General features: G+C 45.7%; 7 protein-coding genes and 1 long non-coding RNA gene across 16 annotated transcripts; 5 read left to right on the forward strand and 3 right to left on the reverse strand.

Moving 5' to 3' along the window:
* Window positions 1–2,727: 2,727 nt before the first annotated feature.
* On the forward strand, window positions 2,728–17,227 carry LOC132323142 (beta-1,4-galactosyltransferase 3-like). Of its 2 annotated transcripts, none has more exons than XM_059838052.1 (6): window positions 2,728–3,286; window positions 10,104–10,339; window positions 11,939–12,129; window positions 12,740–12,862; window positions 15,553–15,657; window positions 16,559–17,227. In XM_059838052.1, exons 1-6 carry the CDS (start codon window positions 3,049–3,051, stop codon window positions 16,716–16,718), a joined length of 1,053 nt encoding a protein of 350 aa, XP_059694035.1. In that variant the 5' UTR covers window positions 2,728–3,048; the 3' UTR covers window positions 16,719–17,227. The 2 variants fall into 2 exon arrangements, with proteins under 2 accessions (XP_059694035.1, XP_059694036.1); XM_059838053.1 differs by having other exon boundaries at window positions 2,729–3,286; window positions 16,577–17,227.
* Window positions 17,228–18,135: 908 nt separating this feature from the next.
* On the reverse strand, window positions 18,136–45,970 carry B4GALT4 (beta-1,4-galactosyltransferase 4). 7 transcript variants are annotated; one of them, XM_059838047.1, is made up of 9 exons: window positions 45,817–45,958; window positions 45,503–45,580; window positions 45,050–45,184; window positions 31,892–32,368; window positions 30,082–30,314; window positions 26,468–26,655; window positions 21,631–21,753; window positions 19,200–19,304; window positions 18,136–18,765 (listed from the first exon to the last, which is right to left on the reverse strand). In XM_059838047.1, exons 4-9 carry the CDS (start codon window positions 32,157–32,159, stop codon window positions 18,624–18,626), a joined length of 1,059 nt encoding a protein of 352 aa, XP_059694030.1. In that variant the 5' UTR covers window positions 32,160–32,368; window positions 45,050–45,184; window positions 45,503–45,580; window positions 45,817–45,958; the 3' UTR covers window positions 18,136–18,623. The 7 variants fall into 7 exon arrangements, with proteins under 7 accessions (XP_059694030.1, XP_059694029.1, XP_059694033.1 ...); XM_059838046.1 differs by adding an exon at window positions 44,034–44,103 and having other exon boundaries at window positions 45,503–45,953; XM_059838050.1 differs by lacking the exon at window positions 45,503–45,580 and having other exon boundaries at window positions 45,817–45,959.
* A 9,773-nt stretch (window positions 45,971–55,743) lies between these two features.
* TMEM39A (transmembrane protein 39A) lies at window positions 55,744–74,609 on the forward strand. Its single transcript, XM_059838057.1, has 9 exons — window positions 55,744–56,072; window positions 66,261–66,454; window positions 68,021–68,243; window positions 69,579–69,662; window positions 71,071–71,213; window positions 71,667–72,009; window positions 72,822–73,009; window positions 73,508–73,628; window positions 74,152–74,609. Exons 2-9 carry the CDS (start codon window positions 66,342–66,344, stop codon window positions 74,383–74,385), a joined length of 1,449 nt encoding a protein of 482 aa, XP_059694040.1. The 5' UTR covers window positions 55,744–56,072; window positions 66,261–66,341; the 3' UTR covers window positions 74,386–74,609.
* A 186-nt stretch (window positions 74,610–74,795) lies between these two features.
* Window positions 74,796–91,090, reverse strand: LOC132323144 (uncharacterized). Its single transcript, XM_059838056.1, has 20 exons — window positions 90,797–91,090; window positions 90,651–90,707; window positions 89,075–89,112; window positions 87,704–87,844; window positions 86,686–86,748; window positions 85,426–85,546; window positions 84,936–85,028; window positions 83,777–83,937; window positions 82,628–82,713; window positions 82,331–82,414; window positions 81,454–81,516; window positions 81,233–81,310; window positions 81,051–81,139; window positions 80,329–80,365; window positions 78,971–79,119; window positions 78,690–78,752; window positions 78,302–78,377; window positions 77,852–77,936; window positions 77,602–77,689; window positions 74,796–77,099 (listed from the first exon to the last, which is right to left on the reverse strand). Exons 1-20 carry the CDS (start codon window positions 91,073–91,075, stop codon window positions 76,989–76,991), a joined length of 1,962 nt encoding a protein of 653 aa, XP_059694039.1. The 5' UTR covers window positions 91,076–91,090; the 3' UTR covers window positions 74,796–76,988.
* On the forward strand, window positions 91,031–122,155 carry CHD1L (chromodomain helicase DNA binding protein 1 like). Its single transcript, XM_059838054.1, has 23 exons — window positions 91,031–91,170; window positions 92,772–92,884; window positions 93,623–93,729; window positions 95,002–95,116; window positions 95,466–95,497; window positions 97,547–97,628; window positions 98,860–99,022; window positions 99,420–99,575; window positions 100,683–100,775; window positions 101,216–101,312; window positions 102,627–102,700; window positions 110,294–110,404; window positions 111,976–112,090; window positions 112,518–112,671; window positions 113,755–113,920; window positions 115,234–115,379; window positions 115,748–115,911; window positions 116,497–116,705; window positions 117,733–117,831; window positions 118,567–118,637; window positions 118,897–119,011; window positions 119,186–119,294; window positions 119,990–122,155. The coding sequence occupies exons 1-23, from the start codon at window positions 91,074–91,076 to the stop codon at window positions 120,066–120,068; spliced, it is 2,667 nt and encodes an 888-aa protein (XP_059694037.1). The 5' UTR covers window positions 91,031–91,073; the 3' UTR covers window positions 120,069–122,155.
* Window positions 122,156–127,103: 4,948 nt separating this feature from the next.
* On the forward strand, window positions 127,104–172,852 carry VANGL1 (VANGL planar cell polarity protein 1). 2 transcript variants are annotated; one of them, XM_059838058.1, is made up of 9 exons: window positions 127,138–127,226; window positions 128,961–129,095; window positions 135,036–135,326; window positions 137,068–137,194; window positions 140,205–140,812; window positions 160,195–160,328; window positions 163,496–163,628; window positions 165,591–165,825; window positions 167,057–172,852. In XM_059838058.1, the coding sequence occupies exons 3-9, from the start codon at window positions 135,244–135,246 to the stop codon at window positions 167,315–167,317; spliced, it is 1,581 nt and encodes a 526-aa protein (XP_059694041.1). In that variant the 5' UTR covers window positions 127,138–127,226; window positions 128,961–129,095; window positions 135,036–135,243; the 3' UTR covers window positions 167,318–172,852. The 2 variants fall into 2 exon arrangements, with proteins under 2 accessions (XP_059694042.1, XP_059694041.1); XM_059838059.1 differs by lacking the exon at window positions 128,961–129,095 and having other exon boundaries at window positions 127,104–127,226.
* A 1,114-nt stretch (window positions 172,853–173,966) lies between these two features.
* LOC132323148 (uncharacterized) lies at window positions 173,967–179,506 on the forward strand. The gene is made up of 2 exons (XR_009485269.1): window positions 173,967–174,478; window positions 175,746–179,506. It is a non-coding gene; the product is annotated as an uncharacterized LOC132323148 (long non-coding RNA).
* A 2,583-nt stretch (window positions 179,507–182,089) lies between these two features.
* Window positions 182,090–215,898, reverse strand: CASQ2 (calsequestrin 2). Its single transcript, XM_059838060.1, has 11 exons — window positions 215,433–215,898; window positions 201,370–201,454; window positions 199,825–199,925; window positions 197,530–197,641; window positions 195,760–195,833; window positions 194,837–194,967; window positions 190,615–190,660; window positions 187,829–187,883; window positions 187,086–187,186; window positions 186,638–186,712; window positions 182,090–182,916 (listed from the first exon to the last, which is right to left on the reverse strand). The coding sequence occupies exons 1-11, from the start codon at window positions 215,664–215,666 to the stop codon at window positions 182,707–182,709; spliced, it is 1,224 nt and encodes a 407-aa protein (XP_059694043.1). The 5' UTR covers window positions 215,667–215,898; the 3' UTR covers window positions 182,090–182,706.
* Window positions 215,899–243,805: the final 27,907 nt, after the last annotated feature.

Genomic DNA, 243,805 nt, shown 5'->3' on the forward strand with positions numbered 1-243,805 from the left:
AAAAAGAGCAAGCAAGAATGAATCTCATTAAACAGAGTGAGCACCCCTCTCAGTCTCTCATCATGTTCAGGCCTGATTGGAAGTGAAACCGCACTTGGAGGGAGGGAAGCCCCCTCCCTTGGGACAATCCAGAGGCTCTTGTACAAACTTAATTTCAAGCTCCGTTGAAGATGGTGTTTGGTTTGGGTGGTTTTTGGTTTGGGTTTTTGGGTGGGTTTTTTTTGGTTTTTTGTTTTGTTGGTTTTTTGTTTGTTTGTTTGTTTTTTATGCATTCAACTTAATTTCCCAGGGAGCTGTGTGAAAATGAGAAAGGCAGACCTTTGACTGTGAATCCAGCCCAGTGCCTGGTTCTTACAGATCCAGTCTCACATTGTTTTCCTCCATCACTGCCCTCAATAAATCTCTGCACAAAGGTTGCTAAAATTCCTCCCACCTCCCTTCCACACTTCAGTGGAGACAGTTACATTATTTTTTTTTGCATTTAAGCAATTCAATTCATTTTTAATTCAAAACACACCCTAGTTTCCACAGCTCTGTTTAAAACAGGAGCACTGTGACCTTGAAAAGGCTCAGACCTGCTGGCACCATGAAGTTCTGACCTGTTCTTTGCTCTTCCGGGCTTGCTTGCTTTCTGGTGAGGAAAAGGCTCGTGATTGGGTTTATGATCCACTCATTTCAGTGCTGAGGGTTGAAGGGGAAGGAGAGGAACTGTATTTGGTTTGGAAGGCTCCTGAGGGAGACACACCTGGAGATCAGCTCTCCGAGCCCACACAGAAACATGTGCTGGCTGGCTCCTCTGCAGACAGCTGATCTGCCTAGCTGTATTTAGTTTTCCAGTCTGGAGAACAAATATACACACAGGTGAAAATACAGATTAGAGTAGGTTGTTTCCATCTGACCTCATTCTTCTGCCCAAGAACTGGCACAGGGTGGCAATTTTACAACTAAGCCTGGACTGCAAGGAAGTTAGCAGAGCCACTGAAGTAGGGCAGCTCTAATGGTCCAGCTGCTCCCTTCTCCAAGACAGAGGGAGGCAGACATGCTTTGTCCAAATTCTTCCTACATTGAGATTTCCTACTATGACCCAAGGAGGAATTGCAAGAGAAACATAAAGCACTACTGGCCCTGAAACAATTGCCATCTGCAGCCCCAGGTCATGCCACGAAAATCTTGATTCCTTTATTTGTTTCTCAGCTGATGCAGAGATTAATTCTTTCCTGTCCTCGGCATTGTACTTGCTGGAGCTATCAGCAGAACAGAGAGCATTGCTTTGTTTTATGGAGGGGAAGGCAAGCAGGGTGGGTTTGCTGTCATTGCAGAGGGAATGGCACAAGGAGAATGTAAACAGTAGATGTAGGTGTACAAAAAAAGCAACCTTATGGCAGCACCATTGTGTGGATTTCAGTAAAGCAAGACTTTGCCCGGGGAAAAGAAAAGTTCTCTACATTTTTTATTTAAAAACCCAATTAAGTTAAAATTAAATGTGAAATGATGACAATTTGCATCCAGGCCTTAAGCAATCCACTTTAATTGAATAATGGGTTGTTCTGCGCAGGAGAATGACTAAGATCAAGTTTCCCATACATGTGTCTCATACATCTCAATCCAACTCTGAAGCAAGAGTACTCCCAACTCCTCATAAAAGTGATATCTCTCTCTCTCCCCCCATCTTCTTGCCATGCCATCCCATTTGGAAGGCAAACAGCAGCGCATGCTTCATGAATCACAGAACAGGTGAGACTGGAAGGGACCACTGGCGACCATCTGGTCCAACCCGCCCGTTCAAGCAGTGTCCCCAAGAGCACATTCCTCGGGACTGTGTCCAGACAGCTTTAAAATACCTCCAGGGAAAGAGGCTGGCAGTCTGTCTGTCCAGTGCTCAGTGCTGTGCCTGGTCTGGGCCAGCACTCGTGGGCTGGCTGCCCGGCCAGTGGCTATGCCTTGGAGCGGGATGCTGAGCTCAGGGAGCCTGCTCCCCCTCACAGGTTTCCTTTTAACCCTCTCCCCAGGGCAAATGCGGCCAACGCCAACTCTTCTTTGAAGCCATGTAGGAATTTAATATCTGTAAAATGTCTTTTCCACTCCTGCATTTAAGCAAAAGCAGGCACATGAGAGCAGACAAATGACTGACAGCACAATCTAAGCCCCATTTTTTTGCAAAATCAGCCAGGGAAGAGAAGGGCATACAAGCTGAAATTTTTCAGGGCAGCATGGCCGGGGCAGGAGGCCTCTCACAGTGGCCAGGCTGCTGTGGTCCCTTTAGGCACTGGCTGAGGTGTATCCATTCCACAGAATCACCTGATCAATCAGTTTAGAAAAGACTTTTGAGATTATTGAGTCCAACCTATGACCGAATACGACCATGGCAACTAGCCCATGGCACTGAGCGCCACGCCCAATCTTTCCTTACACACCTCCAGGGACGGAAACTCCACCACCTCCCTGGGCAGCCCACTGCAATGTCTAAATTCCCATTCATCTCTCCCTGACCGGTTTAATAGCCAATTTAAAGTGGAGACAGCAGTCGGGTTTTCACCGACGAGACGACACAGGGGGCAGTTCAGCAGCCACCCCATCCTTCTCCCTCCTCGCCCACAGCGGCAGCCGCTAAGGGAGGAGGGAAGATGACTACACCTCCCAGCATGCCGTGCGGCAGCACAGCCCCGCTGGGGGCCGCCCTGCTCCGCCCTGCATTCTGGGAGCTGTAGTCTCGCCGGAAGGCGGGCGGGGGAGGGCGGGTGTTGCGCCTGTGCCACAGCGAGCCCGTGCCGCTGCCCCGGGGCTCCGAGCGGGGTGGCTCGGCCAGCTCGTTCCTTCCTCCAGCCCGCCTGGCACAGCTCGCACCGGGAAGGGGGGGTCTGGCTCTCGGCGTCCTGATGAAGCCCAGCTAGGGGAGCACGCTGCCGCCTCAGAAAGTTGGAGGAGAAGAAGGAGGGGGAGGAGGAGGCGAAGCTCTGCACAGCGATGTAGCCCGGAGCGTGGAACGGCAGCCCGTGGAAGGCACTTCAGCTCCTCGCCGCCCCGGTCCTGGAGCATGGGCTAAAAACTATGTTCCTCTCCCGTATGGAAAATCATTGTTTCCTGCTGTTTGTGTTTGTCTTCCAAGCAATATTTATCCTGATCCTCTACCGAGGCGGACCTTCGCATGTGTTCCGCGGGTTTTTAGAGTCGCCCCAGGTGGTGGATTACTCGAAGCCCCACGATGTGTACACAAACCTCAGCTTGTTCACCCGGGCTCCCAATGAGGACACGATGCCCTACTGCTCAGCGCGGTCCCCAGTCCTGGGTAGGTACGAACCTCCAAAATCCCTGGAAAGGTGGTTTGAAAGAACCTCTTTCGTAACCTTGAAGGTGTCATAAATGTAAGTTGCATCTTCTTCAAACTTTGAAACAGGTGTGCTCATGTACTTACACTGACAAAATTATCTCCTGTTAACAACTCGTGTTGTTTTTATTGCTTGTGTGTGGAAAAGTATTTTACTGGCCTACAAATTTCCAATATTGAGAGTTTGGTTACACAGATGTCAAGATTGTAGAGCAAGAGTGAAAACAGTGCATGGTGATAATATCAAGTTAGTAATGCTTTTTTTTTTTTTTTTCTTGGCAATCCTGTGTAAAATGACCCAACAATTCAGAAACTGCATAATATTGACCTCTGACTTTAACTCCTGCGTTTTTTGTCTTAGCCTTATATCAAACCTGTAGTTCAACATAAATTGATTAAGTTGACTTGAAATCAGCTTAAGGAGGATATATGAGGATGGCACCTTGCTCTTCATGGTGATCTTCTAGTCTATGATTGTTACACATCCTCTAGGCTTAGAAACTTCTGTGTTAGATTTAAAAGTCTGGTCACAGGTTAATTTGTATTCACAGTAGGACCAAACCAGAGCTGATCTAAGAAGCAGCATTCATCCAGCTGTTGCAGCACTGAAACAGCTGAGAAATTTTAAGTCAGTACAAAGTCAAGCCAGGTGTATAAAGCAGGTGTGTTGCTAGTTAAGTGGCAGTGAATCCCTTTGACTCAGCCAGCCATGAATGGATTAAGTTCCATCAGTGTGCACTTAGAGCTGGTTTGGGGCCATCACCTTCTTAGAGTACTGTGTAGTAAGTTACTCTTGTCAGGTTTTCCATACTGCACAGGTTTCTGCATGTCTAAATGTTGTATGCACCTAGCCTTGGCCTGCTCTTCTGGGAAAGCTGAACACTGCACATGGAGCCCATTAGGAGCAAATGGTTGACCTTGGTTCAAGTGAAGTTCTGTGGGAAGCCAGTGCTCTCGTGTCAAGTTGCTTACTTAGGTTGGAGAACTCTGCTGGGACCCTTTGGATGAGCTTGCTCAGACTGCAATCTTTGTAATGATGCTTGTTCTTTTGAGATGCTTTGTTCCTTCCCCTGTTGCTTACAATTAAATTTAGTACACACAGTGTGTATGATGAAAGTGTAAGATAGCTTTGGGTGTGTGTTTCAGCATTTCCCTCAGAAATGGCTCTACTAAATCCTGAAATCTTGATAGCCCAGAGCGTTTTTGCACAGGTGCTAGGTGTCAATGCCTCAGTGCACTGCAGCCCATCCAGTTCTGGGAAGCTACAATTCCTTGTTTCAGGCTGAATTGTTTTATTTGAAAAAGCACAGGAGAAACATGACTGCACCTAGTTTGTGTCCACTACTGATCAAAATCCTCTCTCCTAAAGAGTCAAACGAGACAGCTTTAGTGTCAAAAAGAAAGAACCAAACAATTCTGCAGCTTGCCTGCAAGCCATCAGGTAAGTAAAAGTAGTGACGTATATGGAGGAGGCAGATGCAGAGTAAAATTACACTGATCTGTGCTCTTGGAGCTGGGAAATCTTTTTAAGAACTCTTCTTCTGCCCATCACTGAGAGTGCTGAGAACAGGGGATCATCCTGCAGGCAGTACTTCAGAGCTAAAATGGAAACATGATGTTAGTCACAGACAGAAACAAACAGCAAGCTGTCTGGGAGAAAAAAAAAAAGCCAACCATGAGGCAAAGTAACTGTGAAAGCTTTACTGTATGAAAATACTGAGTTGAGCATATGAACCATTGTTGAAGTGAAACACAAGTAATTTGGAGCACTGATACAAATTCAGCTTAAGAAAAATTAGGTCTCTGCTACTCCTTAACTTTTACTCAGTGGTATGTCCCTGTAAATGTAGGATGTAAATTTTGGCTTCTATCACTGCATCACATCATCGTCTTCTGGGTGTTTTGCTTCTTTCTTAGCTGAGAAGCATGCTATTTTGTGAGGGAGTTGTCCCTTGTTTTATACATGATGGGCACATATGAATTGAGATATAAATACTTTATAAATGTCTTGAATAGTTGTTGCCATCATCTCTCATGAGACGGGTGTTTCTTGGAAGCATTATATTGCAGAGAGCAATGCCTTTTAATATTAATTTCATAAACTCTATTAAATGAGATTTCAAATCAATTCTTGAGGACTCATCCTCCAGTTCAGAGCTGGTAATAAGTCACTGTGCCCACTCTAAAGTGTGTTAAAGTACCTGGAAGGATGCCAAATGGCTTAAATGGTTTCTGCATCAGGGCTTTTATGAAGTGCAGCACTTTTTTCTTTTATATATGTAGTAGATCATTTTAATAACTGTTTGAATGTTAATCAGCTTGCAGCTCATCTGTCTATTTCCTGTCTCCTGAATCTGTAGCAACTTGGTTCTTCCAGGGCTGTGAAGTAAGAGTTAAAGTATAATTGCTAATCATCTCTGCCTTAGAGGAATTAGACTCCTGCTGACTAGTGGTACTTTTAAGCACCTAGTGGTGTCCACTGAATGTTTTGTGACCAACAACCTGCAAAGCATTGCAGGTATTCAGTGTCTTCACTAATATAGCGAATAAATTACTTGAGTTTCCTCAAAGGTTAAAGTTTCTACACAAATAACCCATTGCCTCTTTCTTCCTCCTCTGTTTTTAGAAAAAGTGAAGTGCTTATCTGCCAGGGTTATACTTTGTTAAGCATAACTAAATAGCTTTTAAATTCAAAATCTGACTTTCTCACATTGCATGCAAGATGTCTTATTTCAGTTCATCTTTTCCTCTCACGAGGAAAAAGTTTGGTGCTAGAAGATTTGGCTTTATTGTATTATTTCTGGTTTGGTTTAAAGGGGTACCTTCCTTCATGCATGGTACTTGTTCAGTTGGTTTGGCCCTCAAGGACTTTAATAGCTGAAAGGTCTGTCTGTAACTCTGCTGTTTATAATTTGCTCATGCTATGGAAGGATGTTTTCCAAGCCCTTCTTATAGCAGTTACTGCCTTTCATTCCCATCTGTCATAACCTTTTCATGAGCAGGACCATCTGTTGTATTAAGTAGCTCCTGCTATGTTTTCTAATGCTGCCAGAGTTTCTTCTCTTGAATTGAAAGAGAAATAAAAGGGTGGCAGTGCTAATGCTAAGATTTATTTTCAGGTGCCATTGAGGCAGCCTTGTATTAGAAACTGATGCTTAAATGAAAGATGTTGGTCTGACTTTTTTTCCCCAGGCACTGGTAGAATTACACAGATGTGACTCTGTTAATGTCGTGTGTGGTGCTGCAGTATCTGAGTGCAGCATTCACCCATGCTACTGTTCCTGTTTGTTCATCTTGTGTAAGTTCTGGTTGTTCTGATTGGGCTTGGTAATTGTAGCTGCAAACTCTAAATGAGTTCAGAAGTCCTGGAGTTACTTTCCTAAGGTGTGATAGATATGGTCAAAGTCAGTAGGTCGCCTCAAAGGGAAATATGTTGCCTAGGGAGTAAAGCAAGCAGGGAGTGTGCTGTCACTGGCAGCAGCTGACAGCACAGGGAATTGTGAGACCTAACTGTACACTGAAGTTCCATATTCATTAAGCACCCTCTGTGTGATGGTACAGGCACAGAAACATCTTTGGAACCATGGAAAAATTGCTTGGACACTTTCAGGGTGTTGATTCTGTACTCTTCCTCAACAGGGATCCTGTGCTTCCTAGTATGTGTAAGATGGGTTTTTCCTCCTTTTCCAAGGCTGTGCTTTGGCAGTTTTATTTATCCCTCTTTGGTCCAGCCTGCAAGTGCTCTGTTCACATTTGGGATTTAATTGGATTAGATTGCATTAGCCTTTTGTTAGTTGGACAGCAGGGAGACATGAGAGCCAGAATGTAGCCAAGGAGTGTAGGGCAGCCAGAGGTTTTGGGGACGTAAGTCACACTGATGTTTAAGTTTTTTTCCTTCCCTTGGCATATTCCAGATTGAGTTTCTGAGCTGATTTGTTTGAGGTGTGGAACCAGGCAGCATGGGAGAACATGATATCTTGGAAAACCTAGAAAATGCAAATGTTACACTCCTGAATGGTATGCTTGGGTATGGAAGGAGAGAACAGGAGTGAAGCTATTCACATTATCTAACTCATACCCTTACATTCAAGATCTTATTTTCTCTGGAATTTAAAGGTTGTTGCTGCAGAATCTTACTCTGCAATACAGAGTCCCACTTGTTTTATAGAAAATAAAACCCTGCCTTTGTGGGAGAATAAAAGGGATTAATTACCTTTCTTTTTTTTTTCCTTAGAGCAATGATCTATAGTTGAATTCCCTGAATATAATATTTCTTTAGCAAGCTCCAGTTGTCATCAAATCAGTGGTTAATGGTGCTTTAGGTTGAAAGATCTGATAATCAGCGAGTCCATTAATCCAAACAGCAACATAAACTACAGGTTGATAACATTGTTGGCCTGAAACGTGGGAGTCTTAACGGTGGAAAGGGAAACTGCATGCACAGAGGTAGGAAATAACATGAAATGTTCACTGTAAATGTGACCTAGGTTCATAGCCCACACAATGATTCTCTGAAGAACCACTCTTTGTTTTGGGTACAAATATATGGCAATGTACTCTTCTTTCCCGCTGCAGGTAATTCAGTGAAAATCAAATTCTCCTGTATTTTAAATAGTTGGAGAAGGACTGAAAAGTGATGTTTAAGAGTCAGCTATTGCAAAATGTTGCTGACAAGCAAAAGTCAGGCTTTCTTTTTAAAAACAAACCAACAAGCAGAAACCAATGAACAAAACCCATGCAGTGGGTTTTGTTTTTGACAGACCAGACATTTTTGACATGAGAAGTGATCAGTGGCTTTTCAGACTGACCTTCAGGAAATGCCATTTGTGTGTTCCTTGAGGAAGGAAAGGAATCACTTACCAAATACCAAGGTTTGCCCATCAGAAATGCGAGGTGTACCAACTTCCTCATAGTAGCAAAATGTTCCCTGGTTCAGAATGGACACTTTGAATTTTATGGCAGATTTAGTCCTTAAGCCTTGTTACTGCTCTAAAAACCTGCAAACAACCCAAAACCAATGAACCAACCAAACCCCAAAACCCCAAACCCCCAAAACGAGTGGAGGGATGTTGCTTCTTTCTGTGTCAGTTAAACAGGATGTAGGTGTGGGCAGGCTCAGGTTTTTTGTTTGTTTTTGTTAGAATTGTAGCAGAGATTTGAATATAGGATGGACTGAAAGAAGCATATTCTGGACTCACTTTCATTTAGTCTTAAAACACACCTGTACCTCCTCCTGCTCAAATGAAAGCTCCTAAACACCAGGCCTAAATATTTGCTCTCTTTCAGGCTTCATTATCAGCAGATTTTTGAGAGAATAATTTATTTCAGTAGTTTAAGAGGGAGTCTCACTTAGAAGATACTGAAAACATGATTTAGGACAGCCATAGTGTTAATTATCAGCTTGGAAAGAAAAGAAAAACTTGTTTAGAGCTATTTAACAAAACCACCACGAACAACAACAAACAAACAAACAAACTTGCCTTGCAGACTTCTGGTGCAAAAAAAACATTTTGCCCATGGTAGTGTGGCCTGCAAAGAATTTTTAAATAGAACTGTCGTTTGAAATTGCCAGCTTCTAATTATGATTTAGGTGAAAGTTTTTCCCTAGTTCATTTAAGCATTGAATGCTAATCTTGTTCTGCATCTGTTCTGCAACTTTTATTTTCTTAAAAGTTCACAATTGTAGAAAACCATTAAGACACACTGGTTTGTGTATAAATACAAGTCTTCTGCAAATTCTGGAAACTTTTCTCACAACCCAGGAGGACAGGCATTTAGATAATTGTTTATTTAGAATTTGTTTATTTTTATTGTAACAATGAGGTTTGTTATAAAATGGGTATTGACACTTTATATGGATTCTTTTTCCCTTATGACTGTCAGTATTTTTCCATCTGAAGAATGGAAGAATTAATGTCAAAATGCAGATTTTTTTAAAATTATGCAAGAACTCTTGAAGATATCCAGTGTATTTTTTATTTAAAAACAAAGTGCTGAGTAGAAGAACAGTCATATATAGTTTCTTTTGCTATCCTGTGCCCATTCCTCAAAATATAACATCATTCTTCTTTGTTCTGTCATCTGCTCCTCTCAACATTTTGAAGTACTGCCTGCTTATTACAGTGTATAAAATGAAATAATATAGCAAATTCAGCCATTGTGGCATGTGATTATAACATCAAATTGAACTTGAAATGCTTTTAAAGGTAGAGCTGACCTTTTCTAAAGCATTTCTATTCATGCAGGCTTTAAACTGCTTCTCCCCTGACCTGCTGAATATCCACTTGCACATCTTTGTCCTTGAATCTCTTCTGAAAGAGGCTTAGAGAAATTTTCCAAATGGGTAGCAAAAGCAGATGTGTCTGTTCATCTTGAATAATTTTCAACCCTGTTTCTTTCAGCAAATCAATTTACTCAAGGATCTCATCTAAGCAACACAAGACTGTAGTCGGCAGGCAGTCCCAGGGAGAAGCAGCTGTGCAGCAGCCCAGTGAGACTTGCTGGCCGTGCCAGGACTCGGGATGCCTGGCAGACACCTGTACTCCTCGTGCTGAGCTGGCCTCCTCTCCCTGCTCCACTTGCTGTGGAGCAGGGAGAGGTGGCCAGCAGGCAGCAGTGAAATTTATCACAGAGCCACATCTGCATGGCTGTTGTTAACTCTTCTCTGGTGGGGCTGCTGTCTAAAGGAGCAAACATGGGTAGCTGATCTCGTAGGTCTGAAAAAAAGGTGGAGAAACATCACTGATCTTACTTACTCTTTTTCTGTCTCTCCTTACAGTTGGTCCATTAACCATCACCTTCAGCGTGCTCCCTAGTGAAAGGATGATCATAAAAAGAAATCCTTTTGTTCAGTCTGGTGGCCACTACGAGCCACCTCACTGCTTTCCCCGCTACAAATCTGCCATCCTTGTGGCCTACAGGAACCAGGAGAAGTACCTCCACCATCTTCTCTACTACATCCATCCCTTCCTGCAGCGCCAGCAGCTCAGCTACACTATCTACCTGATCCAGCAGGTAAATCCAAGTCAAATGTGCCTGCTGGGCAGCTCAGCTGCACCACTTAAGGGTTGGGTTCTGAAGAGGAAATGTGACTCTTCTGATGTGGAAATACTGTTTTATGCAAGGGCTGAGAGGAGGTCAGATAGCTGTCCCACCTCCATGACTGCTAGTGATTGAAATACTGTACCACTTATCAAGAACATCATTCTGCTATTAATTGGTTCTCTTGTGGTTTGGGGTTTTTTCCTGGGGGTATAAATTTGTCAGTAAGTGGTTGTGCTGGTTTGAAAGTAAACCAGCAGGAGAAATGAACCCCCATACAATCACCTTGAGAAAGATTTCAGATTGGAATTACAACTTAATAGAAAGATTACAGTACATGCATCAATACAAAAACACTGGCTTAAAGTGACAGAGTATAGCCTGTCCCCCTTTTGGTCAGGATGGTGGGCACAGCCTGATTAAGTGATGGCTGCAGTTCGAAAACGGTGGTCCTCTAGAAGGTCTGGTCCTCCTCTGGGTCCCTCGAGCAGTGGTGGTGCCCCAAGTCCCCAAATCGAGATTCTGTGTGGTCAGGTTCAGGTGGTACCTCCCCAGGGCAGGGAGTTTCACAATGGAGTGATGTAGTCCTATGAGGGACAGAATGTTTTTGGAGTCCTTGGTGGTTGTTGCTGCCGGCTATTCTGCTGGTGCCAATGAGTTCATGATGGCCCCTTAGCAGAGACCCTTCAGGATGGGTGGGACTGCTGCTTCACCAGAGGGAGGTACCACAGCGAGTCACCGAGTCACCAGTGTGAAGAAAAAGAAACACTACCCTGCCTCACAGGGCTGCCTCTTTTTTCCTTATGTAACCACCCAGCTGTAGCCTGAGAGGTGGCTGTGCCCTGGGCAGCTGCTTCAAATGACCCTTCTTTAAGAGTTTGTCCAAAAATGATGTAGAGGAAAGTAGAATGCAGTTTGGTTACACCCCACAGTAGCACTTTCCTTTTGTAACCCAGGACAGTTGTAACTTTTGTTTTCCTCTTTTTGAGGTTTGCATGTGGTTTGTCTGTAGCTCGTCAGTGTGACTGCTGAGCAAAACCTGGAGACTGAACACTGAAGTGAAACTGGATATTTTTAGTCTGTGTCAAATACAAACATGTGGCTTGGCCCTGCTGTGGGGCATTCTGTGCAGGTCAAGCAGCCTTTTTGTACCTGACATGGACTGGTGTTGCAAAAAATCAGTGGCAAGGGAGCAGGTTTTGGATTCATCAGTTAAAACCAATAGTTTATTGGGAGGGCAAAGAAGCTTTTTTATTTGACTGAGATCTTTTTCTCATTTGTAAGTTTTAGTAAACAGTAGTCAGGGCTGCAGTGTTGCTGTGCAAATGTGCACCTGAGGATTGGCTTATGGGTCTCTTGAAAGGTGCCAACAGTGCATAGCCCCTGACACAGCAAAGTTGTTGAGAATGTTGTGAAGAGGATGGGTGACATTTTCAAAGCTGGGAGCATGGAATTTGCAACCAGTATTGATCCATTCATTTGAATAAGGCTTTTTGACTAAAACAAATTTTGACTGAGCAAATTTTAACATCTTTGTTGCTTTGGTGAAGAAATGTAGGTTTTCTTTTCCAGGTAGGGACTGGTTCATTTAACCGAGCAAAGCTGCTTAATGTTGGCGTCCGGGAAGCCATGAAGGATGAAGAGTGGGACTGCCTTGTCCTGCATGATATTGACCTGGTGCCTGAGAATGATTATAACCTATACATTTGTGATGAATATTATCCCAAGCACATGGCCAGTGCCATAGATAAGTTTCAGTACACGTAAGTGCCTCCATTTGCTTTCTGTGGATATATTCCAGTTGGTTCACTTCCTGTTAGAAAGTATGGGTGGGAACAGTGAAAGACACAACCTTTATGAGGTTTTCTGGGTGTTAGTTTTGCAGCAGTTACTTCCTAGAAAAGGATATTTTTGACCCAAGCATGCAATCTAGAATGTTTCCTTGCCTGTAGTTCCCTGTTCCACAGTTAGCTTGGCAAATGACTGGCAGGTTTCTGTTTGACTTTACTTTAAGAAGAAAAGTATAAGGTGGGAATATTGGATCACATAGAATATGATGTGGTAGGATACAGGTACTTTAAACTAATCCAAGATACAAATTTTGAAACCAGCTTTACTTTGGACAGTTTTGGGGAAACGTGGTGGGAAACATGAGGGGAATGGAACATGATAGGAATTACACTGTGTTTACTGTTTTGGGGGTTTGGCATTGTCATGAGAGTGCCTGCAAGTATGCAATTAATGTATGTGTGACTTGGATCACACTGTTAGTTGTGGAGGACAGGCATTAGCCTTCAATAGTGAACTGTGGTTTTTGGTGGTTGGGTTTTTTTGGAGGGTGGTGTTTGTTTGCTCGTTTGTTTTCTCTTTTAGTCTGCCATACAAGTCCTTTTTTGGGGGCGTGTCTGCTCTGACTCCAGAACATTACATGAAGATGAATGGGTTTCCCAACACATACTGGGGCGATGGTGGTGAGAATGATGACATTGCTACAAGGTACCAATCCCCAGCACAGGCTTGAAATGGATCTAAGCTGGCAAGTGAAGCATAGCAGCCCCCTAGGAAAGGAACCAATGACAATGTTCCCTATTGTGCCTTCAGTACCATTATAATCCCAAATGCTGTTGGTGTTGGGAATGCTTAATGTCAGAAAATGGTCAGAACCTATGAATCCCATCACTGTGTGCTGGGAAAATGAAGCTTTCTCCTTTCTGGGGAGCAGAATGTTATTTCACATCCTTGTGCCTTCAGTGCAAGGGGTTATAACTGCTTATAGTTGACAAGTGCCTCCACTGATGTTGACAGCCCCAAGGGAGTGAAGGAATCTGCAAGCTTGAGGAATAAGAAGGTACTTAACTAATTCTCAGACAGTTGGGAATTTAAGTTAAGTGCATTTAGGCTGTTCCAAGTGTTACCCAATCACTGATACTTGGGATTAAGGAGCACAAGGAATTCTGTCTTTTGTCTGCAGTGCTGGGTGATGGAGGAGCCTGCGTACCAGTGTGAGTCAGTGACAGCAAGAGTTGATGGTTTTTCTTGTACTTTGGTTGCCATGGCAGCAGCATTCTATAGATGAGTTTAGTTCCAGGTGCTCTGCCTAATGTGAATTCTTCAAGTACAGAATCATGGCTGCAGCTTCTTTATTCAGCTTTGGAATTGCACTGTGCACCTTTATGATCCAACACTGAGGCAGGCTCATGGGGAGTTTATAAAACTAAACTGACCATGGAAGCCTTTGTTATTTTTGTCTTGCATAATGTGACAAGTTACAGGGGTTTTTTTTCAAATCAGTATTCATCTGGGAATTGAATGCCAGATTTTCTAATATAGAATTCCTCCTTTGCCTTTCAGAGAAAGCCAACTAAAAGGTTGTATGGTTGTTTAGAGAGTCAGCATTTATGAAAGGAATAGAATGCCAGGAAATAGATCTTTACATCAAATACTACAATGCTGGGTCTATTCAGCTGTTCTTAGTATAGCTTAGGCATCTAATTTGGTTTTTGGTACCCAGGGTGGAGTCATGCTAGTTATGCATAGGAGTGCACTCCTTTGAAGAGAATCCTGGAAGGCAAGTGAATACTATAGATCCCAGAATAGCCCCTTCTGGAAGGGAATTAGAGCTCATGTTTTCAGAGAAAACTTACACTAATGATTAGCAATGTTTTGGCCCAGAGATACATGGAGGCTGTGGACAATGCCTGTTAATGATTTATTCACATTCTGAAGTCTCAGCCTGCAGAAGTTAGGAATGAACTGGCTGTTCTTCAATGACCAGCTGGGATCTGGATTTTAGGAGGTGCTCAAGCACTTCTTACCATGTAGCAAAAAAATTAATGAATCTTTTTTTTTTGACATTTCAATGTCCAGCTTTAAGAAATTCTGTGCAAAGATGATTTTCTTTTCTGGGATACTGCTTATTAAAAGCAGAGTTAATGAAAAAAAACTGCCAGCTGCTTCTTATAGTCACCAGACTGCAGTACTCTCTAATGCAAGTTGTAGCAAATACCAGGATCTACCTTTTATTAGAAGAAAATACTTCTAATTGGAGCCACTCATGTGCTAACATTTTCAGCTACAGGAAAGTCTCTTGGACTCTTCTTAACAGTAAATGAATGTATTAACAATTCAGTTTTAGTCTTATTTGCAATGCAAAAAACTGTAACAATAAAGCTAGTTTAGTGTTCTTGCTTTTTTGTCTCTTTATGGTTGAATGTGCCATAAGCTTATGTTCAGAAAACAAGAAACTGTCTAAAATTCCATGTGAAATAATGGAACTATAACACTGTCAGTGAAGTGTTATAATCATCTGATGGCTCTAGCCAAACAAATATTTTGAATTCTGTAGCCTTTCAGCTTCATAACATTCCTGCTGTATCAGATCCCGATGGAACACAGTCAAATGCTGCAAACATGCCAGTTAGATAACCTCAGTTGAGCAAACATTCATTCTTACATTCACAGGAATTTTCTCTGCCTAAGGGCTGTCCTGTGATAGCAGAGGTTTGGTAGCCCTAACAATATTGGAGGCACTTTTTATTGGCAAAGTAACATAGGTGCTATCAGCAGTGGGCTGTGAGTTGCTTGAACGTCACCCAAAATGCTGGGCTTAGAAGCTCTGTTCTGGACTTCTGAGCCTTCAGTTCCTCTTCTCTTATCTAACTGTACTGCAGCTGAGTTTACGTATGTTTGTCTGGTGCCTGTATTTATCCCTAATCTTTTATGAACCAGTCTAATCAGGCCATCTGAATGAATGGCACTTCTCAAAGAACAGAGAGGCCTAATCTGGTTTTGAAACTCAGGACTGGCTTCCTTTCAGAAACTGCAAGTTTGAGGTCTATTTTTTTTTCCCCCTTAAAGTTTAGGTGATGGACCTCTAGGCAGCAAAAGCTCCGCTCTTAGGAGGAAGTGGAATAACGCTCATTTGTCAGGGGAACTGCTCTTGAATGCTCTGTATGTTGTAGTTCATTCCCTGTTTGCTCTAATCCCCTTGTGCCCTGTCAAAGTGCACTGCAGCTGGGAGGTTTCTAACCCAAGTCTGGCCTAGAGCCTGCTAGAGAAGGTCATGTGGCCCTGTGCTGCTTCTGCACTTTGTTTTTATTGCATTAGCACTGAAAATCATCTCTGACCATAAGCCTGGAAGTGGCATCTCTATGCCCAAGCAAACACTTTTGTATGTTGTTTTAAAGGATTCACTTGGCAGGAATGAAAATAGTCCGGACATCACCTCACCTTGGCCGCTACCGAGTGATGGACTACAATGAAGAGACAGAGATCCAAGATCCTTGGAGGAGGTACCTGGTGGGGCTGGGGGCTACTCTGGGCCTTGTGGCAGGTTGGCCGTGGCTGTCATCTTCCCCAGCACAGGCTACATATGCCTCACATCACTGCTGCTTTTTCTGCTTTAGGAAGGCTATTTCAAAGCAGCCCCCAGTCAGTTTCAACTGAATCATCTGGCTCCTGTCTTCACATTTGAAGGACTTCTCCTAGTTTCCTGCTTTTTTTTTTTCCTATTGTGAAGGACACATGCCAGCTAGGAAGCTAACACAGATTTAAACATGAAATTATACAGAGAGTAAAACTTAAAGAAAAAAATACTGTCTTCTAAATAGGGAGATTTCAGTTTGAAGGGGCACTGTCTTACAAGTTCCCAATATTAAAAGCTTGCTGTTCAGTCTGTGTGCAGTTACAACGTGCCATTAAAATAGTGGAAAGCAATATTCTAGTTTGAAGACATGAGAAAGGTGCTATGAGAGACTTTATCAAAGACTGTTTTATATAGAAGAGCTGGAGGAGGGTGTTGGGTCAAGTATGGTGGAGGCTTCTTATACCAGCAATGCAGATCTCTCTTTATCATCTCAAAACTCAGGTTTCCATAACAACCCTGTCAAAAACCTACCTACAGCAGCCTGTGTACACCGTGGCTGCAAACTTCTGCCTTGCACTCCCAGGTCTCTCTAAGCTGCTGACAGCTTCTTGGTGTTTGGAAACCCTAGCTGCCCCCGCACTGGTCTCCCTCTCTGATCAGGGTCCAGTCCGAATCATCCTCCTTGTTTGGAATACTCAGTGTGAACTCGCTGTAATCTGTTCAGTCTGTATCATGGGAAGAATTGTCTCAGGGCTTTCCTGCCCTCTGGAAGATTCTTTCTTCTGCAGCTTCAGCTGCCAATGTTAACTTCTTTCTTCTAACTGCAGGTCTTCTTCCTCCCTCAGGCCTCCTGCCCAACACAACACCAGAAAAACATGGAAAGCTGACGGAATGAATACATTACAGTTCAGGCTCCTTTCCAGGACTAAGCATCCTCTTTATACCAAGATCACTGTGGACATTGGATATGTTCCCCCATTTTCTTAAAAGACTGAAAACAAAATTGAGGTTGGGTGCCACATGGGCATTCAGCCAATCTCTCCCATTTTCCTGTGGCATCTGCCCCACCTGAGATTAACCCTTTTGCCTTTCACTTTTCTTCAAACTGTTTCAGATTTAGAAGAGGCTCCAGGAACAGGGTATGACAGCTACTGAACAGTCTGTGGCTTACTCTAAAAATGTCCAAGTCACTGTATAACTGACTCCTGAGCCATGTCTGTGACAGTAAGCCAATCCAAGCTTTCTGGAACCTTTGTTCAGTAGCAGGATAGCTCTGTCCTGCTTTGTAATTAAGTGTTAATTGGGATGCAAGCCATTCTGTCAGATTGGCCTCTGACATGTTGTATTTTGAGAAGGTGATGAAGCCATTTACTGTTCTATAAATATCTTTTGTGAATTTGAGTAAAATAAATGGAGTTATGCGTTTGGCTTAAGAGTTTTATAGAATAATGAATAAGAATGTAATAAAAAAGAAAGTTGCCCTGAAACCAGACAAACCAGAGTTTAAATTCCTGATTTTTTTTTCCTGACCTGAACCACCACTGTTGAAATTGTTTTATTGTAGCTGCAAGTAATGCAGACTGAGTGGGACCTGAGGCTGTCACCTAGTCTAACCTCCTGCTCAGAGCAGGGAAATTAATCTACTACTACAGCTGTTGCTCAGACATTAAGTATCATTCAAGGCTGAGCTGTCTTCAATATAAAATACTTGTGAGAAATTAAATACTAGTTTTTCCTTGAGGTCAAACATGGCAACAGTGGAGCTGTGACCCTGGCAGTAATGCATTTGTACTTACCTGACTGTGAGACTGACAGAGTCAGCCCAAACCCTTGCCCTTGCTGTAAACTTACTTTCTCTGCCAGCTCAGTCTGTAGCACTGCCTGCCAGGTCCAGTTATTTTGAGAGTGTGACACAGGGTATTCTGGGTGGTTACTTCAAGATACAAAAACTCCTTCATCACCGAAAAGCTGCATCCATGCCACTATACTTACAAACATTTAGTTTCAGTCTTCTCCACAATTGGAATAGTGTCCTAAAAGAAAATCTCCCAAGCCTGCCTTCATATCAACATGTAAAGACAGTTAAATACAATGCAGTAAGTCCAGTGCTAATCAAGCAGCACAGTGGAACAGCTGGTTATCCACAGGCTTTCACCTGTTTTTTAAGCAAGACTCACAGATGATAATGGCCTGGGTCACACTCTGCTAACAGTGTGGCCCCAAAGCATTAAAATAAGTGGAGCAGAATTTCTCCCCCCCAACACAGCTGGGCACTGCCCTTTCTTTCCTAATCCCTGGAGCATAACAGACATCCTGCTGCAGAATGAGATTTTCACTGCCACGGGACATGGCAGCAGTCCCTCAGCAGGGGACACTGCGGTGTGAAGGACAAGACACTCTGGAGTTCAGCGGACTGCGTTTATTGAGAAATTTGTAACATCTCCTTACCCATTACCATTACTACCCTTCCCTCACACATAAGCAGTTTTTCCTTAGGCCAGAAAAAATTAACTTTTCTCATCAAGTTTGTAGTTCTTGAAGAATTATTGTGCTTTTAATGAGACCAAAAATAACTTTAGAAAGAGGTGCAAAACAAATATTTTTTCAGGGACTTTGTTCAAGCCCTTGGACCAGCCCAAACAAGGACACATTTTCTAATGTCCCAGCAAAAAGTGCATAGAAGAACATGAAGACCTGTCCTGGGTCACTCCATAACTCCAGTCCTCACAAAAGGAAATTCTCAACCACCCCATGAGATGCTGTGAAGGAGCACTTTACTTGCTCCTGTGCTACTGAAGGACTCCTCCAAGCAGTTGCTGGAAGTCATCTGCTATAACAGCAGCCACAAAGGAGATCTGTTGCCATTTCCTATAACATGGGAGGTGCTGGCCCCTATGAGACCTTGGGCTGCATGCTGAAATCCACTGTGATGTTGATGTACAGTGGGTTGTGTTCCACAGAGAGCAGTTTATAGGAACAGGAATTCAGCCCGTCTATCTTCCATGTTCTAGAGACCTGACGGAGAAGCTTCATCCTGAGGACAAAGAGGAGAAAAACCTTCACTGACACGCACAGGAGAGGAGTTTTGATCTCTTTCCCAATGGTAGTAAATTTGGAAGAAAAGCTACTGCTATTTTTTATCTACTGGAAATACAAAGTTGTTCCTGTTTCCAACACAATCACATATGGGGAGAAAAATCGTTTGGCTCAATCTCTGAAGTCATATTTTAATCATACCTATGTGAGTGTAATTTTGGAAGTTTCTAGGGAACACCACCCAGTCAGTTCTAGGAAGATCACATGTAGAGAAAACTGCCAGCTGTGAACAGTGTTATTGTAGGGGTGTCCCCCAGAGCCTCTGGGTACTACAAGAAGCCTGTTTGGCCTGGAACAAAGAACTTGTCCCCCAGGTGCCAGGTTCAGCCACAGGCTGTGACAATGTGAGGCAGAAACCTGTTCTTGACCCACCTCTCTCGATTCTCCTCGTTACCATGGTCACGGTTGTGGAAGATCATTGTGTACCTGGCCACATCAGCAGGCGGCCTCACCACTTTCATCTTCTGCATCTCAACCCTGCAAGAAGCAATAAAGTGTTGTGAGGAAGACAACACTTATAAACCAGCTGTAAATGAAAAATACCCAACAGCTGGAGACTTAATCTCTTGTAGAAGCTGTGGAAGCAAATACAGAGTTGTAAGAGCTAATCTGCATCTCTTCCACAACCCATTTTGCCAGAGAAATGAGGCTCAGAGCTGCATTCCTGGAGAACAGGTCTGGGGGGGGTGACAGATTAACCTTTCTTTTGAACAGAAGCAGGTAACTACTGTAAGTAGAGATGCAGAGCTTTAAGCACACATTATACAACAGAGTACATTTATATTAGTATTGACTGGACTACTCTGTACTGCCCTGTAGCAAGTCTCCACATGTTCTGCAACAAGTACATCTCAACCCCTGCAATAAAACCCCTATACTTCCTAATTCTCAAAAAATAAATTAAAAGCTTGTTTTCTTCTTTAGTAGCTGGCAGGCAGCTGCAAAACTTTTATTTGTTCAAATGAAGAAAATTTCTCTGAGAACAATGCCAAAAGCACTGAGCTCTATGCACAGATTTAAATGTCTGACATCAGGTGCTTAGTTGGAACTTTTGACCTTACACATATCTGTGGAGCACAGCTTTGCCCTGACAGCAGAAAGAAAGAAACTTTATAGCAAAGGAACTAAGGAATAATCCACCTCTTTGCTAGTCACTCATCAGTTGAAAGAAAAATAGGAAACCAAGATTTGAAAAGACTGAACCCCTTACAGATTTCCATGACTTTGTAGCAGTAAATTATCAAACACCTACAACAAATGATCTGAGGAATCTCTCTGTGATACACGCCTTAGAAAGGGGCCCAAAAGAGACCATCACCTTTGTTCCAGAGGCAGAGCAGTAGAATATGAGAGTCCCCTGCCCGAATTCTGAGAGCACCGAAGAGATGCTGCCATCTGCTGACTTCCCTCGGGAAGGCTCCAAGGATCTCTGCACAGCAACCCACCAGACAGCAAGCTTGCCATTACCTACCCCTGCAATCTCGGTCATCAGCCCAGCCCAAGGCCCACCCAAGAGGAAAGGCACAAGCCAAGTCCAGTTGCAGAACACACACTGGGTCAGGACTTGGTTTCCCCACCAAAACCTCAAGAGCTGCAAAGTTACAATGTGCCACAGAAAAACATCACTTGTTTCCAACCACTTGCACCCATCATAGAGACCCTCAGTAAATCCTGCTGCCCTTGGGAATATCTGAAAGAACTATCACCCATGGGAAGCCAGGGAATAAAATAGTACCAAGCCACTCCCTAAACTATAAAAGTCAGCTCCCAGGAGGTCACAGGGAAGTTGGTGCATCTAGGCAGGAGTAAGAAAGAAAAAAAATAGTTGTGGTTAAGGGACAGAAATCCATACCTGCAGCAGACCTTTCAGATTTCTTCAGATAGAGCTGACACCAAGAAACACTTTTAATTTGCAAGTTCCTAACTTCTAACACACTTAATCCCCTCTATATTTATAGAACATCACCAGGGATATAAATATTATGTCCCCAGAATGTTTGTTTGCATATTTAAGCAACTGAAAAGGATAACTTAAAAATGACAGAGTATAAACCGAGTTACAAACTGATAGGCTCTGCCAGCAGAGCTTGTGGAATTGTGGGTTCTTATCTGCTGTTTGCTTGTGGTTTTTTCTCCATTTACTAATAGCGATAGAGGATTAGAGGTTTACTCCTAGGCAAAGGGCAAAAGATCAACATAAAATTTTGGTTGACTTCTTTGTCCCACTAAACCTCTCCAGCCAACAGGTTTCTCCTACTTTGACAGGCATATCTGCAAAATGAGTTTTCACAAGAGCAAAGGGAATATGCATATATATGTAGCCTTTGCTTTCTTCACTATAATCAACACTACACAAATACAAACTAAGCCCTACTTGGAGTAAATCCAGTAGTCAATGAATGCGAAACACCCAGTCCCACCAAAACACTCCCACATTCTAGCAAAGCACTGGAACTCCATACATTTGTGCGTCTCTGGCAAATCACACTCCAGACTTCAATTATAACCCATTTCCAAGAATACAGATGCTGTGTATCTGAGACAAAACCAAACCAGACCAAACAAATAACTTAACCCACACCCAGCCAAAAGTGCCGTGAGGAAGAGGATTAGGCATCAGACATACCTAATCCTTGCAAAGAGGAAACTGCTCACAGAACTGCATCTTGAACTTCACACTTCCACTGCAATTCTGTTCGATGCTGTTCTGAATGAAGGTCCCTGGGGTGTTTTGCTCTTGGAGGCTTAGTGCAAAGTTGGGCCAATTTTTAAAATTTCTTAAAACTAGTTCCTCATTGTTTACCTGATTCGAAGGTCATCATCTTCTCCACCCCAACCCCAGTAGTTGTTAGAGAATCCATTCACTTTGGAAAACTGATCTCTTGTAAGAGCAGTTACACCTCCAAAATATCCCCGGTACCGTAACCTAGATGCACAAGAAGAGAGAATGAAAAATTAAAAGTCAAATTATATCAACAATGAAAACATTACCCTGATAACTCCAGATCTAGACTTGTCTTTCATAGAGTTAAGGGTGCACAAATCTTTAAAAGCTGGTCCTGTTCTCTTCCTCTTTTCACAAAAAGATGGTGATTTTCTTTAGGCCAGAAAAAATTACCTCCCCAAATGAGAGAACAGAGACTTATTCAGAAGCTTCTCTCTCTTTACACAATTCCCCTGCCAGCCAAGCAGGTACTTCATATCAGGGACTCTCAGGTATGGAAGAGCACACAGCTATGCACTAATACAGTGGAAGCTCTGCAAAACAACAGTGAGCCACTGATTATCTTAGAGCTGAATCTGAAAAACTTGGAAAGAAATCAGCTCACAGGCAAGGGCACATGCGCTACTGTGCCATAACAATTCCAAGGTAAGGTACAGTACAAGTTACTTAGTAACCCAATGCAATGGAGCTCAGCTCTAAAGGAGATTGATTTCTAACTTCTACCTTCCTCATCCTGAAAAATGCATCTACTTTTACAAGATGTTTACATATCATGTTTATTTGTCTTCTTAGGCCATTCTGCTAATTGCTTTCTATGATGCCCTCTGTCTTGGCCCTTAAGGTAACATTACAACACAGCCTCTATTATCTTGCCCCAGCCCATTCAGAGTTGATGGGCACATGGCTGCAGATTGCATTTGTATGTGAATCTAAACAGATTAACAAATTGCCAGGGCTAGAAAGTACACATTATGGCATTGGACATGCCAGACAATGTTTGTGATTATTTCTGGCTTACCATGAATATAATTTAAAAAACACCAAAGCAGAAAATAAATCAATGCAAGACACTCACAACACAACCTCCCTCAAGAATATTTTTCCTGGCTAATTTTTTCTCACAGCATCACAGAAGAATTGTGAATGTCAAAGGGACCCCTGGAGAGCACATAACCCCTCTGCTCAGAGCAGAGCCTGCTAGAGCAAATTGCTGAGGAACGTGTTCAGTCAGGTTCTGAGAATCTCTAAGGATGGAGACTCCACAATTTGTCTGGGAAGCCTGTTCCAAGTATTTGACAATCCTCACAGTAAAAAAAAACTTTTTCATATGTTTAGGTGGAATTTCCTGTTTGTGCCCATTACCACTTGCCTTTCACAGAGAAAGGTCTGGCTCCAGAGTCATTTCCGAGATACCCCTCTACCTTCTCTCTGATAAACAGCCCCAGCACTCTGAGCCTCCCTCACATGTCAGGTGCTGCCTTCCCTTAATCATGTTCTCAGGCTGTCCTCTGGACTTGCTCCATTGTGTCCCAGAACTGGGCACAGTACTCCAGGTATCATCTCCATGGTGCTGAGTAGAAGGGAACAATCACCTCCCCCAGCCTGCTGATAACTCCCCCCCCAAGATGCCTCTGGCCTTTGTTACAAAGGCACATTGCTGGCCCAATGTCCTTTCTGGTAAGGCTGCCATACAGACAGTTGGCCTCCAGCAGCTACTGGTGCACAGAGTTACTTCTCTCCAGGTGCAAGACACTGCATTTCCCTTTGTTGAACTTCTCTGTTCAGATTCCTGCTGGCCACATTCTCCAGTCTGACAAAGGCCCTGCTGCATAAACAAGCCCTGTGAGATTTCTGTCCTCTGAAAACTTCCTGAGGGTGCAATCTGCCACATCTTCCAGGTTATGATGAAGACTCTAGTACCAGCCTAAGTATCAAACCCTGGTGTAAACCACTACCAGTGACTGGCCTCCAGCTGGACTTTGCTCTACTGATAAGAACCCTTTGAGCCCAGCAGTTCTGGCAGTTTTAGTTCATCTCACTGTCTACTTACCAGTCCGTACTTCATTACTTGACCAGTGGGGCCTTTATGGGAGACAGTGCTGAAAGCCTTCCTAAGATAAACATTATCCACTACTACACCCTTGTCCAAGCCAGTCAAATCAGAGAAGGCTACCAGGTTGGTCAGGCCTGACTTGTGAACAGATTTGTTCTCTCTCCTTTATCACCCCCCAGAGGAGACAAGCCACACGGTAGAGGAAGTTCCATCAAGTTTTAATTACACATTACTACCTTGAGACTTCTGCTATGGATACTCCAGAGGAATGCAGTAAACAAATGGAATAGACAGCAAGGAGGACCCATAAACAGGAATAGCAGGCAGAGCCCTCCCCAGCCCTGCTTTCAGGACAGTCACCAACAAGACCACATCCCGTTCCAGCAGCCTGACCATTTGGGAACTGCTTCCCAGGCACATACCCATATACACACCCCAGTGCTCACTTATTCACCCCATAACTCCCCTGCACCACTGCAGAGGCAGACACCAAAGGAGCCAGAGCTGGCGTGAGCTGGGAGAAGTGGGGCCAGCAGGACAAGGGAGGATTCTCCTCCCCTGCTCAGCCCTAGAGAGGCCATATCTGGAGTGCTGTGTTCAGTTCTGCTCTCCACAGTTCAAGGGACAAGGAACTGCTGGAGAGGGTCCAGCAGAGGCCACAAGGATGATGAGGGGTCTGGAGCATCTCTCTTATGAGAAGAGGCTGCAGGAGCTGGGCCTGTTTAATCTGGAGAAGACAGGGAGGATTTCATCAATACAAATAAATATCTGGAAAGTGGGTGCCAAGGGGATGGTGCCAGACCCTGGAATGGTTTCCACTGACAGGATGAAAAGCAAGGCCATAAACTAAAACACAGAAAGTTCCACCTCAACATGAGGAAGAACTTTCCGTGGAGGGTGGCAGAGCACTACAACAGGCTGCTTAGGGAGGTTTTGGACTCTCCCTCTCTGGAGATATTCCAAACCCACCTGGGTGAGTTCTTGTGTCACCTGCTCTAGCTGACCCTGCCTTGGCAGAGGGGTTGGACTGGATGATTCTCAGAGGTCCCTTCCAACCCCATCTGCTCTGTGATCCTGTAACCAGGACAGTGTTGCCCACTCAACCCTCCTCAGGCAGCACAGAACTGGCAGGGCCCAGGCATGACTTGCTCCCAGCTGACATCACCTGCAAAAATGCATCTCTGTAACAACCCCTGTAACCACCTTTCCCTGAGGACAAGAGAACATCAGCTCCTTTGGAATTCTTAAAATTGGACCGAAGAATACATATAATAGGAATGGTCAAGAGGAAAAGACATTGTGCTGGTTTCAACTAAAAACCTTAATTAAAATAGAAGAGTTTTCCCAACCATGTCTTCAAAACTTTAATATATTAGTCTTCTGTCTAAAAGAATCCAAAACTGAGCTGTAGTTTATGTAGCTAAAGATAAGTTACTGGATCTCCAAAGGCACATGGCAGCTGAGATTACTGCACACTGCATCACAATATAAAATAGCACCCTGGAAGAAAAATAATTCCCCTCACCCCACACCAGGAAACTAATAAAACCCCAAAACCAAAAACCAGATAAATAAACAAAAAAAGAACCGACCACCTCCCCTAAAAAACACCCCAAAACCAACATAAAAAAAAATCCGCAAAACGCAAAGCAACCCACATTTCTGCCCAGGAAAATATTTTGTGTAAATACAGAACATGGATGGGTTCAGTTTTCTCTACCTCATCTGGGCAAAGCATGTCTCAGTATGCTCACCTCAGCTGCAGCAAAACACTGAGGTCACCTAACTAGGATTGGTATCAGCTCAGTTCAAGTATCATTCTTGAGCTCAGAATCTGAATTCCTTCAGACATGCCTTGGAAGCAGAGCATTACTAACCCCACTTCATGGATGCATAAACACAGGCAGTGACACAGAAAAAGTATTACTTATCAATTCAAGCTGAATTATCAAATTCAAGCATTCCAGTGAAACACTCTTCAAGCCACTGCAAGTGCTCCAAAATCCTGTTACAAGCCTAGTACATATGTACTTGTTCCAGTTTTCACTAAATGACTGTAAAGTGAATATTATTCTGTGTCAGTATTGACACATCCCACCTCTTTCTCATATAATTAACAAAGGAAATGCAGAAGCAAAGCAGAGCTTTACTTCAAAGTACTTTGAGATCAGCTTTTGAAAAGCTCACTTCTAATCAATATTTAGCGTGATGTGATATGAACTGAATCTTGAAAAAAACAAGTTCAATGAAAACACTTTTAGTCATTGAATTCACCAAGCTCAGGAGCCTTTTCTCCCTGAGGTGGACTGAACTTGACTTTTCACTTTGAACTATTTATATCACATGAGCACTTAGGGGACTCATTTAAGAATCAGAATGATTCTGTGTTATACACTGTTTAGTCGAATAATTAAAGGACAGTCCTATGCCTTGGCAAATTCCCACACTTGAGCTCTCAATATCAGACATTACCTCTTCAACAGCAGAAGTTAGTGGCAAGATCAATCTGTTACAGTAAGATCACACACCCACAATCACAGGATCAGGAAACTTGCAAATGTGTATCTAGCTTTGCCAGAAGGTCTCTGCACAATCTAGGCACATTGCTATCCTCTCGAAATGCCCCTTAATTCAACTCCAGAAACCAGAACAATGACAATGATCATTTGTGCAGGTGACCACAGGGCTGATTGCAGAGGTGTCTTGTCCAGTTCTGTACTCCAGAGAAGTGAAGTGCTACCACCAGAAACCTTGTGTCATGAGGAAGCATAGATACCAGCACACAGCTCCATCAGAAGAGGAACATTATCAGTAACAAGGCATTTCCCTGTTGGTATTCTTTCCATATTCCTGGTTTCCTACCTGTATCCAGTATTGTTCCTGCCAACTACAAGGTGCTTTGGTTGTGTGTCACACATGTAAATGTTAAAGTCATTTTCTGGCACCAGATCCACATCATGGAAAATGAAACAGTCCCAGTTTGCTTCCTTTAGGGCCTCTAGGTATCCTACATTCAGCAGTTTGGCTCGATTAAATTTGGTGTTGCCAGCCTGTGGAAAAGAATGGGAAAAAACAACTCTGAAGAAGATGCCACAGCTTTTGAACCAGAGCTGCTCCTGGGCATTTGTTCTGATTGCATGGCTTGCAACCACACCCGTGTGGCTTTTCCAGCACCTCAGGAGCAGCAACTGCACAGAGTGCCCTGTCACACTGGGCATAGCATTAGAGTGGTCAACAGTGCAAAGTGTTTCTCCAGCCTCCATCCATCACAACCACACCCAGCCAGGGTCAGGAAAGTCTGTGCTTAGCTGGGCACCACAAGTGTGACTGCTCCATGGCTTAACTGCCCTTCTGTCCCAGTCCTGGAATTCCCATCAGGCACCACAACATAACAGGTACCAGTAGTCTAGAATCTGGTGTTCCATACAGCTGCATCAGTAAGGCTCATGGAAGTTCTTTTTAAAAAAAGCAAAACCAAAACAAACCCCCATATTAATCCCATGCTAATTAGTTTCTAGATGTCAGAGCCCTTGCCATGAACTATTAATGCCTGTCCCCTCAGCTTGGAGGACAGCAATGCTGAAAGAGCTCCCTGTATTTCCTCAGCTCACACAAAAGTGGCAGAGTGGGAGTGAAAAGCAGGTTTTTTTACCTCCCACCTATAACCTGATGATGCTGTTGCAGGGGATGTGCTCCTAGCACAGAGCTTCACCTTTTTACTAGTCTTCATCATTTGCTTTTGCTGTAAGTTACTTAGTATTCGCTTTTGAAAAATCTAATTTTTCACCTCTGAGGCACAAGTATATCCACACACACCTGGCAGTTTTGTAAGCTTATCATGTCAACATTTAGTTTGGAGCAATTCATGTGCTTATCTGGCTATTTTCATTTTTTACCTGGCTCCACACTGTACCAGTCTGCAGAAGGCTTTCTGCTCTTGAGGACAAAGAGGGGATAGAGAAGATTTACCTCAAGCTCCCACTTAGGAGCCAGAGGGCCAACCCCAGCCCTCCCAGACACAGAGAGGACAGTCATTTTCCTAAGCAAGGAATCTGTGTACTTGAAAGAAGAATAATAAAAAAAAAAAGTTTTCCAGAGAAACTGCTTGGAATTCTAGCAAATTTTCTAGAAGGTGCCTGGACAGAAAGAAGGTCCATGGAAAATGAGAAAGAAGCTGGCCTCTCTAGGTTGAGAGAAGGTGAGCTGTAGGGAAAAGCTGTTGTAATACAAAGCCTTTTTTATTGTTCTAAAAAGTAACACTTTGCTCTAAAGTAGGATTTGTTCACTAAAACAACCATCTGCTCTGGAATGAATAAGATTTATGGGATTTATGACTTCATACTCGCACTATGAAAAATACAATACAGTGCCCATTCTGAGAAATTATGAGACGGATAATCAATTGCATCCATCCTCTGGAGAGAAATTTTCCAGTAAAAAGTTTAGACACAATTCACCCAAAAGCAAGATGTCAAATTTCTGACATTTTTGTGTGGGTTTTTTTTCCTTAAAATGTCCCATATATAAAAATACCCATGAGACAGTCTCCTCCTGAGGATGAAAACAGGGTTTTTGAGTGAACAGAACAAATCAGATGTCTGGTAAGGTATATTTGGAGAACATCACTTGTGTCGAGTATTAAACCCAGCTTAGTTCAGGACAGCCTCTTCCATCTGCTTAAGTTCTGTTTTCCTCATCAGTGCAAGCCACCACAACAGCCAAATGCCAGCTTGCTTGGCTCTCCAGGAAGGGCAGTTAGCCATGTCAGACCACATACTGAAAAAACAGCAAAATTTACTCATCTTTTATCGAGGACAGAATTGTCTCCCTTTGTTTCTATGGAAGAATAACACTGACCACAAGACAAACTGATGTTGGGAAATAAGTTATTCACACTTTAGGGATTACAAACTCACATTGTTTTGAGTGCAGCACTCACGTATACACACATTTAGAGGAGCACGACTTTAGACATGTTAAAAGCAGCTCATAGAGAAGAAATCTAGAGTAAGCCCTCCAGTGGCTCACAGAAAAAAATACAAAAGTCCCATTTAATCTACTTCCAAAGTAGAGTGTGTATTGTCTTTCCTCAAAAGAGACTTAGAACAACTAATGACATCACAAATCAAGTGAGAAAATGGATTTGCCCCAGAAGAGTTTTGTTAGACCCACTTTCCAGTCTTTGGGCATGCCTATCTACATGGAAAAGCTATGTGAAAGCTTCCAACCTTCCAAGCACAATCTCTGATAGAACAAGTTCAGACATGACACTGCTGCGCTCATCAGACAATACTTCCATACTTTTGGATTACTTTTTGCTAACATGACAACAGCAGTTCTCCACTTCACATATTTCAATAAATTAAAAAGATATGACCATTCTCCCAATAATTTATTGCTAACCACTGCTTCCTGCTAGAATGAGCCAGCAAATGTATGATTATAGTACATATTAATGCAGAAAAAAAGCCCTCATTTTTCCACTCTAGAGGCCATATGATGACTCTAAACAATAAAAGAACAATTCATTCCAAGAAAAAATATCATGCCATGACTTTTATTGCTGTTCTGCTGAACAGTTGAGCAGAAGTGTAGGAGTGGAATCTTTCACCTAGAAAGCACTGTCTCACACTGATTAATCGACTCTAGGGTCTTTAATCAGGAGGGAAGAGAAACTGTATTAATTTATCACCTTATTCTTCTGCTGTCTCAAATGACTTTTTGGAGCCAAAGCAAAACACATAAGTAAACAACAGAAAAAGAAAGTAAACATAACAGAAGATCAAGAAAAAAACAACATATTACAAAAGAGAAATATATCATGCTTTTAGCACATGCAATTAGAACATAAGCACCTTGATGAAAGACAATGTGGCACAGGTCTGCTTAAGTTTTAGCCACTGAAACAGCCTTGCTAGAAAAAATGCAAATAAAGAAATTAATAAATCTTTCAGGAACCAAGTGCTGTTCCATGATGACTACTTCCCACCACACTTGCTGGGCAAATAAAGCAGCTACAACAGCAGCTGTCATGTTTAGTTTGAGAAAGCAAACATAAAACCACACGGTACACACAACTTACTAAGCACAAGAGCCTGATGGGAGAGAAGGGCTACGGGCAAACTGTGGCCTTCTATCCAAACGACTCCAAATGCGAAGACAGGCCAGCCTAGTTACATGTGTGGATACTACAAGAGAAGTCAGTTGCCTTAGCAGTGTAAAAGATGCTGACCTTGCATGCTAACTCAGACTGAGAAATTAGCACCAGTTAAAGACACTGCCAATACTCCCAAGCCCTGAGATCCAGGAATGCCACCAGCAGTGGCTGCAGGCAGTGTTGCATCCCTCAGCAAGCAAAACTGTTTGAAGCAGGCTTGGAGGACTGATGTCAGACAGCAGAGGCAACAGAAGCCTCTCCTCAGGCTGCAGGGCACAGCCACCACCCTCATCCAAACAGCTCTGCATAGCTGCCTCACCTGGTGGATGACATAGATGCCGTAATCCAGCTGCTGCCTTTGCAGGAAGGGGTGGAGATGCTGCAGGAGGTACAGCAGATGCTTCTCCCGGTTGCGGTGTGGGATAAGGATGGCCACGTGCTGCAGGGCTGAGCACTCCGCAGGGTGGTACCGGCCCTTGGCTACCTGAGGGTTCTCCTTTTGCACCTCTTCCAGTGTAACAGATGGTTTGAAGGAGAGTTTGCTGGCACCTCCTGTAAGAGAAACACAAGAACCTTTCCTGAGTCATTTCAGGTTGTGGCTGGTCCAGTCACATTATGAGGCACTGTGTAACCAGTGTAAGAAATCCAGGTTCAAGTCCCAACTGGCTTCCCTGCGCTTCCAAGAGAAAAGTAGCTCTACAAGGATTCTGTGCAGGCAGTGGAAGGAGAGATGTCAAGCATGTTAGTTGCTTAAACTGACTGTGAAGTAGTGTCAATAAAATAAAAATATTTTTTAAAAACCCAAGAGAAGTTCTAAGCTACTGCAGAAGGATTGGCCGGGAATGACTGCCAGGGCAAAGCAAAGGAGAAGAAAGTGGAAAGAGACACAGGACTGTGGCTGTAAGAAATCATTGGTACCTAAAGCACAAAAAAAGCACAACAGGCTTAAGGCTAGAAATTATTAAAACAAAACATACCAAGGCTTTCTGTAGCCAAATGAAATTTTCATCCCTTCTCTTGCACTGAGCTATAATCCCAGTTCCTCTGAACTCAGCAAGCCCATGAAAAACTACGATACAGGCAACTGTGACGGCTACAGTAATTGCTGCATTTACTTAATCAAATGTGTCTTGGGGTCAGGGTGTGCAGGGAGACAAAGGTTTTTGTACTACATCAGGGAAGAAGGAAGAGTCTAGCTTCCCAAACAAATCCCTAATCAGGTTCACAATAAGGAAGAGAAAGAAGATAATGACATGATACTGATAATGAAGATAATGACATGATAATGATGCAAAGCAGGAGCACCAAGCCAAAAAAAAAGGTAGAATAATAAAAGTGCCCAAACCAGAAAAACAGTCACCAATTTGAACCTTCATCATAATTAGTGCTAACTCCAACAGAGTTGTGAAGTCCTTCAATTGTTAATACAGACACAGAAAAGTATATTTATTAATAAAAAGACAAAAAACTGAGGAAAGATGAAAATACTTGTGGTTAATACAAAAATAATTTAATTTTTTTTAAAGAAAAAAATATTTTTTTTTAATAAAAAGATGCACGCATAAGCAAGGGAAAAAGAAAAATTCCTTCATTAATCCCCATCAGCAGGCAGCATTGGCCACATCCAGGGAAGGGCTTCAGCACATACAGCAGTTGTTTGGAAGACAAATGCTGCCACCATGAACATCCCTCCTTCCTCCTTTCCCCAAGCTTTTACTGCTGAGCATGATGAATGGCACAGTCACATGATGAATAACCCTGCAGTCAGCTGGGGTCAGCAGTCTGGGCTGTGCTCACTTCCAGCCTCCTGCCCATCCCACTGGATTTTAGGGGGCCAGGACTGACAGAGACAAAGCCTCACCAGAATGCAAACACTGTACAGAGTCGGCAAGTTACTGCTGTGTTACCAAAGCTGTTTTATCAACAAATGCAGAGTGCAGCACCACCTGCTCTCCCAGCCAGACCCAGCATGGGCACTGGGTGGCACAAGACACTCCCTCCCCCAGGAGTGCTTCCTGCAACTGGTTGTATTGGTTTTACAGGAAAGGAATCCAACTGGAATATGGCTAGAAGTCAGCAGCACTACAGGGCTCACTTGTCAGAGAGGAGAGGAAAACACCATCACTTACGCAGGTTCGGAGACAGAGCTGGGCAGGGATCCTGAAATGACTCCACCATGGGAACATCTGCAGTGGATTCAATCTTCTCTTCCTTTTGACTGTGCTCCAGGCTAGTTACCTTCCTGAAAAACTCCACCATGCTCTTAGCTTTAGGAATTTCCTGTCTGGTGTCCACTAAGTAACTGAATGTGGTCCATAGCACCATCACAAATAAAGCGACAAGCACCAACACTTTGAACTTATAGAAGAGGTTAAAAACATTCCAGCCCAAGGCCATGGCTTTCCCTGATCCACAGCTTCCTCTGCTCTGATGCTGAGGCAGGTCACTGCATATCCAGCGCGGATGAAACCACAGCTCCCAGTAAGAACGTCACAGTAGGGAAGTAAAGCTGGAGGTAGGGAGGGCTACCACACTTCCTGCAGTTTTGAAATTCATGGAGCCATGGAATTGTTTACTCTTCAAATGTCACAAAATATGACTTTAATCTGGACCACAAAAAAAATAAAAAAGGAAGGAGAAAATTAGTTTCTACCAGCTCCACTGCTACACTTTCACAGATTCCATGAAAACAGGTTATGACAATACACAAAAGGAACAGCAGGTATGAACAATGGGTCAAAAACCAAGACCATGATCTTTGGTCTTAGTTCAGCCATAAACCAGCTGCATGATTTTATGAAAATCACTTTCCTGTTTTGTTCTTCTCTCTCAATCTTTCTTTTTTTTTCAGATCAGAAAGTGCAACCACTATCCCATGTTATCTCTGTGTACAGTGCCTGGCAATACACAGGTTTTATTACTTCTGTTCCTACCAAAATTAACAACAGCTGCAAAGTAAGAGATTCTGCTGGCAATGAGTAAAGCCCTTCCAAAATGAAAACCACATGAATCTCTGTAGAAATAAACTGTTTTCTTCTGAAAGACAGTATTATTGATGTTACGTTGCTCTGAGCAATGCAGAGTGAAACACTGGTATCAGAAATCATTGTTCTTTATCTGCTGCCTGTCAGTACCACCTTTTGGGTCTTTGTCCAGTATTCCTCCTCTCACACACTTGAGGGAAGAAAATCTTCCTGCTTTTTAAGGGAAAGGTTCAGTTTTTCAGAAGTGTTATGTCTGTGAGGAGCCAATCCTTTATTTCCCCTCCTCCTGCCTTCTTTCAAGGGCTCCATTTTCATACAGCCTTTCACTGCCATCATACTATAGTTACCACCCTACTTCTTTTGGCTGTTATCATTTCACAGCAAAGAAATAATGAAATTTTAATGAAAGAGAGCTCTGATATAGAAAACACACAAGAAAACTGCAGCCTCGGAGAAGAACAAGGACTGAGGCTAAGTGAAGCAAAGGCAGTGATTAAAGACAATGCACATGAAACAGGCTAGATCAAAGAGAAGAAACATAAAAACATGGAAAAGGTTATTTTATGCCAGCCTCTAAAGTACATGAGACCCTGGAAAGATATCACAGGCACAAGGAGTACAGTAACTCCACATTTCCATTAGTTTAGGCCTGGTGTCTTCTGGAGAATTTTGCCGATCAGTGGAAATGTATATGGGAGCCTGACCCAGGACTACCAAGATAACCTCCCAAGCTTTTAGGGTTCACTGGGAATTACCAGCTGCTGTCCCTCCTGGCAGGCACTTCATGGAAAAGCCAATCTGCTGTCCCCACTCAAATGCAACACATAGCAATCCTCTAAGTAAAGGGACTCCAATAAAAGACAAAATGTCCACCCTTCACCACCAGCTTACACCCTGCAATAGTTGCACAGGGAAATCAGTGATAAACACTATGAATCATCTGAGAACAGTGTGAACCTCATGGGTAATAATAGCCTGTAATTAACAAATCAACGACCTTAGAATTTGCTTATCTAAACTCTACCTACAAGTTTCTATGGAATAATCTAAATTGCTGCCTTTCAGCTACTATGCAGTATTCATCAGGTGAAGCACTTCCCCCAAAGGTTACAGTTTCCTCCAAAATAAACCAAACGTCTCACAAGGAGGGAATTTCCTTCTCCATCACCCAATCCAAGTGCACCCCAGATTAATCTGGGCTGAAAAGGACAACATGAAAGTTAAAAAAACTGAACTTAACATGCAGTGAACAACTATCAAAAGGTGTTTATTATATTCACAGCTTCCCACTTTCCCAGAAATGGACTACAATCTTTAAAAAGAGTTAAAACAGTTCCTCACCAGTGGTACTCAGATAAGTGCAAATGGGCTGTCCCCCATAAGAAATTATTTTGTCCATAAACAAAGCTAAAAACTAACTATCTGTGGGAAAAGACATAAAGAAAAACCAGGAGGCAGTCAGTATTAATCAGAAGAAGTAGCTTCTATAATATTTTGTTGTTTTTGTTAAAATATCAGGAAGAGCATGCAGGTGTAAAACTGCTAAGGTACTAGGATGTTAAAATTATGGACCTAAACTATGAACTTACTGCACCAACCTTATTTCTACTTTCCTCCACTCCTATTCCAAATCTCACACATATGAATTTCCATTGTCAGCTTTGCAAGATTCTATAAGTAGTTGCTACTAAAAGTTCACGTTACTTGTCTCTGACAAATCTTCACACTATTCTACTGTCAGTGTGAATAATTTCCTATAATAACTAAACTCACATCTCCATTGGCTTCTATGGCAGCAACAGAATGCTGCTCTTGCTTAAAATACACTTGAGCAGGGCAGCATAAATATGCCCACGATCACAGCCATTAGTCACCCTCAGCTCATCACAACTCTCATGCAAAGGGGCAATAATTCACGTTTCAGAAACCTACAGCTTGATTTTTTGGTGTTATCTACGGAGAATACAGCAAGTATTTCAAAACACAGACACGAAGGTATTTTGGTATTTTAAATGGAAAAACACAGATTAATCAATTGACACACCAGTTTACCTTCCATTATTACTTCAGAGGTTAAAAGGTTGTTTGCCTGGCTTTTTTCCCCTGAAACATGAGAATGGCATGTGCACAGAAAGGCAAACCTGATTCTACCAACAGAGAAGGAAAAACTGTGGAAGAACAGTTCTTATGAATGAAGAAGACAGCTAAGAGCTGTCACTTTTATGACTCCTGCCAAAGAAATCTTGGGAACTTAAGAGGACAATAACTGAGAATAAAAGGACAAGCAAGAAGTTAAGCCTCAATAAGAATCTGCCTGTCAGAGAAACAAAAAACCTTGGCCATTGCCCCTCTGGAGGGTGTTGTGTTACCATTTCACAATAAGGACTCTTCAGTTATAAAGTCATCTTTCACCAGCAAGCCTAAAGTACCTTGGTTGCCAAGTCAGGCAGCTAATCCAGAGTCAAGAAGCCCAGAGCTTAGACCTTGTTAAAGAAAAAGGTAGGCTCAGGGCCTGCTGCTAAAAAGCCATACTTGGAGAAGTAGTATAAAAGCCAGAGTTACAATACATAACATAAAATCATTATTAATGGAATGGTCTTAATCAAATACTGATTACAACAGTCATACAAAACCTACTCCAGCCTTAATGGTCTTGACAGTAACAACTGGGGCAGAAGAGGTATTCAGTAGCTAAGTCCTTTCCACATCCTGAACAACCAAGTCCCCCATCCCACTGATCAACTTCCCATCTTTCCTTTGTTCCCTATGTAGTTAATGAAGCACATCTTTTCATCTTTGATATCCCTGGATTATGGCTGATATATTGGTTGGGGGTGGTGGTGAGAAAAGGCAACCTAGTCATACATTATACCATGTGCAAACAAAAATTCAATACTGAACAAATCTTGTTAGAAACAATAGTATCTCAGAAGCTGGAAACATGGCTCTTTTTTCTCATGCACTTCATAATTCAGGGTGACTGACCCTTAAACATGGGTGGCAGAACACTTGTGGCACAACTAAACTCTTCTCATAGCTCTAAAACCTGACTCTAATTGTGTGTGACCTTCATAAATCAGACCAAAGAAACTTTCATAGGAAACAAAATACAACTTTCTTGTGAAAAAAAATCTTAGTGAAGCATAACCAAACCTAGTTTAGAAAGTTATAGCAGGCTAGAAGGGAACGACCCTTCAGACCACAAGGTCAAAACCAACACAGTACCCATTTCAAAATGCATAATAGAAAGAAATTAAACAGAAAAAAGCCACAGTTATGCAAATATGGCATAAGTCAGAATTCTAAAATTGATGGAAAAGGTGAAAGGTCTCCATCTACATGGAGATATACTTGTATCTAGACAGATGCTGTAACACAATTCTAAATAGCTCCCTGGTCATGTTGAGGCACAAAAACAGTGCATGTTCTGCCTTCCCCAAAACCATATCTGTACCAACAACTGTCCCTGTGCTCTGCAGCTTGTCTGACAACCCAAGTTCTATAGCCTGTAATGTGTTTTGAATCACACGCCAAACCCTGCTTCCTTTCCTGGCAGTGCTCATAAGATATTTATCTGCAGGAACCCATCCAGGACACAGAGCTGTATGACTCCTTCAGGAATGGGCATTCAGTTCTCATCCTTGAGCATGATGGCACAAACATGAAGCCTTAACTTGCCCTTTTCCATCCAGGTAGTCCAAAATAGTAAACAAGGTTCCAGCATGACAAGACTCCTGAAGCAAACTAGGATGATCAGAACCCATCTATACTCATCCAAGGTTTTCCCAGCGGAAACACACATGCATTGGAGTCTGACACACTGTGCAAGCACAGAATGAGCAAGCAACACGTGTACAAGCTGGTTCCCCATGTAAGGGCTGCAGGGTCAGCCTGTGCATTTGCCTCCTGATTGAAGCCAGTAGCACTACCAAGCTCAGAAATGCCCAGGAATACTGAACTAAAGGCTGTTCTTTTAAATCGATGCAGAATTCCTAGACAAAGTCAGTATCTGCTAGAAGACTGAGTGAGAACTGATAGCCCTGATCTAGATGTAAGTGAAGGAAAATAACCTTACGAACAAAATTTGGTAAGTAACTGGAGTTGATAAAAATTCATTATGCTCCAAACCATGATTTTTCCCTGACACATTTTTAGATTAAAACTGTCATTATGATAATTATGCTAAAGCCTAGATTACTTATCCAAAAAAAGTTATGCTTAAGAGTATAAACAATCAGTGAGAACATGATGCCTCAATTTTACTTTTCACGTGTTCACATTTAAAACTATTCACCCTGTAGGGGTGAAAGATATTTTCATCTGACAAAAGGAAAATTAATTTTTAATTTACACAAACCAACTTTGACTACCTGTTTCACGCGGCCGAGTAAGGACAGATTTCCCATGCAGGATTTTCTAGAAGCCCCTGCAAGCTCCTTAAGCTCACGCACAAATTCCAAAGGCAGCAGAACAGGTTCAGCAGCAACGAGCATTCACTTCAACCTAACTATAAAAACTGCAATAAGTTCAAGCAGGAAATGAAGCATGAAAGAGTTCCCTGGGACTGTATTTAATCAGCTCTGTACTAAACAGACAATTATTTGTTATTTCATCTAGGCCAGAATCAACAGCAGCAATGGGTTAGCTCCGGGTACATCAGGAAGTATAGCAGTCTTATTCATGATATCCATCAAGAAGGAATTAAAATTCCTGACAACTGGCAAGGTAGAAAGATCATTGTACAGCATCAGCTTTTCTATGAAGGATAGTTCAAGTCTTCAAGTTTTACAAGAGTCTATACCTGCTCCTTTCACAGGCATTTCCTTCTTTTCAACAGATTAGTTTCTTAGTAGGGCCGTTAAACCAATAGCTTTTAATACCTCTTTTACGCAACACTTTCATAATCCTATTACCTCTTCCTTTTTAAAACCCTCCAACTGCACTGAGAAATGGTGCTATTTCAAAAGAAAAACAACATAAAAGATAAATTCAATCCTCAAACAAATTCTCTTTCCACTTCTCAGAATTTCAAGCCAAATAAAGAAAGCACATTAAACCACTCACTGCTGCTGCCACATCGCTCCTTCCTGTCGAACACTCACTTCAAGAACTACAGAGAGCATTTCACAAGCAGCAGAAACTTTTTATCCAGGAAACCCCACACCATAAAGAGACTTCTGTTACCTCTCACAGGCTGCATGAAAGAATCAGCTCAATATCACAGGATGGGGGAAAAAAATTAAAAGGAAAAAGAAAAAAAGAAAAAAAAAAAAAGGGAGCCAATACATCTCACTTTTCCTCAGGCCAAAGAGGCTCCGTGGTGCTGTCCCACATGCCCCTCCCTCAGCTCATGAATGAGCCCGGGATGGCAGCCAGCCTTCCTCCTTTCCTCCTAGCACAGCAGAACCAGCACACAGGCACTCAGGCATACCAGGACAGAAGCAATATTGCTCAGAAATAATTCCCATTACACCCAAACTCTTCCATTAGAAACAAAGGCTCAAGCCTTTGCTCCTAAAAGCAAACCACAATCTACCACTGCCCTTTTGGCATCTTCTCCATTTTGAGATTTTAAACATTAGAGATGTCATTCTTTTTACACACATCAAGCTGCCCACTCTCTTGTCCATATCTGTGGAGAAGTCCCAGTGCTCCCACTACACTCCTCTCTGTTATCACCTAGACATACCCACTGATGACAGCCCCTACTCTACTTTATGCAAGCATCTACTTTATGCAAATAGCCTGGCTCACTGACCCTTTTCAGGAAAGGCAACTTCCTATTACTAGGTTGTCTCTCCCTCGTGCTTTTTCTACCCCTCTGACCTGTAAAAATCCTCCAGCAACCCCACAGAAATCAGCTGGATAAAAACAGAGGTGTCACTTTGTCATCTCACCCATCTGGGACTTCCTCAGACTATCAGGGATGCAGCATTGCAACAACCTGAGTACACACAGGGTACATGGGTAAGGTGGATTGCAGAAAAGGATGGGAAAGTATAGGTACAGCCTCACGACAAGTGTTAAATTTCTTGTAACTCAAACCTGTTTGAACTCTTTGGGCAATACATGCATTCCAAGCAGGAAGGTATTTCAAGGCTTCCCCAGACAGTGGCACCTCCTCTGTGCCACAAAGGTCTTAGCTATTTTCAGGACTACACAAGAATTTTGGGGGAAAGCTTCCTCATTTCAGACACTCAGTAGTGCAGAAAGAACCTTTAGCACTACCACATGTTTCAACTGGTCAGTCACAAAGCCAGACCAGTCTGGATCTCAACTGTCACAGTCTCATCTTTCTCTCTGGTCCAGTCCCCAAACTATAATTTCTCTGCAGCAGCACAAGCTCTCATGAAAACATAGAGCTGGCTGGATTAGGAAGCAAGCAGAATTTCTAGCAACCTTCTGTAATCCTTTGTCTACACTTCCTACTGAAAAATGTCAGAAAACCTGATATGACAACCAGCAGAAAAACAGTAGTTCAGCTTTCAGTTGACTGGGAATGGTTATTTTAGGAGAATGATAACAGATATTTCCAGGCAACGACAAGTAACATTCTACAAACTGCCTGGAACCAGGCAATTTTAAAGAGGAAACATATGAGTTAAAAAGAAACAGACCAAGGTGCACTTGTGGGGCCTGACTACAGCAACAGCCACTGCCAGCTAAATACTCCAGTTAAGTCAAGAAAACAAAGAGATACACAGATGTGCTGGCTTCACACTCTTTATTTCTTGATAACTGCTTGATACTCAATATAAAAGAGCAAAGGTACTGGCAGCTCCAACTCCCTGAATTACAAACCAAAAAAAAAAAAAAAAAAGATAAAAGAATACCTAACACACCAGGAAATAACTGCTGTGGTTTAACCCCAGCTGGCAACTCAACACCACACAGCCACTCCCTCAACTCTGCACCAACAGTGGGATGGGGGAGAGAATCAGAAAAGTAGAAGTGAGATAACTCACAGGCTGAGATAAAAAACGTTTAATGGGACATAAAAGGAAGAAAATAATAATTAGAATAACGGTATAATAATTAGAATAACTGCGGCAGTAATGATAATTAGAATATAATATACAACAGACATTATGTGGTTGCTCACCAATGCCCAGCCAGACCCTGAGCAGCTGTCCCTGGCCAGCCCACCCCTCAGGTGATACACTGAGCATGATGCCCTTCGATATGGAATAATCCTTTGCCCATTTTGGGTCAGCTGTTCTGGCTGTGCCCCCTCACAAATTCTTGTGCCACTCCAGCATTTTCACTGGCAGAACATGGGAAATGAAGAAGTCCATGACTTGGGGAAAACACTGCTCAGCAACAACCAAAACATTCCTGTGTTATCAACTTAATTCTCATACTAAATAAAAAACATACCACTGTACCAGCTACTAGGAAGAAAATTAACCCTATCCCTGCTGAAACCAGGGCAATAGTCTAGATATTTTAGCTTACACAACTTACTGTCTCTAGGAGTGTGGGCATCACAGAAGAAGCAATTGCAACGTTGTAAATGAGGAAAGGCTTGGCAGAAAAATACAATAAATCCATTACATAAAAAAAGAACATGACAGCAAAAAAGCACTGAGAAAGAACTTTCCATACATATTTAACTCTGACATGTGGGACAGAGAAGAAAATAGGAGTGTCTCATTATCTTGCATATCCCTAACAGGGACACCATTGTTCTTCCAGTCAACATTACCCTGAACAAGGAGTGCTATTCCTGTGTTCCAGCTCTGGTTTATGTTCAATAATCTGAGCAACTGTCTCCACCGGATTGCATTCAACAAATGCAGCAGGCCCTAAGCACTGGTGTATGTGAAGTCCATTGTACTTTGAACGAGTGTTCGGGATTTTCTGCCAGCTAGACTGTCACTTAACCACTCTGGAACAGAAGAGGGGGAGGTAAAGACTCAGAGGTCACTTAACTGACAAGGCAGACTCAACATGGGGAAAACTAATTTGTTGTCAATTAAAAATTGAGTAGGATGGTGAGAGGCAAAAAGTACACTTCCCCTCCATTTCCTTCTTCCCAGCCTCAACTTTAATCATTCATTCCCACCTTATCCACTTCCCAATCCAAAACAGTGCAGGGGGACAAGGAATGCAGGCCACAGAATTATAGAATCATCTAGGCTGGAAAAAAACCTCAATGATCAACGAGTCCACCTGCTAACCCAGCACTGCCAAGCCCACCAACCACTAAACCATGCTCCTAAGCACCACATCTTCAAGACCTGGGAATACTTCCAGAAACAGTGACTCAACCACTTCAAAGGGCAGCCTGCTCCAGGGCTTGTCAATCCTTTCCATAAACAAATGTTTCCCAATATCCAATCTGAACCTCCCCTGGTGCAGCTTCAGGCTATTTCCTCTTGTCCCGTTGATTGTGTCTTGGGAGAAGAGACTGACCTTTCAGGCAGTTCTAAAGAGAGGTCAGGTCTCTTCTGAGTCTTCTTTGCTCCTGGCTAAACAACACTAGCTTCCCCAGCTGCTCCTCACAGGACTTGGACTCCAGACCCTTCACCATTTCTGCTGCCCTTGTCCAGACTTGTTTCCTCACCTTAATGTCCTTCTTACAGTGAGGGGCCCAGAAATGGACACAGAATTCAAGGTGTGATCTCACCAGTGCTGAGTACAGGGGGACAATCACTACCCTAATCCTGCTGAGCACACTGTTGCTGATCCAGGCCAGGATGCCACAGGCTGCAGCTTCTTTCAAGTTATCTCCTGCTACAACATGCAACTGACTACTGCACACTCAGGTGAGAGAGTTCTTCCCAGATATAGCAAATGAGTGGGTGCTACTCCAATCCTGCAGTACAGTTTCCACTTTCCTGAGGCACAGTGAACTCTGGTGCTACGCTAGGAAATGCAATCTAGCTTCTCTAGGCCAAGAAACACATTTATGAATGGCCCCTCTTGTTACACAACTACAGCTGAGCCACTGACCTCACTGTAAGACACGGCACTGTCAGCCCGAGCCCAGCCAAAGCGACGGAGTGAGGGCTACAGCAAACAGCTCTGGCACAGCCCATCGCTCCCTAATGCTTAGCACAGAAACATTTTTTAAGGAATACAGTGCTTTTTAAAAACACCTTCCCGTCCAAGATGAGTGGACTATCCTGAAAAAACACATGATGAAACAGATCTCTGTGAACACAGGAACCTCATGTGTAATGGAATGCTCAGGTCACTACTCAGCTCAGCAATACCCTATCTTTTTCTGGCACCTGTGGCCTTGCTGGAGTGGCATCAGTCAGTATAGATGACAGAAGTCAGAGGCCTTTACAAAAACACTTCAACACATTGCTGGTCAAATTTCTCACTCAACTCTCTTCTGCACAGTGAAATAACATCAGGGAAAACCATTATATTACAATACCACATATTCTTATTTCAGCTTCACAATACATTTTTTTAAGTGAAAGTGTCAACCACAGATAGCCAAAGCAATACAGAAGTAGCGTAGACCTGTGGCTACTTAATACATTTGTAATTTTCAGTCCGTGTGTACCTATGAAGAAAGTTGCAAAAAAAATAAAAGACAATTAATAGAATTGAACATGAATTATGAAAGCATACCTAAGAAGTTTTTTTTTTCTCATTAAGAACATTTTTTGTTCCTCATGAAGGTGCTTCAGCACAAGAACTGCACCAAAGACATTCCAGATAAAGCTTCCTTGGGCATGAACAGATTTAGTTTTTGTTATTTTTGCAGTCTTATCCCAGTAAGGATTATAAATTCTCAGGGCCTACTGCAAAGACATCCATCAAAAAGCCGTACAGACAGCATGACTTTGTTAAGCTATTAAATGTCCGGGACTTCTTCCATGTTAAAACACAATTTACATCTATGCCAGTTTTCAACCAATCTGCTGATGAACTTTTATGCAGTAGAAAAGTTTCAAACATACAATTTAAGAGCTCTAACTCAAACCCCTTGGAAGTGATATGGCCGAGAAAGACATTTTGGAGCTCAAAACTAGTACAACATCGCAACAAGAAATTTTACTCAAATGCTTGCGGAAGTAATTTGAAAAATATACTCCTGAAAGTCAGGATATTGTTAATCCTTTTGGACAAGCAGCTCAGTAAAACTTCAGGCAGAGGGAGACATCACTCTTACACTTGGTTACAAGTTTCCTTCCCCCACCTAACCAGATCCTGCTTGGGAGTCTGGAGAATTAAGGGAGATGCGATTGGGCTCGTCCTCTCCTACCCTCTCAGGACTAAAGAGCTCCTGTCCCCCCAGCCCTTCTCATCCGAGCAGCAGACAGGCTCTCTCTCTTTCCAGGAGTTCGAGTGGAATGACACCTAACTCAGAAGTAGAGCAGGGGCAAGTGGCTCCTTTCCAACCCTTCACTTCTCATTACTGTGCAGGTCTTATCCCTTCCCATCTCACTGATGAACAAAATTAGATGCAAGAGTTCAGAAGTCAACTACAGGACTAAAGACTGAGGGGAAGCACAAGAGTAGTGCTGATGATGCCCCACCAACATCAGAGCCAAATACCTTGCTATTACTTGTAAGTGCACACATTTACAATCACCACTGTATCCGTTTAAAAGGATTATCTGAATTATAAGGCATGATAATTTTATCCCACACAATTCACTGACTGATAAATAAATATTTACTCAGCTGTTGCTTTCAGGACACCAAGATGACCCAACTGTAGCTGTAAGGCATGTTACTTGTAGACGTGGCAAAGCACTTCAAACAGAAGACAAAATACTTATAAAACCCCCTAAATATGTTGAAACCCATAAAGAAAAAAAGTGAAGGAAGCACTCTCCCATCATTTTACAATATTTTCAAGGTCCCATTTGCATGCAGGGCAAGACCTCTAGTCTCCAAGGCAAAAAAACCAGCTATCCCAGCAGCAGACCTGCTGGGTGACTTTTGAACTAAGTATTTGCCAAAAAAAAAAAGGTTTTTTACCAAATCCTTGCGTCATTCACCCAAGCTACAGAATCTCAAGGCACATCTCCTTCAAACTAACATAAACCAAGTTCACCAAACTCATAAAGCTAACTTAGACTTAAGATCATATCACAGAAAGCCAGCAATCAAGCACCCCCCAATTTCTATTTTTCTCCTATGTATTATTTAAGAGAGAAGGACATACCAACTCAAACTATAGAGAAAAACAAAAACCCAAGCTTTCCAAAGCTGAAGTAGCAAATGTCTTACTTCTAACTGAAACATATTTGTGAAAATGAAGCTTTTACAAAATTGACAAGGAAATACCCACATAAATCAAAAGCAAGATCAATCATACCTAAAGGAAGTGTTTATCAAGAAAATTCAGTCACAGTTATATTATCTTGGATGAAAGGTGATACTTCACACTGTTAAAAAAAGGTTCATGAAACATTATCCAAGTTGAGCAGTGAGAGAGAATAATACAAAACCCCAAAGTTGTACTTCTACATATTCTAAATTTAATCAGCATTTGTAATTAACAACAGAAGACCTACAGAATCATCACCAAGTTGGCAAAGAAAAAAAATACTTAGAGCATCTCACATAGCTACCAACTTTACTGAAAAAACTGTAAATATTTAAGTTGAGGACTGAAAACTGATCACAAAGTTTATTTCTTTGGGTTGTTTTAATAGCAGCTATCTGAAAGATATCAAACTTTCACCTTCCTTTTCTCTAAACCTCTCTGTTGAAAACTGCCTTGTAAACTACCTCAACTGTCTCTTGGGAACTTCAGCTGTTTAATGAAGGAGTAGAAAAAATGTTAAATCCACAAGAGATATTCATTGTTAACTCTTTGAGACAAACAAGTGTTAGTAACAACTGAATACACATATTCCCCTTTTTAACTGTTACTACCAAAATGCTGTGAAAGTCTTAAAGTCTGCAAGGTTTCAAATCTTATCAGAGCTCTACTTTAAAAGCATTTATATTATGATTCAGAAATAAAACCTTATTGAATACTCATACTAGTAGACCCACTTCTGCTCCCCCTCAACACCTGCAAACACATTTCACAGAATCACAGAATTAGCCAGGTTGGAAAAGAGGTTTGAGATCATCAAGTCCAGTCTATGATCTAACACCACCTTATCAACTAAACCACGGCACTAAGTGCCTCATCCAATCTGTTTTTAAATACATTCAGGGACAGTGACTCCACCACGGCCCCGGCAGCTCGTCCCAATGCCCAATTACTCTTTCTGCGAAGGATTTCTTCATAATGTCTAGCCTAAACTTCCCCTGGCACATCTTAAGACTGTGTCCTCTTGTCCTGCCATTGGTTTCCTGGGAGAAGAGACCGACCCCCACCTGGCTACAACCTCCTTTCAGGTAGTTGCTTCCATCATCACCTGGAGTATTTTTGTCAAATGACAGTTTCTGTGAACTTGTGGAAGTCTCCTTTCAAGCCCACTGATCACTATTCTGGCTCTTCCAAATTAACACCTGGAGAAGCAAGTGAAATAATTTATGTCCTGTCAGTGAGAAAATATTTAGTGAATTGCATCACTTGCCTGTTCTCCGGTCTCCACGTGTGAAATGGAGAAAATAACATCCAGTACTGCATTTACTTTAAAACAAAACCTTCCAAAGCTGTACTTAAAATGCAAAACCAGTGCACTGCAGACATCCTCCTAACTTACAATCCCCAAGCCGGAGTACAGTAACTACTTCCACCGAGAACGTAATTTTTAAATATGTAACTATTGCCAATTATTTCAGTAAAGCTATGCTATAGTGAACACTATGCCCCGGTAGACTTACTTCACGATCACAGCCTCAAGTCCCGCCTGTGATGTTCCATGAGGGGCTCCCCACACGCACACGGACGCCCTGGAAGTCCTGAGCGGCACAACACGACCCAGTTTCGGCCACGGACCAGATACTCCAAGTCCGAGGAGGTGCAATGACACCAACACCCTCCGCCTTTCGCTAAAGATCCCAAACCGAAGCACCGGCCGGGCACTCGCTACCCTCAGCGCTATTTCCACACCCGCCCCCGCGGTCCTACCGCTCGCCCTCAGGACGGGCAGCCCCTCACTGCGCTCTCCCGCTCTGCAGACGGAGCTCGTACTTACGGGGCCCGCGCCTCGCACCGCCCCCGGGGCCGCAGGGGCACGGACACGCTCCCGGCGTGGTTCCCGGTGCCGCAGGGACACGGTCACGCTCCCGGTGCTACAGAGACCCAGCCACGCTCCCGCCGCGGCCCCCGGCCCGCCGCCCACCCGCTCGCTCGCCCTCTCGCTCGCGCAGGCGCCCTGGCGCCGCGCCGCCCCTCCCCGCGCTCCCCTCAGCGCCCCTCCTGCCGCGGCCGCTCCCGCTCCCGCTCCCGGGCCATCCCGGGAATAGCGGGCCGGCGGCCGCAGCCGCTTGTTTGCTTTGGGCTTCCCGAGCTAACGCGGCAGGCACGGCCTTGTCAGAGCGCCTCGGGCGGCGCCAGCGGCTCGGCACGCCTGGGGTGCTGGTGGCGGTGACAGAACTCTGCCAGCTCTTGCTATTTACGGGAATGAACCGCCTGGGTTTTGGGTTTTTTGGAGCTGCGGGGGAGCTCCGAGAGTTTGGGCATCACAGTATTTGCATGGCTGGTGCTCCTCAGTAGCTGAGTCTCACTTCCTCTCTAGACGTATCTATTGGAAGATGTCCCTGGCGGTGGCAGGGGGTGGAGCCAGCGAATCTTTAAGGTCCTTTGGACCCGAACCGTTCTGCGCTTCTGCGGCTCTGTGATACGCAGCACTTGTTTACAGTGAAAGTTAAGTGGGGCTCCGCAGGAGTTCTTAGTGATAAGAACTTAAAATGCCTGCTTCCAAAACCCAGTTGCTCAGGAACGGTTATGTTGTTCCCCTTCCTTAAGTGAAATCACAAGAGGGCTTTTTGTGTCGAACTCTAAGAGTGCAGAAAACCCCTCCAAGTTTGGTGCCCACATGCCGATGGCTGAGGGTGCTGTTGCTAGGAAATTAATATTTGAAAAAAGCCTAAAAAATCAAAGTTGTTTTTACCAGCAGTACGTGTTAGATCACCGTATGCGTTCATATTGCTGTAACTTAGCATCGCTTATTTAATCATGCAAACCTTTTTAACCTAACCACCCCTACCTGCCAAAAAGGCCAATTATTTTGAATTATGTGATTAAATAACAAAGCAGTTTCACTGACCATAGTGAGGAAGGCAAAATGTGGAGCAGTGTGGATGACTATGGTGCTACCCTACTCTAGAGGCTCGTTCCTTGCTGCTCTACAGGCCTCCATATGTGCCTGTCAGGAGCTGGAATATACCACCCACACCTCATAGAGCTGCACCCATGGGGCATCTGCTGTGAAGCACTACAAAAAGTCCTTCAAGAATAGGGGAAAATTAATTTTCTTGATGGAGAAAAATTACTTCTGTTGAAAGAACCAGAGAGTAGAAAGTTTCTGTTTAAAAGTGTAGGAAATAAAAAAAAAAAGGCAATCTGAGGGAGAATGAAGGATAGTATTACATTCCTTCTGTTTGTAAATGGGAAAGAATGTTGATAATCTAAAATTAAAAGGGATGTGAGTCGTTTCCAGTAATAGCTGTATGAGTGACCCCTTTCCTAGTGGCATCAGTCACACCTATTGATAGTTTTAGTCAAGTTTAATGATGTTATGTAATTGTCAGATCCAGATGCTACTTCCTGATTGTAAACAAATCTACGAGGGTGAATTGGTCTCAAATGTAGTGTTTCTGTTAGTGTGTCAGTCAGAACTGTAGATACAGAAGACACTCTGCTGAGAGAGTGACCCACAGCATTAGTCATTATTTGACCCAAGAGTGCATTGGTGTTATCAGTTTGTCAGTCCACCCTCATACCACAGATTTAACCAGCATGTATCTTAAATCCCAGTGCACGCAGCAAATCGCTCATCCTACAGACCAGGAAAGAGAAGGAAGCAAATAATAAAACCTGAAATTACTGTGGTGGTAGTGGTCTCACAGGATAGGGAAGGGAGAGATAAAATGGCCAAAGGTATGTGTGAAGATGCTAGAAATGAACTGCGTTATGCACAGGATCTGAAAGCATTGTGTGGACTTGCAGTCATCAGGAATACTGTGCTGCAGGGGTCTAAAGGATGTATGTAAAGGGAAACTTGGCCTATGGCAGTGGTCACAGGGAATGTGGGAAACATTCTGAGAACAGCAGTTAACTCTGTTTGTGGCCCCTGGACACTGCATTTCTAAAAAACTCTCTCTTTGTGTTTTCCTCCACAAACATTCTCATCTTGCAAATTTAACATTTGTCTAACTTTGTTTAACCAGGTTTCTTTTCTCTGGACAAAATGTATTGCTTGATCCAAAAAATAAAACTTTGTGGATCTCATGGAAACAGTTTTGAGAAAGGCCCTGAATCTGGGGTCTCCTTCAGTGATCTATTTTTATTCTTTTATTAAGCAAACCTTACATTTTCCCCTACCTCAAATATTCAGGTTGTCCTAGGTGTGCTCTTTAGCAGCTGATTTTAATCTCACTTGTAGAATATGACAAGGACTGAACTTAACCCACCCAGAATATCAACCATCGCTGAGCTCCACACTACATGCAAACGTAATATAAGATGGGCTTTCCCCAAATTTCCCCATGACTCAAGGTTTTCAAGGTGTAAAATGATATTTTTTTAAATGTTTAAAAAGGAGCAAATATCATTAGTTGTGAAAATGATGCCATTCAATAAATAATTATCTGTAAATTTAGCAGTCGGTATTTCAGTGGAATGCTACATCTCCAACTGGGAGAAGGTCACACAGTACATGGCATGCTGAGCAACATTATTACACTGAGGTGATGAAAATATTTTTTTTTCCAGTCTGGAAGCAGTAATGATATTAACAGCAAACCTGATACCTCATCAACTTGCCTAGCACAACATAAAAGGTTTCCCTAAGAAATCAAATCCCTCTCAGCAGGTTGTTAATGCTACTAGTTTATCTCAATACTGTGATACTGTGCCGTAGAAATGGCAGAATTTCTGAGCAAACAGGTTCGGATCACGGGTCTTTTGGGTCTGATTATGTTAATGCTGCTATTTGTTGAGCTGCAGTAGATTTTGAAGCCCTGCAGGTTGTTTTCCTATTCACATAGAAATCAGTGACTTGAAATAAATTTGTTTATAACACATACTTTTAGAAGATGCTTAGAAGACCTGTTTTCTTGGACACAAAGTCCACATTGGGTGCTTCCAGGGTAAATTTAAAGGATTGTTCCTGTTCAGGATCACCTGTTTATGTCCCAGAGTTTGTGGAACAATAGCCCTGGAGTGAAAGGATAGAGGAGGTGTTTGATAAAATGAAAAATTGAAGAGCCAGTAAGACAGGAAAAGGATTTGAAACAGGAGGGAGAGTGAGCAGTAAAAGGGGCCTATGTTTTCTCAGGGACAGCAGAAAACAGACATGAAGCATAGCAGAAGCAAGAAGTAGGTGAAAAGGGTATTAACCTAAATAACAGAAAGGAAATTAGAGGTGGAAGGAGCAGATAGGATAATCAAATAGGCTTACAGCGTAAAAAGTTTTATATTGTTAGTGTTTGCTGGGGCAAACTGGTATTGCATAACTCAGTAGGAGTGTTTTATCTAAGACCCTGCAGCAGTTACACATTTAATCAAAGAAGGGTCTTTTCGAGCCTGGGCCTGTGTACTTTGATGGTCTTCTCACACACATAACCCAATGATTTATGGTACAGTCCCAAGAAGGATAAGTTAGAAGACTGATAACTAAGGGGGATTTCACAAAATCTAGCAAGGAAGGTCTCACCTTTCCCATTCTGCCTGACCTGATCCTTATTCCTCAGTACCAGTTTCCTCGGCTCAATCTGGATTACAGTTTCCTTACAAGTATGAGGAAAGCAAGGACCCAAACATTCAGGCAGCTCTCTGATTAATTCAGTGATAAAAATACAACATGCCATGGATTGCACACAAGGACCCTGGCAGACAAATGCAAGTTATTTCTGAAATATTATATCAAGGGTAGATGGGTATAAATTGTTACACCATAATTGCTCTGGCCACATTAAAATTTCAATGTGAAAAAGAGAAAGGAAAAGATGAGACACCTAAGTCTCCATACCATTTTATTGAATTCTGTAGGCATAACAATTAGTACATAATATGCTAGGGAGGAGGGTGTGTAAACCTTTAAAGCGTCCAACCAAAGCTGTACTCAGTTCATAAGCCTAACTTATTTATAAATAGCACAAAGTTACTTCTTCTAGTCAAAATGCACAGCAGCTGTAAAGTTCATCTGCATGTATCTGGACTTGAACTTCTGCTCAGATTTGTGATTGAGAAGGAATTTCACCCCTGTTAAATTAGCACAGATCTGTCTCCTGCCGTACTGTGGTTTATTGCACAGTTCCATCAGCTAAGATCTCCTGGGCATATTTCACACAAAGATCAGGTTTCTCTTGGAGCAGGCATCTCAGGCCTCAGAGACACCTGGACTGAGGATAAGAACAATTTGTCTTCTTAAATATTTCACTGTTTTGTTTGGGTATTTTTTGCAGCTGACCTGGAGCAATGGAATGCTTTGGCAGATTTCCTAGTACAAGGTGTGCATTACAGAGATTTAGACACAGAACTACAGACAGTCTGCTGGTACAGCTGGGCTGTCACTGGTCATTTCTGTGGCTAAAGGGGAAAGATCAGCAAAGCTGAGGTGTGAGGGCAGTGAGGCAGACGCAATCAGTCTGTTCACTGAGCAGCAGTTGTGATCCAGTTTGTAGACATGGAAATTATGTGAGGATGCTGCTGAGGCAGGAGGAAGGAAAGTGAATGAATGCATGAGGCACAGACCCTGATCTGCTGGCAGGGAATGAAGAGGGAGAATTCTCTGTCAGAAACAAGCCCAATCACATTGATAAGCCAAAAAGACTTTACCAGAGACCCTTCCAGACATTTGTTTTAAAAGTAAAACAGAACAGCTGTCCTGGTTTTGGCTGGGATAGAGTCCATTTTCTTCCTAGTAGCTGGTATGGTGCTGTGTTTTGAATTCAGTATGAGAATAATGTTGATTATACAATGATGTTGTCGTTGTTGCTAAGTACTGCTTACCCTAAGTGAAGAATTTTTCAACTTCCCCTGCTCTGCCAGGGAGCAGGTGCACAAGAAACTGGGAGGGAGCATGAGCCAGGACAGCTGTCCCAGGCGAGCCAACGGGGTATTCCATACCATATGTCATGCTCAGTATACTAACTGGAAGAAGCTGGCCAGGAGTCACTGCTGGCTTCTAGGGCTTAGGCTGGGCATCAGTCAGTGGGTGGTGAGCAACTGTATTGTGTATGACTGTTGGCTTGTTGACTTTTCTTATATTGACTTATATTTCTCTCTCTCTCTTTCCATTATCTCTGTTTTCATGTCAATTATTACTAGTTGCATTAATATTTTACTTTATGTCAATTATTAAGTTGGTCTCCTCCCAACCCACAGATTTGACCTTCTTCCGGTTCTCCTCCCCAACCCCCTGTGGGGTGGGTGGGGCAGTGAGTCGGGGTGGTACTTAGTTGCCAGATGGTGTTACAGTGTGTCAATGTCCTTTTTGGCTCCCAACATGAAGCACTGAGGGTTGAGATAAGGACAGATCTGACCAGAGCGCTTTAAAACAAATTTGTTATAAGCATCCTCTGCATTGGTTTAACAATCACTGGTCACAACATTGATTTACTTGCTCTCAGAATCATTGCACTTGTTCTCAGGGCTCTGTTGTGCAGCACTTTACTTGCAGCACATGCTTTATCGCCTTTGAGGTATGGGCTAAGGTTATTGTTTTATTGTACTTTGTAATGCTGCCTTGTGATATGATGGAATTACTGGCTGCAAGACTAATCTGGTGTGTGTACTCAGTATTGCTCACCTCTGTTCTTCGAGAGCCATCTGTTGGGAACTACCAATAATCACACCTTTTTTCTTTCCTCCTCCAAGAGACAACCTATGGAGAAGATATCTTTCCACACTTTCCCATCAGGCTAATTACAGTAGTGTTTGAGGATTTTGAAAATTGTGAATATCCTTGGGATGTTGAAACCATCACGGTCCTATTTCCAGGAATGTTGAATATGTTCCAGGTCTTGTTTATGGTTAAAGAACTATTTAAGAATAAGATCAAGAGAATTCCCTGAGTCTGGATAGTTAAAAGTAGCAGGATGTGTGTGACAGCATATGGCAAGTACCTAGAACAGTGGGCACCTCCAGGGTCTGGGAACCTCCTCCCTGAACAAGTGCAGAATAAATATTTGGGAAAAGAATGCTATTACCCTGTCAATTCTAGACAGACACAAGTCACTGAGGTGTTCTGGGGCCTGGCCCATGCCTACTGATCCCTGATCAACACTCTTCAGTATCTCAAGAGGACGAGATGGTCTGGATCTGATGGCAAAGCGTTAGGCACTGCAGCTACTCCAACTCTGGTGCCAGGGATTGCAGCTGAACCACAGACCCAACCCCTGCCAGTGTCAGTCACCCTACAGACAAGAAGAAATGGACACGAAAGTCTACTCATTTAGTAAAGGGGGACAAAGCAGGGCCATCCCAAGAAAAGGAGGAAGAAGCAGAACAAAAGGCAACCACCACTTGATCCCTATCACTGAGTGAGTTATGCATTATGGGAAAAGATTTCATCTATTGTCCAGGCGAACACATTATCACTTGGCTCCTAAAATTCTGGGAAAATGGGACTAGCAGCCTGGAATTAGAAGGTAAGGAAGCTAAGCATTTGGATTCACTCTCTAGGGAAAGGGGCATTGACAAGCTAATTGGTAAAGGCATACAAGTCCTCAGCCTTTAGAGGTGACTCTTGTCAAGCATGAAGGAAAAGTATCCCTTCAAAGAAGGTGTTATACATCACCCAGACAGGATGGGCATCATTAGATCCCATCATTAGGTGTGATCAGCAAAACAATAGCCACATGTCCAGCATCTAGCAAGAAAGAAACGCAAGATTTCTTAGGTGTTATGAGTTTTTGGAGAACACACATTCCAAATTACAGTCCTCTCTGTCAAGTGACCCAGCAGAAAAGTGGTACTAAAAGGGACCTGGAGCAGCAAGAGATCTTTGAACTAAGTAAGCAGGGGGCAGTTCATGCAATAGTCCTCAGGCCAGTCTGGGCAGGGCAAGATGTTAGAAATGTGCTCTCTGCTGCAGCCAGGGAGATTGACCTGACATGGAACCTTTGTCAGAAAGCACCATGGGAGACTTGAGGTTAACACCATGGCTTTTGGAGCCAGGGATACAGAGGATCTAAGGCTTGCTATTTTCCAGCTAAAAAAAGAGATAATTGCACCTTATGAAGGGGTTTGAGCTGCTTTGGAAGTGACTGGTACTGAAGCAGAGCTGCTCCTGGCACCCTGGCTAGCTCTGCTGGACTGGATGCTCAAAGGGAAGGTCTCTTCTGCACTTCAGACAACTGAGGCTACATGAAATAAGTGGGATACCACTGATCACACAACGAGCTCAAATAGGAAAACCCAGGCACCCAGGAATCTTGAAAGTGATCATGAACTGGCCAGAAGGTAAAGATTTCAGAATATGGTCATAGGAGAAGATGACATGTGCCGAAGAGGCTGCACTGTATGACAAACTATTAGAAAGTGAGAAGCAATATGCCCTGTTTATTAATGGGTCTGATGTGTTGTAGGAAAGCACTGGAGGTGGAAGGCAGCTGTGTGACAAGCTGCAGAAACTGCTGAAGGAGAAGGTGAGTCCAGTCAGTTTGCAGAAGTGAAAGCCATCCAGCTGGCTTTAGACATAGTTGAATGAGAAAAATGGCCAATACTTTACCTCTCTACTGACTCAGGGATGATGGCAAATGCCCTGTGGAGGGGGTTGCAGTGATGGAAGCAGAGGAACTGGCAATGCTGCAATATGGCAGGATATTGCTGCCTGGGTGGAGAATCTGGTTGGGAAGGAGCATCACATAAGTGCTCATGTGCTCGAGTCGGGCCACTGCAGAACACCAAAACAACCAATAGGTAGCTCATGTGGATCTGGATTGGCAACATAAAGGTGAATTATTTATAGCTCAGTGGGCCCCTGACACCTCAGGTCATCAAGAAAGAAATGCAACTGTAGATGGATTAGAGAATGATTGAGGGGTAGATTTGACCAGGGACATTGTCACCCAGGTTATCCATGAATGTGCAGCATGCTGCAATTAAGCAAGTCAGGCGGTTAGAGACTTTCTAGTATGAAGGACAGGGGCTGAAATATAAGTACAAGGAGGCCTGGCAGAGTGAATGAATCACACTCCCACAGATCCTCCACAGGCTTACTGGAGGGCTGGAAACATATTCTGGGCCCCATACCACCACCCAGAAAACTCTCCTGGGCCTTGAAAAGCAAGTTTTGTGGGGACCTGGTAGGCCATAAACAACTGTATTACCCAAAGGGACTCTTCCAAAACAACCTTGTAGACAACTGGGCCAAAAACATAGAATTGAGTGGATATTACACACTTTATTGCACACCAGCCTCCAGGAAAAAATTCAGCAGTGCAATGAACTACTAAAGACTGCACTGAGAGCAATGGATGGTGGAATCTTCAAACATTTAGCAAAAGCCACCTGGTTAGTCAACACTAGGGAATCTGTTGGTCAGGCTGGCACTGCTCAATCAAAACTTTTACCTACTGGACAGTGAGGTAAATTTCCAGTAAATTTCACATAAAAAATATGCTGGGGGAAAAAGTTGTGGTTATTCCTGCCTCAGGCATAGGGAAAAGCCATCAACAGGATTGCTTTTGTTCAAGGACTTGGGTGTACTTGATGGGTAATTCAGAAGGATGGGGAAATCCAGAGTATGCCTCAGGAAGATTTGATTATGGGTGAGAATTACAATTTTTTAAACTGTTTGATGCAATTGCTATGTAGGACTGTGTGCTATCACATATATGGTAGTGATATGCTCATCAGTGCATTGGGCTTTTTACAGCACCTGTCTCCACCAACTCTGAATTTGGGGATCTGAACCCAGCTCCCTTTTGATTACCACATAATTAGAGAATGAACTGTGATAAATACGGACAAGTGCAATAGTGCTGAAACCAGAACTGGCTTCACCATGCAACAGTCCAACAACACAGTCTTCTCTGCCCTCAAAGACTGTAATGGCAAATGGAGCTCAAGGTCATGGACAAAATTAACTCAACTGACATTTTATGGAGACAGACTTAGGGAATGGTATCTGTGCGCATACACCAAAAGACAGGAAGGGTGATGGGATATTTGAAAGCATGGGAGCTGGCATGATGTAAATGATGTAGAATAAGGGGTGGATACTGTGCTGGTTTCAAATGGCAACATGGGCCTTCTCCACCTTGGCTGAGGGTGGCAACGGCAGAAGGGTTTTTCAGCTGCTGATGTTCAGCCATGGGATAAATAGATGTGCTGGCTGTAATGAAGCCGTTAATTATGATTTTAAGATTTTGTTTTAAATGGCATCTCATGGTGCAAAACATGGCAACACCTTGAGTCCTGTGTCCAGTTCTGGATCCCCCACTACAAGAAAGGCATTGAGATGCTGGAGAGAGTCCAGAGGAGGGCAGTGAAGCTGGTGAAGGGTCTGGAGCGCAAGTCCTGTGAGGAGCAGCTGAGGGAGCTGTGGTTTAGCCGGGACAAGAGAAAGCTTGGAGGGACCTTGTATCACTCTCTTGGTCTCTTCTCCCAGGGGGACAAGAAACAGGAGAAAAGGACTTAAACTGTGCCAGAGGAGGTTTGGATTGGACTTTAGGAGTAATTTCTTCGACTAAAAGTATGATTAGACATTGGGTGATCAGTCATAGGTTGGTCTCCACGATCTCAGAGGTCTTTTCCAACCTGATTGATTATGTGATTCGGTGTGGATCTGAGGAGCCACAGCAGCGAGGCCTGGCCGGCGGCAGCACCTGAGCCCTGCCTGCCACTCCCAAGATGGCGGCGCGGCAAGGCCGCGGCCCCGCCCCGCGGCTCCTGCCCTCCCTGGGCCGGCCGAGGCCGCCGGGGCCGCCGCCGCTGTCGCCGCGTGATGAGAGCATCAGCCCTCACTGCCACGTCTCCCGGGTAGCCGGCGCTGTGCAGGGCCGCGCCGGGGCGCCGAGGCCGGACCCGCCCGCCTGCCTCCTCTTCTCCTCCTATCCCTTCCCCTGCTCCTGCCCCGCCGCGGGGCAGCGGCGAGGTGGGTCTGCCCGGCGGGAGGAGGGACGCTCCGCGGGGCTCCCACCGCCGCCGCCGCCGCCTCGTTCTCCCCGGGCGGTCCGGGGGTTGCCGGGGCCGGGGCTCGCCGCCGGGCCGCTGCCGCCGGAGGGGACCCCGCTGCCGGCTGATGTCCGAGCCGCGCCGCCGCCCGCGCTTGGATGTGTGAGTACCGGCCCCGCCGCTCCCGCGGGCAGCGCCGCGTCGGGAAAGCCACGGCGACCCAGGCGGGCGGCGGGCTGCGACCGCCGGAGCCCCCCTCCGAAACCTGGTGTGTGTGTGTGTCTGTGTGGGAGTGAATGGTGGGGAGGCTTCTGCCGGGTTTGTTCCGTCCTGCTGGTAAGTTACGGCATTTGGTGTCGGGCTTCTCCTTTGAGACATTTCCTGCTGTGTTTGGGTTAAAGCAGGAGGACCGCGCACGCTGCTGAGAGCCGGGTGCTCAATGGTAGGACGGTTGAGGATTAAACACGAGGAAGTTGGGCTGGGGTCACGGGAATGTGCGCTTTGGGCTTTTAAAGCGCTGTCCCTCCGTAACCAGTCCTGCAAGGGCACTGTCCTGTGGAAGATGAGGAGCTGAGGCAATCTTCTGTAAATCCAGGTAAATCCAACCCGCCATAAGGTACCATTTCCGGAATGGATGTGGGTGCACATTTCTGTCGCTGTTCTTTTTTGTACCGCAGTGAAAACAGTGTATCAGTGAAAACAGTGTATCAATCATTCTCCCTTATATAGGGTAGCAGTTGGGCGCATGATTTTTCCCTATTTCGTGAGGCAGCTCCTTCCCTACTCCAGCATCATTTCAACATGTGAACGTACAGCAGAAACAGAGGCAGCTTTGTTTGCAATCTCTGATTGCTCTCATGCATGCTTTCCATTGTGAGTAAGGGGCCCCTCGTGTCCCTGTCTTCTGTTACGACTGTAAGTGTAGAAATGAGATGTCTGTGTTACAAAGGGGTGAGTTACAAAATTTTTGGAGACAAGGCATCCTTTCTGTCCCTTAACTCACTGTAACCAGAAGAGATTTGCTGGGAGAGGGATACACTAGTACAGGGGTGGAACTGGAATGGCTCAGCTCCAATTTTACAGGATGCTGAAGGCAGAGAACATCAGCCCTTTTTAACCCACAGTCTGCTCCATGGCTCACCTCCTGGCACTCCTGCTGTTGGATTGTTTCTGACACTCATTCCTCCTTCCAGCTGCAGCCCTTGGAGTGCAGACTCCTTCAGCCAAGGTGCTTGGATGATACTCTGCTGGTAAAGTCTGGGCTCACTGGTGTGTAGCTAGTCAATGCTGACCCCTCTGGGGTTTGGGCTGGAACTTCACGTGCTTCTTGTTGTCTCTTATCTGATTGGAAATTCTTCAGGTGTAGATGCAGCTACTCCTTGTTCCTGTTCTTGAGCTTCTTTGCCTGGGGTTTTGCTGTACAAACCAGCACAGTGGGTGGTAATGTTATCCAGGTTTGATTTATTTGGAACAACGAGAAGCTCGAGTGATATCAGTGACACAGTGACCCGTGCTCAGCATGTACTCCTGATCTCAAGACCATAGAACACCTGAGTGCCTCCTGTACAGCTCATTCCTGGCTGACTCTTTGAAGCATTTGAGACCTCACGTTCAGAAGCTCTGGGTGTCCATGTTCTTACTAATAGAGGTGTCTATACTACCTCAACCAGAGCATTCAAAATCATTAATAATTTTGAAAATGCGGGGCTTTTATTTCTTACTTTTATATTTAGTGTTTCTGATTGTAAAATGGGGATAAAACATGTTGCTTCCTACTTTGCAGTGCATGTTTCTATTCTGCTTGTAAGATGATGAATTCTTATAAAAAATTTTTGTTTTATATAGATTAGCACCTTGCTGAATTACTTGTTTTTCAGAGACACTAGTGGCATTTACCACAGTAGATTCAGTGGAAGCTAAGGAAATAAAGCAATTCTCATCTTACTGGCCTGCCTGTATTAGCAACATTCGTTCTGATGTAACATTGCCAATATAGGTGTACTGTTATGTAGTACTCAAAGGCAGACAGGCATAATCACTTTTTTGTCTATTCTTCAGACATTCCTCTTTGTTCTGTAATTTTAGATTAAAAAATTAACTTCTGTATGTAGTGTTTGAAGGGGTAGCCCCACACTTTTCTGCTGGTTTTTAAACTGAGTAGCACTGAACACAAATCTTTCTCAGAAATTATATGTAATGCAAATTGACTCAAAACTGGTTTTCATAAAACTTAATGCTTTCTTTCTTTCTATAGGCACCAAATCTGGATGTTTGAGAATACAGCCAAGAGCAAATGTACTAGAAATGTTTGTTAAGGTGGCTTCCAGTTTCCGTGAGCATTCAGTTCAGAATCCAGTTGGACCACTCAGCACCCCTCAGTAGTTACAGTTGCTAAAGATGGATGTGGTGGAAAGCAACAGGATAGTAGCTATTCTGAGACCATCCTGCTCCTTAGTCTCAGTGCTTTCCCTATGCCACAGAATCATGAAATCCTGGAAGAAGTGTTCTTCTGGCAGTTAAAATTGGAACTTTAGTCCATTTGTTTCTAACCCTACCACAGTTAGATAAGTGGCATGGCTGTTAGCAGGTGGATTTTTAATATCGGAGGTAAATCTGTAGTAGCTGTATGATTTGGGAAAATAGCTCATTAGCTTTCACAAACTGTCCTGGAAGATTTCATGCCATTCTTTGGGGGCTGTTGTCATTGGTGAATTATTTCCAACCTTTTCTTGATTTTTCTTGGGTATTGCAAGCAAAAATGAGACTTCTGGTGAGAAGTGGGTATTATACAGCCTGGTCAGGAGAGCTGTCCTGGGAGACAGGGTGCAGTGCCATCCCCTGGGGGGTTTGGAATTGTTGGTTTAAAGCAAAATTATCAGTAGACATCTGCAGCCCAGAAATACATATAAAGGAGCATGGATGCAGATTCAGACAGCTGGATTAGTCTCAGTATAATTAATGATACAAGGGATTAATGTATCCCATTGCATTTTCTCAATCTGCTGGATTAGTTGCTCTGTAAACAGTTATATGAAGTTCTGAGTCCTGCCTACCAAAGTCATGGAGGCTGAATTGAAGACTTACTGTTTTGTGGGGAATATTTGTGTCACCTGAACCTGTTGTTTAAGAGGCAAATAGAGGAGAATCAATGCATTTTCATATGTGGTTTATATTTTAATGTGAATTTGTGATTTATACAAGTTACAATTTGTTTAAAATTCCCTGCAATATTATTGCTTTTCTGCAGTGTCAGGGATGTGTCTCACTGATACTTTCTGCTGTGAATCCCAGTGTGATGACTTGGTGTAAGGCTCAAGGAAGTGGTTTTGAACTTGTGTTCTTCTTCATGCATTCAAACTCATTGCTACAGATGGCAGATGCCTGCCTTATTTTTAGTTATTTGAGGAAAAAATAGAAAAATCCTAGTGACTCCCCATGATTTATCATCATGGCTGATCTCCATTAAATTAAACATAGGGATTGGCAGAGGAACAAAACCAGCAGGAAAGCTGCTTCTGTTTGTTTTTAAAAAAGCTTGTCTAAAGCGCTAAAATAATACTGTAAAAAATATCCACTACTACATACAGAGACCCTTGGGAGGAGAAGTACTTGCTGAACAGTTTATCCTGCTTTGGATAAGGAAACTGAGGTCTGTATTGGTAAAACAAGTTCCTTGGAAGTCAGTTGAAGAGGAAAGATTAAAAAAGCAAAAGATATCCTGGCCTCTGCTCAGGCCATTAGACTGCGGGTTTGTGTTCAAGGTTGGGAGGAGAATGCCTATTTTAGTGGCTTGCTTGATGTAAAATTTTAAGATGGGCTCTTAAAGCATGTGCATCTTCTATTTTTTTTTCCTCCTTCTCCCCCTGTCAGTAGTGATCAGTTGTGTTGTGCATTTGCCTTGATATCTTGGAAAGAAAAAAATTTCAGGGGCCATACCTAAAATTCCGTGACTTTCTCAGCTACTGCACATGGCATGGTATAATGGAGAGTGATCTGTAGCTGTGTTTTAGCAGAGCTGTGGCTGTGCGTAATGTTTACTGAAGAGCTCTGGTGCAAGATGTACTTAGGAGTAAGTGCGTGTTGATAAATTGCATTATCGGCCAGCTTTGATAGCTTTGCCTGTGTTGTGTCTGCTGAAACACTGCCCTTGTGTTTCACTTCCCAACCAGCGTCCCCTTCTAAACAGAACTTCAGTTTCTATCCGTAATGTGGAGTTGGAGTTAAAACTTCTGTGTTGTTATATACTCAGAGAACTGTCTGGCTCAGTAATTTCCTCCAGCTCTTTAGTTTGGGCCTCTCACTCTGGGCTTGATGTCCCTTTCCCCAGACAATTCAGAAGTATGGGAACTCTAGGACCAAAATAGACTGTGACCCAACTAGTCAGGCCTGCATTTCCCTCTGCTGCTGGAAAAGCTCAGCTTTGCAATTCTGTCTTGTTCTCACACGAGAACAAGCCAATGCTTTCTTTATTCCTGGATCCACTATTTGGCTGGGAGTGCTGCTGTATACATCAGAAGAAGCCAAAGAAAATGTTAATGTCTTGCTGCTAGCTGTGTAATACTTGTTGGCTTGGTGAGGAGTGTTATTGGCCACTTGGAGCTGCTGAGCCTTGAGGGTCTTGTATTGTGGCTTTGTTATGGTTTTTTTTTTTTTTTTTTTTTTACTTCCTTTTGGAGTATAAATTCTCTTGTCTTCATTCATAAAATTACTACAGCCATTCATTGAAGTTTTCCTAAGCTGTTTGTTTTGACCTGGTGCAGCAGTTAGTTGCACAAGGTAATTATATGGTAATATAAGGTAATACTGTTTTATGGCACCAGGAGTTGTGGCTTTGTTCTTGTACTCTCCAGAGGTTTGTTTGGAGCGCTTAGTGTGTGTCTCAACTTTCCTCCAATTCACAAAAACCTGAACTTGCCTATATTCTGAAGAGGACACTATTGCCTGCATACCTCTGGAGACTTCTTCCTTGCACCCCCTAAAGTAAGGTCTTTGAGGGGATTTTTAGGGAATTTACAGGATTTCTCTGTTTTTAAAAATGGCTTTTTCAGTATTTTGGATAATTTTGTTTATCTGGAGTATTAAGAACTTAAATCTATGTCCTATACTTGAACATGTCTGCAAAAATGAGCTGACTGAGCTTACTGCACTTTAACTTTGAGAGACTTTTCCTGAAAAACTTTTCTTTCCCACTCCCATTTTTGTATGTGGGTACTTGAAATACTGTGGCAGCTACAAATGGCAGATGCTGCCTTCCCCTTGTCTTAAGCTAAAATTTCTATTTTTCCCACTTACCTTTCTGCTTAGCTCTAGGCTTCCTTGCTGAAAACACTGGAAATAAGTGATACAGTACATATGCTGTTTGTCAACTCTTGCCATAATCTTGCTACTTCGAGCCTTTGGTTTTGGCATCTGTGTAGAGTAGTAATAGATGGAGCCTCTTCAGCCAGAGTTGTGCTGTATCAGAAAAGCCTACACTGCCATGGTCTTGATGCGTTGGTTTTGTTTTTACAGAGGAGGTTATTAATCACTTGAGCAAAAATTAGTCTTGCTGGTGCACCACCTGACAGTGGTGATTCTCCACCCAGCTCTCCTGTTTGATGGTGCTTGGGCTGTACATCAGGGGGGTTTCTGTCTCTCTCTGTGCCAAATCCCCATCTAAATCCATCGCTCTGTATGGCATGAGGACTTGGAAAATGTGCTGACTTGGAGACCTCCCTCCTAACCGGTTTTGCCTCCCAGCTCTGGGCCAGGTGGCGGGTGTGTGCCTTTGGATCCAGCCGGAGTTGAAAGGTTGTGTTGACTTAGCACTGGGGCAGCTCTGTGCAAGCCAAATATTTAGCTTTCCATCTGATAACCTGTCAGTTGTTTCCTCCCTTGCAACAACCAAATGCTTATTTTATTCCCAGACTAGTTGGGGCTTTCACAGAAGTTTTGTGTCTTTGTGGCTTCCGTTGTGGCAGATGTGAGGGCGCTGACAAGGTGGCCTTGTGACCAAGGCTTGGGTGCAGCCATCGCCATTCCTTGGCTCTCTGGTGATTTCTTTTTCTTTTTGGTATTATATTGGGTGAGTCAATTACTAGCTTTGTGTCTGTTTTTCCAGCTGTCAAAATGGGGTTTTGGTTTTGTTTTGGTTGTTTCTTATTTTAATTTAAATAAATAAATAAGAGGTTCACACTAACAGGAAGTAAAAATAACCTATAGTAACTAGGACTCTCAAAGTTCAAAGTAAAACTTGTGTGATAATTTGCAAAGATATTAGGATTGCTGGGGAACAGCAAGTTTAGGGTTAGGCTGACCAGCTGCAGTGGGTTGAGTTGAGGACATCAGCAACCAAGAGAGCATTTTTGGTTTCAGAAACTAACTGTGCTTTGTGTCAGTGCTCTGCAGCCATGTCGTGGGGGTGGCTGGCTGCGCTTCCCTGCCAAGGAGCTCTGCACTTGTGGCAGGTGTGTTTCCATAAAGCACGAGCACCCTGGATGGAAAGTCTTGCCAGGAGTATCTGTGTTGCTGTGGAGGAGGCAGAGAGAGTCCCTCACCACAGAGGCCATGTGTTGCTTCACCCCCAGCTGTCACATGCTTCCTCAGCAGGAAGAAGGTTGCTTTAATTGAGATGGTGAGTTGCAGTGAGAGACCTGTGGTCTTCTTGAGCCACATTGCACCAAGTGAGGATGGTCATGTTCTCCCTTTCTGCTTTTGTGAGTAACTGGTGGTAGGACTTGTGGAGCCAAGGAGAGCCACTTGAATGTCTTCCAGACTCTGGGAGTTCTCATGTCTCAGTGCAGTGAGCTTCCCAACAGGACTGGAGAGCCTTGGAGTTTTCTCCAATCAAAAAATGTTAACACCATCAAATAACTGACTGAGCTTTGTAGCGTTTCCAGCAAAGAGATGGGGAACAGGCACACTTTCCATTCTGATGAGTCACTGACTCTCTCCTGATTGCCTCTTGAAAGAGCTGTTTGGGCAGCTGCTGATGCAGAAACATGATTCTGAGTGATGGGCCTTGGTGAGCAGGACAGGGCTGCACACTGTTTCACCTCTGAATTGGTGAGTAATTAGTAATTTTTATCAGTAAAGTCTTGCACACAGCTGTGGTTCTTGCCTGGCTTGATCCTGCCATGATCCTGCTTCATCAGGATAGCTGGGGAGCTGATGGGCAGGAAGGGTATTGTGGCACAGAAAAAAAAAATACCAAGTGCTTTCTGTGGTCCTAAAAGCAGGAACTGGAAATCAGAGCATCTGATGCCTTCTGTTTCTGGGTTTTCTTGTAACTGTGTCACAAAGTGAAGTTTTGTCTCTGTCCTGAAGCATAGTCTGCCCTAGAGATGTCCGTACCCACATCCATTCCCCGTGCATGGGCAGGACCACTGTCTTCTCTTCTGTAGCTGCTCTCCAGATTCTGCATGTGTGTTTTTATGATGCCCACATCTGCCTCAGAGAGGAGATCTTGGAGGCTAGGTAATACTGGTTCTGAGGGTTTGGGGATGAAGGGACTACAAGCATGTTGCTTATTTTTGAGGGAAATTGTAGGTGCACTGGAAAGAACAGTGTGGAATCACATTAATGGACTAAAGAGTCTTGTCAGGAAAAGCTTTTATCTTTCATTACTCACTTTTTCTGCATGACTCTATAAAATATGATCACTGATGGGGTGGGGAGTGCAAACAGAGAAGGGAGCAGGGTGGACTCTGCATTAATACTTAATATGACTTGGAATATTATCTGTTGGAGTAAGGGGTTTATGGACAACTTTTTTTCTCATTTTCAAAGTAGAATCATGCCTTTGTTTATTAATTGAAAGCTCTAAAAATGCTTTCCCCCATGTCTTTCTCCTCAAAAAGGAAGTCTGTTGATTGGTTCAAGGCCAAAAAAAAGCAGACTTAGAGACAATCTGATCTGTAATTTCGCTGCTTTGTTTAATTTTATCTGTGGAGCTTCAGTTTCATGTGGCTAGTTTTACAAAATAAAAGCAAACAAAAAAGGAATGGTTCTTAGGCAGATTTTGCTCCAACAAACACCTACCTAATTTGATCTAACTCCAATATTTAAAGTTATTTAAAGCTTGGCTTGAGGAACTGCCCAGTCTATATCTTCATGAATCACTGTGAAAGGGCTTATTCAAGTGCATTTAAAATATGTACACTGACGTTAAGGATGGCTTCTTTCCATGGGCAGTTGTTTTTACTGGTAGAAACCTGCATTTTACTGGTTTGTAAAGCCAGGGGCTGGAATTGCGATTACTTTGTGTCCAAGTGTCAGTATTGGCGAGCGTGTGAGGCATACTAATGGGGTGATACTAATGAGACCTGTTAAATTATATACATGAATTATTGAATGGGGTATAAAATACCTTCCACTCTTAATAGCACTAATTAGACCACCAATATATTGCATCCATTATCATAAATATCCTGTAGGTCGAATCAGACCAATTGTTTCAGCCCCCACAGGCCCTGTGGTCGCTAAATTTGGCTTAAAATGGCTTTCAAGTTTGTTCCTTTTGGGGGTTTTTCCTCATTTTTTCCTTTCACTTTAGCTGTTTATCAGAAGTGTCTGAATGCCCTAAGTGAATTCTGCATTGTTTGTTGCTGCCCCTGCTCATCTTACACATGCAGGAGAATGATCTTGTTTATATTTAATTCCTGAAATATAAATATTTCCAAATAAAACTCTAGAACATCCCAGCGAAAATTGTCTGAAAATTCTTGCTTGACAAGAAAGGTAAGGAAGGCTTCAATCTCTGTTGTGTTGCTATTGGAGATATGAGAGTGTTAAAGTCTGCCAAAACACACTATTTACCTCAAATTCTCCAATGTTTGCTTGCCTTTCATGCATTTTCATATATATTTTTTTTTCTCCCTCCTGGATCTCTGTTTTTTGGTGTGTTTTTTTGGGGTTTGGTTTGGTTTGATTTTTCCAACTTTTTTGTGGGTACGCAGAAAGCATTCATCCTTTGAAACATTTTGATTTTTGTTGAAAGTTTGAGAATTGGTATCCTGGTTTCAATAATGACAATTGTTTATCGCAGTAGAGATGAAGGATGGGAAGTTTTAATACAAAGGGCAATTCTTTGAGGGAATTTTTTAGAGAAGTACTCCTTCACACTGTCTTCATGGTGACAGTCCTGTGACTCACTGACAAAACTTCTGGCATTTCTGCCAGCTGTGATTTCTCAGGATTTTAAAGGAGGTGATGACTGAATTATGAATAGACCATAGGTTCCATCTGTACATTTCAAAGCTACATCTAGAATTTCCCAGAAGGTGGATGTGCTTTTTTGGCCCCTGGGTTGGTTCTGGCTATGATATTTTTCCAAAAGGGCAGCTGATTTAGACTCCAGGCACACAGAGACACCAAAGTCCTTGTAGTGAGATGCTCACTCGGTGTCTTGTTCCTGTACAGCACACGTGCACTCCAGTTCAGTCCTTCACTCCCTTGTGTCTGCTGTGTTTCCACTGGAAACTTTACTGACTGCCAAAATCCTTGCAGTGTCACGTGAGAGACCAGTGAAATAGAAGAAAAATTGTATAGGAAATTATGAAGTCTGTGCTAGAAATGACACTAGGGTTTCTGATATTCTGAGTTGCCCAGCCTCTCTCATACTAGTTTATTTTAGGGAATAGATAGATTTAAGTGTGTCATTAAAAATAAATAGTTAAATAAATATGTACAAGTTTACTTCTGAATTATTTTTCTTTTCAGGGCTGGGTTATGTGATTGCCATATGTGCATTTGAAGTACATGCATACATGTGTATCTTGCTGCATTCTTCTGCTAACTAAACCCACATTTAAATGGATGTATTACCTTGGTGTCATTTGGGCATTAGCATAGAAGGGAGCTGAACCATGCAGTTTCCTTCAAGGACACCAGGCTGTCTGCTCAGAGCTCTGCCAGAGGGTGTCTGAATTAGCTACCAGCATCAGAGCCTGGCAAGTAACATGCTGAGTGCCTAAAAAGAGCTGTGAAGCTCTAGTAGCTCAACCACAACATGGAGAGGGCTCTTCCCAGGTTTGCTTTTGAAATAAAGCTCAAATTTGTGTCGTCTCCAGCTCTGGACATGCTCGGTGATGCTTTCCAGCCAGCAATAAGTGCTGTCAGTCATTGATGGCTGATGTAAGCAGCTCCTTTTTAGAGACACAGTGTCAGTGGTGTTCATTCTGGATGTGCAAGCAGACACTGACCTGCTGCCATTGAAGTGGCACCGTGTTTTAGAGTGCTGATGGCTGTCCCACAGGGCTCTGAGCGTATGAGAGTGACTTCCTTCTGCATGAATTTGCCGGGCTGGAGTGTGAACTGGGTGAATGTGACCAGCAGTTTAAAGCTTAAGTGATGTTTCTGCCTCCTTTGCAGATTTGGGAAGGCTTTTGGATCGTTGTCTGGGTGTCAGGGCACAGCCTGCTGGAGGCACTGGAAGTGGACTGGTTCCTGGTCATGCCCGGTGGAAGGAGGGGACCCAGCCGGCAGCAGCTAAGCCGTTCAGCTTTGCCTTCTCTCCAGACTCTGGTTGGCGGGAGCTGTGGAAACGGTACTGGTTTGAGAAACAGGTGAGGACAAAGGCGGGGTTGTTGAGACATCTGTGGCTGGGATAGCACTGAAAGCAAGGAGCCTTGATCCACCCTGAACCCTGTGTGGGAGCACAGTTTTGTGGTGAAAGTGAGGGACCGGGAGAGGGGAACCTTGAGCCCTCCATTGTGGTATTATGAGATGGCTCATCCAAGAGGGAACAAGTTCTGCATGACAAACCTCTTCCAGCTTCTCTTCTCAGCTCTGCTGTGGTACATGCTTCCCTCTGCACCCCCTCTTTTGACTTCATGCATTAAAACCAGCCCCATGAAAGGGATTGTGGCAGTGGTCTCACCCCCCACCCCCCTTACCCCCCCTGCACCACTCACTGTGGTCACAACAGCCACAGTAGAAATCACACAGGGGTGGAAATCACACAATGCTTCATTTGTCTTTCCTGCAGCAGTTTCCAGAGCAGTGAGTCCTAGCAAATGATGAGTCCTTGTCTTGCTCACTTGCCTTCACTGCCCTGGGGAATTAGCGTGACACATCAGAGCACAGCTGAGACTCCTCCTCCCTACATAATAGAAAGGCAGGGCAGGAGGATGCCCATATTCTCTTTAGGACCTGCAGGTTGATGAAACAAATTCTCATCATTGGTAAAGATGACCTGCATTTTCTGGGGAAGTTGGGGGCTGAAACAGGAACACACACAGAGTAACATTGAGATTACCACATTTGGTATAAAAAATGAAAGGGCCCAGCATTACTTCTTTCCATAAAAAGTTAGCAGAATAGAGAAGCTATTTGCTGCATGCTGGGGCCCTGGTATAGGTTCATTCTTACAGAGTAGAGGAATTCAAGACATTCGGCTTTGGCCTTTACCGACTTCTCTGTCAGGGACAGAGGAACAGATAGCACAGTTTGAGGTTCTTGAGAAGCAAGTGACTGTCGAGACTCTGGAGTCAGGGCCCCAGGATCCTGGGAGAGTGTTGCTTATCTGGTTTCAGTCAGACATAGCATAGTTCCTCTACCAGTTCGGTATGACAGAGCTTTTAGTTGTCCTATCCTCCTCTGAAAGCTAGAAAAGAAGGAAGTGTCAGAACGCTGGAGAGGTTAGCCTCTAGGAAGTGGCTGAACTACTCCATTCCATTTTTAGTTACTCATCTTTTTAAAAGAGGAGCTATGAACAGTAAGACAAGAGGCACTTTGCTGTGCTGGAGAAGGAGGCTAGGTGCTAGTGTAATGTCCTGGTGATGGGTGGAAAGAGCCGATATTAACTGTTGGGTGTAGCACAGAGTCATTAATGATTTTAGCTCTGTATATCTGCTCCTCAGTCTGCAAGTTTACTGAAATGTTGCTGGGCATGTCGCAGCACTTCTCACAGATAAAGTTGTCATCCAGAGAAAATTCTGGATAAGGGTTTTGCCTCAGCTAAGATGATGGAGCTCACCACCAGCCTCATGTCAGAAATAGGAATGCAAGACTGCTATCACCTCTCCCCTGTAATGCCCAGTCTCAAATTTACAACTTCAAGCACTCTATCATGGAAAATGTCAGAGATGATGTAGAATGTTTACCAAGTAAGTGATGTCCATCTGCTTCAGGAATGGTAGTGCCATCAGCCTGTCGGCGCCTCCGATCACAGCACTGATTACTCCAGAGCCTGTGCGTCACTGCCGGATCCCTGAACTGCCGTTGGATGGGAGCCTTCTCTTTGAATTCCTGTTCTTCATCTACCTTCTGGTAGCCCTCTTCATTCAGTACATCAACATCTACAAGACTGTCTGGTGGTACCCATACAATCACCCTGCTTCCTGCACCTCACTGGTGAGTTCCCCAGCAAGTGCCATCACTCGGGCTTTTTCATTACACAGCTCCTTTCATGCTTCTTCAATGCAGGAATCACCAAGCATTTGACATTAAGGGAGTGTATGAGAGTTCACATGCACCTCCATCAGTCAGGGCCATGTCATCCCGCATTTTACAGGGGAGAAAATCATGGCAGGAGAGAGAAGTGGGCAGGACTCCTTCAGGGGAAATTTCTTGCAATGTTTGCATGGTCCAGCTAGCCCCTAGGGTTTGACACAGAGCTGAGACTCCAGGAGCTGTCTCCTGCTGTGAGTGCCCCTTGCCAATCGAAACAACCTGAGAGAAGGAAGATGTGCAGATTTTTGTTAGGATCCCACAGCAGGTCAGCAGCACAGTTGGGGAGGGTGTCAGATCCTCAGCTTATGTAAAGCTCTCGACCACCTTGGTTTCAGTGTTTTTGCAGTCCCAATAAGCTACCTGGGAGCCAGCGGGCCTCAAGTGAGCAAAGCCAGCCTGTGCAGCTGGAACCGTGTCCTAAAGGCTGCTTGGAAGCACGAGGTGGTCCCTCAGTTACCTGTACCGACAGGTGGTGCTGGTGTTCCAGTCACCAGCCTCCTGCTCAGCTATACTGTGCTGGACACAGCTGGCTTAGAAGTAAAAGCATTCTGTTTGGGGCTCCCTGCCCACCAGGATTTAACGGTCGTTTGTTTATTCCCTTCACAACTCAAGCATTCTTTTTAACCCAAAATGTCCTTGAAGTACCAAAAGCAGCAATATTTAAAGTCCACTAACTCTTCTGGCCAGAATATATTGGATGGCTTCACTGAAAAGCTGTAAGAGCTGTGTCTAACATGATGAAGGTAGAGAACTTCTTCATGGCCAATGAAGATGAGGTTTCTCAGATCAGCTTGGTTTCATCAGGAAGCACCGGTTGCTACAGACCATTTTTAAGACCAAGAGAGAAAGTGAGCTGGTGTGCTCACTCTGGACTCTGCCCTTCGTCTCATTGTTCAGGGGCTTTTCTGTGGAGAACCTGCAACCTGTTCTCCATGGTAGGATTCTGGTTCTAGATGTCCCTTTGACCCCAAAAATACCTGCCTGAAGGGTGGGTTTATTTTGTTTTCTGTGGAAACCTCTCCATGGGACAGAATCTCTGTGTGGAGGAGATCTTGCTTCTGGAGATGTTCCTTACTAATGTTTATTGCTTTTCCTTCATCCCTAATAGAGAGATTTGGGGAATGCTTATGTGCGGTCCTAATGTACTCTCCAGCAGCCAGCTTTCTAGTCCCACCCCCTCTGGGTGGTTTCAGAGTTCCTTTTCCTGGTGAAGACCTTTTCTCTTTCCTCCTTCAGAATTTTCACCTCATTGACTACCACCTGGCGGCGTTCATCACAGTGATGCTGGCACGGAGGCTGGTGTGGGCCATTATCTCTGAGGTAACATTCCCACTGTTCCCTCTCCTGCCTGTAGAACTTGCTGCACAACCTGGTAATCCATGGCCTAAGAAAATTCTGCAGGTTGGAAGGTTTCTTCCCTCAGAAGAGTCTGTGAAGGACTAAGATTTTGAGGATGCTTTTCTGCCTTGGAGTTTGCTCCTTGAGAGAGCAAACTCATGTCCTGTAGTATTGGGTAGCTCTGTTGGCTCTGCATCTCGGAGGAGATTAAATGGTCCTACTTGCTTATTTATCTCTGCAGGTACAATACTGTACCCCACTATCTCATGCTAGAGAAGTGCCTGAGAGAATTGCAAGTCAGGTAGCAAAAAGGCAAATAGGGAGGCTGGCCAAGACAAGAAGAATGAACAGGAGCTCAGAGGGGGAAGAGTCAGGTGGAAGATGTCTGACTACACTGAAGTGAAATAGGAATACTGGTAGAACTGCTTTTCCACTCCTGGTTACTCAGTAACTCAGACTCTGGTCATGGCACCACACATTTTGAGACCTTCTCTGTGTTTGTGGGAACAGAACAAGGCCAAATTAGGTCTCTGTAAAAGGTCATTTTCAGGAAAATAGAAGTTTTGTCCACTGAAATGGCTAATACAACTCTAGGCTAAGCAACTAATCAGTGTTTAAAAATGAGTTAATTAAATAAAGGAACAGTTATGTCCTGTTGAATAGATAAATGAAGAAGGTGGGAACTCTGAAGGTCTCTTTTAATTGATTCCTTCCATTTTCATTTAAGTTCACATCCTCTGTAAGACTTGCCATAGACTGAAATTTCTGCATTGAAATCTTCCATGCAGGTTCTTGTGCATCCCATGTATTGGCTCTAACCCTTAAGAATCTTTTCATAGTTCAGTTTCCTTCTCTCCTCTGGAGACTGGATCAGGCTTTCATGCTGTGGTGCCTCACTAGACTGCAGCCTGCACATCCAATAGAGCTAAATTATGGAAATCTGGTTTTGGGTTTGGGATTGACAAGGTGCACATCTTCTCTTCCCTCAGCTGCAGACTTTCACAATGCTGAGACCAATCCTTCTAAAGAAAAGAGAGAGAGGAAATGGGTTTCAGGCCATCCTAGTCTATCATCAGAGCAATAAGGGACTTAAGCAAAAATATTTTTCTACTTTGCAGCTCTGAATTTTTCTTCAAAGGCCCTATTTTAGTCAAGCCTCACAACTTATGATTGTTTGAATCTTTTGGATCCTGTCAATCATTAATAAAATTAAAGGCATTTACGTTTGTAAGAGAATCGGTTTCCTGCTTCTGAGAGGAAGAGGGCACCTATCCCTCTTCTAGTACCTCCTGGCACCCCTCTCCCTGCTCCTCCTCCACAGGCATCCCTTGAGCTCATCTTCTAGCACTGGCTGTTTCAGGACTGCTAAGTGTTTCCTCTCTGTTTGCAGGCCTCTCAGGTGGGTGCAACATCGCTGATGTGCTACATGGTGCGCCTGGTGCTGCTCACCCTCTGTGGATGGGTGCTCTGCTGGACTCTGGTCAACCTCTTCCGCAGCCATTCTGTTCTCAACCTTCTCTTCCTGGGCTACCCGTGAGTGACACCACTTTGAACCTTCTGGGCGGGGGGAGCACAGTGCTTGGGGGTGCCATGAGCCACCGTGGGAAGCAGGGTGTTGGCTGTAATGTCTCCTCGATTTAGGATTAAAAAGGAAGCAGGAGTGGCTGGGGGAAGGTGTGAGAAGGTCGCACTGAGTTGATGAAGTGAGTTGCCTCAGCTGCTGTTTGTGCGAGGGGCCTTTACTGCCACTTGGAAACTGAGTCTTTGGGATTGCTGGTTCTACAAATGGGATTTAAAAAAACTTCTCTGCACAGGTGCTGAAGCTGTAGTCTCTGGCCTTTTAGTGGGAAGAAGAGTTGGCTGTTAGCTTCTGGAGTGGGGGTTCCTATGTGCTGTCACTCTTGTCAGGGCCAGTACCTGTTGGGGAGGTGTCCCCTGTTGGGATGACTGTTATTTCAGCCAATTTTTTTATTTCCTTCATGGCAGGTTTGGTGTCTACGTCCCTCTTTGCTGCTTCCACCAGGACAGCAGAGCACAGCCTCTACCTGCAGACTGTGGTTACTTGGTACAGGACCAGGTGGCAGATGATGGGGCTTCAGCTGTCAGCAGCCTGGTCAAAGACTTCTTCTCGCTTCTGTGGGAATCCCTGAGAGAACAGTTCAATAATCCTACGTCTATCCCCACCCACAGCTGCCCCCTTTCCCCAGATCTCATCCGCAATGAGGTGGAGTGCCTAAAAGCAGACTTCAACCGCAGGATCAAGGAAGTTCTCTTCAACTCTCTCTTCAGTGCCTACTACGTGGCATTCCTGCCACTGTGCTTTGTGAAGGTAGCTGTTGTCTGGCTCTCTCTGTGCCCCTGCCCACTGTCTCCTTCTGAATGTTGTGTGAACTGCTGCCAGGCCAGATTCCTGGTTAATTCCCCTTTTCTCTGTCTCCCCTTTGGCAGCCCGGATAGCGGAGCATGGCTGCATCCGGAGTGCTCTAGTACTGCTCCTGGTTGGCAGATAGGTATTGCCATAAATGTGATGCACCTCTAGTCCCATCACCCCACTTACTAACTCCCCTTCTCCCATCCCCTGTCCTAGGCAGATGGATAGCTGTGTTCTTCCTAGAAAAGAGAACCTGTTGTTACCCGTCTCAGATCCAACATCGTGGCTTTTGAGTGCTTGGATCTGAGGCTTTGGTGGTCAGCCTGTTAGAGCCAACTAGGATGCTTGGCAAACTAAATCCAAGAACCTCTTGTCAGTGTGGGGGTTATATTTTTTCATCTGTCATTTCTCTAACTTAAATATGCTCCAGTTCATGCAGAGAAATGGGCAGGGCTCCACAATCCATGTAGCAGTCTTGGTGCAATTGGTGCTCCTGGGGCAGTTCTGTGGCAAGCAAACTGCCTTGTTACCTGCTGCTGGAGGAGGTGATGCACCAGCTGCGGCATCATCCCCTGCCCTTTCTCCCGCAGCTCAAGGAGAAGGGAGCCTTGAGTGCCTCCTAAGCCGTAACCCTCCGAAATCACCGGTCCAAAAGCGCATGCCTGTAACGTATGGTGTGGGTCTGCTGGATGCACATGCAGTATGTCCCTTGTCATTCCTCCTTTTGCTTTGTGACAGTGCTGCCAAGTTCTTGTCTGGTCTCTTTGCAGAGCACCCAGTACTACGACATGCGCTGGTCCTGCGAGCACCTCATCATGGTGTGGATCAATGCCTTTGTCATGCTCACCACGCAGCTGCTGCCTCCCAAGTACTGCGACCTGCTCCACAGGTCTGCCGCCCACCTTGGCAAGTGGCAGAAACTAGAACACGGCTCCTACAGCAATGCTCCACAGCACATGTGAGTGTGGGGATGGCAGGGCTTGGCATGCCTACCAAGGGGCTGAGATGTTCTAGTGGATGAGCAAATACCAGCAGTGTTTATCTACTGAGGATGTGTCTCCACTCCCCATACAGCTCTACTGGCCTCGTTCACTGTAAACAGAAATGGCTGCTCTAGAGAGCTGTCTGAGATCCTCCAGTCACTGCTGGTTCCTTCACAGAAAGGAACTCTGAGATTCTTCTTGGCCACTGGAGAGTTTCTTGAGCAGAGACAGGGGGTGGCTCCCTCCACTGCAGTGGACAAGGTTCTAGCACTGGGAGCCATTTGTTCTTTGTTTGTACTTAAGAGTCCATTCAATGGGCTTGTGATCAACCGTCTGTGCTTTTCCAGTGGGAGCTAAGACATGTCCTTGTGGCAGAGGCTTTGGTATTTTTCAAGATGCAGTCCATTCCCATGAACCCTCGTTCAGGGGGTTGGGAGCACAGATGGTAACACTCTGGCATTGTTTCCCCACAGCTGGTCAGAAAACACAATATGGCCACAGGGAGTTCTGGTGCGACGGAGCCGGTGCCTGTATAAAGCAGTTGGGCCTTACAACGTAGCAGTGCCTTCAGACGTGTCCCATGCCCGCTTTTATGCAAGTATCTTTTCTCTTGCTTGGTGTCTTATGACTGTGGGAGGGAGAGAGGCTCAAACCCAGCTGCAGCAGAAGAGAGTTCAGTGATCCATGATGGGCTGGTGCTGTTGAGCAAAATACATGTTGGCAGCAGTGGGGCTTTCCCATTCTGTCTGACAGTGACCTCTGGGCAAGATGGGAGCCACGGCTGCCTTGTCAGTGCTTTCTCGTCAAGGTGACACAGCTCTCCCATCAGACAGTGGCATTCCCCTGAGAGGGTTCCTGTTAACATCTTTCAGGGAAATGGGAAAGTGTGTCAGCAGGCCAATAGGTTTATTTCACCCACTTCCCCTTCTCAAGCAAAATGCCACTTCTCCATGCCTTGTTTCTTACTGTTTTCCCTAAGCAGCAGCTGGTGGTGGCTGGAGCACAAGCACTGCTTCTGGCCTGCAGTGGTCCCTGACAGCATTATGTCCATATTCCTCCTCACTTCAACCCAGCAGCAAATGACAGAAATCTCTCCTTCTTTACTCTTTCCCTGCAGTTCCTCTTTCATCGTCCCTTACGGCTGCTCAACCTGCTGATTCTCATCGAAGGCAGCGTGGTCTGCTACCAGCTTTACTCCCTGCTGCGCTCAGAGAAGTGGAACCACACCCTCTCCATGGCCCTCATCCTTTTCTGCAATTATTATGTCTTATTTAAGCTCCTCCGGGACCGGATAGTATTAGGCAGGGCATACTCATACCCACTTAACAACTATGGACTCAAGGCACACTAGGCCGGCCAGACGTGTACCCATTCTCTTCCTCATCCCACAGGGCAGCGAGGGAACCTCAGAAAAAAAAATATTTTCGTACAGTTTTATTTTTTTCTTGCAACGTTTATAAATATTTAAAATATTTTATATTTTGTATACTATTGTTTTTGTGGGGCGGGAAGGGAACCAGTGGCAATTAAATGTCGCTTTATAAACAAGGTGTTATTTTATATATATATATATATATATTAAAAAAAAAATCCATGTGTATATACAGTATATCTATACCCATACATATATCTATGTGAAGCAACAGGATTGTGCGTGTGGTCACTGTGTCTGCTTTGCTCACAGAACTCATAACTAGGAACTGGTCTGCTGTAGAATTTGGATAAACTAACAGCCAGGGGATAAAAGGAAACACAGAGGCCTTTCACCAGGATGAGCAAAGTTTATTTTAGTGACCTCAGTACTAGGAAATTCTTGCAGTGGAAATGTGCATTGATGAGATATGTTTAGGCAAAGGGAGGAAGCAGTGTTACTGTCAGCCAGTAAAAACTCAGTTCTTTCTTATTCCCACTGTTAGGAGGATGCAGGTATTTTTTTAAAATAACTGTTTACTTTAGCCTCTCCTGCTAGCAACCTGAGCTCCCTCACTATGCCCACAGAATGAACTAAATATTGAAATTAGAATTTTAGGGTAGTGTGGCATTTAGGAAAGGATTTGAAATAAATAGCTTTATCTAGCAGGATTGTAACTGAATATTTTAGATACTCATCTCTTAATTGCTTGAGTAATACCTTTGAATTAAGAAATATTCAGTTATTTCCTTCAAGCAGTAACGTTCCAGCTGAAATTTATTCCTGTGAAATTCTTACCAACTCCCTTATTTCTAAGCAGTACATTTCAGCAGTTTCATTGTCATTTATGTTGGTAGTGTTTATAACTTATTAATAATATAGGAAATACCTTGCTTTGAGACCGTTCTTCCTAATGCTGAGCTATACTAGACTCCAGTGAAAAAACAGTTGTGGCAGTATCCCATTCAAGATAAAAAGCATTATCAACCATGCAATTAACTGGGCATGCTGGTGACAGATGATGGTAGGAGCTGATGTTTTAACTCAGGTAATTGAGCAGGGGACAGCAATGCAATGTTCTTGGATTCAGATGCCATCTGACATCTTCAGCCATTAGTAAAGTGCTAGCTCTGGTTAAGGAGTATGTAGGTATGGGAAAAAGAAATCCCAAAATAGTACTGAGTTTGGGAGAAACTGCAACTACTTTCTATTTCTTCTTTCATTCCTAGCTACATAACAATACAGTGATTTCTGCTGTCTGTAGGACAGCTGCTCCAGCAGCCTGATCACAATTCCAGGATGCCTTACAAGGTAGACAACAGGAGATGCCTCTGAGCATTCACCCAAAATGAGCACAAATGCTTAGGTTTAGTTATTCCTAAGCCTTTCCTTTCACATGGCCCTAATGTTGCTGGCAGGACAAAGGTACTATGGAATTTACAGTCTGGAGCCTTTCAATAAAACAACATGGTGGCTTACAGCCATGTCATGCTGTATGTAGTAATCCATGTCTACCTTGATTACTTTAGGAAGTAATTTAAAGATAAGAGAAGGTTGGCTTCTTATCTAGAGCAGGCTCTTTGCTGTATATGCTCTTTTGCTCTTTGTGCAACACCCTTCTTGCATCCAGCTTCAATTTTGCAGTAGCTCAGTAGCATTTCCTACAAATTCCACCTGTTTCTAATAGCTGGCTCAGCCCCCCTTCAACAGTATTTCATAGCATTATCCAGTGGTTTCTTCCATTTGATAGTAGGCTTATATATAAGCAACCAGCAGGAGAAAAGAGGGTCTTCAAGGCTTAGCTTAGGAAATGGAGATGTGAAAAGAAAGCCAAAACACTGCACCAGGGCTTTGGGGTGGAGTCAAGGAGGGTTCATGGTGTGGCTTTTCCTCCCCTTGCATGCCAGGCTGGAAGGGAGGCAGGACTCTGGAGCAGAGAGCCCACCCAGTCACTCTGCAGCCATTGGGCTGACCTTGCGCTGTTGGCAGCACCTCCTTAGCTACAGGCTTTATGGTTTGCTCCCAGTGCCTGAGAACAGAGCCAAAACAAACACTGCCTAAGTGCAGGTGGGTCAAGATCCTCCTCATTCCAAGGGTGCGAGGCATTGTTTGCTGCCTTTCCCCTTCAGAAACAGTACCTTTGTTCTGTCCTGGAGGAGGAGAAGTTCCATGACAAGGTTAAGAATGTACCTTGCCCAGTATTATGAACTGCCTACATGCAGTCCTGCAGATGCAACTGCCTTCCACCCATACACAGGACCCCTACATGGGAAGAAATTGTAGAAGATAGTTGCAGCTTCCCCTGTTGGCAAAAACCGAACTAGCTAGCACAGTCTCCCTAGTATAGTCTGGACCATCCACCAAGGAGGGAGCAGAAATTATGTCTGCTCAGCCTCAGTGCCTGATTAGGTCAGTGGTTTGTCCCCATTCCTCAGATGGGCCTGCTATTATGCCTTATTCTGATGATCACTGAAAACAAGTTCACTCTAATACTTGGTCAGACTAGGAAAACAACAGTCTTGTTCCCCATCTTGGTTGCTCCATCATGCGAGGATGTCATAATAAATGGATGGTTTTTTGGTCTGGTCACGGAACTGCTCTAGCTTTAGGCCGATCCTCAGAAGAACAGCTTCATCCCACCATTTTGCCATGACCTGGGAGAAGATGAGAGGCAGAAGGAGAAGGATAAATGAAAAAAAAGTAGCAACACATAGATGCTCTTGAAAGCCTTGGAAACAATTTTCCCCCACCTCAACATCCTCAAAAGATGTTTTCTCCTTTTACCCCTATAAGTATGGCATCACTGTATTTGGGATAAAGACAGCTGTGTGACTTTCAATTGTAAGACATACATCTTTCCTTTACATGAGACCTGTTTCAAGGGGAAACGATTTAAAAGAAGTTACAGAAACGAGAAATAAGAGAGGAAAGGTTAGCGATGAATACTGGGTATTTATGCAGGTAGACAGGGAGACAGTGAAATCTTTCTCAAAGACACCTCTGCCATTTAGGAGTGAGGCAAATCACCCTCAAATTAAAGTTTTTATTTCCAGTACCTGCTTACTCAAGTGAGATGTGTGAAACAGGTTGTGATGCTTCAGGACATAGCCAGCTGGGGATTTTGTGCCCCAGCATTCACAAAGAGCAAATACTCACCTGGAGGCTAATCGGAAGCCCAGCAGTAGAATATCCAATGGGGACCACAAGACCTGGAATCCCAGTGAAGTTACCAAGCTGCATGAACCTAGAGGGAAAAAGCTGTCATCGGTATTCCTGGGGACAGCAGCAAATTCATCCTTTTTTGGTAGAGGCAGCTATGATTAATCTCTCCCACCTTACAGTCTGAGGTTTTTTTCCAGCTGTTCCCAAATGTTTGTTTCTGTAGTGCAAGTAACATTTTCCTTACCTCATGGACCGGACTGTGAGGGACATATCGCTGCTCCCAGTCAAGAGGTCAGATTCATAAATTCTTGGAGCAGTGCAAGGAACACCTGTGGAGGAATCACAAAATGACTGAACTTGAAAGGGACTTCACGAAGTCATCTTGTCTAACCTTCTGGCTCAGGAATGGTCAGCAAGTGCAGGGTGCCCATGACCATGTCCAAATAGCTTTTGAATATTCTCACGGATGAAGATCTGGGCAACCTGATCCAGTGCCATGGATATAACCACTAAGTCTAGAAACACAGAGTGGTCTCTCTAATCAGGCTGCATTATCCTCTAAGGGTGCAAGGCACAGCAAAGTGCACAAAAGTCATACTCTCAAAATTGAGGAGGGGAAGTTAATGAAGTGACTGCTCTTAAAAGGCACCACACAGATGTTGAGGACTGTCTCTTTAGCCAGGAGTGCCAATACCTGGTGTAAGGATACAGTTCACAGTGCTGAAGATCTCTTGCAAAAATCTCATACTCCGAGTTCTCTGTCGATTTGCCTGCAAGCAGAGAGAATATTGTCTGATGGACCCCTCTTGGCTCACAAAATTCATGTTTGATGTTGGCAGACTCTGCTCATCAGCATCTCTGCCTTTGCAAAAGACACCATTCCTGCAATTTGGAATCAGGGTACAGGACAGGTGGCATGTCCTCTGTGGTCCCCTACCATCCAGCATGCTTTCACTGCAGAGGACAAATAAAGCTGGGAGACAGTCTCCCCATATCCATGGGAACATAAGAGAAGCCCCTACCCCACCTTTACAGTTTCACTAAGTGCCTTCCTTCAGCCTTCACCCCTGTATGTTCCTTACCTTAATATAATCCAGAGCTGTGAACTGGCAAGCCAAGGCCAGACTAGCCCGAGTTTCCAAATTCTGAAATAGAAAAAAACTGATCAAGGCTCTGCTTGCAGGAAACTGAACCGTGACAGCCCAGGAGTTCTCTTCCAGGTCTGCCCTTCTATACCAGTAGCCATCCAACAGGTAGTTTGTCATAGAAGAAGCAGGAGCACCTCAGGTTTCTCACCGACATGACATTTGATCTGTATCAGCCAGAACAACTACAGACACTGCTCCAAGCTGCTGCTACTTACCATTTCATGGAAATGTTTATTGAAGTCGGGTTGCAGGAAGTCCCTCATCTCACTGAGAATGCAGATCACATGTGCCACTCGGGCTTCCTCCATCTCTGGAAGAGAGACTTCAACCACACTGGCTCCCAAACTCTGCAGGTGCTTCACCGCTGTGTACAGGACAGGTAAAGAACAGAGAGCATCCCTGAGTTCTCCAGACTTCACAGAAAGGCTGCAAATCCCCAACCCCTGCAGAGAGACCCCATATGCTTTTGCAGGGCAAGCATCTTCAGTGCACTGTATGGCATGCACAGCTGCAGCTGCTTCCCCTAGAGAAATGCTTTCAACCTAACTACATCTCAGTATTCCAACAGGGCAGGGGCTGCAGACAGGCTCCTAACTTACCTGCTCTGTTTCAGGCAAATTCACCTCACCCCTCTAGACTCCCAGTTAAGCCAAAGAGTAGAAGGACTGACAATGTTTCCCCCTGAGCACTTCACATGACCAGTGCTCTATCAGCATGAAGTGATTATTTAGCATCAAGAGATCCCATTCAAAGCCTCTTCTGAACTATAATGGTAAAGGAACCAGGGAATACTCAAGAGACCAGGTAAACAATACAGAGCCACTAAATCTTGATGCACTTTAACAAGGCTGAACATCAAGACTTTGGGAAAAGTGAATCTTTAGCAGTCTGAAAAGAATCCTATTCTTTCTGTGACCCCAGCTTCTTCATAAATACCAAAGCTTGCCTATGATCCATCTCTCCCAAGAAAACTATAAATGGAGAAGGGTGTTTGTGGAAATAAGGAGGATGAAGAAAATCCAGGCAAAGCCTGAATACTCAGCTCTGATGCAACTACTATACCAGGCATTGTAGAGGCTTTCTCCCCCATCCCCAAGTACTCACCAGGGTCAATTTTGCTTAGTCTAAACTCTGACAAAGGCACCCTAAAGGCACCACTTGGCAGATTTCAAGGAAATTCCAGAGGACTGGATATATCACAAAGACCCAGTACTCTATTACTACTGAGAATTATGTTGTGAAACAAGGCCTTCCCTTAAAAGTCTTTTACCATTGAAGCTTGCAGAGTAAGTATTACCAAGCACAGATCTGTCTTTATACACACAGAGGCTGAGCACACTGGACTGCATTCTTCCATTGTAATCTGACAAGCCTACAACTGCTGAGCTTTTTAACCCTCAACAGTCAGGGGGGCTTCCCCAATACAAAGTTACTGCTGTTCATCCAGCAGACCCCCTTAAGCAACTGCCTTTAAGGATTTCAGGCAAGAGCTATTTAATGCATACACAAGAAGAGCACTAAGTGACACCATAACATCTGGCACAATAAGAGACTTACAGACTTTCCCTCTTACCTTTCTCACAGGCAGACAGGACTTCAGCATCACATGCCTAAAGAGGAAGAGGAAAGAACTTTAGTAACTGCTCTCCTCATCTTGGTGAGCACACTCACCAGGACTTCAGTCCTCACGGTGCTTTGCTTGTTCCTGTCCCTAACAGCAGCGAAACACAGTCCTACAGGACTTAGGTCACATGCTGCAAGAGAACAGCTTGCAGGTCACACCCCTAAAGGAAAGGTCACCTTTTCCAGAGCAGAGAATATTCCTCATCTGCACTGTGTCAGAGCCAGCAAGAGTCTTTTTTGTACCTTCAGGAAGAAATCTTGAGTACATTTGTGGGGCTGTATTACAATTTTCAAGCAGTACTAGCTTGCAAGCCCCATTTCTACACTGGAATAAGAAAATAGCATTCAGCAGCCATAGCACTGTCACCGAGTGGATACACTCCTTTTCCTCATGTGATTTTAAGCTAACTGCCTTTTGTTATCAGTTCAGAAGCATTGCTTCCAATAGAATCAGCAGTAGTCATGACCTTTCCTCATGGCTCCAACAGACTCTTACTCAAAATGCTGCCTTAGAAAAAATATCTCCATGTTGATGTTTTCACACAGGCTGTATTATCTTCCAATTACAGGACTAAATATGAGAAGCTTTAATTATGACAGGCAAGAGAACAATGGGCTCCTTTAAAATCTTATTTTGCAAAGCAGCAGCAAGATAAGAGATAAACCAGGCACCTTGAAAAATGTCCAGTCCACTCCCAGTTTTAAGCCTTTCAGGTCAGGGGCACACATATCAGATAGGGTTGCTCTGGGCTGTTTTAGTCCTGCAGGGAACAAAGAAGAGTTCCTCCTTTTATTCTAAGATGCCTCTAGTAAGGGAGAGCATCTGGGCTCAGGGAGGGAGACGGCTCACCTACCATATGGATAGAGCAGATCTGGCTCAGCAAGGATACTGTAAACAATGGCTGCATCGGCCACTGATGTACAGATAGGGCCTGTAAAAGAGACCGGTCATAAAAAAGTGACAAGAGGTAAATAGTACCTTCCTCCCCAGGTCTTTTCTAGGCAGAGATTGCCTCCCCTGTGAGAGAGAGCAGCACAGAGCAAGGTCCCTGAAATGGAGCACAAGTCCTCTTACCTACACTGACTGTGGAGTAGGAGAGTGGCAAGCTGCCGTGACAACTGATGCGCCCAAATGTACCTGGAGAACAAGAAATGGGACTTAGCTGGGCATCAGCAGTCACTGGGAAGAGCCACCTAGATGGCTCTGGTGCACCCAGGGTAAACAGCAAGCCCCTGCCAGTCACTTTTATGTCTGCTGTTTTCAGAGCCTAGTCTTTCATCATTCAGTACCCTGTTCTGCTGACCCCAATTTGTCTCATCAGTGAAACATGTGAATAGTGAAATTAGTTTCCCCCCATAGAAATTATTTAGTTCAGGGGAAATATGTGCAGGGACATTTTGGAATATTTGTATTTAAATATGCAGAAGCAGCATTTGTGGTGTGGAGGATGGGGAGGCAGGAGCAGGATTATCAACGGCAGGAGACAGCACCCCATGAGAAGTCTCACCCACTTCACTGGTGAGACTTCATGCCTAACACCAGCTGTATTCTGCAAGCAATCATATCACCTTTCTGACCAGATGCATTTTGTTATCATCATCATCTTCCTCAGATGAATCAAGATTTGTCAAGTTGACCACATGTGAAGGACAGAAAGAGAGTAATGGCTGAGTATCTGGTCTCAGATGAAAGGTAGAAAGGAAAAGCAGCATGCATATTTTGCTTAGTATTTGACTTAAGTTAGGTTTTTTGAACATGTGTTCAACAGAGAGTACAGAATACTTCCATGCTGCCATGCTAACCCTCATGACTCTCAGGGTGTTATATTTCAGAGTTTCTCTGGTCAAATTTTACTCCACAAGAATTAATAAGTGCCTGACTTGTTTGTGGCATTCTACCTGGAACAGCAAACAAGGCAAACACACACCCCTCCATGATTAAAGGGCTCTACCTTTCAGCCCCACCACACCACAGAACGAAGCAGGAATCCTCACAGAGCCTCCTCCATCTGTGCCAATAGCCACGGGGCAGAGACCTACAAAAAACCCACACATTGGCCTGTGATCAGAGACACAACATGTTGCCCTGTCCATTCTACCAGCAGCTGTATCCAAGACAGCACACAGAGCTCTCTGTTTAGCTACAAGTTCTCTCCAGCTGCTAAAGCCAAACCCCCCATAAAAACTAAATGCCTGAGGTACTCTGGCTCAGGACCCTCCTCCCACGAACTCCATTTAGGACCACCTACCTGCTGCTACAGCTGCTGCTGACCCACTGGAGCTCCCACCTGTGAAGTGGTTAGGATTGTAGGGATTCCTAGGGATCTTGTGGTACCTGAAGCAGACAAAGATTGTTTAACCTTTTCTTAGGAGGACTGTGTGCACTATAGGGCAGGAAAAGGTACAGAAATATAGCTCAGGGATTCTGATCTCTTGGTAAAGAGATGACATTTAACCTCAGAAAGCTCCTGTCCCTAGAAAACAAGATGCATAAAAGACTTCTGCCTCAGAGTCCAGTCTCCTGTGAGCATAAGCAGCCCACCCAAAAGAGGCCCAAAGCAAGAGAAAAGATGCCGCTCCAGCTCTTCTGTTGGCAATGGCACCATGCCATTACTGCCTGCCACAGTGCATTATGGAATTCCAAAACGTGGAGCAGTTGGTGGCCAGAAACCGTTACAGACAAGCAAGTCAGCTCTGCCCTTTACCCCCAAGCAGCAGCCCCCCACGTCTCCAGCCTGACCACAGTCCCAGCCAGCAGAGCCCTGCCAAGCTGCTGGGTATCCAGCTGCCCTCCCAAGGTGAGGAAATGCTGGAAATGCTGGCACGCTGCTGCAGCCGAGGGGGAGCCCTAGTTCCACCCAGCTGCACATGCACCCAGTGTGGCACTACACAAGGCTGATCAAGGCTGTGAGCACCACTGCCCTGGAGCTGAGTTCTCAGCTTGGCTATAGCTGGAGAATTCACCATAGCAAAGCAAATTCAGTGAAGCTGTTTTAGCTAGGAAGTAAAACCACTATGTTCTCCTGAGATGACTGTACCTTTTTCTCAATGTTCTAGGCCTTCAGCCATCACTGAGGCTGAGCGTTACATGACTATTTATTTGTTTTCTGTCACAGCTTTTGTGTACCACTCATACTATAAACATTCAAACCTCCAGGCCTGCAATGCCTGACAAACCAAGTTCCTTACTCAGCAGACAACACTTGGAGCCTCTCCTTCCTTTGGTTTCAGGAGCCTTCAGGCTTCCACAGCTACTCTAACCCTCAAATGTACAGTACTGGGTTTTCATACCCTCAGGGTTCGTCATGCTTCCCCTTATTTTTGTATCCTTCCCTGTGAGTTCTGGACAGTCATAGGCATTTCTAGACTGGGAGAAGAGAGAAGACAGGGATTTTTACCTATTAGGGTTACATCCAGTTGTTCCAGTCCCTAGTTCATGCATGTTTGAGACCCCAATAATGATAGCCCCAGCCTCTCGCAGCTTCTTGGCCACAGTAGCATCTTCTGTTTCTGGCTGTGTCCCAAGATACACTGTTCCCACTCGGTGATGGTAAGGTACCTTAGCAAGAAGACACCTAATTATTCTAAAGCCCTGCCAAAGGAGCACATGCACATTTCAACATCACAACAGATCCCAGACATTAGGACAAGGAGGTAAGCAAGGGCTAGGGAGCAGTATTCTTCAACTTGTCCTGTGTTGGTGTCTGTCAGGACTTGACCCTTCAATATTTGGTCCTTCTCCCATGCAGAGGAGTCTTTTTCACACCATGATACAGAAGAGCAGAAACAGCAGATGATCAAAGCCTGCCTCCCTGCAGCAATGCAATTGCTATGCCCAGAGGCTGAAGATCTCCTTGGCCCCATGGCTCACAGGTCTGTGTTCCATCTGTCTATGGACAGAGCTACAACATTTCAGATTTGCATGCTCTGAAGCCTGGCACCAAGATTAGCTGAATACCAAAATAACAGATGGGCTATTTTCAGGATATGCTAAGTACTCTACTTTGAGGAAACAACAGAAGAATCTGTACATAAACAGGACTCCCACCACAGGGGTAGGTCTCTGCAGAGTCTACAACAGCCTAATAGCACTGCCACAAGTATTTACTGTTAGCTGTTCTTAGGCCACAGGTAAAAATCTTCATCAGTAGAAATTTTCAAAGGAACTTGTGTATTTCTGGCACACGTATTTTAAGGTGAGAGGGATGTTTTGCCAATGGAGCAGAATCAGTGCCTGAGAAATACAGACAGTTACACCCACTTCACAGATGCTTTTATACATTCTCATTTCATCATAAGACTGTTTCCCACACCCACCCTCTACTCCTTGTGGATTAAAGAGATCAGTACGAGATATGGAGCACGTCTGCTGTATGCAAGATTTCTCTTCACCTTGCAAAACTTGTTAATCCTACTCACTACAAACCCACATACAACCCCTCATTACAAACATATTCTCAGGCTTCTGCTGAGAAGTTGGTCTCAAAACCTTGTCGCAGTGAGTTGTCCAGGTTAATCACCTGCAGCAGGAACTGGCAGCTAGACAAGGAAACTCACCACTTTGAACTCTTCTTTCAGGCACACTGGGATGCCATCCAGACAAGACAGGGTACACTTATTCCTGTAACGAGTGGTGGAGGCCTCCGCCATCTGCACAGAGAAAAAGAAAAAGCATAAAGCATATGCTATATATATATTTAGCTGAGCTGAAGGTCATCATCAGTATTGGAATGGATATAAAAAATGGCTTTCTTGGCCAGTCTATCAAAGTTTCTTTCCTTCCACCATATGCTGGTGGGAAACTACAACTTGGAACCATCTACACTAATGGATGCCACATAAGCACAGAAGTCCTATTATAAACAGTCATCCAGCAGGAAACAGATTGATTTAATGCTACCTCTCTTCACAGGAAGGAAAGCAAACTTGTTTGTAGCCCTCTACACAGAGAGTAAGGAAAAATGTACTTATTTTTCTGTGCATATTGGCCCTTCTAATGGATGCTTGGGGTGGCAGAGGCCCCTTTCCTACCAGAGGCAGACATTACCAGCATTATTTGCTCCTGGTCCCATTGTACTATGGCTCTGAGCGGTGGCGTGGATTTGTCACAGTCCTCCAACATGGCAATGATGTTCTTGGCTACCTGGGTTGGTGTCAGCTTCCCACTCCTACAGGACAGGAGAAGTTGGAAGTTTGTTACAAGACCTTCCTTCATAGGGTTTGTCTCCCATGCAGCAAGATGGCAGCTGTCACAGCTTTAAGCAAGAATCAGGTAAGAATCTCTGTGTGGTGATGATCTGAACACTGCTGACACCATCAAGACAGGAAATTCTTTTCCTTAAGGGGAGAGTTTGCCTACACAGCATGCTTCTTAGAGGAGAGGCAAAAGCTAGGAGAGCTACCCAAATGTTCCTGAACCACCAGACAGATAAACAGAGAGAAACAGCTGACAGCTATACTGAGAGTCCTCAAGCTCTTGAAAGCTTGGAAGCTGTGAAACTCCCAGTATAATGAGCTAAGACCAAAGGTCAGACCCCTTTATGCAGGTCTCCCATTACAGAGAAGGGGCTGCCAGCAGTACTGTCTTAACCCACCTTTAATAAACCTTCTCTCCCTCCTGGCAAAGGCTGTGTTACACCACAAACACGCCATCTCTGGCTGACACAAAAGCCTCCTGGCCAAGATGCACCTGTAGACTGCAGCGTCAGCCCTCTACTCCAATGCCACAGCCTGCAGGCAGAAGTGGCCCTTGAGGAAAAAGTTCTAGGGGTGCAAGAATATTTTTCCAAGGGCTCCACTTCTGGCACATGTCCCAGAGGCAACTAGGATTACCAGGCAGCCAACAGCTCACGGAACCCCAGAGTCAGGGGGTGTTTTCAGCTCTTTCCAAGCTGGACACGTTTACTGGGTGAAAGCAGGTGTCGTGCTCAGAGAAGCACAAGGAGCTGGGGAACCAAGGTATTCAGCAGAGACCCACAGTATGCACAACTTTCATAATCCAGCTCAACCTTCATCTATTTCGCACTCGTGTTTGAGCAACCAAGATGTGTAGAAATCTCTCTCAGATGAAACTGACAATAAGCCAAAGAAAATGGCATTTAAATATCCTTGCAGGGCTTATGAAGTTGTGCCAGCTCTCCCAGCTGACTTTCCTTTGTTTTTCTACTAAAGGGAAAGAACATCAGGAAGTGATGATAAACAACGGCACCTCAAGGACAAAGAGATGCCTGAGAGCCTGTGGAACAGTGGCAGCCCACAGCAGAGGAACATGCGGGACAGGTTGTTTTCAGACCATAAGTTCACCTACCGGTAGCATTCCAGGTAGTCCTTGATCCCTTTGAAGCTAAACCCGCTCCTAGCAGAATCAGACCTGCAAAAGAAAGGATTAAAAGGTGCAACTGTGAGCTACCACAGCCAGGTTTGTTCAGACCTGTAGAATTCAGCATCACTGTCCAATGCAGATTTGGGCATCACTCAGAGCAAACCATGTGGATTGCCAGCCCCTGCATTGCAGCTCACACTCTGTCAGACTGCTTGCACACAAGCCAGGCAAGAGGCACATGATGGATGCCATAGAAATAAGGGGCCAGTTTTGCCAGTATGTTCTAGTTTCTTCATATTCCTACTGAATACAGCAGTCATTAGAATGTTCAAAATGTATTCCAGATTTACATTTGCTACTCACCACTACAACATTATAGCCTAGCTGGAATATACTTGTGAATCTACTCCCAGGACCTCTGTCAGAAGTTCAATCCAGAGACAGCTGGCAGCACATCTCTGTGTGTAGTGCAGGACTGGGAAAAAGCAGCATGCAGCAAGGATACACACAAGCAAACTGCTTTAACACCAAATTAATGGCTCTAGTACATAAGCAGTAGGCCATTTCTCATCACTAACAAAGCTAATTTCTTGTGCATCATTTTCTTTAGAACCTGTGTTTCTTCTCTCCTCCAAGCAAACCTGGTGTTCTCTTTGAGATTCCCTGCAGGCTAGAACCAGAACTCCTACAAAGTCACTTAGAGGAATCTATTTACTGACTAGCCAAACACTAAGTGTACCTGGTCTAATAGTGCAAGCAGAGCCCTGGTAAAGGCAGAATTTGTCTCTCCCCATTAGGCAGACTTTTCCCTTTCACATTGCTTGTAATTACTGGTGATTTGTAAGTTACAAAAGGCAAGATGACTGACAGCACTATTTGTTTTGTGAAGTGTCTGGCCACGGAAACAAGGATTCAATCTAAATTGCTGACAATGACTTCCCACTAACACAACGGTGCCAGCACGTGTATTCTTCCACTTCTCTCTTACACATCACATACTGACCTTGCATCTGTCAGCTGCTTGATAACATCTGAAGGGCTTTCAGCTTCAGACTTGTCTTCTGTAACCCCTGCAGCAACCTCTGGGATAAACGTGGGATCTTCATGAATGTCAAGGGAACGCATAAGCAAGAAGTTGTTCATTCTAAATAAGAGAGAGTCACTGCTGGAGTTTTCAACCTCAACTATGACTAATTTTTCAGACTGTTCAGAAGGAACCTTTACCCAAGAACATTTTGTCTTAGCAGTCTGCTTTCACAGTGGGGAGTTGCAACAGTTACAAGCTAATCTCGCTCACATATTTCCTAAAGGCAGCATCAAATCTATTCTGCCTGTTTAACAAAGCCTCCTACCTCTTGATATAAGGGGAGCCTCGAGCTGTGAAAGCAATGGTGGAAGTTTTTGATTCACTTTAATTAGACCTCTCATTCACAGACCAAACAAGACAGGAGTGGAGAGGAAAATAAAAGGAGAATGTAGTGTAAGCCATACATTCAACTACTAATCCTGTTAAAACAAGCACCTCTTCAGACTTTTCCATGACCTGCTTGAACACAGTTTGTTTGTAATCAAATACAAATCCATGGCCTGGGCCACACAAAGCAAGGAGATCAAAACTCTGTCACAGATATCCAGGAATGAGCTGCAGTTTAACAGCAGTGACACTTGCCTGGGTTTGATTTGCTCAAAAAGCCTACATCCCAAGTCAAATTCAGGGGTGACACAGTTCTCTGTGTCCTGGGATCTGCACAGATGACCCTTCAAATGATGGGCAAACTATATGAAAAAGCATGAAGAAGTTCCTCAACCTCTTATCCAAGTGTCCTCTTACTCCTCGTGCAGTGCATACTTGAAATCAGTTTCTGAACAAAAACACATGTGAGAGAAAGAAGAAACGCTGGCCTAAAATAAAGAACATCATTAAAAAGAACCTACCAAAACCTCTGAACTTTATGTCTGGCCTCACTTCCCCACTACTACTATTCTTTGAACTCTATCAGTGATAAGAACAGCATATTTGCACAGCCACCAGCTTTGAAAAAAAGACTGTCCTTTAACAAAAGAGCAAAGACAAAGAGACATTTAGGCAAACAAAAGGCAAAAAGAAAAGCTGTCGAATACAGTTTCTATGCACCTGCACGAGTGTGAAAAAAGGTTAATTTCTTCTCGTAGAGACCCACTCAAATGACAGTAGTTAAAAAAATAATCTAGGAAACATCTATGAAGTAATCTTATTCTCCAATCAAATTATGCAGCTTTTCTCTTTAATAAATACAATTTCAGATAACCTACAAGCAGCGTGCAATGCAAGTACCTTAAACCTAAAACAAGAAATTAAAAAAACTTAGAATGGGAGAAAAGTCCCCACGCTTACCTCATTAAGAACGGCAGTAAGCAGATCTGCCCAAAAGCCTAGGAAAAAAGCAAGCAAAAATGTTGGTTTGCAGCAACTTTGACCTGAACACCTTCTTTCACTAGACATGGAATGCTGAATATGCTCACGATTGCTGCAGGCTTGGAACACCCTAGAGAGCATACAATGTTATGCAGTAAAGAAACAGCACAAACACTTGTATTTTACACCACAAAAACGGCCTGAAATGCTTTCCCCCCCACCTCTCATATTTATATAATTATAAAAAAAGTATTCTTCTGCCTTTGTCTTTCCCTGACACACAGAGAAAGCCTGCATCTGCAGCTGCAACACTGTTAAGAAGTATCTATATAGCTCCCATCCGTTATTTTCTTCATGTTCCACAGATTATGCAAACACTGGATAAGGCAGGAGCTTATTATTTTATTTACTGTTAGGACCTTGCCCGTCTCTCAACCAGCTCCCGCAGTAACATGAGTCAACTTGGAAAAGTGTGAGAAATTTAGAGACTCTGTGGTAGCAGACAGCAGAAAATAGTCTTTCAATACCCTGGCTCCCAGAGTAGCAACATCAACAGCCCCAAAGAGACCAGCCTTGTTCTGGCCTGTCTTAATATCTTAACAATGGACTTCAGAAACACGTTTCAAGATGTATAAATACCTTACAAGTCTGAGGCAAGGCTCACTCTGCCAGCCCCACAGAGCGGCATATTACCTCACACATTGCATAAGAATTACAGCACCTTTTTGAAAACATACGGCTCCAAATCTACACCTAATGTAACACATCACAATCCCGTAGGAGACTGAGTATCTCACACGCCCCTTCCAAGGGAGGCATCGGGAAAGGAAAGAAGCCCTTTGCCATGCACCAGAAGCAGCCACAAAGCAAAAGATAACAAAGTACTCTGGTTGTTACATCTTGACAGAAGCCACTCCGAAGGTCTCCTCACAAATAAACACAGCCCATCGAGCTGTTTCACTCCAGGCCCAGCCGGACTCCAAGCTTTGTAACAGGCGACACGGCTGAAAAGAAACTTTTGTGCCTACTTCGCTCAAAAGGAAAGGCCAAGCAACCGCAGCAGCAATCGGACCCAGCTGCTTTCAGCAGAAGCAGGTGCGAGGCGGGCAGTGCAGGGGATGCAGACTTTTGTCCCCTCTGCACCCCGACACCGAGCGGTCCCAGCGAAACAGCGGGATCAGCCCGCAGGCTCCAAACACGCCAGAGCCCAGCCGAGGGGAGCACCGGCGGCACAGCTGCCTTAGCACCCTGCTGGAACCCCCCTCAGAGGGCTGAGGGACCCGAGTCCTTTAATGTCCAAGGAAAGCTGCTGGCAGCTCTATTTCGAGCTTGATGTCAGCTCCAAAGCTCTCCACACCCGAAGACAGACAGGACCCCCTCAGCCAGATGCCGGCGCTCTCAGTGCCCGGGGCATCACACCTGTGGGGCCGGGAGAACCCGAGAGCTCTCAGAGAGCCACAACCTCCCCGCCGAGCCCAGCTCCCTCCGGCCCCCCCGCCCAATTTTCCCAGCGTAGCCCCGGGTTTCACTGCCCCGTCTGCCGGTCCGCACTCACCGTGTTAGCCACATGGACGAAGAGGCGCAGCCCGGCGCCGCACAGCCTCGGAGCCCACTGCGGAGAGAAGGCGAGAAGTGAGGTGAGCGCCAGCCCCGCCGCCCCGCGTCCGCCGCCCGCCGCCCCCCGCCCGGCCCGTCGCTCACGGTGTCCCGGGGCGGGCCCGGCGGCCCGGCCTGGCGCGGCCCCCGGCGGTGCAGCACGGCCGCCGCGCTGCCCGTGTGCCGCCGCCCGCAGCATAGGTAGGCGGCGGCGGCCGCGGACAGCAGCGGCAGGAGCAGCAGCAGCAGCGGCGCCATCGCGGTGCTCCCTCCTAGCGAGCCCTCCCCTCCCGCTGCCGGGGCGGTGCTGGGGCTGACCCCGCCCGTAGCCGGCCTCAGGCGGCGGGAACGGAGCGGCGTCGGGAGTGACTGACGTCCCGCCATGTCCCGCTTCTTCCAGGCGCTCCGCCGCGCCGGCGGCGCCCGGGCCGGGAGTCCGGGCGTGCAGGAGGCGGACGTGCAGCGGTGGGGGCTGACAGGTCAGCGGGGAGCCCGGGGAAAGGGTCGGCAGGGAGCCTTAGGGGTGTGGGTGCTGTCAGAGATGGCCGGAGGCGGCGGAGGGGCCCCACGCTGCCTGGCGCTGCCCAGCTCATAGAATGGCTTGCGTTGGAAGGGGACCTTGAAGATTATCCTGTTCCAACCCCCCTGCCATGGGCAGGCACGCCTCCCTCTAGACCACGTTTCCCAAAGCCCCATCCGACTTGGCCTCGAGCACATTGAGGGATGGGACATCCACAACTTCCCTGGGCAACCTGTTCCAGTGGCTTACCATCCTCAGAGTAAAGAATTATTCCTAATATCTAATCTAAATATACTGTCTTTTAATTTGAACATATTCCGTCTTGTCCTGTCGCTGCAGGCTCCTTTAAATAGTCTTGCCCCATCTTTCCTGTAAGTTCCCTTCAGGTCCTGAAAGGCCTCAGTTAGGCCTTCAGGAAGGAAGCCTTCACTTTTCCAGCCTGGACAACGCCAGTTCTCTCAGCTGTAGTTGTCTGAGCTCTGTACCAGCAGCCCTCAGGCTGGATATAAATAAAAGTGCAAATAAAGTGGTCAAAGTGAGCTGCTGCTGCTGCAGAGATGGCATTGCTGCCGTGCTCTCCACTCTGTGCAAGCCTTCCCTGGATGCTGCAGTCCCTGTCCTTGGCTTTGTGGGTAGGTGGGTGTTTGGGCCAGGGCTGAGCTGGCTTTAACCCCCCCCAGTGCCTCAGCACAGCCTCAGGCATCTCTGTGCTTTGGGACAACATGAACAAGGGTTGGCCTGTTCAGTGGCCTCGAAATGGGCGTGAGTTAAAGTGCTCTCCACTGCCTGGAGGGTGATGTTAAAGGGGAATGCCAGGGCAATCCATCCTGCCTGCACATTTTCCTTAGCTTGCTGGAAGTCCTCACCTCAGTCCGTGGACTGGTTTGGGTTTGTGTATCCTGTGGGCTGGTGAGTTACTTCCTGCACTCAGTGTGCACGTTTTCCCAAAGAGGATAGGGCAGCAATGCCACAATACACAGCACTTGAGTCCAAGCACAAGGAAAGGTCTTGCCAACTCCTATGTGACTTGCTTTGTATTCATTTTGACATATTGTGCCCCATAATAAGGATTGCAATGGTGGTAGTAGTCACAGTGGCCTATAGTGGAGGTCTGCCTTAGCTTTAAGTACAGAAAATCTAGAAAACATCTTGTTGAGAAATTATTATTATACAATAATAGATCGTGACAAACATTTCTGGTAGCCTTAAGTGTGTCCCTGGCTCTAGTACTTATATATTTTAAAAAGTGATTCAGGCTGAAAATCAAGCTGTCTTTTAGGAAAGCAAAGTACCAGCCTAACTATTAGATCAGGTTCCTTGTACAGTCTGTTGCAATGGCTCAGGACATTTTTGTATAAGTTTCTGAATATGCTTTAATTTAATTGCTATAACATTGCGGTCTTTCCTTCCAGGAGGGTAAACCAGCTTCTGCTAAAGGCTGCTGTGCTTTTCCTGTAAGGCAGATGTTTGGGAGGGCCTGTTCTGGGCAGGACCTGTTTCTAGTGTGTGTATGGAGTGCATTGGGTGACTGTAAGTGTAACAAATCACTTTTATTCCCAGGGATTAAACTTCGTCCCTATCAGTTAGAAGGTGTGAACTGGCTCGTGCAATGCTATGAAGTCCAACATGGCTGTATCCTCGGTGATGAGATGGGCCTTGGGAAGACTTGTCAGGTGTGTCTTCTTCTTCTGGAAAATGATCTTTGCTTAAATTTTTGGGGTTTTAGTCTAGTGTTTCTGCAGAATGAAAAAGAAAAAGTACCCTAATTATTCTCCCTCACCCCTTCAGAATTCCATACTCAAGCGAGAGCTCATTGTCTTTTTTGTCACTCAAGTCCTGAGTTAAGTCCTGTGTAACTCTAAATGGGTTTCAGGGTTTTGTAAAAAGATGAGTGGCCATTCATCCAAATGCCTTAATGCATAATTCATAGTGTGCAGAGCTGAAGGCACAATACGCAGCCAATACAGGGAAAATAATGTTCTTTTGATTCACTGGCACCAAGGGGATTTTTGTGTTTGTCAACACATGGGTTAAAATTTACATATCTAATTTTTTCAGAGGTTTGTTGGATTTTTTTTTCAAGTTTTTCAGTGTGTTTAAGTTTTGTTGGAAAATGACTGTTTGTGCTTCAGATCAGCTGATTTTATTCAATAGGTCTTAAATTACAAATAGTTTTAGAAAGTGATGCATGGTAGACCTAGTTTGTGACTGTGCAAGAAAGGGGCTTCATATGTTGAGGTAATGTTTTAGGATCTAAGCCTTTTTGTCTGTATCCCACTTGATATTCTGTTAACTCTGATTTGTGATAGCCTATGGAGACTAGCTGCAAAGCTCAACAAGCTTATGTAGCATCAGGCTATCAGGTTGAACCCTTCCCTTGTTATAAAAAAAATATTTTCCTTGCATTTTAGACCATTTCTCTACTTCTTTATTTGACAAAAAAGTTATCCAACAAAGAGAGATTTCTGATACTTTGTCCTCTGTCAGTTCTGAGCAACTGGAAGGAAGAGCTGGAGAGGTAAGTTTCAACAGTTGTCTGGCTTACTATATTATTGCTCAGACTTGCAATTGCAAAGTTTGCATGTTGCAAGATTGCAAAGATTGTTTTCAAATGTGCTCACTCCAACACTTCCTTTTTATCCTTTCAAAGGGATAGAAAGTAAAAAGGGAAGCTGCTACTAAACCAACAAATCAATGCAGACTATGCAGTTAATGCATAGTCTTTACAATGCTGTGATATACATTAATCTATCTACCCTGTATTATTAGCTGACTTTCAGTCCAAATGCCTCCACTAGCTCCTTGCTTTTTATTGATTTGTAACCCTCCATGCTCAGCCTCTCTTAGGCAAAATCTGCTGAAGACAGCCAGGAATCCTCATAGTAAAAGGTAAGACCACGCTGAGGGGCATGCTCACATATGCACACAAAATACATCACACCTGTGCATGCAGCCCATCCTCACTGGGGTGACAGTGCTGATGTGTATCAGGGTGACAGGCTGCTGTGCCTGAAGTATGTACATTGGTGGTCTCTGGCCCACAGACTCCTTGGAAGAGGAAAGGCTAGAAGGTAAAGGTTAGAACAGAAGTCTGTCTGTGTGGCCGTTGGCTGATGCTGTCTCTCAGCATCTGAAGTCATCCAGGTTACATTCTGAAGTGAGCTGGCCTGATTTGGATAGATTTTGAGTTAGAATAGTTGGGGGAAAGTGCATTCCTTCATAGGTCAGCAGTACAGCTTTTCACAAGGAATACTGGGTAAATAACAGTGGTGGGATTAAATGAGGAGGAATTTTATGGTCCCAACAACTGGAACTGGTTTATCTGCTTTTTGACTGAGAGAATATATTTTTTTCTGACTTGGACCTCTTTGCTGCAGACGTTTTTTGTCGTTATTTTAGTATGATTCAGGCCAATTCTTTGGCCTCATCTGGGCCAACTATATTCATTCACCTGCTTCATATGAACTTTTTTCAGTTAAGAATAGCAGTTAGGTCATGAGACTGGTTTTCAATCATCTGCCTTGGAGTCTTACACGTAAAAGAATGCAGGTTTATTTAGGACTTGTCCAAACCAGAGCCAGCAGCAGAAGTTTTCTTTCACGTGAGGTGAAAATGATGAAGGAGTGAGATTCAAAACCTGAGAGCCAGACACATCTCACAGGCGTTTAGGGTGTTTGGATTCTCATCATCTGTGTAGTGGCTGTGTTTGGTAATGAGGTCCAGGTTCATAAACTCATGAAAAGACTTAGCTTGGCTCACTGTTTTTGCTCTGTCTTTCTCTTAACAACAGGCTTGCTCCAGGTCTTCCTTTTATAACATATGTAGGCAGCAAGGAAGAGCGACCCAAACTGCAGGAGAATCTGAAAGGGGACTCTCACTTCCATGCACTCCTGACAACATATGAGGTATGTGATGTCTTTGTCACTTGAAAGGGGAGCTCAGGATTTCCTCGCTTTTTTGATTCCTCTGCACCACCCAGTTCATGCCTTGTCAACCTACAAGTTTTCTCACTTTTGCCCTTCTGGTTCTCTTCCCCCCGCTCCCTGGGTGGAGTATGAGTGAGAGGGTGTGTGGTGTTAAACCATGACATGCTGAAGGTGTCATGTAGCTGTCATTTTTTTTCCTCAGGTAGTAAGTGCCTTCATCCCACTGTGCTCCATTTCACCATAGTTTGCAAGCAGACAGAAAAATGCTCTGTTTCTTAACTGATGTATTTACTTAAATCATAAATCAGTTCATTTTCTTTCATTGCAGATTTGCCTGAAAGATGCAGCATTTCTAAAGTCGTGAGTCTGGTTTTAATTTCTTCAAATTTAAGTCTGGATATCTGTCAACGATTTCTTAAGTACATATTTGTATGTGCAAGATTCTGTGTTGTTTCACAAGAGACAGGGATGTTCTTAGCTTGTGATTAGAACTATGCCTTTTCAAACTTGAAGTCTTTAATGTCAGCTAAAATATATATCAACTTCCCCCAAGGACAGTTTTCAAGCCAGTTAACTCAAAGCAATATGACACATGGTGACTTAGAGCAGTACATTAAATATCAGTCTGGCAGAGGACATCCTCAAGAGCTTCAGGTTGCAAAGGTATTAGTTGCAAAATTCGCTGAAACTGACCTGCATTATATAACAGTGATAATGTGCTATCATATCCTGAAGTTTATTGCCTCCAGTCAGAACTGTGGAGGGCTTATGAAGCATTATGCCTTCTACAAAGACTGATTATTCAGCTCAAATTCAGCCTCCTGTAGGAGGTACTGTCATGGTCATGCAGAATTCCACAGGCATCTGCACTTGAAATGTGGAGGAATTTTCCCTTTTTCTTAGCAATAGTGCCAGTGCCTTGCAATGGTGTCATGACAAATGCTGGGGGCAGCTATACATAATGAATGGCTCAGTATCTTTGTAGCACAAATCCAGTGGCCCCTGCTGGCACAATTTTGTTTTTCTCAGGCCCACAATGGGCAACCTCCTGTCTTTCAGCAAAGCACCTATCCTTGGCCACTGCTGGAAGTAGCAGACTGTGCTGCACATCATGGTAGAAACCAGGTCTAAGGAAAAGTAGCCACGACTCTATTGTCCTTACAGTTTCATATCCTGTTCTGTGTTGCTGCATATTATTCTGTTTATTTTAAAGTGTAGCCCAGGGAGAGCAAGTAGCCAGCCCTAGTATCACAGAAATGTCAGCTACAGAGTAATTTCCTACTTCTAAAGCTAACAAATAACCTCAAAGCCATGTCACTCAAATTAGGGTTTTGCCCTTTAGTCTTCCTTCTGAAAAAAAAAAAAGAGGTTGCTAATCATTTGTACCTTGTTCTGTGGGAGCATTTGGAGCACTTTGTAAAGGAGGGTCAGAGTTATCAGATGTCTCCCTACCACTTCTCCTTACAAGCAGTATAACAGCACAAATGAGTTGAGCAAGAGCCATGCTGTAATGGAATAGATGAGGTATCAGGCTGCTCTGCACATGAGCTTCTGCAATGCTGCACAGTGCAGAGTCCTTCGGCAGTTCAGCTCCTGAGCTCGTAGAATAAGAGTAATGACACTTGATTGCTCTGGCAATGGATAACCTCTCTGATATAGCAGAGAGGGAAATCACAGCAAACAAAAAGGCTTTTTAGGAAGAATGTAGGTCACTGTGATTTCAGATGTTGTATTCCACTGGGAGAAGTGTGTGGGTGAGAAAAGATGGAGGTTCATGCTTTCCCTCCCCTGGAAATGACTCTGATGTGGAAGTTGTAACCCTAGTGATAAGGAGGCACAGACACTGTGGGTTGAGAAGGTGTGGAGTTTCAAGTAAGCCTAGTGGATCTACTGGATCACCAGTGATTCTGCAGCCTGCTAGAGGACATTCTGCATACAGCTGTATCAAAACAGGATAAGTTTAAGCTCCTGTCTTGGGTGATTTGCAAAAGCCTTGACACCACTCTTCCCTCACTGCCTCGTGATCATTGCTGGGTTTTTGCAGGTGCTAGGGCCTAGTTTCATGTCTCTTTTTCCAAATCAGAGACCTCCTTGTATGTTCAAGGAACTTGTGTTTATGCAGTTTTCCTGAGAGTAACAGAGGTGGAGAGAGAAGCAAGAAATTCAAGTGAATTTTGTTAGTCTTGATTTCAGAAAAAAAATTACCAGACTATAGGTAAAAAACTCTGTTGGCTCTTCAAAAACAGTACCTGTGAATTCCACCCCACTTTTGGTGTTTGCTTGTTGTTCATGGAGTGGGACCCCACTTCAAGTTGAGCCAAGCAGAGCCACCACTTACTTTGGTCTTTTTGTACTTACAAGAATGAATTGTCAGCCCCTAACTGAAGATGCTGTTTTTTGCTTGTTCAGCTTTAACTGGGCTGCCTTGGTTGTAGATGAAGCTCATAGACTGAAAAATCAAAATTCTCTGCTTTACAAGACACTTTCTGAGGTAAAGTAACTCATCTATCTTCTAGTGACTTAAGACTTTTCCTTTTTCAGATTCTCTGTAAATCATCACTCGTTTCCATCAGAGCTGGTGAAAAGATTCCCATATTTCATGGCAGAGAGATAAAGGCCTTGTTGGCTTTGCATGGCAGTGGGCAGTATTTGGAGCTTCCCTCTCATTCTGCTTCATGTTTGGACTTGCCATGTTGGAGCAGTTTGAAAGACTTGAAAAAGCCAGACATGGTGCTGAGCCACAGCTGTGCTGCTGCAGAAGTAGATGTCTGGCTGACCTAAGCAACAGGAGGTCATCTCCAGCTCTGGCAGGGTGAAGGAGCCTTTGCCTGGCTCATGAGACCTCAAGTCATGAACTACTGACTTCCACTGTCCCATTTAATGTAGCCACCCTTTTTTACAGAAATTAGGAGAATTGCTTCAGCTTCCAAAGCACCTGGCTGGAGCAGCACAAATGCCTGAGTGAAGGCTGCACTTTTTGTCATGGCAGTGAAACATCAGCATTTGGTGTGTGCTGGCATCAGCAACAATGTACTACAGTACACCTTGGAAAATAAGGGGTTTTATTGAATTCCTGAAAGTCTTACATATTCTGAACATATTGTCCCTGATGTCTGTCATTTAGGAGCTTTGGTTATAATCACAAAAAAATAGACATGATTCGCCTCATCTCTCCTCCTAACCTATTTTCTATTACCAAACTTAAGAGAAATTTATATCTTTCCAAAGGTAAACATATTTCTCAAGTCTCTTTATGGGGATTACTGTGAGCCACATGGACCTGATAATGTTCCTGTGTTTGTCAGAGTTATTCAGCGAACAGAAATGGAACTTAGTCTGATGCAGTTTCATTTCACTGTCCTATTCCAACTGCATTGTCCAGTTATCCCTCCTTATCTAACATCTAGTTTGCAGTATTAGACTGTAGACTGCATGGACCCGAGCATTTTAATGGAGTCAGTTTTGTACTTTGCTCTTATTTTGCTTACACTGAATTCCTTGTACTGGTGCCAGCCTAGTCAGTTTGGAGCTGTTTGACTGTCACACCATATCTCATGTTTGGATGGTTTTGGCAAATCTGCAGCATTCTGCGAGCAGTTCTGTGCTGCCACTCATCTTCTAAGTTAAGCTTAAGAGTGGTGTAGGTGGACTTGTATATTGACTGACTTTTAATTACAGATACTTTTCCCTAATAACTTTGTTTTATTGCTGATTTTTTTCAGTTCTCAGTAGGCTTCAGCCTGCTACTCACAGGCACTCCAGTCCAGAACAGCCTCCAGGAACTGTACTCCTTACTCAGCCTTATTGAACCTGACATCTTTCCCCAGGAAAAAGTGAAAGAGTTTGTTGAGTATTACCAAGTTATTGAAAAGGAGGATGAGCCAGGTCAGTAATAAGCAACCTTGTACTTCAGTCAGAACCAGCTTTTATCTTGACTAGGAAACAACCATGTTGTGTTGTCTTTATTTGCTTTCTTTTAATGGTGAGCAGCTTTAAAAAAAAAGCCACAAGAACAAATTATTACTTTTAAGACAAGAGCTTTCTTAATGTAGTCCCAAGTGTTGCAGGTATGCAGCTATTTTTTTGGTTTCTCTGTTTGTAAAATGTGGCTTGAATGGTTTCACCAATAGATGTGAGATTCCTTTTACATTTATTTTGAAAGTGTACTTCTGAAGGTATTATATAAATTCCTTACTTTTAACACAGTATTCTCCTCTATTTTTGTTGGGTTTGGTGGTGGTTTTTTTTTGTTTTTGTTTTAATTCTCCCTGCCTCTGCATAGCCAAAGAATTGCACAGTCTTCTGCAGCCATTTCTGCTTCGGAGAGTCAAATCTGAGGTGGCTGCAGAGCTGCCAAAGAAGATGGAAGTGGTTCTGTACCATGGAATGTCAGCTCTGCAGAAGAAGTACTACAAGGCCATTTTGACAAAAGATCTAGGTAACTTTTGAAGGGCATTTTGAAGTCTATTAATTATTTTTAAAAACAAAACTAATTCTTGTTGTACATGCGAACAAATTCCTGTTGTACATGCATGCGCTGTTGTAAAGAAGCAGAAGTTACTTTGGTCTGCAGAGTATCTACAGAATAAATATGCCAAATTTGGGTTGCCTAATTTTGTATTTTAGCTTGTGGCAAAATAAGAGAAATATGTATTGATCTATTGCTCAGGTATTGCAAGCTAGGAAGGGTCAGCTTGAGGGTCTGCTTTGGGCAGTCTAAAAGCAATTAAAGTAATTAAAGATACTTATCTCAAGGTAAGCCTGCTCCTATTGCATGTTTTTGTATTCAAACAAAAGGGCGGTACAAGAAATTTTGGATCTGTGGTTCTCTACAAATTTTCTAATAGTAGCACAGATGCCATAAAGCAAATTTCAACCTACTGAATGGAGATAGGAATTTTTTGGGAAACTGCAGGGTTATGTAGACAATGCAACCACTACCGTCATGTGGCTTTTGAGTGCTTATTTGTTCTAGGGAAATTAAAACTGGGGAGTTGCAGATGCTTTGTTCTTCTAGGGCTTTCTAGCACTTTGCATGAATATCACCCGGAAATCTGAAAGTTCCTCTTATACTCTAGTCAGCATATGTGCATGCATTCTTTTTTTTTGTTCTGCACAAAAATGCAACAAGAAGATCTTGTTGCCCAGGAGATCTTGACTGTGCTGTATTTTTTTTTTTATGAAAATGCAAATGAACTGCACCAAATTTCTTTCACTTATTTTGATCAGAAAAATTTCAGTGGCCTTATACAGGGTGTCCAGAAAGTGAGTCTGACAATTGAGTCTGACAAGGCAAAGTAGTGCTTATCAGGGTCTTATTTCTAAAAGCTTATCTAAAAAGTGTGAGGGAAATTTTTTTTAGTCTGTGAAAATAGATGTATTAGTCTTGAGATGGGAAATTCAAATCCAGATGTGATTCACTGAGAGAAATACTTCAGTGCTGAAGCACTTTGGAGCAGTGCTTAGTACCAAGACGTTCCCAGTCACAGCCATTAATGGAGCATGGGCTTCCCTGCTCTGTTTTTTTCTCCGCTCTTTGTTCCAGATGCATTTGAAAATGAAATGGGAAGGAAGGTTACACTCCAGAATGTCTTAATTCAGCTTCGGAAGTGTGTTGCCCACCCATACCTCTTCAATGGTAGGAAAGCACTGTTCTCTTTTGGAACAGAAAAAATTACTTTCTTGATTTATACAATGGTTTTCTATTATTAGTGTAATGCTTAGAAAAGCAAGTAATAAACACTCTTGTACTTGAATCAGTAGCAGCTGTGAGTTTGTGACCAGTTCCAACACATGACAGTTCATCAATAATGACAAATAAAGTAGGAGACTGTGTGAAGTCTGAGTTTCTGACTGCAGCTTTCTATTTCTATGTCTTCTGTCATCTAAACAAAGAAAGCACAGTGCTTTGTGAACTACTGAGGGTGTCATTTGGAGATAGAGAAGGACCATCACTTCTCAAGCAAGCATCGTGTGGCTCTGCTCAGCAAAAGCGACAGTGCAGACACACTGAAGTTTACCACAGAATTGTTATTTCTGTGGTATTAACTCTGCTTTTGAAACTCCTTTCTATTCCAGGTGTTGAGCCAGAGCCCTTTGAGATTGGAGACCATATTGTTGAAGCCAGTGGCAAGATGTGTTTGTTGGATAAACTCCTTTCATTCTTGTACGCTGGGTATGTCATGTTGGGATGGGGTTGACATAGGGAGAAAAAGTAAACTGGGAAAGCAAACTACATTATTTAGCCATAGACTGAGCAGTTATTCTTCACAACACAAGCACTGACTTATTTATTCCACATTACTCATTACCTGAAAGAAGTAAAACTAGTTGTATTGGAGATGGTAGAGGAACCTTGAAGATTACTGCACACTGCTATGTCTGGCCAAAGCACCTTGTATTCAGCTGGGAGCAGGTGTGCTAACAGTATTGCTATTGTTGACATATTATGGACAGAGATCTTCAGGTGCATTTTTGCTGGCATTGCTCAAAGCAGTTGACTAACTTTCTCACATGCTCTCATATTTGCCATATTTGAGAACCTGGGACAATAACCATGTGACTTGGTATTCAGCATATCTGCTTTGATTGTAAATTTCCTGAGGGTGGTTTCTAATGCCTCAGTTGAGTTCCTTTGAGCCAGCATACCTGTGTTAGCCTGGGAGGCACAATCCATGGCAAATAGGAAAAAGAAAAACCCAAGGATAAACTGAAACTTCAGAAATTTTGGGATTGATGTTCACAACCCCTTGTGTTGTGCTCTGATGAGTTCAGAACCTGGAATCCAAAGACAAAGGACAGCTTCAACAGCCCTTGTGAAGTTCTGATTTTGTTGTCTTTGTCCTGCTGCGTAGCACCTTGTGAGTGGCTACCTCTCCACTGTATGTGTTTGCTGCAGGACCAGCCCTGTGCAAATTCTGGACTTGAAAATGTCTGTGTTCTGCTATAGGGTGAAGTCTGATTTAAATAGAGCACTGTCTGAGGCCTAGGGCTGGGGGGGAGGAAAGTTGATTTCTTAACACACCTTTGTAGGCAGAGCTTGATCTTTGAATGTTATTTGCTGGAGAAGGAGATGTTCTGCTGTTACAGAGATGCTGATACTACATTTTCCCAGAATTTCAGATGCATTGTAGTGTGTGATTTGATGTGGTGAAGAAGACCTCATCATGCTAGGCTGAAGCTGGGGGTCCTTTTAGACAGGTTCCTCACCAGCCTGCATCCAGCCAGCAGCAGAGCTGTACCAGAGCCCTGTTGCTTCTCTGACTCCACACTCTGGACAGGGCAAATGATGATGGCAGATAAAGCTTAACTGATTGCATTTAGATGTGGAGCTGAAAATTTGTGGTGGGAGAACAGGCCGGGATTCTGGGAGGCCTTGATGTGTAACAGGGACTGATAATGACTGGTTAAGCCAGTGTGACCCCCCAGCAGGCTGTGAAATGCTGTCACAGTATGCTGAGGATCACAGGGTTTCATGTTCTTCTTGCAGAGGCCACCGTGTGTTGCTCTTTTCTCAGATGACTCAACTGCTCGATATCCTGCAGGACTACATGGACTATAGAGGTATGTTCTGCACACTTTGATAGGAGAGGGCTTATCTTAATGATCACTGCCAGATATTTTCCCTGTGATTTTGGTTGATCTGCCTGGGATGGATAAAGGAATGTGATGAAGATATATTGGTTCTTATAAGACAGGGACCATATTCCTGCAGCAGCTCTGTGGGTTGGAGGGTCTTGAGTTCAGCTCTTTGCTGTTACCAGCTTCCTGAAATGAGCTGTCAGTTAAGTGTTCTTCAAAGTAGCTTTTGTGCCTTTATGAAATGGAGCTAACAGCAATGTTTCATTATATTTCATTATATACCTGTGTTCAGTTGTCCTGAAGTAATTGCAGTAAAGGCAATAGGCTTGTTCTAGATTCACTTTGTCCAGCACAAAACACAAACTGAGCCACAGTTATACCAGGAAATTAATTTTTGATTAAAACAGTTGTTGACAGTGGGGCCCCAACATGTCTAAGGGCAGGTTGGATCAGACCATTTTTGGCAAGGTTTGCAATGTATTCTTGGGACATTTTCTTTTGTTTCAATCCACGTGGCTCCATGCCTACTTAGGATTTCCCATGAAAGAGGCTTTTGTTTGGTGTTTATGGTTTTGGACGACTAATAATGTAGGATAAAGCCAAATGTAGTGCCATATCCCATACTGCACGCTCACAGCAAAGCACACTGAAGGCCGTGGGAGTTTGGATAAGGAGGATCTGATGGTTGTTGGCCTGCTTTGTGGGGCCAACAGCCAGAACAGCATAGTCTGAAATGGGACTGTGTGCTAATGTTCTTTTACTTGGGCTCTGAATTTTCCTGTTGTGTTTCCAAGCAGTAAATTAAATGCTAAGAGTCTCTGCTTCAGACTCAGCTAAATTACTCTTTACTGTCTTGGTTTGGATAAGACAGGTGCCTGCTAAAGAAGGCAGGAGCTTCCCCTGAAATGGAGAATGCAAACCCTCCCCACCCCTCCAAATTGCTATGAATTTTAAATTAAGGGGCTCTCAGGCAAAAAAAAATACGGGAGCAGGAAATAACAGTTCTTTAATAGGGAAGGGGGGAAAAACCATAAAATGATAAAATAAAAACAATGCAGTACACTAAAATGACAGAGTCAGAACTCAACCTGACACCCTGTTGGTCAGGGTGCTGGCAGCAGTCCAGTTGGAAAAGTGGCTGCAGTCCTCCTGAGGTGTCAGGTGTGGTTCTGTTGGAGCAGGGGGTCCTGTAGAAAAAGGGTGATTCTTCCTCCGCAGATCCGTGGAAGAAGAAGCAGCTGCTGTTCCTCTGGTGAATCCAGTGGAGAAGCTGTGCTGGTGTGTCAGAATCTCCTGATTATATCTGGATAGCAATGCTCGGCTCCTCCCTCTGGGCGGAGCATCTCACAATGGGATGTTACAGTTCTTATCAGCCATGCAGTGACATTCAATAGCCTCTTATCACGGGATGCCCCCTGCTGAGGGAGGAGTGATTGTGATCTCGCAGGGAGAGAGATAAGGGGAAATTGCCCACTTAACACCTAGACAACTGCCATACAGATGGTAATAGAATACATCCTGCCTTGCAATCCAGAACATAATCCACCCCTTATTCTATTTCCATCTGCATCACAATGAATCCTTACACACAGTTCTCACTTAAGACTAGGTTTCCCTGTGGTACACAACGGCTTTCTCCATCTTTCTGCATTACCCACCAAGTGTAACCAGGTCCTTGAGCAAAAACAATTCCACGGATGGGTTTGTCTTTGCCTGAGGTGGGAGTAATCCAAACAGTCTTTCCTAAAATACCTTTCATGTGTACAACAGGGACTTTATCTCCATCTACAGTGTGCAGGGGTTCAGACTGGGCAGGACCAGCTCGATTGATAGACCCTCTGGTGTTGACCATCCAGGTGGCCTTTGCTAAGTTCATCTCCCAATTTCTAAAAGTCCCCCCACCAAGTGCCTTCAGGGTAGTCTTGAGTAGTCCATTGCACCGTTCAACTTTCCCGGCAGCTGGTGCATGGTAGGGGATATGGTATATCCATTCAATACCATGTTCCCTGGCCCAGGTGTTGATAAGGCCGTTCTTGAAATGGGTCCCATTGTCCGACTCAATTCTCTCAGGGGTTCCATGTCTCCACAGCACTTGCTTTTCCAGGCCCAGGATGGTGTTCCGGGCAGTGGCGTGAGGCACAGGGTGGGTCTCCAACCATCCCGTGGTGGCTTCCACCATGGTCAGCACGTAGCGCTTGCCTTGGCGTGTCTGGGGCAGTGTGATGTAGTCGATCTGCCAGGCCTCCCCATACTTGTACTTGGACCACCGCCCACCATACCACAGGGGCTTCACTCTCTTGGCGTGCTTGATGGCAGCACACGTTTCATAGTCATGGATAACCTGAGAAATACTGTCTTTGGTTAAATCTACTCCTCGGTCTCGTGCCCACCTATAGGTGGCATCTCTACCTTGATGACCTGAGGCATCGTGGGCCCATCGAGCTAGGAACAACTCCCCCTTATGTTGCCAATCTAAGTCTATCTTCGACACCTCTATTTTTGCTGCCTGATCTACCTGTTCGTTGTTTCGATGTTCCTCATTAGCCCGGCTCTTGGGGATGTGGGCATCTACGTGGCGGACTTTCACAGGTAGGTTCTCCAACCGAGCGGCAATTTCTTTCCATTCCTCAGCAGCCCAGATTGGTTTTCCCTTACGCTGCCAGTTGGCCTTTTTCCACCTTTCCAGCCAGCCCCACAGAGCATTGGCTACCATCCACGAATCAGTATAAAGATAGAGCCTTGGCCATTTCTCTCTCTCAGCAATGTCCAGGGCTAGCTGAACAGCTTTGAGTTCAGCAAGTTGACTTGATCCACCTTCTCCTTCGATAGCCTGAGCAACCTGTCGTGTGGGACTCCATACGGCTGCTTTCCACTTCCGGTTCAACCCTACGATGCGACAGGAACCGTCAGTGAAAAGAGCGTAGCGTGTTTCCTCTGCTGGGAGTTGGTTGTATGGTGGAGCTTCTTCGGCACGTGTTACTTGCTCTTGTTCCTCTTCATCAGAAAGACCAAAATCTTCACCTTCCGGCCAGTTTGTAATTATCTCTAAAATCCCAGGGCGATTCAGGTTTCCAATACGGGTGCGCTGTGTGATGAGGGCAATCCATTTACTCCATGTAGCATCAGTGGCATGGTGGGTGGTGGGAGCCTTTCCTTTGAACATCCACCCCAGCACCGGTAGTCGGGGTGCCAGGAGGAGTTGTGCTTCCGTGCCAATCACCTCTGAGGCAGCTTGAACTCCTTCGTAGGCAGCCAAGATTTCCTTTTCTGTGGGAGTGTAATTGGCTTCGGACCCTCTGAAGCTTCGACTCCAGAATCCCAGTGGTCGGCCTCGAGTCTCCCCAGGCACCTTCTGCCAAAGGCTCCAGGACAAACCATGGTTCCCGGCTGCAGAGTAGAGTACGTTCTTTACCTCTGGTCCCATCCTGACTGGGCCAAGGGCAACAGCATGAGCAATTTCTTGCTTAATCTGGGCAAAAGCTTGTTGCTGCTCAGGGCCCCAGTGGAACTCGTTCTTCTTGCGGGTGACCAGGTAAAGAGGGCTCACGATCTGACTGTACTCGGGAATGTGCATCCTCCAAAAGCCTATGGCACCCAGGAAAGCTTGTGTTTCCTTCTTGCTAGTTGGTGGAGACATCGCGGTGATCTTGTTGATGACCTCAATGGGAATCTGACGCCGTCCATCTTGCCACTTTACTCCCAGGAACTGGATCTCTCGAGCAGGTCCCTTGACTTTGTTCTTCTTGATGGCGCAACCGGCTTCTAGCAGAATCTGGATGATTTTCTTTCCTTTCTCAAATACTTCCACTGCCGTGTTCCCCCACACAATGATGTCATCGATGTATTGCAGATGTTCTGGGGCCTCACCCTTTTCCAGTGCAGTCTGGATCAGTCCATGGCAGATGGTGGGGCTGTGCTTCCACCCCTGGGGCAGTCGGTTCCAGGTGTACTGCACGCCTCTCCAGGTGAAAGCAAACTGAGGCCTGCACTCTGCTGCCAGAGGAATGGAGAAAAACGCGTTAGCAATGTCAATGGTGGCATACCACTTTGCTGCCTTGGACTCCAGCTCGTACTGGAGTTCCAGCATGTCTGGCACAGCAGCGCTCAGTGGTGGAGTCACTTCATTCAAGCCACGATAGTCCACAGTCAATCTCCATTCTTTGTTAGACTTGCGCACAGGCCAGATGGGACTGTTAAAGGGTGAGTGAGTCTTGCTGACCACCCCTTGGCTCTCCAGCTCACGGATCATTTTGTGGATGGGGATCACGGCGTCTCGATTCGTCCGATACTGCCGGCGGTGCACCGTCGAGGTGGCGATTGGCACTCGTTGCTCTTCCACATTCAAGAGTCCTACTGCGGATGGGTTTTCTGACAGTCCGGGCAAGGTGTTCAACTGCTTAATGTTCTCTGCCTCTACAGCAGCTATGCCAAAAGCCCATCTGAGTCCTTTTGGGTCTTTGTAATAGCCATTCCGGAGGAAGTCTATGCCTAGAATACATGGGGCCTCTGGGCCAGTCACAATAGGATGTTTCTTCCAGTCTTTCCCAGTCAGGCTCATCTCAGCTTCCAAAAGGGTCAATTGCTGTGATCCCCCCGTCACCCCGGCAATGGAAACAGGTTCGGCCCCCACATGTCCCGATGGTATCAGGGTACACTGTGCACCAGTATCCACTAAAGCATCGTACCTTTGTGGTTCTGATGTGCCAGGCCATCGGATCCACACCGTCCAGAAAATCCGATTTTCCCGTGCCTCTCCCTGGCTAGAGGCAGGGCCCCCCTAACCCTGGTTATTATTTCTTCCCTGGGCATACATGGTAGAGGTACCCTCAAGGGGATCTGACGGATCATACTCAGCAGCTCGGTCATGGGAGGTTGAGGCTACCTTCACTTTACTGGAGTTCTCTCGGTTAGTGTTTCCCTCCTTGAGTTGACGCACCCTTGCTGCCAGGACTGAAGTGGGTTTTCCATCCCACTTTCCCATGTCTTCCCCATGGTCCCTCAGAAAGAACCACAAGTCAGCCCGTGGGGTGTACCCTCTCTCTCTAGGTGGAAAATGTTGGGCTCTAACTCTGGGGCCTGTGACTCGCACTGGTGCAATATGGGAATTGTTCCTTCTCACCGCCTCCCTCATCTCCCTCATCTCCTCTCTGAGTTCTTGGACCACGGCAGAGACATGAGCTTGCATGGGGCCATTGATCATACTTTCATAATTTCTAAGTTTGTTTGCCACAGAACCCACTGTCTCTCGGTTGGTATCAGCATTGATCGTTGCAATGAAAGTGGTGTATTGAGATGGCCCCAGATTTGCCAGACTCCACAGCATCTGCCCTGTGCACCTGACCTGGTCGGGGTCATTATCATGCTGTCCATCTCTCCCAAAGAGTACCTCCAATACTGCCACTTCCCTCAGCTGTTGGATCCCTTCCTCAAGAGTCTTCCAGCGCATTCTGTGGTGCTGCTCCTGCATTCTTTCCCTGTGGACAAATCTCTCTCTGACACTTGTTAAAAGCCGCTCCCAGAGGGAAAGGGACCCTGGCTCCCTTACAAAAATCTGATTGATACCGGAGTCCTGAGTTAAGGGTCCCAGATTCCTTGCCTCACCACCATCCAGTTGCACACCTGTACCCATAAGGTCCCAGACCCGAAGTAGCCAGGTTGTATAAGCCTCACGTCCCCGTCGTACAATGTCTTTGTGTAGATTACGGAGACTTTCGTAAGTCAGGGACTCGGTGATGATTGCAACCTCTGGCTCCCCTGTGGGTTGTGAGGGCCCTCCCCTATCTGGGTGCTCTGCTTTTGTTTTAGATCTCCTTGTTTCTACAGGGGCAACTGCTGCTGGCTGTGACTGCCTCTGCAGTTCAGCTGGAACCTGGACAGTTGTAACATCTGTGGGTTCTGCTGCTGCACTATTAGATTCTCTCTCTTCAAAGCAGGGGGAGGGCTCTGCACCAGCTGGGGAAGTGTACTCCTTCAGGGTCTGGCCTATCTCACGCATCTCCTTCACCAGACCCCCCACCCAATCTGGGTAGTTCACATCTGGCACGGGCTGTGGGGTAGGAGTAGGCTCTGGGGCAACAGCATCCCTGGACTCTGGTGGCGTGTTAGGTTCTGATGCAGGTGTCAGGGTAGTTATCCAGGTTAGTCTCTCTCTCTCTCTAAATGCTAAATAGAACAGGCCTATCAGCAACACCAGCCACTGTATGATATCATTAATGTTTAGATTGGATCTGAACCCTTCAAAAACTGGTGGGGTGGACCCAAAGAGGTGATTAAAGGGTTGGGAGAAAATTTCCCCTGGTGTAATTTCCTTACAGCAGGTGCCATTATTAAAGTAACCCCAAAAACACATAGTTAAGGTGTGATAGCTGTGAATCCATGTGCCTGCCTTCCAGAGGAAGTTAAAAATCCATGAATTCCTCACCTTATTCACCCATAAAACAAACCGGATAATAGCCACAGTAGCCTTGGTTATAGGACCCATGTTAAGATAAGGGCCTACAAATGGGAGAAATACAGCCATGATCACGTGCCACCCAAACCAGGGTAAACTGGACCACATGGTGTCACTTGATGAGGTTTGTATAGCCACACAAAAATTAGATTACTCAAGAACTGTTATTCCCTTTTTGTTTATTTGCCCTCGAGCCCCACGTTGGGCGCCAAAAAATCTGTCTTGGTTTGGATAAGACAGGTGCCTGCTAAAGAAGGCAGGAGCTTCCCCTGAAATGGAGAATGCAAACCCTCCCCACCCCTCCAAATTGCTATGAATTTTAAATTAAGGGGCTCTCAGGCAAAAAAAAATACGGGAGCAGGAAATAACAGTTCTTTAATAGGGAAGGGGGGAAAAACCATAAAATGATAAAATAAAAACAATGCAGTACACTAAAATGACAGAGTCAGAACTCAACCTGACACCCTGTTGGTCAGGGTGCTGGCAGCAGTCCAGTTGGAAAAGTGGCTGCAGTCCTCCTGAGGTGTCAGGTGTGGTTCTGTTGGAGCAGGGGGTCCTGTAGAAAAAGGGTGATTCTTCCTCCGCAGATCCGTGGAAGAAGAAGCAGCTGCTGTTCCTCTGGTGAATCCAGTGGAGAAGCTGTGCTGGTGTGTCAGAATCTCCTGATTATATCTGGATAGCAATGCTCGGCTCCTCCCTCTGGGCGGAGCATCTCACAATGGGATGTTACAGTTCTTATCAGCCATGCAGTGACATTCAATAGCCTCTTATCACGGGATGCCCCCTGCTGAGGGAGGAGTGATTGTGATCTCGCAGGGAGAGAGATAAGGGGAAATTGCCCACTTAACACCTAGACAACTGCCATACAGATGGTAATAGAATACATCCTGCCTTGCAATCCAGAACATTTACCAACAGTCAATCTGGAAGTCAGGGTCATTACCTCAGTTTATATGAGGTTTAACTGGGAAAAAATGAAGGAATTGAAGGCAATTAAATGAAAACCAAGCCAGGAGGATATGGCACAAAAAGATTCAGGACCGCAGTGAGACATTAGAGAATGAGGTAAGAGGGTAAGAGCAAAGGCAAAGTTTTAGAAACATTCACACTGTTTGTTTGGAAAGGCTACAGCTACGAGCGGCTGGATGGCTCTGTTAGGGGTGAGGAGAGACACCTTGCCATCAAGAACTTTGGTCAACAGCCCATCTTTATCTTCCTGCTGAGCACCAGAGCAGGTAAGTAAGGAGAGACAAACAAACCATCTTGCTTCTGCACTCTTATTTTATTCCCTCTGGCAAGGTTTCAGGGAATTCTGAATCCTGCAGAGCCTGCTTGTGTGGGGGATTTTTGAGGGAGACAGGACACATCCTGAACTTGGGTCTCTCATCTAGGACATCTGGTTTCTGTGCTTTCCTTTTGGCAGCTGATGCCAAGATCCTTTTCCTATTGCAGCCTCTTGAGTTTATTTTATTCCAGGTTCCATAATGCCTGTCTCTGTGCCAGCCTGAGCTTAAGGAATCTCACTACTATTTTATTTCTGCAAGCATCAGTCTTTAGGCAGAAACAGACTTCCTTTACGTAAGCTGGTGGAATTGCTTCTCAAGTTTGCTGAACATGGACGTGCTCTTTAGCTGGCAGACAGACTGAAACGAGAGTCTTTTACCGTCCCAAGGCTGCCGAGAACTCCATGGGACTGCCATCTGTGCTGCTTCCCCTCTTTGCTCCCTGGGCAGATCTGTGTCTTCTACACAGTTTGAAACCTCCCTGTCTCTGCTCAAACAAGCACAGAGCCAGGCTTCTGCTTGTCTTGAGAGGAAGAATCTGCACTGCTTGGTCTCAAACATCAAACTGGAATCAGGTCTTCCTTTGGGCTTCTGGTTAGACTTGTCTTGATGAGCCTGCACCACAGGGCACAGAGGAGAACACACAGGGTTAGTGAAGGGAAGACCCTAATGCTGGACGTGTGTCAGGAGTATGTGTGTCTGTCACCACGGTGCCTGAGCCCTCCCTCCCATGCCAGCCACACTTAGGGTTGTTTTTTACTGCACGCTGCTATGTCTGGCCAAAGCATCTTGAATTCAGCAGGGAGCAGGTGTGCTAACAGTATTGCCATTGTTGTTATATTATGGACAGAGATTTTCAGGTGCATGACTGTCTCCACTTGCAGGGATATTCTGATTACAGGGAGGGTGTCTTGTCATGAGCTGTCCCCTCTTTAACTACACAATGTGGTCACAGTAGAGGTAATTTAAAATGTAAAATTAACTGGGTTTTTTTTTATCTTTTTATTTCATGAGAGCCCAAGTTCTAACCTCAAAACCTTTACGTCTCATAAACGACTGTGCTCTGGTTATTGTGTAGTTTGGCTTGGTGTTTTCCACTGTTTCAGTGGTGTATTTACAGCTGGTTCTGTGCTGCAGCCAAGTCATGACTTGGGCAGTCCCTTGGGGCTTCAGGGAAGCCAGTCCTTGCAGGGATAATCTGCCTGCCAGCAGAAGAATTATGTCTATGTTCATCAGTCTTGACAATCAGTCCCTTTTGCATTGGTTCACTCACACCCTATGTTATTTGATTACATTGCATTGTACAACTTCTTTTTTGGACTGTTGCAGAAACCTGGAAGCTGGAAGTGGAAGGCTTACCCATCTGTCTAGATCCTTACGAGACTTAGATCTGGGTGTGAGAAATGGATTGGATTAGATACAGTTGATCAGATCTGACAGAACTTTGTACAGTATAAATTCTCTATCCTCTCCTTTATTTTCTGTTGGTGACATATTTTATGACCTCCTTCTTTTGTTTGTAGGTGGAGTTGGCATGAATCTGACAGCAGCAGATACTGTTATTTTTACTGATAGTGATTTTAACCCACAAAATGACTTGCAAGCAATAGCAAGAGCTCACCGGATTGGGCAGCACAAGTGAGAAATGTCACTACTTGTGGTTTGGTTGCTGACTCTCTTGGCTTCTCAGTATTACTTTCTCCTTCCATAGGCAGTGGAAAGTTAAAGTATAAGGATAGATTGAAGATCAGAGGGGAGCAGAGAGGATTTTGTGTCTTCATTTTCCAACTGCAGCCTCATACAATCTTGTCCTTGTCATGTATCCAGGGTGGGAACTTTGTAAATTTGGAGTAGGAGATGGAGGGTGGACGTTTGCCTGCACTTTTGCAGTGAGCAATTCCCCTGTGTCAAGCAGAATTGTGTTAGCATCACATTTCTGCTGATTATTTTTGCTCATTTTGTTCTTGCCTTCTTTACCTACCAAAGGAGTGGGTGAGGGGATAGTAAATACCTTAGTGCACCTCAAAACAAAGTAAGTAATAAGAATTTTCTTAAACTTTTCAAGGCCTGTAAAAATTATCCGTTTGATTGGGCGAGATACAGTTGAAGAAATAATCTACCGAAGAGCTGCCTCGAAGCTCCGGCTGACCAATGCCATTGTTGAAGGGGGGCAGTTTGCTCTGGGAGCACCCAAGCCTCAGGGAACAGCAGAGTTACAGGTAAACCAGAGTTGTATCCTCAATTTGACTCCAGTAACCACCTTAGAAATGTGCCAGAATGTTTCTGAGTTTACGTCGGATTTGAACTTCTGCAAAGAGTTGTGCATTGACGTGACAACTTCTGTATGTAGGAACCAAAACAACATCCCAGGTCCAGACAGCATCCAATGTTTGAAGACAGTTTTTGCAATTTTGAAGTGTGTTCATTGGGGAGAAGGGTGTGTTGTCTTTGAGAAGAGGGGAAGACAGAACCTTTCTTTGTCTTACTTGTTTTTTAATTATAATTAGTGGAAATTATAAAAAGTGGAAGCTGGACTCATTGTTTCTCAAACTGATCTGTCTCTGGTGTTTTTCTCTCACAAACAGAGCTGATAAGAAGTCAGGTGATAACTTAGTCAGCTTTTGGTTGTTAGTCTGAAACTCAGTCAACTTCTTTTGGCCCCTTGGCAAATACAGTGTCTCAGGAGTCAGGGCATAATTTATAATTCTGACCTGAAAGCTGAGGTTTCTGTTGAGAACTTGGCTTCAAAACATCAAGCAAAGTGACATTTAAGGGAACATATCCCCTGCATGCAGCTAAACCTAGGAGAAGTTTGGATTTAGTGTATCCTTTTCCCCTTTGCTTGCCCTTCCTGCCCCATCTGTGTGTATCTCAGCAATTAAAGTTTCTGTGGGAGAAGTGGAACTGAGCCCATAGGAAATTTCATGCTGTTATTTTTCTCCCCTTGAATTTTTATGGTATTTAGACTTTGGTTTTAAACGGATTGAGGGCAAAAGCAAGCCTGGCCTTTCTGGCTATGAAGAAAGCTGCTTGAATGCAGTCAGTACAGTGCTGTTTTGTCATTTAGCCCTGAAGAAAAACGACTGTTCAAGTCTGGATGAGTGATATGTTGTTGGGGCTTGTCCTGTCAGGTGTTGGGAGAATGGGGCATGTTAATGAATAAGTATTTTGACAGGCAGCCTTAAAGCTTAGGTTCCACCGCTCATACATCCTCTGCTTTTAAGCCTGAGAAGCTTGAGACATTGGAATTGACATGGAATTAGAGAATAATACTACTGAACTTCCCCTTCTCTTTGTTAAAGCTGAGTGAAATCTTGAAATTTGGCCTGGATAAATTGCTCTCCTCTGAGGGAAGTACTGTACAGCATGTGGAGCTGGAAAACATCCTTGGAGAGACAAAAGGAGGGCAGTGGATAATGGACACTGTGCTGCCACAAAAGGAAGAGAATGAAGAGGATGGTACAGACAGTAAGTTAAGAATCTAAATAGCTGGGTCACTTGAGAGCTGGTAAAGAAGGCTTCCCAGGCAGGGGTGGCATTTTGCAGGCAGTAAGTAGAAAAGCAGAATTGTAATTAAGATACTTGGATTTTGTTTGTGGCCTATCCACAAACTTTACTTCTGAGTCTTTATGGGTATTTTTGTTCTTTTTTTCTGTCCTTATTTGCCTGTTTGTAAGATAATGTTAACAATATTTACCCAGTTTTGGTGGCTGAGAGTTGAATTCCTTTTCATATTTTAATACCTCAGATGGAAATTCCTGAGAAATGGGGAAATATTAATATTGTAGCTACTGCTTTTCCCACAGAAAACCGTTAAGATAGATCTACTGTTTTGGAGATGTTGCAGTAAGTTAAGGAAAGGCTGTGTAGCAGGTGTTTAATTTTTTATTTCCAAATAATGGATAATTGGCTATGAAAATCCAAAAGGTGAGGTAAGAAACAGAGTCATGGTATCTATAGAACTGAAACAAACCTACTCTGTCTTTAAAACTCTGCTTTCCAGCCCAAATGTCACCCAGTTGTGGTTAATTTTTCATAGCCCCGTACTACCTGAAAATAAATTCTAAGGATACTTCCCTCTTCCAATGCCTTCTTTCCCAGAAAAAGACTGAATTTTTGTCTGGGTACACAGCAGCACTTAAATACAGATTTGTGACTGAAGCTGAAATGTAGCTCTGCAGGACAGTTATTGTCCATCCAGCAGCAGTTGCCAGCAATGAGTAATTATTTGCTGAGAGTTAGCAAGAAGAGTGGTATTTTCTGGTGGTGACTTAAAAGAGGGGCAGTGGTACCACACTGTGTAATAAGTATAGGGAAAATAACTTAGGTGGTGAGCAGCAACCCTGGGCTGCCAGAGTTCTGTGCTTTTATTTCTTTTGGGAAGTCAAAAGCAAAAATTTGCTTTCCCTTTTCAAGAGCTGCCTGTAACTACATAGCAGAGCTGAATGAATTCTCCACTGGCAGAGATGGAATGACCAAAGAGAACAGCGATGGAGCCACAATTTAAAATAATTAATAAAATTAAATAGGAAGAAAGCTTCCTTGCCAGTCTAAACATGTTAAATTATCTTAAATTAGAAGCCTTTGTGAGAGGAAGCAAATCTTGATCCTCCTGTTTCTACACTATACTGACTCTGGTCATACCAAAAAGCTGTGAGAGTGAAGATCTTTCTCTGCTGAGGGTAGAACAATGTCACAGAAAAGCCAGATTTTTTTTGATCTCACTGTTCATTTTGGATGTTAGTAGGTTTCAGTTCCTTTTCACACTTTTTTTTTTGAAGATCACATGTACGTGTATGAAGGCAAAGATTATTCAAAAGAACCCAGCAGAGAAGACAAAAAAGCATTTGATCAGCTTTTGGATCTTCAGAAAGCATTGATTGAAGAGACCAGTAAGGAAGGGAGAGCTCTCCGGAACAAAGCAAACGTAAGGCAGATGTGACAAGGAACATGATGCTCTTTCATTTGCTTGCGGAAAATGAAACTTGGCAGTTTTCTCTCTTTACCTACAGCTTGCAGAAGGCATGTTAAAAGATTTGGATGTCAGTGTACTAAAGTTGGCTCTGGAATCAGGGCTTGACAATTCAGCAGTTCTGCTAACAGATCTGAGATATGCTGAAGAGGGTACTTCTGTAAACTCAGGTCACAAAACTACGTATTATGTGACAATTGAGTTCTGATGATTGAGACTTGTGGACAAGTAAACAAATGGGAAAGGAATGTAGGTTAAGGAGGGCATCAGGCATGGCTTTAAGATGAGTAGTTTGTTTCTGTGATATGTCTTTCTTTCTCCAGGCCCTTCTCACAGGCCTTCGGGAACAGTCGGCCAGGAGGAAGCACTTGCTGAGTGAAGAGGAGCTGGAGGCTCGGAGGAAGAAGCGCCAAGAAGCAGCAGCAAAGAGAGCAAGGCTCATGGAGGAAAAGAAGGCAGCAAAAGCAGAGGCAGAGCACAAGAAAAAGTATGGTTTGTATTGCATCTACTACTTGTTAATCGATGTCTGTTGCACTGTATTCTTGGAATGTGTCTGATTATATCAGGAAATAATATGCTCAAACTATATAACATGGGTATGTGAAGGTGGAAAAATCGCTTGAGTCCCTAGCAAGGGTTCTTTCCTCCTGAATACCCTGCCTGACCTTAATTCATAGAGAGTGTCCTGAATAAGAGCCCCATGTCTGACTGTACAATCAATTAGTATTTGGCAGAAGCTTTCTGAATGTCACAGTTGGTCTGACATCTGTCACTGGCACATCTTAACTTTCTCCTTCTTGTTTCTCAGGTATTCTTCCTTTTCACCACTCCAAGTAGCTCCTTGCCCTTTGCTATGTGCTCACTTTTTCCATGCCTGCAACTGGCTTATCACATTACATGTGGCTCTTAATATTATAAATAAGAACTTTGGTAACCGTTGTTCTGGCCTAAAATGGGGAGGGAGCAGAGGGAATGCAGGTCTAGGTCTCCTGTTTTTCACTGCAATAATTTAAACCAAGCTGTGTGCCCCCACCTTTGATTTTCATTGAACATCTTCTTCTCTTGGTTTCAGAATGGCCTGGTGGGAGGCCAATCATTACACATCTACCTGCCTTCCTTCAGAGGAAAGTGGCTCAGAGGAGGAGTTTGAGGAGGATGAGTTGGGGCAAAATGTGGATTTAGATTACAAAAATGGAGACCAGAACTATATTAAATACGTCATGGGAGATGTAACCCACCCCCAAGCAGAAGAGGAAGATGCCATCATTGTCCATTGCCTAGGTGGGACTTGTGAACAACAGGAGTATTGTTGGGTGGGGTGAATAGGGGAGCTGAATTGTCCCTAATGGTTCCATAGTTTCTAATTCTGAAATAATTTGGATTTGAGTCTGACTTAATCTCAAGTGGTGCAGAGGCAATACAGCCTTTACTCCAGCATGTATAACCCACATAAGTACTAGCAAAGTGTGCAAGGGTCTTTGCATGCTTGCTCTGGATTTATGGGTAAACCTCTTCAAAGGGGCCTGTAGGGCTTGAAATTCTATATCTGCGGCTAAATTACGATGGTTCCTGAGAGCAGGGCCTTTTGTTTAACCTGTGGAAGCTGTAGGAATCAAACTGAGATACTGAAGTTCATCTTCTTTTTCTGGTCAGCAGAGAGAGACGGACAGTTCCAGAGGCTGAGGTCAGAGTTTCTTGGTGGTTGTCTCTCCATACTGACAGTACAGAGGCTCTAGGCTAGTCTCCTAAGTTAAGGCCCCCTTTTAAGGCATTAAAGACATTAAAAGGAGTTTCTCCTGAAGCAGTGTTGGAGCTGCTCTCTGTCCAGGGCTACAGCAAAACATCAACATCTGCTTTGGCTTATGTTACACTGTGCATGAAAGCTCATGTTTGAAGTGCAAATGCCAAGTAGAAGTGAAAGACTGCAAATGTCAAACACCTGGTGTGGGAAGCCAAAGGCACCAATGTGGTGCATGCATGCTCTGTGTACCTATATGTACGTATGTGAGGATACTGTCAGGTTTATATGCTCAGTGCTATGGTTAGTGCTTCTTTCAGCATTTTCAGTGAACAGTAAGGAATTTTTCTGTGGAGTTTTTCAGGGAACTGTGATAAGTTTGTTTTTCTCCAGGGCTGAGGTTTATCCTTTAGGATAGTCCCTTGAATAGTGGTTGACTTAAGCTTGTATGTAGTTCCCATATCTGGTTTTGATAATCATTCATTGCCTGTGTACAGAGCAGGTGCCTTTCCTGCAGGGGTGGTCTCAACCTCACTTCTGAAAGGAATCTAACTTGTTGTTTCATTCTAGATGACTCCGGCCGCTGGGGAAGGGGTGGTTTATTCACTGCTCTAGAGGCTCGTTCTGATCAGCCAAGGAAAATATATGAGATGGCAGGAAAGATGAAAGGTAAGAGATTAAAATATGACCTGAGGCCAAGACACTCGAAAGAGGTAAAACCCCAGTGACACTGCAGGAGTGAAATGCCTGGATACCTCGATACTCGTGTGTTTTACTCTTTCTCTGGATATGTGCATCCCTAGCTCTCAAAGTAGTACTTCAGCGGGTGCTTTGACTTGGCTTGTTTGGAGTGTGAGAACTCTGTGTTGGTCATTCCAATCCGTCCTGCAAGTCATAAAAAAAGGGGAAAAACTCCAATCTTGTACATTATTCACAGAGTGTTTTTCACTAAATAAGACAGAGCGCTGCATCTTCTGTCAAAGTGCTTTCAAGAAGGACCTCGGGCACCATTCAGCTGAGCCTTTGATTCCCTTCAAGCACTAATCTTTTCCTGAGCATATATTAACAGTTTTGAGATACCTGCAGCTGGTTAGAAATTAACATCTTACTGTAAGATGGAGCTGTTGATCTTTCTAATTCCCTGCAAGATGCTTTCTTCTCATTTCAGTGTCTCTCTTTCCATTTGTTGTCTTTAATTGGGATGTGTGTGTGTGATTGTGTGGCTAAGGAGAAAATGTTTGTCTTTCTTCCCTGAGCAGAGGATCTGACTGCGGAAACCATCATGAGGAGATACAGTTTCAGAGAATAATACAGAATGTGACAGTGAAATCACTGCTTCATTGACTGCTTGTTTATTCTTCAGGACTGATTTTTTATTGTTGTCCTGTTCTTTTTTCTGGACAGACTTGGAGTTAGGAGGAACCCTGCTATTCCCTATTGATGATAAAAATTCCAGGAAAAAAGGACAAGATTTGGTGAGAATGAGAAGCTCTTTCCTGTATTGCTCTATCCATATATTTTTGAAGCTGTGTGAAATGAACCTTATGTCTTCTTTTTCACAATAATGTCACTGATTACTGAACATGGCTAAGTTGCAGTTAAATATTAGACATAAGGAGTTCTTTTCTTCATTTATTAAAGGTAAAAGTTAGTAATGCAGTTTTCCAGCACTGTCACTGTGTCTCTTAGTACTGTATATAGATTGTATTTCAATTTATTGTGTTTTCTCCTTAGCTGGCCTTGATTGTAGCTCAGCACCGAGATCGGTCCAACAACTTGTCTGGCATTAAGCTGTCAGCTTTGGAAAAGGGCCTGAAGAAGATTTATTTAGCAGCCAAGAAGAGGAATGGTAAGTGTCTGTGCAGCAGAACAGCAAATCTGTACATGTGTGGTTGCACCTAAAGATGATGACCAATTTCCACCTCTCTACTGTTTTTTTTCTGAAGTGAAGTGAGATCTCCATTGCAGATAGGTTGCTCAAATGTGTTTCTTCTGTTCTTTATTGTCTCTGTTCCCTCCTCAGCAACAGTGCATCTTCCACGGATTGGGTATGCAACAAAAGGCTTCAACTGGTACGGCACCGAGCGGCTCATCCGAAAGCATCTGGCAGCTCGGGGTGTGCCTACTCTTATGTATCCTTTTGGAGTGTGTCTCATTCTGTTCACCATCTAGTAGTGAAATGATCCTATAAATACCTTGGTAAATGCAAAACAAGGAAGTAAGGCGAGGCACAGATGCCACAGTCCAGCTAAAAAACTGGTTTCTCTCACTTTGCTGTCAGTATCCAGTATTTCTGACAGCATCCAGGTACTCAAAGACTTAGCATTTTGGGTGATAATGACAGATGAGTGTGATTCAGCATGCCTGTCAGGATTTGTTAAAACCAGGTGCTAGTCTTCTGTTGACAGCATGGACTTACCTGTATATGCCACATCTGTGGGGGGATATGACTGGAATTTCAGATAAATGGAAGTGACTCAGAAAGCAGCAAAAGTGAGAATATAAAAAAACATTACAATGTTCCAAACAGGTGATAGCCTGCTTCCTTGGCTGAACATGATGAAAGTTGGTGTGTTAGGACAGGCTTAGGAAGGCTTTCACCTTCCAGGAAAGGAAGCAGGTTTACAAGGAGGCTCTGTTTTGCCACTTCTCTTGGAAGACATGCATTTGCTATACTGACACTGTCAGCAGTTCCATGAAACCAAAAACCTGAAACAAAGACAAAAGTATTCAGAATATTCTGGCTGTCTTCCTTGTTAACTCTGTTAGTGGACACGTCGTCTGGTGCTTGTTGGCAATGGACAGCATTTCCTTGACTTTCTATTAGATACTACTTCTCTAGGAATAAAGGTTCTTCCTCTGCTTCACAGCCATATTCATCTTCAACAACAGTCTCAAAGCCATGAACATGAAGTAATTTCACCAAGAACATGCACAAAAAGTGACCATCACTCAGGCAGTCCATGTGCATTCATGTCAGAAACATGGGTTGCACAGCCATTATTCACACCTGTACCTCTCGCTGCTGTGACTGGCCCCAACATTTGCATGTTGTCAGTGGCTCTGGAGTGGAATGAGATTCTCTCTGGCTTCAGAGTCCAAAGAGGAAGGATCTTGGCTCAATCCCAGATCTCTTTCAGAGATGGAAAATTAAATTTTTAACTGATGGTCCATTGTTATCCCTTACATTAAGTTATTGTTAGGGCTTGGAATACAGTATTGTTTAGCGGTATTTCCCTGCTCCCTCACTCCCTCTCAAATTTCATACCTTATCTCACTGTACCTCTTTTCAATCAGCTTTTTAGTGGTTACCTGGCATTCAGTCTACACGTCTGCATATAGCTCAGCAGAAAGGAACCTGTCAACTGTATGATAACCACACAGGATAAACTGTTTAAACTCTTCTCATTTCTCAGAAATCCATTTGACTTGCATTTGTTCAAATATAAAATTTAGCTACCTAATCATGTGGTTATAGTCTAGCAAAATGCTGACCAGTGTCCTTGGGGAGGTCTGCAAGGCTGCCAAAATTTGAGACTGACTATAAATGATACCTTCCTTCTCCCACAACTCTTATTTCATTACGCAGGTTTTTGTTGCAGGTGTAGGGCAAAACCGGTTCCCTACTGCTGTCTAAAAAACTGTGTGAAAGGTTCCATGACCCTTTGATTCAATTTTTAGGGCAGAGTTTTTGATGTTGGCTTTGCTCTACTGCAAGAGAACCTTCCTGGTTTTCACACTGTTGACACTATTATTAGCCAACATATTTTTAGGGTGTTTTTTGTACAACCAGGCAATTAGTAGCTCTCCTAATAAGTGCTGTGACCAGGGAGACTTTGAGGTGCCAAACTTAATTGAATTTGAAGTTCATCTTCCAATAGGAAATCACCCCACAAGCAGTGGAAAGTATGTTCCTAAATATCTCTTTGCCAACATACATCTCACTGGCTGCGTTTACACTGCCCCTGTGGCACCATCTGCTTATTTAATAATTCCAGGCCTGCCATGGCTCCTCATGCTGACTGCTGTGCTCCACACGAGGAGAATGCCTCCTGAGCTGGATACTCTGTCCTTTACTCCTGGCTTTATCAAATATGAGATTCATTACCTCCTTTGACCCTGCTGGAGCTGAGGGCAGCCAGTGCTGCACGGCACCTCTGTGGGTACGACCTTTCTTGCAGCTGTTTCCAGGAACAGTCCCCTCTGCATGTGGCAGAGTGCCTGCAAGATCAGAGTCCGACTGAGGGCTTGGAGGGGTGAGAGGTGGTGGGTGGATGTACCTTGTTTTCCCCAGTCTCTCAAACTGGCCCTCTTCCAGCAGGCCGGCTGGTGGCACTGTTAATCAGCTGCAGCAGTTCACAGTGCTTCTCCAGCCTGGAAAAAACGCTCCCTCTTTCCCAGAATTAAAACACCAATTATGCTTTTTTTCTTTGGCAGCTTGACTGAACACATAATTTCAGTCTGCAGACTCAAGGCTCTGTTCTTCCACCTCTTCTTTTTCCTGCATGTTTATTGCCCTTTGTTAAAAGCTTTAGTTCCCAAGTATTCCAGTGTGCAGTCTTGTTCCTCAGCTTCATGCACACCTACGGGTTCTCTGGCCACCAGCTGCACATGAACAGAGGATTTGTCCTGTGTCTGGGTTCCCCAGAGCAGACTGAAGTAGTGTGTCTGCCCCCACTATGGCCAGCCATTCCTTTTTGAGGCCTCATACCTTCCTTGGTTCCAGCCTGCGTCCTGTGCCCCCCACCCTGCTATGACTGACTAGAGTTACAAGGGAGAGGAGGGCTCACTGTTAATGTCCCTTACCCCTAAGGTCTACAGGGAGCTGAGGTACCTGTAACACACAGGAAAAGGCATGGTATGTAACAGATTCTAGCCCTCTAAGTCAGGGGCAAGTAAATCAGGTTCTTGTCCTCTCTTGTCCTTTTCAGCTGTACAGATGAAATCTACCTTATTTTGTTCCCTTTAAATATACTTAGGAAATGCTTCTGGAGTGTGGGGACTTTGTTGTGGGTTTTTTGCTTTCTTTTTTTTTTAAACGATGTTCTTTAGTAGTCTTTAAATCTGCTGAACCCAAAAAAAGCTCTACCTCTGTCTGTTTTGAAATGGAAGTGAGATTTCAGCTGAATCCTGAACTGGGTTTTGCAGAATCTCAGCAAAGTAAAATTTTTCTAGTGTTGCTACCCACCACCATTTCTCTTTATTTGGGCAGAAATAATGTATTTCAGATAATTAATTCCTTAAAGGGCTCAGCAGCTTTTATACAAGTTGCTATACAAAATAAATGTGTCATGCTGTTTCTTCAGCTGCGCAGTACTATGCATTTTCCCTTTCTAAATAGCAACCACCCCAAAAGGGAAGGAAGGAGTTCTTTTGTAGTCATATCCCTCTGGCCTCTCTCTCTCTTCTTCCAAGTAAGATTTTTTTTGCAGCAGAAGAGCTGAAAAGTGGCACCTTGTGCATTTCTGCCATTGCACGTTTACTTAAACTTTGGATATAAGCTGCTGGAGTGAGGTCAGTGGCTGAGAGCATGATCATGCACAGCTCAGATTGGCTGTACGAGCAGTTTCATCAGATAGGACCTCTGAAGTGACATCCAGTCTCAGGAAAAAACTTTGTGCCCCGTGCTGGAGGCTCCAGCTGATGCTGTGTAAAAGCAGGCTGTAATTCAGAGTGACATTTATACTTGTGCTGGCTCAGCTCACGCTTGTGTTTCTTCACAAAGCATTGCCTCTGATTCTCAGGGCATTATGCACACAAATTTTCTCTTTAGAGGCCTGTAACTTGAGAATGATCTTTCCCTTCTATTCAGGAAGTAGTAAAAGCAATACCAAGCACAGAAATCAATCAGGTTTTATGTAGACATGTGATTTTGTCACTGAATTTTGTCAGAGACAAAAATTATCTGGATATGTCACTGTGTGTTGGAGAAGGTGGAGCTTGGATTTTGAGGAAAGAAGAAGACTGGTTTCCAAGGTGATGGAAAAAATCTACACTGAATTCAACCTCAGTATCTAAACAAAAATAGTGTATGTGTGTATCTCCAAACAGAGCAGCATCTGACCCACAAAAACCATCAACAGAAAAATATAAGGATAAGGACATTGAGTCATTTAAAAATAATTGAAGCCAAGGTCCTTGAGGAAAAAGAAAAGCAAACTTTTGAGCTGAGAGATGACTTAGAAGTGATGAACTTGACATACATGTCAAGTTGTGTGAAAACTCCCATCTCTTTACAGTATATGATCCTGGAAGAGAGAATGTAGACCTTTATTCAGATGATTTCAGTGAAGAGCAGGTTGCTGATGCACTGTGATCAGCAAATCAAAGTGTAAGACAGAATGATTCAAAACCCTAAAGGATTTGCCATAAGAATGGATAATGTCCCCCTTTCAGAAAGTGCCTCCTGTCTCTCTGGTTTTCTGTCTAACTCATGTTTTTCACAGTGAAAAGTCCAAGCCTGAGGAATGCAGTAGATGGATTAGTAGAATTACATATGAGTGTCTTCTCTAGAACACAGATGTCTGTATCATTTTGAATTTCCTGCAAGTGTGTGTATTTCATGTTGGACTACACCATCCACCCATCTTGGCCCTGGTCAAATGGTACTGCATTGGTGTGAAGGCATGTAGAGCCTTCAGAAAATGTGATGAAGACAGGAACTGTCTAGACCCTCATGTTTCAGGCAGGAAGAGAATGTTCCTGCTTGCACTTGTAAAATTTTCCTGTGTGTTTCCTCAAAGCTAAGGATAGAAACAACCCCCTCAAGGAGCTGTATGAAATGAGAATGCTAATCATGTTGCTGTTGAAAAAAAGCAAATCAACAGAGAGTTAGGGAAAGAGAGAAGTTACTTTTTGTAAAATCTGATAAAAGCTTTGGTTTTGGTGGTTTAAGCAGAAAATAATTATTTAATTAACTTGCTGAAATAAGTGCAGGGCATCTACTGTCCTTTCTCTTCTGCTTCCAGTGAATTTGAGGTTGCAGCAGTGACATTCCCATGATAAGGATTGCTTTTTTTTCCATAGAAGAGAGACAACTTTGGAGCAAATCAAAGGTATTTATGATCTCATAAAATGATCTCAAGTCTGCTATGGAAATGGATGAAGAATCTGAAATCATCTCCCTTTCTTGTGTGCCACTTCATGAAACAGTTTGCGCCTGGCTTCATATGGGTGCCCTAGCTCCTCACCTATATGTGTGTGCATCTAAGATCATGCCATAAAGCACGGCCAGATCATATACTTGAGCACTTACAAATCCTTCCTAAAACATCTCCTGGCCACTGTTCCAGCAGGAACAGGAAAAGATCAAGGCAGAGGAGAACAGAACAGTGTAAGTGTTTTGCATTACAAGCACACTCTGGACCAGAGACCAGCTTTGTTTGACACGGACATACTGGAGTCCACAAACATGATTCAGGGACTGGCACACCAGGAGCTGGGATTTTTTAGCTTTGAGAAGAGGTTTCAGAGCGGAATTGATGTGTGTAAATGTGTATCACTATGTATAAATACCAGTTGGAAGGGAGTAAAAAAGTGGAGCCAGACTGTTCTCAGTGGGACCTAGTGAAAAGAAAGGAGGGAACAGGTGCAAACTGTGATGTACAAAATTACATTTAAATGTGAGAAAACTCCCATTTTTACTATGCATGTGTTAAGCACTGGAACAGGTTGCTCTGGGAGCTTGTGGACTCTTTGTCTTTGGAGATATTCAAAACCCTGCCTGGCACAGCCCTGAGCAACCTGCTTTAGTTGACCCTGTTCTGACTGGAAAGACTGGACCTCCAGAGGTCCATTCCAACTGAAACAGTTCTCCTGTGAATCTGTAAGATCCATTCAGGTACCTTAAAGAAAACCCTAATCAACTCTATTTTTACCTATTCAGTAGTGTACAGGAGCACAGCACGTCACAAATTTCTGAACTATGACCCTACTACACAGGTAGCTTGACTCGTACAAAACATTTTCTCATGTCTCAGAGGTTTAAACAGATGATGAGAGATAAGCATGTGACAATATCTCAGAATCTCCCCCTGAGCCCATCTTCAGTTTATTCCTCCTTTGCCAGTCTTCTGTGTAACACCTTGACCTAGTTAGGTGTGAGGGGCTTCACTGCTGGGTCTAACAGGTATCTGCACCAGGCATGGGTGCTGGTTCTCGCTGAGGTTTGCGTACATCCCTAGCATCTCCTTTCCATGGGGTACTGCAACAAGTCCTGCTGCTCTAAACCATGGAATGAGTATTGAGAAATCCTCTATATCTTCTTGAGCAGCTGCTTGGGCAACATGGTAGGAAAAGAAATAGATTTAGTAGAGTTTCTTTGTTGCTTTCAAAGATGTCTAGTTAAAGATCTTTGGTAAAGGCCTCTTTCCCTTGCTGATGTTGTCCCCTGAGATTCCATAGCCTTTCAGGCAGGGCAGTATCTCCTCCACATGGCACAGGTAAAACCTTGCTCCTTGGACCAAGTCTCTGCCCTGCCCCAGATGTGTGTCCTGCTTAAGCTCAAGCCTGTTGTCTTTTGTCACATTTTGCCCACCTCTGAGGACAGAGCAAGCCCATCAGCCGTGGAGAGCCCTCAGCAGGCAGTGAGACTGAGGCAGGCTTTCAGCAGGGTGTCAGGTGCTTTTCAGGGCAGAGACAGTCCCTGGAATGCAGCAGAGCACTCAGGCCTTGGGCAAGTTTAGACACATGTTGATGCATAATACAAGATGGAGCCTATCAGTTGATATCAGACTCTTCCAGTCAGTCACAGGGTTGGGTAGGCATGTATGCCATGCAAAATAGGAGGTAATGTAACTACCAAATCAGAGAGATATTGAAAGGTTTCTTGTCATTCCTGATTGACTGTTTCATTGTGAAGTCATTCTGTGGGCTATGGGTGTTGAGTAGGGGGCAAGCACCACAAATAAAACTGTGGCATTATTTTGGAAAAAGGGAAGGAAGGCAAAGTGGAAGGAAAAAATAAAAGATGTCATCTACAGAAGCCACAATAATGTAAAACATACACTCTCTAATAGGAATAACTTCAGTTTCTTCTTCATTTGTTCCATTTGTGGCCTGGGTTGTTCCTGAGCAGTTCAAAAGTGCAGGACTGGAATCTAGGAGGTCTAGATTTTCTTCATACATTCCCATTTGCTAGCTCATTGTATGTCCTAAAAACTTAGGTATTTTTAAAGGGTAAGACAACCCAAAGGCAAAATGAAATAGGAGCAACATTTACATGTAGAAAAAGTGACTTGTGCTAACATAGGACTCTCCTGTTTCCTTCCCACCTGCCCAGACCAAGCAGTGCCAGGAATTTGGTGCCCAGGGTAGGCTTCGGGCAAACCAGGTCCTTCTCCCAGGTTGTCAGGAGGCCCTTCCTCACGGCAGTCCGCTTGTGACCAGGGGCAAAGGGTGCTGCAGCTGCAGGCTTTGGGTGGAGGAACAGACCAAGCCATCCCGAAAGTGAGGCGTTAGAGTGCCTTGGCAATAGACTTAGCCTTAGAGGAAACCCAAGGACACCGTAGTCTGGGATGAGATAGCTCCAAGGGACTGATCTTTCTCTTGGAGGAGAAGGTGACAGCATAGGACAGGCGAGGAGCTTGGCTGGGTGGAGGAGAGCTGCAGAGCTGCGGGGCTCATGGCCTGGACACCGGGAGCAAGGAGGGCGTCGATGGGGAAAGCAACGGCAGGAGATGTGAAGGAGCGTGTGTACGCCCCGAGGGTGCAGAGGAGGCTGAACTACGGGCTGAGGTTCAAGCGTCAGATCGGGCCTCGGGGGCTGAGTAGCGGGTCCCGCCGCACAGCCCACCAGGTGCGGCTGCATCAGGGCCCGGCTCCAGAGGGATTTAGGTGCCGGAGTCTCAGCAATCGTGAGGACGGCCGCTGCCAGGGCAGGCGAGCCTCGCCCGGGGGCGGTGGCTCCGGCGGGGGAGGGACGGAGTGCGGGGCGGCGCCGGGCACAGGAAGCGGAAAGCGGCAGCAGCGACGGCGGCCGCCGCCGGGGAAGGTGGCGGGGAGCGGTGCGGCGGCGGAGCGTCGGGTCGGTGCCGGCAGCAGCATGGGACGGCCGCGGGAGGGAGGTGAGTCCGTCCATCCGCCCGTCTGTCTGTGCGGGGCCGGCCGCGGTGCGGGGGGGCGATGCCGCTGCCCCCACCACGCCCTCCCGCCGCCGGGACCCCGGTGCTGGAGCGGCGGTGTGGCAGCCTCCGGCTCCCGCGCCCGGGCGCAGGGTCCGTGCCCGGCCGGGCGGTGCTGCTGAGAGCCCCGGCGGTGCCCACTGCCGGGCCAGCCCGCCGCGTCCCGCTGCCCTGCCCGGCGCTTTCCGCGCTGCGCGCTGGTTCCAGTGCCTGGGCGGTGGTGGAAGGCGGGCGGGGGCCTCCCTCCTGCCGGCCGGGACTCAGCCTGCCCGCCGTGAGGCTGCGGGGGCGGCGGGTCCGCAATCGCGGCATCCTGGGAGAAGCCGCTCGGTGCCGGCGAGGGCCGTGGGCGCAGCAGCGCTCTGGCTGCCGAACCTCGCCTGTGCGCTGTTTGTGCGAGAGGCTCCGCGCTGGTGTGAATGTTCTGCTGGTGGTGCCTTGCCTGCCCACGCCGTGTGAAACAAACTGCTCTGTGTTTGGGCTCATCCCGCTTGGCAGCACGGGAGGGGGGAGCAGGAGTGACGGAAAGGAGAGCTGCTGCGAAATAACATAGGGGATTTGGTTTTTTATTCAGAAGGTTGTCAGGGTGGTGAACTGACTCTCTTATGCCAAGGGTTGAACTCTGAATTGCAGAGCTGGTGAAAGCATAAGTGACTTGATGGCAGGATTTTTGATCTGAGGAGGCAGGTGGGCGATTCTGTGACTGTTTGAGCAGTGGGATTTTTTTGACCCTGCGTTTGTCGGTAATGAACTGCCCACAAGATCTGGCACCTCTAAAGAGTTAAGAAATGGAGTCACGCTGGCTGGAAGTGCAAATTAGGATGTTATGAAGTATATTCTGTGATATCATTGCCTCTGAGCTCAGCCTGACTTCAAGGAGGAGAGTTGTGGAGAAGGGAGCTTCAGCAGTGCTTTGCCACCTTTGAAAAGCTTCGTTTTGACCATGCTTGGCTCTTTTCCCCCACTGGGGTTTGGCTATTTAGCTGGCCACAGCTACGAGGCCAATGTTGGCTCACTGATCACTACAGTTGTTAATTTTGAAAAATAAGTGTGAATGGAGTCTTGTAGAAAGCCTCCTTTAAAAATGTTCCCTGTAGCTGAGATGTTGGAATAATCCCAGGCTGTACTCTAACCAGCCAGGCAAATGTCTAACTGCTCCCAGCTACTGACCAGCAGCTCCCAGTGGTTGCTTCTGGCCTTTTGGTTTTGGTTAGCAGTGGCAGTTGTTCCTGGTGGCTGTTGTCTTATGGGTATGTGCACCTGGAGAGGGCTTCCTGTCATTGTGGCACTGGCATACAGTACTAGGGCAACACTACCAAATGACTGCAGTTGTACTAGCAGAACTGCGTGTTGTGTTGTTGTAGCCTGCCTTCCTTACACCCCCACCTCTTGCAACCAAAGGAAAGGATGGTATCAGAAATGTGACTTTGCTGCTGCAGGGCTTGTGCTGGTGTGTGGGGACCTGAGAGGCAGACCTGAGTGGGGAACTGTGATGTCCAGTTCTGCTGGTGGGAAACAGTAAGCTCATCATGTTTCTCCATGTCTGATACCGTTGATTGGAAGAAGAAAATGAACCACTGTAAAAACGATCTTAGCACTTCTTTTAATTCCTCTTTAGCCTGTATGTCAGAATTTTCTGACTTGGGTCAAATTAAAAATCAATGGTTATTTCCTCAGGGGTCAACACCTTTGCCCTCTCTCCTTGCAAGGGCAGAATGGCATTGGACTTGTACAGATTTGAGCATGAGGGAGATATAGAAAGATTCCATTCTGTGGAGTCCCGCTGTGCTGTGTCCTGGGGATTTTCTCAAGGTCTGTAGACTTCTTTTTTGTTCTAAATTTAAATAGAAAATGCAGGCAGATATGAAGTGTGTTAAAAGAGGGAGTGCTCTTTCAGTAGAGAAACCTTTTCCAGTTCATACCTTTTAATGCTAACTCAGTATCTAAGTGCTGTGGCTGAAAGCAAATATTGAAAATGAGTTACAGGTGCTGCCTGCTGGGATAGGCAGAGTCAGCGGTGTCTTGTGAGACTATTTTCCCCGCTTGTTTTGGTTTAAATGTCAATATGGAAAACTGTATTCCTGTGCACAGTCACAGGTGCTCTGGTGTCCTGAGGTTGAGGCTGCACTACCTTGTGCCACGTTGCATGGCTCTGGGGTTAAGAGGAGCACAGAAGATCTGGCAGCATGGAACAGACCCATGGGTGAGGAAGCACGAGCATTCACCAGCCTGACAGGATGGCACTGAGGTGTAGTTTTTATGATTGAGTCTCAAATGCTTGTTGTGCTTCAGAAACTTGGACAGCACAGATGTGGCTCTTGGAGTGGGCAAAGGACATTCTCCAGGGAAGTGCTTCACAGATGGGCCCCATGTAGAGAGCTTCCAGCTGTGTAACAGGGGGACAAGAGGCTGGGGCTTACTGCTTGGAAACTCCACTCACTTGAGTGGTGGTTTTGCCTGGGTGTTTCTCTTGTCAGTTGCTGTGTTTTCAGACCTGTGTTGCTGCATGTTCTAATTAAACAGTGGATTGCTTCAGTAAACCAAGTGGCTTCTCTTTCTGAAATACCCATGTCATGGACTAATGGTTTTCAGCTTTGGGACTGGAAATTCCAGGGGATACTTGAAATCTTTCTGAGGAGCCTCTGAGAAGCAAAAGAAAAGAGAACCTATTGCTAAAGGGCTTGAATTTGCTGACTACTAAACAGGGGTTTTTTAGAATGAGGGGCTTGCAAATCAAGAGCCTCCACCATAGAGTAAAAGCCATGGCTTAGTTATATATATATATATGGCCAAAATTGGCCTTATTTCATGACATGCAAACATAAGTACAAATATTTTAGAAAAAAACTTGTTTCCCAAAGCTCATTGCCCGTTAAAACTGGAAGCCTTGGCTCTGTGAGTAGATGAGCATGGATGAACTTATGTGCTTACAGATCAAATTGCTGGACTGGGGCCTGCTCAGGAAATTCAAAAGCAAGAGGTTCCTGTGGCATTGCTCATAGGTCTTACTATGTCTGCAATTGAAGTTACGCAACTTCTCCTTTTCCTGAAGTGAATAATGGGAATGTGCTGCAGCAGTACTGTGCAGCCAGGCCAGTGCCGGAGTTGGAAAAGCTTCCTCACTGCTTAGCTGTCCTAATTGTTTTTACTTTTGAACCCTCAGCGCTTGAGGTTCGGTGTGTTTGATTTGCAAAGCTCTTCGTTTCACTAAATGAAGGGAAAAAAAGATTTCCCAGTGCAATAGCTCGTGGGCATCCATTACCCCGTAGACAGCTGGTGCTGTTTAACAAGTGAGGCTGACAGCGCTTGGAGCTGAATTCTGCGCACATCCTCACGGACACTTGTGGCTGCTTTGCGCTCCAGATGGCACTTCCAAATAAATACAACTTCATGAACTGACTGGTAAACCAACTCTAATTGATTGCAAGTTTTAAACAGAGCAAGATTCAAACTGTACAAAACTTTCAAAGATGAGCTGCTCTGGAGTTATTTGCCTCAACTTCACAGGGGAAAATCCATTGGGAAAGCATGGGATGTAAAGGGAGCTGTTGTTTGCGTTTGCCCTCTTTGATTTAAAGATGTAACTTGCTCTTTTAAATTTCTCTTGGGCTGGGAGCCAAACTGCTCTCCCTTGAAGACGATCACAAAGCAAACTTCATTGGAAATAGCATTGGGCTTCCAGTGTGGAAAATAGCAATTCAAAAGAACTCTTTTTGAGATTTATGAGCATATGAAAAGAGGGAGTTACAATGAGTTGTATAGCTGCATAGAAACTGTAATTACAGTGATCTCTGCAGTATTCAGGGGTAACTGCATTTCTTTACTGTCATACAGGGTGCGGCAGTCCTCCTTGCCAGCACAGGGTCCCAGAATTTACTGTGGGGTGCCCTTACCATTGTTTTCCATCTAGTACTTGGCTTCTTTCTGTCATCAGTGAGCAGGGGAAAGGCAAAGTGAGAGTGCTGGTCCTACTGGGAGCAAAGTTCTGGGTGTGCAGTTTATACAACTGTCGTGGTGGAGCACAGGAGGCATTCCCATCTCCCCTCTAGCTGTTCACTTGTGCTGCTATTCACCCTCATGTTGGTTTTGTTGTTTTGAGCTGTGCTGTGAACTAGGTCACGGAAAGGATCCGAGACAAAAGCGTGGCAGGGGGGCCAAAAAGGGATTTTTTGTTTTGTTTTCCAGCAGTGCTGTTTGCTTGCTGAGAATTGTGTTGACACAACTGAGAGTGGTGAACCGTGGTGTGGAGGTGGAAGCTACTTACACCAGCTTTCTTGTCAGCACTGAAATACAGTGCAACTGTACCCTCAGGCCAACAGAGCTTTGTTTCATGCAGGGCCAGAAGCTCTGCAAACAGACCATGCCTTCAGCAGAGTCCTGCAAGATGTAATGATCTTTTGTGAAGCCATTTTGGTTGGCTACATCATACTCTGAATTCACGCTCTTTTGTGAAGGGATGAGGCCCCAAATGATGGGGCTGCTGCTTTAAGCAGAACAGTTGTTCTTGCCCAGAAGGGTAGGGTAGGATTAGCAGTGATTTAGTAGTGGAGGTGTGTAAAGACTGCTTAGTTTGGATATGGTTGTGTTATGAAGGACACAAGAACAGCTTGTCTTCTCTAGGTCTCCTCAGGCTCTAGTAGTGGGCACTGTTGGGGTGATGGCTAATCCAGTGTTGACTTCTGTCTATACCATTGGGAAACCTCCAACCCAGAGATGTAGTTTAGCTTGTTAATTGTCTTTTGGTCCCTTCCTTACCTCTTTCACAGTAGTTTCAAAAGCTTTTGTGGTGTAAGGCTGCCATGTCTTCCTGCTATGAAATAGAGCAGCAGGTGGGTAACTGGCTTGGCATGGCTATAAGGAGTGTGTGTTTGGATTGTGCTCCTCCCTCCTTGACTAGGAGTGGTGTCTATCTAGCAATCCAGGCTACCCTCTGTTGGACAAATCTAGGAAGCCTTCTTGACAATCAGTCTCACTTGGGCACCAGGCAAAGCCAGTGGTCTTCTGCTTTTTGCAGCTGAGGTTGGGCAGATGAGTTTTGTTCCTGATTGGCCTGTGAGTGCCTCGACAGGAAGATCTATTTAGCCACTGGTGTATCCTGCAGTTGGGGCAAGGAGGAGGTGCAGAGTCCCTGAGTTCATTGTAGAATCATTTAGGTTGGAAAATACCTCTGAGATTACTGTTTTTGATGGTGATCCAGGAGACTTGATAGTTTTTGGGGGCCGCCTTGTTGACTTTTCACAGAGCTGTGTCAAAACGGCTGCTCTTGCTTACACAGAAAAGGAAAGTTGGCATGATCCAGCCTGCCCTGATGTTCCCGTGTTGGTGTTTTCTGCCTGGTGCTCAAGCACTGCTGTACCTCACTCACCATCAAATGGGCACTGCTTGTTCATGCTACCTGCCCAGGCAGCCTATGTATTTCCACAGCAGCCTCTACCTGCAGAAATGTTCCCAGAGGCCTCCAGAGGAGTAAGGTCCTGTGCTGATGGGGTGAGAGGGGTCAAAAGAGGAGCTCTATTCCCAGTCCCTGCCTCAGCTCTGATTCTTTTACCTGGGATTTGGGGGGAAATTCTTTTATGTGGTTAGAGGAAAAGGGTGAGAGTTTACACTTTCCTGGAGTGCTAGAAAAATATGTAACCTTCACTGATGTATGCCAGCAGCTCTCCTTGCTTTTCCTTTTCCTATAATGCCGTGATATCTGTAAAGGTAATGCCTGTTCTCAAAGGGACTCCAGTAACATCACAAGCAGCGGTTTAAGACTACAATAACTTGTCACCTTTTGTTCAGCTGAGGGTGTTTCTGGTCTGTGGTGCCTAATGACTGTAAAGTCCTGTGTAACCATCTCTTCATCATGCTTTTTGAATGTAAGGGGGTTGTGGCCTCATCTCCATTTATCAGAGGAAGACAAACACAGAGAAAGGATTTTTCTGTGTTGCCTAGCAGGACAGTAGAGGTAAAAATCAGCTTTAATGAGCCTATTGCTGGAGCAGTAAGGTACAGGCTGTGTGCAAATCTAGGGAGTTAACGAGTGTTAACATCACCTCCTAGGCTGGGGGATTTTTATTCTTGTTACAGTAATGATGCCATTTTCCAAACTGTGCTGTGCCTTGGCTTTTTTTAACGGTATTTAAATCCATCATCATTCCTTTCCTCCTGAAACCGGGCCTTATGGTCCCATCCTTATTTGTCCCTTCCATATTCTCTGAGGCACAGTATGCCCTTAGAGCTTGGGAATCCTGTACACAAAAGGTCCCCACGCCTTTCTGCTTTCCAAGAGCCCTGGAAAGCCCGAGTGTTGTGCAAATTCCTGCAGCTCTGGATGCAGTGGGGGTGCTGCTTTACTTTGTTGCAGATTGCACCTCCAGCCAAGGAACCCTGTGGGGAAGAGGCTTAGTTCTTTGGCGCTGCTTGCCTGTGGTAGAGCTCTCTGCTCTGCTGTGAGCTTCTGTGGAGGTGTTAGTGGAGGAATCTTATGGCCCGCAAGAGTAGTTGGCCAAAGCAGGATTTCTGTTGTCCCTCTGTCTTTGGGAAGGAGAGGGATGAAAGCAGTGGTTGCCTTTTGTTATTGCTAACAGCTTCAAAAACTGCTGTGAGCAGGAAATTACGGGGGGGATCTGATTTAATTTTAAAGTGCTCTTTGCCCACTCTGAAAGCATGGCATGGCTTTAGTGCTGTGTTGGCTGGAGGCAGCAGTTGCCTGGGCAGAAGGCATGTGAGTGTGCTCCTGTGTGCCACAGGAGGGCTGGGCTGTGCAAAGGTACCTCTGTCCTTAGCTGCAACCCTTCCCTCTTCCCTATTTGCATGTGTTTCCCCAAACCCGTGATTAACTCCTCAACTCCCCTCCTTTCCATGTCTCTTCTCACCTACTGCAGGATGTGGATTTGGAAAGTGGGATGATGTCTACCCTCTCTTCCCACAGGGCTCGGGGGTTTTGACATGTTACTGTTGGGAATTGTTCTAATGTTGGGAATTGTTGCCCTGCTCCAAAAAGCATGACCCTCTTCTGCCCTTTACAGATGTGACTTCAGCTGCTGTTCCAAGTGGAAGTACATTGTAGGAAGCATTGGCCCATATAAGCTAGATGTGATCTCTAATCGACTCTCCCCAGTGTTATTAGTATGTGTATATTTAGAGATGATTTTTAATAAAATTGAATTCTTTGAGGCCTGAATTAGCTTCTGGAGACAAAGGTTACAAAGAGAGGGAGGTGTTCACAGTGCCATTGATTGTATTGTAACTAATGCCTGCATAATGGGCACACCTTGCAGTTATGAAAACAAAGCAGGTTCAGGCATGGTGGGCTGATTCTCTCCAGCATTTCTCCTAGGGAAGTTGCTCTCACCCCCACCCCTTCCCCTTGTAAATAGGCTGTAATGCTGCTGTTCTGAAGGGGGGGGGGATGGTTATTAGGGCTGTGTCATGCAGGAGAAGAGATACGGTGTCAAAGCCAAGCCTGTTCATTTTTCTGTGGGTGAATTTTGGTAAGTAAGGCTGCTGTGCTTTCTCCAAGTCACTGTCCCTACCAGGTGACCTAGACTGTCTCTTCCAGCTTTTTAGATGAACTCTGCAAAACAGATGCACTGAATATTAATTTAAAGTTCTTCAAATGCACATTTTTCACTAGATCAGAAAGAGAGGCTGAGCAGGACAGGCTTGATGAGTGTGATATGTGGCCAGAGTGAGGGAATTCCTGCAGCAGGGATGGTGTCTTGCTTTGCTTAGAGTGCCCTTCCATGCCTGTTTCTCGTTTCTTAGGTCAATCGTGAGAAGCCAAGCACCCTCCCTCCCCTCCCCTCTGATCAGATTCCTTTTAAGTGAAGCTCACTCAGTCTCTGAGGACCAGATCTCACCGATGACTGGGAAGCAAAGAGTACCCAGGAAAGCACTTTTACTACGGATTCCACCTCAGGAGCACCAGGAACTCATCTTCTAAATAAAATCTGTGCCCCTTGGTGCACACCCGATGTCTGCTGCAATGGATACAGAATCAACATATTCGGGATACTCCCACTACTCAGGTCACTCCAAAAAAGCTCACAGACAAGGGTAAGAAAATGTTTGTTTTTAATTACTTACTGCTCTAACTTAGGATATGTCCTATGGGGAGAAAAACCTATAAGCCAGGATAAAATCGGTGGACCCACATGTCTGGAGGAGATACCTGTGGAAAGTCCTCGTCAGGAACAGTGAGGAGACTTGAAGCTGCTAATTCAGTGATATTCAACCTGTTGGATGCATGCTGGTGTTATGTGTGGCAAAAAAGATTGGGATAGTGCCGTCAGAAAGAAAAGATCACCTAACTCCCCTCTTAAAGGGCGAGTACAATATCTGGGGAGAATACATGTTGGACTTCCTAAACTGATAATTGCTAGTTGTCTTCTGATGCCATTTCTTTATTCTCTAATAATAAGGCTTCCTGCCTCTCCCCACCCCCCTCCAGCCTACTCTGTTAATGGTGTGTTGAGGTTTTTTTAAATAGAATTTGAGTGGTACTTGAGTCGGCAACAAGTCCTTTATCAGTGTTGATTGGATTAGAAGTCAGGCTTTTCTGAACTTGAATAGCAGGTCTTTTCTGTTGTGGTAGTTCAACAGCCTGAAAACCCATCTGCTCTGAAACTTCTGGTTATTTGGAAACATTTTCTTTTTTTTTTTTTTCCCTACATTATACTTAGTTTTAGATGTAAAATATGTGCCACTTACTGTTTGCAACTTATTACTGAGCTGGTCCAAAATAATTTTGCAACTTGGAAGCAATTACCCTGTATGGTTGGAAAAAGAATTCTTCCATGAAGTCTGTTTGCTCACAGTCCAGTTATCGAGTAAAACAAGTCTTGTTTGCCTTTTTTCCCTTCTTTAGCATCCAACCAATACAGATTGCCCTTTTAAACTTAGAATGCTATGTGGAAAGATGCCTTCAGAGTTCCAAAAACAACATAAAAATCCTGAGCCCTTAAACTGGAAAAAGTGTCATCCCATGAAATCTTTGGGCTTTGGTAATTCCGAGAATGAGGCAGAGCTGGGATACTCATGAGTGTTAAGCCAGTCCCTGAGCACAGTGAGGGTTTCCAGTGCAAAGGCTGCTTTCCTGTCCATGTGGGAACAGGGAGGAAAGCATTGGTGAGCAGATTGATGGGGCTTAATTCATCTTGAGACTTTCTCAGATGAGAAGCTGTGAGGTCTGCAAGGGTGCTCTGGAAATAAAGACCGGCCTTGTACCCTTGATGTTCTTGCTTTCTTTGTGAGAGGTTAACGTGGGGTTATTAACCAGTGGAAATAAACTTCACCAATTGTCCCACAGTGTTAAGGTCAGAGATGACAAGACTCTGCTTTGCAGGAACTAAAGCTCTGTTGATTAATTCCTTGTGTTAACTGGGCATGTCCCTGCAAGACACTTTCTTATAGGTGGAGAACTGTGTAGACCAGTAAATTCCAAATGGAATTGCCAGTTGTTTGGAGCATCCAGGCTTTCCTTTTAAGCACAACACTGATGGAGGGTGTTTTAAGAGAACATGAGGTGGTGGGCATGGATCCCTGTCCTCCCCTCTGCTGTCACTGCTGGGGTGGTCTGTCCCAGCCTCCAGGCTGCCAGCTTCTCTGAGCAATGTCCCTTTCTACCTCCTCCAGAGCTTGTTTTGTCTCAGCCTGAGTCTATGTTGGTCAAGAGAAGGACGAACTTGACTGATCTAATGCTTGGGGCATCTGTTGTAGGTAGAGGTGCAGCACCTTTCAGGCCCTGCTCCATAGAGTAACTGGTAACATTGTTCTCCTCCTCCTCTGTTTGAAAAAGGAGCCGGGACAGACACAAATCTCCCCGAAGCAAAGACGGCAGTCGGTCTGAGAAGTCCGTCACTATCCAGACACCTCCTGCAGAGCCGCTGCTCGGGAATGACGCCTCCCGGGCAGAGGAGGGCCAGGTAAGGAGGGCGGGAAAGCGAACCTGCAGCGCGTGTTGTGGGACAGAGCATGGGGCTCGCTGGCTCATGAGTGGGGAAAAAAGAATTGCTTGCATGCTGTTTAGTAAAGAATCATGGCTCATGCCCTTTGCTCATGCATACAGCCAAGGTCTCAGTCACTTCTGTGTTGTTCTGAGGGTGCTGTTTCTGACAGCACCAGTGCTGATGTGACAACTCCTTGGGCACTACTTTGACTCTCTCTCCAGAGATCATCTGCCAAGCTCTACACAAACATCTGTTTCCATCGTCCCACTGTGCATTATTCAGGTCAGCCCTTTCAGCTGTATGTGTATTTCAGGTTTTAACCAGGATTTGCTCCAGGTAATCTTGTAAAGTGCATTAGAACCAGGATTCCAATAGGGAAAGGAATCGAGAGGTGTGAAACTAGTGTGACATAGCTGTGAAGGAGGGCTGACTCAAAGAAAGGTAGTACATTAACAATGGGTTCAGTAAAAACTAGAATAATGCTGCATTTGGGTTGTACCTAGATGGATCCAGTGCTCTGCTCTAGCAGGTGATGTAAAGGTGCATATTCATTTTCCAGCCAAACTGTGTGTGGTGGTACTTGTAACAGTATTCATGTACCTAGGGGTGTGCTCATTTCATGTCCTGTAATTTGGTATTTTGTAATCAGTTGCTTGTTTTCATGAGTCCCAGCTGTTATTTCAAAGAGTTCTAAAGGCGCTGGTGAATTCCTAAGTCCTTGTTTTCATGCAGCCCGCCTCAATTAAAGCCAAAGCTAAATAAGTTGATGTGTGAGCCAGACTTCTCTCCTAGGGAGCAGAGTGTCCTCAGTTAGGTTCAACAACCGTGTACTGATAGAGATTAGGCCTCATATTTCCTCTCCTGTGAGAAGAGGCTGAGACAGATGGGGTTGTTCAGTCTGGAGAAGAGAAGGCTCTGAGGTTACCTTATTTTGTGGCCTTTGAGTATCTGAAAGGAGCCTACTAGAGAGCCAGAGAGGGACTTTTTACAAGGGCATGCAGTGATAGGGCAAGGGGAAATGGCTTTAAACTGAAAGGGGGTAGGTGTAGATTGGATATTAGGAAGAAATTATTTGCTGTGAGGGTGGTGAGGCACTGGAACAGATTGCACAGAGAGGTTGTGGCTGCCCCATCCCTGGAAATGTTCCAAGGCTGGGTTAAATGGGGCTTTGAGCAACCTGGTCTAATGGAAGATGACCCTGCCCATGGCAGGAGGGTTGGAACTGAATGATCTTTAAAGTCCCTTTCAACCCAAAGCATTCTCTGAGTCCCTGGTTCCATATAAATGCGCATTTTTTTGCATTAGGCTGTAATCCACTTTTTCAAGTGGCAAGAGTTGTAAGGGCTAAACTGTGACTAGAGTTGCCTGTTGTCTTCTGGGATGTAGCCTTAAGTTGCCCTGGTGTTCCTGTCCCTTCTCTTTTCTGCACAATTTTGCAGCTCATCAAATGGAGGAAACTATGCAGAACTACTTAATGCATAAACATAAAATAGTTGAAATGCTTGAATTGTAGAGGTGCTATTAAAGAGTACAATGTGGTAGGAATATGCTGCTTTTCAGGACATGCTACAATGCAGATCTCTTCCGGGGCCTCTGCTTTGGTGAGAAGTGACTCAAAAAACCCCTCATATTAATTCAAGATGCTGACTATTTGTGGTTGGTCTGTCTCAAAACCCTACTGCTCTAGGCATGGGAGGTATTCATGTCTTGGAGTGCATTAGAAGTTAAATCCATGGAGTTGGGAGTTTTTCCAAGTAGTTGTGCTGCTTCAGTCTAGTCCTTTCCCAAAGGCTCTTTCCTCTAGCACTTAAAAAGAAGTGAATAAAGGTTTAAAATTATGCCTGTATCTTTCAAATAAGTTGTTTTGGTCAGCATGTGCAGTTGGAGAAGTCTGAGGGAAGTTGTAAATCCTATTAATGACAGAGGCTGCAGGAAGATATTCTTAGGAAGAAAAGCAAAAATGTGGTTCTGAATGAGCATTGTGGCTACAAAGGTGCCCGATGCCAAGCAGCAGAGCCACATGCATTGCCACTCTTTGGCATGCATTTGTGGGAAGCATCAGAAGCCTCCATGTGCATGAGTCACTCCAGCAGCAGCTGTGAGTCAAATCCATACATGTCAGTGTAGCTCTTTGGCTGTGCCAGCAGCTGGAAGGAGCAATTGGAGGCATTGTAGCATGGGAGAACCAATGCAGACATTGTCTGATGTTAGCTAGGGAAGAAATGAGACTTTCAGAACACGTAATGTAATCTGAAGCTTGCCAGCATGGTGACTGTATTTCAGGTAAGCCTCTTTGTGAGCAAGTGGCTTCTGACAATGGCCTGGATTGTAATACCAAAGCTACTTGGCAGTCTAGGATCCTCTAAACTTAAAAGCCCCATACCTGAAAATATCCTCTGTGATCACCTGTAATGTGTTGGTTTAACTAAACTTTTGTTAGATTGTCAGCTACTGAGGGCAGTGCTACTGTAGAGGAGAATAAAAGACAGCAAAGTGGAGGAACTTGCTGGAGGTGTGGTCGCTTCTATTATGGATGGAAAAATAATGTGTGAACATGTTTTTGATTGTGTAACAACAACAACTGGCTTGAAACGCTGAAATGAAAATTTCCCTTCCAGGTGCTTTTGTGGTGCAGTTGTACTGCAGAATTTGTGGGCTGGAAGAATACTAGTCCTTGCCCTGGACATGGGAACTGGTGATTACTACGGTTTCCAAGACTTATGTCATGTAGCTCGTTAAATGTCCTGGAAGGAGAACCTCTAGGGATACAGTGAGTGGCAGAGCAAGCAGAGCTACCTGCTCTGCAGTTATGAGCTTTTAACACCTAATGTTTATAGTCACTGGTTTGGACAAGTTGCTTTCACTGTATATTTTTTCTGGAACTTAAGGCTGTCATAGCAGTCTTTCCAGGCAAGAAAAATAGAACATCTGGAAGGAATAGCCTGATTGTTTCAATGTTATTTCTATTTATCTCTCCCTCCTTCAGGATGACAACTGGGGTGAGACCACGACGGCAATCACAGGCACCTCTGAGCACAGTATTTCCCAGGAGGACATTGCCCGGATCAGTAAGGATCTGGAAGACAGCGTTGGGTTGGACTGCAAACGTTACCTGGGCTTAACAGTGGCAGCTGTTCTCGGACTCCTAGTCTTCCTTACCCCCATTGCCTTCATTCTGTTACCCCAGATCCTGTGGCGAGATGATCTGGAGCCGTGTGGTACTGTGTGTGAGGGACTGTTCATCTCTGTGGCGTTTAAACTCCTCATTCTCCTGATCGGGACCTGGGCTCTTTTTTTCCGCCAACCCAAGGCAGACCTACCGAGGGTGTTTGTGTTTCGGGCCCTTCTGCTGGTCCTCATCTTCCTCTTTGTGTTCTCCTACTGGCTCTTCTACGGCGTTCGCATCTTGGACTCGAAGGACACCAACTACCAAGGGATAGTGCAGTACGCCGTGTCTCTGGTGGATGCCCTGCTCTTCATCCACTACCTGGCCATCGTGCTGCTGGAGCTGCGGCAGCTGCAGCCCATGTTCACCGTCAAGGTGGTTCGCTCCACGGACGGAGAGTCGCGCTACTACAGCTTGGGACACCTCAGGTAGGTGCAAGGCCTTGGAGTCTGCTGGTGTAGTTAAGTGTGGCTCTGCTGTGGTGAGAAGCATCAGCTGCATTCCAGTCTGTGTTATTGCTGGTTCATGAATTTGCCCCCAGAAGAATTTAGAGTCCCTCTGAAGTTACCAAACTGAATCTTTCTGCTCCCTCTCTGAGTGTGGGAGAGGCTGTACCTGCCTCAGAGGAGTCCTGTGCATTTCAGTGTGTGAAAAAAACTGATGTCATCACTTTGGGATGGTCAATAGCCTGATGAGATCTCTAAGATCCTTCTCTGGGCTTCTTTCCTTGTCTCCTTCCTGGAGGAAAATGGAGAGCTCTCCATGTGTAGTTGAGGCTGCCTTGTGCGTTTTGATTGTAGAGGCCAGACACTGCTTTGGGAGCAGCCCTTCAGGCTGTGCAGAGCATTTCTGCTCAGAGACTCCTGACAGCAGGCCAGGCCATGTGGCAGGAGCTGAAGGTTTTATGGCATGATGCTCTTTTTGCCATTAGGTATGGATCAGTTTGCTGGGTTGGATGTATCTGGGAGTATTTGGGAGCTACAGGTATGACACAAGCATGGTGCTTCCACCCTCCTGCTGGCATTAGTGCTGCCCTCAGCAACGGTACAAAAAAGGACAGGTGTCTGAATTGCCTTAGTTCCTGTGTCCTGCAAAGCTCTCCAGAAATCCCTTAGTTCCTGTGTCCTGCGAAGCTGGCAGCTGAGCTCTGGAGATGATTCCCTAGGCTGAATGTGCACTTAAACATCTGTTCAGCTTATCCTGTCCAGACCCCAATGGCATGTGTATCTGTGGCAGATGAAGAGATTAGCATCTGCTGGTTTAAGTGGATGTAGGAGCAGTTTTAGCAGTGGAATTGCTTTGAAGCGGATTTAGTGGCTGAAGCTGAAGTCCAGGAGTTTTCTCCTGGGTAAAGAAGAACTCGAGGCCTGTTGGGTGAAGTAGGTCTGGACTCTGCTTTGTTTTCCTTCTCTGTAAAATATGAAGGGGAGAGCCCTTGGAAGTGCACCAGTTGATTTAATTAAATGTCTCTTTCAGGATTTTAAAAATCTCTTGGTTTTCTTGTGAAATCAATTTTTTTGAGCTTAATTGCTCTGTGGTCAGTGATCCAGCATAACCTATATGATGAGAGAGATGGAAAGATGAGTAGCAGAGTTTCCCTGTGCTACAATATTGTGCCTTGAGGTGTGATGAGGCAGTTCAATCATAAGTGAATTCAGCAGAGAAAGTTTGGTATGTGTCTGTTTTTACCCATATGTACACACACAGCAGATTTGGTATGAGAGAGTCTGCTTGGTGGTAGATTGTGGGTTTGTGTTCAGAGGAATTGAGATCCTACACCTGCCAAAGTCTGCATATCTAATTTGCCATTGGAGGCAAAGAATTTGCTTGAGAATGAAGGCCTGAATATTTAATAGTGCATGTGTTAGAAGCAGTGTTTTCTCCAACTCCTTCTTTGCAGCAGGGTTTTGAAATGTATTGGGTGATGTTAAGGCAGCACAGAGTTGTAAAACTTGGGATAAAATCTGAGATGTATGAAAACTTGTGACTTCTCATTTGTTGGCAAGCTGATTTCAGTTTTATTTGGTACATTGAATGCAAGCCATGCAGCACATGGATGCTCCAGTGTCTTGTGTTACAGAAGAGACTCATCATCCGTGTCTGATAATGCTAAACTAGTGTTGCTTTTTCCTTTGTTTGACAGATGAGCATAATGTGTATTGACATGTGTTTTGAAACCTTGTGTGTCTTTCCATATTTACTGCTACAAAGGTAAAGCTGTAGGTTTGATCAGGGGCCAGGTGTCTACCAGCTAAGGAAGAGTTTGTCCTCTCTGTGTGTTACTTGTGTGTAAGTGGTAAGAGCTTCTGGTCTTGATAAAGAGTGTTGCTCCAATGTGACAAACTGTGTAAAAAGTGAATGTAGTTAATATCTCCTTCAGCTTCTAAGGGCCTAGAATTGTGAGATGTTAAAAAAAGAGAACTTGATCAACTTCACGGCATAATTTTGCAGAGTTGTCGTTAAGGTCTTGTCATGCCTGCTGATGAAATGTAGGTTGGGGTCACAAGGTGCTGCCTTCTGCCCCTGATTCTCTTGCTGAGGCATGGGACTGGAGTGGGAGGTCTGTTGATGGGAGAATGTGAAGGCATTCAAGGACAGTCTGGATTTCAGGAAGGCTGGAGAAGCAGCCTTGTGGGTGTGCTGGAGAGGTGGTTCTAGCTATGCTGGAGTAGGCATGTACCACTTGCTGCTGCCTTTGGACTCCTTTTGCCACCATGCATGCTTGCCTCATCCTAGCACTTTTAAAGGGATCTTGGAGAGGTTTTGAGCTGCCACCTGGAAGGAAGCAGCTTGCTTTTACAGATATAGCAATCTGCCTGTCTCCTGAAATCAAAACCTTTTGTGTCTATGCTCTCAAATATCTTAAAAGTTTTGATCACCAACAATCCATGCAGTCTGTCTTCCTCAGCAGTCTAGTGTGCTCTGGAGAAACTGGTGGTGAGAAGGGACTTGAGACATCTTAGATTGTTCAGTGTTGCTTCTTGGAGTCGATCTGGATTTTTTTATTCACAGCAAAATTGTTGATATCACCCTTTTTAATCCAAGATGGAAGCTTTCCAATTCTAGCTCTTTTCTGGTGAGGCAGAGGGAACTGCTATGTAAGTATGAGAGCAACTTGTTTTCTGGGGGAGAAGGGAAGAAAACAATAGCTCAGTCACCCTTCTGGCAAACCATGTTTCTGCAAGGCAGGGTACAGGCAGGATTTTCCACCCTCCTTGGCTGCAGATGCAGTAAAGAAGTTGAAAGTGCTGAGTTAGGTATTCCACTCCACCCCTGAGAGCCCTAGGTCCAGGAGGGTAAGCATATTTGGGACTAGTTCCCCAAATTCATATTAAAATCAGCCTATTAATAGGCTGTCTTGGTCCCACCCCCAGCATTTTGGCTATAACTTTTCTTCTGGGAGACTTGACTGCCAAAACGAACGTTCCCTTTGGCATTGATTCAGGAGCTTGGAGGGGGGAGGTAAAAATTAAATAGGAGTCTCGATGAGTGTGGTGCCAAGTCTCAGCTCACTGACTGCTCTGCTGCTCCTGGTAGGAAGGGTTGCCACACAGGGCAAATGCTTTCTGGTGGTATGTGTGGATAAAGAGCAGGGAGCAGCAGAGATGCGGGAAAGGTCAAGCCTGGGAAAATGCAGGAGGTTGGGTGGGAATGGTGGCGAGACTCTGAAAGCAACAACAAAGGGAAACAAAGGTGGGGGAGCCTCACAGTAGATAACTTCTCAGTTGAAAGGCCCATACTTTTGCAAGTGGAGGCTTGGATTTGCAGCTTTGGTTTTTCCCTATAAATAGGGCTGCTGATGACACTTGTCATCCAGAGTTCAGTACTGTCTCTATGGCCCAGAAACTGCTGGAAGAATCTTGCTGGAGAAACCCCACCTTTCCTGTAGTTAGGGTGCTAACTAACTATCCAGTGAATACTCTTTCCCACCCTAGAGCTTTGCTAGTCTAGACAGCTCAAGAAAATGAATGTCTTGTAATACACGTGGTAATTACTGATCTTTCACATAGCCTGGATGTTGGGCTGCAGTATAGTTAGCCTTGGTTTTCTGAGGTTAGAAATGTTTGAGAATGGATCCTTCTCCTCCCTTTTGCTCATCATTGCAGCAGATATGTGAGGAGCAGGGCTGTGACAGTTCATCTTGTGTCGGGCTGTTTAAAGGAGTAGGAGTTTGAGTCTTCTTTTCTGTCTGTGATGGTTTACCCTAGCTGGCAGTACCACACAGTACCACACAGCCCCTCACTCACACCTTGCTCTGTAGGATGGGGATGAGAATCAGCAAAAAGTTAAAATCTGTGGGTTGAGATAAGAACAGTAGAATATTTTAATTAATTTAAAATGTAATACTTATTATAATGACATTGATAATAGTTATTGTAATAAAGAGGGAAGAGAGAACTAAAAGAGAGAGAAGGAAATAAAACCCAAGGAAGGCAAGTGATGCCCAATACAGTTGCTCTCCACCCACTGATGGATGCCCAGCCTGTTCCCAGGCAGTGATTGGTGGCTCCTGGCCAGCTGTCCTCAGTTGATACACCGAGTATGTTCTGTGGTGTGGAATATCCCCTTGGCCAGTTTGGGCCAGCTGTCCTGGCTGTGCTCCCTCCCAGCTTCTTGTGCAACTCGCTATGGCAGAGCATGGGAAAATGAAAAGTCCTTGACTTAAGTAAGCAGTGCTTAGCAACAACCCAAACATCAGTTCACTAGGAAGAAAAGTAACGCAATCCCGGAGAAAACCAGGACACTGTCCTCTCTGGTGTGGGCTTGCCTTTGTGAACCAGGTGGCTAGGAAGCTGGTGGGGAAACCTGTGACACCTTTGGAATCAAGGTTCAGGTTTTGCCTATGTGCAAAACTTTTGGCTGTGAGCTGGTCAGTGTTCTCTTGTCAATCTAATCAAGAGAAGCTTGGTACTCAGAAATAGTTCTGTATGGTGAAAGTGTGCTTGAACATTCCCTGTACCCCTATTACCCATCTCCATTTGCATGGGTGTTTGCTGAACTGTGGTTTAAAAATTAAATTAAACTGTGGTTTAAAAAATAAAGGGAACAGCTGTTTCCTCAAAACAAGTACTTGTCTCTGAAAACCCACTACCTTCCCTGCAGAAATTATCAATACCTTACTGAGGGACCTGGTGTCTTGCACACACTCACAATAGAAAGGAGGTGCAGACATGTTCTGTGGAAGGGCATCATATTCAGTCTGTCTCCCAGCTCCTTTGGGTGTTGTTGGACATGTTGCTTACAAAGCTGATCTCTAGGTTGTCAGTATTTACTGATTAATCTGATGAGTGCTTTCTTGTCAGGCATTCCTTGGTGCCACTGGTACTTTTTCACTACTGAGGGAGTGTGTGGAAGGCTAAGGAGTGGGAATAGGCTTCTCCATATTCCATCCTGCATTTGTAAGCCTTGACATCTGATCTTGTTGCTCAAGTATACCTCCCCATATCAAGGGTGCTAATGAAGAGCACGAGGTCAGCATTTGAACTGTACAGTGTCCTCTTGTCTGGAGTTGTGTCAACTCTTATGCTGTTTTAAAATCTTTTTACTCTTCAAAAAGAAAGCTTCCATGGAATATAGACACCTTGGTTTCTGTTTCTAGCATGGTTGTAACCTTGGGTTTAGGCAGTTGGATCTCTTCCCTGAGCAAGAGCTGCTGAAATCTTTCTGGTTTCTGGTGAAGGACCAAGCCTACACATACACTTCTGGGATATTTCTGTTTCCAGCAGGGCAGTCAGAAGGGACTGCGTTTCAAGCATTGGTGCACCACAGTGCAGTGCTCTGCCTGCTGAGCTGAATCCTGCTGGAGACACTCCAGTCTTTTCCTTCTCCCTGTGTGCAGTTTGTTTGCTCTGTGTTCCTAGGGACCTGAAGAATTACACTGACCCTCCTTTCTCCTTGGAGTTTCTTCAACCTCACCATCTTCTGTAGTGATGCACGCTGATGAAACAGATTCAGCTGATGAGTTTTTACCTTGTTCTGTAGCAAAACATATTATTAACTGTCCTGCTGCTTTGATTGCAGGAACTTGCTGCAACAGCTTGTTACACAGACTTTGCCGACCAGCTCTGTTGCCAGAGCCTCCAGCCTGTGTGAAATTAGCCTTATTCTTGAATTCGTTTTCCCTGTCCTGAAATCTGTACAAGGTGTCCTGGTGCCCACTTGTGTGGGTTTCTCCTGCCCATCACCAAAGGGATGAGCAGAAGCATTGATCCGTTTCCCCTCCCAAGAAGTTTTGGGATAGTCGGCTAAATGGGTGTTAATTGCATCTGCAAGTGTGAAGCTCCTGGGGAAACTGAGGGGTCTCTTCCAGAGCAGCTTCTTTAGCACTGAGAGGTGTCAGACTTGTGACTCCCCCAACCCAATGTCTTCCAGCAGCACTTAACAAAACTGCTTTTACGACCACCTTTTTGCAACTCATCGTCTCTGCAACTTCTTGCAGCTCATCTGGGTTGCTTTTCCATGCTCCCACTCCTGAAAGTGCTGAACTTTGTTCACAGTGGGCAGTTGAGATTAGCACCTTTCGAACACCCCATGCCATGAAGTAGTCGTGGAGTAGGGAAGAAAGCTCTGACTTGTGGATGAACTGTTAATGACCTATATAGGAAGAGATTTTCAGCCACATTCTTAACCATTTTTAGTCACAGGCCATACTTTCCCACTCGGCCTGTGTCTGCTGTCTCACCTCTGGAAGATGGTACTGCAGAGATATGATTGCTCTACCCAGGAGGGTACTCTTGGAATTGCAGAAGGGAATTTTCCAGTAGCCTCTGGAAAAAAAAAAAAGTGTTGTTCCCTGCTGAGTAGGGAGCAGTCTCCTTTGATGTTCAGATGAGTTATGGGAATGGTGCCTTGTTCTGTTTTACAAGGGTCTGTTTGGTGGTGCAAGGGGTGTGTTGCCAGCAAAGTTCAGCTAGGACTTATGATATGGGTCAGAGCAACACCTCATTAAGAGGCTGCTTGTTTGTGACAGAAGTGAACAGCAAGCTCCAGGTACTCCTCATTAGAGGTGAGGGGAAGTCTAGGATGGACTGTAAGTATTGACAACTGCACAACTTGCCTGGGAGTTTCTGATGGGGTAAAGTCTGTCTCAGAAGCTGTGGAGGGTGTGCTTTTCTAAAAGGAGCATGTTTTCCTAGCCTTACCTCTCTGCATACAGTTTTCAGTTTTTACATATGGCTTTTCATATGGAACTGCTTCTCCTTTTGATAAAGGGGAGAGAGCTTGGGGAACTCAAGTGCCCACATCTTTCTACCCTTCTCTCCTCCCTTCCTTGATCTTGATCCCTGATCACCCCCAGCACCCTCTGGGGACACACCACCTCTCCTCTCCTCCTTTCCAGGAGGAGCGTGAGCTGACTGCACCAGACACCAGGCCAGGTACCAGTCTTATCTGTGCTCCTGCAGATGCACCAGCAGCAAGGGCAAGTGGTGTAGGCTGATTGTTATACCCTGGAGCAGTTTTGCATTTTTGGAATACTTAATACTTTAAAAGTTTACGAGCTGACTCGCAGGTGAAGTGCCCGCTGTCAATTATTAACCCACATGGCCAGTACAGTATTGCTTGCTCACTGGTGAGGAGCTGCTCCTCTTTCTCAAAGAGATGGTGTGGAGGAAATGCCATTGGGTTCATCTGCAGGGATTTCCTTTCTTGTTGGCTTGTCTTTCAAAACCAACACTGCCCAGAAGTCCCAAGAACAGTATGCACTCCAGCCTACCCTGTACTTAGGGGGTTTGTTGTGGAATTTCTGTCCCACTGCTGTCCGTGCCCTCTGAAGTGCCTGTGTGTACCACCCACAGAGCAGATGGCCTCTCTAAGCTGCTGAACAAATTTTGCGGCCATGAAGGTACTTTTATCTTCGAATGCTGGAAAAAAAAAAATCTACCCCCTCAACCTTTGACAGTCTGTTTCTTGTGGTGAATGATGAAATAGAAATATTCTGCAAAGAAGTGCGCTGTGTGCCCTTTGGAGGAAAAGAGGAGGCTCGGTTTTGCTAAGAGGACAAGGAATTTACAGTTCTCATATAGCACAAGTAAAGTCCAATAAATATGGAAGCTAATTCCTGACTCTACCCTGAAGAAGTAAGGAAAAGTTAAGAGGGAGCTCTGTGGTAGTAATAGAATTTTAAATTTTTTTTTAATATATTAATGGTTTTAAAATTGAGAGCAATATTTTCACTTATAACTTGATTGCCCTTCCAGTACATGCCTAAATGAACCTCAGTGCTTAAATTTCTTCTGTTGAGTGTAGGTTAAGTGGGGACATCAGCAGACAGTGTGGGGAGAGCTATTCCCTGGCTGACAGGAAAACAGATTCCTGGCACAGTAGTAAGGACCTTGGCTGTGCTTTGGAGCTTCAGGCTGCTGACTCTGGCTTGCATTCCTCTAGTCCTGGTTGAAGGTTATCTGCATCCTTGCTGGGGCTGGATTTTTTCTCTCAGCTTGGAGCTGCAGGTCATGTCCCTGTGGCCCCAGTGTTGTTTGTAGGGTTGCTGAGTGCTGGTTATAAAATCAGGTGGCCCTTGCTTGTGCAAAGCTTGCTGAGGTGGAGCTTTGTGATGGATGCTGTGTGGTGGAGGGATGATGTGCCGGGAAGACTGGGCTGTGATCTGAGAGCTGATACCTCTCTGGGTACAAAGGTCTGCTAGTGGCTAACATGGATGCTGCCTCTTCAGGCCTGTCTGTGTGGCTTGCAGGAGAACAACATTCCCAGGTGTTTTTAGAGGAGCCCTAGAACAAGTTAAAGCTGCTCTATTGACTCAAAAGACAGCCTCATTCAAAGTCCTGCCACATTAATCCCATCCTGACCTGGGAATCAAAGAAGAGAAGGTCCTCTTTCCTGAGAGAGCGTCTGACCAGGCAGCTGGTCAGGATCAAGAGCTGAATGCTGATGTTTCATGGCTGAAGCATCTAAATGTAAAGTCCTATTACAGCACTGGAGTTCCACTGCCAGTAGAAGCTTTGAACACTTTGTTATTTCCTTGGAATTAAAGCTGTACTTCTTAGCTTTGACTTAAAAGAAACACCCTAAATCAGCAACTAACCCCTTCTCCCACCCTCTAAAAAGCTGCTAACAAAAAGCCCCACCCTTAGTTACTTCATCACTATTCATGTAGCTTGCAGAATTTCTTGGCTAAAGACTGGCCTTATTTGAAGCATGAACAGGCTTTAAATTATCTTGTTTAAATGCAGACTCTTACAAACTTTTTGCCATACCTGCCAGTTCCTGCATATACTTTTTTTCATTTGAGGCTCAGACTAATCAGAGGCATAGCATGTGTGTATGCTGGGAAGAGGAAATGCATCACTGTCATGGATTATGCTGCTCCCCTGAACTGGTAATCCAGGTCCCATATGTTCCTAACTTCTGCAGGGTTCCTGGGTGCTTGAGCAGGACACAGGCTTGAGCTGGAAGCTGGTGGGTGTCCGATGCTCAGGGCTTGGGGGTGTCTTGTATTTCATCCCTTGTGTGTGCACTAAGTGCCTGTTTTAGCCCACCCTTGCATGCAGGGTAATCTCATGATCTTGCTCCTAACTCCTGTGTTCAGAAGGTAAAGCACACCTTGGTATTGTTTTGTCCCCCTGACTTGTTTGAAACTCCCTAAATTCTAAGTACAACCTCAAGTGTGTAGAAACTTTTGAAAGAGGTTACACTTCCCTCAGAAATACTCAGTGCACCCCTCAATTACATAAATGTTTGATCATAGTTCTGCATCACTTCTTAAGCTAATGCTGCTACACAGAAAAATCCTGTCAACAGCCTGATCCTTCCTCACCCCTCCCAAAGAAGTATTGTCTAGTTGCACAGCAATGCAGTGGTGGAATTGGGGAACCGGTAACTGGTATCTCTATTATCCATGTAGCTTTGCACTTTGTGTGTGTATTTTTCTGCTTGCATTATTTTGCTCAGCTTAATTTCTGCAGTCTTCTTAACTACTCTTGTAGTGTTTAATGGTTGCAAAGGCTTGTGGTGGCAGAGGAAAGGTTTAGTGGACCTGAGGGAAAGATGCACAATAGAATTCTCTCATGGCTGTAGACTGTCATTCAACTTGTCATTGACCAGGATGTCCAGGTCCCTTTCTGTGGCACTGCTGTCCAGCATCTCATTCCCCAGTCTGTCTGTACATCCAGAATTGCCCCATCCCACGTGCAGAATCTGTCACTTGCCCTTGTTGAGCTTCATATGGTTGGTAATTGCCCAGCCTTGTAATTTGCCCAGGTCTCTCTGCAGGGCCTGCCTGCCTTCAAGGGCATGAGCTGCTCCTGTCGGTTTTGTATCATCTGCAGAATTGCTTAGTATCCCTTCCATAAATGTCCAGGGCATTTATGAAGATGTTGAAGAGCATGGGGCTGAGGATGGAGCCCTGTGGAACCCACTGGTGACAGGTTTCCAGTCTGTAACCCTTTGTGCCTGACCCATTTGCTCACCCATCACATGATGTGTTTATCCAGCTGAATGCTGGACATCTTGTCCAGTAGGATCCTGTGAGAGACAATATCAAAAGCTTTACTGAAATCCAAAAAGATGACACCATCTGGCTTCCCTTGATCAACTAGCTGGGCTACCTTGTCATGAAAGGAAATTAAGTTTGATAAGCAGGACTTTCATGAAGCTGTGCTGGCTGTGAGTGATGACTGTGTTGTTATCACACTTTCAGGTGTTTTTCAATACCTCCTGGAATAATCTTCTCCATCACTTTACCAGGCACTGAAGTGAAACTGACAGGCCTGTAGTATCTGGGATCCTCCTTCTTGCCTTTCTTGAAAATCAGGACAGTGACTGCTCAGAAATCCTCAAGAGAGGCTTTGCAATGACATCAGCCAGCTCTTTGAGGAGTATTGCGTGAATCCCATCAGGCCCCATAGATTCCTGCAGTCTGCAGGAGCCCTCCTTGGTGGGGCACAGCTCTGTCTGCAAAAGTTTGCTCCTTTGCTGAGCTTTGGGGAAGGGAGAGCTTCCAAGTCCATGCTTCTCCTCCCCAGTCCATCTGGCCTACGGGAGACCAGCCGTGGGCCAAGCATGAGGAATTGGTCTGGAGCACCTCAGGTCATGTCCTTGAAGATTCAGAGCTAGACGTGGTGCATAAATGGATGGCAGCTTACTTCTGTGGATTTGGTTTATAGTCCTATCTCCAGCTGTGAGACTGCACTTCGTAAATTATTATCTTGAGTCATGCAGGTCTCCTTCCACAGGGCTCACTGGCCTCAATTGTCTGCTCAGCTGTGCAAATGTTAACTGTAAGATTGGCTTCAGCAGTGTCCCTGACTCTCTCAAACTGGTCATGGGTCTGTGTCAAGTTGGGTGTGGACAAGTGGATCCCTTTGGACTCCTGGCAGCTGGATGCAAGACCCACAGTGCCTGGGGAAGCCAACTTGTCCCTTCTTTGTCAACACCTTTGTACTTCTGGGGTGCCTGTGTCTACCATGCTGTGCAGGTTTGTGGGGAAACCAGCAGTTCTTTCCATCACCTTTTCACTTAAGTTGTCCCCTTAGTGTTCTTCTCTCACTGCTTTCCTTCCCAAACTGCCCATTTCCTCAGTTGGTGAAGAAAGCCTTTCACAGTTTTGGCTTTACTTTAGTGTGAGCAGACAATAGCTGGTGGTTTGCTTGTGGTTTTTTTTTTCTCATGAATAAGCAAGATAGTACTCTCATTAGCTCCCTGGAGGGTACCCCCACCACCTGGCAAAACCATATCATGGAGGCAAATGTTTGGTGTGCTAGCAGCACCCTTGGAAAACCCCTTTCCGAGCTCTAGCTCCTGGATCCAGTAGCTGCTGCTCTCCAGGTCCAGTTAAACTACTAGTGGCTCCTGAGGGTGCTGGGTGGGGCTTGAGGTGTGGATATCTGACCAGGTGTTGTTTTGGTTCACTGCAGGTGTCTGGGACATAGCAGATACATGGCAGGGCACAGGCAATTCCTTTGCTTCTCATGTTTCTTGTCTGTGTTGCAGCAGACCCTGGAGCAATGAGATGCTGGTGGTGAGTGTTCTCTTTCTGTTTGATGAGAAGGTGGTGCCTTTGCCTGTTTGAAGGTGTTGTATGGCATCAAAGGGACGTGGGTGTCTGGCTTGAGAGCTGTTGGGGCATCTACATGTGGTTATTGGTGTCTGAGGAACTGGCTGAAATGCAGCCCAAGCTGTGAGTACCTGAAAGCTGCTGTTGTCCCCTGGCTAGTCCATGAGCTATACTATACCATTTGGGTTTAGTGGTTCTGCTAGATAGCTGCATGGTGAGTAAGTGCTTGACAGCAGCTCCCCACACACACTGCTACCGTTGGAGAGGTAGTCTTGGCGTAAGAGGATGTGGGCAGTTTGCTTTGGAGCTTGCCTTCCTGGCATCTGGAAGGCAGGCTCCAAAGCTGGCATTCCTCAGCTTTCTGAGGGAGAAGTTTGTTGCACCACATATTCAGACTTTCACAAGCTGCTCTTTCAGATGCAGCTCCTGAAGCTGCTCTTGTTGTATACTCACCCATCCCTATGGATGGGCTGAGGCAACTGGGGCCAGGTGAGTTTGCCACATGTTAAACTTCCTTTGCTATTCTCTGGGGCACTGGAAGGCAACCTTTCCAGTTACCTAGGCTGACCTGCTGCAATAAGGCCTCCTAGAATTGTATACAGGGAGCCTGGCAGGAAGCTTAGTCTCAGCAAGGGATTAAATCTTGTTTTTTTTCCAAAGAGAGTCCTCTGCCTTGCATAGGAAGGTGCTCTTCTGGTGCTCCAGAACCTCCCTTGTTTCTAAAACTCAGGTTAGACTTTTACAGCTTATTTCATGTTCTGTCTGTTGAATATGGTGTCGGAGGTAACAAGTGTCTTTATGATCTTTGTGTCCCTTGGCACAGCCTGCCGTGAAACGAGATGTTCTCAGTGTAACTGAGGAAGAGAAGTGTGGTGCTGTCACAGCATCTGACCTCAGCACAGTGATTGTTCTTTCCTGGCAAATCATATTACTGGACCTTTTGGACCACTCCTTGAGTGAGAGGACTGTGCTCTCCTCCTCTTCCTCCTACTCACTACATATTAGCAGTTGTGTTCTGGGGTTTTTCCTAGGCTATTATACTAGCTGCCACCTTCAGCTGTTGGAAGTGGAAGGAAGGGCAGTGCAGCTATTGGGAAGGCATTCATCAAGTTTTGAGGTTCTACCAATAAAAGTGACTGGGAAAAACATTCAGGCTGTGTGCTGGTACCCTGAAGACCAGTTAACTTCCTGAGGTAAAAAGCTTGGAAGTTTCTCAGAAGGAGAACTGCAGTGGAAGCATGCAGTTGGGTTTACTGGGGTTTTATAGCTGCTGGCTAAAACTTCGTGCCCTTTTACTTCTGTAGCAGCATCTTTTTTAGTGCTGGCCTGGGAGTGCCTTTATAGGATTCCTCAGGAAGGCTTAAGTGAGTAGTTTGTTTGGTTTGTATGAGGTAAAGGAGTTTTTTTCCCCCAGTCCCCACGTTTGATCATACCCTCCTGTAAAATCCTGGTTTTTAAAAATACTCACAGCTTCCCTTCAAAACAAAAACATTCAAATGTAACTGTGAAGTTAGTAGTAGACTTGCAGGGATCTTTTCCACCTGTACTGGAGGGTTTTGACTTGGCTGCTTTTGAGGTTTGAGGAAAACAAACCTAAAACCCAACCTGATGAATTCTATTCCTCTCTCTCTCATTCAGAAAATTTCTATGTTGAAATCTCTTCCACATCAGCAGTGAGTGATTGTGTTGCTCAGCTGGTCTGTTGATTCTGATTTTTGTCTTGCAAAAGATGAAACTTACAATGTCTGTTGTAGAGCAACATGTCTTGGACTGCACAGGGCAGAAAAGGGGAGATCCCTGGTTAGAAACTCAGCTGGTGCTTTCCTTAAATTTACAGCAGTCATGTGTTGTTCAGATGTCCAGTGTTGGATATAGATGGAGATGCCCTTTAAATTCCTGTCCTTTTCCTTCCATGTAGTTAAAAAAGGCTGGGGGGGGGGGGGGGAAGATGGAGATGGGTCACTGCAGAACTGGGGCAAACCTTTTGTGTGTTTGGGTTCCATATAAATGACACCATTAATGGATGGATGGATGGATGTTTGCTTCCTTGGGGGCAGCAGGTGTGCTGCCATAAGGCTGACAACCTGCTACTATGATGATGTTTTCTTCTCATCCCTGATAAAGGTTTGACCTTGCAAATTCTTTTCCCTGCCTCACCAAATGCCAAAAGTTGGGTATCTAAAACAAACTTGCTGTGTCCTGGTTGCCTGGTGCCTGTTCCAGGGAGGGCGAGGATTGTGCTTGCCTGCCTTAGCCAAGTGGAGATCTCAGTTGTGGTTGTCTGACAAGAAAATGTGCTTTTCCTTTTCCTAGGAACTGCAGTCCTGTTCTCTTGACTGTACCAAACTGAAATGCTCTTGTAGTTATGACGATCAAAAGGCATTTTTCTGCTCTGCTTGTTTGGCCACAGCTGCTGGAGAAGTTCCTTGTCTTGGCATCTCTGCTGAGATTTGACTCGGGCTCTGTTTACTGGAGGGGACAAAACCATAGCCAAGGCATTTGTGCTTCTGCCAGCACTGCCAAGTGCTTCTGCGTGACCTTGGTCTTCTTGGGAGCCCTGCTCCAAGGTGTTTCTTGGGAAGGACAGAGAGTACCAAATCCCTTGCATCTTGCCAGCTCATGGCCCCTGGTGTGGCAGTGCTCCCAGGGTCACCTATCCGGGCAGCCTGTGCTGGCCTCACCTGTAGCTGTGACAGGCAGAGCGGGGAGGCAAGTCTGCACTGAGGATGGTGGCAATCCCTTCTGTAATCATCTTCAACAGGGATGTTGGTATGGGAAGCATTTTGACTTCAATTGTCTATTTCCAATTTTATTTGTCATTCTGTTGACTTTGCTCTGGGAAAACAGTCCAACAGGGTGAAGGATCAGGAACTTGAGCCCTAGCACTGTGCTCTAGCAAAAGTGTATGAGAAAGGAAAAAAGGGGAGTTTTCTGGGAGGGAGATGTGGTTGTACTGCAAGGGAAGGCGGAGCAGTGCTCTGAGCCTGTTGGGTGTGAGATGGCAGCACTGCTAGAGAGTACAAAGTGCTGTGGATGGGCAGCTCAGTGTCCCAGGAGACCTCAGTATCTCTTGCAGTAGGCAAGCTCGATGCACTTGTTGGCTGGAGACATTTGGTAAGGCAAAGCTGGCTCTCCTTGGAAGGCTGTGTTGTGGAATCCTTTCTCAGCTTTGCTTTGCAGTGCCTAACTTCCCTATTGGCTGTGGCAAGTGTTTAATGTGCCCAGAGACGTTGGCTTGTTTTGATACTGTACCTGTTTTGAAGAATGTTTAAAAAAAGGTTGTTTGGAGGAGAGGAGTCTGTGCTGGGAACCATTTGAATAAATAACCCCGGGCTTCCTCAGCCCTCAATTAGCACAGCAGTCATCAAACCTCTGACTGTCCCTGTGTATTTTAGGTGTGTGTGGCTCACTCTAAACCCTGATGCTGCAAGATCTGCGTCCATAGCAAGAATGCTCTGGTAGAACAGCTCAGCTCTTTCTGGATGTGTACATAGATCTGTTGCAAAAGTGTGGGGCACTCCTCTGCCCTCAGTGATTCTCAGTGTCTCCTGTTGTTTGGTATAGTACCCTGAAAGGCTACATTTCTAGCTTAGAAGGAAAGCACAAAACTGCTAAAACCATGTGAGTGACAGGTGTATAGAGGTGTGGCTTCAATTTTTAATCTTTTTTCCTCTCCTTATTTTTTATTTTCACTGACTCTTTCCCACCACTTCATAAAACTCAAACCCCTTTTCCTAGAAACCACCAGTGTCCAAAGCCAGTATTTTGATGATATAAACAGGCTTCTTTCCTTGTGCTTTGCTTCAGTATAGTATTGGTCTGTTTTCCTAGAAATCCACTAAGAAAAGCCAATTTCAGTGTTGTGTCATAGAAGGCAGACACTAAGTGGCCTCTGAGGCACAGTGTATGGCAAAACTGCAAATATTCAAATCTTTTCTAGCAGCAAGTACTCAGGCAAAACTGCTCCTGACTTACCCTTTTGAGAGGAAAAAATAGTTGCTACCTTTGTCACATAGTCCCCTCCTCCACTTCCTTGGATGCCCTGTAAAAGTTAATTCATTACTGTTAGTAAAGGGCTCTGCATTTCTCTGCTGCCAAATGCCACTGGGGTACCGTGTGCTTCTGCTGGGTCTGCTTGTTTGCTTTCCCTCCTGGCAGCATGCTGTGACATGGCCTTCTCCAGGGCAGTGAAGCTAATCATGAGAAACAAGCAACCCTCCGACTGCACAGAACTCAGAGCCCCAAAGCCTAGAGCCTCACTGACACTGCCTGCCAGGAAAACTGTGTTTCCAGTCGGCTGCTGGGTCGTGCAGACGTTTTCCTCTTGTGCCATAAGTTTTGAATCTGAACTGTTCCATGGAAATGCTTTTTGTGATTTTTCTACTCTGCCCATGGCGGGGGTGGAGAGGGGTGGGGTTAGAACTAGATGATCTTGAAGGTCTCTTCCAACCAAAGCCTTTCTATGATGATTTCTGTGTTTCTGTGATATGCTTTTTCTGCGTTTCTGGTAGTTTGCAACAATGCCTGAAATATGCCGGGCTGCCAGACCCTCTCGATGGGACGTGAGAACAGTCCTCACTCTGACCTCTTTCATACGGGCGATTAAATATCGAAACTTTCTGCTCGTTCTCTTCCTGCCCCTCCCCATTCTTTCAAAGCGCTGAACAAAAGCGGAGCCCCGGCGCAGCTCGCTGAAACGCGGGTGAATGAATGCACTGACCGACGTGGTGCTGAACTCTTCCCGAGGCAGCGCTGCAGGGAAGCCGCCTCTCCCTCCAGACGTGGCCTCCAGGAAGGCTGCCAGCTCCCATTCCCTCTGGAGCTGCCGTCTGGGTGGAGAGGCGGCTTCCTGCAGCCGCTCCACCTTGCTCGCAGGGCGGCCGAGGGTCTGCCCTGCATGGGGAGCCCGAAGAGCCTGGATTGCTCTCGGGAGGCAGCAGGCTCCCTTACAAGGCGCTTGCTTTGCTGCCGCTGCTCCTGGGGCTGCTCTGGGCGCTGCCGTGCCCGCGCCTGCCCTGCTGCTGGCGTGGTGCTGCAGCAGAGCCCTGGTGCCCTCCTGCCCTGCTCGGGGGCCGTGCCGGGTCGGGCACAGGTTCTTGTTGCTCTGCAGCACCGTGCGGGGCAGGGCTGGCTGTCCTGTGCCAGCCAGGGTCAGCCTTCCCCTTGATGTGGCTGAAGAGGTTGAGCAAGACAGCCCAGGAGGCTCTGATTCAGCCTTTTCCTTGCTCTTGCAAATCATTGCGGCCCTTTTAATTTACTTGTCTGCAGCTTCTAATTATTTTTTTTTTCCTGTAACAGAGAATTTCAAGAGTTGTAGATGTAGCTGTCTTCCTAACCTGCCACGCTTAGGATGGACTACAGGGGAGACAGAAATGGGCTGGCAGAAATTCAGGAAACTGATGTTTGTTACATTTCTCTTCCAGAAAACAGACTCCTCTGTGAGACTGGGCTATCTCATGTGTGGGATTGAGCCTGTACTGGATTTGCATCAGCAACAAATACCTGGGCTTTAATTTTCAGAACAATAATCGTTGCTTGCTGCAATGTAAAAAGCTTTGTTATGTTTGGATTTTGAGTGCACATGCCAGTGAATTGTTGGGGAAGGTTATTTAATGAGGGGATGGAAGGGATGTTGGGTGGGGAAAGCTGACATCCTGATGATAATGCTGTCGGTGGGGTCCAGGGAAAATGTATAAAAATAATTTATTCTCTGCTGTGATGCATTGTGTTTTGTCCTAATAGAGCAAGTTGGTCAGTGGAGCTCCCAAACATTTCCCACTGCTGGGATGGAAGTTCCAGTGCTGTTTGAAATGAGTACAGTATATTAACAGAGAATAACTGTTCATTTTTATCTTCCTGTTTTGAGTTCGTCCTAATTTTCCAAAGATTGTGTTTTGTGATGAAACTCTATGGAATTTTATCTTCCTGGGAGGCAGAGATGGAAAAACTTGATCATGTTTGAATGCAGTCAGAAGGCGGAATATGTGCTTCTGCCACATTATTACTTTTATGAAATTTTGTTTATAGGCTGCAGCAAATTCACAGTAGAAATCAGAACTTTGCAGGGAGAAATAAAACTGCTTTCACCTGTTCTGTGTCAGCATCTATATGTGTCTGGCAGTGGGTCAGTCTGTACTTCTTTATCAAAGGAAAATTGTTTCCTTAGTTAACTAGTGGCTCTTTATTACAAATCAGTAGCTGAGTGCATTAGTGGAGTTGCTTCATCAAATGTAAGCTGAGGAAATATGGAGGAGTGGCACCTGAAAGGTAAAGCTTCTTTAAGACATTCTAGCTGGATCCCTCCAAACAATCCTAAGGATGGAATTTGCTTCAAAAGCTAAATTCATCATCTCAAAGGTACACAGCAAATGAATGGTGATGTGCCGTGATACTGACTGATGAAGCTACTCAGTGAACAAGTCTGGGTTTGTTCTTCTTTCTCAGAATCTCTTGAATGGGCTGGCATCTGTGCTTAATTCACTGATCAGTGGGAGTGTGGCAGCTGTAGAGTGAGGATGGTGGGATGAGTGTGTGTGTTTAAATGACTTGGGTGTGATGCAGAAGTTTAATATTAGCACAAAGCACAGGAAAATTTAAATTGCTCTTCCGGGAACACACGCAGAATATGTGGCAGTGCCAAGCACTGAATTTAGGGCTTAATCTGTTAATGTCTTATTTTCCCACGTTACCGTCCTTGTTATGTTTTCTTCCTGTGTTGTAACCTGTGAGAATACTTTTTTGCTTTCCTTCTCCTTCGGAGAGGCCTTGTTGGTAAGTGTGACCTTTACAATTAACTGACAACAAATGTGTTAGCAGTTGCACTTCAGTTTTGAATGCACAAAAATTACTTTTAGTGTGGTCCTTGGCAAACTCCCGTGTGCTGGATGGGTGATCCTGGCCATTTGCTGAGAGTGCCGGTGACATGCTGAGGCACAGAGCCAGAGCAGCATGGAGGGAGCTGTGCCCTATTCCCGCATCCTTAAACACCAGAGCCCGGCTTGTTTTGAAGTGCTGCCCTGTTTGTTGGTAACAGTGCCTACAGACATCTCTCTCCGATGTCAAAACGATCGCAAAGGAAGATACCTCTGGGCTGAGCCTTTCCTGCTGCTGGCGCGTGTGTTTATTTTGCTCCCATGTGTCGTCATTTTATGTAGAGGCATCCCTTCAAAGGGATGGAGGGAGTGTCACTGCTCCTCATTCTGTCCCTAGCCAGGGATTTAACAAGCAGTACTGAATAATCCCGTCTCTGGCAGCCGTACTCCTCAGGCAGCGATCTTATCTTGCTGTGAAAGCTCAAGAGATCTCTCTCTTGTCAGTGCTGGGATGGAGGAGGTCTGGGAGCTGCGAGGTGCGGCTGGAAGTGACTCGGAGAGAAAAGCATCTATCCAGAGCTGTCCCTCCATCCAGGCTGGCCAGCTACAGCAAAACCCGTGTGGAGTGGTGGTCTTCAGCCTGAGCAAGGTCTCTGCAGCACAGGGATTGTACTGAGCTCTTATTCTGTCATTTCCCGTGCTGCAGGGAGCCTAGTGCTTCACTTCATGTGCTGCCCTTGTTTAGGGATTTCCTGCCATCCTCCTGTTGAGCTGAGGGCAGAGATACTTATCTTGCATCTCAAATGAAATTTCAGGTTCTAGAGAGAGTAATTAATATTCTGTGTATGTCACGGTCCTGTAGGTGTGATAGCTCCGCTAATATCACTATTCTTCCTTCCTATTTTTTTTTTAAATATTTTATGGAAATAAGAGAGCTTATTTCAATCTGAGGGGTATTATCTTATTTTGTTTTTTCTTCTTTCCCCAGCATCCAACGAGCTGCACTGGTGGTTCTGGAAAATTACTACCGAGATTTCACAGTCTACAACCCAGCCTTGTTAACAGCCTCCAAATCCCGGGCAGCCAAGCACATGGCTGGCCTGAAAGTCTACAATGTTGATGGTAGGTGAGGTAAAATGTGATCTCTGAGACTGAGTGGGATGGGGAAAGGCTGGATTTGCTTTATGCTTTGTTATGCACGCATTCTCACCTTTTTGCTTTGCCAAGTCCTTGTCTCTTGCTGGAAATCTTCCTAGCAGTGCTGAGTTTGCCAGTTCCAGATGACTTTACAGATGTGTTTAGCCCACAATAAGGCTTTTGTCTTTGCCAGGTGAAATGGCCAGGTTTTGAGTCGGGTTTAATTGTCATGTGGCTTGACACCTTTCAGCACCACTGCTTGTTTCAAGCAGCCTCTGCTTTTTGTCACCCTTGGGTCATCTCTTTAGTTGTGATAGTACAATAAACACAACTTTTAACTTAAATGAGTTCCCAAGTCGTTTATTGTGCTACTTTCACATGCAGCCTTCGGGAAGGTGAAGGAGCCATGGTATAAGCAGCAGTTGCTGATGAGAGTGATGCTCATCAGCCTGCAGCCCCAGCACTACGTGAGCCTGGCTCACCCGTGGCCATGGAAATTCAAACACAGATAACGATTCCCATTGAGCTTGGCCGTTTTCAAGCTTTGGGGCTTTAGAAAAGCAGATGGATGGGTGGATGTGTGGTTGCTCAAAGCAGTAAAACTGGACTTAATCATTTGACACTCTTAAACCCTATCGGTGAAAGCCATGCTTTTTAAGCAGGGTGTGCCCAGCAGCCTTTATAGAGATGCACATTCCTTTGGAGGAGTCAAAGTTGAGTAGCAAAGGTTTTATGGTGAAGGCTGGCTGAAGCTGTGTGACAAAATGTGGTAAAGACAGTCCTGCCCTTGAATTTGTTAGCATCAAAAGGCTTTGAGAACTGGGAAGAGAAGACTGAAGGGACTTAGGTGGCTCTGTGTGCATAGTGTGGAGACTGAAATATGAAGAATATCTGTCATATTGAAAAACATAAGACATGATTATTTTGCTTTCAACAGAGTTTCAGTGCCTTATGGTTGTGGAGTATTTTATTTTCATTTTCCTCTTTGGTTTGTTTGGATTTTTTTCATTTTTGGTGAGTTTCAAAGACCTTATCCTAAAGGCTTCTCCAGCCTCATGCAGCACTCCTGGGTCCATAACATTAATTGGAGGTTTAGGTCCTTATGAGATATTCCTGTCATGACAGAGGAAGGGGAAGGACAGGTTGCCCATCATGTGTTCTTTGCTGCCTGGAGTCCTGCTTTGGTTGAGTTGTGTTGGAGAGGGGAAGGAATCAGGCATGCAAACAGAAATGCTCTGTGTTTTTCTAGAGTTGCAATCATTCATTCCAGCTGCTTGCTCTCAGTGAGGCCTGGTGTAAGAAAGGTGAGGGCCTCCTGATGCCCCAGGTGTCTGCACACTCTTCCAGCCCCACAGCCTGCCAGGCTGGCTGTAGGGTGTGCCATTCCGATTGCTGGCTGGTCTTCTCCTGCACTGCAGCATCTCTTCAGGAGCTGGCATGCTCTTTTCCTGCAGCACCTGCTGGGACAGTGGGACTCCCAGGCTCAAAGAAAGACTGTCAGTCTGGTAGTGTGAGTGGCTCAGAAGCTGCTAGCTCATGAGGCTTCATTAGAAGAGAAGGAACTAGAAGCAAGCTGCAGATGTGGCCTGCAGCCTTTCCAAGTGTCAAGCTTGTGAGCCTGCCAGGGCCTGGAAACTCCTGCCTTCCCTTCTGGGGCAGTACTGGTTGCCTGGGCTGTTCTGTTTGCAATGCTGCTGCCTTTGTGGACATGGAAATCTCAGGCTTATAAGCATGTCCTTAAGAAGATTCCATCCATCTTACAAAGCAGAGTGTAGTCCTGGCTGCAGCTTATACCCTGGCAGCCTGACAGTCTCTTATACCTCCTTGTAAAGAGACAGTAATGCTATTAAGGCAGCCCAATTTGTTGACAGCTTTTGTATTTGATACTGCAGCAGCCAGGAAAGAAAAACATATTGCTGTAATCTCTCTTATGCAGAGTGGGGAGGTTCACCTTCAAAACCAGGATTTTCATTGCCAGGTGTAGTCGATGAGGCAAATTACAGATGTAACCCAAATTTGGGAGCTAGTGTCTCCCTTGAGTCATATCCTCCATTTCAGGGCTGTCAAACAAAGTCTGAAATGTTTAGACTCTTAAGAAGCTCTTTGTGCTTGTTCTTCCCACTGCTGAGTTTCAGGCTTCTGTCTTGGAATCTGGTTTGGGCTTTTTAGGAAAAAAATTAAAAAGAGTTGCCCTTGCTTGAGCAGAATAATTTTGAGCGTGTCTGTGCAATTGATTTGCCTTAACCACTGCCAGCTGAGAGTGTGGGCCAGAGCAGTTTGGCACAAATCAGCTCTTGGTGGCTTGGAGTTAGTCCTAGACTACCACTTAGCTTTGGGTAGACCCACCTCTGCCCCCTATCTGGAAAGAAGAGTTTGTAAACTCTTCTGGGGCAACCTTTTTCCTCTCCCTACCTGAAAAGCCAGAGCTGAGGGCTTCATGGGAGAGTTGAAGAACCTAGTACTGTATTTTAAGGTCACTAGTTAAGGTCTTGTAGCAGACAGCTCTGTGAACTGACTGGGTGTTAATAGCAGCAGAAGCTCTAATGGCAGGTGCTGCTCAGGATGCCATGAGAAGCTACTACATATAGACCCTGTTGTGGGACTGATTCTCTGACAGCATCTGCCCTTCTGGGAAACCCTGTGCTTTGTCTGAAGGGGACCCTGCTGTTCCTTGCATCCTGCTTCCCCTTCCTGTGAATAACTGTCTGGAGTTTGGCTTTCATTTATTCATCTCCATGTCTCATTATGTTCTTGTGTTTGTCTCTCTCCTCTTTCCAACTTCTCACTTTTTGTGCTCTCACACTGAAATGTGGTATGCTCCAGCTGCCCTTGCCTTCAAACTGAAAGCATATATAATGGGGGGTAAGTTGCATCCTTGGCATGTTCACCTCACTCTGCCTTTGTGTATGTTGTGTGAGACCCTCCATCCCGACTAACTTCCCTTGTCCACGTGCCAGAACACCCTCTCTAAGCCTGTGCTGCCTTGCAGGGTCTCTGCTGGAGCTTCTGAGGACGGGGGAAGGGTTTGTAGCGTTGTCCGGGAAGGCTGCAGCCCCAGAGCACAGAGACAGCTGCCCTGGGCTGCTGGCACGTCCCGGCCCTGTGGCACTGACACTGCCTTTGTCTCCTCTGTGCCCGTCCTTGTCCCGCAGGCCCAGGTAACAACGCCTCGGGGCAGTCGCGGGCCATGATCGCGGCGGCCGCGCGGCGCAGGGACTCCAGCCACAACGAGCTCTACTACGAGGAGGCCGACCACGAGCGCCGCGTGAGGAAACGCCGGGCCAGGTAAAGCACCCTGCCCCGGCTGCTGCTGTGAGGCTGGGCCACGGGGGGCTTGCCGAGCCTGGAGGGTGCCCCCTGCCCAGCACGGAGGGCTGGCTGTAAATCTGTCACAGGGAGGGAGCTTAGGGAGCACAGATGCATGAGGGACGGTGGCAGCTTGCCACTGGAATTATCGTAAGAACGTGCATGCAGCTGAGCTCAGGTGTACAAGGTGGGTAATGCAGTGTCATGGGTTAGGGAACAGTCCAGTGCTTGACAAGTCTGTAGTTACTTGCTGTAGGAAATCCCATTATCTTTGCTCATGCCCAAGTTCCTGTCTAGGGACAGGATCAGTGGAGTGCTTGGTGTTGCCTATTCATAGGTGAGGAGAATGTTCGTGTTTTGAGGCTAGTCAGAGAGGCAGTTTGACTGGCTTTCAGTGAGTTGAGGAGGAAAGACTTGACCACAAGCAGTTACATTTTATTTTGAAACATAGATATGTCTTCTGCCAGTCATGCTTAGGCTGCAGAGTTTTCTGCCAGTCATGCTTAGGCTGCAGAGTTGATGCTTTGTTGAGGTGACCTGAAACAGTGCCCCTGTTGGCTCAGGAGCCTAATTGCAGTCTGTAGTTAGCATGCCTAACAGTTTGAGGCAAGTTGCTTATGGGCAGGCTCCCCTGACCTGAGCTGTGTTTGGAAGGAATGTGTCATAACTGGAAGGAGCTGACTTGTTTTGAGTTTTCTTTTGACAATTTGTTTCACTGGGGAAGTGCTGGCACTATGTCTTCTCCTCGCCTGCTTCAGTCTGACCTGTGCTCTGTAGCCTCTGTCTTTTAGGCCCTCTTCCAGCCTCAGAGCAATAGGAAGTTTTAAACCTGCCCTTCTGGGAAATGTAGCATCCTAACTTGAGCACATCTCCTGTGCTTGCTGAGTTTGGTTAGAACAACTCCTTAATCAGAGGGGAAACCATCAGTCACTAGATAAGGCCAGATGTTTCAGGCCAGGAGTTTAAAACTGATTTCTACCCCCACCTCCCCCATGTCAAATTAAACAAAATGGGCAAAGGTCAGGAGTTTTCATGCTGTTCCTCATGTACAGCCTGAATGCAGTATGCTGTACCTCTGCTTGTGGTCAGGCAGCTGTCCCTGGCTTTAACATGCATTGGATATTGAGATCCAATGCATGTTAAATGTGGACAGTCATTGGTGACTTGAGAGGAGATTAAGTATAAAACAAGTCCTGTCCGAAGGGGCTGAAGAGTTCTGTTGGGTGGCTCTTCCATTATTGTTTTTTCCTCTCTAGCTGCAGTGTAGCCCCTCACTTGCAGGTTAGCCCAGTAGGAAGGAATGAGTGTCATAAGACACCCTTTTACGCTGTGGGCCTTGTGTTTGCTCACCTGTGCCAACACAGGAGTGCTTTGCAGAGGATGCCTTAAGCTACAGTGTTAGGAGTGAGGATGGAGGAGTGTTTTCACCCTTGCTGTTCAGTGGAGGGGTGCAGGGCAGCACGAGCTCTGTGCCCAGCTGGTGGAAATGGGCTAGACTGCAGCTTGTGAGCACAGAGTGTCTCGGAGCAGGCTGTGTCCTGGGTGACACTGGGGTGTGGTCAGCCTCCCCCTGCGTGTCCTGTGTGCTGGGACCGCTCTACTCAGACCCACGTTAAAGGCCAGGGCAGCTGTGTCGTGTTTGAGTCACGTCGCTGATGTTTGTGCTGCGCTGGCAGAGCCAAGTGCAGTGCTCAGGGCTTTACAACCTTAATCCTGGTTTATGGCCCTCAGTTGCTGGATGGCTTGGGCAAGGAAGGAAGAGTTGCTGTCTACCCCTCAGACTGTCAGTGGAGAAGATTTTGTGTAAATTGGTGGCAGGCAGTGACTTGATGGCAAGTGGGAATAGGAGCCCTGTAAATCCTGACTCCCAGGCTCTGCCTTAACCACAGACCCATCCTACTTCTTGTTATGACTCCTGCTGCCCGGATGTTTTTGCTGCAGGCTCGTGGTTGCAGTAGAAGAGGCTTTCACTCATATCAAACGCCTCCAGGCAGAGGAGCAGCAGAAAGCTCCAGGAGAGATGATGGACCCCCGAGAAGCAGCCCAGGCCATCTTCCCCTCCATGGCGAGAGCTCTGCAGAAGTACCTTCGCACCACCCGCCAGCAGCAGTACCACAGCATGGAGAGCATCTTGCAACACTTGTCCTTCTGCATCACCAACAACATGACACCAAAGGTAATGAATGCTTTCTCTAACACTGCTGCAGGAGGGAGGGAGAAGGGGGTGGCACATCTGTGTGTGCAGGCAGAACAGAAAGTTGTCAGGGGAGGTGAGTGAAGGCTTTTGTAGTTGCTCCCTGTGAATTGACCAGTGTGGTGTAGGTTGCACCACAACCTACACCAGGTCTTGAGGGTAAGTAATATTTCCTCTGCAGTGTCTTCTGTCTCTTTTTTTTCTGAAAATGCCTATGGGGTATTTGTTCTTGAATCCAATTCAGCAAAGGGAACGCTTAATAAATGCTTGAAAGGGTAGCTTTGAGTCACAGGAGTTTTCCCAGCTGGCTTCTGGTAGCAGGATGATGCAGGTGGCAACCTGCAAAGAATCTTTTTGGTTTTCTGCCCCCTCTACCTTGCTGCGTTTTGGACTGCTAATGATTGCCTAAATCTCTGTCTCTCTGACAGTGTTTCTAATTCATGAGCTGCTTGATCAAACATAGTTTGCTGCTTCATGCCTAGGCTGTGACTTTTGACTTGCAGACACAGGGAAGGACTGAATGATAAGGGAAATGAGTTACACAATTCCCCTCCCACGCTCTACCTTCCTTTCTAAGAACACCCCACAGTCCTAGGGAAGGGTTTATTCCTGGACATTCACCCATGACTTACTGCAATAAGAGCAGAAATGCTGTCAAGAGATGGGGCTTAGCACCCTCTCACTGTGAGCCACCTGGGACCTTGCCCAGGTATGCAAGGGGATTTCTGCTTCCATTAGGATTGCGGAGGGACTTTAAAATACAAGCAAGGTCAAATGGCATTTTGCTTTCTGTTTTCAGTTTTGCACCCTCAGGCTGAACACATGGAGACATCTGTTTACCACCTTAGCTTGGCCTGAAGGAGAAAACCACTATCCTGTCTGGGACTGTAGTTTTGGGATCATTTATGGGGCTGGTATAGGAGAAATGACCTCTGCTCTACTGACCTGCTGCCAGATGGCTGTGCTGATGGCAGAAGTCAGGGCTACACTTTGCAAACTTGCTGGGATGAACTGAAAGAGGATCTCCTGATGTTTGTGTCTACTTCTGGGCCTGAAAAGCTGAGAGGGACTGGGGAGAAGATGTCTTCTGAAGTGTTAAAGCTGAAACAATTTGCAGCTTGGCAAGCCCGTGCTCGCGGCGCTGTATTTGGGGATGGGAAGAGAGCAGGGCGAGTTGTGGGGCTGGTGCTAACGTGTGTCCCGCTCTTGACAGGCATTCCTGGAGCGTTACCTCAACCCAGGCCCAACCCTCCAGTATGACAGGGATCGCTGGTTCTCCAAGCAGTGGACGCTGGTCAGCGAGGAAGCGGTCACAAGCGGCTTACAAGACGGCGTCGTGTTCGTCCTCAAGTGCTTGGACTTCAGCCTTGTTGTTAATGTGAAAAAAATCCCCTTCATCAAACTCTCAGAAGAGTTCATAGACCCTAAATCTCATAAATTTGTCCTCCGCTTACAGTCCGAGACTTCAGTCTAAGGGATTTTGAGGGTGGGTTGTTGGGAGATTTTTATTTTTGTTTTTTTCAATATTGTGCTTTTGGGTTTAATTTCCCCAATGCTGACTGAAACTGGCAGATGATGGACCAGTAATATTTGACCATCTGCACTTTATTTGGAAAGGGGAGGGGGGAGCTGGGATATCTTATCTAGGAAGAAGTATCTTAAGAGGCAACAGGGCGACTTGGCTCAGTTAGCTCAGCCTTGGAGACAGAACAGATTTTTTTCTTTGCCCCTCTTTCCAGGCATCCTGTAAATCTCACGCTCTCTTTCTCTGCACGGCTGCAGTGTCAGAGTTCTTGCTGGAGCGCTGCCTTACACCGTGCACGCCTGCACCCTTGTGTCTCTGCTTTTGCCACCTGTGGCTGCTCCTGAGGGCTCATTGCTCACCTGTCCCTCACAGAAGTCTCCTGGCACAGGGTGCCACAGTCCCTGCTTACTTGGGGAGGAAGGGATATCAAAGGGTGGGGGTGTGAGGAGACTTTTATTCTTTATTCTTCTTCTCCTCCTTGCCACGTGCCTCTTCTGTCAGTGCCAGACCTGTATGGGCATAATGGGATGGTTTCACCCTCTGTGAAATTGCTTGTTTTGAACTGGATCAGCCCGTTTGCAGCTATTCAATTTATTTTTTTTTTCCTTAATCAGTGCTTGTTACTGAAGTTGTTCTTCATGTCCTGGCTCCCTGCTACCTCTCCTCTGCTTCTATCTGTCCTGCTTGTCAGCATCTTTCTCAGGCAGGGTCAAGGCTTCTTTTTTCTGTCTCCTCTGTCTGGCTTTCTGAATGTTTCTTCAGGCACTGCTGCTTCCTTTTGCACCTACAAAGGCTGTGTATTTGCACTGGGACAGGGTTAGTAAGTAGCTGGCTCCTCCTTAGATAAATCACAGACCCTCCCTACGTCTGACAGCCTCTTTGAGGGGAAGGGGAGCAGGCAGGAATGTGCCCCTCCCTCTCTAGCAAGCTTCAAGTGCGTCTGGAGAAAAGAGGGGCAAAAACATTTCCCTCCTTCAGGAGAGGAGCCAGGGAAAGGCTGACCTCTGCCCCATTCACTTGCTTTGGAGAACTGTTGTGCTCTGAAAACACTGCAGCGAGTCCTTCCCCACCGTACGCCTTCAGCTGTAGCTAAGAAATACCAAACAATGCCTGAATGTTGAAAATCTGCCTGCCTTCCTTGGCCTTGCTGTTCTGTGGGAGTTTTTGCTCAGCATTGGGATCTGCTTCTGAGAGATGCAGTTTTGTTTGTGAGGCTGCCTTTGCCCACCAGTGCAGCTTTCATGTGTGAATTTAGTCACACGTGAGTTTGGAAGGTTTGTTTTTAATGGGGAGCCCAAATGGGTGTCTGAAGTGTGATTGCCAGAGCAGAGCGTGGAGTGACTGGAGCCAGCTGCAAGGCTGGCAGTGACCTGAAGGTCCCTTGAGATCCATGTGAATGTAAATGATCACTTTATTCTGCTCAGTCTTTTGCCATGCAAATATTCCTTATCAGGCAGGATCTAGCCTGCCCTCCATATGGATGTCTTAACCAAGAAGGCCCTAATTCCAGCAGTGTGTAAGTCAGTGCCTTTCACTGCCAGCCTGCACAGTCTTCTGAGGAGGGCTGTGACAGCCCTTCCTGTCCCTTTTGGCCTTTCCCAGCCCTTCCCACGGCAGGCATGGGCTGGCTGGTGTCCACAGGGAGCAACCACCTTAAACAGGGATGCTGGGAGTAGAACAGGAGGGTCCATCCTCTTCCAGCTTCAGCAGCAGTAGAGAGGCATGTCTGACAGTTCTCTTGGGATCAAGGGAGCCCCCGGGTGAGTGAGGGTCCAAAGTGATGATTCCCCATCCAAGTGACACCTGCAGTTTCCTGCACCTTTCTTACAAGCATGTGGTAGTGTCCTGGATCCTTTTTAATCCGTGTGTTGTGCCAGATGTGGTTGTAAAGAAACCAGATGGTGTGGCACATGATGGGATTATGCCCTTTGCCCTTAAAGGATGGGAAGTAGGTAGTGTTTTCCCCTCTCTAAGCTCAGTGTTTGGGTTTTTTGGCAGATCAGGCTTTCTGGTAGTCCGTATGAGGACTCCTTTATTGACTGTGGCCTTCGCAGTGTTTTACTTTGAAAAAATAGGTCGGTTTATTCCTTTAAAAGAAAAAAAAAAGGAAGGTGACCATACAGTATCTTACACTTGGCTCTCCTGAAGATGCCTACACCTGGCTTTTATGATGTGCATAACCAGCAGGGTGGGAGAGACTGGGAGTAGCTTGGGAGACTGTGAAACGCTTAATACCTGTGTGGAGGCTACTGCCTGTGGCTGAGTTGGCTCATTTCTGTGAAGCCAGAACAAGAACCACCTTGCCGAGGGCTTGGGTGTGCCTTGTATGTGAGAGCACCTTGTCACAGGCACATCTGCAAAACTTTTTTACTTTCCCAGGATTTCCTTCCCCTTTCCTTTTCCCTGCCCCATGAGGAGGGGTTGTCTGACAGTATCTGCTCAGGAAACTCATGTCTTAATTTTGTTAAATCCTTTAACACATGGAGAACCAGACGGAAGCAGCGTGTGCTCGGTCTGGGTCTGCTTCTTCATCTTTGTGCTGTGGTTCAACACTGCCTTTTCTGCCTGCTGCCAAAAAGGACACTGTCAACAGGGGCCAACTCCTACATTAAATGCTCTTCCTTGTATCAGCAGCATGAATGCTTTGCCTGATGAAATCTGCAGGAGAGGACTCTCTCTCGGATGGTCTCTTTAGAGGTGCAGCCTGCCTTGAGGTGAGGACAGACTGGAAGGGGAATAATGATTCCTGCATATTCCCCGTTCTGATATTTTTAGTGACATTTTTCGAGGTCTCTCTTGCTTCCCTTCTCCATGCAAAATCAGGGGACCACCGTCATACCTACCTCACTGGAGCGTTGTGAGGCTAAACTCGCTTTCAAGTGCTTTGAGATCCATGGTTGGATCTGTGGCATCTGTAGGAATTCAAACTCTATAAAAAATACTGAGCGGTGAGTGCAGTTTGTTTAACTCTGTTTATAGCCAGCTAATGAGTAAGAATGGAGTCATAGGGAATGAAGCTCTGATCCAATTGCTGCAGCCCTTACTTCTGCCGAGCTTGCCAAGAGCTGAGCATAAATACAACTTGGAGGGTTTGCCAGCCAAGTGCAGGCTGTTCCTCCGAATGCCGCTCCTATCCTGCACTGTCTCCTTGCACATATTTTCCTTCCTCTCTCCCAGTCTGGATGTTTGTACCTGGTTGGGAATTGTGGGGAGGTTTATTAGAATTCAAATGGTTTTTTAACTTTTTTAACATCATCCTGTTGGTGATGGAGTGGTCAATGTCCCTCTTGGAGATGATCCTTGCACTGGACATCCTTCACTTGGAGCTGAACCCTTTCATAGGGTGCTGTGCTGCCCAGCCAGGAGTGGTGGTGCCCCACTCCTCTATTCCATGTTGGCACGTTTCCTGTAACTCAAGTATGCTGCTCAGATACTTTAAAGGCTTTGGGGTTTTTTTTCTCTCAGATTTGTTACAGCCTAAATCCAAAGCCATGCTGAGATCTTGAAAAACCAGATGCAGCTGAGACTTTCAAGTGTTCTAGAGCAGATGGAAATGGCTGTGGGTTTCTGTGAAGGCTGGCTTTCTCTTTCCTGGCTATAAATTGAAATATTCTTATTTCTTCCAGCTTCCAGGAGTGTAGGGGAAGGTACTACTCTTAATACTTTGCCAGTCCTGTAACTGGGCACGGGCAGGTGTTGTCACATCGGTTGGCCTCTCACTGCCATGTCACTTCAGCTGTGGGTGGGTGCAGACTCTGTGAGGCTGCCCTGGATCTCAGTGTCTTTTCCCACACCTGGAAGCTGAGCAGGCAGCACTCTTGGAAGTGTAAGCATTGTAGCACTCCCCTCCATGGCGTATTTGCAGGGTTGGGAGGTGTTGAGTCTGCACTTGGAAGCTTGGAGGCAGTGCACAGTAAGGATCAAGTTTGGAGATCTGAACAAATCCCAATCCTTATGAAGCCTCCTGACCTTTTCCTTTGGGATGGGACTCTCTGTGCAACACCTTGGAAATTTGCTGTTGCTGAGTTCAGCCAAAAGCTGTAGGGAAAGAGTATCTGGAGCTGGTCCTGCCCCACATAAGTAACTTTGAAAGGTCTGGTTTGAGATGTGCTCACTTCCAACACATGCTGCTGAAGAAACTGAAAAGATCCATAACTTGCTAAACATGGAAACCTATTCAAGCCAATTTCATCTTGCTCACCCAAACTTGTAATTCTGCCCTTTTCAAAGGGTAAACAGAAGTCTTGCAATCTTCTGCAACAGTGCTGTAGTCTGGTCCCAAGCTGGCTCCTCACATGGGGCTCAGTGCTGCCCAGCTGCTCATGAGGTGTGTGTGCAGGTGTTTTCTCATTCAGCTTGTGTGTGTCTGTGTGCTTTTCCCCCTCTGGTGTGCACATTATACGTGTTTAAAACCTCAAGCCAGACTTGGTGGCTCAGTGTTTTAGCTGTCCTTAAGAAGGAAGTGCTCTTGGAATTGAGCTGGTTTTAGAAAACAAACAAAAAAAAAAAAAAAAAAAAGAAAAAAAAAGAAAAAGGAAACTCCCCAAATTCTGTTCTGAAAGAGATGGCTTTGGGCCATGATGTCTCCTGCAGGAGCGTGCATCCTCCTGCCTTCAGGCTGCTGCCTCCCATCGATGATGACCAAAAGTTGCCGTTTCCCACAGCTGTGAGCGGTGCAGATCGCTCTGGGCCCGTCCCCAGCGGGGTCCCGCCGTGCCAGCAGAACAGCTGGCATTTCCCGCCCCTCTGCTGGCATTTCCCGCCCCTCTGCGTCCCTCCAGCAGACTGCATTGTTTTATCCCTGGTGCACACGGAGCCCTGTGGGCAGCAGGCAGCCAGCCCTGCCCTGGGTGTGCTCTGCCCAGGGAGGGAGGGAGGGGATCCTTCCTTCCTTCCTTCCTTCCTTCCCTCCCTCTGGCTGCTTCCTGGGCACCTCTCACCAGCACTGACGATGCTTGGGGGTATCTCCTGTGCGCACAGTGGGGAGATGCTGTGGCCACTACCTGAACAGGCGTAACTGTGAAGGAATCTTACACTCTCCTGTGCCTGTTTCTTTGATTCAGCATTATTGTGTCTTGGGGAAGGGGGTGGGAGCAAAATGCCCTTCCCTCACCCTCCTTTATCACTGTGTAATACTTTTTCTACACACACTGTGTATAGTAAGAAGGGTTTTGCCAAGGTTTTCTAATTAATAGACACTAACCAGCATTTCTTTCTTTTTTCTCTTCTTTGCACATGTGACTTTAACTGCAGTGGTACATGGTCTTTCTGTTCTTTTCTAATCGTGAACTTAAGTAAGCAAATTCCTGGTGTCTGTGACATTAATGCACTGTGGGTTTAGCCTTGTAAATTGTTCTGTTCCAAGCTGGGTTCTCTTAAGTTATAGCTGGATGGGGTTTTGTTGTTTTTTAAACTGAAACATAAAACCGTTTTACACTTTGCATATTTTGTACAGTAAAATTCTGGAAATAAACTGAAACCAGATTTGATTGTCCCACTCCTTTCTTTTACCCTTTCAGATGAAAAAGCTCTTCTGGTCTTCAAGCATTCCTTAGCTGTGGGTAGGAGGGGCCCTCCAAACATGAGGTTTAGCTTTTTTGAGGCTGTCTTTTTGTCACCCTCATTTCTGGGCATTTCTGGTCTGCCCTGCCACAGTAAAATGCAAACTCATTTATCAGTCCTGAAGGAAGACTGGTAAGTGACTGCTTTGAACACCTGAAATCTCAAATGATGGGGAGCAAATGCAGCTGGGGAAGTGGGGTGCTGGGGGGGCATGACTGGAGTGGGAACAGGTTTTTCTGCCTCTTGTGTTCTCATAGTTTGCACACAAATTATGAAGTGCAGGATTTGCTGCCGAGTTCCTTATTTGGCTCTGGTGGGGAGGAGGAGTGGCGAGAGGCAGAAAAGCCAGTGCTCCTTGTTTTTGTGGATGCAAGCCGTGCTCTGCTAAGAAAAGGTGCAGGGAATCTCACCTCAACAGCATCTCTGGGTGTGGCTTTCCCCACCATCAGTTTCCATCTCCAGCACACCAAGAGCTCAGAAAGATGGGCTTTCCTTGGGCTCAGCTGTGCCCAAGGAAATGTGGGAGCAGCTTTTTTGTCTAGATGCTCTTTGGTGCCCCCTCTTCAGGCCAGCCCAGCAAATCTCCTTGGTGGCTTCAGCTGCTGGGAAAATCCACAGGATGCTGCTCTTAAGTGAAAAAGAGCGCAGCAGTTGTGAAGATAAGCAGCACAGACATCAGTGCCTGTGGAGAGAGCCACATGGGTAAATCTCTGCTTGTATTTGGGCTAGAGAGTGCTGAACTAAGGCCTGGGAGGAAGCAGGAAGGGTGGGATGGGGCTGTGCTCTGTTCTGCCTCCTGCCCTCCCTTGATCTTTGCTTTTGATCTGTCCCTCACATCCCACTGGTGCTTCGGCAGTGCCCAGCCCTGCAGTGTTTGCAGGTCAGCTCCCAGAGATGGCCAGAGAAGGGGAGGAGCACTGCTGCTGCCCAGCAGAGGCTGAGATGGGGCTGCAGCCGTTGCTGGTGCCCTCCTGCCACCGGAGGAAGACCTGACGTGTTGGACCGGGGCCATGGAGGAAAGGCTCTATGGGAGTCGGCTGCAGGTGTGTCATGGGAAGCTGTAAGCAGCAGGAATTTGGCATAAACAAGATACTGGGCTTGTCAGCCTCGTTCCAGGCTCTTAGCTGTGAGCTGTGTCTTTACATGTGAGTTCAGCACGCTCTGTTTCGTTTCTGGGGTAGTGCTGATACCAAATCAACACCTGACTGCTGCCAGTTGTGGCGCTTTCTGTCCTGCTCTGGGCTGTGGAAGCTGATGGAAGGAACAGGCTTTGCTAGAGGGACTAGTTCCTTTGGCCTTCACCCAGAGCTCACATACCTGAATCATAAAGGGCTGTGGTATGTAGCTCAGCAGAAATTAGAGCTGAGGGAGCTGATCTGGTTTGGTCAAGTCTTTTCACGGAGGTTGCTCAGACCTTTGAGGTGTGGTGGAGCCTCAGGTGCGACGTTGGGTTATGTATTACAGACCCAAACCTCTGACAGAAAGGGGATGGAGGTTTTTACTGGAAAAAACCAACCACTTGGAGGGACCTGGCATCCTGAACCAGAGGTAAGCACCTTTTGCCTGAGGGACATACTGGACTTGAGGAGGAGATGCCTCTCCTGCAGTGCCCTTCTTGACCATATGGGCATAGGACACTGGCTGCCCTGAGACAGCACAGCACCAACCACTGCTGTGGGTATTTGGTGGCTGAGCTGTGGCTTAATTCACATGAAGATTCACTCTGGTAGGTGGTGGGACCAGGCCTCTCAGCTGTGGACACTGAGAAAACATCAGCTGTGGGGAGTGAAGTAGGAATCTGTGGGGCAAAGGGGCCACATCCAGTCAGGGCATAACAAATGGGGTAAGAAAGGGATTTGTCACCTTCAGCAACTGGCTCCAGAGCCTTGCTTGAAGAACTAGCAGCACCTTGCCATGTGAGCTGAATATTGTTAGCTGAATTTACAGATACTCATAAAATACAGATATACATAAAATACAGATATTGTTAGCTGAATTAATAGTTCAGTGAGACATCTGGCTGTGGAGGTCGGCAGGGCTTCAGATCCCTAAACACCTCCTGGTGCAATGAACTGGCTCTGCTGTCTCAACCCCAGGTCTCAACTCCTGGGAAGTACAGGAGGAGTTGAACTCCAAGGGGTCCTGGAGCTCGGAACAGGTGGGGAAGGTGCAAGGGAAGGGGATCTCTCAGCAGGACATGGTGTCTCACAACAGCGTCCAGGAAGGGAAGGTATACTGGGAGTTGGCTAAGCAGAGTGCTTTGATTTGGCTTTCAACAGCACTCCTGAGTTTATATTGGATTGGGAAGGGGATGGGTTTAGGTTACAGTCCTTTCCGGTACTGACAGATAATCCACTGGGGCAAGGACATCCATTCCCTTTTCACGTGTGCATCCATGGACTGCTGGGTCAGGAGGTGCTGAGAGACAAGAGAGCACTGAGCACATCGTGTCTGCAGAAGCAGGGATGGTGTAGCGGGGTGATGGCATATGCATAAATCATTAGCTGTGAACAAGGTTACCCCAGTTGCTCTGAAAAGCTGTAACAAGTTTTGCAGCCCTGATGTGAGCTGGTGCACTAGTTTATGCTGACTTGGTGCTAGGAAAGTGGGGAGTACCTTAAATGGGAAGAAAGCTGTTTTCTTGTTTATCCCCATCTCCCTGTCCCTCTCCATAATGAACTTGTAAATGGTTGTGGGGTGTTTGGGCTCCCCCCCCCCCAGCTACTGCTCACATCCTAGTCTGTGTTCAGGTTGGGATGTGCTGCAAAACTGCCAGCCTGCTCCAAAGCCCTCAGCTGATCTTCCCTTCCTCCAGGATCTGGGGACCTGAATGAAGACACTGGACAGGACCTGGGGCTTGCTCTGACTCCAGCTCAGTTAATGTGAACAGCCTGGGGCCCGCAGGAGCCCTCCGTGGTGGCGCTGCTGCTTGGTGGTCTCCCAAAGTCCAAGGGTGCTGCCCGCAGGAGAAGGAGAACAGGTGCTTGCTGCAGAGACCTCAGCCAGGACAGAGGGAACAATCACTATTTGGGCTCTGTCTGGGCAGTACTACATACAGCTTAAAGAGGAAGGAGGAAGAAAATTTTTGCCTTGTGGACGTGCATTTGAGGTAGCTCAATGCATCCACCTTGCTTATGTATCAAAATGCAGAGCAAGAAGCAATACTCCAGAGAGACAGAAACACAAGGCAGTGTGAAGTCAGTGGATGGAACTTTAGAGATTAGGGTGTGGGTTTTCCCTCCAGCATCCTGAGGAACATGAAGGCACAAAGATTTAAAAAAAAATCTGAGACACCACAAATTGCTCTAGGCATGAAGCTACTTTGTAAATTGAAATATTTAAAGTATCTTACAAAGGCAAGAATCAGATTTACAAATGCTGAAACATCGAGTCTTGCTTGTCTTTTTTTACTTTTTTTTTTTTTTCCTTATAATTTAAAAAGGTAGCACAAATGAAAAGTGGATGCATGGGGAGAAGGGAGATGTGTTTGACAAAGCATATTTGATTCAGTCTCTTTGAAAGTTTTAAGAGACATTCAGAATGGTAAGGCCCTTTGGACCTCTCTTCAGCACAAGTCAGATGCTTTGGGCATGCTTTAGAAGAGGGAACAAGAAGGAGCTGATTATATCTGGGCCACAGATGTGAAACAGATCTGCAAACCTTTTAGCTTCTACTTTGTAAAAGCTCATTCCTGAGTACTCATAATACCAGATCCTACAGTTGATTATAATTGTGCTTTGTAAGTGGTTGTGAGAAACTGGTTTAGTAATTCAGTAACTAGACTGTGGGAAGCTCTGCAAATTCCTTCAGCAACTTCATCTTGTGGGGACTAAAATGTTCCTCAAACATTTAGCTATTTTTGTTGTTCAATAACCTCTCTCTTGATCACTGGCAAGAGCAGTGAATTTGAACATTCTGCAAATGCTGAACTGAATTTTAAAGCAAAAATTAAAATCCGACACCAGGCAAATTTCAGGGCGGCTCTCTGGTCAAACATCACTTTATTTTCCAACCGTGCTACTGAGGGAGGGACCTGATTCAAACTGAGCTTTCTCCAAATCCAAAAGCACATGAGGTTGCCCATGGCTATTTAAGTGATTTACCACCCACAACAAAGGGAGGGCTCAGTCAGGACAGCCACTGGGAGTCTCTGGCAGGGAGGTGGCTCTCTGGCTGCTGTGGGATACCCCCTGCAGCAAACTCAGCTCATTTAACCCTCAGGGCTTATTTCTTGTATGTGAAGCCATGGCACTTGTCTCCTGCCCAGACGGTGTGGTGGTGTGATTGCTGGTGGCACTGGGTGTTACTGGTCTCTTCCCACAGTGACAGCAGTCAGGGCTCCGTTGCAGGGTTGTGGTTCCTCTTCTAGATTTTGGGACAGCAGGAAAAGAGGTCCACCAAAAGATTCTGCTACTTCTGCCCAGGCTGGTGAAATGGCTTTTCCCTGAGCATGTCTCACCTGTCCCCCTCAGAATAAAAGCCTTGTCTGGACATCTTTCTCCTCAGAAAGGAAACGTTGTCCCTCCTCACGTTCACAGCTGGGGATCCAGCACAGGCTCATGGCAGTGGTGTGAGGGAGGCTGCTTCTCTCTAGGCTGGGGAAGGGGCAGTAGGGCAGGGAAGGGCTCTGTCCTTCAGTGACCCTCATATGCTATGGGGGTGGGTTAAGAAGGAAGGAAGGAAGATGGGCTACATAGAAATGGAGAGAGGAAAAAAATCGGGGAGCCAGTGAGGGTCAGAAGAGTAGTATGTCAAGAGGCATGAAAAGAAGGTGGAAAAGCTGTTTTCTTGTTTTCCATAGCACTAGGGACAATGCCCTTTGAGTGCTTTGCTGATCCCCTTTATCACAGGGGCTTGGCAAGAGAAAGCAGGGACGGAGGCACCGGAAGGATCTTTGCTTCCATCCCAAAAGCAGTTTGTAATCTGATTCCTGAAATGAGTCTTCAAGCTGCAAGGAAGCTCTGTAGCTTTTTTTTTTTTTTCCCCTTTAAACAGCTTAGCACCTTTTAAACCTGGCGGAGTGTTCTGGGAGCTGGGCCAGGACTCTGCCCTGGGCCCTGCCCCATGGTCCCTATTGTCATTAGATGTCATTTTCTGCCAAAGAGGAGTGAGAGTCATCCCACAGCTGTCCCCCGGGAGTGCTGACCAGCCAAGGGCTGCTTTGCTAGAGGTCAGTGGTACAAGGGAGTGGGGAGAAGGCAGGGGATGCTGCAGTGCAGTGAGTTGATCCAGAGCCTTGGGTCCCAGGTAGGACACAGTGCTGCTGGCACTCCTCGTTACCGAGGTCAGTCATCCGTCCTGCTGCGCTCTGCTCTTTCCAGTTTCCAGCAGCTGCTCTTGCACGGCGTGGCATGGATGTACCTGGAGTGTGAAAGGAGCCAGGAGGCAGTGAGCTTTGCCTCAGAGGCCTGGGGTGCTTCTTGCCTGTTTTCCATCCTCCTCTTCAGCCCCTCAAGTCCAGGCACCGGTGTGCAACTGGCTGCGTGTGGGACTTCCTCAAAGCCAAAGCTTGGCTGCAGTGGAGAGGAATCCAGATGCAATCTTGGCCTCTTTTCACAAGACTGTAAGTCAGTGGTAGCTGGGAAGTGATATGCTCCTGTCTAATTAATTCTTTTCCAGGGAATAAAAGGAGATGTTTTCTGTTTGGTGTCTGTGATGGATCCATCATTCCTTTAGGTACGATGTGCAGACAGACACAGAGAAGCAGCCGGTGTCCTCGGCTCTGTGCTCACGCTGGTGTCTGGCTGAGCAGCTTCATTCTGGGACGGGAAGCAGCTGAGATCTCTGGTTTCACTATGGGGCTGTTCCTTTCCCGAGGGAGAGAGGAGACTCATCGCTCCTCAAAAACATCACAAAAACTGCTGACCCTGAAAACATGGAGTCATCTGCGATTTCCAGAGTTCTACCCTTGTCCTTTCCTCCTGCAGCTGCTTCCCAAATGGCTGACATACACTCGGAGCACTTTTGGGTTCACAGAGCCTCTACATCAGTGACTGCTGCAAAGGCAGAAACTTTCTCCTGCATGCTGCAGTATGAGGGCTGCAGTGTGCTGCTCCTGATGGGTTTCCTTCTCCCTTGATTGTTGCCATGAGCAGCACAGGGTGTGCTGTGGTACAGCACCCCAAACAAATCCCTCAGCTGTGCCCTCCAGCCCTCTGTCTGGGGACTGGGAGAAGGTGCTGCATAACCTGGTGTTCTTGCCACAAATAACATGTTAGGAGGGTCCTCACTGTTGCTGAGGACAGATAGGACCACGTGTTGGAATACTTTGGGTAATAACTTGACAGTGGTGGGTTAATGGTCACACTCAATGATCTTAGGGGTCTTTTCCAACCAAAATGATTGAATGATTCTATGAAGAAACTGATCAGCTTGAAGCATTTGTGGTTGGATGAGGGCAAAATACAATTCCTGTCTTTATCTGTATAAAAACCTGTTTAATATGTCTAGTTAACATGCTGGAGCAAAAGAGCAATTTGTGAAGAGAGACGTGCTTGTTAAGCACTCGGTGCTGCCCATGTACACAAACCTGTATTTTTTTAATAAAGGGGTTTTTTTGCAGGTTCCTCATCCAAATGTGCTGAGTCTTTCTTCTCAGTGTGTAGTGGGCAGGGTTAGGCTGGCTTTGCTCCTCAGGGCCACCAGTGCCTTTTAAGTGCCAGGTGTTCCTACTTGTGACAGAGGAGCCCAGGAGCACCTGGGTCTGGGGTCCTGTGTCTCATCCCCATACCACTATCTTACCTGTCCCTGCAAGCAAAGCACTCAAATCCAAGCTGCCCTCTCCTTCACAAGGGGCATTGTGTCTTTCAGCTCTTTGGTCATTAGGATCTTGGGGCAGACAAGGTGTTAATGGGAAAAGCTTTGCTGCCCACCCATCCTCATTGCTGCAATCCTTCCTCTGTGGCAATGCTTTCCTAACTTTTTATGTGACTGTCCCAAAAGCTGAGGATAAACAGGTCCTGTTTGTGGGCAAAGATGATGCTGAGAACTGTAATGGCAGACTGAGGGAAGAGAGAAAGAAAGGGCAGCCCCATCCCTGGCACCATGAAGGAGTGGCAGCTGTAGGATTAGCTCTTTCCTGCATAACTCAATGGAAACTTTCCATAAACAACTGGCACCACTCCCCAGTATGAGTTCAGCCTCTACACCTCTACATTATTTATTTATTTTCCCCCTGGAGGTCTCTTGCTTTGATGTGTTCGAGTGCCTGTGAAACACCTGTGCACTTGAGCATGTCCCTAGTGCTGTCTGCAGGGTCTACCTGCTCTGCCTGGATAATCTGTGCCTCTCAGAGCATCTAGAGTGGGGCACTTCAGAGCAGAGGGGCATCCACTGTGGGAGAGGAGCACACAGAAAGCACTCAGGCACTCGGCACATCTGGAGATTGTGCCAGTAAGGAAAGGCAGTAGGGGAACTTTTCGTTATTCTTTGTGTTTGGAGTGACTGATGAGGAGGCCACTGCAGGCTGTTACCTTATGCAGGGTGAAACTGTGCATGATTTGCTCCTGGGAATAGCCCAAAGGTAAAGATAAGCTAGTTCTTTTCTCAGGTCAGTAGCTGTCCCTAAATCACAGGCCATGGGACTACCAGAGGGCTACTTCTGCCTCTTCTTGCTCCTTACCAGTGTGGGTGAATGAGACCTTGAGTCCTGCTTGCTCCCTCTCTGAGCTGGGCTCCTCCAGCAAACCCTGAGGAAAAAGCAGGAGAGTGTTGGGCACCCTGTCAGCCAGCAGAGAGTAGGGTGTGAGTGGAAGAGAGGTGGAGACCTCCATGCTAAGAGCTCATTGAATATCAAGACTTTTGAAAGTTATTCATCACCTCAGAGCAACCAGTTGATTGTTCTCCCTGAACAAACTTGGTTCATCTTCTAGACAATCATAAGAAAGCACAGAAGAGCAAATGGTTGACCTGGGGGCTTTGCTGCCTTGTCTACTCTTTTAAAAGGCTGTGTCTGAAAAGCACATGTTGAGGGTTTGATGCTCAGCAAGGAGCTAACTTGGCCTACAGCCATCTACCATGTTAGCACAGTATTCATCCTAGTGCATAGACACACAGAGAAATCCAGCTATGTGTTGTTCATACTGGTATTTTCCAGCAAGGGGATATGGCACATATGGGAGCATATCAATAGTTCAGCTTTTTCATACCAGTAGTTTCAAATTTCTATTTCAGCTAATGTAGAGAGGGAGTCAAAGAAACTGATCAACAGGCAGGAAAAAAAAAAAAAAACTATAAAACCTTGCTTTGCAGTTCATCTGATAAAGGAAATATATAGTGTGTAAACCTTGTTTCTCACCAAGACTGACATTTGTGTAAAGCCAGTATAAGGATGGTCAGAGCAATGCTTTTTGTTTGTAACAAGAGAGGAGATGTGTACACTACCTATGCTAGCAACTCTGAAAAACTGCAGAACATCTCCATAAATGTATTTATAAAGATAACACCATCTCTGAGCTCTCCATTCATTGCACTATTGCCAAACATAAGAAGCTGAGACAATTGAAATCTGCCAGCACGGGAAAGCAGGGAGACCTAAAGCTGCCACAGTGACCTGCACATGGATGGTGCTGCACTCGCCAGGACCGTGGGACGGACCCTGGGCTTTGTGAGTGACCCCCTTGCCTGCAAACTGGCACCCTGAACTCCTCCTCAGCTTGCAGCCAAAAGAGGCTTCTCACATGGGATATCTGAGTCTCTGAGCAGGGAGTAACTGTGCAACTAAATACTCAAAAGCCAAACAGCTTGAATCCCTCTGCTGCTCACACTCCGACACACCTCATCCACTATCTAATATGTTTGGATGGATGTGTTCCCTCCTGACATCTTGATCATGGGAAAAGATGCTACATGGGCTTTGGGTGAAGAGTCAGCAAAAGCTGGAAGGTCATGGGGAATAGGACTGCTCCAGGGTGGGCCCCTGTGGATGTTTCCATTGGCTTGGCTCAGTGCCATGATCTTCAGACTCAGTGGTTTGGACTCACACTGGGCTCAGAGCTGGACCAGCCTGTCCAGCAGTTCAGGAACTCATGAGCTTTGTGTCTCATCTCAGGGCCCCTGCACTGACTCCAGCTGTGGCCTGAGCTTCAAGTAGAAAGAGGTTCAGACAGGGGACCCGGTGTTTGGGTTTGCATTGCGCTGCCAGACAAGAATATCCTGTCGTTATGTGGAATCACTGAAAACTTTAATAGCATCCCTAAAACCTCCCTCCCCTCCTAAAGCATTTTTCTGGCTCTTAGCATGTTAGGGAGTAGCTACAGACTCCCACAGCAGAATTTGCAGGATTGAGTGGTCTTGGCAGAGTAGCTGCAAAGGGCATTGTGTTTAATAAAAGGGCTAGACTTTACAGTTAGGGTTTTCCCTATGTCTTGAAGTGAGATTTGGTCTTTGGATGTTAAGTGCTGGGCTGATGAACACATAAAATACAAACTGGCTCCCTGCGTCCCTCTGGCAGCAAGCAGGCAGGCACTTTTCTCCTGCCCTGGGACACTCGGGGCAGATTCCCTGCAGATTCCTACTGTCCTTACTAAGGAGGCGTGATTTGCAGCGGTGCTGGGTGCCTGCAGGTGCTGCCCTCCGCAGGGGCAGTCCCGGGGGCTCAGCACCGCTGGGAATCAGGCGAGGGGCTCCCGGCAAGGGCGAGGGCAGGGGGAGGGGGGCCGGGGGAAAAAGAGGAGCAGCGGTGCTTGCTGATGCTCAAACAAAGGTCTTCCAATGGAGGGACCTGCCGCAGGGCCAGGGCTCTCGGGCCCCACAAGTCAAACTGCACAGAGTCACAGTTAGTCGTCGTCATCATCGTCGTCGTCGTCGTCGTCGTCATCATCGTCGTCGTCATCATCATCGTCATCATCGTCATCGTCGTCATCTTCATCGTCGTCATCATCTTCGGTGTTTATCTTCCCAGAAAGCACGTCCTCTATCCAGTCCTCCAGCTCCTCGGCTGTGGGCAGGTCGTCATCATCTCTGATGTCCATCCAGACGCTGTCAGCCTGTGGGGACAGGTGATGAGGGGTTAGCTGCCCTCGGGGACACAGGGAAGAGGCGGGACGCGGCTGTTGGGGGGGTGAGGCAGGAGCACGGCTGCGATGCAGGGCATTGGCTCCCTCTTTCTACAGCATGTGGGCTCAGCCAGAGCGTCCCTCTGCCTATGCGTTGGGATCCCCACTTCCCCCTGGAGGGCTGCTGTGTCTGACCAGGGGAGTGGGACTGGTCAGAAGTCTTCAGGAGTGTGTGGTGCTGTGTGCCCTGATGAGATGTGTGCCTGCTGCCTATAGCTGTGAGCATGAGCACTGCCCGCCTGATGCATTCCTCACTCTATCTGGACAGTTCTGTAGGCTCCAAGTCTGGGTAAAGAGATAAAGAGACCTCTGCCAGCACGTGCTGCATCACCCCAGTTTGCAGGACATCACAGTGGTTCCCTCCTTCCATCCAGAACCCTCCTGGGACCTCTTCCTTGGAGCCTTCACAACCCCCTGCCAGCATCCTTTCTCCCCAGCCTCTTTTACAATCATCTTGCCTCAGGACCTTGCTCTGGACTCTCCATGTGTGGTAATGGTTCCTGCTCTTGGAAGACCCTTCCTTTTGATCATCTCAGCCATGCTCCCATGCACACCACGGATTTCAGCTGAAGAGTGGTGAGAAACACCAATGCCCTGGACTGCAGGTGCCCCTGCTCTTTCCCCCCCAGCTGTCTGCATTACTTCCATAAACCAAAAGGGGTGGGAGAATTCAGTGAGAAGACAATGACAAATTTGTGTCTGTTACCCAGGGACAGCAAGATTATTTGGTCTCCACGGTCTAGAAATGAAAGTTTTCCTCTCTGCTGTGCTCTAGGTTCCTTGGGTAAATGCCTGGATAAGCCCCTTTGTGTTCACTGTCTCCTCTCCATAAAACATGATCAGGCTCCTATTTTGCAGAGGCACTGTGAAGTTATCTCATTCAGCATTTGATGTTGCAGAAGCAACTTCACATAGCAGAAGACAATTACCAGCTTTTGCAAATGCATCCAACTTCTTTCCCGGTCTGTGGTATTTAATTCTCTTTGATTTATGGCTTGCTAAAAAGCCAGACCAATTTCTGCTCAAGGAAAGCCGTGTCTCCCATACAGTATTTTCCTCCTAAATCACCAGAACTGCAATAAAAAAGAGCCCTGGAGAGGCATGCAGTCCTTGCTTCACTCAAATGTTAATGTTCCTAACCTCAGGACTGTTTGTGCAGAAAAAAGTGACACTTTTAAATAATGGGAAGAGGAGTGGCTCTATTTCACCTCAAGAAGGTGCTGCGCAAATAAAGCAGTGATATTTTTCAGGGCATCATGGCCCTAGTCCTGATCCACAGTCACCACAATGTGATGAGCCAGTTGGGGCTGCTGGGAGCTCTGGTGTTTGCATTGGCAGGTTTTTACAGAAGTGAAGGGGTCACGAGGGTTATGTCCACTGAAGCCAACAGCAGTGTTTATTTTCACTCTGTTATCTAAGTCCCACTTTGTACCTGTGTAACTTGGCTGAATGCAGTGATGTAACACTGAAATAATAAAATGAGCTCAATGTTTGTTTTAGATATCACCTGCCAACCTAGAACTTTCTTAAATCTCTCCTGAGAAATAAAGAAAGGACTTAAGAGGAATGAAACAAAACCTGCAAATACTGTAATCAACAGCCTGAAACATTTACTATATCAAAGCCAGATAATGCATGAGTTTTTACAGGTCTCTGAGTGACTGCTGAATAATAAGGCATATGTTCTTACCTAATTCTGCTTTCTATATGATTCTCATGCCACTGATAATCCCACTTCCATGAACTTCCATTGAATGCTGTTTAATGTAGCTTTGACGTGACTTAAACATGACCAGTCATAGTAAATACAACGAAGGGAGATACTGTCTTAAGGGCATAAGACTGGAAGGCTTGGGCTCTCTTTCTGGCTTGCCCATTCATTTCTCTCATGGTCTTAGGTGACAGGTGCTATTTTGGCCCTTTTGCCTTTTGTCTCTCCCTTAACAATTCTGCTAAGGAGCATTAACTCACTGTGTCCTCACTCTCTAGGGGTCTGCCCTATGGTCTGGTGGAGCACTGCTCTATTACAGGCAAAAAGCTCACATGCAGCCAGGGCTGAAACTACTCCCTGACTCCCAAGTCAGCCTCTCAGCCACCTCAGTGGGATGAGCAAGATCCAGGGGCTCTGCTTTCTTCATGACACCATTGCTTTGCCTTCCCCACCAGGTCTCCCATGTTACAGCCTTGCAGCATCTGTTGTAACGGGAAGCACAGCCATTCAGTACACCCTTGCTGTCCCTCTTTTTCTGGGGCAGTACAGGAGAGAGGATGTGGAGGCTGGAAGCAAGGTCAGTGTTGAGCCAAACCAGCTCCCAGCCCCACACATTTGTCCCAATTTTAAGTCCCTCTCTGTTCTCTTCTGATGAAACATCAGGTTCACTTAGGACTCAAATTTCAAACATGAAGTCAAGAACCAATTTACAAACACTTCTGTGGTGGAGAGATTTCTGCTTCCAGAGACACTTACATACCCACACAGGTTCATTTTAAAGAGATTAAAACAAACACCCAGCACTTAAATGTTAAAAATAAACTAAGGTAACAGTTTAGGCAGGAGCATGCTGCATTAGGGCTCTCTGATCATCTGGACTGCTATTGTCAGAAAGAGGAGAGAATGGTTCCTCTCTGTGTCAGGGCTGTTACATTGCACTCAGCAGCTCTCCTGAGATCTCCACTGGTGAGGGTCAGACGGGTCCCTCTCCCACCTGCCTTTAAAGCTCCCAGTGTGTGGACAACCTGAGATCAGTCCCATGATTTCTGGCTCGAAGGCTACCACAGTGAAAACACTAGCTGCTAGAAAGTTGTCCCAATAGCACAGCTGTGGGTGCTGTGGGCACTGTTGCTCCCTCAGCTGTGCCAAAGTAGCACCTCTGCCTCTGCAGGTCTCCCTCTGCAGCTGCTCCTGTGGGATGGTGTGGAAACCTTCACTGCCACCAGGTGTGGGGCAGGCAGGTCTCCTCTTCCCACCCAAATCCCGCCAGCACCACCTGCACAGCATGGCTGAAGGGGAGGAGGGCCTGGATGAATCCCAGTGCACCTTCCTTACAGCAGCAGGATCCCTGGAATACCAGTTTATGCTGTACTTCTGTTAAAGCTGTGTATTTATTTAGCTTTTTTCAAGCTGTGCAGTTTCTCCCTGTCATCTGCTGGGGATAATCTTTCCCTCCTACACTCAAGCTGTGCCCTTTTGCTTCTGTAGAAAAAAACAACCTCCTTTTACTCCTCTTCTCCTCCCCTAAGCATGGCTTTCTTTTCCCCCTACACACACTTTTTCCTCCACAAAGCCACCCAAGCTGTCAGAGCAGGGAATGGACAAAGGTGAGTGCTGTGAGTCAGGGTAGAAATGCAAGATCTTGAAACTAAACTGGGCAAAGCCCTGAATCCCAGGCCACGGAGGCTGGTGCTGTCCCCAGCAGATGTGGTTTGTGTGTGACTTGGCAGCAGAAACACACTCAGACTAAAGCCCTCAAGCCTGGCATCAGAGGTGTTACAAACCCTGGGGCATATGGGAAGGGTGAGGCCTTAGGTTATTTTTCCTGTTTTACCTGCACTTAACAGTGGAAATCCCACTGATTCCAGTGTCCCTCTGGACCCAACCTTTCCAGCACCCTAGTTTTGGGATCACTGGATTTTCTGGGCACGTGCTACTCACATCTGTGACGTTCACCACCCCGATCTGTGGCCTGAACAGGTCGATCTTGAAGGTCTTCTCCCAGTAAGTGATGAGCTGCAGGAGTGAGACACAAGGCTCAGTCAGGGGCGTTTGCAAGGCACCAGTGCAGTCAGCTGGGCTGGGCAGTGAGGAATGTGCATCCATGTGTGCACGGAGAAGGGAGAGGCTGAACGCAAGCTTGGGCTGCCACACATGGCAAAGGGAGGCGCCGACTCCTCTGGGGGTGTTCCCAACACAGCGCCTTCTTGGGAGGCAGACCCAAACAAGGAGCTTTCAAGTGCCAATGGTCCAGTTTCCCATCCTTCCCTGTCCCACATTCCCTGGGGCAATTCCTGCACTCATGTGTGCACATATACCCCCCCCCCCCCCCCATGGCCATCCCATCCATGAATTAAACCAAGAAAGGCAAAGACCCTCTGCCGCTCACCAAAGGAAAATCATCGGGGTCAATCCAGACAATGCTCAGGTCGGGATTGTCGGTGTTGTCCCTGGCAACCTGCTTCAGGATTTCCAGGAACTCAAAACCATCTGAAATGATATATGAATCACTGCAACTCTCCTGCAAAGGCACAGGCACTTTTTACTTGTGGGGTTTCCAGCTTCCCTGGCTCCCCTATGAGCACAGGAATTGTTTATAGTTCTCATTAAAATGCTGTCTCCCAGCGCTTTCTTTTGATAATAAGGCTTTTAATTTCAAGCATCCTCCTCGGGTATTGAAATTAGTTACACATGAATTAAGCTCCATAATCCTTCGGTGGAGTGAAACAATGTCACTATTTTCTTGTGGTGAGGAGGAACTGAGCCCCCGAGAGGCCAAAGCTTTCCGATTTGCTGATGGCTCTGAGAAGCGCCGATGCCACGGCTTTTCAGGAGCCGGTGGCTTTTGTTTCCCTTCCCGCATGCCTATCCCACACCCAGCCCTCAGCACTCTCCCAGAGCTGCACAGCAAGATGGATGCAGAGTTAGGGAGCAAATCCTGGTAGTGGGGCGGAAGGAATGACTTTTTTTTTTTTCCCCAGGCAATCATCCATTTAAATCCAAAATATGAGTCCTGGCTAGCACACCTGCTAGCATAAACACCCAGTAGGTGTTTACAATACAAACAAAGCACATGAAAATACACTTTCTTGAAGGATGGAGAGTCACACAAGGAAGAAAATGGGCTCCTACCTGGGTCATCCTCTTCAGCAAAGGCTACGATGTGAATACCCTCCATGTCATCCTCCTGGAAACAACACGACTATTACTGATGGGCTGGGGAGGGAGGACAGAGTCTGGGAGATTGCTGGAGATAGGAGCAGTGGGATGCCTTCAAAAAGGGCAATTACAAAGGGAGGCTTGACTAGAGCCCCACTGAGAAACCAGAAATGGGAGCTGAGGTGAGGCTGACTCATGAAGGTATTTACTGCTGAAGGGGGTAGTTTGGGTAGTGTTGCTGAAACTCTTCAGATAAAAATTAGGTGGGCACCATGATGGCAATGGCAAGGGAGCTTCTGATCATGTAAGGCAAAAGCTTCTCTGCAGAAAAGGTCAAGGGCTCTCTAGGATGAGAATAGAGGCTTCCCCTTCATGCCTGAGACCACCTATCCTCATTAATTTTGAGCTCTCAGGGGATGGTTAGCAAGGAAACAATATCTACCACCATGCTCAGCTCCTTTGGGGCCAGCAAAGGAGGTTTTCTCACAATATGAGAGGCAAAGTGGCTCATTTGGGCCCCTCTTTGGAGGTGAAGTGTTTCTGCTTTAGGTGAGGGTCTCCAAGAGCAGTGAGGGAAATTGAGTGGGGGGGCTCATTTCAGGGCTCCAGTGAGTGGAGGACAGAAATTACAGCCTGGTGGATTACTTTTCTCCATGAAACACATGAGTAATGATATTGGCAAAGGCCAATGGATCTGCTGGCCAGTTCATCATCTGCCTGCTATGAATGTCATCTCTGAATTATCCCATGGATCGGTTTTGCCTTCCTCACCCGCTGTCGGTCCCAGTTTCCATTTCAATTGGTTTTAATGCAAGCAAAAATTCCCATCTAAATGCTAATTTCTTTTCCCTTTTGAGCCCAGAGGTGAAAAAGCCACCATCAAATACTGAAAGGGAAAAAAAACCCTGAAAGATTAAGTGGAAAACATTATCTTTAAAAACAATAGTGGATGCTCAGCCTTTGTGGATGTCTTCAGGGAATATGTTTTCACTGGGACATTCCAGGCAGATTTACTTGGGATTCAGACCACTTACAGCTGGCAAAATTTACACTCTTGCTTTTTCTTCATATTCACCAGCAGCTTTGTCAGACAGCAAAATAAAATGTGTATCTCTATATGCCATATATAATTACATGTATGTACCGATATAATGCAGCTTCATTCTGGCTGACAAGGAAGCAAAAAAACTGGACTGACTCCAGGGAAGGCAGTGAGGATGTTGTGAACTGGCAGTGAGATCAGAATCCAGCCCCCTGTCTTCTGTAGCTATGAGCCCACTGCTCGTAGCAGAGGCAAGCTCTGTATTCCCAGGCTGCTGGTTGAGCAAGCATCCCACCATTGGGAATTCACACTTTTCATGAGGCTGTTTTAGAATATGGCCAGTATGAAAGTGAAACCACTGCTGGTGTAACCAGGTGTAATTTGGGTCTTACTGAAGTGCCATTAAAAACCTTGGAGGGGCTTTGGTGGATCTTGGAAGCCGTGTTCTATACAGTATCTGTATTTCAAAACAAAATGAAAAGCTATTGTGCCTAAGTGACTCATAACTCCTGATTCAGTTTCATTGCCTCTTGCCTTGCTGTATTAAAGACTCCCAAGGTTTTTGCCACTTTGGAGTCCTGCGGTGTTTCATGTTACACGGCCAAGAAGGGGACATCTAAATGCTGTCATAAATGTGTCAAGTCTTTTGGAAGAATGACTGCATCTTCCTTAGTGTCTGTAAAGCACCTGTTCAGCTTTGTTTTTCAGCATTCATCTGGCACTTGAGAGCCCCTGACTAGCTTTTAACACCATATTCACTCACAGTGGAGGGATAATTTTGTTATACACAATTTTTCTTTAATTTTCACCCTTCTCTTCCCCACCCTGCAGACCGCAAGAGTCCTCTGTGTGTGATAGGGGCCAAAATGCAGGTTAATTCTTCACAATTGCTGATTTGCATCTTGCTTGCACTGTGAGAAGTGCAGTCAATACACGATCTACTTCGAAATCTGTATAATTAACTGTACTGCCTGCCTTCACTTCCATTTTGAATTGTTTAAGTGGTCTTGTACTTTTACAAGGACATGTAGTGACAGGATGGGGGAGAATGGATTTAAACTGAAAGAGGGTAGATTTAGACTGGATGTTAGGAAGCAATTCCTTACTGTGAGGATAGTGAGGCACTAGAACCGGTTGTCCAGAGAAGTGTTGGATGCCCCAGCCCCTGGAAGTGAGCAGGGTCAGGTTGGATGGGGCTTTGAGCAACCTGGTCTAGTGGAAGGCGTCCCTGCCACAGCAGGGGATTGGAATCAGATGATCTTTAAGGTCCCTTTGAACCCAAACCAGTCTATGATTCTGTGAGCTTCCATGAGGCATCTGCACAATGTCCATAGCTCACCCAGAGAGCAGGCCACAGAAATCACCCCACCAGCAGCTCTAGTGTCCTCAGCACTTAGCTGAGATGGAGCATCCTTGGGCAGGATCACTCACAGGCCCCACACCTGCCTGACACACTGTTTAGCTTTCCCTCTTCCTTCCCTCTGAGAAGCAAGCAGAAGCCAGTCCAGCTCTCCATCGCGGCTGCTCAAAGCCTTAGAGCACCCTGTTAGAAGTGAGGCACTAGGCAGCGCAGACAGGGCTTTCCCTTTTTCCCAGAAGAGAGAGAATAACTTTGCAAGGAAGGAAAGGTAATGTTTTGCCCAACTACAGCTCTTGAGCAGCAGTTTCTTGTTGGAAGCTGGCAGGGGACACGATGGTTCCCACCACACGTGCTTACCCATGTCTCAAACATGTCCTCTGGGCGCAGCTTCCTCAAGGTGGCCCTGAAAGGGAGACAGAAATGCTCTTTGAGGACATATCCAGCACTGCCACACGTGACACTGTCAGCATCACAGGAAAGGTCACCATGGGCAGGTTTGGCTGGTGGCTGGAGTCAGCCACCACATTTTGAATGCAAGAATGGGGGCACTTTTGGTCAATTCATGCCTTTATTTTTGGTGATAAAACCCTGCCCATGGCCCCACTGGAGTCACTGCAGCCACTATTTCTGCTTGGGAAGATGAGACACCTCTCTGCGCTGGGATGTGATGATGAATTAATCCCACATATGGCAGACTCTGTCTGTGCTGAGAGCATGAGACAACAATCACTTTTGTTTTGGAGTCCCTGGGACATTCCTAATGGGCTTTGTCCCCCCTTTCTCCTGGTTTCACCCACACCATACTTTCAGAACCAAAATCTTTCCCACCTCTGAGGAAGCAAAGAAGACAGAACTAACTCTGGGAAGAAAATTTGGATCCTAGCAACTACTGACAAGAAAATTTAAATGCTAAAACTGGTCAAAGAAATATTTTTTGAGAAGTAGTTTGTGAAAGAAAAAATATTAACTTTCAGACACATCTGTAGCAGGAAGCCTGGCAGTTTGAGAGTTGACTGTGGTGTTAGAGGGGCACCCAAGGAACACCAAGCCATAGAAGACAAACACAAATCATCCTTTGCACATCTGCTTGCTGTGGTATCAGCTGTTTGGGGACGATCCCCCAGCAGAGCAGGTCTCCCTGGCTGACCTGCCCCAGGACCTGCTGCAAACAGAAGTGTCAGTCTGTGAGGTTGTAGAACAGATTGGTAGGAGTGGCAGCATGTTGCCAGACCCAGGTGGAATTAGTGAGATATGTAACCTGTCGCTTCAGTTTCCCTCACAAACAGGGCAATGGAAACAAGGGAATATTTTTTAGAGGTTCCTAATGGACCTGAGGAGCCACAGAACTGAGCTCCAGTTAGATCAGAGGAGGAGAATCTCCTGTGGATTAATAACATTGAAGGGTGGAAATGAATGGTCAGTTTTCATGAGAGAGGGAATTCACCAATTAAGATTCATAGCGTATTCTTTGGCATGATCATATGCATAGCATAACCTCACATAATCTGGAAAAGATGGGAAATAGGAATATGGCAGCATTTGCTTATCATATCCAATTCTTTGGCAAGCAACAAAGGCCTGACTATGAGTTGATAGGGAAGATCTCCTGAGACTTGTGTCTGCATGATAGACAGACATACAGCAAGTAGCACACTTGCAGAAAACCAACCCTGATTGTACAGGTGCAGCAATTGGTTCTAAATTAGTTGATTAGTTAATTTTTGCCTCTCAGGAAAGGGGCCCAGGTGTCACAAATTCAGAAAGAATCAGCTCCAAAGGAAAAAGGCCAGAAGAAGGTTGCAAACAGTTGGGAAATGGCCAAGGAGTAAAACAGACCATTATGGCAGTGGATGGCTACACTGTGAGCCACAACAGTGGAGTTATGTGCAGTTCTGGTCATGCCATCCCAGAAATTATATGGACAGTTGAAAAAGGCACTTGGAAGCACGGGAGTGATGAGTGAAGGTATGGAAGGACCTCTATTTGGTGAAGATTAAATAGATAAGAATTCTTTATCTTGTGAAAGAGGTGACTGAAGAGGGTTTTGGCAGGTATTCTAAAAAATGGGAACGGTAAAGAAAATGGGAATAACTTAGAAAATGACCATGGCTCTAATGACATTAAAGTTGCAGATTTGATCCCTGCAGAGGTTATTCATTAAGAGTTGGACTTGGTGATCCTTGTGGGTCCCTTCCAACTCTGAATATTTTGTGATTCTCTCCCTACCTTAAGTATTAATCATTGTTCCTCTTAAAAAAGAGTTAGTAGGTGCCCAGAGAAATTATTAGGTAGCAGGTATAAACAAAACAAATAAGAATGGTCTTTTGATACAATGCATATTTTAGCTGCTGAATTCATGACAATTTGGTACATTCAGCATCAAGACAGAAATAAGGTAAAAAGAGCTATAGAAATTGAAGAAATAGCCACCAAACACAAGATCAGGGATACAGTTTTTGAACTAGCAAGTCCTTTCATTGTTGATGGTTCAAAACTAGAGATTAAATCAGGTGAATGGGTATTATGTCGGCATACTTGTACTTGGCTTTTAAGACGCTTTCCCTAGCTGTTCTCTGGGGGAAGCTCTTGGAGAAAGGAAAGTCAGTGGGAAGGATCTGGCCACACCCATGTGTGCTGACTGCTGTGTTGACTCTGGATCCTTCCCTGTGTTGGAGGAGTGAGGCAACTGGGGTTTGGGTAAGTAAGAGAGAGCAGAATTCAGCCCCCATGTGGCTACACCACAACTGCAGACGAGTGGGGGGTCCAACCCCAGCATTTTGCATGTGAAAGAGGCATCAAGCCAGAGACTGCACCATGTAATTTGTATTTGTGCAACTGAGAAGTGAAATCTGGGCTGAGACCTTGGAGTGGCAGTGACCGCAGTGCTCAGATGGACACCCATCTGGGCAGCCTTGGATGGGTCACCCCATGGTGCTGAGCACCAGCTTCCTGACCTTCTGTGGAGAGGATGGACTTTCCCACCACAGCCTGCAGCTGCCCAGCTGAGCTGTCTGCAGGGAACCAGCACATGGCACCTGCTGAGGTTGCTTCATTGTAATCTACAGATCCTCTCCATCTCTGACTAATTCCAGCCTGTGGCTTTAGGTCCTTTACTGGTGGCAAGGCAGGATGAAGCTCTTCTGCTCTGAGAAGCTCAGCATGAACTACTGGGAACATATCACTGTCACTCCAGGCTTCTTCCCCTGCTGCATCTTGGCAGGTTTGGGATTTCAGACATGTTGTTTTATGGACTCCTTTTAATTATTTTCTGAGCTTTGGCACTTGCAAAATACATGCCCACCCCCTTGCTTCTACCAAGCCCCACAAAACATCCTGAAATATCTAAGTCTTGGAGAAATTCCACTGCAATTTTGTGCTGGTGAAGAGTTTGCCTTATTAGGATAGAATTTAGATGGCTGTGTTTAATCAGCCTTCTGATGCTGCTGCTTGACAGAAAGAGCTTGGGGAAAAGAAAATGGGAAGGATTGAGGCCAAGAAGCCTAGAAGGTCAGCAAAGCGAATTGTGGGTACATGGAAGATAGAGGAGCCCTTCATATTTCAGAAAAAGCAGAGAACTTTTTCTGGTGAGTCTCAGATTCTGGAGATGATCTCCTGTCTGTGTGCACACAGACCCCCAGCTGAGCCTGATTTGAGATCCCCTCTCGATATAGATGGCCCTGCTTTCCTCAAACTCATCTGGCCCCTTGATTGTCTGCTGAGAAGTGCAGTTGTAGGCGCAGCAGGTAGCCTGTGTCACTCTCCTGAAGCACGGTTCTAAGGGTATAAAAATACAGCACCTCTGGGTTGTTGTGTCCCTATACTTAACCCTGTGCTTTGACACAGGATCAGCCTCTCCAGTGACTTCCAGACTATTTTTGTAGCTGAGTCCCTAAACAACTGTGCAATAAACCTGATTGCAAAAAGCACAAGCATCCACAGCCCCTGCTGAGCTGATCAAACACTGTAGGTGCTCAGCATCATTCCCACATGAGGCTCAACACTGCCGTAACAGCTGTGCCTTCTTCTCTGTGCCTACAGTCAGCAGGAGCCTCTTAGGCCATTGTGGCTCCTCCGAGCTTGGTCTGAGCTCAGAGACTGCCTCCAGACATATCTGACACCAGGAGAGGATACACCCGTTAGTAGATCAGTAAAGCTGCTGTTGGGAAGGAGGGGATTGGACAGGATTTGCATTTGGCTTGAAAGGCCTTGGAGAGGGACATCTTCTCTAGAGACCTAAATTAAAAGCATGGGCAATTAGGGCAAAGATTTCACTCTCCACTGCCTTCCAGCCTCAGTGCTTTTTGAGTGAGGACTAACCAGGGAGGAGGAAGAGCAGAAGGAGGGAAGCTGTGTTATCCCAGCTCCCTTGTGGTGAACTATGACTGCTGCACAGATACTTGTACCTCTGGGAGTAGGAAAAAACCAGCAATTTCCCAATTTCAAACCTGGGTCAGAAAAATCATCAAAAGTAGTCATCATAAAAATGTTTTTTGAGAGCGATGCCCTAGAGAGGCAAGGTCACAATGACAGACACCTTAACCCACTTATTTTGTCCAGGAGAATCCTGCATGCTACATACCTTCTGTGCTCTCTCACAAAATCAACCAGCTCCTCTTCTGAGTAAGGCTTATCAGGGATGTGAACAGGCTCATCCATAAAGGGTTCATAGAAGTCCACCTCATTCATCTTTAGGCCAAGCTTCTTGGCAACCTGTTGCAGTGCAGAAGTCACAGGTGAGAGAGCCTGATGTGCCTCTTTGCCTACCCAGAGTCTGCTGCTGGCAGAGCTGAGATCAAGGTGCTTCTCCCAGAGCATGCACTCCTAGGGGTGGCCCACAAAATAGAATGGATCTTTCCTCATTTAAAAACCCACTGATGCCCCCTACACTACTGGTGTCTAGCAGTGGGGCAGAGCAAAGCCACAGCCCAGGGCCTGCTGACCTGGAGAGGCTGGGTTCCAAACCCACATCAGGACCTGTCTCCATGCTGCAGAAATTGCCTTCTGTCTTGCAACAGGGCCAAAATACCAATGCAGACACCAACACTGCTGATGCTGTTGAGTCAGGGATGGAAAGAAGACTCCAGTCTTCAGGTGGATCAGAAGGCAAAAATGCTTAATGAAAGTAGAGGGTCTTTTTACAAAGTGACTTGCTAAGGTGATACTTGATTGATCTCAAAGTAGAAACATCTCACACCACTGGTGAACTATGAATAGCACACTTTGGAGAACTATATCTATAAACAATGGTTACAGAAAGAGAGATAATAATTGTTTGAATTTTTTCATCTAAGCTTCTTACAGCTTCTACACAGCTTCCCAGGATTTTCCTGGAAAAACTATGTTTCTCTCTGTTCAGAGGATATGTGATTACTACAGTCCACAAAATCCAGGAACGCTGAAAATGAGAAGCTGAAACCAGACAATAGATCTGGGAATATCCTGAGCTCTCAGCAAACAGGTGGTGGCAAATGTGAGCTACCATGAAGATGTGTGGATGCTTACCCCTTTGTCAAAGGTGGCAAAGAACTTGACGTAGGGCTGGAATTGTTCAGCTGCTTCTTCAAATGCCTTGAAATCTGGAAGGAGAAAAGGGGAATGAAGAAGATATTTCACAGACAACTGGCCACACTCTGATCAGCCCAGAAGGTATCGGGGGAAGAACAAATACAAATTACTGCAAACTCCATCAGATGATTGCCCAGTGTTTCTTCCACCCTTCCAGGGTTTACAGTGAAGAATGATTTCCTGTGCAGCAACATGCTGTGCAGTCCCACAGTGTTCAGGAAAGCTGCAGAGCCCAGCATGCCATACTTAACTGGGGCTGAAATCAGCAACTCTGTGAAGCAGGTCCAGGGGTAGCTCAGCTGGGAAATACATTGAGTTGCTCCAGCATTAAGGATTGCTGCCATTCCCTAAACAGTCTCCAAGTGTGATCAGACAGGCTTCTCCCACTGCAGGAAGACGGGGCAGGAACCAGGTAAGTTTTTACCATAACTGCTACCAAGTCCCCCTGAGCCTCAGGGTTCAGGAAAGATGCTCTCACCCTGGCAGGGGATTTTACAACAGGCATTTCCCACCTTTCTTCCAAGCCATTATTACTGAACAGTGTAAGGATCACAAACCTGCCTGAGCTGCCCTGCAGCCCAGTTTGAGAAAGATGAAGGGAGAGGTGGGTGGGATGTTGCACTGCAGACCTGGTGATATGTGGTTTGTTCTCTTAGGAATACCTGTCTTTCTGCTAAAGGCAGGACATGCCAGCCTGGGAAGCACACTGCCAGCACTGCCCAGATAGCAGGGAGAGCACTTGGGGCTGGCAGATGAGACTGCAGGGCTTGACAGAGAGATTCTCACATGAGGATTTTTCTAGGCTGGTGAAAGTTTGGTTTGCCCAGAATGGTCCCTGTGTAGGTGGGACAGCCTGGTCAGAGAGTGAGAAAACGAGATTAGTTTTCCCACAGCAGACTTGTGAGACCTTTTAGGGAGTTGTAGAGAAATGATGATAACGTGTTATTATAAACAACTTGCAGGTGGTGTTTTCTTACTCTGTTTTTTTGTTCTTCTTAAGGACTGTTTGTGAGAAAGATGTTTTTGTTAATTAGCTAATCTAGTAGAATGTATCAAAACTGTTTATAAAAAGAGAAGAGTTTTTCACATTAAAGCTGCTGTTGTGCAAACCAGCCTGCTTGGAGTCCGTGTCGCTTTCTTACTCAACAGTGACATCCCTGAGTTGCACATCCCTCAGGGCATGGGACCACCCTCTTCCCATTCTTGGGGGTCAGCAAGGAGGAACAGGTCAGTGCCTCTGCCAGGCTGCTCCAAAGGCCCCTGCTCACTGCTGCTGTATGTTTGCCATGGTAGTATTTAATGCATGTCCACCTTTCCCTTCTCTCCTCCCTCCTTTGATCCTCTGGGATCGCTGCTCACAAGAAGGGGCACTTTGCTCCTTTTAGTTGCTCTTTCAGTGTAACTGTAACCTCAGCTGATTTTTGGATGAGGTAAACTCACTTTTACTGCAGGAGCCCCTGGATTATGGCTCTCTTCTCTTCCCAGCAGACACCATGCAGAAAAGTCACCAATGCTTGTATAGGACCGGGCTCACGCATTAGACCAGCAGAAACTTGCCTGCAAACGCACTCATCCTCCAGCAATTTTCACTCTGTCACAGGCTGCCATATACCACACCACCCTTCATGTTCATGCAGAACAAACAGTGCCCAGCCCCTAGAGCTCCCAGGCAGGCTCCAAGTCCCACGAGGAACGCGTTTATCTTACGTTCTGAGTCTTCTCCCTTGAAGTAGCCGATGAGTTTGATTTCGTCGTCGATCTGGTCAAAGGCCTGAAGCTCCAGCTTGCTGTTTATGACCTCCACGGGGTCTTCCAGCAACTGCCATGACAAATGCATGTGGTAATGCAGTGATTTGCAGCACCAACCTATGCCTGGCAGGGTGTGCCACAAGCAGCCTAAGCAGGGAGAAAGAGGTCACCCAATTTCTCTGCTGTTGGAAACCCTGCTTAGTGCTCTCTGCCTTAATGTGAGGAGCTGAGAGAAGCAGGTCACCTTCAAAGGGAGATGTCAGTAGGTTCACTGCAGAGGTGGAAGCATCGAGAGGGAGGCTGATAGAGGACTGGGTAACCCAAATGAATGCTGAGGGACCTGCTTTGGTGAGGGATGAGGAGTAGCAATTGCAGTGGGCCTTAAGGAGGCCAAGTTGAAAGGGGCTGGTATGATCATTGTGAACATCTGTGAATGATACCTGTGTATCTAAATCTATATATACTTTTTTTTTCAAGTGTCATTTACTGGAAGAGGTTATTGCAAAGATCTTGCTTTTGAAAAACATTAAAACCAGCATATTAGAGGGTGACCAAACAGTGGTTTGGAGCAGTAGAAAGTCTGGATGTGAATTTTTCTGGCTGATCCTCATCCTGTGCAAAATAGTTTAAACCTATTCTTTGGTCCTACACACATCACAATGTTAATGAGGAAGTTGGAAGACCTGTCTGGCACTTTAGACTGTCATTGATCAAAACTTTGTTTCTCTTTTCTTAACTAGTCACTGCTGGTGAGAAGGTTCTGATTTTTTTGCCCAGCAATAGTGGTATAAATCAAGTGTGTTTTCACTAGAAGAAAAAAAAAAGCAGGCAAGCCACTGGCTACAGAGGAGTAGAGAACCTCTGGGTTTCTCTTACTTCTCAGATGAGGTTGCCAAGGCACCACAAAAGTGTCTGGTTTTATTTTCAGCTTTGCCAGGTATTTTCCTTCCTGAGTGGAAAACACAAAACCACAAGTCCTTGCTCTCTTTCTTTGTTCACTGAACATGATTTTTCAGTGACACACTGCATGGCATAGCAAGCAAAACCTCATGAAGTGCATTACAGCATCCTTGAGAGTGATGCTCCAGCATGAGGCTGTGTCTTTGCTGTGCCTGCAGTAGCACGTGCAATTTCCTGCTGCCAGAGTGGCCTGAGTCATGGGAATGTTGGATTCCACTGCTGCAGGGTCATGGCAAAGCTCTGCCCTGTCTGTGGCCCTTATGGGTAGGGCAGATGCCCATTTCTGTCCCTGAAGCCACTTGCATGTGGCCAATGCATGCAGCCACAGACATTGTCATGGGAGAGCTGAGGTCCTAGGGATCTAATTCCCTGGCCATGCCTCTCCTCACCAGCAGTCCTGAACCACAGGTGACCATGTAGGCAACCTGCCACCCTGGGAAACAAACCCAGCCAGCTCTGCTGCTCACCTTACCTCCCTTATCTGCATTATTGCACGGCCACTTAGAAAGAAAGCCTCACTTCTAAGGAAAGCAACGACTTTCTAACGACTGCAAAATGTTCTCATTTATAAAGCAAAGACCATGGGTTTTGTTGCCTCCCCTAGGAATAAAATGTAAATAAAGAGAATTGCAACATATAGATGTAGGATTCAGCATTGCTTTTGCAATTAAGCACAAAGGTGAGTACATCACTGTGCCCATGCACAAAATGACCCAAGACCATTTAGTTCTAGGACCCTGATCTCCTCTCACTCGTGGCAGTGCAATTTGGCAAGTTCACTGAAGAGATGCTATGTTGCTTGTGTCTAGAAATGGGCAAATAGTTTACAACATAAGCCTTTATCAATGCACTGAGCTCTTTTTAGTTGCTCTATGAGAACACTACTTCTTGGATATTATTTTTGTGAAAATAGCTCTTTTTTAAAACAAGAAAGAAAAAGCGTGAAAGATTTTGCAAATGGCAAAGTGTTTGCATGCAAGCTTGCTAACTGAGGTGGGTGAACAGCAGTTGGTTATAAGGATTGTAGCTGACTTCCATTCAAATAAACTCTATATAGGAAAGAGGGGAGGTTGTCTCTAAGATATAAAGTGTTTAGTGGCATATAAGATACCACCTTTCCTGGCATCTCACGATCAGACAGGTATTGGGGAAGATATCACATGCCATCTCTACCAGTGAATAGCAAGCAGGAATGAAATTTCAAACAAAGGTACATTGTTTTTTTAGCAAACTAAGTATTTGCAAGGTCTTCTCTGAGAGGTTTTATGTAGCTCCAGGCTTATTTGTACTTACATCCAAAAGAAATTCCACCAAGACATCTGCAGACAGTTCCCCATCAAATTCAACCAATCGCTCATCCTTAAAGACATAGAGACTTCCCTCTTCAACCAAGCCTGAAAGAGGAAGAGAGGAAACAATAAGTGGTTAACATGTTGTTATAAGTATGTTTAGTGCAGAGTGTCTTGCTTGTTATCCCAGCAATTCCTCCTGGGAAAATGCAATTGCCAGTTTGCTGTGTTGGTCTAGTTAGAAACATCCTGAGTGATCTCCTGACTTATGTTTCATGACACAGGGGACAAACTTCAGCCAGAACTGGTGTTAACTTCTTCCCAAATGTTGAACTTTTCATCCAGTTCACAGTTTGGTCTCAGCTGGAAAAATTCTGCACCAGAAACTTGTTTTAGCTTGGCTGTCTGTCTTGCAGTAAATACTGGGCTCTAACTGGCAGCTCAGATTTTAACAACCTGTCACTATATGGAAATTGGATTTTGATTCGGGTTGTGCTCACTGTCCAGAGAAGGCTGAACTATGTGAGCGTCACCAGTGACCTGAAAGTGAGCTTCCAACTGTCTGAGGCTTAGCTGGCCTTGGCAAAAGGGTTAGAAACCAATGATAGAGATACCACAGACTGCAGGGTGACAGATTTCAATGCTGTATCACTGGACTGAGGACTGAGTGCCACAGAACCTTGTTGGAGGCTCCAAAATCAACAGCACTGGTCTCCTGCAATGCAGGATGGCAGAGTACCACTGGCCAAGGAGGCTGGTAGTTTGTTTCTTGGAGAGGTAGAAGATTTTGTCTTTAGTTTAGCTCCCATTAGTACTCCCAGCCTCTAATTTAGGAAAGAAAATTACAGTCCAGTATGCGTGAACCTTAGGTTTAGTGGTATATTTGTGTACTGTTGTATTAATGGTACACAGTATTTCTGTATTGCTTTGTGGGCTAAAATATGAAGGGACTGCCAGGCCCAGGAAGGCAGCTGTGTCCAGGGGTGGGCAATGCAGCAGCCTTCCACTTTTAGAGCAGGTTTCCTCTTTCATTCTGGGGAACAAGCCAGAATGATTGGCACCTGACTACCAAGCAATTGCAAGGCTGTGGGTGCCCCAGTGGTTGACAGGGGTCACTGGGTCATGGGGCTGATGATATCTGGGGAGCTAAGTGTTTTCCCCATATGTTCTGGTTCTGCACTGTTGTGTCTGTCCTGTCTTTGTGTAGGAAGAGCAGGAAGTTACTCCATGGCACCTGTTTACTGTTTCTGCACAGAAAGCTGTGAACTTACACCCTGTCATCATTACAGCAAAAATTGACTTTGGTTTTCACTTGGTTTGGTTTAGTTTGGTTTGCCTTTCTGGAAGGGTCTTGGCTTGTTTCTCTCATCCTCACCCCCGCCCCTGATCCTGCCCCTGTTGGGGTGGGCAGGTGGTCAGTGTGCAAGTTCCACCATCATCCTCCCCATCCTGGTAACAAGGATTTGACTGTCCTCTAAGGGACTCCCATAGGCACATCACTCCCACAGTCTCTCCAAGCTATTCCAGAGATGTCAGACCTAGGACTTACCTAACTTTTTGGCAAGCTTGGCATCCTTCTTGGAGTCCACCATCCCAAAGCCAATGCTCCTGGGCTCCAGGACCTGAGCTGCCAGCTGTGTGGGGAAGCAGAGAGCCCAACATTAGTAGTGTTAACGCCACAGGGTAGCTAAAGGGCATCATGCCCAGCTAGCATGACATGACAGACACAAGTGACCCATATTCTGCTGCAGAACAGCACCAATGGGTGGGATGTGTCACATGCTGCCTCTCTGCTGAGATAACCCAGAGGTCACAAGGGTTGGGTTTGTTCCCATTGTGTTGCAGCAGGGAGTTTGCTGGCACTACCGTGTGCTGTTTGACACTGGCCTCAGGAGAGGGCTCCTAAGTGAACTGGGGACACCAAAGCAGGGGGGATGGCTGGAAGGAATTCCTGTGCCACCAACACAAAGCAAAACCTGTTTCCTCTGTGGTGCCTTGGTGGCCTCCTGCAGGGGAATGTGACATGGGCACCATGGACATTTTAACTCCAGAAGTGCATGGTGCCAGGCAGCAATGCATGCAGGACTCTGCAGCATCACATTTTCTTCATGCATGTGATTGGGTGGCCAAAGCAGGTTCCTTTTCCTATGAAGTGCTTGAAGTCATGCCTCCTGTCTAGGCTTCAGTAAGCCCCAAATCCTGATGCCCTGTTTTAACTAAAGAAATGCATCTAAGCCCAGCCATGCTTATGTTCACCTTCTCACAGCTTTGCAAAACCACTGCACCCCATTCCCACCATCTTTGACGAAGGGGCCTCTTGAAGATATTGAGTTCCTGCCTGTTTTGTGAAAATAGATATGTGAGGAAAGGAGAGATGCTCTGCAAGGGCCTGGTGGTGAGAGCGACCCTGGGTGAGACCCTGTGAATTCCAAATTGGTTCCCAGAGATGCATTGACCCTGGTAAATGGATCCACTTATGAACTGGCTGACTGACAGCCCCACCACAAGCGTACTAGAGACCCTACAAGGTAGTAATGATTCTCTGAGAGCCACCAAGCAGCTGTAAGAGGCTTCTCCTCCTCCTCCCTCTCCCTTCCTGCTGCACAAATGCCTCTGATGCTGATGGTCTTCTTGCTGCTCCTCCTCCCAGCCCTGCCGGATGGCGGGGGATGATGGAGATGAGGGGTCAGGAGCCTCTGGGGCAGGAATGTCCCTATTAGGGCACAGCTGTCAGTGCTTGGCAGCAGGAGGCTGGAAGGGGGCAGAAGAAAGCCATGGCCAGAGAGATGGTGGGTTGATTTATGAGGAAGCTCCCCCCCTGCCCTGGCTCATTTTGGCTCCCTCCCCCAGACTCAAAGCCAGTTTGAATGTCACCCAGCAGCGCTGCCACCGTGGCCACGTGGCCCCTTGGCTCCCCTGCTATAAATAGCTTCTGCCTGTGCCAGGCCTCTGAGAGAGTGAGCAGTGATTAGAGGCATTGGGGAGCAAAAGTGGCGGGGCAGCCACCTCACCCGTGCAATGGGGTGTCATGGGGCCAGCCAGCTCCCTGTGCCGGCAGCCTGTCCCTGAAATTCTGGGGGATGGTGGCAGGCACCCTGATGATCAGGGCTCAGGGACCTTGCTTGAGCAAAAGGAGAGATGGAGAATGCAGTTGTTTTCTCCCTTCCACCAATTCCACGTCCTCAGGGCTGTCCCAAAGCCCTCCAGGAGGAAAAAGACTCCACTGACCACCACAGCATTGCTCCAACTTTGATTCCCCTGCAGCCACCTGCCCTATTGTCTTTAGGGGCAAATGCCACCATGGGAGGCAAAAGGGGTGCCTGTGTTACACGGGAAACAGGGGTGTCTGTGCTGTTTCCCTGATCTTTGCCAGTGCTTTGAAATGAAGGTAAGGCTGCAGATTCAAGGCTTGTGCTTACAGTGGACACTGCCTGAAAGGGGCAGAGCACTGGTTTATATTTGCACATCCATTGATTAGGCTGATAAGGCACTGGTCTTGTTTAGCATCCCATCTGGTGGCTCAGGTCACCTTAGAGCACCTGAGAGCTGCTGGAGCCCTATATTTGCAATGAGAGATGGATACCTCTCGTGAGTTCTCTAGACATCTACAAGTGAGTGGTGGTAAGAGAAGAGATTTTCTGTTTCCAGTTATGGGGATCTACCCTGACTGGACAAAAGGATGGAGCCTGTAGGACCATCAGCTTTCTTGGACAATGTCAGCACATCCCTGCTTGTTGGTGGTTGTGTACACCAGCAAAAGTTTCCTGAGAACCACCACTTGAGACTCTGGCTGCTCTGTGACCAGAGGAAAACACAGAATGGCCAAGGGAAGAAGACTTGCTCAGTCATGTCTAGTCCAGTCCATACTTGATTTAGTTACTTACAGTTATGTCAGCCATGTGCCAGACACAGTCAGGGCAGTTTAAACCCAGTAGTTCTTGACTCCTGCACACAGGGGGTGATTAGGGTTTCTTGTGAGTGTTTGAAGGTCAGAAATATGCAGAAAAGCTGCAACATCTGCTACAGACAAGTGGTTGGATGTGAGCAGGGGTGTGTGCAAGAGAGGAGCCATTGATCAGGAGTCATGTATGTCAGCATGCAGCTCACACAAGGTAGCTCTTTGGAGTGGTGTGGGTGCAGTTCTGTAGCTGTGAGCATGGAAGCTTGCTAGAAAAGAGTAAACGTGTCAAGAAAATGTGGGTGATGTGATGAAAGCCTCTTTCTGTGAGACTGTGGGAGTGCTCAGTCACCAAAAAGGGTCTCAGTAATGCTGGAGGTGTGCCTGTTTATGTGGCAGGGCTTATGTGACTGTCTCCTGGCGGTGTATGTATGGTGGCTGTGAGTGTTTGAAGGTGTTCCTCTGAAGAGGCTCATCCCCAGAGATGTGCAACAGTTTGGGCATACAGGAGAGTGCTTGTGTATGGTGTGTGAGTGTGCCTGAGGGGGCAGAGCTGGGAGCTCAGTGGGCAGCCTGCCTCCTCTGCAGGGACCTTCATGCCAGTGAGACAGTGAGAAGAACAGTACAGCCTGAGCTCCTCACCAGAGCAGGGTCTCACAACAGGGAGGTCTTTGTGTAACGGGAGACTGCCGGGAGCCCTTCCCACTGTGGCAGAGCCCGGAGGCAGGAGACTTTGCAGGGTGTTTATGTGGCATTTGCAAGTGCAAGCTATGCAGGGGCTGGGCATTGCTCCTGGCCTTGCTTTCTCTGCTTTCCACTGCAGCAGGTGAGTCTAACCCTTGCATAGGTGATGATACATTCCCACACCTATATTTGAACCCCAAAAGGCAGCAAAATATGGAGCATGCCAGAGGTACAGCAGTATGGCTATTTTCCCCCTACTCATTACAGTATCAAGCATTTATATATCCCCTTACAGTATTCTCTGATTCCATAATGCTAGTGGGATTTGAATGCAGATAATGTTTCTAATCTTGACAATCCTCTTGGCTCAGGACCTTGGGACAGAGGCATCTGTAATCTAAGAGCACAGCCCCTCCTCCTCCTGCCTTTAAATTCATATTGCTCGAAGTCTTGGCCAGCCAGAGCCCTTGCCTTTGTGTCAGCCTCTATCTCTACAGCATGTAATTTAGCTTCAACAGCTGCACAGAGACATGGAGGGTAAAAACTGCCCTGGAAGAACTGGACATAACAGATCATGCAGTCCCTGAGGAGGTAGAGTAGGAGCTTCGGGCTGGCAGAACTGGCTGAGAGCACGAGCAAAGAGCCCAGTAGGTTGTAAGTTCATGTCCCATGCACATTTTGCAACCTTATTCTCACGTTCATGAAGTCTTTGCAATGCATATTTTCTACCCATAGGATCCCAAGCTGGGTCCTGTGCAGCAGTGGGTAAAAGAGGTGGGAGTTTGACAGCACTACTCCTTTCTCCCATATCCCTCAGGCAAGAACCATACCTGATTTTAGGGGAGTGTGAGGGGGTGAATGGCCCTCTGGGATGTGTGAGAGGTCCAGCCCAAAGTGAAGCTTGAGTACTACAAAGTATGCAAGAATCCTCTCATCCTAGATGGTGTCAGCAGTTACAGGCACTCAGAATAATGGATATGGAAAGGTACAGCTCCCTGCCCAACATCTCAGCTCCACACCCACTGTACCTATCTGAGCTTAGGTGTGATGCTGGGAAGTTCTGGGAGATTTAAGCAGTCCCATAGGGTCATTCTGAAATCCTAGGTTATACAGCAGCAGAAATGTCATTCTCTGCCTGACCATGCTCCTATTCCAGCTGCAGGCAGCAATGATTATGCCAAACCTTGCACTAGTCAGTTTTGCTGCTAAATGGCAGACAAAAATCCCTCAGAGAGGGTTAAAAATGGGAATGGGAGGAGTGGCTGACTCAGCATAGTCAGTTTTCATTAAGTGACATTGTGGCGTTCTGGCCTGGATTTTCTTCCCACTTCTCTAGCACCTGCCCAGAGTTCCCACAGACAATAAGGCTCATCTTCCCCAGCTGCTCAGGCTTGGGAGGAAGGGCTGGGGGCATTTGGGTGTCTCTGAAAGCCATCATGAGTACACTTCTCTTAACCATGGGGAGCTTTCTGTTTTGCTATTTAGCAGTGGAGGAAGAACAAAACTCCAGCAATGCAGAGAGAAGAGCAATGGGAGATGATGAGGAAATGTCCCTCAAGCAATCTACACTCCTTTGCTGCTTCTCTCCTACTCTCTTTAATGCTGCAGTTCATGCTGATGGTCAGAACTTGGCTGATGAAATGATGATGATTTTATATCCCAGAATGTTAGGTTTTTATTTTCAGAAACAGCAAGGGGGAATGGCAAGTTTTTGGTGTATTCCCCCAGAAGTTTTGAATCCTTTTGCAGGACTCCCACCTACACGCTAGAGTTGGCTACACTGTTTAAGACACTGGGCAGTTTCTTGGAGAACAGAGGCCATTATTTCTCTTTCCTAATGCTGTGCTGTCCCCACTAGCACCCCCTTGCATACCACACTAGTAATATCTTAGGCTCTTCCATAGTTCAGGCTGTCCTGAAGCACCGTGGTGATCAAAGAGCAGGGCCAGAAGCCTGCTGAGCAGCTGCCACTAGAAAAGTCACTTTGCTGGCAGTTGGGTCTGAAAGAGAGTATGTTGGTCCCACCTTACTACACTTTTCCCCCAGTCGAGCTGCTTGCAGAGGCTGAACCCCTCCCTCCTAGAAATCACTACTCCTTGGACTAAAAGGCAAGTCCCCAAATATGGAACACGCAAAGGTCACTCCCTCAGAGCTGGCTTTCACAGGTAATGCTTCAAAAATGCTGCCCTGGAGCTTTAATTGTTGCGCAGCCACTCAGAGGGGTCAGACATACGGCAGCGTGCTCTCTGCCTGCCTCTCTAAAGGTTTCACATAGCTAGGGCTATATTTTTATCTGCTCCTGGCATCCCTAATTTTAGCCAGCTGCAAGCCAAAGCACAGCCTCCCCAGCCGCGAGCGAACCGAGGCTGGTGCCCGTGCCACCGAGCACCCATGGGCGCAGGGGCCACCTGCCACTACTCCCAGCCGGTCCCTGCTGGCAGGGCATCGCAGATGTTTTGGCAACTCAGCTGTGCAACTTGCATGTCAAGGGCAGACAGAGACGTGTGTGTGTGTCTGTGTGTGTGTGCTGCCCTAGGCATCTGGGACTGGGCAGAGGCCACCCCGCTAAGCTGCCCTTTTCAAAACAGAGACTGACAGTGTAGTTTGGGGGCTGTCCTTGTCCTTGACAAAAGTGAGGCTGTTGCTCCCTGGTTCTCCTTCTGGCCTCAGAAAAGCTGCTTTGTAACTGAAGGCTGGAAGTTGCTGTGAAGCCCATGCAGGGCAGGAAGCTGGGTGCTTTTAGTGGGTGCTGCAGGAGGTAGGCATGCTTGGTATTAAGCCTGTTCACCTACACATGCCCATGTCATTCCTATGACATGGAGCCTCTGGCTCTCAGGAACAAGCCCGATTTCTCCGGTTTCTGACCCAAGTGAGTGTAACCCAGCACCTCTGGAATCCCAGAGAGTTCAGGATGCTGCAGGCAAGAGCCAGGAGCTCCCATCCTGCATCCACAGGAAGGATCAGCAAGGCAGGGCTCTGGGGGAACAGAGTGGTCCTTGAGACAAGAAAGACCAAGGAGTGAGCTGAGAGAAATAAGAACTGAAGAAATCTTTAAATACACACAGCCCTCCTTGCACTGGGTTTGAGATGTCAGAGGTCTGCTAGCTGATGGCAGTGTCTCCTGCCAGGGCCGGACTGGGTTCCCAGAAAAAGAACATATCATGTACAGCAGCTGGCCTTCACCGGAGCTGTGTCAGAGAGCACGCAGGAATGAGCACCATCAGCACTGCTCAGGAGGGAGCGCTGACCCTCCGGGTGCCGGAGAGGAGCAACTGCCCGGGAATTGAGCTCTTGGTTGCTGCTCGCTCCATTTCCTTGGGCAAGTTTTGTTTTTTTTTTCTCATGTATGTAGGTAAATCCCAATGTGCAAAGGGAAAAAAAAAAAAAAAAAAGAAAGGAGAACTTGGACCTTGCTAAGTCACTTCTTTCCTAGGCCATGGATTTCGTGCCTGGTTGCCTGTTATTTAGGGACAGAGGCTGCAAAAGGACATCTTTGGTCATCAGACTCAGAATCGTGTCATTCAGTCTCTGCCACAAAGCAGTCAGTGTCCATTTAAGATTCATTGGACTGTTCTCCCCTTTCTCCTCTGGTGATTAGGGACTTTGCAGTTCCAGACTTGTTTTATTCATAGCCCATTTGTCCTTAGGGTTTGTGCTTAAATAGCTCTTCTCCCTCCCGGGTGTTTAAAAGGAATTATCATATCCCCTTTCCATTCTTCCCACAAATGAAGCTCAGGCACGAAGGAAGGGCAGTCATGGGCTTTGATTACTTTGGTTTTAGATGAAGGGCACTGGCAGACCAGGCTCTGGAGTAAGGTCAGGGTGGGCGAGCATGGCATGGCCATCCCTACCCAGTCTGCTTCACAGAGCAACAGCTGCCCCAGCCTGCCGTCAGCTCCTGCAAAATGTCAGGGTCCAGGGCAGGCAACTTGAAATGGTAACCACAAACACCACACATGTCCTCTGAGTGTGAGCTCAAGCTAGCCCTTCTTGGGCCCCTCACTCAGGATAAGGCCAAGAAAAAATTCTCCATTGTGAGCCTGGCGAGACAATGGAACAGGTTGCCCAGAGAAAACATGGATGCCCCATCCCTGGAAGTGTTCAAGGTCAGGCTGGAGGGGTCTTTGAGCAACACGGTGTGATGACCCACCCTGAAGAGGAAGTCACACCTCATTTAGTAAAAGGTGTCCCTGCCCATGGCAGGAGGGTTGGAACTAGGTAAAATATAAATTCCTTTCAAATCCAAACCATTTTGCATTTGTATGAAAGGCATCTCGTTTTACAAAAGTGAGACACTGTCTCCTGAGGACCAGCCCAGCAGAAAGACACTGAGAACCCCTACTGGCACTTTTAGGGGAACCTGACTAGCATGGCAGGATGGCAAGACCAAAGTGGATGGACTTTTTCACATTTTTTCTCTATTGTATTTCTGAAGGGAGGAGTGGCTCAGAAATTTCTGAGTCTCCATGCAGCTCAAGGTCTTACATAGAAATTGCTTCAAATTGCACCAGGGGAAGTTTAGATTGGATATTAGGGAAAATTCCTTCATTGAAAGGGTGGTCAAGCCCTGGGATGGCTGCTCTGGATAGTGGTGGAGTCACTATGCCTGGAAGTATATAAAAGACATGTAGATGTGGCACTCAGATATGGTTTAGTGGTGGGCTGTGCTGGGTTAATGGCTGGACTCAATGATCTTAGAGGTGTTTTCCAATCTAAATTATTCCACGATTCTATCACATCTACAGAGGTTGTCTGCAACAGCTGGACTGTGATAAGAGCTCCACACTTCAGGGCCAAGAGAGGCCACAAAACCTGAGCAGACTTGGCCTTGTACTCTGCCAGCAAAGCAAGCCCAAGCCCACAGGGGTCTGCCATGTCTCCAGCAGACATTTGCATTCTTTAGATCCTGGGATTACAGCTGGTTTCTGCTCATGTCAGAACTCATGCTGGTACAATCCCCTCCCCAGTCATAATTTAGCAGATGAGAAAGGTGCCTTTCAAAGCACATTTATGGCTGTGAAAGTGCAGTTTTAGAAGAGATGCTGCTCATGCAGCCTGTCCAAAGTCACTACTTGGAACTGACAGAGGGACTTCAAAGAAAGAAATATGTCAATAATAGGTAATTCAGCCTTGGAAATTATTTTGGCCACACTTGCACAGAAAGATCAAGGTACACAGTTGTCCCTAGATGTCAATGTGCCCATCTGTGAAACAGGGAGCTTTCTGTAACCTGTTTTTGTGACTGGCATGTCAGTCAGGGAAACCCCCTGGGTGCTACTGCTAAAAATCAGTACTCTGCTGGCTGTTCTGGCTGTTGCTGAGTTGAGACCTACTTACATGGCCTCAAATGGGAAGTAATCAATGCACACTTTTTCTTTTTCTTTTCCTTCCTCCCTTCCTTATTTTCTACATTAACTTCTCTGGAGAGTGGAAGCACTTCTTTTGTAGACATGGAAGCCAAAACACCTCTTTTATTACAGGCTCTTGCACACATACCTATCCAGCCAGATGTCCCTCATCTCTCACCTTGAGGACTTGCTCTGTAGGGACCCAGAGAAATGAGAATTTTTGAGACACTCATTGAACATATCTTGTATATCCATATTTATACTCATACCTCGACACTAAATTGTGTTGAGGCACTGTCCCATAAACATGGCCATTTTCAAAGAAAATGTCTGAAATCTGAGTTTGTGAAGCAAACAGAAAAGGGTGCTTAAAGAAAGGGCTTGGGTTTATATTTATATTTTTACTGATATTTTATGTATTTTTAAGATTTTATATTTTTATACCTATCGATGAGGATAAAGTGGAATCTTATCTCCTGGTTCCTATGGATTTTTGGGATAAAGTATACAGACCTAAACTGATAAAACTTTATTCTGTGTTGCATCAGAAGCAGAGAGAGACTTTTTTCTATGTCTCACATGGCTCTGAACTCTTGTGGAAATATCTGCTCTCAAGAGAGTTCAAGACCATATGAGTGAAATTACTCCCAAACCAGCTGATCTTGTACTAATTTTTCCATCCTGAGCTGGAAGGTGCAGTAGTTTCAGCACTTGGAAATAAATGAATTAGAAGGTAGAGCTTACACACAGTTTAATCCTTGCCTTTTACTGAACTCAAAATCCTTCTTTCCCTTTCACACCACAGGGAGATACAGGCTGTGTTTCCATGTGTTACAGAATTGGCAGATACGTTCAGGAGTTTCACTTTGTTCTGCCATTTATTGCTAGAGACTGGACTGATCCTAGGCCTCATCTGGAGAGGGAAGTACCACATCCCTCTTCTCTTTCCTCTTATCAGACTGGCTTGTGCTAGGCCAGTTCTCCACGAACTTTCAGTCTAGGGGCACTGTTGCATTGAAGGGACTGACATATCTGGGCTTGATGAGCCTCTCTTTTTTAAGGATATTACACATGCACACAGATGGCAAGGAAAGAATGGCAGGGGAACTGGGACTGAGGGAGTTTCAGCAGAAAGAGGATACCAGAGTGCATCACAGGCAGCCTGCTATGATAGTGAGAACCCCTCAGCTGCTGGAGAGAGCTTCTCAAGTGCAAAAGGAAAGCCCCTAACACCAATACTCATTTATTCTTGCTACATGATTCCTAGAGACAGGGGCTGGCCAACTGGAAGGCCAAATTCCCTATTTAGGTCATTCAGAGATGAGAAGGGAGAAGGTCTTAGAAGTGATGGTAGGAGACAGTGTGAATCACAGTAGAGGAGATAAGAGAAAAAAAGCAGAACAGGTATTTCTGAGCTTCACTGCTTTGATCTTTCCCCCTCCTAACCCTTCTTCATTTAAGTTGAGACCATTTAGGACAAGTAGCTTTTTCTTTTACTTGTCTGTTAAACAATTATTGTGATTGCTTGGCTGTTTTGTTTTCTTCACTGTGCTCATCTCATGGAGCATGCAGAGCTCTTGCAAACATCACCACAGGGTAGGAATGTCTACTGTTATCTCTGGGACTGCTTGGATTAAACTCTGCATTGCCTTGTATGGAGGCTTTTCCCTACTCAAGGTGCAGGTGCTTTCCAGTAGCCAGTGCTGCAGAGTGGAGTCATAGGAGAAAGGTACACAAAGGAAAGGAACCCTTTAACCTGAGCTGTGAAACAGTCTGTGCTCATGGCATCTCTGCCCAGGGTTGTCTTAGAACAATCCTTCCCCAACTCTTTTCCATCCTACCCAGAAAGCAGTAGGCATCTCAAATCAGTCCTTTGGCTATTTTTCCTGACAGACCAACCCAACAGCCTCCATCTTTCCAATCTGGACCTGAGGGGCTGGCACTGCCACCCCTGGAGCTGTTGTCATGAACTAATGATGGTCCAAAGAGCTGCTTTTGCTGCCAGAGGGGTTCAGTTGTCCCTGGAGCCTGTTGTGACCAGGTGGCACCCAGCAATGTAGGTGGTAAGAGCTGTTAGGACCACTTCAAAATGATCATAGTCTTCATTCCCCTTCTAAACTGGAAAGTGACCCTGGGCTGCGTGGGAATTTGTTGATCCAGTATACCTGGATACAGGGAGCTGTATACCCATGTGCTGTGCCAAATGCAATATCAGCTTGATGACATCATCCCTTTTCTGGTGACAGTGGGTGTGCATCCTCGGCTTTTGACAGTGTCAGTCAGTCCTACATGCTTCTCTTGGAAGGAAATTTTTCTTATTATATCACTTCTTGGTCTGCTGTATGTTGTTATGGTTTAGTAAAGTCCTTAAATAAGTGCTTAACTTTACTTATGTGCTATCATGTTGTCAGTTTGATTTCCTAATTAAATGAGAGCCTTGTGATTCTCTTTTCTCTCCCCTGTCTATCAGCTGTCTTCCCTAATAAGCTTTCTACTTGTTGGCCCTTTTAAACCAAATTTTCCAGAGTCAGTGATCTCAAACATGAAGCTATTGCAAGTTTTATGAAGAGCAAAGACTTGGAAGAGAAAAGGCTGAAGTGCCCTGAAAGAAGGAAATGTTGCCATATGAGCTGAGCCCCTACGGAATTTCAAAGGACCCAGTTAAGAGACAGCCTCACATGTTCTTCACTCCTGGGAGAGGCCCCAGTCAGAGCTTGTTATTGATGAGCTACATATTTCAAGGAAGCCATGGTGGATCTCTCTTGCACTTTTCTTTGGTGTCTGACGTAATTCTTCATGCCTTTGATCTTTGGAATTGTACATTTCTTAAAAGGCACATGTGAGAGAAGTAGAAAGGATGGACTGTTTGGGGGTTTTCTGGGCTTAAATTCTTCAAGCCCATGTGCCCACCCATGCATGTCCACAAGACAATCTGATGTAGCAGCCCTTAACCACCAGCTCAGACCTTTGCTTTGCTCCATACCTGCCTGTGTGTTGGATGGAGGCTCACTTTTATTCCTAAGGATGGAGACTGATAACATTGTATGGAAGGGGACTAAAGACACACTGTATTGCCAGTCTGTGAAAGCAGCATGTCTCAATGTGAAATGGCATGAAAATTGTCAGTAAAGTTAGATGGAAAAACATGAGGTGCTCCAGAAAGGAGCATCTTATCACAGGCAGCACCCTGTGCTGGGAACCTCCCGAGACAGCTGGCAGGGAATAGTGAAGGCTGGAGTATTTACCTCTTAGATACTTCATTTCAGGTGTAAAGGACCTTCAGCACTCCAAGTCCTGACCCCTCTACTGAAATTAGATATGTAAAACCTTCCTGAGTGAACTTTCTCAGGTTTGGCTGGAAGGAGAGCCCTGTCACTGCTCCTGTGCCTACAGAGCAGCTCACTACTCTAAGACTTGCTCAAATTACAAGAGACCTGCTTCAGCTGCTGACTGCTTCCAGGAATAATGATCCCAGGCAGTTCATCTCACAGGCAAACAGCTCCACATCTCAGTCAAGGAGCCACTGCAGACATTTCTTTCCTTCTCCCTGTGCTGGTGAACATGCAGTGAAGTGCAGCAGCTGAATGAGCTCTGACAGGGAAAATTAAGATTGACCCTCTATGGTACAACACATCATGGCTTGAACTGAGGGAGTTGAATGCTCTCACAAGAAGGAGCAGATTACAGTCTGGCTTGCCCACTCCTTTCAGAGTGCTCCCATGGTTAAATTAGTACAGAAATTGGGAACTGTAGCACCATTTTGGCCTGTGTCCTATGCAGAATAGAACATATCTCTGTTGTGTTCTGAGACCCTCTTCCCTTCTGATTCCCTCTGGGTGACAGAAGCAAAGTGCTCAGTCTGCAGATTTCTCTTGTGCTTGGGTTGTCAGATTGCTGCTGCTGCAGTTCTCAGTCCAGGGGAGGGACTGTTCTGAAACTGTGATACATGCACTTAATCAGCACTACAAGTGATTTGGAAATTTTGAGGTCAAAGCCACAAGTGCCAGTTGAGGTGTGGCACCATTAGCTGGAAGCTGAGCTCTAGGGGACTGGAGCACTACAATTATGTAAAGGCTGCTGCAGGTCTAACCCTCAGTCTCTTGCCCAAGGTCACATAAGAAGTCCACAGCAGAGAGCAATTGGAAACCAAATAAATCACCAGAATCCTAAGCTAATGTACTCATGGCTGAATCCAATCCTGAAAAATAAAAGCTTAAGGCCAGATTATATTGCAGCTGTCGCACCCTTGATAGCATGGGTGAGGGTGTCATGAGGACTCAAACTGATGGTAGACATCAGACCATAGAGTCATGGAAACATGGAATGGCCTGGTTGGAAGGGATCTTAAAGATAATCTAGTTCAAAGCCACTGTCATGGACAGGAACACCTTCCACTATGCCATGTTGCCCAGTACTCCATTCAACGTGGCCTTGAACATTTCCAGGGATGGGACATGCTTCTGTCAGGTTCCTATAAATATGTATCTGGTAACTGTTTGACACCTATCAAGCACAAAATAGCTATCCTATTAAACATCAATGTCATTATACTACCAACAATACTAATTTCAGCTGGAGTTAAAGCATTACTTTTTTCTTTTCTTTGCCAAATGTTATTTGATCACTCACCTGCAGAAAGTAACCATTGCCTGACAGGTAAGTAAAAACCGGTTAGTTTTTGGACCTTTCTTTCTGCAGTCATCAGGCTTGCTGAGGAGGTCAGCAGACCTTGAACTTGACACTGAACTTTTTTGGGTCCTTTCCTTCAGCAAGCAAATTTTCTTATTCACATTTCCTACACTCTCAGGGGTGCAATGCATTTTCTGTCTGGATCTGACAAATAAAGCTGAAGTGTTTCTTCTGCAATTCTGAATTTGCTTTCTTTTCAAATATGTCTTTTAGTTAAGAGGGAATATTTGCAAGGTCCTGGTAAAAAACATGCACCTAACAATCGAGGCTTGCAGCTGTATGATTCCTTGGATTACAGCTACAATATGAGAAAGAATGCTACAAATCTACATTGTCACTTTTGCCATGATTTATTTTACTGAGGATTAATGAATCATTCGTTCACGAAAGAATTAACAACACTCTTTTTCCAGCACAGAAGAGAATGGTTGCATTAACAAACAGTAAGACTGATTCCAAGCAGGCAACCAAGTGTCAAAAAACAAAAAGGGATTTAATGCTGCACCAGCAGGGAGCTTTTGAGATGGGGAGCTAGGACACCCATTTGCTGCACAGCTTGATAAGGTTTCTTGGCTGACTGCTGCTAGTGGGATAAAAAATGGGACTCAGTCCAGAATACAAGTGGGATACTGGCTTGCACAGAATGAGAAAGGATCAAAAAAATTCAAGCTACAGACTCGGGTGCTGAGATTTGGAAAAGCTGAGCTGAGCTGAGTTCATGTTTCTGAGGTTTGCAAGGTTACTTGCTACTGCCTGAATTTCCGACAGTCCAGAAAAGCTATTTCCCAGCAAACTGAGAAGAGCACAAAAGAGGCTTTTTCCCGGGCTTTGCAGAATTCAGGCAGGGGCTAACTGAAATCCAACTAAACAAACTTTTGGATGCCCAACCTCCCCTGCATGAGACCGTTTGAGTCTCCTGTCCTGTGGCTCCTCTCCACGACTCTGAGCAGTGCTGTGGTACTGACCCCGACTGGGACATGCAGTGGCACTTACCTCCAGGACCATCTCTGTCATCTGGAACTGCTTCTGGGAGACCTTGTCAGAGCTCACAGGCTCATGGAAGAGCAGGCAGAGCATGTCATACTTCTTCAGTGCCTGCTTGTAATTCTTCTCGTTCAGGTCGATCACTCGGTCTTTCCCATCGTAAGTAGGGAAGTTCAGTCCCTCTTCTGCCTTGCAGCAGAAAAGCAGGTAAAAACCTGCCAGGATCCAGCAAATTGCCTTCATAGGGGCACCTTTGAAGTGCAGCAAAGGGTGGGTAAATGTCCCCCTCTTTCTTGATTTGAGAAGAGAGGGAGAAGAGAGGGACTCCAGGTAAAGTTTGAACTAAGTTTCTCTTAGTTTCTCTAGGTTTCTCTCTGCTGCTTTCCTAGTGTTGAGCCCCAACACTGCAAGGCTGGTGGGGAGCAGCAAACTTTGCTGTCCTGTACTCACAACAAAGAGAGAGACAGACGGGAGAAGCTGTCAGGCCAAGCCCTGGATACCTTACATAGCTGTGTCCAGCTCCCGTGTCATTAGGAACTCCATTTTTAGGAAGCAGTTGTTTCAGGCTAAAAATAAACCCTGCAATGAATAAAAAGGACAGATATGACACCATTGAGGGACTTGCTGGCACTCTGCATCATCTGAGAGAGACAGAGTGGGCAAGAGGGAGGGAGTGGAAGATGTCAGTCCTGGGAATATGCAGGCAGGGTTTGAGAAGGGACAGACTTCACTCGCACAGGGAATCAAGGCACAGGCTGTCCTACTAGGAATTGACAAAAATAGAAGGTATTTACTGCAATTTATAATAAGGGTATCTCTCTTTATATTCCTTTGGGCATCACAGTAATTAAGCTTTTGATAAAAGATCTCAGGTTAAACAGTTTCAGAGCCTCATCTGCACCACTAGAAGAAAAGTCCTGTTTCCTCAGCAGCAAAGGAGATGAATACTCCTGGGACTTCTTTCTCCTGCCTGGAGCACCATTTGGAGCTGCTAGCTGACATTCAAGGTGCTTTCTGAAGCACATTCTCTATTTGTGGGGTAGCTGGAGAATTGCTGGCCCTTGGACCTGTAATCCAAAAGCAGAGGGAAGCTTATGTTGCAGCCTCTTATTTTCACAGCAGATCTCAAGCCACATACATTGCTGGCGAGTGGTTAAACTTTATCGTGCTAAGGGGGCTGACAGGTGGGAGGAATGTGCCCAGGCCAGTGTCTTGGGGAAGGAGGCAGGGCTCTCCTCAAGAGGATGGTCAGATGGCACCATCACCACCAGCTGCCCTTTCTGTGGCCTGCCTGTTCAACTGAAGTAGGTTTTTCACACAACCCTCTTGCATTTCCCAGCAAGCTGTCCTGCATAGTCCCCCTTCTTCATGTCCCAGGGATAGTGGCCAGTTCCTCCTTCTGTGGCAGCTGAGCATCAGCTGCTGCTTTGCTGTATCACCTGCACAGTGCTGCTGGAGAGAGTGGTTCAGAGGCACATTCCCTCAGCTCTTCCCTCCTCTGACCACGGTGTCACCTCTGACCCATGACTGGCAGCAACAGGCAGGTGGAGGCAGGCCAGCTGGCCACAAGCCAGCCCTGGGGCTGGCATGGATCCACTGGAAAAGGCCTGCAGAAGGGCTGGCAGAGAAGAGCTTGACAGGGGGCACGGCTCCCTTCCCCCTGCCAAAGTGATGTGCAGACAAGTAGCCTTATCAGGTCTTTTCCTTGCATGCTCCTCCATCACAGCTTTGCTCCATCCACAACAGGGAGGAGACAATATCCCTTCTTAATGCAGTTGTTTCCATTTAATTGTATGTCTGGGATTGTTTCAACATTTGGGGAAAAAGGTGAGCATTACTTGGCAATTACAGAATCATAGAATCATTTAGGTTGTAAAAGACTCTAAAAATCATTGAGTCCAGTCATTAGTCAAACACTGCCAAGTCCAGCACTAAACCATGTCGCTAAGCATCACATCTACTTGTCTTTTAAATACCCCCCAGGATGGTGACTAGAACACTTTCCTGGGCAGATTAAACACATCTCCGGGGTGACTTAGGACCACACATCCTTTCACTTCTATATCACTTTCCATTTGAACAGCCCACAACATATTGACTGAAACCCTCTGGGTAATAGTTTCCAAATCTGTCTTTTTCTGATATGTTATTTCCAAAGCCGTTTCCGGAAGTTCAACATTTGCTGTCAAATTAAAGCCCTAATGACAAACCCTGAGGAATCTGGGTAAAAGTCAAAGCAAGACAAGCCTCCAAAATACACTTCTTTGAGGCAGACTTCAGGGGCAGTCATTTTTAGAGGGAGAGGTAAGTCTGAATTGCTTTTAGTGGGAGACAAGTCTTGTGTAACCGTGAGTGGCAATGGCTGGTTAGGTTTATGCTGAGTGTTTAGGATGTAAAACACAAAACCAAGTTTGTGGGATGATTAGGCATACATTAGGCTGGCTGCTTGCCTTTGAAGGACTCCCATGGATCTGGGGTGCAGGAGCAGGCTTCACTGGTGTCACAATGTGTTTTAAAGCAGGAGCACATTAGACAGGGTGGGAAAATGAAATGTTCACAGCTACTTCAAAAATTGGCTTATGAGGCTCCTGACCTCCTTTATTCTTGTAGCTCTTCAGCAATTGCTCCACTTTGATATTGCTCAAGCTATTTTTGATGCATTTTTTCTCTACTCTGAATAACTTTTTAATCTGCCTAAAAATAGATATAATCCAATAAATAAATTATAAATAAAATTAAGCCACAGGGGCTAGCTTCTTAGCTGGATAGCTGGTCCCTCGTAGGGTAAGCGCCCCAGGCAAGCAGTCTCAAGGCCGGATACCTCAGCCCTTTGGAGGCTGGGGTGCCCTAGGCCAAACTGCAGCAGAGCCGTGGCCCCTAGCAAGCTTAGTGATTGTCAGCTCTTAGTGAAAATCAGCTCTTTTATGATTTCAGCTCTTAGCTTGCTCGTAGGGGCTGTGGCTGGCTGTGGCTTCTGGAAGGCAGACGAAGGTGAGAGAGGAGAAGGCGGCCAAGAGTTCCATGATGGTTTATTCTGAGGGTCTCGTGAAGGGTCTTGAAGCTGCTCTTCTAAAAAATGGGCCAAGACAGCCTCTTTTATAGGGTTAGGGAGGATTGAAAACTGACCAATTGTAAGGGTTAGGGAAACTAGCCTATGGGGTCACAGAGAGATAAGCAGGCCTGGAGGACCAGAGTGAGGACTCCTGGTTCAATTCCTATGACTCAGCAAATACCTATCTCTAAACATCCCTCCACGGAGCCGTAGCTGGCCCTGCGCCTGCTACAATCCAGTTTTCATTTTCTCCTCTTTTTTTTTTTCTTATCAAAAAAGGGAAAAAATGCTTCTTGTTCACAAAAATTTTTGCTTTGTTAGCCCCACATGCATCTTGTTTGTCTGCTTGTGGCATGAGTAGCAAATATTTGTGATTTTTAGGCTTCATCTCTGCATCAAATGGAATTCTTCCAGCAGACCAGCCCTGGATGTCATGGTCACCAGAGAGTCCATCTCTTTGTCTCCACTCAGAACCTCAGTGGGGCTGCTAGGGCTAAATCTAGTGGACATTTTCTGTGGTCTTCTTGCTCTAGCTGCATCTATATGAAATTCAAGACACCTTGTTCACCAAGGCAGAAGTAATGGTGAATCCCTCAAAGTTGGAAGAACTGCCTCAATCACCTGAAATTCTTAATTCTTAAAAAGCAGATGTTCTCCTTGCAGTCCTGCAATACAGGTCTGAAATCCTGGATTCATGTGTTTTGGGATATTCAGAGCAGCAGTTAAACACTTGAATCTGAGCAGAGTGCTTTGGTTTTTTCCCCTGAGGAACAGCAGAACTGGGACTGAAGCAGATGCTCCCACAACCTGACAAAGGCCATAAGTGTTGTGCCTTTCTCTTCATCATCTCTCTTGGTGCTAACAGCAGCACACTGAAATGTGCTCATCTCAACCCCAGAAGCAAAACTCCTTGGAATTTCAAAGCGTGTCCATCCACTCTCAGATAATGTTTTAAATTCTGAATTTTGGACCAGGCTCACTGTCAAGAAAAGTGTAGTGTGCAGATCCCATGCATTTGGACAACCTGAGTTTTGTTGAAGGCCCATTTCTACAGGACACTGACATAAGTTTTCTGTGCATATCAGATCTTCTTTCATAGGGTAGGAGCTATAGCAGTTCCCCTCAGGAGGGAAGGATAAGAGGAGCAAAGAACTTTCACAGGCTTCTCTGTGAAACTTCAGATTTTGCACTCCTCTGTTCACTGCAGATACTTTGTGCTCTCTTCCTGCATAATCTAGTGTCTTCCTGATCCCACTTAACTGCCTGTGGTTTCAACACATGTGTTTCTGTGGGCAGTGTCACACGAAGGAAAGATGGTCTGAACTAAATCCTGGGACACTTGCCTTTCAGCTCAGATATCTCATTTCCTGGCAAAGCTGGCATCTGTTAGTCTCTGATATAAGCTGACTGCAAGGTTCAACCTCCCAACTCAGATTACTTAACCACTGACTCCTTCATCCATTCTGTTGCTGCTTCTCTTAGCTCTGCCTCAAGAAATCAGAACAATGCTTTCCCCCTGCTAACTATGCTAGAGATGTTTCCCTGAAAGCTTTCTGAGGAACGAGCTGGTAGGGCTCACTGCCTGTCCACTTTGACAGGTGCTCATATTGTTTAAACAACCTTCAGAACTGGCCCAAAACTTGAGGAAAAGAAAGAGATAATTAAGAGGAAACACTTGCTGTTGGTTTATTCACTACTGTTGGCTTTCTGGGTCCATCCATCAAGCAAAATCCTAGCTCCAGGGATTTAGCTTGCAAACCCAACCCTGACATTCATTGAAGTAGGATTTTACTTTATTCCAATTTTGTGAGGATAGGTAGTCAGTAATAGTGCTCAAAACAGTACAACCTCATCACTTCAATTCAGGCTTGCAGAAATGCAGGGTGGAGATGTAGGACAAATAAAAATCTCCTTCTTGATTTTTTTCCCTGCTTGTATTATAAATTAGGGATATACACTTGCTGTTCCTCCCTCCTGGCTACTGCAGCTGCACTCCATGCTGCTGTTCTCACCTTCGCTGTCCTTTCTATCTCATACAGTAAAAGATGTCCCCAGCCACTGCTGATCGAAATGCTTCAGTCAGCCTTTTTTCCAGGGCTTCAGGATTTAGGGTTCTGCTTTAGCTAATCTCTTTTCAAGCTTCTAAGACCTTGTGTGTTTTGCAAGATAGGAGTATTCAAAAAATATGCCTTTTGCCAGAAGCTAGCCAAGCAAGGTCAGAGTGGGTAATAGCTTGCAGGGTACTGCTGTGACCAGGGTGGGAGCCTCGGAGACACACTGAAGTTTCCTAAAGGGACCAAGGGGAACACTGTCATCCTGAGAAAAGCTCTGCAGTGTAAAAAACATAGCTCTCTCTCTCTTCCCTTCAGCCCTGAAAGGTGGTAAGTCCTTCATGGTGCTTTACATTGCTTGTACTCCAATGCAGTCATGCCAGTGATGGCGGGCAAGTACAAGGCAGAGGAGCTGTATCATTGGCACTCCCTCCCTTTTTCACCTGTTACAAAATGCCAGAGATCTCTGTAGTACCTGACAGTACTTTTACTGAGGTGTCTCGTGACCTGCTGTGTGATAAGAAGATGCTATAAACCTTTTCTGACTCATGGACACTGGTTTTAATGAGGAAAAGCAAATACAGGACAGTGAAAAGTACTTCTATGAAATTATATAGAAGTTGTAAAGGGAAGGCCAAGAAGAAAATCCAAGAGTCCTAACTCATTCTCAGACACACAGGCTTTTCAAAAAAATCTTGTGTTTTTTTAGGCATTGTGTCCCCCAGAGCAAAGTTGGTCTGTGCCACATTAGGGGGATCATTGCACCTCTCTGCCTTTGGAACCTCATCTGGCATCTGTGACTTGTACATGTCAAAAAGTAATTTAGAAGGTCAAAATTGGGACTGTCCCAGAAGGACTGGGATAGTTACCTCTTAATGAGCTAATAATCTCTACACAGCAAGAAAGGATTTAACTAAGGCCTCACCATAGCCAAATGGAAATGGAAATTGGCATATATGGAAATGGGAGGGAAAGAGAAAGAAACCAATTGAAAATGAAAAGTGTTAAGAGAAATTCCGGAAGGAGAAAAGGCTGCTGCTTCATGCAGAGGTCTGACAAGGGACATCTGAGGGCAACCTGTTGTGGTGGTTGGGGAACCCATTGGGTGGACTGGAAAAGGTGGCAGATAGTTTGCAATGGGACACAGAGGCAGTGACCTGCCTACCCCTCCCAGCTGGGCTGGGAGCTCTGCCAGCCTGTGGCAGCAGGGTTGTGTTTATCCACATGCAACTCACCCTGGAAAGGGTAGAGGGGCTCCCTGGAGGGCTTCCTGCACGTAGCACCAGAATGGGAGAATTTTGTGTATGTGACAGGCATCGGCTGGTCAGTAAAATTGTTGCTTTGCTGGTAATCACAATGAGTTGGGCACTCCAGCTGTGATTCAGAACTATTCCAGTCATGCTGTACAAAACAGCCCACACAGAGCCCTGGCCACAGCGCTGCCTGCAGTGAGCTCCTGTCCATCTTCTCTTCTGCAGGACCTGGGAGCAAGAAGGGGTCTGGCATGCATCTGGTGCTGGGACCTTCAACCTTTGTTTGATGTATAAACTCCTAAAATATGCTGGTGTCAGTGCAAATGCCTGCATTGCAATTTTAAGCTGACTGATGAGAGGTCCTTTTTATTTCCCCAGATACCTCTAATGCACCCTTCTTCAGAAAAACCAGCACACCATTTCACTCCACCCTGCCCTGTTTAATGCCACTTTCTTCTGCTAAGATATCACAACTGACAAGTTAAAGCAGTTGCCCCTGAGACAGTGGCACCATCTCCCCTCGAGGGTAAAGGTGTGGGTGGGTGCTTCATGAGGGACAGGAAGGGGCTGTGGACAGGAGAGGTATGTTCAAGTTTTCCACAGTGACAGGCTTCCCACAAGGCTTTGGAAAAACCTTTCCATGTGAACTGTGCCAGCAGGGTCCAGGGATGATATGATGCTGCAAGGTGCTTAGACATCAGACTCACAGGGATTAGTGCTTTAGGTAGGCAGGGAGCCTGAGTCAGGTCTGGGCTCCTGAAGATTTTGGCATTGTGGAGAGCTGGAGAAGGAGATGTATCTGCTGCTGGCCATGTTTTCAGAAGAGCTGACTCAGAAACCAGGCCAGGCATGTTCCTGTGAGAGGTGCTGAGATCTCTGTGAAAGCCCAGAGATCCACAGCCAAGTCCTGAGCTAGTGTGAAAGTTTGGCCCAAAGATGGTGCCTCAAGAACTGGGGTGCAGACTGAGTTCTGACCCAGGGACCTCAGCAATTACAAATAATATCATAATAATTTATTATTATTAATAAAGAAATAAAGCACATGATCTGACTCAATATGTTCCCTTCTGAAATATCTCATGGCATGTACAGCCCAGCCGTTTCCATCAGACCCCTGCCTTTTTCTTGGAGGAGATGGGATCACTGGACTCTTGCCCAATCTTGGCCATGATCGGCATGTCCGAGCCTGTGTCCATGTGTCTGTCTGCACGCACACATGCACGCAGGCATTAACCATTGGCACTGCTTCCTCCCAGCTCTGCCAGGGCAGACTCTAAAAGATGGAGCCCGCACGGAGCACACCCATTTGGGGTGGACAGGTCTGGGGTGACACCTGCACCTCAGGTTTCTCCTAGCCAGGAGGGCATCAGCATATTTAATAACATCTTGATGATTGGAGGGGCGTTTAATTTTGTGCTGTGGCGCCTGCTGCTGCTGACGGAGCTGTTCCCAGCAGATTTACACCTGTTTCAGTGGAGTGGCTGCTCAGCTCTCCTCTGCTCTCAGCCTCTTGTGCTGCCCCTCAGAACCTTCCTCCTCCCCTGCCTGGATAGTGACGCCAGTTGGGGCACAGCTGACAGGCTGGGAAGTGCTGGGGTGAGCTCATTGTGCCACCAGGAAGCTCATTCCATTTGAATGATGAGCCAGACAAGCTTAGTGCGCTCCTTAATTTTGTAAGGAGACAGAGACGATTTGCTGCTCTTGAATTTCTGCTCCATTTTTACCTTCTTCTTCTCCTCTAACTGGGTTTTATACTGTCTGGGATGGCCCTGAGTCTCTCTAAAAAGTTAATTTATCAGGTACTTGCATTTCTGGGGTGAATAAGTTTCCAGGCAGTCTAGATGTTTTCCAGGCAGTCCATAATGCATCCTCTGGGCACGCTTTTTTTTTTGGTGCCAGGCAAATTTTGCAAATTTTTCAAATTCTTCCATGTGAGTAAGTCCTACTGGCAGCAAACCCATCATGGATATTGGTATCTAACCGGGTACAGTTACACAGTTTTCCCAAGAATTCAGACATAATGATTCAAGTATCCCCTTCTCTTGGATCCTTAAGTCAGCCTAGAAATATAGAGATCTGAAAAGTGTCTTGCTTGAAACATCTTTCTCTGGCAACTTCAGGGTGCCTTTGCTCAAGCTTTTACCTGCAGTCACAGAAGAGAGAAAAGCTTCTCTATTAAAGCATCTCTGTTCAAAAATGAAAGTGAAAATGTTTGGGTAATAGCATGAAACCCGTAATGAAGAGACACAGAAGGATCTGAAAAGCACAAACTGTACAATGATAATAGCGGAAAGTTAGCAAAAAGTTGGAGACTTCACCTCCCTCTTTGGGATGGCTGCAAACCTCTGCTGAATCTGATGATAGGAAGAGGTCTATAACAGAATCACAGAGTCATAGAGCACACTGGGTTGGAAATGACCTTAAAGACCATCTGGTTCCAACCCCCTGCCATGAGCAGGAACACCTTCCACTAGACCATGTTGCTCAGAGCCCCATCCAGCCTGGCTTTGAGCTCTTCCAGAGATGGAGCATCTAGAGCTTCTCTGGGCAACCTGTTCCAGGGCCACACCACCCTCAGAGTAAAGGATTTCTTTCTAATAGGCAATTTAAACCTACTCTCCTTCAGTTTAAAGCCACTATCCCTTTTCCTATCACTACATGCACTTGTAAAAAAATCTCTGCCTTTTTGAAAAAATGCCTCTGCCATACTGAAAATCAGCCACTACCCACAATTCATACAGGTAGCAGAAACATTTGGGTAGCAGAAACATTCTGCAGCTTCTTCTGAATCTTTTTGCCCCCTCCTTAGAAATGGCCACCCACTCTTGAAGAAACATTGGCTTGCCTTGATGAAGAGTCTCTTCATTCTGGGACAGAGCATTGGTTGTGTCTGCTGTGGGAGGCTGAGAAGCAGAGGCTCCATCTGGGTACGCTGGATGCTCAGAGGAGACCTGCTAGAAGGAAGATACCTCAGCAGCAGCCTCCTGCACCAGCTCTGTCGTGAGAAAGAAAGAAAAAAAGACCAACACCCCCAGAAACATGCAGCCAGTGCTTTCCTGGAGGAAAAAGCAGTAGCTGTGTCTCTCCAAGCCTGGGGCTAGCAGGGTGTTATACCACAGCATGGTTTGGCTTTTCTTTCTAACCTGAGATTTCTAGTTAAGTACCACCTGGCAGCACCCCTGAGCTGCAGCCTGGCTCATGGTTTCCATAAAGGGCTGCTGGGTTCACTCATATTTATAACGCTTGCCCCGGCATGGTGTGTCAGCTTGCAGAGGTCAGCTCTCCCCCGGAGCAGGGAGTCATTCCACAGGCTGCGCTCCTGTTTCCATCCCTGCCTGCCAAGGGGCCTCCCATCCCTTGGCAGATGGGACCTGGGGGTGGCTGGCTGAGGGGCATGGCAGAATGGTCTGAGGGGTGAAGGGCACAAGGAAACAGGGTGCACAGGAGATACAATGCCTGGTTGTTCACATAAATTCCACGAGGGAGGTGTGTGGCTTTCTCTAGTGCTCTTGGGAAAGTGGGAACCACTACATACCTGTAGGAGACAGGCTGTCTGTAGGCAGGTGGAGAGTTTTCTTCTTCAGGTGCATTTTAGTAGGTACTGTGGGTAAGAAGGATCACAAAAAACTAAGGCATGGCTCTAGCTTGGTCCCTTCTGCTCTGAGTTCATCAAAGATGGCTTCAGACTGATTCTTAGAGCTGCCAGCTGTACCCCATGGTACACTCCAAATAGAGTTGTACCAAAGAGAAGATCAGATGCCAGCCTGTGGCCAACATTCAGACATTCCTCATGGCTTGGCAGCAAGCCATGACATTGCTCTCAGCAGGTCCCTTGCTGGGTGCCGTGGTCCTAGTGAATGCTGAAGATCCCTGACTGAGGGGTATTTTGATGGGCAGGAGACAAAAGCCAGCTTGTAGGATGCGACAGGTTTTAGAAGTCAGGCTGTACGTTGATGGTGTACCTCATCCTCTTGTCTCAGAGCATGTGCATGGGGTGAGGAACCAACCCTTCCAGCTCGGCTCTTCCACCTCTCAGGAGCCGCACGTCACAGCTGTGTGTAGTGCCCGCACGCTGATGGCTGCAACTAAGCTCCTACAAAGCTCCGTGGATTAGCAGGTGTGGATATACAGGGCAGGGATGCAGTAATTTGAGCTGGGGTAGTTAGTGCAGTCAGGCAAAATGTCACATGTAAAAAGAGGATCTAAAATGATCTAGCACAGCAGCTTGTGCTCAGTCCTTACTGGCCTGTAGCAGGAAACCAAGATAGCTTTGACAAAGCCACAAATACCCGCCTCACCATAAAGTGATATTTTCTGCACTACTTATATTACTGTTTTGCCAGAGTTAAAGACTGCAGATTTATGACCAATTTTTTAGCTGCTTTTAAAGACCAATTTCAAGTTGCAGTCATTTCAGGATCATTATTTAATTTGCAAATAGCAGATTTTTGGGGTTTAAACAGCCAGTTAGATACTTAAGGCTAGTTTTGTGAAGATGTGAAACCCTGATGTTTTTTCCTGCTCCTAGAGTTTGTTCTGATTGCTATTTGTCCAGATCAGACCCACAGAGAGAGATTTAGGCAGCTAAATGAATCAGAACAGGGTCTGAGTCACTGATTAATTTAAAATGTTTCAAATCTGATGAAGAGCCTGAGTATTTAAGACTGAAGTTAGTCCTTTTGACTTCCACATGTTGTGATCATATACAGAACTATGTGGCTGAACAGCATCATTTGTCCTGACAGTGCCAGGATAATAACTGCACATGCTGAAAAGGAGACTACTCAGCAATCATCTCAAGCAGGCTTTCCATGACATTAATTGAAGTGCTAATTGAAAAAAAAAAAAAAACCCACAGCTAAAACTCTCCAGTGGCAGAAACCACAGATCTTGCAAGATAAAGTACTTTAAAAGTGTGTTTTAATTCAACAGAACAGTTTAGACTGAAAATATGTCTTTTGACATTTTGAGCTGCAATATTTTGATTTTTATCCAAAATTCCCTTCCTGTACCTAAACTGTGTCTCAGATGAGAGCTGGGAGACCACTGCTTGAGGATCAGGCATGCACACTCACACACACATACACACATTTACTGGAAACATTTTGAAGGAAACCTGGGGAGCCTGATACTCAGGAAGAGGTTGCAGGAGCAGCCAAACCTGCCCAGAGTTATCCAGCCCTGAGAGATTTCACTTATCAAACTCTAGTGAACCAAACACTATGACCAGTTGCTGTCTTATAGCTATCCAGTGTCAGTAGCTTGGCTTTTTTTTTTTTTTTGGCCTGTAAATTACTGTACACAGGTGGGGAATTTATTAGCATAAGTAAAATTAGGAAGCAGCACTCCATCTATCTCCCCACTGACACTGACAGGCTGTGAGATGTTGACCTTCTCTGAAGTGTTAGTCTGTATGGCCCTGAACCCAGCAAAAACACTTAGGCCTGTGCTTAATTTTGCATTCCATTAGGTCTGCCCTTCTGCTAGAGGTTCAGTATGTGGGTCACTGTTTTCCTGGATCAGAGCCCAACTCCTGAAGGTCCTTCAAGATTTAGCTAGATAGTGCTTCTTAAATTATATGATGCAATTAATGGAATGGGATTCTGCTCTCTTTTCTGCTAGAGGCTGATTTGTGATGGGGAAGCTGGGCTGCGCAGAAGCATACAGCCAGCCATCAACAGTTTCTCACAAACTACCAACTATAAACACATTAATAAGTTTTAATTATCAAAGTCTCTGGGAGATCAGCCTTTTTTTGTAGCTGATAAAGGCTGTCCCTCCTTGCAGACCCAGAATCCACATGGTGAGGTCTAAATTAAGAGCCCAACTCTGAAGGTAAAAAGTGACTTTGCTTTAGCTAGGAGCTGTCAGAACACTGAAAGGAGCTGCTGCAGGATGATCAGGTCTTCAGGTTGAGCTGGTGACTCTTGAGTGCCCTTGGTGGGGGGACATAGCCCCCTGTATCACATGTACGGCGGTGTGCCTGGCATGGCAGGAGACAGACTATCCATCTCCTCCGACACAGGCAAAGGAGGTGACTGTGACCTAGAACCACAGAATCACAGAACCACAGAATGTTTTGGGTTTGAAGGGACCTTAAAGATCATCTAGTTCTCAGGATCTGAGAAGTGTCTTGCTCATGATATTTCTCCAGCATGGCAGCTTCATGGTGCCTCTGCTTAAGCTTTTACCTGGAGTCACAGAAGATAGAAAAGCTTCTCTAAAAGCATCTCTGTTTGAACATTGAAATAGAAATTTTTGGGTAATAGCATGAAACCTGTAATGAAGAGCCACAGAAGGCTCTGAAAATAAACTCTAGGATGATATGGTGGAAGGTTAGCAGAAAGTTGGAGACCTCACCTCCCTCTTTGGGATGGCTGCAAACCTCTGCTGAATCTGATGATGGGAAGCGGCCTGTAACAGAATCACGGAGTCATAGAGCAGTTTGGGTTGGAAAGGACCTTAAAGACCATCTGGTTCCAACCCCCCGCCATAAGCAGGAACACCTTCCACTAGACTTTGAACTCCTCCAGAGATGGGGCACAGCTTCTCTGGGCAACCTGTTCCAGTGTCGTGTTTTCGAGACCCTCAGCTATTCCTCAGCTTCAGATGCTTGCCTTCAGCCGGTCCCTGTTTCCCCCCTGCTCCTTTGCGGCCTCTGCCGCGCCCGCCGCACGTCCCCTGCCCGCGGCCGCCGCCTCACGGGGAACCGCCAGGTGGCGCTGCCGCCCCGCGCGTGGCGCCGCGCGCCCCGCCCGCCTTGTCCCCGCTGCCGCGCGCGGGGCGTGAGGGGCGGCCCGGGGGGACAGCCCGGCGGGGACAGCCCGGGTGACCGAGGACAGCCCGAGTGACCAGGGACAGCCCGGGTGACCGGGGACAGCCCGCCATGGGACAGCAGGGCAGCCCGCGCCTGATGCCGCATGTGCCGTGCCGTGGCCTGCCCCGCCCGCTCGGCGCTCCCCGAGCCCTGCGCCGCCCCGTTCAGAGAGCGGGTCCGGTTCTTGGGGCACCTTCGCTGTGTTTCGCTGATGGTGCCAGCAGTGTGCGCCCGTGGCCAGGAAGTCCAGGAGTATCCTGGGGTGCTTTAGGCAGAGCGATGCCAGCAGGTCGAGGCGGGTGATCCTATCCCTCTGCTCAGCCCTGGCGAGGCTGCATCTGCAGCGCTGTGTCCAGTTCTGGGCTCCTCAGGACAAGAGAGACGTGGACATCGTGGAGCAGGTCCAGTGGAAAGTTGATTAGATGATTAAGGGACTGGGAGCACCTGCCTTGTAAAGAATGGCTGAGGGAGCTGCACCTGTTCAACCTCGAAAAGAGAAGACAGAGAGAACCCTATCAGTGTATTCAAATATCAGAAGGGAGGATGCCAAGAGGATGGAGCCAAACTCCTGTTGGTAGTGCCCAGCAACAGGACAAAGGGCAACAGGCAGAAACTGGAACACAGGAAGCTCCACCTGAACATGAGGAAGAACTTCTTTACTGTACAGGTTACTGAGCACTGGACAGATTGCCCAGAGAGGATGTGGAATCTCCTTCCATGGAAATATTCAGGAACCATCTGGACACGATTCTGTCCAGTGTGCTCCCCACCCTGCCTGAGTGGGGAGATTGCACCAGATGATCTACAGAGATCTCTTCCAGCCTTACAAATGATGAAATTCTGTGTTTTAACTAGGACCTATACAGAGGTCTGGTCTCCAGAGTGGTCCCCATGGACAGTGTTTGTGCAGCTGACAGAGTGTCTGCAATGTACGAAGGAGTGGCAGGGAGTCACAGGACTTCAGAGGTAGCTGCTAGAGTGAAATCAAGGTCTTGACTTTCCACTTTCAAATTCTGAGGCTTCCCCTGGCCCCCAAAGTTGCAGAGGGCAGCTTGAAGCCATGACCTATGGCAGGGTTTTAAAGAGTCAGAAACCAAAATGTAAAAAAGCTCACCCCTTCCCAACCCAATATACACATAAAAGTCTATTTATGTAAATTAAATCTTATGATTTTAAAATGGTCATGTAACTTAGGCAGCTGTGATTTTTGAACAGGTAAAAATGGGTCTGCTGCCTTTTAGGGGTGTGATAAACCCTTCCCCCAAGGCTGAATCCAGCACCAAGGCATACCCCAACCTTCCCCACGGTGGGATGCTTTTTGTACGTTCTTCCAGCACTGATGGAAACAAAGCTACATGGCCAGTTGGGCTCAGGTTTAGCCTTGTCTGCTGGGGCCCCTTTTCATACCAATTCAGACAGCCTGGCATCAGTCCCCCTCTTTGTACCCCGGAGAGAGGGGCAGGTCAGGGCGCACAGCGCAGGAGGAGCGGCGGGGTCTCCAGGCAGCGCTGGCGGGCACAGATGGTGTTATTTCCCCCCGAGGGCCGCGGGGTGCCCGCAGCGATGCTGGTGCGCGGCTGAGCAGGGCGCTGGGATTTGCATGTGCCCTTTGCACGCCAGGCGCCGGCTATTTAAATGACAATGGGGCGAGGGGCAGGTTAGGTGTATATATATAGACAGAGAGATATTTCTCTGTCTGCATGGGCTGCTGCTGGCAGCTGCAGTCCAGCAGCCATCCTCGCCTCCCCTATCAATATCCTTTCCCCTGAGCTGGAAGGACTAAGGGATAATTTAGTCTTTATGCTAGTTTGGACTTTGTCTGATTACCAGCTGAGCCTGATTACACAGGCCTTGCTGTCCCTTCTGGGAAATAGTCCAGACAGCACAGAGGGGCCACTGCTCCTCCTGCCTGTTTTGCCACTGCCAATCCCTCTGATTTTATTTTGGATTGCAGGAGGGGTGGCTTGTTCTCTCTGCTGTCCTCCCTGTGCACCCACTGTCAGGGACCAAGGGACCTAGTTTTTCTTGAGGACCATAAATCACATTCACACGCAGGGCTTGAATACCACCATGTAGAGCCAGCTGATGGGGAGCTGACTACTGATGACATGGAGCTGGGTCCTGCAGCAAGGAGCAAAGTGGGGCCCATCTTCAAGTGAGCCTCCTTACTCACTCCAGTTTCCCTTTTCTTTCACTCTTTGGCGCCTCAGTATGTGTCAGTGGAAGCCTTGGATATGTGTGTAACTGGGAGAAAGGGTGAGCTGTCAGGTAGTCCAAGCAGCAAAGCTGAAGATCTGTTCCAGCTGAGCATCCCAGCTCCAGCTATTTCACTGAGAACAGAGTGTCAGGCCAGGCAGCATTGAAGTACTGGGAACTGACAGCAGCCAGCAGTTGCAGTCCAGCAGCCAGCCCATTCTCCCCCACCACTTGCCACTTAGGAGCACTTGGATCAGCTAGACACAAGATTCAGATCTCCATCCATATCTGCAGTTCTACCAAGTTCAGAGGAAGTGAAGTTTTGGCTTTGGGCTTATGCAATTTTCAAAGCTAATGAACAGATGGTGTTTTACTTGCTGTCTCCAGCCCCTTTGTATTAGCTGTGATCCAAGTCTAAACACCGTAGATGAATTAGGATGGTCATGTTCCCACATTCACTTGGAGAGGAATTATGTGGGGAGATGGAGGGACATAATGAAAAAAGTCCTAGAGCCAGGACCTGTTTAAAAACACCTCTGCACAGTTGGAGCAGTGTGTGTTACACAGAGGAGTTACCACAACTTCTGAAGCTCAATGAAAACACTTGACCCTTGACTTGAACTAAGACCTCTGGTTATTGATCCCAGGAAAACTTTAGAGAGGGCCATTGCATTCTGCCTGCAGCAGCTCTGGCTCCTGAATGGCTCCTCCTGTTTTTAGGAGCTGTCATACTGAGCTCTCCCTTCAGCCTCTCTGCACTGTCTCTAGACCTTGTGGGTAACTAGGACTGTACAAGAGTTTGGCTCCGTCATTTCTGGGGCTCCGTTTGAAATAAGTGTAGACTGTTCTTATATTGCCTGGTAGTTTCTCTTCACCAGAGTACAAGCCCAGCTCCTAAAACCTTTTCTCCAGACCCTCACCATCTCAATTGATTCTTCCAGGTTTTTCAACATCCCTCTGGAACCTGGGAGGTCCAAACAGAACAGAATATCTAGGCACTGTCTCACCAGCACTTAGGAGCAGATTGGGATGATTTCTCTCAAACTGCTGGCCACTTTCCTCCTGATGTAGTCTAAAATGTGGATGGCATTATTTACATTGACAACACTCTCCTTGGCCTTCACTTGTACTCCCCTGGGCCTTTTCAGCTGGGTATAAACAGGTTTATCTTCACTGACAGATCATACAGGCCCAAGGAGTGCTTCTGGTAGCATTGGTTGTGGGTCTAGGTGGCATTTGAGATTTGACCCCCTGAGTCCAATTGGTGCTGGCACCCTGGCGATTTTTCTGTGTCCTGTTCCAATTAATCTGAGACAATATGAGAGCTTGGGGAACAGCGGAGTGCATCCAGCTGCTGAGAACTGATGCAAGCAAGTGTCAGAGAATGGAGCTCAAGCAGTGGTTTGTCTGGTGGCACCAGGGGTTCTGACCTCTCCTGTGGCACTGCAGGCTCAGGTAGCACAGTGCTGTCGTGTGCTCTGAGGTACAGATGGTCTGAAAGAGACTCTCTAGTACATGGTGGAGCAAAGCATCACGCACAATGTTGTGACAACTCTATTGGACCAAACAGCTGTCTGTCAGTATCCTGTTTCCAAGCATGACTAGCAGCAGCTGTGTAGGGAAAAGGTCTCTCTGCCAGGAGGAGAGGATTGCTGTCAGGCCTACCTGTGTAGATTTGCGACATTTTGGAAATATCCACAGAGAGGAGTTTGATCAATCTTTCCATGACACAGACTGAATGAAGCTGGATAACTCACAGCCCAAGACATTTGCTGATTTTGCAGTGGCATTCTGAGCCCCTTTTCATTGTACACAGATACTTGTGCCCTGATAGATAATTTAAAGGTGGAACATCTCCAAGTTATTGAAATGTTCTGTATTAATAGTTCATTTTCAAGCAGCTTCTTGCTTAGGCTTTATTTAAGGTGAAGCAAAATGTTTTCATTGATCTGAAACTCACTTCTTTGCAAAGAGTTTTTTCTAAATGTGTAATTTCAAATTCCAGGCTGCATTTCTGGTATGGGTTGAACACAAGAGTTGAATTTTTAAAATTGCCTCTGCTAAAGACACAGAGAAAAAACTATGGAACCTCGATACTCCTAGACTTCAGTTGATCTTTCTGTTAAGTTTGGGAGGGTGGGTTTGTTGTTGTAATGGTCTGGGTGAAAGCATTGCTATTTCTTGCTAAGAAGAGTGCAAGCTGCTGAGCCGTGTCATGTTTGCCAAGCCCAAACTTCAAGTGTTTTGCTTTGAAGAGCTTGGGGACCTGTGTTCCTTGGTTGGCTAACTGGGATTTTAGAAATAGAATCTATTTTCAAGAAATGATGCCATGTAGACATGCTAATGGGCAAAGTGTTAACCTCCAGATAACAATATTGTTCTTACAGCCTGCTGAAAATGGTGGTTGGTGGTTTGATCTCTCCTGCTAACCATCGCTTGCCTAAAGTGCAATTAAAGCTGATGTGAAGTCCAGTCCTGGGCTGGGAGCAATGGGAGGTGTGCTACAGAGATCTAGGGGTTTCTCCTGAACATTGCCTTGTTCCAAGTGATGTGTCCCGGACCTGGCTCCCTCTGGCATGCTGTTTGTGCTCCCATCACTGAGGAGAGCTGTGCTACATCTGCTTTCTGCTGCTGTGGGCCACTCCATGTTCATTAGCTGTGCTCTGCACTGTGCTGAAGCGGTGCTGCTGCGGGACACGAGCTATGGCTCAGCTGCTGAGAGCAGTTGTGCCTGAGGTGCTGTGCCATGGGGCTCAGTGCAGGGCCTCCACCTTCATGGTGCAGCTCACCTGCAACCTCGACCCGCTGCCTGCAAGCCTTTAGCTTGCTCTGTGCCAGTCCGTGGTTGGGTAGCAGGGGGCTGCATTTGGACTCTGCCCCCGGCTGCTGTTATTTATGGAAACTGGGCAACTGTTCATGGAAAAAAGCTGGTTGGTTCCTTGCCAACCGCTCTTCTGCGGGCAGTAACCTGCAGAGCACGTGTGTGTGCAGTGGTGTTCAAAGGAGGTGTGCGGCTATGGAAACCTGCCTCTGCATGCCCAGAGAGCGTGTGAGAGCCTGCGAACAGAGGTACTAATGCTCCTCTGCATTGGCTCCCCTGTGATCTTCTGCAAACAGCCCTGCGGGGAGAACCACTTCATTTTCTGCTCTGCATTCCCTATGCTCACAATACCTGGGGAAAAAATGACAGCTCTCTTTTCTTGAGACTACATGTCAAATGCCCGGGGCTGTAATGAAATATAGATCTACCTGATGCTGGACATAATACACGGGTGTTTCATTCTACACTTGAGGAAAGAGCCTGCCATGTCTCCAGCTCACTGCAGCCTACTGCAGCTGGAGGAGAGCCATTCTCTAGCTTCACTCACTTGGCTACCAGATACCTAAAGTAATAATAAGGTGCTCTTTAGGGTGTTGTGAGGCTCCTTGGGAAATATGATCAACTACAAAGATCAGTCAGGGGCTTTAACCAAAGACCCTATTTGGGGAATTGGCTCCTGACTACTCATTTCACCAGTGCTTCTTTCAGAGACACCTTGGTGTCTGTTATGCTTCTGGTCTGGGAGGTCCTTGTTAAGCAGTTGCAGACATCTGGCACATCTTCCTTTCAGGCCTGACCTGTTTAATGCTGGGGAGGACAGATGAAGAGAGCCGAGCCCGAGCTGATCTGGAGAGGAAGGAAGAGGCAGGGGGACCTGACTTGCCCGGAAATGCTTTCTGCACTGCAGTGATAGTCGCCACCCAGAAAGGGGAGCAGAGGAAACTCTGTATCTGGAGGAACCTGCCATGCTCAGACAGAGACCCATTCTGCTGCAGCTCCAAGCATAGCTTGAGCCCAGTGTGTGGCTGCAGTACAGCAGCTTAATGAGTTGCCACATGTCAGCCACACTGCGGTAGCCATCTCTGTGTGATGGATGTGTGGTGTGCAGTGGGGTGCTGAGGAAGCTACCTCACCTCCCCATCTTTGCTATTAAAAGTGGCTTTGAGTTTGTCACAGGCTGCAGGCATTGATCTCTGCTCAGCTGCCATGGAGTGGTGAGCCACCAGGCTGCAGAGCTTGGAGCTGCTTGCCCTTTTCCAAAGTGAGGAGTCAAGCTTTGCTGGAAGGAGACATTTCCTCACGTACTGCCCATGAAGGCATTCACTGTGACAGGAGATCACTGAGGCCAATGACTATGCCCAATGAAAAAAAAGCATCAAATATTTATTTAAGTGGGCCTTCCAAGTGATCTATCAGTAAATATGCAAAAATATGCAAGAGCCATGAGGGAAATGGAAGAACCCAGCTTTGAAGTGTTACAGCTTACCCTGGCCACAATGTTCATGAGATATTCTTAATGAACAGGTAGTCCATCATGGAGGACAGCAAGTTTTTGAGCACCTTTTCCAGACGAGGCAGCCTTGGCCTGTACTAGAAGACTGAGCTCCACAAACCTTGTCCTTAGTCTGGCAAGTTCAGCCTGAAGCCTCTTTACACAGCTCATATCAGACCAAGACAAAACCAATGCTCCCAGATCAGGTGTTAGGCTGGTTTAATGACAATCTTTTCTTAAAAAAAACCCTCAACACTGCATCAGTGAAGGTTATTTTTTAAATTGGGTGGCTGAAAAAGAAAAAACAAAATGAATGACCTATAAGGACTTCTATTAAAAGAAATAATTTTTAAATAGTTGCTGAGGAGTCATCTTTGGTAAATGCTTAGTAGCTGGCTCGACGTGGGTCTTCTGTCAGCCTTTGTGTGCGGGTACATATGGTCTCAGTGGATATGTGTGGAGTGGAAGCAGTCCTGTTCTGTAGGTCCCCTGTGCTCAGGTTTGTGTTTGTGTACTGGGAGCGTTAATGAGAACAGACTGCCTTTCTTTCCCTTCGTTCCCCAATCCCATCTGTTCAAACAAAAGGCTGAAAGGGAGAGAGAGCTGAGACCCTGCTGGTCAAGAGGGGATGGATAATAACACATATCCTTGGGCTACATTTCAGCACATGCAACCCTTTCAAGCTGTGCTAAAGCTTTTATTCAGGCAAGAGAAAGAACAACCAATATAAAATAAGGATTTTTTTCTTCTTTTTAGAAAAGCTGCATCAGGCCTGAAGGATGCTACATTCCGTTCTTTCCCTCTAACATTTTATAATGCTGGATTATCCAAAAAAAGGGTTCAAACCCATAATGATTATATATTTGTGTGTGTACAGACAGAGCATGATATTGGGCTTGAGCGAGTGACATATGCAGAGGGGCCAGGGATGGCTTAGAAAGTCAATTTTCACTCTGTTTGCACATGGTAACAGTTCCAGATTCGTGTAATTAACTATACATCAAAAGGGTGTGAAGGAAGATATATTCCTCTCCACCTTGGGGATTTGATAGGTACTTTGCAATTCATGGTTAACCCCCCATTCACATATTTGTCATTATGGTCGTGCCAAACAACTCATCTGAAGATCAAAACAGCTTTCTTGGGGGCTGTAACAGCGAGAGAAGCACAAGAGATGGCACCTCGAATCCCAGAGCGGGTACCGAGTGGCAGAGAGGGATGCAGCCCTGGATGGCGGCGCTGGTGTTCAGCCCTCTGCCAGCCGTTCCAGGGACGTCATAATGGTTTACGGGAGAAAAATGGTCTCAAATGCCATTAGTTTAATGCTTCATAATGTCGTTGTGTCTGTTTTAAATGCAATCACTGAGCTCAGGGGACACCCAGGACTAAAATAAAAGAGGAGGAAAAGCGCTTCCAGAAATGTAACGATGGAAAAGGAGGCAGGGAAATCTTTGGCAAGTGAAGAAATGAGATTCGTTGTTTCTTTTCCACTGAGCAGGTAGCACATGAGTGATTGGTATTGGATGGCTAGAGGGATATTCATCATGAGAACTGATTGCACCCAGGTTGTAATAAATACACTGAAGTAACATAATCAGTCTGGAGGCAGAGGAGAGTTTTGCAAAACACAAGACCTGATCCCGGCTGAGATTTTCAGAAAGAGTCATTTCAAGTAAGATTTCTAGTGCTGTGTTACTGTCTTTGCCTTGTTTTCAGAAGTGGCACACGACAAATCCCACTGAATGCATCCATCATCCCCTACCCATCCAGCAAGTTCATTGATGTGTATGTGGGTGCCTAACTCCAGGGTGCACTGTCTTAAAGAGAGGGAGCCAGAAAAAATGAAACATATCAAAACCAGTGAACAAGCTGAATCTTTTCTGTTCACACTAATAGAAATGCAAATAGATAAATTGTAAAAGCAATGAGTACAAGCAATGGTTGTGCTTATGCAAGCTTTCGAAATCTTTCCAAGTGTCTCATATCTTATTTCAATCACACAGGTGGAGCTGTTTCCTTGGGGATGAAATCCTCCCTTGGTTGATATCTCCCACTCCAAACGAGGCAGGGATATGTTCCTTGCAGACAGGAGCTGCTCGGTTTCAGCAGTCATCAGTAATTCTTCTCCAGGGAGGGATTAAACAAGGTGAAGGGATCATAGGACCATCTAGCACTGCTCCTTTGTGTCCTTTTTCTTTGGAATCTTAACAATTGGGAGCAACCTGCTTTTAGCATTGATGCTGGAAGCTAATCTAATGTAGAAAATTTACATGAGCAGCACATCCCCTCTCATCTCTACACTTCTTCTCACAGGGCATCCATCTCACACGTAGGTTGCGCGCTATGGCTGCCCTCATGTCTATCATTAGAAAGCAGACCCTTGAGCCTGGCCTAACTGTGCACCACTGATGTATTGCAGGACAGGCCTCTGCTGAATTCATCCATCAAGCAACCGCAAGAAGTGATTTCTGTAGATTAATGTGCTGGTGGGTGCATGCAGAGGTTGAAAGAGGAAAGGTTCATGGTAGTAGCTGGCTTACTGAAAAGACAGAGAAATGAGTGTGGCAGAAATAGGCTCCTTAGCATTGCAGTAAGTACAGATCAATAGGTTGTTGCTTTCAGCTCTTGTATTTGCTTTCTGCTACAGCTATTGGTAAAAACAAGAAAAAGGAATTTTTGACAAGGCTTTCTACAAGGCTGGTTTTAAGACTCTGTTCCCAGAGTCTTACAACCCAGATGAATGTAACTGTGGAGGCTGAGATTCACCATGGTGGATGTCTCTGGTAGTTTGGGTTGAGGGAGCTGAGTTTAATCTTGGAAAGAGGTTAGAGAAAAAGAAACAGATGTATGTGTAGTTTAAAATTGACTAGCAGTGCCTTTCTTTGAGAACATCTAAAGTTTCTGTTGAGCAGAGATTAGAAATTTGGCTTGAAAGGAGCTCCATTGCAGGCAATATGACTTCTGTCATGGCCTGAAAAACTGTCCCAGTTTGGCCAGATTGTGAGTGTCCAAAGAAAACCAGATTAAATCTCACTGGCACTTGGCAATAGAGTTTTGTCAGAGTTTAACAGCTGAACTGCCTGTCCATCCTTGACATGTATGACCAAAGTTCCTGACCCATCCCCTCGGAGCACAGCCCTGAGCTGTGTTTTCCTTGGAATGTGCTTAACTGTGTGGGATTGCCTTGGTGATGGGTACCACAAGTGCAGACTGTGGGAATACAGCTGAGAGGGACACACAGAAAAGTTTCTTTTGCATTTCACCAATGGCTAAAAGTGTAACCAAATGGACTTAGAGCATAAGGAATCACTGAGAAAAGTCAATGAAGTAGCTATTTGCTGTCATAGATGAAATAGATAAAATTCTCCATTAGTTCCTGATGTGAAACAAATAAACTAAGGGAAATGTTTTTCACTGCAGGCCATCATTTTTTGTTATCCTCAAATATATTCCCCGGGTGTGATGTATCAGCAAGCTTCCAGCACAAGGCTTTAGAAAAATGGAGTGTTTGTTTGCAATGTGTTCAACACCCCTTCTAGGAAACATCCTTTCCTTCTTCTGACATTCAGGTTGTGTTTCATATCTTACCCTGCTTCCTAGGAAAATAACAGCAAGATCGGTGATAGTAGGATACTTAGGTCTGCAGAGGTGGTATTTGGATATGGGAAAGATCATATGAATAGCATGACTGGTGATTTGGAGCAACTTTGGAAAAAGCTAGAGGTTCCAGATGAATTAGCAAAATGGTCTGTTTCTTATGATGGAAATTGTGTGCCTGAAAGAGAAGTTAATAGAGCCAGGTAGGCAAGAATAAATATGTTCAAAGAATTACATCAAAGGTGTTCAGGAACTGAAAAAAATCAAAGAGAAGAGCCAAAGAAGTTTCATGCTGGCATCAGAAGGTCAGTAGCATCAAGGAAGCCAATGATGCTGTCAAATATCTAGGGATAAGTAACAGAAATAGTAGGGTTATCATGAGTGAAATAGTAAGATTACTGTAAATGAAACATGAACAAAAATACTAGTTTGTGTGATACCACAAGAAGCAAAAAATAGAGCAAATGTTATTAGGCTGATCTGTATTGAGCATTAAGGGTATGATTTCAGCAATCAAACTGTAGACACTGAGGAAGATGCTGTTTATGTCAGGCCTGGACAAGGCCCCAGCACAGACAATTCCTCAGCAGGTACCGGCTTCGATAAACAGGAGGATGGCAGCAAGGTTACAGCACATTGAAAGTGTTGTTCTTCCCATTATCTCTAACGGAAATCAGGCAAGTAACCATGAGATGCTCAAAATGAGAATTCAGAGGTGTTGTGTGCCAGGTGCGCCTAGGGTTTATGAAGGTTGAAGTGAACAAGACTGTGAAGCAAAATCTGCTCCCATAGATTCTGCTGACTCCAAAAAACTATGAAGAACCCATTCCAAAACCAGGTAATTGTCAGCCAGCAAGGGGGTTCCAAATGCATGGAAGCAATTTTTCCTGGATACAATATACCGGGTACCAAATTATCTGTACTTGACAATCTATCAGACTGGGTACTTAAATACTTACTGAGGATGGACACAGACCCAAATTCAGACAAGATAAATCGCACTGCTACAGTTCAGAGTAGCACCTCAACAGTGTGGGTGTCACATGGTCGGTAGGAAACTGAAGAACAAGAAAAATCCAGACAAGAACACTGAGAATCAGAGTCCTTGGTGATTCTAATGTAGAAAAAGCTGAGATAAAAAAAGTAACATGTGATTCATGGACCCAGGAGTTGTTATTATGCATCCTTATGATCAGAGGTAAAGTTGCAAATGGTGAGTTTAGCTCTGCTACTATGGAAGACAGGTGAATACTCCAGTGAAGAAATAAGGAGCAGCTTCTCACAACAAGAGTGAAAATGAAACTGGATTGATGCACTCTCTGTTCTGGAAGGGCCTCAGACAAAGACAGCAGGATCACAAGGAGACAGTTGATGTTATGTGACCACAACAGCAGGCTTACTGCTGCTTGCCAGCCGTGCCATTGCTCTCTCAAAGGAGACATTAAGACACAATAGACTCAGCATTGTTGAAATGGCTAATCCAGAGGCTCACTGGGTATTTCTGCTTTTTGTAGAAATTTTTTCAAAGTTCTGTGCTGCAGGGATGTCAAGCAGGGATCCCATTATATGGTGAAGCACATCAGTAACTGGCTTTTGTGACAATCAGCTGTAGTGCATCGCATATGGAGACTGAGGTCATCCTGTACCAGTCCCTCCAGGAGAGAATGATGGTAACCTCCTTGCTTCTGAGTGCTTGCTGAAGGGTGCAACCTTTTACTCACACTCCATAATTAAAGACAGTTTCTGCTCTCATAAAGCAGTGGCCAGCAACAAAGCAAGGCTAACCCACAGCTCTGGATCAAAACAGCCTGGGATGTTGATCTGTTTGGAAGCTGGCTCCTAGTTTGGTGGATGAATTTAATGCCTTAACAAACTGGCTGACTGCAGATGGGCATACACAGGCTGCTCAGCTCCCTTTTTTATCTCTTTCAGATGTCACTGCTAGGAACAGTGATTAAATCCCCATGTGACTACTTTCAGTCAGTAAGAGCCGGACTTGTTTCGCCAGAGGCACGTACCAGAGTGGCTCTGTCACCTCATGGCACTGAGAGAGCACCTGTGTTAGCCCAGGATTTAGGCACTTCTCATGGTGGGATGAAGCTAGATGAGACTGGTCAGCTTCACGGACAGGGTGGGACTGGGCAGGTTGCAAATTCTCCTGCTGTGTGGGTCAGGTCCTTATACTGCTGACAGAGCATTTGCAGTCTAAACACGTAAAGGGTGGAAAAGGGGAGCATATGTTGCTTCCCAGGAGGATGTGAGACACAGAGAAATACCAGACTGGCTGTGAGATTCAGAGATTTAGAGAAATGGCTTTGCTGGTGTCAGTCAAGCCAGAAGCTGCAACTCTTAGAGAAACTCAAGGAGCCACCATGCAGGGGAAGAAGGAGCCAATCTGGTGCGGACACTTCTCTTGAGTGTGACAGTAGTATAACTTCCACATGACAGAAATTCCCCTGCTGAAGATGCTATTGCTTTGAACGCAATTATCTTTTACAAGGTTCTTCCAATCCACCTAATCATCTTTATCTTAATGTGCTTTTCCTTTCCACATTGTAACGTAAAATCCATTTCCTTTCAATTTACTTCAGATCTATCTGCATCCAGATTACTGTAACTTGGACGCACGGTAATTAAATGCGGTTTGTCTGACTAGACAGGCAGTGAATGCTATTACAGCTTGTTTATGCTAGCAAGCAATGCAGGTTTCTCTGTGCCATCCCACCAGCATGGTTTAACCCTACCCTAGAGAGTCTGTGTGCTTGACCATGTGCAAGCTTCACCATGCATTTGGTCTTTGATTCATGGAATGACATTGGTGATTAATGCTCCTTGGGTTTCAGATTCTGAGATTTCAAAATATTCATCCCACTAGGATGCCTCAGTAGTTCAACCTGTGTCAGCTCCCACCTGAACCTCTCTTTCTGGTGGGGGCATTTAAGAGGCTGCTGACAATATCTGCATGTTTAAAAAACGATACAAGGGTTCTACCCTTTGCCTCTACAATGCCACCTTGTGCTAGAATCCCTGTGAGACTGACAGGATTTGACCCTGGCCTTGGCTCCAAACAACACTCTGTATTCTGGGAGCTTGTTAAATATGTACTCTGAATTCCGTTTCATGTTGTACTTTCACCTTTTGGATGCTACTGAGAAGCAAATTGTGTGGTAGCAAGAGTCCTGGATGTCTTGAAATGATACAGAGGAGGTATTATGAATGTCTGTAGTTCAAGCATGCACTGTAAATGCACCATTGAGAGGTGCTTTAAGAATGATTCAAGAAAAGGTCAAGTGAGGTAAATTCAACTTTACAGAGTAAGGTTCAAATCAGTTCAAATCTTGGATACTGTTACAAGGCAAATGGAGTAGGAAGGTTTTGTGCAAATTTACTTTGGACGCTGTCGGGAGATACTTCATGGGTCAAGAAAGCTGGGAGGTCTCCCTTAGAAATCCTTTGGCAGTGATGAGCCTTGTGTGGGGAACACTGAACTGCCAGAGACAAGGGGCCTGCTCTACAGTTTTTAAAGACACTTTTCTTTGAAAGCAATACTTTCTCTGATAGAGCCTGAAGTAGAGAGTGTAGCCTTTGAGACAGTCATATGATTATGAACAGCAAAGTGACTTTAGTGTTTAAAGATAATTTCTGAATCTCTGGATCCTTTTTTTTTGTTCTGTGTCCCCATCAAGAAAATGGATTGAGTGCCCCCAAACCATTTTTGTAGACTCCCTTCCTAGCTGGTCAGCAAGATCTGCCTCATACAGGGGGTGGTCTCTGGCCACAAGATTTAAGCTGCTCTGTACTGGGATTTTCTGAATAATTACATATGGGGTCTGAGACTCATTGTTTGTCCAAGACACCTTTGATCACCCAAAAAAAGCCCCAGTGGGATGAGCTTAGAAGATGATTGTCCATTACTCCCATAGTTCATGAAAACCACTATTTTCACTCCTCCTTTCTTTGTTATCATTTTAACTTTCCCTTCATTTTCCTTGTTTCTTCCTATTTTTTGAGGTTTGAATCTAAAGTGTGTAAAAATTTGCTAGGTTTTGATGAACACAGTGGCTGAATCTAAACTCTTCAAGTCTCTCAGCAGTCCTTTCTTCTTTCAAACACCTTGCTAGATCAATATTATTTAAGGTCTCCAGAGCTTTGATCTTCCTGGGGCAATTCAAGCAAGATAAGAAGCTGTGACCCTGACTAATAGGACCTATGTGTTCAGAAGGCAGTCCTGTCAAAGTACAGTCTGAAAAATATGTCAGGACAAGGAGACTGGGGTCGAATTCAAGGCAGGCCCCATCCTACATTTGACCATCCTACCATACCATGATTATCTATAGGATCCTTCTAGGATTGTTATTCTGGTGACAATCATAAGTAACTCCTTTGAGATCATGGTACTGCTGTAAGCTTACCATTATGTGTTTGACATCAAACTCCAACCTTTTAACTTTCAGAAAAACCACATTTGTTATGCTTATTGCCCCAGGGAACAAGTCCTCCTCCCTCCCTATCTAAAAGATTATATTTATCTTGTCACATTGGCCCACTGAGGACTCACCTTACAGACAGCTTTTGTAGACAGCTTTTGTGTTCTGGTCCAAAGAGACCAAGGCTTGAAAGATGTTGGCATCTGTCAAAGATCTATTTCCTTCAGATCATGAAGATGGAGACTGAGCCAGTCTGAAAATCCATCTATCCCAACATCCCAGTGCAAATGGGAGCCAAAGCAGATGCCTGGGGAATATCATAATAGCAGACTTCTATGTGATACTTCCTGCTAAAGGTCTGCTGCCCTTCAGCCATTTGTGGTTTGAGGAGAGACTGGGCTGGGAGGAACTTCTACACATTTAAAAATCCTCAGCAGATTTCTATTTTGTGAGCTTCTGTCCTTGACTTTGTATAATATTTTTGCTTTCACAACATCCCGAGGAAGGAGTTCCACAGTTTTACTGCACATGGTGTGACAAGACACCTCCTTTTGTTTGTTTTGAGCCTGGCATCCAACAGTTTCATTTGACACCTCCTGTTTTCAAATTATATTGGATGAGACAGGGAACAACTGATCCCTCTCCACCATTCCCTTGTTAACTGGGATATGATGGC

The sequence above is a fragment of the Haemorhous mexicanus genome, chromosome 2, assembly GCF_027477595.1.
Source record: "Haemorhous mexicanus isolate bHaeMex1 chromosome 2, bHaeMex1.pri, whole genome shotgun sequence".
Lineage (NCBI taxonomy): Eukaryota > Metazoa > Chordata > Aves > Passeriformes > Fringillidae > Haemorhous > Haemorhous mexicanus.

Bases quoted from the DNA above. Each gene is read 5' to 3' on its own strand.
- LOC132323142 (XM_059838052.1), top strand. From the start codon at position 3,049: ATGTTCCTCTCCCGTATGGAAAATCATTGTTTCCTGCTGTTTGTGTTT. The intron at 10,340-11,938 runs GTAAATCCAAGT...TTTCTTTTCCAG, and splicing joins CTATCTACCTGATCCAGCAG to GTAGGGACTGGTTCATTTAA. The intron at 12,863-15,552 runs GTACCAATCCCC...GTTGTTTTAAAG, and splicing joins AATGATGACATTGCTACAAG to GATTCACTTGGCAGGAATGA.
- B4GALT4 (XM_059838049.1), bottom strand. From the start codon at position 32,159: ATGGCCTTGGGCTGGAATGTTTTTAACCTCTTCTATAAGTTCAAAGTG. The intron at 26,656-30,081 runs GTGAGGCAGCTA...TCTTTTCCACAG, and splicing joins GCATCTATGTCATCCACCAG to GCTGGCAACACCAAATTTAA. The intron at 18,766-19,199 runs GTGGGTCAAGAA...CTTTGTCCTCAG, and splicing joins AACGAGGAGAATCGAGAGAG to GATGAAGCTTCTCCGTCAGG.
- TMEM39A (XM_059838057.1), top strand. From the start codon at position 66,342: ATGCCCGGTGGAAGGAGGGGACCCAGCCGGCAGCAGCTAAGCCGTTCA. The intron at 66,455-68,020 runs GTGAGGACAAAG...CATCTGCTTCAG, and splicing joins GGTACTGGTTTGAGAAACAG to GAATGGTAGTGCCATCAGCC. The intron at 71,214-71,666 runs GTGAGTGACACC...CCTTCATGGCAG, and splicing joins CTTCTCTTCCTGGGCTACCC to GTTTGGTGTCTACGTCCCTC.
- CHD1L (XM_059838054.1), top strand. From the start codon at position 91,074: ATGTCCCGCTTCTTCCAGGCGCTCCGCCGCGCCGGCGGCGCCCGGGCC. The intron at 101,313-102,626 runs GTATGTCATGTT...TTCTTCTTGCAG, and splicing joins CTTTCATTCTTGTACGCTGG to AGGCCACCGTGTGTTGCTCT. The intron at 115,380-115,747 runs GTAAGGCAGATG...TTCTTTCTCCAG, and splicing joins CTCTCCGGAACAAAGCAAAC to GCCCTTCTCACAGGCCTTCG.
- LOC132323144 (XM_059838056.1), bottom strand. From the start codon at position 91,075: ATGGCGGGACGTCAGTCACTCCCGACGCCGCTCCGTTCCCGCCGCCTG. The intron at 86,749-87,703 runs GTCAGTATGTGA...TTTCTTTTGCAG, and splicing joins AAGCAGCTGACAGATGCAAG to GTCTGATTCTGCTAGGAGCG. The intron at 83,938-84,935 runs GTGAGTTTCCTT...CTTCTTGCTAAG, and splicing joins TGAAAGAAGAGTTCAAAGTG to GTACCTTACCATCACCGAGT.
- VANGL1 (XM_059838059.1), top strand. From the start codon at position 135,244: ATGTCTGCTGCAATGGATACAGAATCAACATATTCGGGATACTCCCAC. The intron at 137,195-140,204 runs GTAAGGAGGGCG...TCCCTCCTTCAG, and splicing joins CCCGGGCAGAGGAGGGCCAG to GATGACAACTGGGGTGAGAC. The intron at 140,813-160,194 runs GTAGGTGCAAGG...TTCTTTCCCCAG, and splicing joins TACAGCTTGGGACACCTCAG to CATCCAACGAGCTGCACTGG.
- CASQ2 (XM_059838060.1), bottom strand. From the start codon at position 215,666: ATGAAGGCAATTTGCTGGATCCTGGCAGGTTTTTACCTGCTTTTCTGC. The intron at 199,926-201,369 runs GTAAGTCCTAGG...TTCCTCTTTCAG, and splicing joins CAAGCTTGCCAAAAAGTTAG to GCTTGGTTGAAGAGGGAAGT. The intron at 195,834-197,529 runs GTAAGATAAACG...TTCTCCTTCCAG, and splicing joins CAAGGGAGAAGACTCAGAAC to ATTTCAAGGCATTTGAAGAA.